The 281,789-nt window shown below is 39.8% G+C and overlaps 3 protein-coding genes across 17 annotated transcripts; 2 read left to right on the top strand and 1 right to left on the bottom strand.

Annotated features, from left to right (window-relative positions):
* The first annotated feature begins 9,200 nt into the window (after positions 1 to 9,200).
* ARPP19 (cAMP regulated phosphoprotein 19) lies at positions 9,201 to 31,739 on the top strand. Of its 12 annotated transcripts, none has more exons than XM_063716159.1 (6): positions 9,309 to 9,609; positions 9,710 to 9,819; positions 10,050 to 10,104; positions 14,719 to 14,775; positions 21,726 to 21,848; positions 26,866 to 31,739. In XM_063716159.1, the coding sequence occupies exons 3-6, from the start codon at positions 10,060 to 10,062 to the stop codon at positions 27,034 to 27,036; spliced, it is 396 nt and encodes a 131-aa protein (XP_063572229.1). In that variant the 5' UTR covers positions 9,309 to 9,609; positions 9,710 to 9,819; positions 10,050 to 10,059; the 3' UTR covers positions 27,037 to 31,739. The 12 variants fall into 12 exon arrangements, with proteins under 12 accessions (XP_063572231.1, XP_054387472.1, XP_063572229.1 ...); XM_063716158.1 differs by having other exon boundaries at positions 9,446 to 9,609; positions 9,710 to 9,815; XM_063716160.1 differs by having other exon boundaries at positions 9,500 to 9,609; positions 9,714 to 9,815.
* A 16,973-nt stretch (positions 31,740 to 48,712) lies between these two features.
* Positions 48,713 to 271,405, top strand: MYO5A (myosin VA). Of its 4 annotated transcripts, XM_024232518.3 has the most exons (41): positions 48,713 to 49,878; positions 141,850 to 141,960; positions 146,567 to 146,738; positions 148,949 to 149,093; positions 158,619 to 158,775; positions 164,459 to 164,602; positions 166,792 to 166,873; positions 167,532 to 167,639; positions 169,539 to 169,645; positions 177,428 to 177,693; positions 178,488 to 178,569; positions 182,832 to 182,972; positions 187,824 to 187,949; positions 189,280 to 189,363; positions 192,880 to 193,041; positions 194,016 to 194,113; positions 197,353 to 197,439; positions 197,528 to 197,636; positions 200,682 to 200,893; positions 201,777 to 201,933; positions 206,046 to 206,285; positions 207,958 to 208,206; positions 211,214 to 211,307; positions 213,633 to 213,781; positions 218,261 to 218,374; positions 224,660 to 224,803; positions 225,022 to 225,075; positions 227,202 to 227,429; positions 232,195 to 232,295; positions 235,462 to 235,542; positions 238,285 to 238,483; positions 240,809 to 240,883; positions 242,150 to 242,243; positions 248,177 to 248,323; positions 250,608 to 250,762; positions 255,163 to 255,252; positions 257,100 to 257,250; positions 259,336 to 259,618; positions 261,452 to 261,626; positions 264,483 to 264,563; positions 264,838 to 271,405. In XM_024232518.3, exons 1-41 carry the CDS (start codon positions 49,852 to 49,854, stop codon positions 264,988 to 264,990), a joined length of 5,634 nt encoding a protein of 1,877 aa, XP_024088286.2. In that variant the 5' UTR covers positions 48,713 to 49,851; the 3' UTR covers positions 264,991 to 271,405. The 4 variants fall into 4 exon arrangements, with proteins under 4 accessions (XP_024088286.2, XP_054387466.1, XP_024088289.2 ...); XM_054531491.2 differs by lacking the exon at positions 235,462 to 235,542; XM_024232521.3 differs by lacking the exon at positions 240,809 to 240,883.
* Positions 70,399 to 74,532, bottom strand: LOC100447868 (elongation factor 1-beta-like). The gene has a single exon (XM_063716157.1). It carries the CDS (start codon positions 73,522 to 73,524, stop codon positions 72,760 to 72,762), a length of 765 nt encoding a protein of 254 aa, XP_063572227.1. The 5' UTR covers positions 73,525 to 74,532; the 3' UTR covers positions 70,399 to 72,759.
* Positions 271,406 to 281,789: the final 10,384 nt, after the last annotated feature.

Here is a 281,789-nt window from a genome sequence, read left to right as displayed (position 1 = left end):
CTCCAGTTACAAGGGGGTTTGAAGCTTGCCCAAGGTCATGCTGGCAATAAGGAGAAGAACCAGAATTCCAATCTGGGTTAAAGATTGTCTTTTTCACTCTACTACAGTGATTTTTTGCCTTTTTTCCTCATTTCCATTATATTTTTCCACCAGAAATATACTTTCCACCAATATTCTTGGAAGTGAAGATAATAACTTTCCATGTGGTAAGAGATATAATAAGGAAATGCCTACCTCAAGTGTCCAATCTTTTTAAAACCTACAACTTTGGGAATAAATATCCTAATGCAACTCAGAAGCTATTCAACGTAATATACTGTCAGGAGGCATGAGGTAAAGATTCAGTTTTTCAAGTCTCTTTTAGATCCCCTTTCACCCTATTGTTCACTGGTTTTTTGTTTCGTTTTGTTTTTGCTTTTGTTTTTGTTTTTTGAGATGAGTCTTGCTCTGTCACCCAGGCTGGAGTACAGTGGCGTGATCTTGGCTCACTGCAACCTCCGCCTCGCAGGTTCAATTGATTCTCCTGCCTCAGCCTCTTGAGTAGCTGGGCGCCTGCCACCATGCCCAGCTAATTTTTGTATTTTTATTAGAGACAGGGTTTCACCATGTTGGCCAGGCTGGTCTCGAACTCCTGACCTCAGGTGATCCGCCTACCTCTGCCTCCCAAAATGCTGGGATTACAGGCATGAGCCACCGCACCCAGCCCTTTCTTTTTAATTTATTCAAAATTTTCCTGTTCCAACCACTAAGTCTCTAGAGAAGTGGGATCATCCACTTTCTAAATTCTGCTTTCAACACGCAAGTTGTTGAAACTGCTGTTTACAGTTATCTGACCTGTTTATTCAGTTAACAATCTCTGGGCTTTGCTCATAGAAATCACCATTCATCCCAGGATTTTTGGTGTTCAGTATCTCACTTGGTTTCCCTGAATTGATTTTCCAGTCTCTTCCTCTCATTCAAAATGTATTCTGTTCTTGGTGTTTGCTACACTCTGATGATGAAGGTGGATTTCCTATCTCAATTGTTTGAGGATTGAATGGAGGGAGACATTACTTCATCTCCTTATTCCTATAAACTCTTGAACTAGGCCAACTAAACCTCAAAAAGAACCCTGTTCTTTTTAAAGCTTTTATACACCTATCAAGTTCCAAATCAAAAAACTATTTTGTGCATGTATGCATCAGAATCACCAGGGGAACTTTGGTTAAACATCAATTCTTGGACCTTGCCCCAAACTTAATGAGAATCTCTGTCTAAAGGGTCATTCCATGATTCTATTCCCTATGGCTAATAGAATTAATTAAAAATTCAGTTCCTTGGTTGCCCTAGTTACATTTCAAATGCTCAATAGTCATATGTAGCTAGTAGCTACTGTATTAGAGAGCACATATATAGAATAGTTCCATCACACAAGTTGCTATAAGACAGCACTAATCGAGAATACACACATACCTTGGAGATGTTGCAGGTTTGATTCCAGACCACAACAATGAAGTAAGTCATACACATTTTTTTTTATTTCCAGTGCATATAAAAGTTACATTTGGCCGAGCACAGTGGCGCACCCTGTAATCCCAGCACTTTAGGAGGCTGAGGCAGGTGGATCACCTGAGGTTAGGGGTTCAAGACCAGCCTGACTAACTTGGTGAAACCCCGTCTCTACTAAATACAAAAAATTAGGCATGGTGGCACATACCTGTAATCCCAGGTACTTGGGAGGCTGAGGCAGGAGAATCAATTGAACCCAGCAGGCGGAGGTTGCAGTGAGCTGAGATCACGCCATTGCACTCCATCCTGGGCAACAAGAGTGAAACTCCCCTCAAAATAATAATAAAAAAAGTTATGTTTATACTATATTATAGCTTAGAAGTGTGCGATAGCATTATGTCTAAAAAGATGTAGATACCCTAAATAAAAAACAGATTATAGGGCTGGGCATGGTGATTCACACCTGTAATCCAAGCACTTTGGGAAGCTGAGACAGATAAATTACTTGAGGCCAGGATTTCAAGGTTAGTGAGCCAAGATCACTCCAGCCTCGGTAACAAGTGAGACCCTGTCTCTAAAATAAATAAAAATAAAAAATAGTTTATTGTCACTTGAGCCCGGGATTTCAAGGTTACGGTGGGCTATGATGGCACCTCTGAACTCCAGCCTGGGTGACAATGTGAGACGTTATCTCTAAAAAATAAAACTTAATAATCTATTGCTAAAAAATACAATCATCTGAACCCTCAAGGAGTCATAATCTTTTTGCTGGTGGAGGATCTTGCCTGGATGTTGATGGCTGCCGACTGGTCAGGATAGTGGTTGCTGAAGATTGGAGTGGCTGTGAGAATTTCTTCAAATAAGACATCAATGAAGTTTCTCATCAGTTGACTCTTCCTTTCACACAAGATTTCTCTGTAGCATGCAATGCTGTTTGATAGCATTTTACCTACCCACAATAGAACTTGTTTCAAAATTGGAGTCAGTCCTCTCAAATCTTGCCACTGCTTTATGAGCTAAGTTTATGTAATATTTTTAAATATTTTATTGTAGCAATCAGTCTGAAAATGAAAGCAATTACATTTACAATAGCTACAAAAAAAGTAAAATACCTAGGAATAAATTTAAGCGAAGAAGTGAAAGACCTCTATGAGCAAATTTATAAAACACTGATGAAAGAAATTAAAGAGAACACACACAAAAATGGAAAGCTATCCCTTGCTCATGAATTGGAACAGTTAATATTGTTAAAATGTCTATACTACACAAATTGTACTACAAAACTATAGTAACCAAAACAGAATAGTACTGGCATAAAAACAGACACATAGACCAAAGGAACAGAATAAAGAACCCAGAAACAAATACACAGCCAACCCATTTTTGACAAAGATGCCCAGAACATACACTGTGGAAAGGACAGTTTCTCTGGTAAATGGTGCTGGGAAAATGATATCCATATGCAGAAGAATGAAATTAGATCCTTATCTTTCACCATATACAAAAATCAAGTCAAAATGGATTAGAGATTTAAATGTAAGACCTGAAACTATTAAAAAAACACATTGGGTAAATGCTCCAGGACATTGGTTTGGGCAAAGACTTTTTAGGTAACACCTCAACAGGTGTTGCACAGGCAACAGGCTGGGCGCGGTGGTTCACGCCTGTGATCCCAGCATTTTGGGAGGCCGAGGTGGGTGGATTACCTGAGGTCAGGGGTTCAAGACCAGCCTGACCAACATGGTGAAACCCCATCTCTACTGAAAATACAAAAATTAGCCAGGCATTGTGGCGCCTGCCTGTAATCCCAGCTACCTGGGAGGCTGAGGCAGGAGAATCGCCTGAACTCGGGAGGCGGAGATTGCAGTGAGCCGAGATCGCGCCATTGCACTCCAGCCTGGGCGACAGAGCAAGGCTCCATCTCAAAAAGAAAAACAAAAAAAAGCACAGGTAACAAAAGCAAAAATAGACAAGTGGGATTACATCAAGCTAAAAATCTTCTGCATAGCAGAGTAAACAAGTGAAGAGAAGAGAAGCTACAAAGAACATTTGCAAACTTCCATCAAACAAGAGATTGAATATATAAGGAACTCAAACAACAGCAAAAAAAACCCCCAAATAATCCAATTTTAAAATGCACAAAAGACCTGACTAGACAGTTCTCAAAAGAAGACATATGGCTGTGTACAGTGGCTCACATCTGTAATCCCAGCACTTTGGGAGGCCGAGGTGGGCAGATCACTTGAGCTCAGAGTTCAAAACCAGCCTGGACACCATAGTGAGGCTCTCTCTACAAAAAACTACAAAAATTAGCTATGCGTGGTGGCACACACTTGTAATCCGAGCTACTTGGGAGGCTGAGGCGGGAGGATTGTTTGAACCTGGGAGGCAGAGGTTGTAGTGAGGCAAGATCACACCACTACACTCCAGCCTGGACAACCAAGTGAGACTCTGTCTCAAAAAAAAAAAAAAAAACGTTAATTAAAAAAAAGAAAAGAATTCAGATCCTTGGCCAAGTGCAGTGACTCATGCCTGTAATCTCAGCACTTTGGGAGGACAAGGTAGATGGATCACTTGAGGTCATCAGGAGTTCGAGACCAGCCTGGCCAACATGGTGAAACCCTGTCTAAAAATTAGCCAGGTGTGGTGGTACATCCTGTAATCCCAGCTACTCAGGAGGCTGAGGCACGAGAATTGCTTGAACCCAGGAGGCAGAGGTTGCAGTGAGCCACTGCATTCCAGCCTGGGTTGGCAGAGTGAGACTCTCTCTCCAAAAAAAAAAAAGGAAAGAAAGGAAATCAGTGTGTCAAAGAGATATCTGCATTCCCATGTTTACTGAAGCACTATTCACAATAGCCAAGATATGGAGTCAACCTAGGTGTCCATCAATGGATGAATAGGTATAGAAAATGTAGTATACATACATAATGGAATATTATTCAGCCATAAAAAAGAATGAAATTCTGTCATTTGCAGCAACTGGATGGAATTTGGGGTCATTATGTTCAGTGAAATAAAACAGACAGAGGAAGTCAAATGTAGCATGTTCTCACTCATATGGGAGCTAAAAAAAGTGGATCTCATGGAGATAGAGAGAGGAATGGTGATTACCAGAAGCTGCAAAGGAAGAGGGGAGAGGAGGATGAAGAGAGGTTGGTAATGAATACAAATGAAATTTTTGTTGTCATTTCAACAACATTCACAGCATCTTTATCAGGAGTAAATTCCATCTCAAGAAACCAGTTACTTTGCTCATCCATAAGAAGCAACTCTTCATCCATTCAAATTTTATCATGATATTGCAGTAATTCAGTCACATTGTCAGATTCCACTTGTAGTTCTCTTGCTCTTTTTGTCACATCCGCAGTTATTTCCTCCACTGAAGTCTTGAATCCCTCAAAGTCATCCATGAGGGTTGGAATTAACTTCTTCCAAACTTCTGTTAATGTTAATACAATGACCTTCTCCCTTGAATCACAAATGTTCTTAATAGCATCTAGAATGGTGAATCCTTTCCAGAAGGTTTTCAATTTAGTTTTCCCACATCTATAAGACAAATCACCGTATATGACAGCTATAGCTTTACAAAACGTATTTCCCATTAAGACTTGAAGCACTCTGGGAGGTCAAGATAGGCTGATCACCTGAGGTCAGGGGTTCGAAACCAGCCTGGCCAACATGGCAAAACCCCACCTCTACTAAAAATAAAAAAATTAGCCAGCCGTGGTGGTGTGTGCCTGTAAATCCCAGCTACCCAGCAGGCTGAGGCAGGAGAATCGCTGGAACCCGAGAGGCAGAGGCTGCAGTGAGCTGAGATTGCACCCACTGCACTCTAGCCTGGGCAACAGAGCAAGACTCCATCTCAAAAAAAAAAAAAGACTCGCAAGATGAAATTATTCCTTGATCTATGGACTACAAGATGGATGTTGTGTTAGAAAGCATGAAAACAACATTAATCTCCTTGCACACCTCCATCAGGGCTCTTAGGAGACCAAGTGCATTGTCAATGAGCTATAATATTTTGAAAGGATTTTTTTTTCTGAGCAGTAGGTCTCAATAGTGAGCTTAAAATATTAACTAAACCATGTTGTTAACAGATGTGCTGTCATCCATGCTTTGTGGTTCCATTTGCAGAATACAGGTAAAGCAGATTTAGAACCCTAGGATTTTCAGAATAGTAAATGAGCATTGGCTTCAGCTTAAAGACACCAGCCGCAATAGCCCCTAAGAAGAGAGTCAGCCTGTCTTTTGAAGCTTCGAAGCCAGGCATTGACTTCCTCTAGTATGAAAGTCCTGGATGACATTTTCCAACAGAAGGTCGTTTTGTCCACATTGAAAATCTGTTGCTCATTGTAGCCCCCTTCGTCAATTAGCTTAGCTAGATCTTCTGGATAACTTGCTGCAGCTTCTCCATCAGCACTTTCTACTTTACCTTATACTTTTATGTTATGAAGATGGCTTCTTTCTTTAAACTTCATGAACTCACCTCTGCTAGCTTCAAACTTTTCTTCTGCAGCTTCCTCACCTCTCTGAGACTTCACAGAATTGAAGGAAGCTAAGCCCTTGTTCTGGATTAGGCTTTGGCTTAAAGGAGTGTTGTGGCTGGTTTGCTCTCCTATACAGATCACTAAAACTTGGACCATATCAGCAATAAGGCTGTCTCGTTTTCATATCATTCATGTGTTCACATGAGTAGCACTTTTAATTTCCTTCAATAACTTTTCCTTTGCATTCATAACTTGGCTAACTGTTCGTCACAAAAGGCCTAGTTTTTGGCTGTCTCAGCTTTTGACATGCCTTCCTCATGAAGCTTAATCATTTCCAGCTTTTTAAAAATGTTTAATCTATTTATTTGTTAATTTAGAGACCGGGTTATGAGACTGGCTAATTTTTGTATTTTTGGTAGAGACGAAGTTTACCATATTGCCAAGGCTGGTTTCAAACTCCTGGGCTCAAGCAATCCACCAGCCCCAGCCTCTCAAAATGCTGGGATTACAGGCATGAGCCACCGCACCTGGCCATTTCTAGCTTTGGATTTAAAGGAAGAGATATGCAATTCTTCCTTTCACTTGAACACTTAGAGGCCATTGTAGGGTTATTATTTGGCCTAATTTCAATATCGTTGCGTCTCAGGGGATAGGGAGGCCCAAGGAGAGAGAGACAGGGGAATGCTGGTTGGTACAGCAGTCAGAGCATACACATTTATCAGTTAAGTTCACTGTCTTATGTGGGAGTGGTTAGTGGTACTCCCCCAAAATTACAATAGTAATATCAAAGATAACTGATTACAGATCACTATAATAGATATAATAATAATGAAAACATTTGAAATATGCAAGAATTACCCAAATGTTACACACAGACACAAAGTGAGCACATGGTGTTGGAGAAATGGCGCCTATAGAGGCTGGATGCAGAGTTGCCACAAACCTTCAATTTGTGAAAAACGCAGTATCTAGAAGTACAATAAAATGAAGCCCCAAAAAACAAGGTATCCCTAGATGGCAGTTTAAACTGTGAATGTCCACCGGGTGCAGTGGCTCAACTCTGTAATCCTAGCACTTTGGGAGGCCGAGGCAGGCGGAGCACTTGAGGCCAGGAGTTTGAGACCAGCCTGGCCAACATAGCAACACCCCATCTTTACAAATTATTATTATTTGAAAGAGTTTCGCTCTTGTCGCCCAGGCTGGAGTGCAGTGATATGATCTCAGCTCACTGCAACCTCCACCTCCTAGGTTTGAGCAATTCTCCTGCCTCAGCCTCCCAAGTAGCTGGGATTACAGGTGTCCGCCACCACGCCCAGCTGATTTTTGTATTTTTAGTAGAGACGGTTTTACCATGTTGGCCAGGCTGGTCTGAAACTCCTGACCTCAAGTGATCCACCTGCCTCGGCCTCCCAAAGTGCTGGGATTACAGGTGTGAGCCACCACGCCAGGCCTACAATTATTAAAAATACAAAAATTAGCCAGGCATGGTGGCATGTGCCTGTGGTCCCAGCTACTTGGGAAGCTGAGGCAGAAGAATCACTTGAACCTAGGAGGCAGATTGCAGTGAGCTGAGATGGTGCCACTGCACCCCAGCCTGGGTGGCAGAGTGACACTTTGTCTCAAAAAACAAAAAAAAAAACTATGAAGGTGGAAGTTATTTCCTGGAGGCTGTGTAAACATAGAAGAGAAGGGGATCCAAGGACAGAACTGTTAGAATCCTCCCATTAGGAGGCAGGTTAAGATTCAACAGGGAGGTTAAGTAGGAGGAAATCCATGAGACAATAGTATCCTGGAGATCAAGAGAAGGGAGTTTTGACAAACAGGGTGCTGGGGACCAGTGTGCAGTTTCACACATTAAGGTTCATAATGATGCAGAGTGGTGTTAGTTGGGAAAGAATGGCTTTCCAAACAGGTCCTCATAGTGCAGCGTTGCCCATGGTGAATTCTCCATTTGACCAAAGTCTGCCCCCCAGAAATTCAAACTTCCTCTCCTGCGAGTGTCACTATCAGAAACAGATTCTTTTTATCCAAGGTCACATAGCCAATTTTTTTTAAAAAAAGGCCAGGTGTGGTGGCTCACTCCTATAATCCCAGCACTTTGGGAGGCCGAGGTGGGTGGATCACTTGAGGCCGGGAGTTCGAGACCAGCCTGGACAACATGGCAAAAGCCTGCCTCTACTAAAAATACAAAAAATTATCAGGGTGTGGTGGCGGGAAACTGTAATCCCAGCTACTTGGGAGGCTGAGGCAGGAGAATTGCTTGAACCCAGGAAGCGGAGGTTGCAGTGAGCCGAGATTGCGCCATCGCACTCCAGCCTGGGTGACAGAGTTGAGACTCTGTCTCAAAAAGAAAAACAAAAAAAAATTTTTTTTTTCTTTTTGTAAAGACAGAGATTTGCCATGTTGGCCAGGCTGGTCTCGAACTCCTGAGTTCAAGCGATTTGCCTGCCTTGGCCTCCCAAAGTGCTGGGATTACGAGTGAACCACTGTGCCCAGCCACAGCCAATTTTCTTGAGGCTGAGTTTCATCATTAAGTGTACGTCTATCAGATTTTAACCCAAGTTCACAAATACATTGATATAGGACATATACTAGAATGTCAGTCAATTTATAAATAAAAATACAACTGTTAAATGCTCCAGTGGCCTAACTAGTGCACTCTTCTTCTTCTCTGCAGTTCTGCTTAAGGGAAAGGCAAATTTTCAGTATGTTACTTTGTGAGTATAGAAGGAGAACAAATATGTCGTGGATCTTACAGTTTCTCAGCTAGCCCAGCGTGAGACATTCTTAAGGGATATCTTTGTCAAACAGTTGGCCTGTTGAACCCTTTTATTTTCAATACTTCCTTGGCTGACAAACGCCTTCCTTCGTTTCTCCAAAAGGAGTGCAATACTAACTCTTTTTGTTTTTCTAGTTGCAATTCCAGTGCAATTCTTCATGTCTGAGATTCTACATCCTGGTTGAGTTTCGATGGTTTCCAAATTCCTTATCCAGGCATTTAGGGTTTTTCGATTGCTCCCCTGCCCCCAGAAATGCATTCATTTTCTGTGGCTTTTTACTAGTTTAACTCTTAGAGGGCAATCTTATTTCCAAGTTTCTGAAGGACACTTTGTTGGAAGCAACAAACATTGCCAGTAACTATTCAGATATCAAGTAGAATGAGGATTCAGTAAGAAGCCGCAGGACTTGGCAAATAAAAGGGTCATTGGGGGAGCTCAATGCTAGCAGTTTCGGTAAGCTTGTGGGAGTGGACCCCCTGGGAGTGGACAAATGAATCTGAATTCCTTCGTTAGATATCTAGGAAGTGCTGGACCCTCAGAGTAAAATATAAGTAATTACAGACGAGATCCCTGCCCTGGTGCGGCTTATCTGAGAAGGAAAGGTGACCTAAAGTCACGACAATTGTCTAATGATACAGTTCGTGTTGTTGAGGAACTGTACATGGCTGTGACAGCCTTTAAGAGGTGGCTCTGGCCTAGTGTAGAGGTTTAGGAAGGAAAGATTCTGAGGCAGAGACGTAGGACTGGAGATGTGAAGGCGTGGCAGAGTGGAGCAAGGAGCTTTGGCGTGCCCAAAAGACAGCCTGTGTGGCTACAGAGCGGAGAGCGAGGAGAACAGAACTAGGCGAGGCTGGGTAAGTGGAAAGAGTAAAATAAAGCTCCTAGAACGAGGGAGCCAGAGTGGACAGGAAAGGGCGGGGAGAGGCGGTTGCACTTAGAAACTACAATTCCCAGGAAGCATTCGGCAGCCACAAACGGATGTGAGGTGAGGCGGGAGCGGCGACCTTTGAAGGAAAAAAGGAAGTGTTTGGACGACAGCGAGCGGGAGAAGCGGGGTCAAGTAGGTAGGGGCGCGGTGCGGGAGAGGCAGGCGGGCTCCGGCGTGCGAGAGCCTTGGCCAGCGGAGCGTTTCGCGGCTCCGTGTCGTCATAAGGCGGCGGCCATTTTCGCGGGCGGAGGCGCCCCGGCGGGCCCTGGGAGAGCTGGGCCGGGCGGCGGGCGGGCCTAAGGCGGCGGCGGCCGGGTGGCCTCGGCCACCCGCTAATCGCATCTTTTCCCGGCGTCTCGTCTGCAGAGGGAGCACTATGTCTGCGGAAGTCCCCGAGGCAGCCTCCGCGGAGGAGCAGAAGGTGAGCGCGCCGGGCGTGAGCCCTGGGCCCTGCCCAAGGCCGGGTCTGGCGGGCGGCCTGCTCCCGCCAGGCGGAGGGGCGCGCCCGAGATGCGGGGCCGAGGCGCATGAGGCCGAGGCTCCTGCGCCCCACCTTTGGCTTCCCGCCGTCGCTGGCTGGTGCGCCGACGAATTGGGAGTTCCAACGTGCCCCGCGTTTACTCCGAATCGTGCCTTTTGTAACACCTCCGTGGGTCGCGGTGTTCCTCAGTCACTTACATTTCCGCAAGAGCCCAGGACGCAGTCTTTGGGCGTAGAGCCTAAGTTTTTCTGTGAGCCTCAATTTGGTTAGGAAGTTTTATTTTTCCTTTGAAGAACTCTCCAACTATACTTGTATTGTAAGCGTGCGGTTCACTCCAAAGGCAGTGCCTCGTGTGCGGGCCGCGATGTGGGCCAGGATTGGCATTTCAGGGCCAACCCTTGTAACCATGGTCAGTGAGTAAAGTCCGGCCTTCAGTGTCTTCACCTGTAAAGGCCGAATGCTGGTGCTTGCCTCCCACGGCGGGGTGAGGCCTAGAGGAGGTGAGTCAGGTGTAGTGTGCAGCGCAGTCTGTGCTCAAAAAGGTTTCAGTCAATGGAACTCACATATGGTACTCGACTAAAAATCGAAAGGGTGGAATTTTAAAATTTTACTCACGAAATTAATCAGGGTTTTATTGGAAACAGGAATATTTTGTAAACGTCCTTGTGTCTTCCTGATGTAGGGGAATAGGCCGGGAGTGTCATTGTGGTTCAAATTATGAATATCAAGGCTTTATATTTATCTAGGCTGGTGTTTGTCTCTCCCATTGTAATTATTTCCACCGCCCTGCCCTCCTAGGTAGGTGTGACTGGCCGAGAAGTGAGAAAGGGCCGAGGTGTCTTGTTTCCTAAATTGTTTATCAGCAATTTTTCTTACAAATCAGGTTCTGTCGCCGTTAAATACGATTTTGGTCTACTGCTTGACCTTCGTGCAGGTTTCTGCTTAATGTTGCACTTATGTCCTAATTAGGTTGGGAATTGAATTAGTGTTCCAAGCGTATTCCATATGTTCTTAAAACCGTGTTAACTTTTCTTGAGTTGGGTGCCTCTGTTAGGATGTTAAAGTAATTGAAAAACAAGAAAATAACATATAGATAAAAGTCCAAGTTACCACATTATTTGAGAATATCCAGTGAAAATAGATATATTTACACATTACCAAAAAAATGGATTTTGGGGGCAAAAATACAAATATTAAAGATTGCAATCTTAACAGTTTATTAAGTATCACCTGCTTATTGTAAAATGCTTATTGTGTTCATCATTGCTTGAAATTTAGGAACCCCAAAAAATAACAAGTCCCTATCTGTGGTGTTTTGCCTTAAACACTGACATCAAACAGCATTAACTTCTGGTGCACAGTAGTGTGCTATGTAATTTTCTTTGATAAGTTCTGTTAGTATGTTGCCAAAGTATGCAGTGTTGATTTCTAGAGTGTAAATACTTTTACTTTGAAAAGCCTAATGTATCTTTTAACAATATTAAGGGTAGCTTGAACGTTTTCTCTTATTGATTGTCGTCTACATTAAACATTTATTTAAGGTGCTTTGGTTTTAGCTGCTGTCATTAAAATCAACCAAAGTGTGTTAGGAATATAATGTTCCTTCTTAAATTGAGGATTGGCTGTAAATGCTAAGTGCCTGTGGCGTGGATAGTGTCCCTAACCATGAAGAAAATGTGCACAGTCACTTCTGTGTTCCTGTGGGCCAAATCACCTGTTTCTTCTATTTGGAAGATCAGTTCGATGACCTAAAAAATTAAGTTATTGTCTGTGTACCCAATTGACCTTCCACTTAAAGCCAAAGTATTCAGCTAAAAATACCTTTATAGGTTACTCGTAGGTTGCCTGTTGCCTCTAAAGAATTAAGGTAGATAGCTGGGCCTTGCGTGGAGTAAAAGCTAAGTCACTTTCTCTATCTTGAGTGGTGTGTGCACCCTTGGTAGGAGAAGAAATCCAGATAGATTCCTATCTTGTATTAGGATACAATTAAATTATGTACAAACATAAAAAATAAGTATAAACTCTTATCTCTTAACTTGTATACCACTCTAAGACTAAAACAGCCAGGCGTGGTGGCTCTTGCCTATGATTCTGGCACTTTGGGAGGCTGAGGCAGGAGGATTGCTTGAGGCCAGGAGTTTGAGACCAGCCTGGTCAACATGGTACGATTCTGTCTCTACAAAAAATAACAATAAAAATAAAAAATAGCCAGGTGTGGTGGCATGCCTGTAGGCCTGTAGTCCCAGCTACTCGGGAGGCTGAGGTGGAAGGATCACTTGAGACCAGGAGTTCGAGGCTACAGTGAGCTACTTTTAAAATATTTTTAAAAAATTTAAAAGGCCTGTGCTGTGGCTCACAGCTGTAATCCCAGCACTTTGGGAGGTCATGGCGAGTGGATCACTTGAGGCCAGGAGTTGAAGACCAGCCTGGCCAACACGGTGAAACCCTGTCTTTACTAAAAGTACAAAAACTAGCCAGGCATGGTGGCCCACACCTATAATCACAGCTACTCGGAAGACTGAGGAATAAGAATTGCTTGAACCCAGGAGGCAGAGGTTGCAGTGAGCTGAGATCATACCACTGTACTCCAGCCCGGGCAACAGAACAAGATTCTGTGTCAAAAAATAAATAAATAAAGTAAAATTTGGCCGGGCACGGTGGCTCACATCTGTAATCCCAGCACTTTGGGAGGCTGAGGCTGGCAGATCACGAGGTCAGGAGTTCAATACCAGCCTGGCCAATATGGGGAAACCCCGTCTCTACTAAAAAATACAAAAATTATCCGGGTGTGTTGGCACGCACCTGTAGTTCCAGCTACTCAGGAGGCTGAGGCAGGAGAATCTCTTGAACCTGGGAGGCGGAGGTTGCAGTTAGCCGAGATCGTGCCACTGCGCTCCAGCCTGGGCAACAGAGTGAGACTGCATCTCAAAAAATAAAATAAAATTTAAACTAAAACAGATTAAATACAACAAAGCCAGTCTAAATTTTTGATTGTGTGCTTGGTATTTTGCTGAAACTAAATTTCCAGTGTATTTGGAATATGGCAGCAATTGTTAAAAGTTGAGGGAGTTTTTGAGTTTGTCAAGTAAACACTCCCCCAGGCCATGTGGTGGCTCAGTTCCCCTTTTAAGAGTAAACTGTGAGGTCGCTAAGTTTCCAGAGTCATAGATACAATCACATTTTAAGTTCAGCTCCATTCTTTTCTCATTTTCTTGGACAGTTGGAGTAACCTGCTGAGTCTTTGTCAAAGCAAGCTCAGAGGCAGAACCCACATAGCACTACTTAGATGCAACGTGGTGATTCATATTCCCCAGAATGTGCTTATATTTGCCTTTGAGATAACCACTGAAGTGAAAACAAAACATTTAAGTTTTGAGCACAGATCTCATGAATCTATCAACAATAAGCTAAGGCATGTGTACTAGTCCTGGAGGGGAGAAGAGGCAAGTGGGAACTTAAAACATAATTCTGGCCCTGCAAGGTGGCTCTTGCCTGTAATCCCAGCACTTTGGGAGGCCAAAGTGGGAAGATGGCTTGAGGCCAGGAGTTTGAGACCAGCCTGGGCAACATAGCAAAACCCCATCTCTAAAATATAATAATAAATCTACACCTGTAGTCCCACCTACTCCAGAGGCTGAGGGGAGGATCACTTGACATCCAGGAGGTCAAAACCACAGTGAGCTTTGATGGCACCACAGTGAACTTTGATGGCGCCACTGGGTGACCGAGGGAGACCCTGTCTCAAAAAAAAAAAAAAAAGGTTGGTAATTTTAATTGCACTGTGAGCAGCTTGTGCTCAGGGACCCTGGTTTATACATCTGTTCTCTCACAGCACTCAACATTGTGCTTGACATTATTTACAAAATGGTTGAATGGATTTTCCTCAGAACTTTTCTATTAAAACCTTTGCCAAAGTACTATTTCAAAACAAATGACAATGCTGGTACCACAGAGAAGAATAGACCATGGTAAGATGAAAACCTCAGCTTAGAACCACTTAAGAACTCTTGAACGAAACTACAGTGATGTGTGTATATATTTTTTCGTTTGTGTTGTGGCCTTGATTTTTTTTTTTTTAAGATCTCAATAGCAAGTTTTCTAGAGGTTATAAGACTCACCAAACTAATATGTCTTGGAAAGGATACCTACAGGAAAGCTGTCAATGAAATTATTTGTCAGGTAAAAGATACAGGTTGGTGCCTTTATGAGTCGTAGAAGAGGAAAAGAACCTTTATCTAAATTATTTTAATATATCAACCATAAAGAGATATAAAATGTTTTCTCATGCTTCCAGTATTTTAAAAATAGGAGTTCATATTGGTATTTTCAGGGGCTCTTTTGACACAACTTTTGGTTACCTAAAGGCTCAAGAATGTTTTTGTTATGTTTGAGGCAGGGTCTTACTCTGTCACCCAGGCTGGGGTGCAATGGCACAATGATAGCATATTGCAGCCTTGAACTTCTGGGCTCACCTAGCCTCCCACCTCAGCCTCCGAGTAGCTGGGACTGCAGGTGTGAGCCACCACCTCATCCATGTTTTCTATTTCTATTCAGAGTGAACACAACATGCTCCCTTGGTCTCTGCAACCATCGATCCCTAACAGCCTAGAGGTAAACCTCAGAAAAGTTTTTCAATGTTTCTCTTAGCCGTCTTAGCAGTTTGCGATACAACAGTTTGTTAGGGTTGCTTCTTTTGTTTGTGCAAGACTTTAATACTTAACTTCTAATCCTGAAGCTGTGTTTACTATAACATAAAATATTAAAGATGAGCTGATGGTGAAACCCTCAAGTGTGGAGAAAGTTTCATAGCTTTATAGCTTTATGGAAACAAGTACATTGTATTTTTTCATTCAGATGAATGAACTTTTATTGAACATTCATTAAATGCTAGGCAGTAGGCAAACAAGGACTTAATAGAATGACAACGGTAATTTTCCATAGAGCTTGATACAGTATTGATACCTTCCTGGCAGTATCCCAAAGGATTTGTTGGCTTTCATTAATCCTTTCTAGTTATTCGTCAATCAGTGCATCAGTGAACATATTGCTGAGCAGATGGAGGAGAATTTGCTTAGAGTGGTCAGATTTTTATTGCTGATGTTGCTGTATAACTCTCTTCTGCGGAAGGCTGAAAAGTGGTATCAGTCATTGAGACATAATTGTGCTCAGTGTATAATAGACTACAAAATAATCCTTAGTTATTTGAGTGTCCTTTTTACGTGTATATATTTCTAACTTATACCCCACCTATTCACAGAAAGGATTTCTGATGTATTTCAGTTGTATAAGTCACAAAAATGCACATGCCAAGACAATAACTATTACTAAAAATACTGTTCTTAAGATTTTTGTTTTTGTTTTTTGGATACATCGTATACATGTATCTGTGTGTAAACATGTATCTGTGTTACCATATCCTGGGGTTCGTTTCCCAACTTGTAGCCAATAGCCAAAAGTTAAGAATTCTGCCTTCTCTGGACCCTATTATCAATTTAGAAGCTACTTACCTAAGTAAATCCATTTGCATTACAGCATCTATTTTTAAAATGTAGTAAAATTGCTGTGTAACACAAAGGCTTCTTGGAGAATGAAACTTCAAAACCAGATTTGAATCTTAAAAAATACTTCTTCACGGTGGCTCACACCTGTAATCCCAGCACTTTGGGAGGCAGAGGCAGATGGATCAGGAGGTCAGGAGTTCAAGACCAGCATGGGCAAGATGGTGAAACCCCGTCTGTACTAAAAATACAAAAATTAGCCAGGCGCGGTGATGGGCACCTGTAATCCCAGCTACTCGGGAGGCTGAGGCAGGAGAATCACTTGAACCCAGCGTGGGGAGGGGTGGAGGTTGCGGTGAGCCGAGATCGTGCCACCACACTCCAGCCTGGGCGACAGAGTGAGACTCTGTCTCAAAAAAAAAAAAAAACAAACAAACTTCTTAAGCTTGCCATCCCCACCCCCTTTGTTGGCCCTTTCTATTGTATCTTTTTCATTAATTTCTGCTTTTTATTTCTCTGTTTTCTTTGGGCTCCTTTCTTTGTCTAACTTCTTAAATTGGATGCATCGCTCATTGAGATTTAGCTTTCTTCTCTGATATAAGCCCTTGAGAGATACTTGCTATATCCGACAAGTTTTGGTATGTGTAGGGTTTTGTTTGTTTGTTTTTAAAGAAACAGGGTCTCACCCTGTCTCCCAGGGTAGGCTTAAGTGACCCTCCCACCTCAGCCTCCCAAGCAGCCAGGACTACAGGCATATAAGCATCTACCACGACACCTACCTAATTTTTAAATTTTTTTTGTAAAGGCCAGGGTCTTACTGTGTTGCCCAAGTAGGTCTAGAACTCCTATTTTTTTAAATACTCATGCTTTCTTTTTTAACCAGGAATTATTTAGAAGTATGTTTTTATTTTCTAAATATTAGAGATTTATAATTTTTTTGTTGTTACTTTAATGAATTGCAGTCATAGATGGTGGTCTGGAAGAAAATAGTTAAGATTTGCTTTATGGCCTAGTATTAGTCAATTTTTCCATTTGTGCTTGTGGAAGACTATGCATTCCCTAATTATTAGATGTAAAATGAAAATCAAGTATCTTAACTACTTTATCTTTTATAGCTATCAATAATTGAGGAAGGTGTGTTGAATTCCATAGTAGTGGACTTGCCAGTTGCTCCCTATAGTTCTGTCAATTTTTGCTTTATATATTTTCATGCCATTTTATTAGTGGCACAGTCCAGCACAGTGGCTCACGCCTGCAGTCCCAACACTTTGGGAGGCCAAGGCAGGAGGATTGCTTGAGGCCAGGAGTTCTAGACCAGCCTGGGCAACATAGGAAGACCATGTATCTTAATAAAAAAAAAAAAAAAAAGTAGGTGCACTGCACTAGCTGTTTTGGTAAGGATTTGCCTGGTATGTTACCACCACCATCCACCCTCAGTCTTTTTACTTTCAACCTATGTCCTTGTGTTTAGATTTTTTTAAATGTGTACTCCACAAGTGGCTAGGTTTTTTTTTTCCTTAATTCAGCTACTGGATTTAAATGGACAGTCTGTTGCTTCAGTATGGTTATTGTGGTTATTAACATATTGGGATTTGTTTCTCCTTACCTTTGGCTTCTTTTTGGTATTTAAAATTTTTTTTATTTTTCTTCCTTTCTTGCTCTCCCCAACACTCCTTTTTATTTCTGCTATTTAATTGGTTCCCTTTGAAATTTTTCATGCATTCTTAACTAAACAAGATGTAAAAATTAAGATTATAAACCTTTTCTAAATTATACAGGACTGTAGAACACTTAAACTAAAAATATGGTACTGTTATATAGTATTTTTTTCTTTTTTAACTCCACATGATAAAGATATTAAAATTACAATATTGACTTGTTATCAGTATATGTGTATGTGTATACCAATTTTCTTTGTTTAGTAATAGCCATTCCTGTCCTTTATCCCTTACATCCTAACCTATTTAACCCAAAGTTTGATTAGTTTATGATTTAATCTTTCTGTGATTCTTTTTGGAAAAAATAAACAAATAACTATTTGCTTATCTCCCCTTTGTTTTCATTCTAGCTTAAGTAAATGTTTAGGAATTCCCTTGAGGTCCAGAAACATGGAGTCACATCAAATTGTGTTCTGTTTTGCATTTTTGAACATGACTATGGAAAAATCGCTTATTTTACCTGCTTTTATCAGTGTCCTGTTGTGAGACAGGAGCAGAAACCACTTTGCATGTTTTAAAAAGGAAGGAATATGATTTTTAGGGAATAAGGTTACAAATTATTAGAAGGAATAGAGGAACAAAAGGGAGGAAGATGGTGTTTCCAGAGGTAAGGATTACAGAAAGGCTTTGACCCTGCAAGGATGAGTACTGTTCAGAGTCCACCATCGTCTGCCTCCCTTGTCGTGTAGCTGCTACTAGAGCCCCTGTTTATCTGCTATATGTCCCTCTGTAGGAGCTCACAGGGGCGACTGCTGTCTGCTGTTGGTGGTGGCATCACCAGGAGCAGAATGGATTTTGTCTCTCATGCCTTTTAATCTGGCATAGATGCCGTTGACAGAACCTAATAAGAACTCAGTAACTGTCAGAATATTAATGCATGTCCAAGCACTTGAACTAACTTATCATTAAGGTCCTAGAACTGCCTACCTCTGTAGAATGTTTATGTAGGATTCATGAAAAGTATTGTGGAAGTCTTAATGGTGTTTACCACATTTAAAAATCTAGATTAGGTCATCTTTTCCCCCTCTTTGTGTTAAATCCAACTGAAATTCTGAATCCAGTTAGGAAGTTGCAGCTAGCAGGGGCTTTCAATTGTGCTATGTATTTGGCAAGAAAGTTCAAGAATTGGCTTGTTTTTTTCTAAGACATGTTATAAATTCGTTCTAAATATAAATGACATTTGCAGCTCATAGATGCTGTTTTGCCCAAAACATTTTTTAATTTAATTAAACATGCTTAATATGATATGTCAATGTATTCCTTATTAAGAAAACAAGGGAATGCGGCTGGGCCCAGTGGCTCATGCCTGTGATCCAGCACTGGAAGGCTGAGGCAGGCAGATGACCTGGGGTCAGGAGTTCGAGACCAGCCTGGCCAACATGGCGGGAAAAAAAAAAAAAAAGAAAAAGAAAATAAGGGAATGCCAGGATTGTGTACAAGGTATTTTCCTTTATATATCAAATGGAGGAAACCTGCAGAAACACTGGAAACTAGAGTAAGTTGCTACCTACATACAATTTTCCTTTAAAAATTTTTAAGGAATTCAGGGAACTATTAGACTTGGAGAACTATTTCAAATCAAAGGAAGAAGTGGAGAGCTCTCACTTCCTAAGCTCAAGAAAGCTAAATTTTTATTGGAAATGTAGGACTCCAGTAACACCCTTAATTTGAAGGTGCAGGGACTAAAGGGTGACAGTTAGCTTGGGATCTTTTCAGCCAATATTATTTGAAGCCAGCTGTGCAGGGAAACCCAAGAGTAGGCCTCTCCTCCCACGTCCACTTCTAAACTGCAGCACTGAAAACACCCTTGGGCTGCAGTAGATATCTGCAATGAGGGCTGAGCCACAGCGAAGCTATGCAGTGACTCAGCCCGCCTTCCTACATTAAACTTGATAATCTTACATTTATGTTTATTTCTCTGGCTTTGGTGATGAATATGGTGTAGTCATATCTTACATGGGTTTAGGTTCTAATGTTAGTAAGGGGAAAAAATCACATATAGCTAAAATCACCCTTGACAAAATTCTAGAGAAGGCATAATCATATTGGAGACTGCCCTATCAATTCTGAGTAGAGCAGGTAGTCACTTTTTATGTCCAGCGTTTGAACAGATGGCTAGATGGCTAGGGTGATTCTTAAGTTGAGTGCTAGCTGAGGTAATAGGCTTGTGTTGTATGGGCTGAGATTTTAAATACTGCAATGATAAACAGCATGTTGATGTACTTATGCTCTGCAAGATACCCAACGAGAGACTAACGTGGGAATGGCAGGTTTGCATCACATACCTCACACTTTACCTCTCTGGAGCATACCCTTCTTGAATGGAATGACTGGTAGACTCACCACTACTATTTAAATTCTCTATTTCTGGCTAAGTGCACATAACTGAATGTCGTGCATGTCAAGTGAATGAATGATGTGGCCACTGTAAAGAGATAACATAAATGGATGAATCTGCAACATAAAAAGAGGCTCCACAGAAAACAGTATTTGACAGCAGCAGCTTTTTTCTCAAAATTCTCCAAGACTGAAAATGAGAAGATCTAACAACAAATGAAGAAGCAGTTCAGGATGAAATACTGATAATATATAAAGTGAATGAAGCTGATTATAAAACATGCATGAGAGCTGGACGTGGTGGTGCATGCCTATAATCCCAGCACATTGGGAGGCTGAGATGAGAGGATAGCTTTGAGGCCAGGAGTTCAAGACCAGCCTGGGCAATATAGCCTGACCTGTAATTTTTTTCCCCCCGTGGGTACAAAGGGAAGGGAAACAGGATTTTCATCTCTCTTTTTTTTTTAATGTATGAATATAATTTTGAGTGAAATATATGCCAAAATTTTATGAAGTTTTTTTTCTTTCAGTGCTTAGATAAATGGTTTGCTTGCTATATAAGAACATAGGTTTGACATTTATGGATTTAACATTCCTGCTTTGACTATTCCTAAGTAACCTGGAAGGCTCAAGATAGGCAGAGGTATGTGATTTTGCTGATTTAATGTGCAGAAATGAGTCCATTACTTAGAAAATGTGCCTTGCCAGCTGCCCGGTTTATCTATCTCAGGACAACTTTTTCTCTTTCTCTTTTTCTTTCCTTTTTTTTTTTTTTCTGTTTTGTTTTGAGACAAGGTCTCGCTGTCACCCAGGCTAGAGTGCAGTGGTGTGATCATGACTCACTGCAGCCTCAACCTCCCGGGCGTAAGCAGTCATTTTGCCTCAGCCTTTTGAGTAGCTGGAACCACAGACATGTACCATCATGCCCGGCTAATTTTTAAACTTTTTTACAAAGATTGGGTTTTGTCCATATTGCCCAGGCTGGTCTCAAACTACTGGCTTCAAGCGATCTGCCCACAGCTCCCAAAGTGTTGGGATTACAGGAGTGAGCCACCGTGCCCAGCCTGTTTTTCTTGATTCATTCTTCTGCAGTACTTGCCATGAAGTAATACACACTCCTTCCCTATTAAATATAGCGCTTTGAAAGAAAGCAGACTAAATCAAGACTGTTGTTCAAAGTGAATAGACAGAAGAATTGATAGTTCTGTCAGGAAACAGGTTTTTGATATATTAAAGAATAGGATGTTTGACATGAACTGAGTTTGTAATTTTAAACATGGGGGAGAGTTAGGCAATGATATACATAGATGTGACGATTGACAAAAATGATGTTTCTCTTCTTTAAAAATATCAGGATGGGCCAGGCATGGTGGGTCATGCCTGTAATCCTATGACTTTGGGAGGTCAAGGCAGGATTGTTTGAGCCCAGGAGTTCAAGAACAGCCTAGGCAATATAGCAAGACCCCATCTCTATTATTTAAAATAATAAAAATATTAAAAATTTATTATAAAAAAAATCAGGATCATCTGTATTCAAGAAAAATGTACTCATAAGTAGGCTACTGTTAATTTCTAGTAAAGAATCTAACTTCAAATCATACATAATTTTAGATAAATAGAAAAAAATCCTGTATATTTTAACAGTATTAGGATGATTCTCTAAATATAGGCAAAGAACTGAAGAGTTCCATAGAAGGTGACTAACTATAAATGTATTATACATGACTGGAAAAGTAATGGCAAGCAAGACTTCAGAGCTGAGCTATCTTGATATTTTTATCCAGTGTGTGGGGTGTTACACATGCATCACAGCTATAATAGAGCTATCACATGGATCTTTTGAAAAACAAGATAGAGATGTTTTAAAGGCTTCTGGGTTTGATTTCTTAGTCAGATGCTGTGGTACTTGGCATTTAACAACTAGAATTCAGAATCCAGATTTTTAAAGGTGAATTATTTCAAATAACTGAGTTGTAATAGAGAAGTAATTTATTTGAAATTATTTTAGGAAATGGAAGATAAAGTGACTAGTCCAGAGAAAGCAGAAGAAGCAAAATTAAAAGCAAGATATCCTCATCTGGGACAAAAGCCTGGAGGTTCAGATTTCTTAAGGAAACGGTTGCAGAAAGGGGTAAGTTCTCATGGGTAATTTCCAAATACTTAAGCCCTACAAACTCAGTATGCTGACAGATTGTGAAATGAATATCTGTGCGTATAGCGTTGTACTTTATCAGGTATGTACATATGTGTATATGTATCTGTAATGGGTTTTTCCAATATTTTGCAGTTTATAAATAAGCATTATGAGAATCTACAACTCTTCAGCATTTTTAATAATAAACTATTTAAAGCATGTAGAAATAGTGCAGATATAACAGAACCCATATACCCCTTCCCAGATTTAATGTTTATATTTTGCCATGTTGATTTCAGTTTTATCTTTCTTAAGAAAGAAAATGTTGTAGATACTGTTGAAACCCACCCTATATGTAAATATGAGCCCTTTCCCTTATCTCTCCAAAAGCAGCCACTATCCAGAAGCTGGTGTTTATCCTTCTGCCCATATTTTGAAACTTCCATATTTTTTGCAGGTGATTCCCACACAACATTCAAAAGCTTAAAATACTTACTTGGATGAAATGATCACTTAATAAAAGCACAGCTATCTTCTTTATGTAATATGTTTCACAGTCAGATTTACTCTTAATACAATTTAAACATTTTCATTTTCATAGTTCAAATTACCGAAGATATTATTTTCAAATTCTTGCCATGTTTTGTGAGGTAGATACCATTATTTCTCAATAATGAGATTGAGATAATGCTGGCCTGTTTGTTCCCTAAGTATTGTCCTGTGACCCCTTCCTTTGCCATAAAAAATTAGAGAGTTCCATCTTCAGCTTAAGCATATTCAAATTATTTACTCTACAGGGAAGGATGAAATATTACTTACGGAAGAGAATTGTTGAATGAGATGCTAAATCATGTTTCTCCTTAAATACATGCATATACTGATATCAGCTCCTTGCTTAAAACACATGTCTTTGTGTGTATTAGCTCTAGTTACATATGGATTGTTTTAAAGTGGCAAAAAATAGAATGGTATTTTTAATCTTACATGAAAGAATAATATTCACAGCTTTGAAATAGTAGGATGATGGAATAATTACACCAAATTTATGAAGATGTAAAACTCCTGTACCATGAAATAAATAATCAAGTAGGGAAGTTATTACAAAAATGATAGTTAATGTCTAAAATACATACAGAAACTTTTAAATATACGAAAGGGAACTTTTAAGTATACAAGAAAAACACTTAAGGTGCTCCTGGATAAAGGATTTTAACAGGAAATATAATAAACAAAAATGTTTAAATATTATAGACATCAATGAAATGCAAATTACATCATAGTATTTATATAACTAAATAGCAAAAATGTTTAAAATAATACCTATTGCTAAGGTTGAAGTTGAATGAAACTAATATGCTCTTTGTTGTGTTTAAACATTAAAAATTATTACTCATTTCGCAACAGGGTATGGATTAAGGTTTATAAAAATGTTCTTCAAATCAATAATCTCTTATTAATTAATCTAAGGGTACAATTCAGTACAAGGAAAAGGTCTTCCAAGTTGGAAGATCCTCCTTATAGCTTATAACTATAATTAGTAGCAGCACCACTATTCAACAGCAGAGAAATGATTAAATAAATTGAAGTAAGTCAATAAAATAGTATTATGTGGTTATTTTAGAACACAAAGATCATAATATAGGGGATAAATAGAAGAAGTAGAATGACAACTGTGTTTTTAGTTATGAGATAAATTATTTAATCTTTGGCTATTAAATTATTTTGATTTGATTATTGTTTAGGAAATGTTTTCTTTGCTAATCTCCAGCATAACCTTGGCTAATAGGCTTTCTTCTAATATTGGGGCAATTGTCATTGTAATTTTTCTCTAGCTTGAACTATTTATTTTTAAGTATCTTCAAGTCAGATTTCATATACATTGTATCTTGGAGTTGGTGTTGTAGATATATAGTTGAGAATGAAGAAAATGCCACTGAATCAAGGAATAAGTAGATAGAATTTGAGAAGTGAGCTCTTTAATGATTCTGTATTTTAACAGAATGTCAGTGAATACTTTATTTTATATGAAGTTTTGATTTTTTTAAAACTCTGGATCACAGGTTCTGAGTTTTAATTTTCCTCTATCACCAGTTAGCAAACTTGACAAGTTACCTTAGCATCTTTAAGTAGCTTCTTAATTTGAGAAGGTTTGATTAGATATTATGATTATTATAATAGGTCTCTTCCTGTGTTATACTCATTAATGTTATTATGAGGTTAATGTTATTATTAGGCTTTTAACAATATGACCATGTACACATGACTACATAGATTATCAGAGCTGGGAGGGATATCAAGAAGCTGTGTGGCCTGTTTTTACATTTTTTATTTCTTTTTGCTTTTTGTTTTGTTTTGTTTTTTCATATTTGTAGGGGTTGTGAAGTCCCAAGAAAACAGAGAATCCAGTTGTAAGAAACATGGCTTTAAAGTTGAACATTACCACTTTAGGTGATCACTTAGTGTCAGTGTAGTTGTAAATGCTGATGTAAGTATGGCCCATAAATTTGGGTGAGAGGAGGCTTTTATAAGATTGTCATCTAGATCATAATTAATTTTTAAATATTTTCATTATAGACTTAGGAAATTTAGAGATTGTTAAAGACATATCATCATCATTGTTATCTGTGGATCCCAATTTGATAAACATTAATTTAGTTCACTTCTCTATCTTAAAGCATTAGCTTCTTTCTCTGACATCTTTGTTGTATTATTGTCTTTGCTGAATCTCTGCCTTTTGCAGTAACCTTTTCCTTTTTAGGGCAATTCTAATTGTGAAGCATTGATTTTAGTTTTATCTCTAGCCACACTAAATTTAATTCCTTTTCCCCAAGCAGAGTAGCCTAATCTACAGTTAACTGAGACCCCCTTGTGATGAACTTTTGCTTACTATAAAATTACTTACATTAGAAACTGGGTTTATTACATTGGGGGAAAATCTGCCTAAAATTTACATGTGTGTTAAATTTCTCAGTATGTGCTTCTGATAAAATAAGAAATTTGGCAGGCTGCTTTGTTCTCCTCTAGAGGCTACAAAATTCAGAAATAGCTTTTTAATATAATACAGTGCATCACAATTCTGAGGTTTTTCTGTCTGCTCATTTTAAAACATACAGAAGTGAAGCTGCAGAAAGCTTTAGATGGGCCTGTTCCAGGGTTCCTTGTTACTGTTCTGTATGATACATATACAGTAATACATTAAAGCAGTTTCTATCTTTAGGCCTTCGGGCCATAGACCAGGTCTGGCTTATCAAAAAGTGGTGGAGGAAAGCAGCCAATGAGACTTTTTCCTCAGGCCACTCAATAGTGTTATACTAAGCTGTGAGTTCCTAACTATTTTGTTTTATCACATGAAGTATCCCTGAAGATATTAGCGTAAGATTCCATAAATATATGTTTTCTTCCCCTTCACCCTTTGTCCAAGCCCTTGTTTCATACCTGGATTATTTCCTTTGCCAACCCAAGACTGAGATTAGAGTCCCCTTCTTTGAGCACCGTATAGCACTGTGTGTACTTAAGGCAATATTGTAATTGTTGATTTACTTGACTATAGTCCCATCTTTGTATCTGACTCCAGCTCTCACACAGTGCCTCACATATAGCAGGCACTCAGTAAAGGTGGGTTCAGCATGATAGGTGTAAGTTAGAACCCAGGCAAATTTATGTTTTCACTCTGGAAGTCAAGTAGGTTAGTTGCATTAAGGTTGATGTTTAGCTCTCATCACAATTTGCATGTTAGTGGTAAAGGGCAGCCAAAAAAAGTAGTAGTCATACTTCATGTCTCTCTGTGAAAAATGGAGGAGGTGTGGCGTAGGGATATGCATTTTAAGTAATAATTTCTAGTGAGTTTATTTCTTTCATTACTCTAGTATTTGTATTTTTACCTTAATTTTTGGTAAACTGCCCTAGTGCAAATAAGTATGATTTAAATTCTTGCAGAAACACTTGTTCTAAATGACAGAATACCAGGAACTATAAATAATAGTTTAAATAACTATAATTATGGGTGGGTTTGGTTTTTTTGTTTCTGAGACAGAGTCTTGCTCTGTCGCCCAGGCTGGAGTGCAGTGGCACAATCTCAGCTCTCTGCAACCTCTTGAACCCCAGGTTCAAGCGATTCTCATGTCTCAGCCTCCAGGGTAGCTGGGATTATACAGGCACCTGCCACCACAACCGACTAATTTTTGTATTTTTAGTAGAGGCGGGGTTTCACAATATTGGCCATGTTGGTTTCAAACTCCTGATCTCTGACCTCAAGTGATCCACCCAACTCGGCCTCCCAAAGTGCTGGGATTACAGGCATGAGCCACCATGCCCAGCCAAATTATGTGTTTTATTTATAAAATAATTTAAGCAAGTGTTTCACCTGGTTGTTCCATTAGTAAATGAAAGGTTTTTATTTCACTGAGTCTGGGACTTCCCAAATAGCTTAATATTATATTAGTCTTGATGGTTCTTTATTATAGAACCAGAATGGTTCAAGAAAGCCTGAAGGCAGGTTCTTTTTTTTTTTTTTTTTTTTTGAGACAGTCTCACTCTGTTGCCCAGGCTGGAGTGCAGTGGGGCAGTCTTGGCTCACTGCAGCCTCCACCTCCCAGGTTCACATGACTCTTAAGCCTCAACCTCTGGAGTAGCTGGAGTTATAGGTGGAGTAGCTGGAGTTATAGGTGTACGCCACCACACCCAGCTAATTTTTGTTTTTGTTTTTGTTTTTAGTAGAGACAGGGTTTCGCCATATTGGCCAGGCTGGTCTGGAACTCGTGACCTTAAGTGGTTCGCCTGCCTTGGCCTCCCAAAGTGTTGGGATTTCAAGAATGAGCCACTGTGCCCAGTCTGAAGGGGGACTTGTCAGCTGTTGACTTATGCTGGAACTCAGTACAGAGACTATTTCATCTAATTAATATTCCTGTTTAAATTTTTTTAGACCAACCTTATACTGACAGTATGGGGTTGCATCGACATCTTAAATCAGTAATTGCTAAGCTCTAATCTGAATTTTTTTTGTTTTTACTTATAGCAAAAATATTTTGATTCTGGGGATTACAACATGGCTAAAGCAAAAATGAAGAACAAGCAACTTCCTACTGCAGCTCCAGATAAGACGGAGGTCACTGGTGACCACATTCCCACTCCGCAGGACCTTCCTCAACGGAAACCATCCCTTGTTGCTAGCAAGCTGGCTGGCTGATTAAAAGGCTGAACTGCATGAATCTGCTAAATCTCATTATTTCTCCTTAATATGTTACTTATCTACTTTTTATTTCCTTTCATTCACTAGTCATTTGAGACTGACAGCTTTGCAGGTAGCAGTAGTGTGTGCTGCTATTGTGGAATATACATGTATAGAGTTTTTGATTAGTTTAACAGTGCACTGGTGAAGAGGACATGTTAGCGCAACATAAGTAAACTACTTGAAAATAATTGTATATATTACCTAACTCCTAGTGTAGTACTGGTTCTAACAAGTAACAAGCAAGTTTTAAAATTTTAATGTTTTGGCTTTCATTACTTCATCTTAATTATAGCTTTGTATGTTACTCTTATTTAATATAATCTCTATTGTATTGATTTCTTCTGTACTTACCTTTTGGATTTTGTAAAACAGAAGTTTAAGACCACAAGTTAGAAGAAAGGTCACATATTTCAAACACAAGTAGATGGGGCTCTGAAAGATTTGTATCTCTGTGCTTGAACTTGAATGGCCTTAAACCTGTTTCAGCTTTAACAGTAGAATTTTACTTGGGCAATATTTGCCCATTCTGGTGTAACTTATGTGACTCTAGTGCTTAACAGCTGCCGTTGAAGCTAATATTCAGTTCTGTAGAGTTAGAATACCTTTTGTTGTTGAAGATGTGAATGAAGTATGCATGTGCATTGACTGTTGAATTCACTTTTGTGCCATTTTTGTAAATACAGTAGTTTTGCACAACCTCTCACAAATGTCTGTATTAATTTCACATACTTAAAAAGTAGATAATGTGCCAACCAGAAGCACAAGAGTTCCTACACAAAACTCTGTAAATCATTATAGCTTTTGTATAATAAGAGTAGTTTACAATCTCGGGCTTATAGAATACCAAACTGAAATCTTAGTTCAATCTGCCATAGACTTAAGCTTTTCATTTGTTACTAATATCCATGACATTCAGTGGCCTTGTGCAAATACGATATGTTGCTGAGGCATATCTTTTGTCCTATGCAGAACCTTTCATTTTGATTTTTATGAAAGTTGCAATTCATGTAATTTATATAAACTTTTTAAATGTAGAAACTTTTTACTTCCACACTCAATTTTGGAGACCCTAGAGTAAAAGGCTTCAATACTCTGCATTCTATGCCCCCTGCCACCTGCTTTTTTTCCCCTTTGTTCTTTGACTCAAATGGTATTGACCTGTTTGTTGTATATGGAAGCATAGGTGTCTATATCCTTAGTCTTTTATATAACACAATAATGGCGTTTTCCTTCTAATTTCTCAGTTGTTAACCTCTCTCTCTTTTTAGGATAGGGCCTTGCTCTGTCACCTGAGCTCTAGTGCAGTAGTGCAATCATAGCTCACTGCAACCTTACTCCTAGGCTCAAGTTAACTATTCTTGATCCTTTATTATTACTAATATTCTACAATTGTTTAAATAAAAGGAACTTTATAATGAAACGGTTTGGAATACTGGCTGAAGAACCTATGTCAAGATGAGCTGAATTTTGGTAAATTATTTTAGGAATTATGACAAGCTAATTGAATTAGACTTGTGACAATGAGAGTAATTTACATGACAGGTAAAACTCCTATTAAAAATGTTTAGATGTTTGCTTCTGTAGATGTCACTTTAGTAAAATACCAATTTAGTTTTACTTGTGGCTTATCTAGTTAGTAAGAACTTAACAGACTTTACTGGGACAAGTTTACTGCTCTTGTAGGAGCTCCTCTCACAAGTAGTTGTAATGCTGTAGCATGATACTCAGGATCAGTGGCTTGAGATGTTAGTATTTTTCTCTTCATCTTTGACTTGCAGAGAGCCTCCCCTTTTTGGATCCAGGCATCTTTTCTGAATCCTGGTTCCATCAGTATGCCTGCTCTCCTGTGACCCCAAATCATAGTCAATGGTGCCTCGAACATAGCACCTTAAGTTAAAGGCTGCCTAGTGCTCTGAGGAAAGCTTGCTGATTATCTTCCTGATCTACTCACCCCAAAAGGCAGAAAAGCAACAGTCACTCCTGTGGTCATTTGTAATGTAAAGATCAGTTACATATATATTTGTAATGAGAGCAAGTATATACTCATTATAGAATCAATTTAAGAAGTTTAAAATGCCCCAGAGTAGAATTCTGTATCTAGTCTTTTGGTTTTTTTCATGAATATTTGCAAGTAATTACCATTAAATTCACACATGAAAGATTAATCTGAAAGATCAGAGAGACCATGTTATTCCTGACCACGATAGAACTGCTCCTGTGGTTTGGGACAAGTAATAAAACAACTGCTTGAGTTTTTTGTAAAATACACAATTAATATTTGACCTACCTCAAAACGTATTGAGGATCTGTGAAATGCTAAGTGCCCAAAATAAAATATTGCTGATTGTCTTTTTATTAAAATTAAATTTCCTCATTAAGCCAGCCTGCCTTCTGTAAGTCACAGTGCTTAAATCTCAGGATTTTTCATTAGGAGAGACCTGTCGTTAAGGATTTGTAGGTATAATTGCTTAGCCTCCATTATTGGTGCTTGGGATAGAGAGGTTTTAGATTTTTCTGGTTTTTTTTTGTTGTTGTTCTGCCTCAAAGTTCAGTTTATTGAAGACATGTGTAAGCTATTGGATCATCACTTGAATCAAGATTTTGACTAGTGAGCTTAATTGTCCATTTCTTACAATTTCAAAGTTACAGTCTCAGAAATGGCTAATTTTAATAACTATCCTATCATAAATTAATGTTGGAATAAACTGAAGTTGTTGATAAATACTTCATGAAAACTAAAGTCTGAAATAAATTACTTGTTTTATGTCCAATAGCTACTACATTTGATAGAACAGTTTTCAGGAACATTTCATTCTTGAACGCAGCATCTGACATGGTTCTCAGCAAGTTGGAATAGTAAGGATTATTGGGTTGTTTTGATGAGTGGAAGCAGCATGTTTGTAGCATAGAAGTTATTCAATAATCTTGTGCTGATGACCTAAAAATGTGTCTTAACTGTTCATCAAGGAAAGCCCAGTGAAGCCTTTACTTGTTACTACTTCAACAGTTGGAATTAGTTGCTCTTTTTACTTGATGAAACAAGACTATACCTCTGAATATTTATGGATACTTTTTACTAAATCAGGCTTGTGTTCTTAATCCAAATTAGTAAAGTTTTATGGAAGCTGAAATGTAATACAGTAGTCTCCCCTTATCTGCAAGAGATACATTCCAAGACCCCTAGTGGATGTCTGAAACCTCAGATAAGTGCTGAACCCTTTATCGACTATGTTTTTTCAGTCTGACAACCAAGGCGGCTACTAAGCGACTAAGGGGCAGGTAGTATACAGTGTGGATAAGCAGGACAAAGGGGTGATTCACATCCCAGGCAGGACAGAGCAGGAGATCATGAGATTTCATCACTCAGGATGGCTTGTGATTTATTTTATTTTATTCTTTTTTTTTTTGAGATGGAGTCTCACTCTGTTGCCCAGGCTGGAGTGCAGTGGTGCGATCTTGGCTCACTGCAACCTCTGCCTCCTGGGTTCAAGCAGTTCTCCTGCCTCAGCCTCCCAAGTAGCTGGGATTACAGGCGCCCGCTACCATGCCCAGCCAATTTTTGTATTTTTAGTAGAGACAGGGTTTCACCATGTTGGCCAGGCTGATCTCAAACTCCTGACCTCAGGTGATCCACTCGTCTCGGCCTCCCAAAGTGCTAGGATTATAGGCATGTGCCACCATGCCCGGCCGGCTTATGATTTAAAACATGAATTGTTTATTTCTGGAATTTTCCACATAATATTTTTGGACCAAGGTTGCCTCGGGTAACAAACTACAGAAAGTGAAATTGCAGATAAAGGGGATTACTGCTCCTGTGCTCTAAAATAGGTGTTTGGGTGATCGGAAGCAGGTAGCCAACCAATGGGAAGAGCACTTCTGAGTGATAACTAAAGCAGTTTCTTTGGTGGCCTTTACACATTCTCCAATGTTCAAGCATATTTTCCACTTTCCATTTTCTCTTTCACCTCATTTTGCCTCTCCATCCCCCATCCCTGCTTATTTCTTAAGCCCATCGATGGCACTCATTAAATTGTGTTTAGGGCTAATGAATCATTGTTCCTTAGTATCGTTTTCAATATGCCACAATTTAGGACACATTTAAAATTTTCTAAAACAGTATCCTAATCAATATTGACTAATTTGAGCCACATTCTCAACTCTAACTCAGCACACACTGCCAGTCTTCCCCAATATCTGTCTCCTCTCAATTCACCACCACACCTTATAAAATTGGAATCAAAGATATCTCACTCTGTCATTGTTAATCTAAGAATAAAAACACTGACTTGAATACGGTTTTACTAAGTTTCAACTAGGTAGGCCTCTAGGTATTCTGTAGATCACTGGTGGTCTTGATAGCCATTAATATATGTTTGTATTATGTTATTTTTCAACTAAATCGCAGTTGGAAAAAAACATTTAATATTATGCCCTTGGATCTGTTACTGCATCACTAGCACTTGTGATGCAATAGAACACTTTGCCTGTACTGAAAGGGCCAAGAGTAAATGCCTTGTTTTGTTTTTTTGTTTTGTTTTGTTTTGCTTTTTGTTAAAACATGTCTATAGAGTTGGCAGTTAATGCTGAATTTGTCAAATACCCCTTCCAAAATTATACTTGTATTTAAAAAATAAATGGATCTACCTAATTTCTATTGATTTAATTTGCAGTTTTGTCTTATTAAAGTGGTATGTTTTTCAGTGTATTTTTTCTGAAGTTGATCTCTTTACATTTCAGCTATTACTGTATGCAGAAAGAAATTGACTTGTAATCTTCAATTTTTTTTTTTTTTTTTTTTGCATTTGTAAAGGCTTTGTACTTAAGGTAGGGTTAAATGTTTGCAGATTGTGAGTCTTTTTAATCTTATTTGTGAAACATTACAGAGGAGGGGCTTCAACATGGCTGACTAGAGACATCTGGTACTCAGCTTCTCTACAAAGAGCCGCAATAGTGAGGAGATAACACCTCAACTAGATCATTCAAGAGAGAACTCAGGAATTAAACAGAAAAAGGACAGGAAACACTTAAGGTAGGAGAGGGAAGCAAGGCAGCCTACTTGGCCAGGATCTTCTGGGGGCCTGGAAAGATTAAATGAGTGATTCCCAGAAGTCCACATTCTCACCACAGACTCCTGCATCCCAGCCACAGGACAGCCTCTAGACCCTCGCAGACCCCAAGACTAACATAGGGAGCTGCCTGGAGACCACAAAAGATACTGCTCCAGAGACAGAGCTTACACTATCCCCCCACCCAAAGCCCTAAGCAGCTACAGCAAGGCACCATAATGAGAGCTTAGCCCCGCAAACTGCATCCTGCCCAGAGGCCCTACAGCCCTTGCATCTCCACATCTCTAGAACCTCATTGATGTTCACCACCAATAGCCACCATCACAGCTGGCTGCCACCTACAGGGCTGAAGTGCCCAGCCATTGGCAAAGACCTTGCTGCCCCAGTAGTAGAGCTGCCATGCATTTTTGTGTGCCCCGAGGACAAACTCCCCTACCTGCGGTGGCCTGACTGCAGGCTGCTGTAACCAGGGCCAATGCACGAGTGAAGCACAGGCTCACAGCCTCCTGGGTGTGGCTGCTGCAACTGAAAACAACCTTGCCCTCCACAGTGTCAGAGCTGCAGCGTAGCCACTGCCCTGCCACTGCCGCCACAAGCATCCTGCTATAGGCCTGAGGATCACCCTTCCCCTGCCTGCCACAGTCAGCACCTGCACGCACCACTAGAAGGCTTGAGAACAGGTCCACTCAGTCTGGCTCCACATCCTGTGTCCAAGCATGCCATCCAGGGGCCTGGGGATTGCCCAGCTGAGTCCACCATTGTTGACTTCTGAGGACTCCTGGGGGCCTGATGTCAGTCCTGTTGAACCTGCTGCTACCACCACAGTGGGCACCCACCTAATATGCCACCACTAGGCCTGGGGACTGGCCCAACCCAGTCCATTGCAGCAACTGCTAACACCAGCTCATGATATACAAAACAACCAGAAATAATAAAATCACAGAAATAAGCCCTCACATATCAATAATAATCTTGTAAATGGATTACAAATTTGCAGTTAAAAGAGGTAAAGTGGCTGAATGGATTCAAAATCATGACCCAACTGTATGTTGCCTACAAGGAACTAATCTCACTTGTAACGACACATATAAGACTGAAAGTAAAGGGATGGGAAAAGATTTTTCCATGCAAATGGAGACCAAAAGCATGCAGGAATAGCTATACTTACATCAGATTAAACAGATTTTAAGTCAAAAACAGTAAGGAGAGAAGCACATTATATAATGATAAAAGGATCAATTTTATCAGGATATGACAATTCTAAACATACTCAACATTGGAGCACCAATTAATAAAGCAGGTATTATTAGATCTAAAGAGAGACACTAATGCAATCATAGTTGGAGACTGCAACATTGCATTTTCAGCATTAGACAGAAAATTTAAAAACTGCATTTAAATTACACATTAGGTTTGGTGTGTGGCTCACTCCTGTAATCCCAGCACTTCAGGAGGCCAAGGTGGGTGGATCACTTGAGGTCAGCAGTTTGAGACCAGCCTGGCCAACATGGTGAAACCGCATTTCTGCTAAGAATACAAAAATTAGCCAGACGTGGTGGCATGCACCTGTAATCCCACCTATTCAGGTGGCAGAGGCAGGGGAATCTTGAACCTGGGAGGCAGAGGTTGCCGTGAGCTGAGATCACACCAACGCACTCTAGCCTGGGTGACAGAGTGAGACTCCATCTCAAAAAAACAAAACAAAAACAAAAAAACTGCACATTAGACCAAATGGACCTAACAGACATTTACAGAACAGTTATCCAACAGTTACAAAATATACATTCTCATTAGCACATGGAACATTCTGCAGGATAGATCATATGTTTGTTATGACACAAAACAAGTCACAACAAGTTTTTAAAAATCAAGTATCTTTTCAGACCACAATGGAATAAAACTAGAAATCAGTAATAAGAGGAACCTGGGAAACTATAAAAATACAGTGGAAATTAAACAACATGCTTCTGAATGACCATTGAGTCAAGGAAGAAATTAAGGAGGAAATCAAAATCTTTCTTGAAACAAATGAAAATTGAAACACAACATATCAGCCAGGCAAGGTGGCTCATGCCTGTAATCCCAGCACTTTGGGAGGCCAAGGCAGGAGGATCACTTGAGCCCAGGATTTTGAGACCAGCCTGGGCAACATGGTGAAGACTCCATCTCTACAAAAAATTTTAAAAACTGTCCAGGTGTAGTGATGCACACCTGTAGTCTCAACTACTTGGGAGGCTAAGTTGGGAGGATGGCTTGAGTCCAGGAGGTTGAGGCTGGAGTGTTGCCATGATCAAGCCACTGTACCTCCAGCCTGGGTGACAAAGACAAACCCTGTCTCAAAAAAAAAAAAAAAAAAAAAAAAAATGTGGTTCACGCCTGTAATCCCAGCACTTTGGGAGGCTGAGACGGGTGGATCACCTGAGGTCAGGAGTTCGAGACCAGCCTGGCCAACATGGTGAAACTCTGTCTCTACTGAAAATACAAAAATTGGCTGGGCATGGTGGCAGGCGCCTGTAATCCCAGCAACTCAGGAGGCTGAGGCAGGAGAATCGCTTGAACCTGGGAGGCAGAGGTTGCAGTGAGCCGAGATCGTGCCATCGCACTCCAGCCTGGGGGGCAAGAGCGAGACTTTGTCTCAAAAAGAAAGAAAGAAAGAAACACACAACATAGCAAACCTATGGGATACAGCAAAAGCAGTGCTGAGAGAGAAGTTTATAGCAATAAACACCTACAACAAAAAAGTAGAAAGCTTCCAAATAAACAATCTAATAATACACCTCAAAGAACTAGAAAAGCATGAACAAACCAAGCTCAAAGTTAGTGAAAGGGGCTGGGTGATGTGGCTCGTATCTGTAATCTCAACACTTTGGGAGGCTGAGGTGGGAAGATCACTTGAGCCCGGAAGTTTGAGACCAGCCTGGGCAACACATTGAGACTCTGTCTCTACAAATCACTTTAAAAATTAGCCAAGGGCCAGACATCACCGCATCCCACCTCACGCCTGTAATCCCAGCACTTTGGGAGGCCATGGCAGGTGAATCACTTAAGGTCAGGAGTTCGAGAGCAGCCTGGCCAACATGGTGAAACCCCGTTTCTACTAAAAATACAAAAAAATAGCTGGGCATGGTGGTGTGCACCTGTAATCCCAGCTACTCGGGAGGCTGAGGCAGGAGAATTGCTTGAACCTGGGAGGTAGAGGTTGCAGTGAGCCGAGATTATGCCACTGCACTGCACCCTGGGCAACAAAGTGAGACTCTGTCTCAAAAAATAAAAATAAAAATAATAAAAATTAGCCAGGTGTGGTAGCATACCTCTGTGGTCCCAGCTACTCAGGAGGCTGAGGTGGGAGAATCCCTTGAGCCCAGGAGGTCAAGGATGCAGTGAGCTATGATCACACCACTGCACTCCAGCTTGGGTGACAGAGTGAGATGCTGTGTCAAGAAAAAAAAAAAAAACAGTTTTTGGTTTTGCTTTTAAATGTAGGAAAGATTTGATTATGGTTATAGGCAAAACAAAAAGTATGAAAGGCAAACCAAAGATAGAGACGAGGCAAGAGGGCAAGTGCTGGGATGATCAGCCTTAGCATGTCTTTCAGTCAGTGGTGAGTGACTAGAGGTCAGGTGGGGACAAAGGACAGTAGAGGACAGTGCCTGCTAAATGACCTGAGTCCTATCTGTAGGAGAAAGGTTGGTAAGGTCATTTTCCAGAGTGGGGTATGAAGGGAAGAGGGTAGAGGTTTGAGAAGTGTGCTGAGGGTTCAGAAGGGTCTTTACAACTCTGTAAAAGCAAGTAAGTACATTAACAGATCCAGAAAGGATCTCAAAATGTAAAAGTGGTTTCTTTAGGATCATTGCTTAAATTCATAACTACCATAACTATTTTTTTAAGAGAACCAAATGCAGCGAATGCCATCAAGCAGGGGCTCAACCATAGGGTAAAAAAATATGAAATAGAATGATAGAACTGAAACTTGGTTCTAAATTGAATTCCCATTAGACTTCATTTTCTGCTCCTCTCATCTTTTTTATCAAAAATTGTTCTTGCATGTGATTCTGAAGTGAATAGTATAGAAGGACACTGTGAAAACCCAAGAATTACAAAATATACCTCTCTGCCACCAAGTTTAGCTCTTTAGAGGGAGAACTACTTGGAACACTCAAATTATTTTGTGTTTTTGGGTTTTTTTCTGGCAGTTGCCTCCATATCTCTCAATAGTATTTTATATCACTGTTTCTTGTTTTCTTAATTTAACTTTAGACATAAATTAATGGGGGCCAGGTGCAGTGGCTCATGCCTGGAATCCGGGACTTTGGGAGGTTGAGGTAGGAGGATTGCTTGAGGCCAGGAGTTCAGACCAACCTGGGCAACATAGTGAGAATCCATCTCTAAAAAAAAAAAATATATATATATATATATATATATATATATATTTTTTTTTTTTTCCAATTAGCTGGGCATGGTGGTGTGGTGGTGTGTAGTCCTAGCTACTCAGAAGGCTGAGGCAGGAGAATTGTTTGAGCCTGGGAGTGTAGGCAGAAGTGAGGTATGATTATGCCAGTGCACTCCAACCTGGGTAACAGAGCAAGATCCTGTCTCTAAAAAATACATAATAATAATATTAATAATTAATTAATTAATGGCTTTCCAGACCGATAGATGATGATTTTGCTCACAACACTTCCCACCTCCTTTTTTCCCCATCCTTCTTTTAGTATCATAATATCACTCTTTTTGATTCCTTTATAGGCTTCCTTTATAATATTGAATGGTACAGTTTTCGCTGTCTTATTTCATTAGCTGTGGACGTATTTCTTGGCTCTCTATTGTATACGATGGCAATATTAAGGCCCTTATTATTTCCCTATGACTCTCAACCCTTGTCTTAAGTTTTGTCACGTGTGTTTTTACAACTTCACGATCAAGTTTGATAACATTTGCATTCTATCTTATAACCGTTATTAGTAGTTCCTCTATCTTTAGGCTGATATAAGTCACTGCAGATCAGTTTATACTGTCTGGCATTTCCCCTGCTTGCACTCATTCTCTCTCCTGCAGCCCTGTGAAGAGGTGCCTTCTGCCATGATTATAAGTTTCCTGAGGCCTCCCTAGCTACGCAAAACTGTAAGTCAATTAAACCTCTTTTCTTTATAAATGACCCCGCCTTAGGTATCTTTTCATAGCAGCACGAGAATGGACTAATACAGTAAATTGGTACTGAGGTAGTGTGGCACTGCTATAAGAATACCGAAAATGGCCGGGTGCGGTAGCTCACGCCTGTAATCCCAGCACTCTGGGAGGCTGAGGCAGGCGAATCATGAGGTCAGGAGATTGAGACCATCCTAGCTAACACGGTGAAACCCCGTCTCTACTAAAAAATCACAAACAATAATTAGCCAGGCGTGGGGGTGGGCACCTGTAGTCCCAGCTACTCAGGAGGCTGAGGCAGGAGAATGGTGTGAACCTGGGAGGCGGAGCTTGCAGTGAGCAGAGATCGCACCACTGCACTCCAGCCTGGGCGACAGAGCGAGACTCCTTCTCAAAAAAAAATAATAATAATACCGAAAATGTGGAAGTGACTTTGGAAGTGGTAACAGGCAGAGGTTGGAACAGTTTGGAGGGCTCAGAAGAAGACAGGAAAATGTGGGAAAGTTTGGAACTTCCTAGAGACTTGGAGGGCTCAGAAGACAGAAAGAATGTGGGAAAATTTGGAACTTCTTAGAGACTTGTTGAATGGCTGTGACCAAAATGCTGATAGTGATATAGACAATAAAGTCCAGGCTGAGGTGGTCTCAGATGGAGATAAGGAACTTGTTAGGAACTGGAGTAAAGGTCACTCTTGCCATGCAAAGAGACTGGTGGCATTCTGCCCCTGCCCAAGAGATCTGTGGAACTTTAAACTTGAGAGAGATGATTAAGGGTATCTGGTAGAAGAAATTTCTAAGTGGCAAAGCACTCAAGAGGAAGCAGAGCATAAAAGTTTGGAAAATTTGCTGCCTGATGATGCAATAGACAAGAAAAACCCATTTTCTGGGGAGAAACTCAAGCTGGCAGCATAAATTTGCGTAAGTAACAAGGAGCTGAATGTTAATTACCAAGACAATGGGGAAAATGTCTCCAGGTCATGTCAGAGACCTTCATGGCAGCCCCACCTATCACAGATCTGGAGGCCTAGGAGGAAAACGTGGTTTCTTGGGCCGGGTCCAGGGCCCCCCTGCTGTGTGCAGCCTCTGGACTGCATCCCAGCTGCTCCAGCCATGGCTAAAACAGGTCAAGGTACAGCTCAGGCTGTTGCTTTAGAGAGTGCAAGCCCCAAGCTTTGGCAATTTCCCGTGGGTGCACAAAAGTCAAGAATTGAGGTTTGGGAATCTCCATCTAGATTTCGGAGGATGTATGGAAATGCCTGGATGTCCAGGCAGAAGTCTGCTGCAGGAGCAGGGCCCTCATGGAGAACCTCTGCTAGGGCAGTGCAGAAGGGAGATGTGAGGTCAGAGCCCCCATTCTGAGTCCCCACTGGGGCTCTGCCTACTGTGGTTGTGAGAAGAGGGCCACTGTCCTCCAGATCCCAGCATGGTAGATCTACCAACAGCTTGTACCCTGTGCCTGGAAGAGCCACAGGCACTTAACACCAGCCTGTGAAAGCAGCTGAGAAAAGGGCCGCATCCTGCAAAACCACAGGGGTGGAGCTGCCCAAGGCCACGGGAACCCACCTCTTGCATCAGTGTGGCTTGGATATGAGACATGGAGCCAAAAGAGATCATTTTGGAACTTTAAGGTTTAATGACTGCCGTATTGGATTTCAGACTTGCATGGGGCCTGTAGCCCCTTTGTTTTGGCCAATTTCTCCCATTTGGAATGGGTGTATTTACCCATTGCAGGTATCCCCATTGTATCTAGGAACTAACTAACTTGCTTTTGATTTTGTAGATTCATAGGCAGAAGGGATTTGCCTTGTCTCAGATGAGACTTTGGACTTGGACTTTTGGGTTAAAGCTAGAATGAGTTAAGAATTTGTGGGACTGTTGGAAGGGCATGATTGTGTTTTGAAATGTGAGGACATGAGATTTGGGAGGGGCCAGGAGTGGAATGATATGGTTAGGCTTTGTGTCCCCACCCAAATCTCATCTTGAATTGTAGTCCTATAATCCTCACATCATGAGAGGGACCCCATGGGAGGTAATTGAATCATGGGGGTCATTTCCCCCATGCTGTTCTTGCAACAGTGAGTGAGTTCTCACAAGATCTGATGGTTTTATAAGCATCTGGCATTTCCCCTTCTTGCACTTATTCTCTCTCCTGCTGCCCTGTGAAGAGGTGCCTTCCACCATAATAGTAAGTTTCCGTAGGCCTCCCCAGCCATGTGAAACTGTGAGTCAATTAAATCTCTTTTCTTTATTAATTATCCAACCTTGGGTATTTCTTCATAGCACTATGAGAATGGAGTAACACATCTGGTGTTTCTAATTATTTTTTTCCCTTGTACTTTTGGCCTCCATCGTAGCCACAATGATTTTTTTTTTTTTTTTTTTTTGAGACAAAGTTTCGCTCTTGTTGCTCAGGCTGGAGTACAATGGTGCGATCTCGGCTCATCACAACCTCTACCTCCTGGGTTCAAGCAATTCTCTTGTCTCAGCCTCCCAAGTAGCTGGGATTACAGGCATGTGCCACCATGCCTGGCTAATTTTGTATTTTTAGTAAAGATGGGGTTTCTCTGTGTTGGTCAGGCTGGTCTTGAACTCCTGACCTCAGGTGATCCACCTGCCTTGGCCTCCCAAAGTGCTGGGATTACAGGTGTGAGCCACCATGCCCAGCCAGCCACAATATTTTAATACCTTCTATCATATCAAGTATCTTTAGAGTTTTTTTGTGGGGTTTGGTTTGTTTGTTTGTTTGTTTTTTGCTACAGAAAACTCTGAACTGAATTCATTATTTTCTGGATTACATGAATGGCAGCTATTGCTTTCTGTTCATGTCTTAGGTTAGTGTATCAGTCTGTTTTCACACTGCTATAGATACTACCTGAGACTGGGTAATTTATAAAGGAAAGAGGTTTAATTGACTCACAGTTCCACATGGCTGGGGACACCTCAGGAAACTTACAATCATGGCAGAAGGCAAAGGGGAGGCAAGTAACTTCTTCACAAGGAAGCAAGAGAGAGAGAGCAAGAAGGGAGAAGTGCCAGACACTTATCAAACAACCAGCTCTCATGAGAGCTCACTCACAATCACGAGAACAGCATGGGGGAAACTACCCCTGTGATTCAATCAGCTTCCACCAGGTCCCTCCCTCACATGTGGGGATTACAATTTGGATTACAATTTGAGATGAGATTTGGGTGGGGACACAGCCAAACCATATCAGTCAGGTTGCCTAGAAGTGGTGGAAGTTCTTTATTTAAAAAAATTATTTGATAGTTATATGCATCATAAATATCTTTCTCCAATCCATGGCTTGTCTTAGTTGGTGATATCTGTTTATACATTACTACTTACATTTTAGAACTTAAACATCACCTCCGTGAAAGCTGAATATTTGCTTTCCCCATAGCAAGTTAATTGTTCCATCCTCTGAAACAATAACTATTTCCATGAAATACTGCTTTAGCACTGAATTACAATGTATTTTAAGTACCTTCATTCCGTTACTATCCCTTATAGTGTCTTATTATTTTGCTGTAGCCCTCAGTCCAGTGCCCAGTCACAGTGAGTACCCAGAAAATACTTTCTGGAAAAAATTGTATTCTTGAGATTATAGTCATTTCCATTGACCCCTAGTATACCACTCTATAATGGTCAGGGTTATTAATCACAAATATGTAATTCTGGCTCATTTAATCAGATAAAGGATTTATCAAAAGTTACCAGATCATGACCAGAAATGGTGGCTTATGATGGTAATCCCAGCACTTTGGGAGGTTGAGGTGGGTGGACTGCCTGAGTCCAGGAGTTTGAGGCCAGCCTGATTAACATGATAAAACCTCCATCTCCACAAAAAATACAAAAATTAGCTGGCTGTGGTGGCGCATGCCTGTAGTCCCAGCTACTCGGGAGGCTGAGGCGGGAGAATTACCTGAGCCCAGCGAGGTCGAGGCTGCAGTGAGCCATGATCACACCACTGCACTCCAGCTGGGCGACAGAGTGAGACAGGGCCTTTTAAATAAATAAGAGCGAGACCTTGTCTCAATAAACAAACTAAGTAACTAAAAGTTACTGGATGACTTACAAAATTGTTGGAAAGGCTAGAGAAACAGCTTTATGTAAATCTTCCAGGAGCAACCCCAGAAACATGTTACAGCAATGGTCTGATCATGGAAACTGCTGCTGCTACTGCTTTTGCCACCACAAAACACTGAAAGCCAGGAGCCCAACCTTGCTGTAACCACTGTTATCCCCCACATTTGTTCATCTCTGCTGCTACGCTCATTGGAAGTTCTGCGAAGAGCCACTTTTCTTACATTTCTCACTTTTGAATCCTGTCTTGTACAGAGGAATCAAGGTTGTTAGAATCTAGGTTGTTAAAGCCTAGGTTATATGACTGCATCGAGCTACAAAAGAGATGAAAATTTGAGTCTGATATTTCTATCAGGAGGCAGGACTAATATAGAAATTTCCCCTAATTATAGAAAAGATGACAAACATAAATATGACAGCTGTCACACCTTCTGATATGCCTCTTCACTACAACACTGCAATGTTGTCAATCACCCACTTTAGTGTGTGAGAACTTCAGAGAGTTATAAGAATCCAATATCTCCTTATTCATTTGGATTTACTATGCCTTAAGTTATTAAAAGAGGCCCTTACAGCCAGGTAGTACTGTATACCCAAATATATCAATACATTCTTACGGTCCTAATCTTTGGTACTCATCCTTTCTGGCTGACCCTAACTTCATTTTGTTCCCTATCAAAAGTGCTCTTTCAGAAGCCACTCAGTTGTTGATTCAGCTTCCACTGGATCCTGCAGCATGACAGAACCGGGCAGTCCAGGGCGTGCAGAGAATATGCAGAAGGAGGTGGGATTAAAAACCTAATTAGTGGCTGGGCACGGTGGCTCACACCTGTAATCCCAGCACTTTGTGAGGCCGAGGCAGGCAGATCACAAGGTCAGGAGTTCGAGACCAGCCTGGTCAATATGGTGAAACACCATCTCTACTAAAAATAGAAAAAAAAAAAATTAGCTGGGTGTGATGGCTGGCGCGTGTAGTCCCAGGTACTCGGGAGGCTAAGGCAGGAGAATAATTTGAACCTGGGAGGTGGAGGTTGCAGTGAGCTGAGATTGGGACACTGCACTCCAGCCTGGGCGACAGAGTGAGACTCTGTCTCAAAAACAAACAAACAAACAAAACACCCAAAAGACCCATGATTAATAATATCTTAAAATTGTATAGCACAGTCTGGTTTCCAACATACTTTCTCATTATCTCATCTGAACTCCTTAATAATAATACACAAAAAAGTTATCCTGGTTTCTTTCTTTTCTTTTCTTTTTCTTTCTTTTTTTTTTTTTGAGACGGAGTCTTGTTCTGTAGTCCAGGCTGGAATGCAGTGGCGTGATCTCGGCTCACTGCAACCTCCGCCTCCTGGGTCCTGATTCAAGCCATTCTCCTGCCTCAGCCTCCCGAGTAGCTGGGATTACAGGCATGCGCCACCATGCCCAGCTAATTGTTTTGTATTTTTAGTAGAGATGGGGTTTCGCCATGTTGGCCAGGCTCGTCTTGAACTCCTGACCTCATGATCCACCCACCTCAGCCTCCCAAAGTGCTGGGATTACAGGCGTGAGCCACCATGCCTGGCCATGTTGGTTTCTCTGACTAAAAAAGATAGGCTCAGGTTTTTCACTGAGTGAGAGTTTATAGAAAGCAAAGGGAGAAGGCTAGAATGATTCATATGGTAATGAATTAAAGTTGGAAACATCAGTGTGAACTCACATTTACCTTAATATAGACACAGAGGGCCACATACAGAAATACTTATAGATATGTGTACATGCATGAGTTAGTAAACATATATACAGTATTTCCACACTCTGTAGCTGAGAGGGCCTAGAAACAACAATACCCCAGTAGGAACAAGACCCAAATCTTGGTTTCTAATACCATTCTCCAGTGAAAGGCTCCTTGGAGAAATGGTTGATTATAGGACTGGATGAGAAAATATATAGGATGAGCCTGGAGCATCTGATAGTTCTAGAAAGTAAGGAAGTACTCTGAGAAAAACAAACGAAACAAAAACCAAATAACGTACAATGATGAGGGTGTCAAAGGGACACAGGAGCCAACTGAAAGAGCTCCCCATGGCCATAGCATCAACAATCCAAGCAACAAGATAGAGTAGTACTGAATTGTAACCCAGAGTATAACATAAATGCCCATAAGTCTATACTGATATCAATAAATGATTGAATGAATGAATACAGGGGGGAGATGAGACAAATCTCCCATGCAGAAGAATTCTAAATAATTTAGGTACTCCATCCTCACAGAGGTGGAGCATAATGCCCCAATCTTTAGGTGGGGGCTGCATATAGTGACTTCTTTTGAGAGTACATATGAAAAAGAGGACTGTGGTACTAGTTTGCTAGAGCTGTGGCTTAAACAACAGGAATTTATTTTCTTACAATTCTGACTAGAAGTTCAAGATCAAGGGGTTGGCAGAGTTGGCTTCTTCCGGTTTCTTCTCTCCTTGGCTTATAGATGGTTGTGTTTTCTCTGTGTCTTTGCATGGTCTTCCCTCTGTACCTGTCTGTGTCTTAATCTTTTCTTCTTATAAGGACATCAGTCATATTGAATTAAATCCAGTTGACCTAATTGTAACTCAATTTCTTCTTTAAAGACACTGTCTCCAAATATAGTCACATTCTGAGATACTGGGAATTAAGACTTCAACATATGAATTTTGGATAGGGACACAATTCCGCCCATAACAGCGGGAGAAGGCACCTTCACAGTGAAGAAACCTGATAAACACAACCTAAGCCAGGCGATCAAGGTCAATATCAACAATGGAAAGTCAAGTTGGTAGTGTGACCCTGGTGATGTGATGAAAATGACATTTTACTCTGTGGTCTTAGTAGCTCAAACCTGTAATCCCGGCACTTGAGGAGGCCGAGGTGAGAGGATCGTTGAGCCCACAGATTCAAGATCAGCTTGTGCAACATAGTAGGACTTTGTCTTGATAAAATTTTTTTTAAATTAGCCAGGCATGGTGGCACATACCTGTGGTCCCAGCTACTTGGGAGGCTGAGGAAGGAGGATCACTTGAGCCTGGAAGGTTGAGGCTGTAGTGAGCTGGGATTGCTCACTGCACTGCAGCTTGGGTGACAGAGTGAGACCCTGTGTCAAAAAAAACAAAAAAAGGCAAAACAAATTTATAATCTCAGTCTAATCAAGACATAGCCCAATTGAGACACATTCTACAAAATACCTGACCTATACTCCTCAAAATTGTCATCAAAAACAAAGAAAGCCTGAGAAACTGTCAGCTAGGAAGATCTTTTGTTCTTTTTTAAATTTTTTTAAATTTAAATAAGGCTTCAGGTCATAAAGAAGATCCTAATGAGACATTATGACTAAATGTAATGTGGCATCCTGGATGGGAACCTGGAACAGAAAAAGGACATTAGGTAAAACTAAGGAAACCTGAGTCAAGTATGTATTTTAGTTAATGATAACAAGTCACTATTGGCTGATTAATTGTAACAAGTGTACCATAAAAATGTAAGACATTTATAATAGGGGAAACTGGTTGCAGGATATATGGGAATTCCACACTATCTTTGCAATTTTTCTGTAATCTAAAACTGTTCTAAAGTAAAAAGTTTATTATTATTATTATTTTTTAAAAAAGCTCACCTGACTTGCTCTAGGCTGGAACTGGGACTAGAATCTAGGTCATTTGGATCTAAGTCATTTTCACTATTCAAGAGCTTCCATCACCACGACATGTAAGGCAAGTGTGTGTCTGTGGGTGTTGGAGGTACAGGATGAGAGGAGTCCATAAGTACTATAACATGATGTAATTCAGGAAGATCAAGGCAATATGAAGTCTATGGAATTGGGCTGGAAGTATTTAAAGATCCCCCCAAAAAAATCAACTGTTTGAAGCAGTCAGGTGCCATGGAGCTAAGCATAGAGATACAGAAGCTGGTCAAATAGCAGGTGGTCAGGACACAGGCTGGAAGACTGGGGTACAAAAGACCAGAGATCAGACGGATATGTTAGGACACACAAGATTAGAATCCAGAATTATAGTAATAGGTATTGGGAATAAAAATAATAGTAATAGACCAGGTGTGGTGGCTCACACCTATAATTCCAGCAGTTTGGGAGGCCAAGGCAGGTGGATCACTTGAGTTCAGGAATTCAAGACCAGCCTAGCCAACATGGTGAAACCCTGCTTCTACTATAAAATACAAAAATTAGCTGGGTGTGGTGGCATGTGCCTGTAATCCCAGCTACTCACGAGGCTGAGGCAGGAGAATCACTTGAACCCGAGAGGGAGGTGGAGATTGTAGCGAGCTGAGATCATGCCACTGCACTCCCCCCTGGGCGACAGAGTGAGACTCTGTCTCAAAAAATAAAAAATAAAATAATTTACATTTACAATATACTTTGCACATAAAATTTTCCACATATATTATTTATTTGATATTGAATTAAGTATTGTACCTTTTAAGTACAGCACTTTTTTATCCTCCTTTCCTAGGGTTGCCTAAGCTCACAGGTGAGGGGCAGCTAGGATAACTAGCTGGAGTTGGGGAAGGGAAGAGGTGGGAAGCCAAGAAGTTCCGGATACTTGCCTCCCATCTTTCAAAAGTCTTTTTTCAGTTAGCCTTATTGTATTCTTGACTTTTTTCTGTTCCATAGTTTCGTTTCCTCATGCTGTTCCCCGACATGTCCTTCAACCACAAACGACTTCCCATCCATATCACCACTTGGATCTCTCAATGAACTATTTGGAGTTCTTTCTCCCTGACTTGTCACCTATGTCTTGCTGGCATGTCACCTATGCCCAGTACCTAGTCCTCTGAAGCATTAAATATTAGGATATGCCAATCTCAACTGATGTACTATATATAACCAGTAACACAGCATTGTGCTTCTACTTCTAGAACTGGGCTAATCTTACAGAATTAGTTACTATTTTGTATGACCGTGCAGCAAGGACTGCCTCTTCTGCTACCCCTCCAGCCACCCCTTGCAGTGAGCTCCTCCAGGCCAGTGATCATGTTTCACTCATCTCTATATCTTTATTATCTTAAGTGCTGACATATAATAAACCCTCAATTAAAAATAATTCAATTGGAATTTGATGACTACCCCAATTCAAATTGCTTCTTTCCCCAAATTCTTTCTTCTCTGTATGTTTTTTCTCATTGCATATTGTTCTGGTTTGAATTGTGTCCCTCAAAAAAATGTTGAAGTTCTGACCTCTCCCCACCCCACCATCCCTGTGAGTGTGACCTTATTTGGAAACACCATCTTTGCAGATGATCAACTTAGGATGAGGGCAGTGGGTTGGGCCCTAATTCAATTATGACTGTGTCCTTAAAAAAAGGGGCAATTTGGATATAGAGACATGCGCACACACAGGGAGCCTGCCACATGAAGATGAGGGCAGAGATTGGGGGATGTAGCAAAAGCTAAAAAATGTCAAATGCCAAAGATTATCCACAAACTATCAGAAGGCACGAGAGAGGCAAGGAACAGATTCTCCTTCACAGTCCTCAGGAGGAACCAACCTTCCCAACCCCTTGATCTCAGACTTCGAGACTCCAGAACTGTGAGATAATACCTCTCCGTTGGTTAAGCACAGTTTGTATTACTTTATCATGGCAGCCCTAGGAAACTAATACACCACTTACCACTTTTACCTTCTAACTCTATCATTGCCTTTCTCCCTGACTAGAATGGAAGCTCCATGGGGTCAGGGCTCTTCATCTGTTTTGCTCATGCATGAATTCTCAACATGTAGAACAATGTCTGGCATATGATAGCTCCCAATATTTGTTGAAAATAAGGAACGGAATTTTTCATATAAACCTAGACATTGTTTTCATTTGAAAACACCCTACTTAAAAATGCTCCCAATAATAAAGCAATAACGGAAAACTTTAACAACTTAAAATACACTACTCTCTGGCTACTCTTTGAGAGGGGGATCCTAAACCCTCAGAAGCTGTATCTATTGCTGATTTCTACACCTCACTAGTGACAGAGTGCTTGGGACTATGAACATATACATGGAAGTTAGCGGAGGCCACCCCTCGGGGCTTCCCTTTGCTGCTTCTGGCTTTTTACTCTGCTTTTTTTCTGAACAAAGTAAAGTAAGGTCAAGAATACAGAACCCGGCCAGGAGTGGTGGCTCATTCCGGTAATCTCAGAACTTTGGGAGGCTGAGGCGGGCAGATAGCCTGAGGTCAGGAGTTTGAGACAAGCCTGGACAACATGGTGAAACCCCATCTCTACTAAAAATAGAAAAATTAGCCAAGCGTGGTGGTGAGCACCTGTAATCCTAGCTACCCAGGAGGCTGAGGCACGAGAATTGCTTGAACCTGGGAGGCAGAGATTGCAATGAGCCGAGATTGTGCCACTGGACTCCAGCCTAGGCAAGAGAACAAGACTCAGTATCAATCAATCAATAAATAAAAATACAAAACTCTTCTCCTCCTCATCTCCATTACCTTCCTCTTAGTATGGCCGCAAATATTTGAGTGGTTGAATGCATGTGTTCTGGACTTATAAGAGGATAATTCCCGTTTCTTTTTTCTCCTTATCACTTGAAAAAAAAAAAAGAAAACAAAGAAAGCATTCACACCTACAAGAACTCTTCCAGTTTTTTAGTTTTTTTTTTTTTTTTTTTCTCAGTATACTCAGCATTTCTCGACAGTCCTGAGAGGTAGGTATTACTTGAAGGTGAGAAAACAGGCAGAGTGGTTACCACCTTGCACACGACATGAAGAAACTGCAAGGCGTAGGAGCCAGGCCTCCTAAATCTCAGTCCAGTGCTCCTTCCGTTCCGCTGGTCGTCACTGCACACGTTTTCTCTTTTTATGTCTGGGTGAAGAAAGGGTGGGTCCCAGAAACATGAAAGCGATTTGGTTTTACAATGGGAAGGAACAGAGACAAATCCGTAGGGCTTTCGACTCTGTAGACATTCCCTCTAGCATTTCTGAGGGGACTGTGGGCAAAGAGGAGAGGTCTGAGTTCCAGGGAGTAAGGACTGGCCCCCTGTTCTTTCAGTGAATGGTCTTTCTCCAAATACACACGCACACAACACACACAACCGGGGGCCTCAGCCATGAGAGTTGTTCGTGATAGAAATGGTCTACCAGATTACCATGACAGGCACTGGGAACCAGTTGCAGTTCAAAGAAACGAGAGATGAGGGCACTACAAAGAGGCAGGAATTAAACAAACAACAACAACAACAAAGAATGAAGATTATTCAACCAGAAACGAAAATGAGGGTGGGGAGAAGATAGAGGATGAAGACAGCGCAGGGTTGGGAGTAGAAAGACCACATTCTTGTGCTGGATGTGCAAGGATCACCGTGAGGAGAGTGAGGGCGGCCTTGCCCTTTTGATGCTGAGTTAAACTGTAATACAGATTTTCCATGTAAGTATTCCGTCATTTTCAGGTGGCAACCGGATAAACTTCAGGTGCCACCATGGAGCCGACAATCACCAGGAGAGAACAGGACGGGAAGAAGGCTGGGACAGAAGGGTAGTTGCATCTCCGCAAACGCACAGGTCTAGGAAAGAGGCACCTGGGCTGTCCCCTGGGCTATCTCGTTTCAAAGTCACTTAAGTTTCTGTAGCTTAGAAGCGGCCCCTGCCCTCTGGCATCAGGAGACGGCTTTGCTGCAGACATCGAGGTGCTCGGAATGACCTTGGTGATCATCCTTAACCTGAAATTCCCGGTCCTGCCTTGTCCATCTCCCGGGTCACAGCTGCTGACAAGGCTCTTCTGTAGTTCTGGGTTATTCTACAGTCTTTCAAGAGGGCTTCCCCTAAATCCTCTCCCTAGGAATGCTTGGAAGGACGGGAGGAGCAGCCTGGAGGCTCCCATCGTTTACTCGGACACAGTGACAGCCCCTGCCATGGCTGCCCTACCGCGGGGGCTAGGCTCCGCTGCAGAGTCCCGGGCTCGCTTCGGGGTGGGGGCGCCCGGGGTGGGCCGCGCCCTCTGGGCCAATGTCCCGGGCGGGTTTCCGGGCCTCGGCAGCGCGGGAGGCGGCGGCGGCGCCGGCTGGCAGGCTGATGATGATGATGCTCTGTGCTCGCAGCCGATGGGAGGCAGCGTGAGCCCGAGAGAGCCCAGAGCAGCCGCTGTGGCAGCGCTGGAGCGCAGCCTCTTCCCGCTCCCATAATGCACAGGGCGGCGGCGGTGGCGGCGGCAGCGGCGGAGGCAGCATCGCGGGCCGCCGAGGTGGCTGCGGCGGCGGCGACCCCTAGGACCCCGGGCAGGTGGAGCGCTCGCGGCTGCTCGCGGCGAGCCCGGGAGTGATGGCGAGGCCCCCGCGGGCCGCCAGCGCCTGAGGCGCCCCGCCCCGCCCCGCCCCGTGCGGCCCGCCCCGCACGGCCCGGCCCTACCCTGCCCTGCTCCCTGCCGGCTGCTGCGGGCGCTTCCTAGTCCGCTCGGGCGGCCGCCCAGGCGAGGTGCGGCCTCCGCACAGGCGGGGGGCGTAGGCGCGCGGGGCCCGCCATGGCTGCGTCGGAGCTCTACACAAAGGTAAGGCACCCCGCGGCCGGCGTCGAGGACTGGGGCTGCGCGGCCCTCGCCGCCAGCTGTCAGGCTGAGGAGGGGGCGGGAGCGCCGGGCCCAGGCGGGCCCCGACAGCGCCACCCCCTTCAGCGCCTCAGAACCCACGGCCCTACCCGCTGGTCGCCCGCTGCGGCACCTTCCTCTTTCGGGCGAGATGGTTAAGGCGGCGGAGGGAGGCCCGCCTCGGGGGTCTCCCAGGCCCCTGCCGCGCTGCTTGAGCTGGGGGCAGAGCGGGCTTCCGAGTGGAAAGGGGGCCCATGTGGATTTAGCAGGGCGGGCGTGCCTCCCCTCCTGCTTGGCTTTGGAAAATTCCCGGCGGGTGGGAGATGCTTGCTCCGGTAGATCGGATGGTTTCTCTCGTGGGGACACGCGCTTAAAATAACATCCTGTGTTGGTATGCAGTGCCGCTTCTACCGCCAGCTAGCCTTTCTGTGAGGTTATTTTGAATCCTGCAAACGGTGGCCGTATCACCTTTAGCTCCCCAGTTTAGCTGCGCTGGGGGTGGCGAGCCCTGGGGAAAGATGCTGCCGGATGAACGCGAGCTGATTCACCGGCTGGGAGGGTCGGTACTCATTTATCGCTGGGAGTTTGCAACCTGCGTGTAATCCCGCAGAGCCTTGTTAGGCTCCATGTCTTCACCATCCTCTGGGGCAAGCCTTTCCCTTCTGGGTTTGGTTCAAGGGAATTGGCAGTCTTTTCTTAGACTGACATCAATATTCTCAGGGTCTGGCGATCTCTGAATGGCATATTATGGAGAACTGTCACTTGAGTGCTGTGCAGAGTTGTGATGACCTTTGTGAATATATGTAGTCATGGCATTTTATACTGTACACTCATGTGTAGGTAGATATTTTGCCAGATATTGATTACTTCTACATGCAGTTAATACAGTTGCCCTTTCACATTAGCTTTTGCAATAGAACTTTCATTTAGGGTCCTGTAATCACTGGAATCATTGTTTCCAAATGTGACTCAAGTCCAGGGCCCAAGCTGCAGTGTGTTTTATAGAGGAAAGAAGACTGGACATCAAGAGACCTGGATTCAAGCCGGAACTTACTAACTGTGACCTTGGACAAGTCACTTAACATCTCTGGTTCGATTTCCTCATGAGTAAATGCAGTTAATTATACTTGCCTTGCATCCCTTACAAGCTGTTGTGAGAATCAAACTTAATAATAGTTGTGAAAGCTTTTTGTAACCTATGAATTTCTCTGCAAATATGAGATATATGATTAATTTCTTCAACCATGAAATGAGCTTGCATGAAACATTCTCTGAGACCTCTTTCTTAAAGATTTAAGGACTGTACAATTGAAACTTCTCTCTCAACCTGGTAATTTATTTAGGCATTGTAGATCTCTAACATATGAATGAATGCAATTGGAAACTGATTAAAAGTAACTTAAACACTTAATATGGTGCTTACTGTGTGCCAGGTACTGTTTTAAGCGTTTTAAAAATATGAACTCATAATCCTCATAAGGAACTTATGAGGTCGATATTAAGAAATATCAAAATCATTTTCACATGAAGAGATAATCAGTCTGTAAACATTCCTTGGTTACTTTGTGTAGCCCCTCCCCTCCACTTCTACATCAAGTTTGTCCAACCCGCAGCACATGGGCCGCATGCGGGCCCAGGACGGCTTTGAATGTGCCCCAACACAAATTCGTAAACTTTCTTGAAACATGAGTTGTTGTGTTTTTTTTGCAATTTTTTTTTTTAGCTCATCATTTATCATTAGTGTATTTTATGTGTGGCCAAAGACAATTCTTATTCCAATGTGGCCCAGGGAAGCCAAAAGATTGGACACCCTCCGTTGTATATGGTGAGCAGTCATCTTTGAGTCACCTAATAGTAGGCTGCTTAACTAGAGACTGAGTGGATAATCAATTGTTGTTGGATTTCGAATGCTTTTTTCCCCCAAGATAATTTGGGAGAAAAAATTGACAAGATGTTGTGATTTGTAAATGGTAAAGTTTTGGGCTTCTCTCACAGCTTTATCACAATCTATTTTAAAATGAGACCTGGTCTCTACAAAAAAATTAAAAAATTAGGCGGGGCACGGTAGCTCACGCCTGTAATCCCAAGACATTGCCGAGGTGGGTGGATCACCTGAGGTCAGGAGTTCGAGACCATCTTGACCAACGTGGCAAAACCCCATCTCTACTAAAAATAGACAATTAGCTGGGCGTGGTGGCGCATGCCTTTAATCCCAGCTACTCAGGAGGCTGAGGCAGGAGAATCGCTTGAACCTGGAAGGCGGAGATTGCAGTGAACCAAGATTGCGAGCCTGGGCAACAAGAGCAAAACTCTGTTTCAATAAATAAATAAATAAATAAATAAAAATTAGCTGGGCGTGGTAGTCACGCCTGCGGTCCCAGCTACTTGAGAGCTGAGGCAGGATGATCAGCTGAGGCAGGAAGATTGCTTGAGCCTGGGAGGTTGAGGCTGCAGTGAGCCATGACTGTGCCACTGCACTCCATCCTGGGCCAAAGAGCAAGACCGTGTCTCAAAAAAAAAATTTTTTTAACCTCTTTGTCATTATGAAGACAGACTGGCTTAGAGATCAAGACTGAAGTTGGGGCTTACACTGCCTTCTTCTAAATACACTTATGCCTAATTAATAGTCTGGTTACTTGGTTATTTGTTGGCTAATTCTTTTTGTGAATGGGCCTTAGCTTAATGGCAAGCAGAAATACTTATCAGGCATCCTGTGTGCCAGGTACTTTGCTTAATGTTTAGAGGATTTAACAATGAACAAGATACAGTCCTTTCCCTCAACACGCTCATAGTCTGCTTCTTACATTCTTGACCCACTTTGAATCTATAGGGGCATAAATAACCTGCTGTTACCTCAACAGCAGGCAGACAGCTGGTATGATATTTATTAGTAGAAGTTAGGGAATGGGTTGGGACATGGGGAAGGTTGGGCTGCTTCCAGAGATAAAAACTACTATTGTAATTACTAGAGGAATAGGAAAATCGTTAGAAGTATTATCAGTGGATAAGCACAAGGATCTTCCCCTTGCAGAGGATTATAGGAAGGAAGTTCTAGGATAGATTACAAGGAAAGATGTATTAGTGATATGCCATAATTATGGTATTTAACATTGTGGTTAAATCTGAAAAGTGCTCTTTAAAAAAATGTCATTCAGATCTTAAGGGCAGATTTTGATGTGTGATACAGATCAGTTCCATTACAGTGAAGGACAAGAGACTGTTCAATTTCTTCTTTTTAGCCAGAATGATAATGGTTTTGTCACAGCAATTTAACAAGGCTTCCATTTTGTAAGTTTTTCCAGCAGTATAAACATTTTAAGGGCAATAGCTAGGTTCTTGGGATACTTTTCTGGAAACTAATATTTTGGTTAAGACATGTTTTGTTGATTTTAAAAAATAACAGCTTTATTGAGATATGTGTCTTATACCATATAATTCACCATTTAAAGTGTACTATTCAATGGTTTTTGGTTTATTCACAGAGTAGTATGTTGATTTGTTTGTGGTCAACCTGCCTTGCTCCCAAAAGAATTGAAGGAACTCTGATTGCTTCTGATTTTGAAAATATTTGCTAGTCTTGACTTGCCAGTGGATATTTATATCATACATCACCCATAGGTGCTTTTGGTAACTAGAAGCAATTCTACATTTGTGGAGTAGGGTTTATCAGTTAGACCTAGAAGGATTATCGGGAGCATTATAATGAATGGCATGCTATTCCTCCTGTTATCATGTTCCCAGACACCATGGATAGCACCATGGTATCCATGCTATAGAATGGTCAAGATTACCTGAAGCTGTTTTTTTTTTTTTTAATTTTTTATTTTTTTTGAGACAGGGTCTCACCGTGTCCCAGGCTGGAGTGCAGTGAAATGAACATGGCTCACTGTAGCCTTTAACTCCTGGGCTCAAGCTGTCCTCCCACCTCAGCCTCGTGAGTAGCTGGGACCACAGCTATGTACCCAGCTAATTTTTAAATTTCTTCTAGAGATAGTCTCAGTATGTTGCCCAGGCTGGTCTTAAACTCCTGTACTCAAGTGATCCTCCTGCTTCCACCTCCCATAGTGTGGGATTACAGGCATGAGCCACCACACCCAGCCTATTTTATTTATTTATTTAGATTCAGGGTCTCACTCTGTTGTCCAGGCTGGAGTGCAGTGGTGTGAACATGGCTCATTGCAGTATCGACCTCCCAGGTGCAAGCCATCCTCCCACCTCACCTTCCTGGGTAGCTGAATCTACAGGCATGTGCTACCACACCCAGCTAATTTTTGTACTTTTTACAGAGACAGGGTCTTGCTATGTTGCCCAGGCTGATCTCTAACTCCTCAGCTCAAGTGATCCTCCTGCCTCGGCCACTCAAAGTGTTGAGATTACAGACATGAGCCACCATGCCTGGCTTATTTTTAATTTTAGAAAAGTTTTAATTTTTTTGTTTACTTTTGTGTTTTGTTTTGTTTTTACCTGAAGCTGTTTGATTAGGAGGTTCCCATGTGTGCTGAGATGCTGAGTATTGTAACAGTGCAAAGACAGTCTAAAATTCCACATTTGCAAAGCATGTTAACTTGCCTAGATGAAACAGCTCTTAAGGTCAGTAGATTGTATATGTGTAACTTTCCATTCCCAACATATCCTCTCATATGTACAGGAGCCACATGGCCTAGATTTTTTCTGGGATAGATCCACTTTTATATTCTATGGCACTGTCCCTTCAAACTATTGATCCTGGAAATTCTAATATTTTCATGTCGAGACTGTATTTCTCAGACTGCTTCCAACATCTTAAAGAGGAACAGAAATCTCATCTCTGATCATGTGCCCTGACTTGGAGTTTGGCAAGGACGTTAGCTGTCCTCAAGTCTCCTGTCATGCCGTTTCCATTTGAATTTCCTCCTGGTGTTCCTAGGCCTGTTAATGACGTTGCTGTTCTCCTAGTTCCTCAGCTTGGAAACCTCCGTATCTTTTTTCTTGTCTTTCACATTCGACTTCTTCTATATCAATTCTAATTTCAGTTGACATCCAGCTGATAGCTCAGATTTGGAACTCCCACTAGTACTCTTTTTCTCTGTCTTAATGTCCCAAACATGTTTCTGTCTTATTATGGTTACTGTATTTGTGTATATGTTTACCACTCCCACGATACTCTAAGCCCCCTGAGATGCTGTTTTGTTTACCTCCTGTAGAGCCTAGCACAGTGTCTTACACAGAATAGCTGCTCATTGAATCTTTGTTGAATGAATACTTAAGCAGGGGAGGGACGGAATGAAAATAATGGTTTGGCATGATCAGTCCACTTGTAGGGACGAAGCAGGGTATAAAGATGTGGTTAAACAAGTAAACACATTTTCAGGCATGTTGAACAGGATGAGTAATAGAACTGGGAACCAGGGAGACCAGGAAACTTTCAGGAAACAAAATGTGAAGTAGTGAAGGTCTGGTGGACTGAGGCAGGGGCAGAAGGTGTGGGAAAGAAGAGGACAAATCTGAGAGACAGGTCTCTCCGAGATGGATTACATATAGGATGGGAAGGAGCAGGAGTAGTATGAAATAATGCCAGTAGCTCCAGCCTTGGAAACTGAAAGTTAATTCCTATTTCATCACAAATTTTGACTGCCTCTGTGGAACTTGAATGCTACTAAGAAATACTTCTTTACACAGCTTGACAAAGCAAAATGCCCATTATTTCCTCTTGAAATTTGTTACTGTTTCTTGAAGTGTGAAAGTTTTGTGTATTGTCCAGAAAAGATTACAGAGATTCTGATTCTAATGAGAATTGCTGTTGCCACATATTTTAAATCTTCCTGGTACTTTTAGCTTTTTTTTTTTTTTTTTTTTTTAAATAATGAAAGAGAACTGGAGGAAGGTTTATGAATGGACTTCCAGGGATTTAACTATAACCTCAGGGGAGGGGTGACAGGGAATGCTAACTTGTGTATGGGAGAATGTGGGAGAGGAGAGATGATCCGCCTTACTTCTTACCTCAGAAGGTAATTTAGTTTCTCTGTTTTTCATTTTATGATGAATTTTGCCTCCATTGGGAGAATTCAGGAGTATGTGGTCCACTAGAGGATAGACTTGAATGTATTTGTCTCCACTTCAGGCAATTCCCAGTGAAGTATGAGGTACTGTTGGAAGTATAAACTTCTGATCTATGGAGTAAGGTCTGGCCGTAGGCAAAATATTATGTGAGCAATTCCACTTCTTCCACCTCACCTGAAGGCATGTCCTCCATCCTACAGTGGTCTTCCTAGACTTATTCTATTTGTCTTCCTAGGGAGTTTGTCCTTTTCTCCCCAGCACCACCCCACTCCCAGTCTTTCATCAACTTTATTGAGGTATAATATACTTGAAAAGTCCCTCATTTTAAGTGTACAGTTTGATGAGTTTTGACACATATATTCTGTCATGTAACCACCACCACAAACAAGATGCAGAACATTTCCATCACCCCAAAAGTTCCCTTGTGCTTTGTCTCTTATCTTCCCCAACATCTTCAAGGAGTTTATTGGAGTTATGCTTGCTCATTAGGGCAGAAGGAAGTTTTTTCTTTTTGGTTTTTCCGAAATGAGTGCTATGGTTCCACCTTAGCCCAACCAATAGAGATACTTATTACAAAGGCCTGGCATTGGAGATCGTGGCTGTGGAGTTTCATTTTCAGTGGGAGGCGGAAGTGGATGTAAAAGGAGTTTAGATGATTTTTGTTTAATCTTTCCTTCACACACTGACCACTTTGCCTTTATTAATGATGTCTGCCTTTGATGCCTTCTGAAATGCCCTTTGGTTAATTTTGCCCTTTAACAGTTCCTCTTCCCCATCTGTCTTGGTTGTAACATCAGTCTGAGTTTGTGCTGATACAACCTAAACTTCGCAGAAACTTATCCCTGGCTCTTCATGCCTCAGGCATTCTCCATTTCTCTTCTAAGCCCTCCTCACATGGAATTCTTTTTAACTAGCAAGCATTAGCATTAAATATCTCCTTGTACAGCAAAGGCTTTTTGCCAATTGTAGAACTTAGGGATGATGTAATTATTTTTTGATTTCAAAATAATGGTTCTAAACTTGATTGAAATCAAGGGAGAAGTGCATTGTATATAATGCTAAGTGTTCATGAGGACCATGTATCTACCTCCTGTGGCCTAATGTACTCCTGTGGCCAAAAATGTGGGCAAGATGCTGGACTAGAGGGAGACTGGACGCACAAAAAAGATAGGTTTTGTCCATCTTTTGTCACATATACAAAAACATATAGTCCTGGCCAGGAATCCTGCATGTGTGGTTGGGGTTTCTACTTCTTGACAAATGTACGTGAAACTAGAGACATTTCAGAATAGGAGAAGTAAAATGATCAGGGCAGTGAAGAGGCTAGACAGATTAAAAGTGTAGAACTCTCTAGTTTAGAAAGGTGAAGGTGAGCTGGGAATACAGTAGAGTTTGGTTTTTTTTTTTTGAGACAGAGTCTCGCTCTGTCACCCAGGCTGGAGTGCAGTGGTGTGATCTCAGCTCACTGCAACCTCCGCCTCCTGTGTTCAATCAATTCTTCTGCCTCAGCCTCCCGAGTAGCTGGGACTACAGGCATGTGCCACCACCCCTGGCTAATTTTTGTATTTTTAGTAGCGATAGGGTTTCACAATACTGGCCAGGCTGGTCTCGAACTCCTGACCATGTGATCCGCCTGCCTTGGCCTCCCAAAGTGCTGAGATTACTGGTGTGAGCCACTGTGCCCACCCCTACAGTAGACTATTTGACATCCAGAATAGTGGAAGTTTGTAACATCAAATCTCAGTTTAGTAGGGATATGTTTTAGATCTTGAAACAAATCAATATATGCCATTTTAAATGAATTTCTACTTTAAACATTTACATTTTACATTTCTGAAAGTCATTACTTCAAGTCGTGGTATTAGCTGAGATACAGGATGTAAATAGAGAGGGCCTGGGTAATTTATGGATTAGAGGTTTGGCACATTGACTTACCAAACCTCTCTTTAACAGTGTTAGTCAGTTTACCAGCCACAGCTGTTTTAGTTGGAAGAAACAGAAACCCAAACTCAAAGCCAAAGAGGAGTTTATTTGCTCATGTGACTTAAAAATCTAGGCATGGCTGGAATCAAGGCTCAGACATGGTCATTGGGGCTCTCTTCACTGACTCTCACATGCTGTCTGACATTGGTTTCATCCTCAGGACAGCTTTTTTTAGGGGTGAAAAGATGTTCAGTGGCACCTGCAGATCACATGATCTTACAGCACTGGGCCTGGTGGAAGAGAGCCTGATAGAGGAATTCTGGTCATGTGCCTTCTCCTTTCATTGGGCCTCTAGGCAGTAGGTGAGGAGCACCATGAGTGGTCAAGTCTGTGCTCACCTTAGAGACCAGGGGGAGGACAGGGCACTGTGATTGATAGTCCCACTCCAACCTCATGGGATGGCTGTGAGCTGTTCGCCATTGGAAGGAAAAGTGCTAGGTAGTCAAAATAAACAACTACCCTCAGTCCATGTATGCTATGAATAGGTCACTGAAAATGATAGTCATTGAATTCTACCCCTCCTTTTCTGATCTTTGAGCAGAAGAATGGGAAATTTTGCTTGACCGGGGACATTAGGTACCTTTCCCCTAGAGAATCATTTTGGATTGAAAAATAGAAGCCAGGCCAGGTGCGGTGGCTCATGCCTGTAATCCTCAGCACTTTGGGAGGCCAAGGCGGGCGGATCATGAGGTCAGGAGCTTGAGACCAGCCTGGCCAACATGGTGAAACCCTGTCTCTACTAAAAATACAAAAATTAGCTGGGCATGGTGGCGTGTGCCTGTAATCCCAGCTACTCAGGAGGCTGAGGCAGGAGAATTGCTTGAACCCGGGAAGCAGAGGTTGCAGTGAGTTGAGATTGTGCCAGTGCACTCCAGCCTGGGCGACAAAGCAAGACTCTGTCTCAAAAAAAAAAAACAGCCATGGAGCGTCTGTACAAGCAAAATGTTACTAATAGCATGTTAGAAATTGAAATTTTGAAAATTTATTCAGTCTTCTATTTTGATTTTTCATGTATTATTATGATTATTAATTTTTTTTTTTTTTTAGACAAAGTCTTGTTCTGTTGCCCACACTAGAGTGCAGTAGTGCAAGCATAGCTCACTGCAGCCTCGAACTCCTGGGCTCAAGCAGCCCTCCCAGCTCAGCCTCCTGAGTAACCGGGACTGTAGGCGCATGCCACCATGCCTGGCTAATTTTTTAATTTTTGTAGAGACAGAGTCTCACTTTGTTTCTCAGACTAGTCTCAAACTCTTGGCTTCAAGCAATTTCCCACTTAATTATCCCAAAAGTGCTGAGATTATAGGCGGGAGCTACCATGCCTGGCCATTATTCAGTCTTAATTTGGGGGCTATGAACCCTATGTCACCTTTCTTACTGATTTCTTTCTACCGTATTTCCTCAGCATTTTATTTCCCCTTATTTTCTTCACATCCTTGCTTGCATACATTATTCTCTTCCCCCATTTTCATCCAGAGATAAGTCGCACAATTTCTTATTGTGCAACAGTAAGAATTGTGCACAATTTCTTTTTGTCTGTCCGTCATCCCTTGTGCATGTCTAGTGGTAGTCTGTCTTCTGTTCTCCTCCTTCCACCTGTTCATCTTCTTTATCCCCCTACTATTTAATTTTATCTACCCACCCCTTATGCCCTGTTATGATTTGTTATAACGAAGTATATATACATCCCACACCTATAATGGAATAAAATAAGTTACTAAAGAGTGAATCTTTTTTTCATAACTTAGATTGAGGAGGGAACTTCATTTTCGCTTTTGCTTTATTACCACTCCCTGATCTGACATCACAAAGGAAGTCATTTTTTATGAGTTTGCATAAATCATTTTCTGTGTATGTGAGCGTGTGTGTTTCAAACAAACACTTTTGTGTTAGACTAGTTTTAGACTAGTTAGACTAGACTAGTTCAACCTTATTTTTTTAGCTTACCATGCTGGTCTACATTACAGTAAGATGACTAGATATTCCTTTAAAGATATGATCTCACCTTAAAACATTTTTCTGCCAGTACTTAAACAACTTTTACACAGGGTTGGTCTCTCTATGCTTAAGCTTAGAAAAAAATCTTCTAGTTTGATAAGCAGCATGGTCGGGTTGGGAGCAGAATTTTTCTGGAGACGCTGTCTGTAAAATTGGGAAATGTATATCTTAATAATAAGGAATTTTGGTCCACAACCTAGATTACATTTTCATAAAGTCAGAATGTGTATTTCTTATTTTAGAAATGAAAAAGTTAAGCCCCTTAGAGTTACTATTGCATTTTAACCCACTCTTACTGTTTATACTAATTTTTTTCATCCTTGACCAAAATTTCTCAGCCTCTGCACCACTAATAGTAGGCTAGATAATTCTTTTTTTTTTTTTTTTTTTTTTTTTGTGGGAGGGGTGGCTCTCATGTGTATTGTAGTATGTTTAGCCAAATCTCTGACCTTTATCTACAAGATCCAGTAGCACCCTCCATCCCTAGTTGTGACAACCAATATTGCCTACAGACATTGCTAGATATCTCTTGGGATGGTGGGGATGGGGGAGTATCACACACACCCTTGAAACTGCTAAACTAGATGGTAAGCCTTCAACTTATGGTAAGAACAAGTCGGAAGAAGTTAATTGGGAAATTAGGATTAATTGGGAAAACTTTTTTAAAAAGCTGATTTATAAGCATTTTTTTTCTGCTTATAGAAGTGATGCCTTGTAGCTAATCTGGATTATTTGAATAATACAGAACATATAAAGGAAGAAAGTTAAACTAATTATACCACCTAGAAATGATCATTGTCAACTATTGATTTACTTCGTTAAGTCTTTTGTCTATATTCACAAATGGTAATGATTTTTAAAATGATTTTTAAACTTAATATGTATTGTGAGAATTTATATCAATAAATATTCGTTGAAAAAATATATCTGTATATATATTTTTTGAGACGGAGTTTCACTCTTGTTGCCCAGGCTGGAGCACATTGGCGTGATCTTGGCTCATTGCAACCTCTGCCTCCCGGGTTCAAGTAATACCTCTGCTTCAGCCTCTGGGGTAGCTAGGATTACAGGTGCCCGGAGTAGCTGGGATTACAAGTGCCTGCCACCACGCCTGGCTAATTTTTTGTATTTTTAGTAGAGACGGGATTTCACCATGTTGGCTAGGCTGGTCTTGAACTCCTGACCTCAGGTGATCTGCCCACCTCAGATTCCCAAAGTGCTGGGATTATGGGTGTGAGCCACCGCCCCCAGCCCATTGAAAATATTTTTAATGGCAGCATAATATTCAGTCATCTGGGTATACCAAAATGTATTTACTGCTGGGTATTTTTCGCTAATGGAAGTGATATGCTATGGTGAGCATCTTTGTTCATAAGTCTGCTTAGTCAGTTTTAGTTAATTTTAGAATTCAAGTCTCCCTAGCAAGAATTAGCATTTGTATTTATGCAGGATAGGGCATTCACATTCACTTCATTTTAAAAATAGCACTCTTTATGTGCATTGCCTGAGGGATAGGGTGACCAGATGTCTCACTTCTAGAAGATGCTTTCTGCTTTTTAATACCTTTATTCTGTTTTGAGAAATTTTCTTAGACTAGAAACATATAAGTTCATTTCAAAAATTTAACCTTTTAAAAATTGAAACTGCTTCTTTTTCTGACCATTGTCATTATTGTTGCTTTTATTCACTCTGTTTCTTGATCTTGGATGAATCTGTGCCAGAGAGAATAATTGAACTAGAAAGAATTTTAAAAAGAGAAAAAACATGAAGCTTCTAAATTACTATACGTGATATAATTTTAGTTTGAAAATTATCTGATAATATGTTATCAGGACATTGTAGACATGTCCTCCTAATTAGAACAAATTAACAGTGTCTGGAGGAGGCCATGCATTTGCTTTCGGGGACAGTTGAGAACCCGGGAGTCCTTCAGCATCAACTACCTGCTTTGTAAAACAATTAGAATGGAGCAAAATATGCCCAATGCTAAAGGAGTGCTATAGAATGGAATCTTTATAACAGTCAGAAGGTGTTTTGGGATTAGTGAGGCCTTCAGGTCATTGCTGTGTGTAGCAGCCCTTCCGAAGGACTAGGATCACAGCAGTAGCCACAGACCCGGGCAAGGGTTGATTATGTGGAGCCTTAGACATTAAAGGCATAGGAAACTGAGTTGAAGCCTTAGCAGCCTTGGAAGTTTCTTTGCTTTTCTTCCTCCACTAAAACCTTGATTTTTGTTAACCTTATATAGTTGTTACTTGTTTTCTTCTAAAGACTGTGGCGCAGTCAAATGTGTGGTTCCATGGCAGTAAATTATCAAATAATAGTGATTAATATTTACTGAGGCTTTACTGTAGGCCAGTTAGTATTCTGAGGGCTTTGTTGCAACTGTTTCCTTCCTTGCCTTCCACCCCTCCGAGGGTTCCTGAAAGCGAGGCAGTACATCACAGAAGTCAAGGGCATGGAATCCACACCTAGATACTGGATCTTGGTTTGAATCCTGGTTTTGCTATTCTACTTTCTCTGTGTCCTTAAGCAAGCCACTTAACCTCCTTATGCTTCAATTTCCTTATCTTTATAATGGTGATAATAAAACCTACCTTACATGGTTTTAATGATGACTGACTTATAATATATTAAGAAATGCTTAGAATAGTGACCGGTATTTAGTAAATTCTTACAAGTATTAGTTATTACTGTTGTTGCTGTTATAGCTGTCATTCTCCTTTCTCTCTGTCTGCTTTCTCGTCTTCATAAGCTCACTTACCTCCTATTGCACCTTAGATATTGACGTTCCTGGGCTCTGTCCTTGACCTACACTCCCTCCCACTGTGGCCTGATCCATTCCTGAAGAGTCAGGTGCCAGCCCTGTGCTGATGACTTCCAAACCTGTTTCCAGTCTACTTGCTCTCCCTACAAACCTAGATCCCTACAGACAACTGCCTTATGGACATCTTCACAAGCCCCCCAAACCCAGCATATTCAAAATCGATTGTCATCTCCTCCCTCCTTCTTCATACTACTCTACCTGATTTAATTTCTCTGTGTCTTAGTTTCTACATCTGTATGATGGGATAATACTTACTTCATAGGGTTGTTATGAAGATTAAATGAGATAGTACATGTGAAGCACTTAGAATAATGCCTGGCACATATTTAAGAAATGTTAGCTACTGTGATTGTTGTTGTTATTTCTTTTTCCTGTCTGGTGAATGACATCAATATCCCTCCAGTAACCCAAACACAAAACTTAGAAATCATCTTGATTTACTTTCCCCCGCACCCCTGCACCCCACCTAATCAGTTATCATTTCCTAGTACTGTTACTGCTCTATTGGGGGCCCTTATCTTTTTTTTTCTTTCTTTCTTTCTTTTTTTTTTTTTTTTTTCTTGAGACAGGTTCTTGCTCTGTTGCTCAGGCTGGAGTGCAGCGACGTGATCATAGCTCACTGCAGTCTCGACCTTGTGAGCTAAGTAATCCTTCTGCCTCAGCCCCCCAAGTAGCTGGCACTGTAGTAGCTGCATGCCACCACACCCAGCTAATTTTTTGTTTTTTGGAAACAGGGTCTCACTGTGTTGCCCAGGCTGGTCTTGAACTCCTGGGCTCAAGTGATCCTCCCACCCTGGCCTCCCAAAGTGCTGAGATTAGAGGCGTGAGCCACCGTACTCAGCTTGGTCCCTTATTCTTTCCTGGTTCCTGAAACAGCTTCCTAAGCAATCTTTGGTCTTATTTTCTATAATCTGTTTTTTCATTCTGTTACTAGTGAGATCTTTGTAATGCACATATCTGATCGTGCCACTGCCTGGCTTGAAATTCCTTGATGATTCCCCATAGGATTTTGTCCTGAGAATAAATTTGTTAGGGTAATGCTTCCTGAACTTTGGTGTCCATCTGAATTACTAGGAATCTTGTCAAAGGGAAGATTCTGACTCAGTAGGTCTGTGATGGGGCATGAGACTGCATTTTTAACAACTCCCAGGTGATGCCTGTGTTGCTGAATTGAGAACCACACCTTGAGCAGTGAGGCTGTAGTACACAGGCTCTTCATGACCTGCCTTCGCCCTGGGCCTGCCTCATCTCTCATGTTTCCCTCCTGGCATTCAGTCTTCACTTTAAGTGAGGAGCTTGCCAACTTTGCCTTCTTCTGATTCCAGCATTCCCCTTCCTGGCTTACTTTTCATTCATGAATTAGTTCTTCCAGACCCCAGTGTGAGTAAGACGTTCCTTCTGTGTGTTCATATTGCCCATTCAGTTTACTTCTGTCCTAACCCTTTACTTGCACTGCATTGCAGTTGTCTATCTCCCCTTTGCTTCTCTGAACCCCTTAAAGACAGGGAAAATATCTCATTTGTTTCATTTTATTGACAACTTTTTGAGCTGTAATTCATATACCATACAATTCATTGTATAAAGTGTATAATTCGTGGTTCACATTTATTTTTTGACTCAGTATCTAGACCAGTGTTTGGTATGTAGTAGGTACCAAGTTAGTGATTGAACATATGAATGAGTGAAATTACAATAAATTATCATTGGAAAGTTTTTTCCAAATCTTCTTTGTATTTTTTGGATTTAACGAATCAAATCATTCAAATCATCTTATTTATCAGTAACTCTTCATGTGCTTCCTCTCTTCTACTGCTCCCTATTTTTGGCACCTGGGAAGGCAACCACTTTATTCTTCTCTTGGCCAGTTTTAACATGTCATTATAGATGACTTTCCTTAGTTTCTTGGCCAGTTTTAACATGTCATTATAGATGACTTTCCTTAGTCTTCAGTGCTTCCAGTTCTCTTTTTCAACCCATGCTATGAGGAGCAGTACTGACCCATATCAGAGATCTCAACATGCTACTCTCTAGCTCACCCCTGAGTGGTACCCAATCACTCACTTCCCCAGCCTAGTTATTGGCTATAGAATTAACTTATTCTTGGCCGGGCGCGGTGGCTCACGCCTGTAATCCCTGCACTTTGGGAGGCCGAGGCAGGTGGATCACCTGGGGTCAGGAGTTCGAGACCAGCCTGGCCAGCATGTTGAAACCCTGTCTCTACTAAAAAAGAAAAAAAAAAAAATTAGCTGGATGTGGTGGCACATGCCTATAATCCCAGCTACTCAGGATGCTGAGTCAGGAGAATCGCTTGAACCCAGGAGGTAGAGGTTGCAGTGAGCCGAGATTGTGCCACTGCACTCCAGCCTGGGCAACAAGAGAAAAACTCAGCCTTTTTTTTTTTTTTTTTTGAGACGGAGTTTTGCTCTTGTTGCCCAGGCTGGAGTGCAATGGCACCATCTCGGCTCACTGCAACCTCTGCCTCCCAGGTTCAGGCTATTCTCCTGCCTCAGCCTCCTGAGTAGCTGGGATTATAGGCACATGGCACCATGCCTTGCTAATTTTTGTATTTTTAGTAGAGATGGGGTTTTGCCATGTTGGCCAGGCTGGTGTTGAACCCCTGACCTCAGGTGATCGGCCCATCTTGGCCTCCCAAAGTGCTGGGATTACAGGTGTGAGCCACCGCACCCGGCCAGCTTATTCTGTAGCCTGGTGACTAAGACTTAACAATCTTTTTCTAAACTTACTGTCTTGGCTTGATCTTTCACAACACTGGAGTTTCTCAGACTTTACTATGTGTAGCAATCATCTGGAATACTTTTTTTTTTTCCTGTGGAGACAGTCTGGCTCTGTCACCCAGGCTGGAGTGCACTGATGCGATCTCAGCTCACTGCAACCTATTTACCAGGATGGTCTCCGTCTCCTGACCTCATGATCCACCCACCTCGGCCTCCCAAAGTGCTGGGATTACAGGTGTGAGCCACTGCGCCTGGCCTTTTTGCTATTTTAAAAGGCAACTGGAAAAACTGCCTCACTTATATTAAAACAATTGAGAGTCTTCTATGGCAAAAGATGTTCCATTACCTTTGCTAATAATAGGTGTGAAATAGTATAAGAAATCACTTGCAAAATTACTTGGGAACTCTTTTCCTTTAAAATAAACTATTTAAAAAGGTATAAAAATAATAAATGCCCAGGGTGGAATTTTGGAACATTTTGAAATGCAAAAGAAAAATTGTATGTAATCTCACTGTCCTCAGATACTCTTAATGTTTTGATGTATGTCCTTCTTGTCTTTTTCCCTATATATATATTTTTTTTAGCAAAATGATTTACTTTATGAATACTATTTTGTAGCAAGATTGTTTTCTCTGAGGAGTATATTGTGAAGGCTTTCCCATGCCAATACGTGTTATTGTACAGTGTGTTTTTTTCATGACCTCAGAGTATTATATTGCATTAATTAGTCATATGTTACTCAGCCAGACCGCTGTGATAAGGATTTCTAATTTTTTGACAGTTTACATTTAAACTGAAGATAACCAAAGCCTTTGTGTGTTTGTTTACAAATAAATAAATTGTAGACGTTAATTAATTTGACTGTAATTGCAAAATATTCCATTTTTCTACTATAACAATATTGGAACACAAACTTGGTGAATTATGATATCAATGTGTTTTTTTTTTTTTTTTTTTTTTTGAGATGGAGTCTCGCTCTGTCGCCCAGGCTGGAGTGCAGTGGCGCAATCTTGGCTCACTGCAAGCTCCGCCTCCTGGGTTCACGCCATTCTCCTGCCTCAGCCTCCCCAGTAGCTGGGACTACAGGCACCCGCCACTACACCCGGCTAATTTTTTGTGTTTTTAGTAGAGGCGGGGTTTCACTGTGTTAGCCAGGATGGTCTCGATCTCCTGACCTCATGATCCGCCCGCCTCTGTCTCCCAAAGTGCTGAGATTACAAGCGTGAGCCACCGTGCCTGGCCGATATCAATGTTAAGATTAATCTAGTTAGATCTTAGAAGACCAAAAAACAAAAAGAAATATCAAAGAACTCAGGAATAAATCCTTAAAAATAATTATATATTTGGGATCTCAGAGTATGCCAGGCACAACAGCTTACTAGAAGGCAATTCTCCAAACTACAGAGGTAGATAGGTTAAGATTATTAATCAGCGGGCCCGTTAGTTCCAACCTGAGAGGGTAAAAGATCCCTTCCCATTCCAGTATTTTGGAAGCCATATGAGGATGAGTTGTATTATAACCTACACATTCTCATGTTAGCTGAGGAGACTATCCCTGAGTAATTAAAGGCACTCAAGATTTGTCAAGCTCTTGCATGCATATTTAATGGGAGGATAGCCTGGTTGCTCAGAAGGTGTTGGCTTTAGAAATAGAAAGGTTGACTTAGGCTAAAGGAAGGAGAAATATAGCAGAGGCAGTTATTCAAGAAAAAAACACATGTACTGAATCAGGAGAAGTAATGTGGGAAATAATCTCTGAGACAGACTGCGATCTTGAAAGATCTGAAAAGGAGTTATTTAGTTAATGTATTTCAAATAAGCTCCCCTGGTTTGCAAATTCCATAATTAAATGTTTCTCATAATGAGTTTACAACTGAAATGTGTCTGGGAAACTGGCCAGGGGTTTTAAGGAGCCTGGTTCTTCAGAAGGCATTCACTTCCCTTGGGTCAGAGGTGGCATCTCCTAGGGTTGAAGAGTTTTCTGAGTCTGTGTAAGGAGCAGTGCCTCTGTCTCAGGAAAATGAGAATAGTCTGTGGACCATGCAGAAGTTGCCTCCTCAGTCACTGCCTGTGGGAGTCATTGAGGTCCAATTTGTCTTTTGGAGCTGGGGCCTCCACTAGGGTGTGTTTAAGGAGAATCTAGACAAAACCTGTATAGTACAGCTTAGCTGGTTAGATTGAGGATTAGGATGTCTCATTTGAGTTCATGAAAAATCAAAGTGATGGGTACAATTAAATGAAAGTCAGTGACTGTCTCACAAATCTGTAAGACTCATTTGTAATCTGTGCCGTTCTATACATTAGACTTAGGTCAACGGTCCCCAACCTTTTTGGCCCCAGGGACCGGTTTCATAGAAGACAGTTTTTCCACAGACCTGGGGAGCAGGTGTGGTGATGGTGATGGTTGGTTTTGGGGTGAAACTGTTTCACCTTAGATTATCAGGCATTAATTAGATTCTCATAAGAAGCATGCAACCTAGATCCTTCACCTGTGCAGTTCATAATAGGGTTCATGCTCCTATGAGAATCTAATGCCACTGCTGATCTGACAGGAGATGGAGCTGAGGCGGTATTGCTCGCTAGCTCACCACTCACCTCCTGCTGTCACTCACCTCCTGCTGTGAGGCCCGGTTCCTAACAGGCCAGGGACTGGTACTGGTCCACAGCCCGGGGATAGGGGACCCTTGACCTAGATTCTTAATATTGTCCTTAAGGTTAAACGTTTCCAAAAATTCTTATTTGATTTATCTGTTGGCTATGTTTAAGAGGATTTTCTAAGGTAACTGTCATAGTGGTGAAATTTAATAGATCTGAATGAGTAGAGGCTAAATTAATTATTTTAAAATGTATATATTGGTGAAATAGATGGAGTAGTTTATTATACATGATTCCAGCTTGAAAATGGCTTCAGTGGGGCAGCAGTTAAAGTTTTTAAGTTTAAAATTGCGTAGATTTGAGTATATTCAGAATGTGTGGGCTATATGTAGAAAAACAGAGTCTCAGCCAGAGTACTGGAACTGCTTCTGTGAATGGTTTTCATTTTAGTCAGCTTAATTCCTTAAGTAGCCAGTTGTCCTTTGGTTTTCATTCTTCACCGCCATAGCAGTGACATCAGATGCAGCTGGAGCTGAAAGTAGAAGGGTTATGTTAATTAATTCTAGTGAAACAAAAACTGCCTCAAATAATTAATGGAATAATAGTCTCATTAAAAGACCTTAGAGCTTTTTTGTGCTCTTTTTTCTTTCTCCAAGAGATTAGAGAAGGAGAATGGCACAGATTGTTCACTTGAGACCTTTTTAAGCTATTGATCCATCTTAAGTCCTCATCTGATGCCTCTGATTTCAACATGAATCATTCAGGCCATGTAGTGATTTTCTCTTATTTCCTCTTGAGGCTGCTCTCTCTTTGCCTTTGGTGACAGTTTTCAAGAGAGCAGTGCCTGAACTTTGGCTTGTCAGAATCTAAAAATGGCCCCTATTTTATTGTCTTATTTACAGCTGTCATATTTTAGTTTAAATACAGTTGACCTAGCAAGCAAACATTTGTGAGTTACAAGTATGGGGCAAATCCCAGGTGGGGTTGTCTGCCAGGTTATTGGAGGGAGGGAAGAGGCTTGTATGTTCCCATCACTGTTTTCTTCGTTAATCATGCTGTCTGTCAGCTGATCATGCTGTCATGGAGTTTTTTTGTTTTTGTTTTTCTTCCAAATAGTTAAAGAAATATGCATTATTAAACAGAGATTAGCCAGAGTTGGGAAAAACAGGTGGAGAGACAAGTAGGAAGATCCTTTCTTGTATGTGATCATCTTGGTTTTCCAACCCAATATGAGGATGCTGCCTTTGAGTAAACTAAAAAAGAGTTTAATCTGGCCAGGTGCTAGGTCTCATGCCTGTAATCCCAACACTTTGGGAGGCTGAAGCAGGTGGATTGCTTGAGCCCAGGAGTTCAATTCAAGCCAGGGCAACATGGTGAGACTACCTCTCTACAAAAAATTAAAATATTAGCTCGGTGTGGTGGCACATGCCCATAGTCCCAGCTACTCAGGAGGCTGAGGTAGGAGGATCACTTGAGCCCGAGAGGTTAAGGCTGCAGTGAGCCATGATCAAAACACTGCACCCCAGCCTGGGTGATAGAGCAAGACTCTGTCTCAAAAAAAAAAAAAAATTACAAAAAAAGTTGAATCCACTTCCAATTTTAATAATACATGAGAAGAGAATAGGAGAAAATAACGTATAACATATGGCTTATGGTTTTTTTGGTAGATAAGAAGGTACGGATTTCATTGTATTGTTGAAAATATGCAAGGATCTTATGTATGTTCAGGAGCTAAATTTCTGGGAACATAATAATAAAGATGTAAAGAAAAAGACAGTAAAAGACAAAGGGAAGCATAAAAACCTAAAATAAAAAGCTAAGTACAGTAGTTTGAGACAGAGATTTGGGTATAATTAACCACATGTGTGTTACCAGCTATGTGTGGAGCAAACAGGGTTAATGTTTTGGCTGGGGGTGGGGGCGAGATGGGGAATAATAGCCCAATAATTCAGGGAACCAATGGTATGCCTGCAAGTAATCTTGGCCAGTGTGCTATGGAGGTAGCAAACTCACAGTAGATGAAACAGAGGAGGGATTTAGAACACATAGGACTAATATAGATGTATATTTATGTTTCTACTTTTGTTGTTTGTACATTGTGTGTTGTGATGCCTTTTTTGGTGGTTTGTTTTGTCAGGTTAGTTCTACTTTTTTTTTTTTTCCTTATAAAACCCTAACAAGGTTTGTTGTAATTTTATCAAAGCTTTCATAAAACTAGCTACAAAATCCACTTGGATTATCTGATTCTAAGTTTTCGAAAGATATGATTGAAACAGCTTTGCCGTTTTAGGACTTGTGTGAACCAGAAATACTATGAAAAGAAAGTAGAGAAAGACAATTTACAATTTATAAACAAGAGTTAAACTTTACAAATTTGAATGATTAAATAACAAATACATAAAATGAATAAGAAACACCAAGGAGAACAAATAAAATAACAAACAGTAATGTAATATGGTTAAAGGCATCATCTCTAGAGTTAGGTTGAGCTTCTCCTTGTGTGACCATAAGCAAGTTAGTGAATGTACTTACCTGATAGGGCAGTTGAGAGATTAGATACATACATATATATGTAAAGCCCAGTACTTGGCATATCATAATAGAGTCCCTTAATGTTAACTCTTAGGTAGCATTATTGGCTTGTCTATTTTAAATAATTTGTAAAAATCTATTTTCTTATTTAAAAAAAATGGTAGCCCTAGATAGATCTCTAGTTATTACACTTTTTTTTTTTGAGACAGAGTCTCATTCTGTTGCTCAGGCTAGAGTGTAGTGGTGGGATCATGGCTCACTGCAGCCTCGACCTCTCAGGCTCAAGTGATCCTCCCACTTCGGCTGGGACTACAGGTGCATGCCACTATGCCCTGCTGATTTTTGTCATGTTGCTCAGGCTGGTCTGCTCCTAGGCTGAAGTGATCCTCCTGCCTTGGCCTCCCAAAGTGCTGGGATTACAGATATGAGTCCCTGTACCAGGCCCTTATCACACTCTTAAAGCTTCTGGAACATTTTAGGACATCAGCTATGTACACTATTACAATTTTCCCTTCATTCTAGTTAGGATTTGCCTATGGATACTCTTTCAGTTGTAATCTGTCTACAACTCAGCACTGTCAGCACCATCTGACAAAGCTGTAACTTTCATTCCACTCCCTTTTTAATGTTTCCTTCATCAACATTCTTAACCAGTTTTCTGCTGGAAAGGAGAACTGTATTCTAAACGAGGGCTTTTAAACGTCCTGCACCCAGTTGTAATTAACTAGCATAATTAGCATTTTATGTGTAATATAGACATGTGTCATAAACTGTTGCTTGAATCCTAAAGTCAGTTCCAAACCCATTTCTCCTTCTGTTATAGAGGTTCGAAGACAAATATGCCTTTTTCTAACTTCCCTTGCAATTAGGGCCAGCTGTGTGATTTAGTTCTGGCTAATGTGATATAACCAGAAATCTTCTGGAAGACCTCTACAGGGGGAAAAAAAAAGTAGCTTCTCTCATAAAAGGAATAGAAACATTTGTTTGTATGTATACTCTCTTTCTTCCATCCTTAAGTATGTAATGTGATATATGGAGTCTTTGGCAGCCAAATTGTAATCATAAGGCAACAAGCCTCAGAATGAAAAGTTAACAAGCTAAGAAGGTAGAGCAGAAAGACAGAATCTTGAGTTCTTTTTTTTTTTTTTTTTTTTTTTTTGAGACAGCGTTTCATTTTATAGCCCAGGCTGGAGTGCAGTGGCACAATCTCTGCTCACTGCCACCTCCCCCTCTCGGGTTCAAGTGATTCTCATGCCTCAGCCACCTGTGTATCTGGGATTACAGGTGCAGGCAACCATGCCGGCTAATTTTGTATTTTTAGTAGAGTCAGGGTTTCACCATGTTGGCCAGGCTGGTGTTGAACTCCTGACCTCAAGAGATCCACACTCCTTGGCCTCCCAAATTGCTGGAATTACAAGCATGAGCCACTGCATCTGGCCAAGGGACTGAATTTTTTTTTTTTTTTTTTTTTTTGTGAGAAAGGGTCTCACTCTGTTGCCCAGGCTGGAGTACAATGGCACGATCTCAGCTAACTGCAACCTCCACTTCCCAGGTTCAAGTGATTCCCATGCCTCAGCCACCTGAGTAGCTGGGATTACAGGTGTGTGCCACCACGCCCAGCTAATTTTCATTTTATTATTATTATTATTTTTTTGAGACAGAGTCTCGCTCTGTCGCCCAGGCTGGAGTGCAGCGGCGCAATCTTGGCTCACTGCAAGCTCAGCCTCCCAGGTTCACGTCATTCTCCTGCCTCAGCCTCCCGAGTAGCTGGGACTACGGGCGCCTGCCACCATGCCCAGCTAATTTTTTGTATTTTTAGTAGAGACAGGATTTCACTGCGTTAGCCAAGATGGTCTCCATCTCCTGACCTCGTGATCTGCCTGCCTCGGCCTCCCAAAGTGCTGGGATTACAGGCGTGAGCCACAGTGCCCGGCCTAATTTTCATATTTTTTAGTAGAGAGAGGCTTTTGCCGTGTTGGCCAGGCTGGTCTCGAACTCCTGACCTCAAGATATCTGCCCACCTCAGCCTCCCAAAGTGATGGATTACAGGTGTGAGCCACTGCGCCCAGCCAAGAGTCTGAGTTTTTTTTTTTTAATCTTTCAAGCTTTTATTTAAATGCCATGATTCAGGATGGATTTTAGGTCTTGTTGAAAGCAGCCACATCCATGGACTGCACATAGTCCTCAAACACAGTGATCTGCTCCTCCAGCATATCTGTTCCAACTTTATCATCCTCAACTACACACTGTATTTGAAGTTTCTTAATTCTGTATCCCACTGGAACTAGTTTAGATGAGTCCCAGACTAAGCCGTCTGCTTGAATGCTTCTGACGCCCTCTAATTTCGCCATATCTGTCTCATCATCCCAAGGTTTCACATCTGGTAAGATGGAAGACTTGGAAACAAGTGCAGGGTTTTTGGCTTTCTTTGATTCATATTGTGCAAGACGTTCTTCCCTTAGCCTCTTTGCTTCTTCACTTTCCTCCTCCTCATCAGATCCAGAGAGATCAATGTCATCATCATCTTTACTGTCTGTAGCTCCACTTCCTGTAGTGTCTTCCACATCTGCAGGACCATACTTGCCCAAAGCTTTCTTCACTCCTGGCAGGCTGGCCTTTTCCTTTTCGTAAGACTTGATGTGATTATACCAACATAGGACATGACACAAGTCGGCAGGCAGTGGGCTGGGCACTGCTTCAAATACTGCCACATCTGCTTGTGATGGCACATACCCCTTGATGTAGCTCTTGTCTGCCAGGTAATCATTGAGCACCTGGAGGCCGGCGGGGCTTTTCAGGTCTCCAAAACCCATGGCATTGGCTGTATCTGAGAGTTCTCCTTGTACAAATTGAGGGCCCTGAATTAAGTGGCCCACAGATTGTCCTTGGACCTTTTGTTGCATTTGGAAATAAATTAATAAAATGGGCCTGTCTTAAATTCGTACCTCCACAGCTCCCGAAGATGACGGAACCGCCGAGTCTGAGTTCTTAACGACATTATTGAGCTGCCAGAATATCCCTGAGATAACCTTCTCTGGACTTCTTGTTAAGGATACAAACTCCTAAGAGTTTAAGCTACCTGTCAGACTTTTCTTTTTTCTTTTTTTTTTTTGAGATGGAGTCTTGCTGTGTCGCCCAGGCTGGAGTGCAGTGGTGCGATCTCAGCTCCCTGTAACCTCTGCCTCCTGGGTCCAAGCAATTCTCTGCCTCAGCCTCCTGAGTAGCTGGGATTACAGGTGCCCGCCACCATGCCCGGCTAATTTTTGTATTTTTAGTAGAGACAGGGTTTCACCATCTGGTTTTGAACTCCTGACCTCGTGATCCACCAGCCTCGGTCTCCCAAAGTGCTGGGATTACCGGTGTGAGCCACCTCGCCCAGCATTCTGTCAGACTTTTCTGTTCCTTGTAGCTGAAAGCATTCCTAATTTAAGATGTGGCAGCTTCAGTGTGAATAAAGTTAATATAAAATTGGAGAATTTGTCTATATGGTGTTATTTAGGCACAGAAATACACGTAATATGGGAATATGACAGCATTCAGGGGGTGAAAGATCAATTCTAGTCATGCTTTGGACATTGCAAAACATGGGTATTAATGCCAAAGAATCCAGTCCTAGTCATAATTTCTAGGTTTTCTGGCTACCTCCTCAGTCCTTTCCTACTGTACTTACGGCATTTTAAAGTGTTATCTTTCCCAGGCTTAGAAACCTGAACATGACAGAGGCAAAGATTGAAGTTTCAATAATATGGGAGAAGCTGGGTATGAGTAAGAGTGAGGGGGTGGAAGACATCAATTAAAGGATGAGTGTGTAGAAACCATACCAGTTTTCTAACCATGGTTGTTTCTAGGATATCCCAAGTTTATGGTAGCTGCATATTCTTAAATTTCAGTAGGGGAAAGAAGAGAACAAGATATTTAAAAAGACAAAAAAAAAAAAAAAAAGGAGAAGGAGAAACAGCAGCAACAGCCTTTGAAGGTCTAGAAAATTTTCATGCAAGCATTAAAAGCTCCTTCAACTTAGGGGTTCACTTCCACCTGGTTTCTGAACACTTATGTGAAGTTGATGGTAAAGCAATGCCGATCATATGCTAACCCATTCCTGTTAAGTTTTAGATTAATGATAAAATGTTTGGTAAATTTGTTCATTTGGTACGGAAAGTTAAAGTAGAGGTAGATAATACCTCTTAGAAGTGAGAAAATACATAGGACCCTTGTGGAAAAAAAGTAGTTAGGAAATTAAGAAAATTTGACCGTATCAGGAGACGAACATAATAAGTTTCCACTTACTTAATTTTTTTGATTCAGTTTTTATTTCATTCAGTTTTGCTGTTTCTAAAATTTATTTTTGTAAATTTATTATTATTTTTTCTAGACATGATCTCGCTCTGTCACCCAGGCTGGTGTGCAATGGCACAATCTTAGCTCACTGCATCATCCTCCCAGGTTCAAGTGATCCTCCCACTTCAGCCTCCTGAGTAGCTGGAACTACAGATGTGCGCCATCTTGCCTGGCAAATTTCTTTATTTTTTTATAGAGACAGGATCTCACTGCATTGCCCAGGCTGAACTCCTTGTCCTGAACTCATTGACTCAAGAGATCCTCCCACCTTGGCCTCCCAAAGTGCTGGCATTTACAGGTGTGAGCCACCATGCCCAGCCTAAATTTATTTTTTATTGATACATAATAGATGTACATATTTTGAGGGCAATGTTATAATTTAATACATTGATATAATTTGTAAAGATCTAATCAGTGTAATTGGGATAGTCATCACCTTCCCTATTTGTTTTTTCTTTATGCTAGAAACATTCAAATTAGTCTGTTAGCTATTTTGAAGTATACAATAGATTATTGTAACCTGTAGTTATCCCACTGATCTGTTGAACACTAGATCTTATTTCTTCTATCAAACTGTATATTAATATTTGTACCCATTAATCAACCTCTCTTTATCTCCGCCTCCCTGCTACCTTGCCTGGCCTCTGGTATCCACCAGTCTACTCTCTTGTCTTCATAAGACCTACTTTTTTAGCTCTCACATATGAATAAGAACATGTGATATTTGTCTTTCTGTGCCTGGCTTATTTCACTTAACATAATGACCTCTGGTTCTATCCATGTTGCTCCAAATGACAGGATTTCAACTTGTACTTAAATTTGTGTCGTTTGCTGAGACTTACAAGGCAATCTCTGTTTCCTTAATCATAAAGGAAGACACTAATTCTTTGTGTAACTGAAGAAATCAACCAAAATGTTATTTGCTAATGGCACAATGAGAGAATTGATTACTTTAAATGGAGGCTGACACTTGCCAACCCCTGTATATGTTCATCTGCCTTTTACATTTGTCAACTAGGTTGGTATCCTCTCTGTTCTCTTACTAAAAGTTTTGGAAATGGCTGGCCTTACTGATCAGACACTTCTATAGATGTGGCATGGTCAGAGGTTATATTATTTCTGGTTTGGAGTGAGAGAGTTTGTAAATGCACTATAGGTAAATATGGCAAGTCTGCAATTACAGCACTATTAAATATTTAGATCTTATGTACAAATGATACAGAATAATTACGAGCTTTATTTTATATTTTATCTCTACTCTCTATTGTTCAGTGTTAGACCCTGAAGTGCTTCTGATCTAATTAGAATCCATTTTGTCTTAGGTTTTGTGAATTTCAAAAATGTATGTGTGTATGTATGTATGTATGTATATATGTATTGGGATGGAGTCTCACTCTGTTGCACAGGCTGGAGTGCAGTGGTGTGATCTTGGCTCACTGCAACCTCTGACTCCCAGGTTCAAGCAATTCTCCTGCTTCAGCCTCCTGAGTAGTTGGAATTACAGGTGTGCGCCGCCATGCCTGGATAATTTTTATATTTTTAGTAGAGATGAGGTTTCACTGGCCTGGCTGGTCTGGAACTCCTGACCTCAGGTGATCTGCCAACTTTGGCCTCCCAAACAAAAATTTAATATTAGTTTATATATGTAAATACTATCTTGACCACTATTTAAAAAAGATAATAGCATCTCATATTAATATGGATAAATGTCCAGAATATATTGTTAAATAGAGAAAAGTAAAATACAGTGTGTGTGTGTGTGTGTGTGTGTGTGTGTGTGTGTGTGTATGTGTAGTATATGTATGTGTGTGTGTGTCTGTGTGTATGCCTATGTTATGGAAGTTTATACTAGACTGTTTAGACTGCTTAAAATATTTTTTTCTGTGGGCAAGAGGGTTTTGGGAGATTTTCATTTTCTATTAATACTTTATTCAATTATGTAATATCTGAATTGTTATAATCAACATACATTCTTTTATAATCAGAAAAAAACAAATATTTTCTTTTTTCAAGTAGTATAAACAAATATATTTCTTTTTCAATTTTATCTTATTTTTATTTTTATTATTTGGAGCCAGGGATTCGTTCTGTCATCCAGGCTGAAGTACAGTGGCACAATCATACCTCACTGCAGGCTTGAACTCCTGGGCTAAAGCAATTCTCCCACCTCAGTCTCCCAAGCAGCTGGAACTACCGACACACTACCACGCCTAGCTAATTTTTGTATTTTTTTGTAGAAATGGAGCCTCACTATGTTGCCTAGGCTGGTCTTGAGCCCTGGGACTCAAGCAATCCTCCCTCCTTGGCCTCCCAAAATGCTGGGATAACAGGCATGAGCCACCACACCTGGCCGAAGGTATTTCAAAGAGACATTTTTGAGTTAAATAAAACATTTTCTGGCTGGGCGCGGTGGCTCATGCCTGTAATCCCAGCGCTTTGGGAGGCCGAGGCGGGTGGATCATGAGGTCAGGAGATGGAGACCATCCTGGCTAACAAGGTAAAACCCCATCTCTACTAAAAATACAAAAAAAATTAGCTGGGCATGGTGGGGGGCGCCTGTAGTCCCAGCTACTCGGGAGGCTGAGGCAGGAGAATGGCATGAACCTGGGAGGCGGAGCTTGCAGCGAGCCAAGATCTTGCCACTGCACTCCACCCTGGGCGACAGAGCAAGACTCCATCTCAAAAAAAAAAAAGTTTTCTGATTTTGTGTATACACACAATACAAACTATTTAAATGTATTTTATAGTATATTTAAAGCATTGTTTGATGCTTTTAGAATTGAAATGCCTCACTCCTGATCCATTTTTTGGTGTTGGGATTAGCCTCTTGGATTAGGCATGAACTAAGAAGAATGTTTTTTGAGAGAAGGGAGAGAAAAGGAGAAAGCTACCTGAATGAACTGATTTGGAGGGTACTAAGAAAGGCTACAAATAAAAGAAAATCCATAAAGAATTTCTACAACTCAACGACAAACAACCAAACAACCCTATTAAACTCCCTGTTGAAAAATGGGCAAAGGGGCCAGGCATGGTGGCTCACACCTGTAATCCCAGCACTTTGGGAGGCTGAGGCGGGCGGATCACCTGAGGTCAGGAGTTTGAGACCGGCCTAGCTAACATGGTGAAACCCCGTTTCTACTAAAAATACAAAAAATTAGCTGGGCATGGTGGCGCACGCCTGTAATCCCAGCTACTCAGGAGGCTGAGGCAGGAGAATCACTTGAACCCGAGGGGCAGAGGTTGCAGTGAGCTGAGATCGTGCTATTGCACTCCAGCTTGGGTAAAAAGAGCAAAACTCCATCTCAAAAAAAAAAAAATGGGCAAAGGATTTGAATAGACATTTCTCCAAGAATATATACAAATGGCTAATAAGCACATGAAAAGATGCTGAACATCATTAATCATTAGGGAAATGCAAATCTAGCCTACAATCATTTGTAGCAATGAAATATCATTTCATGCCTATTATCACACAAAACAAAACAAAAAACAAGTATTGAAGAGGATGTGGAGAAATTGGAACTCTTGTGCACGGGTGGTGGTAATGTAAAATGCAGCCACTATGGAAAACAGTATGTCAGTTCCTCAAATTTTTATTAATTTTATTTTTTATTTTTAAGAGACAGAGTATCCCTCTGTCACCTACGCTGAGGTGCAGAGGGGTGATTGTAGCTCACTGTAACCCTCAAAATCCTCTGATCACCCAAGCGATCCCCCTGCCTTGTTCTCCCAAAGCACTGGGGTTACAGATGTGACCTACTGTGCCTGGCCCCCTAAAAAAATTAAACTTATAATTACCATAATATCCAGCAATCTCACTTCTGGGTATATACCCAAAAGAATTCAAAGCAAGGTCTCAAAGAGGTACTTGTACATCTGTGTTCACAGTAGCATTATTCACAATGGCCAAAGGATGGAAGCAACCCAGTGTCCACTGGTGGATGAATGGATAAACAAAATGTGGTATGTTTATACAATGGAACATTATTCAGCCTCAAAAAGGAAGGAAATTCTGAGAGATGCCTCAACATGAATAACCTTGAGGACATTATGCCATGTGAAATAAGCCAGTCACAAAAGACACATACTGTGTGATTCTACTTACATGAAGTACCTAAAGTAGTACAATCTGTAGAGACAGAAAGTAGCATAGTTGCTCCTAGTGGCTGAGTGAAGGGGAAAATGGGCGTTCATTTAATGGATATGGAGTTTCGCTTTTGGAAGGTGAAAAAGTTCTGTGGACAGACGGTGGTGATGGTTACACAACAAAGCAAATGTATTTAATACCACCACTGAAGTGTATACTTAAAAATGATTAAGATTGTAAATATGTGTATTTTACCACAATTAAAAATAATAATAAAAAAAATCCATTAATGCTTCAGAATCTTCTAAACTTTTCTTGGCCATCCTCTTTGCAAGTTGTTATTTTAAAAGCTTAAATATCTTTAATGTCTTATGGTAAACAAGTATCAGTCCTTCCTTCACTGAGAATGAAATAGGTAGCTAGAACTGGGGATGGAGGAAAAGCTGCTTCAGGAGTAAAAGGGCAAAGAAAAAAGGAGATACTTTGGGCCACTAAAAGCAATTTCAGTCACATCACAATTTTGCCTTGCCTTGGCTCTGCCCCACAAAGCCTAGAATCTAGTAGTAGCTCTAGTTTTTAAAAATCTTAAATGATATCTTACATTTGATATGCTTTATGGAATTCCTGACTACATTCCTGAGCCAGCAAGACATTTGTAGAAATTCATCAAGTCTTTACCACTGCTATTCCATTAGGGGTTAATATGGGTGAGTATTCACATAATAATCTTGGTATGGGGTTGGTACTTCTAAACATCAAATGAAGGCAAACCATAAAGGAAAAAATTGACAAGAATATACAGTTGCAAGCTCTCTACAACAACAACATGTTCGAAAGGACATTAATAGGCAATCTGACAGAACAGGAAAATATTTTTAATTCTTTGGTTCAGGACTCAATATCAATATATAAAAAGTAATAAAATCTGTGAGAAAGACTAACACCTTAATAGAAGAATAGAAAACACTAAGGCAATTCACAAAAGAAACTTAGCCTGTAAACGTTGAGAAAGTGTTCAACTCATTAGTAATGTAAGAAATGCAAATTAAAATGAAGAGGTATTTTTTTAACCAAACGAATTAATAAATATTTTTTAAAATCACACTTATTTCTTAGGGAAATGAACACTATCATAAACTGCTAGTGGGAGTAAAATTGGTTCAATCTTTCTATAGGGCAGTTTAGCACAATATATGTATCAGAAGCCTTAGAATTTTTCACACCCTTTGAGGTAACAGTCATAATTTTAAGATTTATTTTCAGGAAATCAGCATGAATGAATATTGGAAGGATGATTTTGTCAGTGCTGTGGAATAGTGTATCCAAGTGGAGATAACGTAGATGTCCAGCAATAGGGAATTGTTTACATAGATTATATCTGTACAAACTAGTGTTTATAATTTTATTAGTCTTCTTAAATAATTAATTTTTGGTTTTGTTGATTTTTCTTTATTGTACAATTATTTTCTAGTTTGCTGATTATGTGTTTTTGTTGTTTTCTTATTTCTACTTTCTTTGAGTTTAATTTGCTATTCTTTTTCTAGCTTCTTGGGATGAATGCTCAGACATTGCTTTTCAGCCTTTCTTTGCTTCTAATATATGATTTAAGGATGTAAATTTCCCTGGAAGCAACACTTTGGCTATATTCCTCAGGTTTTGATATGTTGAATTTTTATTATTTTTCATTTATTAATTTCCCTTGATAGTTTTTCTGTGAATCATTTCATGAAGAAATTGCTTTATTTCCAAAAATTTGGCAGTTTTTAAGTTATCCTTCCACCCTCAATTTCTTCTTCTGCTTCTTTTTTTTTTTTTTTTTTTTTTGAGACAGAGTTTCACTCTGTTGCCCAGGCTGGAGTGCAGTGACATGATCTTGGCTCACTGCAACCTCCACCTCCTGGGTTCAAGCGATTCTCCTGCGTCAGCCTCCCGAGTAGCTGGGACTACAGGTGCACGCTGCCACGCCTGGCTAATTTTTTGTATTTCAGTATGTGTTTCACCATGTTGCCCAGGCTGGTCACGAACTCCTGAGCTCAGGCAATCTGCCCGCCTCAGCCTTCCAAAGCACTAGGATTACAGGTGTGAGCCACTGCACCCGGCCAATTTCTTCTTTTAAATATTTAAATTTTATTTATTTAAGCTATTTCAGGACATCTGCTCTCAACTTCTAGCATAATTTCACTGTGAACAATGAACATACTCTATTATCTGCGTATATTTTTTGAAATTTGTTGAGACTTGCCATCCTGACTCCTCATTCCATCTGCTGCCAGCTGCTTTTAACATTTTTTTCTCGGGCTGGGTGCAGTGGCCCACACCTGTAATCCCAACACTTTGGGAGGCTGAGGTGGGTGGATCCCTTGATCTCGGGAGTTTGAGACCAGCCTAGGCCACATGGCAAAACCTCATCTCTACTAAAAATACAAAAATTAGCCGGGCGTGGTGGTACATGCCTGTAGTCCCAGCTACTCAGAAGGCTGAGGTGGGAGAATCGCTTGAGCCTGAGAGGTGGAAGTTGCAGTGAGTCGTGATTGTGTCACTGCAGTGCAGCCTGGGTGACAGAGCAAGATGGCTCTGTCTGAAAAAGAAAAGCTGTTTCACCTAAGATCACACCCTCTTGCAGGGCAGCCTATATCCAGTGACTGACTGGTTGTTGCACAGGTTTAGTAAAGGCCCATCCCCATTGTGCCAACTCAGGACTACCCTGAAGGAAGGGCATTCCAGTTTCACAGCACCTCGTGGGGTTGACTGAGGGAGGCATTGCATTCTTCTCAAATTGTATATTGAATAGAACTTAAACTTTTCTGAGTGATGAGTCATCAACAGTCCAATAGTACAATGAAGCCCTCATAGTCTACTAAGGTGTTATGGGATATTTGCCCATATACCTCAAGTCAAAATATTTGGAGGGCCTGCGTCCTTCATGATAAGGTCGTAAACCCTTGCTTTTTGTTATATTTTCAAAGCTCCTCTAGATCCCTGTATTTTCACAGCTTTTCTTCCATAGTGAATACTCTTTGGAGGGTCTTCCTAGATTGTAAGAACCTTCTTTAATCCCCAGCCATTTTATAACTCAACTTCCTCTCTCACCTCAGCCACAAGAGACTGGACCAGGAGTGGCAACCTAGTCATTCCGTGTCCATTTCCTGGGACGTTTCCAGGGGAGGAAGCTTACTTTCTGTAGTTACACCTGTAAACTTGAAGCTCAGGAGCTATGCAGTGGGCATCTTTTACCAGCCTTGTGGTCTAGAAAGCACAGGGGGCAGATATACACAAATGAGCAGAGATGAGAAACCGAGAGGGATGATGAGCCATCTAAGCCCTGCTTCCAGTCCTGTCTGAAGCACTGTTCCTGTTCTTGGGCTTCATGAAGGGACCTATATCCTTATAATCCTCTTTGCCTGCCTTAACTTAGCTCAGGCCAGTTTATGCTACTTAGGACAATATTAATTTTCTTTTTTTTTTAATTTCTCTTTTTTTAAAAAAATTATACTTTAAGTTCTAGGGTACATGTGCACAATGTGCAGGTTTGTTACACATGTGCCATGTTGGTTTGCTGCACCCATTAACTCATCATTTACATTAGGTTTTTCTCCTAATGCTATCCCTCCCCCTGCCTCCCACCCCACGCCAGGCCCTGGGATGTGATGTTCCCCACCCTGAGGAAAACATGAATTTTCTAACTTAAACTCAGATGAACTTGGAAACTGTATAACAGATAAAATTATAAAATAAGACTAGAGGTAGAGTTTTTGAATGAAAACAAGGGATTCTCTCCCAAGAAAAGCTTTAATGCATGCAAAGACTTTATGCCTTCTCTTTTGACCACTCAGAGTCCATTTTTGCTTCTTAAACTTCTATTTATCTATTTACTTATTTTAATTGACAAGTAAATACTGTATATATTTGTGGCTTACAATATGATGTTTTGATATATGTATACACTATGGAATAGCTAAATCAAGCTGTTTAACATATGCATTACCTCACTTTCTTTTGTGATGAGAACACAAAATCTACCGTCAACAATATTCAGATATACAATATATTGTTATTAACCATGATTATCATGAAGTACAATAGATCTCTGAAACTTATTCTTCCTGTATAACCGAAATTTTGTGTTTTTTGGCCAGTAGTTCCTCAATGTTCCTGACCCTCAGCCTCTGGTAATCTCCATTTCGCTCTCTGCTTCTATGACTTTGACTTTTTTTACAATCCACATATAAGAGTTATCATGCAGTATTTATCTTTCTGTGACTAGCTTATTTCACTTAACATAATGTCCTCCGGGTTCATTCATTGTCCCAAATGACAAGACTTCCTTCTAAGGCTGATTTGTAGTATTCTATTGTGTATATGTATAGTACATTTTCATTATCCATTCGTTACTGGACACTTAGGTTTGCTTTGGATAGTTGAATTTTGGCCATTTAAAGTCAATTTAATTTTTTTAGTATTTTAGGCTTAAATATATTTTGATGTATGTCAAAAAATATGGATATATATATCATATATCTCAAGAATGAATGCTAGCTACCACTGAAACTTGTAGATAGTAGAAGGAAAATTAATTTGCAAATAGGACATTGTTGAGAATTATGTTATTGTCAACCTTTAACATTTATTGTAAAGTTTATGCAATAGTTGTTCTTGCTTATGTATTGAAGTGCTCAGGTAGATAAATTCAGCGGAATCCTTAACACTTGCCCATAGCTTGGCACCTAGGATAATAGATAACAAGAAAGGCCAGGCACAGTGGCTCATGCCTGTATTCCCAGCACTTTGGGAGGCTGAAGTGGGTGGATCACCTGGGGTCAGGAGTTTGAGATTAGGCTGGCCATCTTGGCAAAAACCTATGTCTACTAAAAATACAAAAATTAGCCAGACGTGGTGGTGTGTGCCTGAAGTCCCAGCTACTCGGGAGGCTGAGTCAGGAGAATCTCTTGAAGCTGGGAGCGGGAGGATGCAGTGAGCTGAAATGGTGCCACTGCACTCCTGACTGGGCGATAGAGCAAAACTCCATTAAAAACAAAAAACAAAAAACAAAACAAAACAAAAAACAAGAAATAACATTAGATCTTTTATTTAATCATAATGTTATTTCGAAGGACCTCTGTGCCTAAATACTATGGTATATTTGTAACCCAATACTAAATGATTTCCATTGGCAAGAAAGATCTGTGGGTGTTAGCACAGAACCAAGAAGACCCTTGGTCCCTTGTACATCTGTGGGCTTTGTTCTGGTCCCCAGCCAGAGATTTCATCTTATATTTTTGTTCATATTGGATAACAGATTATGGGTGGATTAGTGAAAAGCCATCCTTAGTAATAGGGAATGTTTTGATGATGAGTCATTAATGCTTTTTGTTTGGAGATCAAAGATGACACCATTCAGTGATAAACATGTATTTCCTTCATATGATATAGGGAAGATGTTTGACTCTGTATTGCTGATTTGCTCTGGTCCTCCCTGCCTCATTCTTTTTTGTCTATTACAGGTCAACACCTCAGATTGTGGGGTGTTGGAGCAAGGGGCTAGGCAGTGAAGCTTGCTATGCTGGTAGTTTGCTCTTGGGCTTTTAGTTGTTTTTTTCTACTCTTATATGATACAAGATAAAATATGGTTTCATAATATTTGTGTTTCAGATAATTTATTATTGAATACAGATTATACTTTCAGATAAAGAATATACTTTTCCTATATTTCCCTCACTTCCTTCAATTCTTGTCTATGGAGGCTGTGTAACAGTAACTCAGAATGCACAGTATTTCTAGTGTGTGGACCTTGTTGTCAAGGTTTTAGACACACTGAGCCTAATGTCTTCTGGAGTATAATATTATTGTATAAGCAAGTATCAGTGCTAAAGAACACATTTTTTTTCTTTTTTTTTGAGACTGAGTCTCGCTCTGTCACCCAGACTGGAGTGCAGTGGCACGATCTTGGCTCACTGCAGCCTCTGCCTCCCAGCCTTAAGGGATTGATTCTCTTGCCTCAGCCTCCCGAGTAGCTGGGATTAGAGGGGCCCGCCACCATGCCCAGCTGATTTTTGTATTTTTAGTAGAACGGGGTTTCACCGTGTTGGCCAGGCTAGTCTCAAACTCCTGACCTCAAGTGATCTGCCTGCCTCGACCTCTCAAAGTGCTGAGATTACAGGTGTGAGCCACCACGCCCAGCTTCAGTAATAAATTTTTGAAATGGAAGAAACATTCTCCATTCTTTGTTAATGTGCTATGGGAAAGAGTGGCTACATATTTATTTTATAGCTCTGGAATTAATGATTCAAAGTATAATACATCTCATTTGCAATGCTCCATAGATTGTTTAAGATCATTTGCTAGCCACTTAATCTGTGGCTATAATTAAATTACTCTCAAACTTCCGGCTCTGAGATTTAGTTTTTCTTGGACAAAAGGCTACCTTTTCTATCTCTATCTTCCAAAACATGTTAACTAACTCTTGAGAGTCCCGATCGAAAGCCTTTTTCACATATGGCCTGCACCAACCTTTCTTCCCTCAGGCCTTGGTGATAGACTAAGGGTTCTATAAACTCTGTTTCTCATCCCTACCAGCCTATAGGCTCTGTTGACTCATAGCCTAAGCACTATCGCTGAGTTTTCTCCTATGTTTAAAAACTACCAAAACTTTTTATTATGGGAAACTCTAACATATATACTAAAGTAGAAAGAACAGTACAATAAATTCCCATGTACCCGGGCCCCAACTTCAACAGTATCAACTCCTGGCCAATCTTATGTCAGCTATATCCTCACCCACTTATGCCTTTCCATGTTATTTTGAAGCAAGTCCCAGACATACTGTTAATTCATCCCAGATATTCCACTGTGTATCTGTGCAGAAAAGAGCATAGCAGGCCTGACTGCTATCCTTTGGAAGGCCTGTTTACAAGGTTGGCCCTTGGCGAGCATCTGGGAACTTGGATTTTGGGAGGGTTCTCAACCACCCTAACTAGTAGTAGTGTACTGTGTAGTACTGTGTAGTAGTACTGTGTAGTACTGTGTAGTAGTAGTGTAGTGTGCAAACTACATGGTTTATGGTGAATACTTGCTTTCCTTCTGGGAGTCTGGAATCTTAGTAAGTGCTATACAGAGTGTGCCTATGTAACCTCTCCTCAGTAAAAACTGAGCAATGTGTCCTTAATGAGCCTCTCTGGTAGACAGCATTATTGTAACTAGCCGCTGGGGGAATTAAGCCCATCCTGTGTGACTCCACTGGGAGAGGGCTCTTTGAAACCTGTATTTGTTTCCTCTAAACATTATCTCATGCACCTTTTACTTTTGCTGAGTTTGCTCTGTGTCTTTTTGCTGTAATAAATCTTGGCCACGAGTACAGTTATATGCTGAGTCCTGTGAACCCTCCTACCAAATCACCAAACCTGGGTGTGGTCTGGGGATCCCTGACAGATTATCTCTAACATAAGCACTTAAAAAAATCTATATATCTATGTATGACCACAAAACCATTGTGACACCTAAAAATGTTTATAATTCCTTAATATTATCAAATATCAAGCCAGTGTTTGCATTTCCTATTGTCTCATAGATGTCATATTCTTTTTTCTACTTTGTTCTAATCAAGGTTCAGATATTGCAACTGGTTGACACTTATTGTAAGTCTCAAGCTATAGGTTCCTACTCTATCTCTTTTTCTTTTCTTTTTTCATTGAAATTTATTTTGTTGAAAAAACTGGATCATTTTTCCTGCATAGTTTCCTGCAGTCTAGTTTTTGCTAATTATGTTGCCATGGTGTAGTTCAATGTGTTGCTTTGTAAATTAGTAGTTGGATCTAGATGCTTCTTGTGTGAGTTTTTGAAAGCCCAATGCCTTCATATATCCTGAGGATATGCCTTAATTTCCATTTGATTAATGTTTGCCAAGAACATTGATGTATTTGGATAAAAGGGGATTAAACAGTAAATATCTTTGTTTTTGTTAGCATGAGACAGATCTTCTGACACTTGGAGCCTGACTCATGTTACTTTAGAGAATCCAATAAAAAATACATGGCTTAGTGTTCATTACTTGCTTTTCAGGAGGTAACCCTGGCAGTGATCTCTGAGCAAAAGCTGGCTTTAATTATCTAGAGTTGGTACAGTGTCATTGTGACCAGATACTATGATATAGGTGGAAATGTGGGGTTTTCTTATTTTTTAAAGACTCTATAAAAACAAAATATTAATAGAAAACATCAGAGCCCTACTAAAAATTATAGACCCCACATGCATTAATTTTCTATGCGATGAAATCCTTCAGTACCTTAGTAATGAAGTTCTAATTAATGAGTTACTTAAGTCCCTCTTAATTCAACTTGGTAGGAATAATCCAACAGCCAAGGCCCAATGTAGTTATCATAGGTCATCTTTGGAGATGTGCCTTTTTTGAAACAGCTGGATGGTTGGGCATTTAATAAACATTTAGAAGGTAAATGTATACTTAAATTTAAAAAAATTAAATTGTAAAATACACATAACGTAAGTTAACCATCTTAACCATGTGTAAGTGTACAGGTCAGTAGTGTTAAGTACATTCATATTGTTGTACAGCCAGGCCAGGCATGGTGCTCACACCTATAATCCCAGCACTTTGAGAGTCTGGGGCAGGAGGATCCCTTCAGCGCAGGAGTTCAAGACCAGCTTAGGTAACATAGTGAGACCCCGTCTATACAAAAAATAAACAAATTAGCTGGATGTGGTGGCTGCACCTATAGTTATAGCTACTTGGGAGGCTGAGGTGGGAGGATTGCTTGAGCCCAGGAGTTTGAGGCTGTAGTGAGCTGTGATCATCATACCACTGCACTCCAGCCTTGGCGACAGAATGAGACCCTGTCTCAAACAACAACAATAACAACAACAACAACAATAACATTGTTGTACAACCAATCTCCAAAACTCTTCATCTTGCAAAACTATATCTCTGTACCCATTAAATAATAACTACCTATTCCCCACTCTCTCTAGTCCCTGGCAACCATTATTCTACTTTCTCTCCCTATGAATTTGACTACTTTAGGTACGCTATATAAGTGGAATCATATAGTATTTGTCTTTTCGTGACTGGCTTATTTCATATGGCGTAATGTCCTCAAGGTTCATCCATGTTGTGACATCTTTCAGAATTTCCTTCCCTTTTGAGGCCAAATAATATTCCTTTGCATAAATATACCACATTTTTATCTATTCATCCGTTGATGGACATGGGTTGCTTCCATCCTTTGGCTATTGTGAAGAATGCTGCTGTGAACATGGGTGTACAAGCATCTCTTTGAGACCTTGCTTTCAAATCTTTTGGAGATATAACCAGAAGTGGGATTCCTGGATTATATAGGAATTATATATTTAATTTTTTGAGGAACCACCATACTGTTTTCCGTACTGGCTGCAGCATTTTACATTACCAGGGCGCAGAGGTTCTAATTTCTCCAGGGCACAAACGTTCTAATTTCTCCACATCCTGTCCAACTCTTGTTATTTTCTAGTTTTTTGATAGTAGGCATTCTAATAGGAGTGAAATGGTATCTCATTGTAGGCTTGATTTGCATTTCCCTAATGATTAATGATGTTCAGCATCTTTTCATGTGCCTATTGGCCATTTGTGTATCTTGTTTGGAGAAATGTCTATTCAAAGTCTTTGCTCATTTTAAAATCAGGTTGTTCATTGTTGTTGCTGTTCAGCTGTAGAATTCTTTTATTTTTGTTTTAAATTTACTTAGAGACAGGTCTCACTATGTTGCCTAGGCTAGTCTTGAACTCCTGGGCTCAAGCAGTCCTCCTGCGTCGGCCTCCCAAAGTGCTGAGGTTACAGGTGTGAGCCACCATGCACAGCTGAGTTGTAGAATTCTTTATATATTCTGGGTATGAATCTTTTATCAGATATATGATTTGCAAATATTTTCTTTCATTATGTGGGTTTCCTTTTCACTCTGTTGATTGTGCCCTTTGATGCACAGAGGTTTTTTTTTTTTTTTTTTTTCTGACAGAGTCTCGCTCTGTCACCAGGCTGGAGTGCCCTGGCGCGATCTCGGCTCACTGCAACCTCTGCCTCCCGGGTTCAAGCAGTTCTCCTGCCTCCGCCTCCCGAGTAGCTGGGACTACAGGTGCATGCCACCATGCCCGGCTAATTTTTTGTATTTTTAGTAGAGACGGGGTTTCACTGTGTTAATCAGGATGGTCTTGATCTCCTGACCTCGTGATCCGCCCGCCCCGGCCTCCCAAAGTGCCGGGATTACAGGTGTGAGCCACCGCGCCCAGCTGATACAGAGAGGTTTTAAATTTATTTACTTTTTTCTTTTATTGCTTGTGCTCCTGGTGTCAGCTCCAAGAAATCAATGCCAAATTCAATATCATGAAGTTTTCCTCCTGTGTTTTCTTCTCAGAGTCTTACAGTTTTAGCTCTTAACATTTAGGTCTTTGGTCCATTTTGAGTTAATTTTTCTATGTGATATAACGAAGGTTTATCTTCATTCTCTGCAGTTTCACTTTTACACTTTGGTCTAATGATGCATGTACACGCCACGTAGAAGACAAGTTAAGATTCTAAATTTAGTTATGCTATTGACAACTGCTTGCTGTGGAAATCTTGCTATAATGCCTCCTCCCATGGGCAGTTGTTACTGATTTATCTCATCTTTCCCCAGAGAGTTTTAAGTTTTAAGAAAGAGAAATTGTTAAATATTATTTGTTATTACGTGTTGTTTATACTTTTTAGTTTAGCTTTTTAAACTTTTTATTTTGAAAAGTTTTCAAAACATTCACAAAGGAGAAGAGTAAAACAAATCCCCCCAAGCATGCAGCTTCAACAAATAACAGCCTTCTGCACATTTGCTTCATTTCTTCTTTTTCCCAACATTTTCTTCTTCTGAAAGATTTTAAGGCAAATCACAACCATTTTATTATTTCACTCATATTTGTATGTTTAAGGTAAACATAGACATTTCTGATCAAATGTGTGTTATATCAGAGTATGCCTTTCTATGTACTTTATGGTAGAGTTCTTGTATAATTAATTTTGTTGTTTTAAAACCTAGGTCTAGGGACTAGCACCAGCGGCAGAATTTTGTTATTTGAAATTGCTTTAGAGTTCACATATTTGCTTTATAGAATGTATTTGATCATGTGTACAACTAATATGCTGCATATGCTTCAGAAATGCAGACCCCAATTATAACATAGCTCTTTTGGGGAAATATGAACTGCTTTACAGCCCTCCACATTAAAATGTGGTTTCCAAGAATTCATTATTTACAGACATCAGCTACATGTGTTTACAAATGGCTTAGAATGAAAACTCACAGGAAAGATTACAAAAATAAGCTTCTCTTTTTTTTTTTTTACTCCTTTTTTTTTCTATAAGTACATAGTACTTATAGAAGTACTATGTAGAAGTTAAGAATTCACAAATACATGGCCATTGAAATGAGAGATAATCAGAGGCCTCACCCAGAATTAGAAAGCTTTCATCTTAGTGTTTATGTTGCTATTGTCAGGTACTGCTGGAGCCCAAAGAATGGGCTCTTGGTGGATAGGTCATCTCAGCAGACTGAAATAAAGCTGTCTGGGAATGTGGGATAGGGATTGAGGGTAGTGAGTGAGGGGCATCAGGAACGCCGGCCGTACAAGTATGCTGGTTTCCTCAGTCAGCCAAGGATAATGCAAAATTGAAACCAGGAAATGTCATAGTGTAAAACGTTTTTTTTGAGACAGAGTCTCGTTCTGTCATCCAGGCTGGAGTGCAGTGGTATGATCTTGGCTCACTGCAACCTCTGCCTCCTGGGTTCCAGCGATTCTCCTGCCTCAGCCTCCTGAGTAGCTGGGATTATAGGCACCTGTCACCATGCTCGGCTAATTTTTATATTTTTAGCAGAGACGGGGTTTCACCATGTGGGCCAAGCTGGTCTCAAACTCCTGACCTCAAGTGATCTACTTGCGTCGGCCTCCCAAAGTGTTGGGATTACAGTTGTGAGCCACCATGCCCAGCCCTTATTTTTAATTTTTTTTTTTATTTTTGGGACAGGGTCTGCTCTGTTGCCCAGGCTGGAATTCAGTGGTGTGATCACGGCTCACTGCAGTCTCGACCTCCTGTCCTCAAGCAATCCTCCTACCTCAGCCCCCTGAGTAGCTGGAACTATGGGTGTGTGTCATCATGTGCAGCTAACTTTTTTATTTTTTGTAGAAACAAGGTTTTGCTGTGTTGTCCAGGCTGGTCTCGAACTCCTGGACTCATGAGATCCTCCCACCCTGGCCTCCCAGAGTGCTGGCATTACAAGAGTGAGCTGCTGCTTTGGCCCTAGTACCCATTTTAGCACAGTGTTCCATACATCCCCCAGGAAATAATTTTATGTCATATGACCTATTTCTCCTCTTTGAAAGCTTCCAAATTTTTAGTATCAACGTAAAACTTGTATCACAGAGTCTTCTAAAAAGATATTTAAGAAGCATTTGTACATAACACAAATACTAACTCATTCTTTTCTTAAGAAAGCCCATATCCCTTATGTTGACATTTCTAGCTCTGAGTGTTTCCTTCACCCGTGTGCCTATGACATGGGTGTGTCCTTGTGGGAATCTTCTATAGAGCCTCAGTTGTAAGCCTTTGATGACTCCAGTGGGCATGATGTGGTCAGGTGTACACCCTTGGCCTTTAGAATTGGCCACACTCCTCTTTGCCTTTAGTGAAGCAACAAAGGAGAAAGTGTAATACTGCTCTTCTTTGTAACATAGTCTTTATTTTTCTCTGTCTGTGTGTTATTTCCTTTCCTTTAGTTCTCCTCTTTTTAAAGACTTTTACCTTAGTGACAACAATATTAAAACAAAAAATCCCCAAGAGTCTCTTGTTTGTTTTCAACTGGAAAAGTCTGATTTCTAGAATTTATTAATGGGTCTAATCTCTTTTAAAATGGGAAGAAAATAAAACTACTCATTTAAAAACACAGCCTCTCTGAGAAGGTAACATTTGAGCTGAGGTTTGAATAAGGAAGATACAGTATAGTGGAGAGAGAATGAAAGTCGGGGCCAGACATTCTTTGGTCAAATCCTGGCTCCACCACTTAACTAGTCATGTCATCTTGACCAAGCTACTTTGACTCACTCAACCTGAGTTTTTTCCTCTATAAAACTGAGGTAATAATGCTCAGCGATAGGGCTATTAGGATTAAAATGGACGTGGCTCTTTGACCTCCTTTTGACATGGATCAGGAGGAGACGCCTGGACATGGCAAGCAGAGAACAGGCTCTGTTCTCATCCTCCTTGTTTCACCATCCGCCACCCCCAGCTTAACGCAGAACCTCGCTCGTAAGAGGGACTTGGTAAGTAGGTGTTGAATTGGAATTTGATTTGAAAATGAATAGGAAAAGTATAGAAGAGGAATGTGATTTAAACAGTTCATAAAAATGAAACGTTTGCTATGGAAATGTGGGTTTCAGAACTGTGCCCTCATGACTGCTTGTTTACGGTGATAATTAGCAACTTAAAATAATTTTGTGTTGATGCTTAATGCCAGGCTCTTGAAATCCTAAGATTCAGCCTAAAGGATTTACTGTAGTGTTTTCAAAGAAGCAACATTTTGAACTGACAAATAGGTTTGCGTGTTGTTAGAAGAAAAATTTAAGAAATTTAATTATTTAGCATATTACTATCATGCTAAAAAATCTTTATTCTTGTCGTTTCTGTTCAAGTTATTGTGGCTTTTTCTACCAAAAGTTTATGTTTATGTTATTATCTTTTTTAACAGTCTATGTAAAACCCACTCCTTTCTGGCTATGATGTGAAAAATTACATTAGCATAGTAGAAACTATATTATCCATACAAGAGGTTACTTAATCTTTTTTTAAAAGGGTAAATATTATGCTGATTCATGTTTTTATTTCATTTTAATAACATTCGTCTAGTACTACCTAGAGTAAGGATTTCTAAAAAGAGACCTTGTTATTCTAGAATTCAGTATCTCATGATCTAATCAGAGGTCTCGTGCAGAGATCAACTGACTTAGGCTACTTAACTCATGTGACGGAAAACTTGAACTCTCTAGGATTCTAATTGTCCCCTTAATTCCAATAGTATTTGAGAATATATACTACTTTGTTCAAATTCAATACCCTAAAACATTTTTTGTCATTAGAAGTGATTAATCACCGGACAGTCCTGTTTTTTTTTGTTTTTTTTTTTCACGTAGTGAATTCTTTATTCTCTTTTAAAGATTTGTGTTCTGTCATTTACAGATCTGTGGTAGAGAAGGGTAATTTAAGGGATTAAGAAGTTAGTTGAAAATTGTTTAGAAATGAAAATCATTTGTAGTGGCTTACATACTTCCTAGCTATTAAAAGTTCTGTAATTATTAACTCTGCCTTTCTGTTTTTCATAATTATTCAAAAGAACAGTTTACTTAAAAAGACAACATTGAGTCTGGGTGCGGTGGCTTACACCTGTAATCCCAGCACTTTGGGAGGCCAGGGCGGGCGGATCACCTGTGGTCAGGAGTTCAAGACCAGCCTGGCCAACATGGTGAAACCCCATCTCTACTAAAAATACAAAAAAATTCATCCAGGAGCAGTGAAAAATTGTATTTCTTTGTATTTTTAGTAGAGACGGGGTTTCACCATGTTGGCCAGGCTGGTGGCAAGCGTGGTGGTGGGTGCCTGTAATCACAGCTACTCGGAGACTAAGGCAGGAGAATCGCTTGAACCTGGGAGGCAGAGGTTGCAGTAAGCCGAGATCATGCCACTGCACTCCAGCCTGGGGGACAGAGCGAGACTCTGTCTCAAAAACAAACAAACAAACAAACATGGAAATCAGAAAACATTTGGGGGAATAAGGAAATACCTGCAATTTTTGATTCTTTCTACCAAGTTGTTTTGTTAATTCAGGAACATATATGACATTTCATATAATGATCACTTTGAAATACTTAGATCTGCAAAATTCTGTGAAGAGTGAAACAGAAGTCAGGATTAAAGTTAGTGTTGATTTCATCTTCTGTCCTTTTTCTGGTAATAAAAAGGATTAGGAGGGCAAAATACTTTCGTCTTAAATATCCACTCTATCCTCCCTGGCTACTGGAACAGATCCACATTCTTATTTTCTAAAAACAAAAAGGAAGGGTGTGTGTATGTGTATTTTCTACCATAGCTACCTAACTAGCCAGGGCTTCTTGTGTTCTAGTTCCTTGCATTCTAATTCAAATATATTTTCAGGAAAATGTAATGCATACCTGTAATACGTTCAACTTGCTACAATTATCATAGAATACTTTTGGTTCTGCTTTTATAGTCATTTAGTGATTGATCTAATCACTTTAATTTTTCTTAACATGAGGCTCCTAAGATTAGTTACTTTTCCTGGCCTACTTGTTCATGTGTCAGAGCTCAACAATTCCAGTGTCCCCTAACAAATGTTAGTGGTCTCTCTAGTTCTGACTGACTTCCCAGGGATGCTTCTAGAGCCCCAGCTACCAGATGCTTCCTGATTGGGAGGTAGGCTGCTTGCAGTTGCTTTAGGAAGGGATTGGCACTGCCAGAAGCAAGGCTTTTGGTCAGAATGATTCATTTCCATAGTGTGACATTAGCTGTATAGAGCAGACTTTTTCTAGATCGTTGTGTTATAATAATAGAAGTTCAGGAACCACAATTAGGGCTGTCATAAGGGTGTGGACATAGCCATAAGCTAAGGAAAAAGTTCATCTAGTCTGGGGATGGACCTTCACATTCTTGCCAGGATGTCTTTTAACATAACATTGCTCAATTAAAATACCTTAATCCCTAGAATGTTGGGGAGTGGGACATGTTTTTCCAAATTATGGATGGGAATGGATGGGGAAGGAAAACAGTGCTGAGAATGGGTTTTTTAGAAATTTCTAGGCGTGTCCTTGCACCCATAGTTTTTTTTTTGTTTTTTTTTTTTTAATATATTGTTGAGTTTCTACTGCCTCCCAGATGTCACTTTTTCTCTTCCCTACTCCTGAAATTTCTAACGCATTGCTACCATCAGTGTATCATAAATGAATTCACAGTGCTTGCCATACTCACGGTCCCTTCAAAGGGTAACTGTACCCCTCACTCTCCCTGTTGACCCGGGGCCCCTGCTAAGAAACCAAATGATCCAGCCAAGCTGATTGGACAAGGGGAGGCCCTGACCTGAGAATGGGTCACTTGTAAGGGCCTTTTGATGTGGCCTGGTCTCAAAAGGGCAGTCTAAACAGAAGTAGCAATGTTTAGCTGAGCTATTTAGGTGTCCTGTTTTGGGAATTTCTATAACAAGTATGGAAAAGATAAACCAGAGGAGTGGTGTAGACACATTGACAGTTCTGACCCCATTAGCAGTGGTGTACCAGAAAAGCCACCAATTCCTACTCATGGGCTTCCAGGGCCTGCCTTGGAACCAACACTTTGCTTCGGTTTTTTCCTCTATGTGACTTAGCCCTTCTCTGGTTCCTTATCCTGTTGTTTCCTCTGTATTCATATGTGTGCCCTGCTCATCCTTCACCTGAGTGAGCTTGAGTATCAGTCCATTGCAATGACAGAAGCCCAATCACAGGAGACCTTAGAAACCTGGAGGAGCCAGGGGCAGGTTGGTAGTCCAGGGGCATCAGGGGATAGAGTCACTATTTAGGGCCAAGAAATTAGGAATCTGGGCCTCAGGCTCCTTGCCTTGAGCTGCCGCAACTCCTCTACTAATGGACCGGGTTCACTTTAAAAAAATTTTTAAAAGCCATTTTAGGTTCACAGCAAAATTAAGCAGATTGCCCTCCTCCACAGTCTTACCTTTTATTTAAAAAAAATTATGAACAGGAAATTAATGTTAGGGATATCAAAAGAAATAAATTTCACCTTGTTGAGTTGTTTTTGATGTGTGATGAAAGTTTTTAGAATTTACAGCCAGTACTTATGGTGTCTGTATTGCTTCTGTTTTTGTAAAATTATTGGAAATCTACTCTGGCCCAGGATTCCTGTGTGTTTCAGTATGTTCAACATGGAGTTGTTAGAGTATGGATCGTGTTGACTCCTCTTTTTCCCAGCTCTAGCTATCCTCTTCCCTCTTCAGCAGCAGCAAAGGGCCCAAGCCCACTCACAAAAAACAACTACCAGGAATATGAGTTCTATTCCCTTCTGGATCAGGGTTTCTTCCACATGATGCCATGAGGAAGGTCAGGTAGAGTCACAGATACTTGGTTTATTTATGTTAAACGAAAAAAAGAGATGGCCCATAGGAGAAAAGAGATGGTTGCTATATCCAGAAAGTTCTGAAGCTCACAGACCCCGTGCATGCCCCTTTCATCTTTCTCCGTATGATCTTAGCCTGTGTCTGTGCAGATACCACTCTAGCTCTTCTTTCTCTTGTGGTCACAAGAATATAAAAACTGTCTAGCCACTTCCTCTTTATTATGCCTGAGTCTCCAGTTATCATGCTGAGTGAGCCAAGTTCTTGCTGACTGAATCATGTTCTTATAATTCTACTGATGTAGAATAATACTGATTATATCCTGTTTCTACAAACAAAATGGACATACAAAATTTGTCCAACATGCATAACCACATACTTATACCTTTTCCTTCATGAAAGCTGTAGCCAATTCTTTCATCAAGTATTTATTGAGTACCTACTATGTTCCAGTCCTTTTATGATCTGAGTCCTGGGAATCTCTCTGGCCTCTCATTTCTTGCTACAGTGATTCTAAACTCCTTGTTATTCCTCATGTATATTTTATCCTGTTCCACATCTTTATGTCTTCACTCATGTCTGGAACATGAATTTGTTCATTTGCTTGGTTATCTCCTATTTGTCCTTCTAGCCCAAATCCATGTCCCCCTCCTTTAAGAAGCTACCATGTACTCTATTTTTCTTTGCACAAGTCAGGTGAGGTTTGCAAACTCCACTGGGCTCCCATGGCACCTTGTACATTCCTCCATCACAGAACTTTGTGTGTCGTATTGACAGTGTCTGTGTGTGTCCATCTCATCAGCAGAACTTTGAGGGAAGGGAAAACATCTTACCCATTTTTGTTTCTGCAATTCTTAGAACAGTGTATGAAATAGAATATACACATACTAAATACTTGTGGAACCAAACAGAATTAGTTAGGGTATAAAGTAAAATAGAAAATCTTATAGAATCTCTAGGCAATCTTTGTTTGCATTAAAATCTGTTTTTCATTCCTAGAGACCATTTGCTTAGATCTTCAGCAAAGACATACCTAGCATATGTTGCAGCAATGTGTCAATCATGAGTTACAGGCACACCATCTGTTTTTTACTGCACCGGGGCTGACTGGGATTTTGGCAATGCAGATAAATGTGCCTGCACCTAATAATGCTAGTTCTAACCTCCAAAGTCAGGCAGTAGACATGATTATGAAGACTCTTAATACCTACATATAGTGTGGTCCAGTGCACTACCAAATGCCATGGCTCTAGCAGAGAATCTGGTATCTTAGATGGGTAGGCATAAGGGAACCCATAAATCCAGCTGCAAGTGCAATGCTGTATCCCAGGACTAGACCTGTGCCTGTTGGTACTCAGTAAGTACTTGTTGAATGAATGACTGCATTTGGGTAAATGGATTTAGCTATATGTAAGGAAGCTATGGTTTGGCACTTTGTAGCACTGTAGATTTTGATTGTGCTGGAGGCATGGCTAAGGACTGAAGCTAGGGGAGATAATGCTAAGGAAGAATTTTCTCATGGGACTCCTCCTTATACCACACTCTCCAATGATAACTAACACTGCCAAGGAAAAGAGAATGTGGGAAACCAAGTTGTGTTACAATGAAATGGAATTTTAGTTGAGTCCTGATTTTGCTTTCCTCTTGCCATTTGTGCAGCTGTGCAGCTTTTTTCAGAACCATTATGTTTGCTTCTGAAGGGAGAGGGGAGCCAGAGAGGGCCTCAGGGATCGGGGATCAGGACATCCTTGGTCTGGTGTGGGCTGTGGTCTGAGCCAGCTTTGTTCTTGGAGCTCTAGTTTTCTTGGAAATAGGGTGTTTGGACCAGATCATCTTTAAGCCCTCTTCTGATTCTGAGATTTTACATTCACTAAACAATTGTAAGATTTGAAATAGTTACGGGTTTTCCTAAATTCTGCAGGTGTTTCCTGGATGAGTTAAAAGCTGACTGTAAATAGATCAAATTGTAGATGGTGTAGTTAAGTTTCTTTGCGTTTTAGCTAAAGACTTTGTAGATGTTTGCCAGTGAAGTTTCTATCGCAATTAGTATTTAGTTCTTATTTCTTCCTTCACATGTGAAAAATCAAATAGACATGTTGTAGAAAATTAAGGGAACTAATTTCTTTTTAGTTTTATTGAGGTATAATTGACAAAAATTATATATATTCAAGGTATACGATGTGATGCTAGGTGGGGACGTAGGGTTTGGGAGAGAGGAGACAGCATTGCTTAGATCAGTCATGTTCAGAGACCTCTTTACATAATCTTTACTTCCATCACAGGTGCAGATAGGTGGCTTCAGTTCATATCTCTTCAGGAATACACACACAAACTGGTGGAGAAGACCAAAGGCATGCTGAGATGGAGCCCAGAGCAAGGCCAGACTCACTGTCCAGCTCGTTTCTCCTTTACTCAGAGAGGTCTAAGAGTGGTGTGGCTCTTTCATGATTGGGCAGAATGATAAATGTTCAGATGCCATGGACTTTCAGTATGGTTCACAAAGAGTGGAAACCATAAATGATAATCTGTGAATTCCAAGCCACTGTATTATATGGATATATGAATATAGTTTATGAATATATATTAAACAAAAATAGGATCATACAATGATGATGTTTTACAGCTTGCTCTTTCTCAATTAACAATATCTTTCCATGTCAGTACATATAGACCTAACTTTTTTTTAAGTATTCCATTGTATAGATATACCACAACCTCTAAACTATGCAGTTGACTTGTGAACAACCTGGATTTGAACTGCATGGGTCCACTTACACATGGATTTTTAAAAATAAATATATTGGAAAATTTTTTGAGATTTGCAACAATTTGAAAAAATTCTCAGATGAACTACATAGCCTAGAAATATTGAAAAAAATAAGAAAAAGTTATGTCATGAATGCATAAGGTATATGTAAATACTAGTCTGTTTTATCATTTACTACCATAAAATACACATAAATCTATTATAAAAAGTTAAAAATGGCCGGGCGCAGTGGCTCACTCCTGTAATACCAGCACTTTGGGAGGCTGAGGAGGGCAGATTACTGGAGGTCAGGCATTCGAGACCAGCCTGGCTAACATGGTGAAACTCTGTCTCTACTAAAAGTACAAAAATTCGCCAGGTAATTCCAGCTACTTGGGAGGCTGAGGCAGGAGAATTGCTTCAACCCAGGGGGCAGAGGTTACAGTGAGCTGAGATCACGCCACTGCACTCCAGCCCGGGTGACAGAGCGAGACTCCATCTCAAAAAAAAAAAAAAGTTAAAATTTATAAAAACTTACACAGACATAGACTGCACATGGCACTGTTCACAGTTGAGAGAAATGTAAACAAATATAAAGATATAACCACACAAAATTCACTGCAGTACACATGGTACTACAGTTTTACTGTAGTAATCCTGTAGCCATGTCGTGTTGCTATTGCTTGAGTGAGCTAAAAAAGTTGTGAGTATTCCCTTAAAATGTGTGACACTAACCATCCCTGTGTGAACAGTTTGTCTCTCCAGTACATTGCATATCATAGCAAAAAGTGATCTCATGCTTCTCACATATTTTTCATTGTGTTTAGTGCAATACAGTAAACCTGACAACTTAAGGCAAAAGGCAGATGAAGGATCTTAAGCTGAAGAACTTAATGCCAGCAAAGGATAGTTTGATAATTTTAGAAAGAGGTTCACTCTTTTAAAAATGTCTGGAGAGGGGAAGGTTCCAAAATGGCCGAATAGGAACAGCTCCAGTCTACAGCTCCCAGCATGAGCGACGCAGAAGACAGGTGATTTCTGCATTTCCAACTGAGGTACCAGGTTCATCTCACTGGGGCTTGTCGGACAGTGGGTGCAGGACAGTGGGTGCAGCCCACGGAGCGTGAGCTGAAGCAGGGCGAGGCATTGCCTCACCCAGGAAGCACAAGGGGTTGGGGAATTCCCTTTCCTAGCCAAGGGAAGCCGTGAGAGATGGCACCTGGAAAATCGGGTCACTCCCACCCTAATACTGCACTTCCCAACGGTCTTAGCAAACTGAACACCAGGAGATTATATCCCGCGCCTGGCTCAGAGGGTCCCACACCCATGGAGCCTTGCTCACTGCTAGCACAACAGTCTGAAATTGAACTGCAAGGTGGCAGCAAGGCTGGGGAAGGGGCGCCCGCTGTTGCGGAGGCTTGAGTAGGTAAACAAAGCAGCTGGGAAGCTCAAACTGGGTGGAGCCCACCGCAGCTCAAGGAGGCCTGCCTGCCACTGTAGACTTCACCTCTGGGGGCAGGGCATAGCTGAACAAAAGGCAGCAGAAACTTCTGCAGACTTATACGTCCCTGTCTGACAGCTTTGAAGAGAGTAGTGGTTCTTCCAGCATGGAGTTTGAGATCTGAGAACAGACAGACTGCCTTCTCAAGTGGGTCCCTGACCCCCGAGTAGCCTAACTGGGAGGCATCTCCCAGTTGGGGCTGACTCACATCTCATACGGCCAGGTGCACCTCCGAGACGAAGCTTCCAGAGGAATGATCAGGCAGCAACATTAGCCGTTCTGGAATATTTGCGGTTCTGCAGCCTCCACTGGTGATACCCAGGCAAACAGGGTCTGGAGGGGACCTCCAGCAAACTTCCAACAGACCTGCAGCTGAGGGTCCTGACTGTTAGAAGGAAAACTAACAAACAGAAAGGACATCCACACCAAAATCCCATCTGTATGTCACCATCACTAAAGACCAAAGGTAGATAAAACCACAAAGACGGGGAGAAATCAGAGCAGGAAAGCTGAAAATTCTAAAAATCAGAGCGCCTCTTCTCCTCCAAAGGAACACAGCTCCTCGCCAGCAATGGAACAAAGCTGGATGGAGAATGACTTTGATGAGCTGAGAGAAGAAGGCTTCAGAAGATCAGTAATAACAAACTTCTCTGAGCTAAAGGAGGATGTTCAGGCCCATCGCAAAGAAGCCAAAAACCTTGAAAAAAGATTGGACGAATGGCTAACTAGAGTAAACAGCGTAGAGAAGACCTTAAATTACCTGATGGAGCTGAAAACCATGGCACAAGAACTACGTGACACATGCACAAGCTTCAGTAGCCGATTTGATCAACTGGAAGAAAGGATATCAGTGACTGAAGATCAAATGAATGAAATGAAGGAAGAAGAGAAGTTTAGAGAAAAAAAGAGTAAAAAGAAATGACAAAGCCTCCAAGAAATATGGGACTATGTGAAAAGACCAAATCTACGTCTGATTGGTGTACCTGAAAGTGACGGGGAAAATGGAACCAAGTTGGAAAACACTCTTCAGGATATTATCCAGGAGGACTTCCCCAACCTAGCAAGGCAGGCCAACATTCAAATTCAGGAAATACAGAGAATGCCACAAAGATACTCCTTGAGAAGAGCAACCCCAAGACACATAATTGTCAGATTCACCAAAGTTGAAATGAAGGAAAAAATGTTAAGGGCAGCCAGAGAGAAAGGTTGGGTTACCCACAAAGGGAAGCCCATCAGACTAACAGCGGATCTCTCGGCAGAAACTCTACAAGCCAGAAGAGAGTGGGGGCCAATATTCAACAATCTTAAAGAAAAGAATTTTCAACCCAGAATTTCATATCCAGCCAAACTAAGCTTCATAAGTGAAGGAGAAATAAAATCCTTTACAGACAAGCAAATGCTGAGAGATTTTGTCACCACCAGGCCTGCCTTACAAGAGCTCCTGAAGGAAGCATTAAACATGGAAAGGAACAACCGGTACCAGCCACTGCAAAAATATGCCAAATTGTAAAGACCATCGATGCTAGGAAGAAACTGCATCAACTAACGAGCAAAATAATGAGCTAACATCATAATGACAGGATCAAATTCACACATAAGAATATTAACCTTAAATGTAAATGGGCTAAATGCTCCAATTAAAAGACACAGACTGGCAAATTGGATAAAGAGTCAAGACCCATCAGTGTGCTGTATTCAGGAGACCCATGTCACGTGCAGAGACACACATAGGCTCAAAATAAAGGGATGGAGGAAGATCTACCAAGCAAATAGAAAACAAAAAAAAAAAGGCAGGGGTTGCAATCCTAGTCTCTGATAAAACAGACTTTAAACCAACAAAAATCAGAAGAGACAAAGAAGGCCATTACATAATGATAAAGGGATCAATTCAACAAGAAGAGCTAACTATCCTAAATATATATGCACCCAGTACAGGAGCACCCAGATTCAAAAAGCAAGTCCTTAGAGACCTACAAAGAGACTTAGACTCCCACACAATAATAATGAGAGACTTTAACACCCCACTGTTAATATTAGACAGATCCACGAGATAGAAAGTTAACAAGGATATCCAGGACTTGAACTCAGCTCTGCACCAAGTGGACCTAATAGACATCTACAGAACTCTCCACCCCAAATCAACAGAATATACATTCTTCTCAGCACCACATTGCACTTATTGCAAAATCGACCACATAGTTGGAAGTAAAGCACTCCTCAGCAAATGTAAAAGAAGAGAAATTATAACAAACTGTCTCTCAGACCACAGTGCAATCAAACTAGAGCTCAGGATTAAGAAACTCACTCAAAACCGCTCAATTACATGGAAACTGAACAATCTGCTCCTGAATGACTACTGAGTACATAACAAAATGAAGGCAGAAATAAAGATGTTCTTTGAAACCAACGAGAACAAAGACACAACATACCAGAATCTCTGGGACACATTCAAAGCAGTGTGTAGAGGGAAATTTATAGCACTAAATGCCCACAAGAGAAAGCAGGAAAGATCTAAAATTGACACCCTAACATCACAATTAAAAGAACTAGAGAAACAAGAGCAAACACATTCAAAAGCTAGCAGAAGGCAAGAAATAACTAAGATCAGAGCAGAACTGAAGGAGATAGAGACACAAAAAACCCTTCAAAAAATCAGTGAATCCAGGATCTGGTTTTTTGAAAAGATCAGCAAAATTGATAGACCTCTAGCAAGACTAATAAAGAAGAAAAGAGAGAAGAATCAAATAGACGCAATAAAAAATGATAAAGGGGATATCACCACTGATCCCACAGAGATACAAACTACCATCAGAGAATACTGTAAACACCTCTACGCAAGTAAACTAGAAAATCTAGAAGAAATGGATATAAATTCCTGGACACATACACCCTCCCAAGACTAAACCAGGAAGAAGTTGAATCCCTGAATAGACCAATAACAGGCTCTGAAATTAAGGCAATAATTAATAGCCTACCAACCAAAAAAAGTCTAGGACCAGACGGATTCACAGCCGAGTTCTACCAGAGGTACAAAGAGGAGCTGGTACCATTCCTTCTGAAACTATTCCAATCAATAGAAAAAGAGGGAATCCTCCCTAACTTATTTTATGAGGCCAGCATCATCCTGATACCAAAGCCTGGCAGAGACACAACAAAAAAAGAGAATTTTAGACCAATATCCCTGATGAACATCGATGCAAAAATCCTCAATAAAATACTGGCAAACTGAATCCAGCAGCACATCAAAAAGCTTATCCACCACGATCAAGTTGGCTTCGTCCCTGGGATGCAAGGCTGGTTCGACATACTCAAATCAATAAACGTAATCCATCATAAAAACAGAACCAAAGACAAAAACCACATGATTATCTCAATAGATGCAGAAAAAAGGCCTTTGACAAAATTCAACAGCCCTTCATGTTAAAAACTCTCAATAAATTAGGTATTGATGGGATATATCTCAAAATAATAAGAGATATTTATGACAGTCCCACAGCCAATATCATACTGAATGGGCAAAAATTGGAAGCATTCCCTTTGAAAACTGGCACAAGACAGGGATGCCCTCTCTCACCACTCCTATTCAACATAGTGTTGGAAGTTCTGGCCAGGGCAATCAGGCAGGAGAAAGAAAGAAAGGGTATTCAATTAGGAAAAGAGGAAGTCAAATTGTCCCTGTTTGCAGATGACATGATTGTATATCTAGAAAACCCCACTGTCTCAGCCCAAAATCTCCTTAAGCTGATAAGCAACTTCAGCAAAGTCTCAGGATACAAAATCAATGTACAAAAATCACAAGCATTCTTATACACCAATAACAGACAAACAGAGAGCCAAATCATGAGTGAACTCCCATTCACAATTGCTTCAAAGAGAATAAAATACCTAGGAATCCAACTTACAAGGGACGTGAAGGACCTCTTCAAGGAGAACTACAAAGCACTGCTCAAGGAAATAAAAGAGGATGCAAACAAATGGAAGAACATTCCATGCTCATGGATAGGAAGAATCAATGTCGTGAAAATGGCCATACTGCCCAAGGTAATTTATAGATTCAATGCCATCCCCATCAAGTTACCAGTGCCTTTCTTCACAGAATTGGAAAAAACTACTTTAAAGTTCATATGGAACCAAAAAAGAGCCCGCATTGCCAAGTCAATCCTAAGCCAAAAGAACAAAGCTGGAGGCATCACACTACCTGACTTCAAACTATACTACAAGGCTACATTAACCAAAGCAGCATGGTACTGGTACCAAAACAGAGATATAGATCAATGGAACGGAACAGAGCCCTCAGAAATAATGCCGCATATCTACAACTATCTGATCTTTGACAAACCTGAGAAAACAAGCAACAGGGAAAGGATTCCCTATTTAATAAATGGTGCTGGGAAAACTGGCTAGCCATATGTAGAAAGCTGAAACTGGATCCCTTCCTTACACCTTACACGAAAATTAATTCAAGATGGATTAAAGACTTAAATGTAAGACCTAAAACCATAAAAACCCTAGAAGAAAACCTAGGCAATACCATTCAGGACACAGGCATGGGCAAGGACTTCACGTCTAAAACACCAAAAGCAATGGCAACAAAAGCCAAAATTGACAAATGGGATCTAGTTAAACTGAAGAGCTTCTGCACAGCAAAAGAAACTACCATCAGAGTGAGCAGGCAACCTACAGAATGGGAGAAAATTTTTGCAATCTATCCATCTGACAAAGGGCTAATATCCAGAATCTACAAAGAACTTGAACAAACTTACAAGAAAAAACCAAACAACACCATCAAAAACTGGGTGAAGGATATGAACAGACACTTCTCAAAAAGAAGACATTTATGCAGCCAACAGACACATGGAAAAATGCTCATCATCACTGACCATCAGAGAAATGCAAATCAAAACCACAATGAGATACTATCTCACACCAGTTAGAATGGTGATCATTAAAAAGCCAGGAAACAACAGGTGCTGGAGAGGATGTGGAGAAATAGGAACACTTTTACACTGTTGGTGGGACTGTAAACTAGTTCAACCATTGTGGAAGACAGTGTGGCGATTCCTCAGGGATCTAGAACTAGAAATACCATTTGACCCGGCCATCCCATTACTGGGTATATACCCAAAGGATTATAAATCATGCTACTATAAAGACACATGCACACGTATGTTTACTGAGGTACTATTCACAATAGCAAAGACTTGGAACCAACCCAAATGTCCAACAATGATAGACTGGATTGAGAAAATGTGGCACATATACACCATGGAATACTATGTAGCCATAAAAAAGGATGAGTTCATGTCCTTCGTATGGACATCACTGAAGCTGGAAACCATCATTCTGAGCAAACTATCGCAAGGACAGAAAACCAAACACTGCATGTTCTCACTCATAGGTGGGAACTGAACAATGAGAACACATGGACACAGGGTGGGGAACAGCACACACTGGGGCCTGTCGTGGGGTTAGGAGAGGGGGGAAGGATAGCATTAGGAGATATACCTAATGTAAATGATGAGTTAATGGGTGCAGCACATCAACATGGCACATGTATACATATGTAACAAACCTGCACGTTGTGCACATGTACCCTAGAACTTAAAGTATAATAAAAAAAAAGAAAAAAGAATGTCTGGATAGGGCCAGGCGCGGTGGCTGAAGCCTGTAATCCCAGCACTTTGGGAGACCGAGGCGGGCCGATCACGAGGTCAGGTGATCGAGACCATCCTGGCTAACATGGTGAAACCCTGTCTCTACTAAAAGTACAAAAAAATTTGCCGGCATGGTGGCTGGTGCCTGTAGTTCCAGCTACTTGGGAGGCTGAGGCAGAAGAATGGAGTGAACCTGGGAGGCGGAGCTTGCAGTGAGCCGAGATCATGCCACTGCACTCCAGCCTGGGCAACAAGCGCGAGACTCCATCTCAAAAAAAAAAAAAATGTCAGGATAACAGGAGAAGACGCTTCTGCCGACCAAGAGGCAGCAGAGGAGTTGACAGATACCATTAAGAAAATCACTGAGGATCAGACACAGTGGCTCATGCCTGTAATCCTAGCACTTTAAGAGGCCGAGGCAGGAGGATTCCTTGAGCCTGGGAGTTTGAGACCGGCCTGGGCAACATAGGGAGACACTGACTCTACAAAAAATTAAAAAATTCGCCATGCATGGTGGTGTGTACTTGTAGTTCCATCTACTCAGGAGGCTGAGAAGGGATGATCACTTGAGTCTAGGAGGTTGAGGCTGCAGTGAGCCATGAATGCACCACTGCATGCCAGCCTGGGGCAACAGAATGAGACCCTGTCCGCCCCACCCCAGCTCTCCTCAAAAATACAATAATTGAGGAGAAAGGATATCTGCCTGAAAGAAGTTGCTTTTTTTGTTTTTGTTTTTTTGTTTGTTTTGTGTGTATGTGTGTGTGTGTGTGTGTGTGTGTGTATGTTTTAGAGGCAGAATCTGGCTGTGTTGCCCAGGCTGGCCTCAACTTCCTGGGCTCAAACGATCCTTCTACCTCAGTGTCCCAAGTAGCTGGGACTACAGGTGCACACTACCATGCCTGGCTAAACAGATTTCCTTTTTCTTTTTCTTTTTTCAAATGAGACAGAGTTTCACTATGTTGCCCAGGCTGGTCTCAAACTCCTGAGCTCAAGCGATCCTCCCACCTTGGTCTCTCAGAGTGCTGGGATTACAGGCGTGAGCCACTGCACCTGGCCCTGAACTGATTTTTAATGCAGACAAAAGTGCCCTATTCTGGAAAATAATGCCACAAAAGACATTTACTAGTAAGGAAGAGAATTGAGCACCAGGATTTAAGGCAGGAAGGGACAAGATAACTGTACTGTTTTGTGCAAATGCAGTCAAGTTTATAATCAGGACTATCTTTATCTATAAAGCTGCTAATCCATGAGGCTTGAAGGGAAAAGATAAATACTAGCTGCCAGTCTTTTAAGTGGACCACAAGAAGGTCTGGACAACAAGAACTCTTTTTCCTTTCTGTTTTTTTTTGAAATGGAGTCTCGCTCTGTCGCCCAGGCTGGAATGCAGTGGTGTGATCTCGGCTCACTGCAACCTCCGCCTCCCGGGTTCAAGCAATTCTCCTGCCTTAGCCTCCTGAGTAGCTGGGACTACAGGCGCCTGTCACCATGCCCGGCTAATTTTTGTATTCTTAGTAGAGATGGGGTTTCACCATGTTGGCCAGGCTGGTCTCGAATGCCTGACGTCGAGTGATCCACCCTCCTTGGCCTCCCAAAGTGCTGGGATTACAGATGTGAGCCACTGTGTCCGGCCAAGAACCTTTTTCTGAATTGGTTCCATTGATGCCTTGTCCCTGATGTGAGGGAATACCTTGTCAGTAAGGAATGGCCTTTTTTTTGTGGGGGGATGGAGTTTCGCTCTCATTGCCCAGGCTGGAGTGCAATGGTGCGATCTTGGCTCACCGCAACCTCCACCTCCCAGGTTCAAGCAATTCTCCTGCCTCAGCCTCCTGAGTAGCTGGGATTACAGAGATGTGCCACCACGCCAGCTAATTTTATGTTTTTAGTAGAGACGGAGTTTCTCCGTGTTGGTCAGGGTGTTCTCGAACTCCCCACCTCAGGTGATCCGCCTGCCTCGGCCTCCCAGCGTGCTGGTTTTACAGGCATGAGCCACTGCGCCTGGCCCAAGGATGGCCTTTTAAAGTTCTTTTGATATTGGACAATGTCCCTGGCCACGTAGAACCCCATGAATTCAACACCAAAGGTGTCAAAGTGGTCTACTTGCCCCCAAACACATCTCTAATTCAGCCTCTAGATCAAGGGGTCATAAGAACCTTTAAGCTTCATTACACATGGTACTGTATGGAAAGAATTGTCAATGCTATGGAAGAAGACCCCCAACAGAGAGAACGTCATCAGTGTCTGGAAGGATTAAACCATTGAAGGTGCCATTATTGTTATAGAAAAAGCTGTGAAAGCCATGCAGCCCAAAACAATAAATTGGTGCTGTAGAAAATTGTCCAGATGTTGTGAATGCCTTCGTAGGATTTACAACAGTGCCAATCAAGGAAATCATGAAAGAGATTATGGATGTGGCAAAAAGGGTGGGGAGTGAAGAGTTTTGGGCTATGAATCTTGGAGAAATTCAAGAGCAAATAGACACTACACCAAAGGAATTAACGGAAGCCGACTTGATGGAGATGAATATGTCTGAACCAGTGCCAGACTGTGAGAAAAAAGATACAGAAGCAGCAGTGTCAGGAAGCAAATTGACATTTGACAATCTAGCAGAAGAGTTCTGATTTTTCAAGACTGCTTTTGACTTCTTTTACAACATGGACCCTTCTATGATATGGGCACTGAAACGAAATCAAACAGTTGCAGAAGGATTGGTACCCTTATAGAAACATTCTTAGAGAATGGAAAAGCAAAAAAGACAGAAATTATGACATATTTCTGTAAAGTTACACTAAGTGTGCCTGCTTCTTCTGCCTCCCCTTCTATCTCCTCTATCTCTGCTGCCTCTGTCATCCCTGAGGCAGCAAGACCAACCGCTCCTCTTCCTCCTCCTCCTCAGGCTACTCAGTATGAAGATGACAAGGTGAACACCTTTATGATGCTCCACTTCCACTTACTAAATAGTAAATATATTCTTTTCCTTTTGGTTTTCTTAGTAAGTTTCTTTTCTCTAGCTTACTTTATTGTAAAAATATGGTATTTTAATACAGGTAACATACAGAATATGTATTAATCAACTGTTTATGTTATCAGTAAAGCTTCTGGTCAGTAGGAGGCTATTAGTAGTAGTACCGTTTTTGGGGAGTCAAAAGTTATACACAAATTTCCAACTGTGCAGGGGATTGGCACTGCTTACCCACATGTTGTTCAAGGGTCAACTGTATATTATTATAGTTATGTTAACCTTTACACTAATATACATATATGAATTAGCCTTTGTGTAATTTCCAATTTTTCACTTTTACAAACAATGCTGCAGAACATTTTTAGAAATAATTATTTGTATTTTTTAGTATCTCCATGGGAAAATTTTATATATGAACTTTCTGATTCAAGGATATGTATATTTTAAAAACTTTTGGTTTTATTGTAAAAATAGTACTCATGAAAAAATGAGAAATATGGAAGTATGTAAAATAAAGTACAAAATTAAAGGTTCCCTCACCACCTATTTCAGTATGCATCCCTGAAATATGTATTTCACATTGTTAAAGAAATTACCAAATTGCTCTCTGAAAGGTTGTACCTGTTTATTCCATCACCAATATATGAAAATACCTGTTTGTCTACTTTCTTCCTAACACAGGTTATTATCAATCCTTTAAATATTTTCAAATTTAATTTGCAACTTTTAAATATTTTATTATTATGTTTTATAGAGACAGGGTCTGTCTCTGTCACCAAGGCTGGAGTGCACTGGCATGATCTTAAATCACTACAGCCTTGAACTCCTGGGCTCAAGTGGTTCTCCCACCCCAGCCTCCCAAGTAACTGGAACTACAAGTGCGCATCACCACACCCAGCTAATTAAAAAAATTTTTTTTTTACATTTTTGTAGAGACGGGGTCTCACCGTCTTGCCCAAGCTGGGCTTGAACTCCTGGGCTCAAGCAGTACTCCCACCTCAGCCTCTCAAAATGCTGGGATTATAGATATTAGCCATTGTACCTGGCCTAATACTGTATTTTAAATTTGCATTTGCTTAATTATTAGTGAGACTGCACATCTTTTTAATTTTTTATTTTTCTGAGACATGATCTCATTCTGTCACCCAGGCTGGTGTACAGTGGTGTGACCTCGGCTCACTGCAGCCTCTGCCTTCCCAGCTCAAGTGATCCTCCCGAATAGTTGGGACAATTTTGTATAGAGATGAGGTCTTACTATATTGCCCAGGCTGGTCTCCAACTCCTAGGCTCAAGCAATCCTCATTCCTCAGCTTCTCAAAGTGCTGGGATTACAGACATGAGCCACTGCACTTGGTCCATCTTTTCTTAGTTTAACTTTTTAAATGGTACTGTGTTCACTACCTGTTTTTTTCTTTTGCCTATTTGCTACTAGGTTGTTTATCTTTTTCTTATTAATTCGCTGATATGTGAGGTTTTGTTTTATGAAGCTTAATCTTGCTGGACATAAAATTATTGGCTGCTAAGTTTTTCTTTTTTCTTTCATCACTTTGAAAATGCCATCCCATTCTCTTCTGGCCTGTGAGAGTTCTGCTGAGAAGTGTGCCATTAGTCTGATGGGGTTTCCTTTATAGGCAACTAAGTGTGCTTTTCTCTTGACGATTTAAAATTTTTTTCCTTCACTTTGACTTTAGACAGTCTGACAATAATATGCTGTGGTGAAGTTTTTTTTGCAGTTTATTTTCCTGGGGATTGCTGGGCCTCCTGTAGCTGGATGTCTAAATTTCTTTCTTGACTTGGGAAATTTTCATCAATTATTTCCTTAAATAGGTTTTCAGAACTTTTTGCATTTTCTTCCTCCTTGAGAGTACCAATGATTTGTAAGCTTGGTTGCTTTATGTAGACCCTAATATCTTGATGTCTTTATTCATTCTTTTTTCCTCACTTTTGTCTGATTATGTTATTTCAAAAGACCTGTCTTCAAGTTTTGAGATTCTTTTTTTCTGCTTAGTCTATTTTTGAAGCATTTCAAATGTATTTTGTAATTCCTTCAATAATTTTTCAGACCCAGAATTTCTGTTTGTTTTTGAAATCTATCTCCTGTAAATTCCTCATGTGCATCCTAAATTGATTTTCTGATTTTCTTTATATTAGTTTTCAGATTTCTCTTGCATCTCAGTGAGCTTCTTTAAAATCAGTATTTTGAATTATTTATCGACATTTCAAGGATTTTTGTTCTGCTTAGGATCTATTGCCAAATAATTATTATGTTCCTTTGAGGGTGCCATAATACCTTGCTTTTTAATACTTCCTATATGTTGATTTCTGTGTATCTGAAGATGTGACTATGATGCTGATTGGGTAGGGCCATTTGTCTGCATGCAGTGACAAAGACTTTGTATGATTTCCTTGGATATACATAGCCTTAATGCGGTAGCTTTCTTGAATGCTGGTTGTAGTGGCATACCAGGCAGGTGAGCAGACACACAACCTCCTGTGCAGCTGTGATGGCATGGGTGATGGGGGCAGTAGTTGTGAGAAGCTCTTCTCTTTCTCAAGTGCTGTGCTCTTGTGTTAATTGTTGCAGTGGGCTGTTCAGGCTGTCCCAGATGGTGGATTGGGCCATGGAACCCCCAGGGGCCTGGATCCTGCACCCTATCTTGGAGTGGGGGGCAAAGCTGGAATGGAGCTAAGTTAGCTAGGCCTGCACTCAGACCACCTACCCTGATGGGGGTGGCCACCTACCCTGATTTAGGCCTCTGGTAAAATACCTGGGTTAGGGCCGACCACTGTTATGCTGATGTCTCAGCATGGGAAGGGAGGGTGGTTCTAGCTTCACAGCCTTGGCTGGCAGACATGGGACCTGCTTCCCTCTTACACCTCAGTCTTGGCAAGGTTCATGCCCCCATCTCAACTATGTTAGCCAGTCTGGCTGTTCACTTAGTCAATACGGTTTGCTTCTCATCTGCAGTGCAGTCTTGGGCTATAGGAGTCACTGTGCAGCTCAATACTACACCTCCCTGGCTCTTTTCCTCCTCTGGTCCATGGGTGGGGTTGGGGGGAGCCCAGTTTCAGCACCAGCAGCTGGAGCCCATACCACACTCATTTCTCAGTTCTGGCTGTGGGAGCCCCTCCCACAGGTTTCAGTTCCCCAAGCCCCAGCCTGAGTCTCTCTACTGCCAAAGACTGCTGCTGTGGCTAGCTCCCAGGCGTGTGAGGTGCAGCTTGCTAAGAGCTAGGAAAGAGAATAGTGTCCTGCTGTAGTTGTCCAGGTCTGAAGGAATGCCTGGGATACTTCCTCAAGCAGTTCCTTCTCACAGTCTCCTGGCTGCTCCCCATGTTAGATCTAGGGCTTAGAAGGGGCAAGGTACTTTCCCGTGGTCCGGATTGCTCAATTCCCTAGTGGGAAAGTGGACCACAGAGAGATACCCACCCTTTTCCATATTGGGGATTCACTCCTGGTTTTTGGCTGGTCCTGGCCATACAGGCTACCTACCTTCCTTCTTCTCAGATTTTGGAGTTTCTTTTTGCTTTTCTGTTGGACTCATTGCTTTTCATGTCAAACATATTTTCATGGATAATATGTTCAAAGTATGATTGTCTACACACTATTTTGGTTCTTCTAAGTTTATGAAGTGTGCTAGAAAAGCCTCTAGTCAGCCATCTTGGGTGAAAAAAATCTCAAGATATATCTTTTTCTTAATGATTTGTAAGAGTTCTTTTTAAAAGTCTTTTTAAATTTATTCTATTTATTTTCTAGAGACAGGGTATTGCTCTGTTGCTCAGGCTGGAGTGCAGTGGCATGATCATAGCACACTATGCTTTTGAATTCCTGAACTCAAGCAATCCTCCTGCCTTAGCCTCCCAAGTAGCTGGGACTACAGGCAAAAGTTCTTTATACATTAAGGGAATTTGCTTTTTTACAAATCTATTTTTGGTCACCCTTTATTTTGGGTTTGTTTATGATGTATTTTGGCACCCAGAAGTTTTTTATTTTTCTGAAAAATATTTTGTACCAACCATTCTTTCAAAATTATAAAACCTAGATCAACTTTCATAGCTGCTTTTCTCAGCTAAAATTAAGCTAAAAGGACACTTAATAAAAGGGGCAAGGATAGGGGATCATGGGAGGAGTTAAAAAGAAAGCATCATGCAGCCCAAAGTTTAACACTTCCACTTAAAGATGCAGGCCAACAGGGCTTTTTTGCTTAAGGTGTCTCAGCCAGCAGCAAGATGGCCTACTCATTTGCCCTCTCAAAGCCAGCTCATTATAGAATTCCGTAATAATCTTGCCCTGACCTTACTACCAAAGCTGCTGTTTCCAGGTCAAGAATCTCCCTTCTAGTGCTCATCATTAATGAGGTAATACCAGTGAAATGTCCCTCCTTGCCCCTGCCCTTAGGTAAAGCTGACTCCCAGTGTGGCCAATACAGTCTCTATTTGCCTAATATGGATGACATTTTGGAAGCAATTATGTGTATATTAGATAAATCCTGTCTACAGGCAAAATATGAGTGACAGTCATATATACATAACTAGGAAAACGACTAATCATAAGCAGGAGTTGTACAAGATGTGCTTTTGTTTATGATTAAAAGACTGCTGATTAGAACTAGGGTGTTGGAAATGTCTGGTCATTCATTACTCTGCTTAAAAGCCTGTGATGAATCCCTGTCTCATGCAGTGTAAAGGCCAAACTGCCTACCATGGCACATGAGGTCTTTCACATCCTGCTCCTAACCTATTTTTTCAGTCAGCTAAACACTATGCTAAGCACTTTCATTTCACACATATTTATTGAGTACCTGCTAGCTACCAAACATTGTTCTAGGTTTCGGTGTTGGTTGTCCCTGCCCTCACAGGCTTTCTGGCTAGTTAGAGACACAGAGAATCCCACGTAAGCAAAACAATCTATAGAGTAGTCAGGGTGGACTTTTTCTGAGAAAAACGCTTATATAAACTGAGACCAGAAGAGTGAGAAGGAACTAGTCCTAAGAAAAGATGGGAAATGAGGAGAGGGTGTTCTAGGCAGTGGGCAGAGCAATGGCATTGAACTTGTAGAGTTTGGGTGTTCTAGGAACAACAGAAGGCTGGCATAGCCAGAGCTCAGGGGAAGGGAGAAGACCCAAGTGAGTTGCTGTTAAACCTGTGGGTAGGGGCCAGATCACATAGTACCTTGTAGAGTATAGTAAAGGAATTCAGGTGCAGCACAATGAGGTATCTGAATCAGGGTTTGGCCTGAGGTCGGGCTGGTGACAAGACTGTGTAGTGGTTTTAAGCCTTATCTAATTTATCTGCATCACAACTCTCTGAGGCAGGTATTACTAATAACCAGTTTTATGGATGAGAATCCTGAGGAAGAAAGTTGGGTATTTGTTCAAGGTCACACAGTTGGAAAGTATTGGAGCTACTGGATCTGTCTGACTCCAGAGCCCGTGTTCTCAAATTTAATTGTATATACAGTCTAATTGGTTATTTTGTAAGTAAGGGAATTGAGATTCAGAAAAATTAAAAATAAGCTAGAATGATTAAGAGGATGTGAGGCATTGTTCAAAAAATTTATGCTCTTCTTCCATCTGGAAAGATCAAGAATGGACTTTCGATCTGGTGGAAGCTTCTAACACTATGAGGCACCTGAAGAGGGCAATGCTGACTTATTCACTACAAAAATAGCTTGGGCATCTTTTGAAGCTTCAGAGAAGTAATTCACAGGTCAAATAAAAGGAAGTGCTTTTGATACAGTTGGTAGCTGATTATTTCAGATACAGATTAACAATGTTTCCAGTAGCTTTTAGGAAATCTGTAGAACAAGTTAGCAAAACAGAAAACCTCTTCTGTATAAAGCATACTAAAATACTGATGAAAATGTCTGTAAGAGAAGTTTAAATAACTAAGAAAATGAGGAAAAAATGAGTACAGGGAAAATGAAATTTTATAATAATAAAAAATAAAGCAATTTTAGTTGTAAGTTTTATAATATTTAAACATTTTAGTTGTATATGTCTTAAGAAAAGAAATACTTAACTCATGGATGATTTTTTTTAATATAACTGAAAAGCCACTATAGAGGGGTAAAGGAAATAATATCCTTTCTTAGTTTTTACAGACAGAATGAAATTCTTATTCCTAGAGAAGTCCATCTTGATTAGGAAAGTGTGGTCAAGTCACTGCCAGGATGCCCGCTTGACATCTGGGGAAAAGGCTGAGGCACAAGTTCTTTTAGAATCTTTGTTTGCTTACGCTGCATTTTTCTCTCAAAATACCCTCTCAGCGTATACAGTTGGAGTACCTCTCACTCAAGAAAAAATGTCCTTTAGTTCATGAGATTTTTACAACCTAAAATAGACTGACAATCAATTTTGATCTTTCTGTTATGATTCCCATTGTCCTGTCAGTTTCTGTCAGTCATACTGAACCCGACCACCAAATTTGGATGATTTTCTCTATCAATTCAATCATACCACTTAACATCTTAGGGCTGTCCGAGTTAAGGGAAGCAAAGTGTACTCTTGATCTCTCTAGATGTTTGGAAATTACTGAATGAGAATTTCATAACCTTTTTTTTTTTTTTTTTGTGAGACGGATTCTCGCTGTCGCCCAGGATGGAGTGCAGTGGCACAATCTTGGCTCACAGCAACCTCCACCTCCAGGGTTCAAGAGATTATCCTGCCTCAGCCTCCAGAGTAGCTGGGACTACAGGTGTGTGCCACCGTGCCCGGCCTATTTTTGTATTTTTAGTAGAGATGGGGTTTCACCATGTTGGCCAGGCTGGTCTGGAACTCTTTACCTCAGGCAATCTGCCCACCTTGGCTTCCGAAAGTGCTGGGATCATAGGCGTGAGCCAGTGCGCCTGGCCAATAACCTTAATATCTAGTTATTTCTGCTGCTTCGTTCTCTAGTAATTGTCTTGTCATGATCAAGGTGCAAGGATGGCCAGCAGCTGGCTTGGGTCTAATGCCACTTCTGTGTTCTCTTCTTCCTTCAGGATTTCTCTCAGTGATCTTTTTGGTACTTAGTATGCATACAGTTGTGCTTTCAAGATATCAGATGAACACTGCAGCCTTGTATTATTCGCCTAACCTGTAGTATATATTTAAAAATATTAATGCCACAAAGTAGAAATTGTGGGTTTTGATCAAACTTTTTTTTTTTTTTTTTTTTTTTTTGACACAGAGTCTCGCTCTGTCGCCCAGGCTGGAGTGCAGTGGCACAATCTCGGCTCACTGCAAGCTCTGCCTCCCGGGTTCATGCCATTCTCCTGCCTCAGCCTCCTGAGTAGCTGGGACTACAGGCGCCTGCCACCACGCCTGGCTAATTTTTTTGTATTTTTTTAGTAGAGACGGGGTTTCACTGTGTTAGTTGGGATGGTCTCCATCTCCTGACCTCGTGATCCGCCCACCTCGGCCTCCCAAAGTGCTGGGATTACAGGCATGAGCCACTGCGCCTGGCTCAAACTTTTTTTTTTTTGAGATGGAGTCTCACTCTGTTGCCCAGGCTGGATAGAGTACAGTGGCGCGATCTCAGCTCACCACAACCTCTGCCTTCCAGGTTCAAGCAATTCTCTTGCCTCAGCCTCCTGAGTAGCTGGGACTACAGGCGCGTGCCACCATGTCTGGTTAATTTTTGTATTTGTAGTAGAGACAGGATTTCACTGTGTTGGCCAGGCTGGTCTCAAACTCCTGACCTCGTGATCTGCCCACCTCAGCCTCCCCAAGTGCTGGGATTACAGGCGTGAACGACCACACCTGGCCGATCACACAGTTTTTATGGGGTTTCTGCTGAACAAGTCTACCTAAGCTATGAGGAGAGGAACAGGTAGCATATAAGATTTAAATATGAATAAGTTTTACTAACCTAGAGGCCCTTCATGCTTACTTATGTTCTGTTCATCACCTTCAAAATAACTTCCTATTGTGAAATGCTGTTTTGTTTGGGCGAGCTAGCCTGTTTTTAAGTTTGGGTGACAAGGTTTCTGTTTTTCACTCATGCTTATGGTTGATAGCAAATTACAGTTTTTTTTGTTTTTAATGTTAAGATGATTTATTGTTTATTAATAATTGCAAAAACATCAGGCAATATTTGCTGTAAAAAATTGCAAAAACAAAAATTAACCACTGCTAAGATTTTAAGTATGCCCTTTAAATGTCATATCATTTTCCTTTTTACAAAACATACGTATTGGCCCGACACAGTGGCTCGTACCTATAATCCCAGCACTTTGGGAGGCTGAGGTAGGAGGATCGCTTGAGCCCAAGAGTTAGAGATCATCCTGGGCAACATGTTGACACCTAGTCTCTGCAAAAAATACAAAAATTAAATAGGCATGGTGGCACGTGCCTGTAGTCACAATTACTCAGGAGGCTGAGGTGGGAGGATCGTCTGAGCCTGGGAAGGTTGAGGCTGCAGTGAGCCATGATTGTGCCCCTGCACTCCAGCCTGGGCAACAGCAAGACTCTGTCTCAAAAAACAAACAAAAATACATATTGTTTTCACTTAAAAATATATTGTGAACACTTTCCTTTGACCACATGTATTCTACTCACATATGTTTTATGATCATATATATTTTATGATATTATTTTATTTAAAATTGCGCTGAATTTCCTTAGTCGATTTTTTTTATTGTTAGTCCTTTCAGTTGTTTTCTTTTTGTCTTCTTTTTTTTTGGGGGGTGGGGGGAGAAATTATGTCATTAAAGTCTTTATATAGCTTAGATAACTTCTTTAAGCTATAACCCTACAAAAAATTTCTGGAAAATCCCAGCTACTCAGGAGGCTGAGGCCGGAGAATTGCTTGATCCTGGGAGGCGGAGGTTGCAGTGAGCCAAGATTGCACCAATACACTCCAGCCTGGGCAACAGAGCGAGACACCTTCTCCCCCTGCCCCCAAAAAAAGGATTTTTACATTTTTAAGATATTTGAAAAAAAAATTGTCAAGCTTCCTTCCCAGAAATGCTATGAAGATTTATATGCTGAAAACCAGTGCCTGAGATTCCTAATTCCCATGCCCTTGCCAATATTTTCAAATTTCTAATATTTTAAAATTTGACAGTTGAAAATGGTACCTTTTGAAAAATTAATTTATGAAAGAATGTTATAAAATGAAGTTAGTCTTTTTGTTTTTTGTTTTTATATTTATTTATATTTTATATGTATTTGTGAGGTACCTGTGATATTTTGATACATGCATAGAATGTGTAATGATCAAATATGGTATTTAGAATATCCATCCCCTTGAACATTTATTATTTCTTTTTTATTATTTTTCTTTTTCTTTTTTTTTTTTTTTGAGACAGAATCTTGCTTTGTGCAAGGCTGGAGTGCAGTGGTGCAAACATGGCTCACTGCAGCCTTGACTTCCTGGGCTCAAGTGATCCTCTCACCTCAGCCTCTCTAGTGGCAGGGACTACAGGTGCATGCCACCACACCCAGCTAATTTTTGTATTTTTTGTAAAGATGCCACCATGCCAGGCTAATTTTTGTATTTTTTATAGAGACAGGGTTTCACCATGTCACCAGCCCAGGCTGGTCTTGAACTCCTGACCTCAAGTGATCTACTTGCCTTGGCCTTTCAAAGTGCTGGGATTACAGGCATGAGCCACTGTGCCTGGCCACATTTATCATTTCTTTGCATTAGGAACATTTGGAATCTTCTTCTTCTAGCTGTTTTGAAATACATAATACATTGTCGTTAGCTATAGTCACCCTATTATTGTGCTATTGAACACTAGCAGTTATTTCTTCTAACAGTATGTTTGTACCCATTAACTAACCTCTCTTTATCCCCCTACTGCCACACACACCCTTCTAGCCTCTAGTAATTATAATTTTACTCTTTACCTCCATGAGATCTACTTTTTTGTAGCTTACATATGAATGAGAATGTGTGATATTTGTTTTTCTGTGCTTGGTTTATTTCACTTAACTTAATGACCTCCAGTTTCATCCATGCTGCTGCAATGACAAGATTTTATTCTTTTTTATGGCCGAATAGTATTCTATTCTGTATATATAACACTTTATCAGTTGATCTGTCGGTAGACACTTAGGTTGATTCTATATCGTAGCTATTGTTAATAGTACTGCAATAAACATGAGGGTGCAGATATGCTTTTGACATACTGATTTCCTTTTCTTTGAATAAATACCCAGAAGTGGGATTACTGGATTGTATGGTAGTTCTATTTTTAGTCTTTTGAAAAATCTCCATGCTCTTTTCCATAATGACTATACTAATTTACATTTCCACCAACAATGTAGAAGAATTTCCTTTTCTCCACATCCTCAACAGCCTCTGTTATTTTTTGCCTTTTGATAAAAGTCATTCTAACGGGAGTGAGATTATACCTCATTGTAGTTTTGATTTGCATTTTCTGATGATTAGTGGTGTTGAGCATTTTGTCATATATCTGTTAGCCATTTATGTGCCTTCTTGTGAGAAATATGTGTTCAGATCCTTTGTCTACTTTTGTTTTTTTTTTTTGAGACAGGGTCTCACTCACTCTGTCACTTAGGCTGGTGCGATCACTGTGCACTGCAGCCTTAACCTCCCTGGGCTCAAGCGCTTCTCCCACCTCAGCCCCCAAGTAGCTGGGACTACACCACACCTGGCTAATTTTTGTATTTTTTGTAGAGATAGGGTTTTGCCATGTTGCCCAGGCAGGTCTTGAACTCCTGAGCTCAAGCAGTCTACCTGTCTCAGCCTCCCAAAGAGTTGGGATTACAGACGTGAGACACCACACCAAACCCCTTTGCCTACTTTTTAATGAGATTATTTGTTTTTTGTTTTGTTTTGTTTTGCTGTTGAATTGAGTTCCTTGTATATTCTGGATATTAGTCTCTTGTTGAATGAAAAGTTGGCAAATATTTTCTCCAGTTCTGTGGGTTATCTCTTTACTCTGTTAATCGTTTTCTTTGCTGTGTAGAAGCCTTTTAGTTTAACATAGTCTTGTTTGTCTATTTTTGTTTTTCCTGTAATTTTGAGGTCTTAGCTATAAAATCTTTATCTAGACTGATGTCCTGGAATGTTTGCCCAATGTTTACTTCTACAAGTTTCAGATCTTACATTTAAGCCTTTAATCCATTTTGATGTGATATTTTGTGTATGTTGAGAGACTGGGGTCTAGTTTCATTCTTCTGCATATGGTTATCCAGTTTTCCCAGCACCATCTATTGAGGTGACTGTCCTTCCCAATTGTACGTACTTGGTGCTTTTTTCAAAAATGAGTTGGCTGTAAATGTACACATTTATATCTGTGTTCTCTATTCTTTTCCCTTGGTCTATGTGTCTGTTTTTATACCAGTACCATGCATGCTTATTTGGTTACTACAACTTTATAGTATATTTTGGAGTCAGGTAGTGTCATGCCTCCAGCTTTGTTTTTTTTGCTCAGGATTGCTATGTCTATGTGAGGTCTTTTCTGGTTCCATATAAATTTTAGGATTGTTTTTCTGTTTCTGTGAAGAATATCATTAGTATTTTTGAAATGGATTGCATTGAATCTGTAAATTGCTTTGGGTAGTACTGGCATTTTAACAAAATTAAGTCTTTTCATCCACAAGCATGGAATATCTTTCCATTTTTTTGTGTGTCCTCTTTAATTTCTTTCTTCAGTGTTTTTATAGTTTTGCTTGTATAGATGTTTTACTTCTTTGGTTAAGTTAATTTCTAGGTATTTTATATTATTTGTAGCCATTGTGAATGGGGTTAATTTCTTGATTTCTTTTTCAGATTGTTTGCTGTTGGCATAAATAAATGCTACTGGTTTTGTATGTTGATTTTGTATCCTGCAACTTTACTAGATTCGTTTATCAGTTCTAACAGTTTTTTTTGGTGGAGTTTTTAGGGTTTTCTAAATAATAAGATCATGTCATCTGCGAGCAAGGGTAATTTGACTTCTTCCTTTCCAATTTGGATGTCTTTTCTTTCTCTTATCTGATTGCTCTGGTGAGGACTTCCAATATTATGTTGAATAAAAGTAAAAGTAGACATCCTTTTGTTGTTCCATATGTTAGATGAAAGGCTTTCAACTGGTCCCCATTCAGTGATGTTAGCTGTGGGTTTGTCATATGTGGCCTTTATTATTTTGAAGTATAGTCCTTCTGTAACCACTTTGTTGAGGTCTTTTTTTTTTTTATCGTGAAGGGATGTTGAATTTTATTGAATGCTTTTTTAACATATATCAAAATGATCATATGGCTTTTGTTCTTCCTTCTGTTAATGTGATGTATTACATTTATTGCTTTGTGTATGTTGAACTATCCTTGCATGTCTGGGATGAATCCCACTTGATTATGGTGAATGATCTTTTTAATGTGTTGTTGAATTCAGTTGGGCTAGTATTTTTTTTTGAGAATTTTTGCATCTGTATTCATCAGTGATATTAGCCTGTAGTTTTCTTATTTTGTTGTCTCCTTTTCTGATTTTGGTATCAGGTAAAGCTGGGCTTGTAGAATGAGTTTGGAACTATTCCCCACTTTTCAATTTTTTTGAAGAGTTTGAGCAGAATTGGTATTATTTCTTCCTTAAGTGTTTGGTAGAATTCAGCAATTAAGCCATCAGATCCAGGGCTTCTTTTTTGTTGTTGTTGTTATGACTCTGATCTTATTACTTATTACTCATTATTAGTTCAGGTTTTCTATTTTTTCATGATTCAATTATGGTAGGTTGTATGTGTCCAGGAATTATCAGTTTATTCTAGGATTTCCAATTTGTTGGCATATAGTACTTTATAATGTCTCTAATGACTCTTTGTATTTCTGTAGTCTCAGTTGTTATGTCTCCTTTCTAATCTCTGATTTTATTTATTTGGGTCTTCTCTCTTTTTATCTTAGCCTTGGTCAAGGTTTCTCAATATTTTCAAACAGTAAACTTTTTGTTTCATTGACCTTCTGTATTTTTTTTTAGTTTCAATTTTATTTATTTCTGCTCTGGTCTTTAGTATTTCTTTTCCTCTACCAATTTTGGATTTGATTTGTTCTTGCTCTTCTAGTTCCTTAACATGCACCATTATTAGATTGTTCATTTGAAGTCTTTTTACTTCTTTGATGTAGGCAGTTATTGCTATAAACATCTGTCTTAGTACTGCTTTTGCTGTATCCCATAGATTTTGGTATGTTGTATTACCATTTTTGTATTTTCAAGGAAATTTTAAATTTCCATCTTAATTTTTTAAATTGACCCTTTGGTCATTCAGGAGCATGTTGTTTAATTTCCATGTATTTGTGAATTTTCCAGGGTTCCATTGTGGTCAGAAAGGATACTTGGTTTCTCCTTTTTTGAATGTGTTGAGACTTGTTTTGTGGCCCAAGTTATGTTCTATTCTGGAGAATATTTCATGTGGTGATGAAAAGAATGTGTACTCTTCTGCAAATGGGTGAAATGTTCTGTAAATGTTAGTTAGGTCTGTTTGCCTGTAGTTTAACTCTGATGTTTCCTTGTTGATTTTCTGTCTGGGTGATCTGTCCATTACTGACAGTGAGGTGTTGAAGTCTCTGACTTTTATTTTATTACAGTGTATCCCTCTCTTGGACCTATTAATGTTTGCTATATATACGTGGGTACTCTGGTGTTGGGTGCATAGATATTAATAATTGTTGTATCTTCTTTCTTAATTGATCCCTTTATCATTATATAGTGACCTTCTTTGTTACTTTTTACAGTCTTTGACTTGTAGCCTATTTTATCTGATATAAGTGTAGCTACTGCTACTCTTTTTTGGTTTCCACATGCATGCAATATCTCTTTCCATCCCTTCACTTTCAGTCTACGTTATGTCTTTATAGGTAAAACGGGTTTCCTAGGGACAACAGATAGTTGACTCTTGTTTCTTTTTTGATTTAGCTACTCTATATCTTTTTTGATTGGAGAATTTTATCCATTTGCATTCAGTGTTATTGATAAGTAAGTACTTTCTACTGTCATTTTGTTGCTTGTTTTCTAGTTATTTTCTTATTCTGTCTTCTCCCTCTCGTACTGTCCTCCTTTGTGGTTAAGTAGTTTTCTCTAGTAGTATGTTTTAATTTGTTGCATTTTATTTTTACTGTATCTTTTATAAGTTTTTACTTTGTAGTTACCATGAGACTTATAGAAAACATCTTATACATATAATAAGTTATCTCAAAGAGATGACTGTTTATCTTAGATCACAAAGACAAGACAGAAATGCAGAAATAATTTTTTTAAAAAAAAACCTCTATAATTTAATTTCACTCCCCCTACCTTTTCACTTTTTATTGTCTCAATTTACATATTTAATATTGCTTATCTCTTAACAGGTTCCTGCTGCTATTTCTTTTTGATAGATTTATCTTCCAGACGTTATACTAGTTATGAGTTGAAAGCACATCACCATTGCAGTTTCAATTATTGTGAGGTTTTTTTGTGTACCTATTTTTACCTGTGAGTTTTATACCTTCACATGTTTTGTTTTTTCACATTAATGTTTTGCTTTTTTTTTCTTCTTCCAGATTGAAGAACTCCCTTTTTAGTGTTTCTTATAAGACAGGTCTGGTGGTGGAGAATTCTCTCAACTTTTGTTTTGTGGGAAGGACTTTATCTCTCCTTTATGTTTGAAGGATAGCTTTGTTGGATATGGTATTCTAAGATGGCAGGTTTTTTTGTCTTTCAGCACATTGAAAATGTCCTTTCACTCCCTTCTGGCCCATATACTTTTGCTTGAGAAGTCTGTTGCAAAATGCATTGGAACTCCTTTATATGTTATTTGCTTCTTTTCCCTTGCTACTTTTAGGACCCTCTGTTTGTCCTTCACCTTTGAGAATTTGATTATTATATGTCTTGGGGTAGCCTCATTTGGGTCAAATGTATGTGGTATTCTATGACCTTCCTATACCTGGATATTTATATGTTTCTCAAGTTTTGGAAAGTTTTCTCTTACTATTAATATTTCTTTGAATAAGCTTTCTTTCCCTCATTCTTAATCAACCCCTCTTGAACACCAATAATTCTTAGGTTTAGTCTTTTAGGGTAGTTTTCAATATCTCCTTGGCAGAGCTTCATTCCTTTTTATTCTTTTTTGTTTCTCCTATGGCTATTTTTTTTTTTTTTACATGGAGTCTCACTTTGTTGCTCAGGCTGGAGTACAGTGGCGCAATCTTGGCTCACTGCAACCTCCGCCTCCTGGGTACAAGTGATTCTTCTGCCTCAGCCTCCTGAGTAGCTGGGATTACAGGAGTGCACCACCATGCCTGGCTCTAGTAAATGATCTGAGTGCTGCCCATCCTGAATGAGGATGGTCCCAAAGGGAATAACCCGTCAGTGTGGAAAGCCTGGCTAGGGATTTGGGCACAGGGGAATTATGGAATATACCTCCTACAGTATGATACTGCTGAACTCTGATTTGGAGTCTCCTCTGAGTTTCAGAGCAGAGTTTCCAGAGCCCAGGATGATGGTCCTGTATCCTCTCTTTGTTTCTGGCTGTCCTCAGGGGTATTTCACCCTTCAGGCACTCGTGATGCTTCCTGTGGGTTGAGGCAAAGATAGGTCTTCTGTCAGGTAACCCAAGATGGCAGGGAAGTTGCACCTTGATCTCACTTTTTCCAGTGTAGAAACTCAGTCAGGGGGAAATTTTCCTTGCACTTGGTGCCAGACAGATTTGGTGGAGCTGCATCATTATTATAGGAGTCTGATTATCTTGCCATCTGCTCAGAGTTTTTTTTTATACTTCTCTGTGGCCCTGGGAACTGTCTCATTCTCATTTTAATTCTGGGATATTGCTGGTGATAATCTTGGCATTATATTTTTGTTTTTGGTTTTCAATGGGGCGGGGGGGGGGTGAAACCAGCTTGCTTCTGTACCATTTTGGAGAAGAATCTGCCTATATTTACTCAATTCTGACATACACGTTATTTTTTATAGTAGGAATGCATCTTATTGATAGTGTCTTAGATTTAATGAAATATGACATACATTTATTCAGTAAGTAATTACTGGGCATCTGTTATAGATCAGACACTATGTTGGGCTGTGGGCATCAGTTTGAGTAAAACAGATATCTTCCTATCTTCATGGTTTTCATAGTGAAGAAAAAGTACAGGGTTATCTGAGAAAATGTAACAGTGGAGCTTAATTTAGATAGACACGTCAGGGAAGGTCTTTCCAAGTAACAGATATTAAAGCTTAAGATGTGAAGTATAAGGAGGAGTCAGTCAGAAAACAAGTGAACTAGGGATTCCAGGCCAAGAAAAAGCAAGAGAGAAAATCTTGAGGCTTGATCTAGCATGGATTGTTTAAGCAGTTAAAGGACAGGTAGTGCAGATGGCCCTTGGTGGGGTGAAGAGAGGGGCTAAGCAGTGAGGTAGTAGGGAATGTCATGAGATGGGGTTGGTTCTTCGAACCTTCTGAGGGCAAGTGCCAAACAATGCAGGGCTCAAAGGGGTTATGTGAATGTTTTAGCCAAAGTTATTAAAGGGTTTTAAGCAAGGATGAGACATCATTTTTCCATTTTTCATCCTGTTTTTCCATTTCAAAAACATCACTCTGGATGCTGAATAGAGAGTTGGGGGAGGAAAGCTTGATAGAGAACTATTTCTAGCATTAGAGTGAATATTGGCTAGGATTTGGTGGTGGCTGTAGAGATGGAGAGAAGGGGACAAAATTTAGTTATAATATTGCAGATAAGACTTAGTGATGGATTTGTTATAGGAGTGAAGGAGAGGGCAGTCCTCAGTATCAGTTTTTTTCCCAAGAGCAACTAACTATCTGGGTAGAGGTGCCTGTCTGAGATGGGGATGCTGCAGGAAGGACATATTTAAAAAGAGGTAGGAGAAGAGTTCTGTTTTGGACTTGTTGAATTTAAGATGTCTACGAGACATCTAAACAGAGATTTTAGGAAGTAATGTGGATCTAGGGGTCTGGAGTTCAGTAGAAAAGTCTAGGTAGAGATAGAAATTTGGGAAAAATTGGCATTTAAATTCCTGAGAATGGGTGGGATACAATGTAAATGTAAAAATAATAAGACCCAGGAGGTGAAGGTTGCAGTGAGCCATGATCACACCACTGCAATCCAGCCTGGGCGACAGAGTGAGACCATGTCTCAAAAAAAAAAAAAAAAAAACAAAAAAAAAACAACAACACAGTAGTGCAAGCTAATCATAAGAATAATATTAACATGGGCTAGGTGTGGTGACTTATGTCTATAATCCCAGCACTCTGGGAGGCCGAGATGGGAGGATCACTTGAGCCAAGGAGTTCACGACCAGCCTGGGTGACAGTGAGACCTTGTCTCTACATTTTTTTATTTTTATTTTTTGAGACAAGTTCTCACTCTGTCATCCAGGCTGGAGTACAGTGGCACAATCTTGGCTCTTGCAGCCTCCACCTCTTGAGTTCAAGTGATTCTCCCACCTCAGCCTACCAAGTAGCTGGGACTATAGGCGTGCACCACCATGCCCAACTAATTTTTGTATTTTTTTGGTAGAGATGGGGTTTCACTGTGTTGGCCAGGCTGGTCTCGAACTCCTGACCTCAAGGGATCTGCCCACCTCAGCCTCCTAAAGTGCTGGGGTTATAGGCGTGATCCACTGCTCCCAGCCCCATCTCTAATTTTTTTTTTTTTAAAGAATATTATTAATGAGAATAGCTCACACATCAACTGCCTTCTACGTACTAAGCGCTGTTCTGAGTACTTCACATATATAACTGATTTAATCTTCATGATACCCCTATGTGGTAGGTATTATTACCCTCATTGTAGACAATACATAGGAAAGCCACAGGGCTAGTAAACCCAGAAAGTCTTATACTGAACTATTATTATTATTATTTTTGAGATGGGTCTTGTTATGTTGCCAAGGCTGGTCTCAAACTCCTGAGCTCAAGTGATCCTCCCACCTACGCCTCTCAAGTACCAGAGTTTACAGGTGTGCGCATCACCGTGCCCTGCTCTAAAGCATAAAAGTTGGCTCTGCCCCCCACGGCTACTCTCAGGGGCTGGGATTGAGTGCCTTTGGCTTTTCCAGGCACATGGTGTAAGCTGTCACTGTCTTTACCATTCTGTGGTCTGGAGGACAGTAGCCGTCTTCTCACAGCTCAACTAGGCAGTGCCCCAACCCCACATTTCCCTCCCACATTGCCCTACTAGAGGTTCTCCATGAGGGCTCTGCCTCTGCAGCAGGCTTCTGTGTGGACTTCCAGGCTTTTCCATACATCTTCTTAAATCTAGCCAGATTGATTCTCTTGAACACTTTGCTGCTTAGAAATTTCTTCCACCAGATACTTTAAATCATCTCTCTCAAGTTCAAAGTTCCACAGATCCCTAGAGCAAGGGCAGAATGCCATCAGTCTCTTTCCTAAAGCATAGCATGAGTGACCTTTACCCCAGTTCCCAATAAGTTCCTCATTTCCATCTGAGACCCTCTCAGCCTCGCCTTCACTGTCCATATTCCTATCAGCATTTTGGTCATAACCATTCAATAGGTCTCTAGGAAGTTCCAAACTTTCCCTCATCTTCCTGTCTTCTGAGCCCTCCAAACTGTTTCAACCTCTGCCCATTACCCAGGTCCAAAGCCACTTCCACATTTTCAGGTATCTTTATAGCAATGCCCCACACCTCATTACCAGTTTTCTATATTAGTTCGTTCTTGCATTGCTATAAAGAAATACCTGGGACTGGGAATTTATAAAGAAAAGAGGCTTAATTGCCTCATGGTTCTGCAGGATGTACAGAAACCATGGCTGGGGAGGCCTCAGGAAGCTTCCACTCATGGTGGAAGGCAAAAGGGGAGTGGACATATCACATGGCAAGGATTGGGGAGAGAGAAAGCAAGAGAGAGAGCGAGAGTGTGAGTGAGTGATAACGATCTTGTGAGAACTCACTATCATGAAGACAGCACCAAGCCATGAGGGAGCCACCCCCATGATCCAAACGCCTTCCACCAGGCCCTACCTCCAGCATTAGGGATTATAATTTAACATAAGATTGGGTGAGGACCAGTACCCAAACCATATCATTCCTCCCCTGACTCCTTCCAAATCTCATATCCTTCTCACATTGCAAAATACAATCACACCTTCCTGACAGTCCCCCAAAGCCTTGACTCATTCTACTATTAACTCAGAAATCCAAATCCAAAGTTCTTATCTGAGACTTTTCTCCTTCCACCTCTGAGCCCATAAAATCAAAACAAGTTGACTACTGCCAAGATACCATGGGGTATGGACATTTCTCCCATTCCAAAAGGGAGAAATTGGCCAAAAGAAAGGGGCTACAGGCAAGTTTGAAACCTAGCAGGGCAGTCATTAAATCTTAAAGATCCAAAATAATCCTGTTTGACTACACGTCCCATCCAGGGCACACTGACGGGAAGAGTGGGTTCCCAAGGCCTTGGGCAGCTCTTTGTCTGTGGCTTTGTAGGGTTCGGCCCCTAGGGCTGTTCTTATGGGTTGGAGTTGAATGCCTGTGGCTTTTCTAGGCTGAAGGTGCAAGGTGCCAGTGGATTTACAATTCTGGGATCGGGAGGATGGTGGCCCCCTTCTCACAGCTCCACTAGGCAATGCCCCCTTGCAACTCTGTGTAGGGCCTCCAACCCCACATTTCCCCTTGGCACTGCCCTAGTAGAGGTTCTCTATGAGGGCTTTGCCTCTGCAGGAGGCTTTTGCCTCGGCACCCAGGCTTTCTCATACATCCTCTGAAATCTAAGAGGAAGCTGCCAAACATTCTTCACTTTTTATTCTGTACACCTACAGGCTTAACACCACATGGAATCTGCTAAGCCTTATGGCTTGCATTCTTCAAAGTGGCAGCTCGAGCTGTACCCCGGCTTTTTTGACCCTTGGCTGGAGCTGAAGCTGAAGTGGCTACGATGCAGGAAGCAGAGCTCTGAGGCTGTGCAGGGTAGTGGGGCCCTAGGCCTGGCCCTCTACATTATAATGTCCTCCTAGGCCTCTGGGCCTGTGATGGGAGGGGCTGCTGGGAAGGTCTCCGAAATGCCTTCAAGGACTTTTCCCCATTGACTTGGCTATTAGCACTTATCTCTCTTTTAGTTATGCAAATTTCTCTAGCAAATGGTTGCTGCTCCAAGGCCTGCTTGAATTTCTCTCTTGAAAAAGCTATCTCTGCCACATGGCCAGCCTGCAAATTTTCCAAATTTTTATGCTCTGCTTCCTGCTTAAATATATATTCCAACTTTAAGTTGCTTCTTTGCTCCTGTACCTGAGTGTAGGCTGTTCGAAGCAGTCGGGCCACATCTTGAATGCTTTTCTGCCTTGAAATTTCTTCTGCCAGATACCTTAAATCACCACTCTGAAGTTCAGTTCCACAGATCCCCTAGGGCAGGGGCCACAGTGCAATCAAGTTCTTTGCTAAGGCATAACACACGTGACCTTTGCTCCAGTTCCAATAAGTTCCACATTTCCATCTGAGACCTTCTCAGCCTGGCCTTCACTGTCTGGATCACTATCAGCATTTTGGTCACAACCACTTAACCAGTCTCTAAGAATTCCAAACTTTCTTTCTTCTTCCTGTCTTCTTCTGAGCCTTCCATATGCTTCCAACCTCTGCTGTTACCTAGTTCCAAAGTTGCTTCTACATTTTCAGTTATCTGTATGTGAGGCAATCCCTCACTCCCAGTACCAATTTTTTGTGTTAGTTCATTCTTGCATTGCTATAAAGAAAGACCTGAGACTGGGTAAGTTATAAGAAAAGGGGTTTAATTGGCTTACGGTTCTGCAGGCTGTACATGAAGCATGGCGGCATCTGCTTCTAGGGAGGCCTCAGGGAGCTTTCACAGTGGAAAGCAAGACAGGAGCAGACACATCACATAGCAAAAAGCAGGAGCAAGAGACAGAGAAGGTGGGCGGAGGTTGCAACACATTTTAAAATGCCCAGATCTCAGGAGAACTCACTATCACAAAGACAGTACCAAGCCATGAGGGATCTGCCCACATGATTCAAATACCTCCCACCAGGCCTCACCTCCAGCATTGGGGATTACATTTCAACATGAGATTTGGGCAGGGACAAATATCCAAACTGTGTCATTTCCCAAGTTAGCAAAAGACCTAGAAGTGTTGATTCTCAAAGCTGGGGAGCAACACAAAGGGAGCTGCCTGTTATAAGCGGGAGGGAAATACATACCGGCACCTGCCTATTATTTCCCAGGTACTGTTTTGGCACCTTATCCATATTGTCTCATATAATGTATGTGTTGTTTGATGTTTAATTCCATGATTCCTTAAATCTTACCATGTTAAGACATTTTAGTTAAAATTTAAAAAATTACCCATGACTTCTTTCATCACTACATCATTTATCAGGGTGATAGATAGTCTATGTGGGAGGAAGACCCCTATATTAAAGAGGCCTGTACGTATTTAACATGACTTCCATGTAATACTTTTTTCTACATTGAGAACAAGTGTTGAAAATGATAGGAAAGTGTGAGTTGTTTTGCTTAGTTGAGCAACTTTGGTCCCAATCAGGAGAAAGTGATTCAATGAGATTGTGTTTTTCTTATTCTTCCTTATACAACCTAATCATTTTGAAATCAGAGATCTTTCTAGGTTTGAATTCTGCTTCTGCCATTTATTAGCTGAGTGACTTTGTGGCAAGTTATCTAACTTCTCTCAAGTGTTTTGTTGAATAAGGAACTTCTTTAATAATAATTATAAAGCATATTATGAGATTAAGTAAAGTTACGACTTTTCTTTATCCTAATCAAAGCCTTGTGATGAATACAACCTATATGGTTCCTTTCCTTGTTGGTGATTCTGTTTTACCTTTGATTATTTTAATTATTTAGAATTTTGTGGTTTAAAATACCACCAGCTAATTATAGATGGAAATACTAATTTTTCTTGATATGCATATTAACACTGTTCTTAAGAAGTGAGATCTAGTTCTGAAAATAATCTTTACACGAATGTTAAATAACTACAGTGTCTAAAAATACTCATTCCAAAGCTCTGTCATCTCACATAAAATTTTAGAAAAATAAGAATATTTAATTTTTGCTACTTAATGGTGACAAAGCATATCCATCAATTTGCAAGTTCTTGTTTTCTTCCTAAATTTAAAATGATAATTTCAACCTCTGGTGGGAGCTGACTTGAACTTGATTTTCCTTTTTTTTTTGGAGACAGAGTCTTGCTCTGTTGCCCAGGCTGGAGTGTAGTGGCACAATCTCGGCTCACTGCAACCTCCGCCTCTCAGGTTCAAGCAATTCTTGTGCCTCAGCCCCCCGAGTAGCTGGGACTGTGCAGGTGCGTGTCACCACTCCCAGTTAATTTTTTGTATTTTAGTAGAGACAGGGTTTCACCATGTTGCCCAGGCTGGTCTCGAACTCCTGAGCTCAGGCAATCCACCTGTCTCGGCCTCCCAAAGTGTGATTTACTTTTTTTTTTTTTTTGAGATGGAGTCTTGCCCTGTTGCCCAGGCTAAAGTGCAGTGGCGCAATCTCAGCTCACTGCAACCTCTGCTTCCCTGGTTCAAACAGTTCTGCCTCAGCCTCCTGAATAGCTAGGATTACAGGCGCCCACCACCACGCCCATCTAATTTTTGTTTTTTTATTAGAGACAGGGTTTCTCCATGTTGGCCAGACTGGTCTCGAACTCCTAACCTCGTGATCTACCCGCCTCAGCCTCCCAAAGTGAAGCGTGATTTACTTTTAAACCAGGTACATTTCATAGTATATGCAAGGTAACTTGCAGAGTCAGCAAAAAATAAAACTTTTAAGTCAACCCTATGATTTTGTTCATTTATAGAAGTTCATGAACCTGAGCTCATTCATTAAAATTTTAGTCTTCAGCATCCTCAGATTGTTTTTTTGCTGTTATTGACTAACCTCATTTTTGGTAGAGCCTTCATTCTTTTGTCAGAGCTCATTGGAACACTGCAGGATGGATGGCAAGCTGATTGGCATGGCTTTGACATGTTGTCTTAGATGAGACATTCTTAAGTTTCACCAGATGACATGGGCCAGTTTAATAGCTATTTTCATTATGATACCAAGAGCAATTTGGGGGTGGAGGAGGGGAATTCCTTCATAATAAAATCTACTGTTTTGGCCAGGCATGGTGGCTCACGCCTGTAATCCCAGCACTTTGGGAGGCCAAGGCAGGCGGATCACAAGGTCAGGAGATCAAGACCGTCCTGGCTAACACGGTGAAACCCTTTCTTTACTAAAAATACAAAAAATTAGCCAGGCTTGGTGGCATGCACTTGTATTGTAGTCCCAGCTACTTGGGAGGCTGAGGGAAGAGAATCGCTTGAACCCGGGAGGTGGAGGTTGCAGTGAGCTGAGATCGTGCCACTGCACTCCAGCCTGGGCAACAGAGCAAGACCCTATCTCAAAACAACAACAACAACAAAAAAAACCTGTTTTAACAATGGGTGGGCATAGTGGAGTAAAAAGAATGTATGGCTCCTAGAGTAGACTTGGAACTTCATCTCTATCATGTTTAAGGTTTAAGCCTCAATAGCTGTTAAAATGGGTTAGTACTGGGGTTAGTTATTGTGATTATTTGAATGAAATTATACATGTAAAATACCTGGGCCTCTACTGGCACACAAAATGTGCTCAATAAATGTTAGCTCTGGTTCCTTATAAGCCTTTGCTGAGTCCTGTCAAGCAGAGTTGGTTGTCATTCAGCTCCTCGGCAGCATTTCTGTGACCTGCGGTGAGGTACAGGACACTTCTGCTCTCACTTCTCGACTCTACCCAGAATGCACCATGTGTTCAGCACTCCACACCCCTTTTTTCTCTTACCCCCATTTTACTGTGACCCCTTGCCCTGATCTAGACCCTTTGGCTTTCCTTTCTTCCCATCTGTCCCCCTCCTTGCTGCTCCAGGAGATGGCTGGTGGAGGTGGTGGCGCCAGCATTTCTTTTCCTTCTGAGGAAGGAATTTGTGGTAGGGTTTGGGTGGGTACTGAATCTCTGTTTTGGAGGTTTGGGGTAGCTTCCACTCTAAACACATGAACATGAAGGGAAGAGTTGTGGGTTTGTCGGGGGTGGGAGGAGAGAAAAGGATTTCTCATTACTTCTCTGCTCCCCACATGCCTAGCTCTTTTTCCTTCTGTCACACAAATATTTCTTACATAACTGTCTAATGCATCATGCATCTTTCTCTGTTTCTGGAAATTACAGAGCCTTTCAGAAGATTTTGGGAGTGTTTGGTAAGACTGATAATTCTTTTTGTCCACCCTCTTGGAAGCTAAGAACACTCATATAACAAAAGTTTTTTGAAAAATTATTACGGGCAGTCCCTGCTGAATAGACAAAGTTGAAAAAGATACAGCTCTCCTTGCAAGGAGCTCACAGTCTTTAGAGATAGGCACCCAAAGTCATCATTTAGTGGGATAAGGATTCTAGCAGAAGATTGTATAAGGTAATAGAGATGTTGAGAATGGAGGGCCAAATGAGGAGAAGTCAGGAAAAGCCTCTTAGAGGAGGTGGCACTTGAACACAGAATTGAGGAATAAATAGGAGCTTGCTGCTGAAGAGGGAAGAGATTGTGTTTCAGATGGAGGAAACAGCTACAGCCAAAGGCTTACAAGTGTGAAACAGCATGGCTTGTTCAGGGTATAGCAAACCCATAGTTTTCTGTGACTGGAGAATAGAAGTGGCAAGTGAAAATTGGTGGGGAGGGGGATGAAATGTTTAAGAATATATTCCATCAAGGGGCTTCAATAGCGTAAGTAATGTTCTACTTATGAACCTAAGTGGTGGGCATATGGAAGTTCATTACATCATTCTTTTCATTCAACAAATTATTTACGTATACACACACACACCCAGACACACACATCCTCTTGTATGACATATTTCATAACAAATTTAAAAAATACAAAATATACCATTACTAAGGGGGGCAATTTTCTAGATTTCCTAGTTTCTTTAATAATTTTTGTTTCCTTTTTTCTGGGGAGCTCATCATGTGCTTTTAGAATAGTAGTTCCTGAATTTTTTATACCAAAAACATGCTCTAAGGGCTATATGAATTACTTAGTAATCATATGGAACATCCACATTAATGTCAGATTTCAGAGGAGGGGGTATTGGTGACGTTTCAGGATTTCTTTCCTGCTTTAGTTCAAAGCCCAGAGGAGCACTTAGTTTTTATAATATGCTTGTTTGAATTGTGACATAAAGCACTCATTTTTGCAAACATTCACAATAGGCTATCGAAAGTGAGCCATGGCCGATTCTGAATTGCCAAGCTGCTCATGATTTAATACAGAAGCTAATAAAGATGTGCACATGTGCTATAAAGCAAATAATGTATATGGGAGTTGGGGGAGAAGAGAGAAGATCATATGGGTCAAATTCTTTGGGTTTTGAGGGCTGGTCAGTTTACTCTGTTAGTGCTGTTAGTCTTGTTCCCAAAGTGTCTGGGGCATCAGAAGCAACTGCTTTTGGTGCCCACACCCTCAGTGTTCCTTGACAGACAAAACGCAAGTTAGTAAAACTTCCAGTGAGTCATCTGCATCAATCAAGGGCCTCTTCGGTGTTGTCATCGTGGTAAGATACCAAAAGAAAGATGACTGGTGGGCCAGGTGCGGTGACTCATGCCTTTAATCCTAGCACTTTGGGAGGCCGAGGTGGGCAGATCACCTGAGGTCAGGGGTTCAAGACCAGCCTGGCCAACATGGCGAAGCCCCATCTCTACTAATAATATAAAAATTAGCCAGGTGTTGTGTTGCATGCCTGTAATCCCGGCTACTCGGGAGGCTGAGGCAGGAGAATCGCTTGAACCTGGGAGGCAGAGGCAGCAGTGAGCAGAGACTGCGCCACTGCACTCCAGCCTGGGCAACAGAGCGAGACTCCATCTCAAAAAAAAAAAAAAAGAAAAAGAAAAAAGATGACTGGTGCCTCTTTAAACATGCAAGGCTGGGTGTAACCCCCAAGAAGGTGCAAGGGCAGTGCTGGGTGAGCCAACACTGTTTGGTGCCCCTCTCTGGCATGTTCCAGTGCCAGCATGTCCCTTGAACCTGCCTTTCTAGTGCTCTTCTTTTAGACTCTGTCAAAATTACCTCATTGCTGCCAGGCAGGCCTCATTAAATTGTATTGTGGAAGGACAGATGTCTTTTATTTTCCTTGCAAGCTATTATGCAGGTTAAATCTGTGCTAGCATTATTTTCTCAGATTTTAGCTATTATAAAATTTAGTCCATCTTCATTTTATTCTCATTCTGATTTTTTATCAAGTGGTTCATTTGAATTGTCACAAATCTTTGATGTGTGTTTACATTTTATGTAGTTTAGGTTTATTTTCTCATTTCTCCCTCCCTAGGTTTTTTCTTTAATCACAATACCTCAAATCTCAGGCTCTTCTTTTTCCTTCTCCTACCAGTTTCTACATCATTATTTACTTTTTCTTTACCTACTACTTCATGAATCTCTCTTCTTTAAGCCTCTGATTCATGCCCCATCTCAACCCTGCTTGGTGGCCTCAAACTCTGGTATGGCTTCATGGAAAATTCTGAGCTAAGCCTGTGGAATGTTGCCAATTTTTCTCATCTCTTTTCCTTGCCTTGCCTTATCTCAGTCTTAAATAAAATCAACATATATGTGCTGCCCACAAACTATGGGCCAGGAACTTGGCTGACCTCAAAGGGGATTCAAAGATGGCTTTGAAAGAGTATATAGTCTGGTATGGAAGGTAGGTAGATTCATAAATAACTAAAATAAGGTTTCAGGTAGCATAAGTGAGATGTTTGAGAGACTCTCACAAGATAATGAGGGACTAGATCTAGATGAGTGTGAGTGGAGAAGAGGAAATGGGGATCACTGAAAGAGAGCCTAACCCTTTGTTAGCTAATCATGACAGAATCCAGCTACATGACAGTGTTACCAGGTTGTCCTTGCTCCCAGAGCTCCCAAGATGGTGGCGGGCCGCTTCCAAAATGGCGGCGGGCCACTTCCAAGATGGTAGCAAGCCTCATGTTCTCTGACCTGGGGTTCTTGGCCTCACAGATTCCAAGGAATGGAATCTTGGGCCATGCAATGAGTGTTATAGCTCTATTAGAAGCCGTGGGTCACGGAAGAGAACCGTGGAACCCAGTGACTGACTAGTGTTCAGCTCGATTAGGACGAACCCGGGCACTTAGCCATGCAGGAACAATGGCAAGCCTTTAGCCCTATTGGGAGCAACAGTGGGCGCCTAGCTGGATCAGGAGTATAGCAGACACCCTGCTGGATCCGGAGGGGTGGAAGTCAGCCACAGGTCTGCGACGGTGGCAAACAGCAGTGGTGGACGGCGAGCGAAAGCTCAACTCAAGCCGTAACAAACACAGACCAAAAGAAAGTGCAGTTGCAAGATTTAATAGAGTGAAGACAGAGCTCCCATACAAAGGGAGGGGACCTAAAGAGGGTAGCTGTTGCCAGCTGGAATGCCTGGATTTGTATCCCAATCATTGTCCCTCCCGCTGTGCTCTTAGGCAATAGATGATTAGCTATTTCTTTACCTCCTGTTTTTGCCTAATTAGCATTTTAGTGAGCTCTCTGATGGCTCGGGTGTGAGCTACGTTGCAAGCCCCATGTTTAAAGGTGGATGCGGTCACCTTCCCAGCTAGGCTTAGGGATTCTTAGTCGGCCTAGGAAATCCAGCTAGTCCTGTCTCTCAACAGGGGCCTTCCCTTGCCTTGCTAGGGCTGTGTCCAGTTTGATTCACTTTGGCCAGGGTTATCGTTTTCTAACTGCTTCTTTTTCACCAGGAGGGCCTTCTGCACACTAAGTGGGCAGTGTCTATCCTTGTTTCTGATTCCTGCCTGACTCACACTGTGTCCCATTTCTGGGTTTCTCATGCATTCCAGTGGCCTTGTCTTCTTGCCTGCCTTCCCCCAGTCTTCTCACCGGATGTGACTGGACAAGTTTAGTTCTATTCCTGCCATGTGTATTTGCGTGGCGGCCTAGGGGAAGAGTGGGAGGCAGGGTTGGAAGTGATGAAAGCAGTAGTAAGTGGCATGACAGGTTGAGATTTCCCTGTTTCAGCATCTAAGGTATATATCCTCAAACTGACCCCCTTCTGGCGTAGTTGTTTCTGCAGAGTCACTGATCTCATTGGTTAAGATGGAAAAGAACCACAGAAAGGCAATGGTAATAATAGAATGGTTTCTGACCTATTTCTCCTTGGATGCTTTCCCCAGAGGTAAAGCTAAGATAAAGAGGAAATTGGTTATCAGGGTGGTGTTCAGTGTTTAAATATCTTGCTTTTGGTGAATGTGAGGGCCTTATCCTCCCACTGCTTATCTGTAAGTGTTGTTAACATCTAGCCCTTGGAAATCTAGTCTTTGGCAAAGTATCTACTTTTTGCAAAATACTTGTGGAAATCTGAGCTGGAGCTCCCTACTAACACAGAGAATGAAGGCACTTTCTAGATTTAAAGTCTCCTCATGTTTAGGCACTGGTCAGTTATGCTTTTACAAACTCACTTGGACACATTTTCCTTTTTTGTGTTTTCATCAGTCAAGGTAATAGGTCATTTCATGATTCTGAATATCTCTCTCTCTCTTTTTTTTTTTTTTTTTTTTTTGAGATGGAGTCTTGCTCTGTTGCCCAGGCTGGAGTGCAGTGACGTGATCTTAGCTCACTGCAACCTCCACCTCCTGGGCTCAAGTAATCCTCCCACCTCAGCCTCCTGAGTAGCTGCGATTACAGGCACGAACCACCATACCTGGCTAATTTTTGTATTTTTAGTAGAGGCGGGGTTTCACCATGTTGGTCAGGCTGGTCTCCAACTCCTGAGCTCAAGTGATCCACCTGCCTCAGCCTCCCAAAGAGCTGGGATTACAGGCATGAGCCACCGTGCCCAGCCTGACTCTTAATCTCTTTATATATCTTTTCTGGAACCAGTAATGCCTTCCAGAGAAAACTACAAAAATGCTGTCTTTGTAAAGTAAGCTTCAGAGTGGGAGCAGTCAGTACATAGAAATATTTATTGCATGAGTAAGGCTTTAGTGATATGTACAGATATTACTCAGTTTATGGACTGTGTCCCTGGGAAAAAAGTTGTAAAACAAATTTCAGTAACATGTTTGATATATGACATTAGAAATCACTTCCTATGGGAAAAACAGTAACAACCCCACCCTGTACTTATATATTGGTTTATACTTTTCATGAAGTTTCTATGTGTGTAAGCCTTTGCAATAAACTAGAAGACTGTTGTTGTCATCCTCATTTTATTGTTGTCTGAAATAAAGGCCAAGGCCCATCTGGTAGCTCTGGGACTAGAACCCATAGTCTAGTTCCATACTCTTTCCTCTGCAAACTGTTTAGATTAAAAGTTTGTATGTGTTGGTAATAATAAGAGAAAATTAAAGCAATTGAGCGAGCTTTTAATCATGCTACTTATATTCAATTTAAAGAGATGCCTTTTATTCTGATCTTCTTTCCATAAGTTCTTGCTAAGCACCAGCTCAGTGTCAGGTACTGTTCTAAGTACTGCCTGCAGTGTTGAACAACACAGACACAGAACTTATGTTCTAATGAAGGAAGAGAGACAGTAAATAAGTAAACAAACAAGAACATAACAGCAAGTGATTTCAGATAGTGAATAAGAGTGCTGAAGAATATAAAATAGAGAATGGTAATAGTAGTTTGGGTTGATTTCCGCTAGAAAGATCTGGGAAGGCCTCTCCGAAGAGGTTTACATTTGAGCTATCATGTAAGTGAGAAGGACATAAGCAGATCTGGGAGAAGTACGTTATAGAGGGCTTAACAAGAGCCAGGGTCTAGAGACAGGAGCAAACAAAACTGTGTTCCTGAAGAACTAAAATAAGATCTGCATGGCTCCGGCTTAGAGGTTGGCAGGGGAAGGAAAGGACAGGTCATGAAGGCCCTTGTAGACCACGGTAAGGGATTTGTATGTTAACTATGATGGCCAGGCCAGGTGTGGTGGCTCACGCCGTAATCCCAGCACTTTGGGAGGCCAAAGTGGGAGGATCACTCTCTCAGGCTAGGAGTTTGAGACCAGCCTGGCCAACATGGCAAAACCCCGTCTCTACTAAAAATACAACAACAACAAAAAAGTAGCCGGGTGTGGTGGCGGGCACCTGTAATCCCAGCTACTTGGGAGGCTGAGGCAGGAGAATCGCTTGAACCCCGGAAGCGGAGGCTGCAGTGAGCCGAGATCATGCCATTGCACTCCAGCCTGGGCAACAAGAGCAAAACTCTGTGTCAGAAAAACAGAAAACAAAAAAACTGTGATGGCTATTTGTCCTACTGTTTTCTTGTTAAAATGTCCTTTATTTTATAAAACGATGGTGATATTAGATAGTAAATTGGTATTTATGTTGCCTCTGCTGAGTGTGAGGGCCTTAGTCTCTACTTGTCTGTAAGTGCTGCCAATAATTAATGGTTTTATAATCTTACTTGTCAAGACTAAAAGTTAGTTAATAACCTTATATCAGTCCCCAAACTTTAAAAAAAAAAAATTTACCAGCCATGAAATCTGGTAGTTTGGAAACTATGGCAATATACCACAGCAGCTTCCCAATAGGAAGGCTTGAAAATATTTGTCAGTAAAGAGGTTAACACAGGCTGGGCACGGTGGCTCATGCCTGTAATCCCAGCACCTTGAGAGGCCAAGGCGGGTGGATCATGAGGTCAGGAGATCGAGACCATCCTGGCTAACATGGTGAAACCCTGTCTCTACTAAAAATATAAAAAAATTAGCCGGGTGTGGTGGCACGTGCCTATAGTCCCAGCTACTTGGGAGGCTGAGGCAGGAGAATCGCTTGAACCCAGGAGGCGGAGGTTGCAGTGAGCCGAGATCACGCCACTGCACTCCAGCCTGGGTGACAGAGTGACAGAGTGAGACTCCGTCTCAAAAAAAAAAAAAAAAAAAAAAAAAAAAAGAGGTTAACATAATATCCAGGACAGTGGCATGGCATGCTGAAATGTTTTTCTTAATTTAAATTATCTTGAATCTCAGATCTACCTGTACTTTCATTCACCCACTTTCTTTTCGCTTTCTCCTATCTGTAAGTTCATCACTGGGTCATATAAATTTCTCTTGTACTTGGGAATGACCTTGTTACAAGCTTCCAGAACTTTGTGCCCAGTACTTAGAATAGTCATTACATTATCACAGTTCCTTGGGAAGTTGCCCCATATTTAACATACTCAAATCCAAATGCTCCTTCTCAAAGCTCCAAGTAAATTAGTACCCTGATCATTGTTAAAAATGAAATCTAGAGGTGAATTTACATGAAATGAGGATACAGATACAGGCCAGAGACCGGGTTCAGTCTGGCCCACGCCAGCCATGATTGGTTGTGTCATGTCTTTCCCCTGCTGGCTGAATCTAGGATTCCTGTTTTCATATGTGATTTGTTCATGAAAATGGGCATTTAGGTTTAGTGTATGCATGTTTTAAAGGGAAATTTCTTCCCAGAGAGTCCAAGCACATAAAACACTTCAATGTGGTATTTGAAAGATTTATGCATGTTAGTATATTTTGTTCTTTTTCTTCAAAATTGACCACATAATCTTCTGGCTTATGTCCAGGGAGTGTCTAGTTGAGGCAAAATATTTGCTGCTTTAGGAATCCCTGATGATTACCATGCCTTTTTCATGATGTTGAGGCTACAGGAGCTAAGCTTATTAGTGACTGGCTGTGCCATTTTTACCATTTCCCACTCATCTTTATAAAATAATGAAGGCAAAATGCTGAACAAAAGTGTTTCTTCAATTTTTAAAAATTTGTTATTTTTATTCTCGTCTTCTCCCTACTGTGATGGCTCCTGAAGGATGTCCGAGAAATCACTAAGGCTTTGCGGAGCACAGGATGCAAACCACAATAAAAAGATCCAGATTGTGGGCCAGGCACGGTGGCTCATGCCTGTAATCCCAGCACTTTGGGAGGCTGAGGTGGGTGGGTCACGAGGTCAGGAGTTCGAGACCAGCCTGGCCAACATGGTGAAACTCCGTCTCTACTAAAAATACAAAAATTAGCTGGGCACAGTGGCGCATGCCTGTAGTCCCAGCTACTCGTAAGGCTGAGGCAGGAGAATCACTTGAACCCGGGAGGCAGAGGTAGCAGTGAGCCGAGATCATGCCGCTGCACTCCATCCAGCCTGGGCAACAGAGCGAGACTGTATCTCAAAAAAAAAAAAAAAAAAAAAAAAAAAAAAAGAAATCCAAATTGTAAACCCAGCCATAAAAAGATGGCTGTGCTGTTGAAACTGGCACAACACCATAGCTTCAAAAATAGATCTTATGTGTACATTTTAATCTAAAATTATACTTTCAGGTGGCATTTACTGTGTAAAGCAAAGTCAAACTTTGATCATAACTGTTTTTTCAGAACACACTTTTTATATAATTTGGGAGTGGTGGTGCTATGAGGGCTAAAATATTTTTTGTTTACTAATTTAACAAGTAAATTTCAGCTGGACGTGGTGGCTCACACCTGTAATCCCAGCACTTTGGGAGGCTGAGGTGGGTGGATTACCTGAGGTCAGGAGTTTGGAGACCAGCTTGGCCAATATGGCGAAACTCCGTCTTTATTAAAAATAAAAAAATTAGCTGAGTGTGGTGACAGGCGCCTGTAATTCCAGCTACTCAGGAGGCTGAGGCAGGAGAATTGCTTGAACCCAGGAGGCGGAGGTTGCTGTGAGCTGAGATCGGGCCACTGCACTCTAGCCTGGACAACAAGAGCTTAACTCTGTCTCAAAAAAAAAAAAAGTGAATTTCATGTTGGCCAAGATTTCTTTTTTCATAAATTGTTTAATTATAAATAGTTATCATATGTTTATATATTATTGTAAAATAATTGATTTGCCAGTTTAAATTTTTTTCTTTTTGTCTTCTAGTTTGCCAGGGTTTGGATACCTGATCCAGAGGAAGTCTGGAAGTCAGCAGAGCTGCTCAAAGATTATAAGCCAGGAGATAAAGTCCTCCTGCTTCACCTCGAGGAAGGAAAGGTGAGATCTCACTTTCATTTTTGTCATTGGCATAAAGTGAAGGTAGTTCAAAAGTGTAAATTTACTGTGAAGTAAACTCCCAATGGAAGTTAAATTTTGAACTTACCTAGAATTTTTACTTACTAAATTGGTAAAAATGGCAAACTCAGTTTTCTATCCTGATAGCGTTTTTAATGGCATAGATTAGTGAAAATAGCAGATACTTTAAAAAGCTTCTATTTTGGCCTGTGAATTTATTATGATTATCAGGTTTAGATTCACATCTAATCCTAAAACTCTTGCATTTAACTGGTGTGCTATGGGGAGTGCTTGTAATGCTTTTAAAAAGAGGCATGGTGCCAGGTCTTAGAGGAGACTCATTGGTGGCAGCATGGAGAGCAAAAATGAGGGGAAGATACTAGTTGGGACGAAGGCGGGGAAGAATTAGGCCAATTAGGAGGGCTTTTAATACCGAACTAGGGAATTAACTTATTTAACATTTATTGGTCATCTGCTTTGTTAGGCAAAATGGTCGGCACTTTGGAGTGGATTTTCTCATGTTAAATTTCACACCAACCCTATGGGTTGGCAGGTGATATAATCACTATTTTCCAAATAAGAAAGCCAAACTTCAGAGTCATTAAGTAGTTTTGCTCAGGGTCACACAGCCAGGAAGTGGCTTTTGGAATTTGAAGTGAGATTTGAACACAGATGGCTCTAAGATGAGTGCTTATACTATGTGATTATATTGGATTTTTGCAGATTGCTGGCCATGACCAGTTGCTGAAGGTGATGTCTGCCATGTTATCCACTGTAAAGTTACTGTTTTCCCTTTGTAATTAATGAATGTCATTGTGTTGGGGCAGATGCTTTGAGGCCACTCATATATCCTGCTTCTCCTTGAACTTTGTCTGCTAGTGTTTGCCCAGTGTTCATTACTGTGTCTTGCCTGCAGCAAGTATTCTTGTGTTCTAGTGGTGATTCTCCATTTCTTTCCTTCCTTCTATACTTATTAACTAGAATTCTTCTATAGGGAAGGAAGTATTGTTTCTCCTCTCCCATTTATTTATTACTTTAATCATTTATTTATTATGGGCTCATGGGTATTTCTTTTATTCTTCATTACTATCATTATTTATTTTATCAATTAAATTGTTCCAGCTTTGGTCATTGAGATCTCTCTTAGATTGGGTCCTTTGACTTTTTTGACAGGTCCCTATCCTTTTTTACTTTTTTTGAGGCAGGGTCTCACTCTGTCACCCAGGCTAGCGTGCAGTGGCTTGATCATGCCTCCCAGGCTCAGCCTCCCTAGTGGCTGGAACCACAGGCATGAGCCACCATGTCTGGCTAATTTTTAAAATTTTTTAGTAGAGGTGGAGTCTCAATATGTTTCCCAGGCTAGTCTCGAACTCCTGGGCTCAAGCAGTCTTCCCACCTCGGCCTCCTAAAGTGCTGGGATTATAGGCATGAGCCACTGTGCCTGGCTTTTTTTTTTTTTTTTTTTTTTTTTTTTTAAGATATAGCACTTCTCCTGGTATCCCAAGATACTTACCCTGTATTTCCCCTTTCCCAGCCCTGTTACCTTATATTGGAGGATAGTATTTGACAACCAAGATCTGAGCACTAGGTGTGCTCATTGCTATTGAGATGACACCGCTTCTCAGCCCTCTTAGCATAGAGAGCTAGAAAAATATATACATGGATGGATAGATAGATACTAATATGTATGCATACTATACTAATGTATACTCAACCATCTATACTTACTGTATATCTATGTTGACATATGTATGTATGTGTTTGTGTATATGTATTATATATATAATGTGTTTTTAGAGATGGTTGTCTTGCTATGTTGCCCAGGCTAGTCTTGAACTGCTGGGCTCAAGAAGTCCTTCTACCTCATTCTCCCAAAGTGCTGGGATTAAAGGCATCAGCTACTGCACTAGACTTTTTTTTTTTTTTTTTGAGACGGAATTTTGCTCTGTCACCCTGTCATCCAGGCTGGGGTGTGGTGGTGCAATCTCGGCTCACTGCAACCTCCACCTCCCGGGTTCAAACGATTCTTGTGCCTCAGCTTCCTGAGTAGCTGGGATTACAGGCGCATGCCACCATGCCTGGCTAATTTTTGTGTTTTTAGTAGAGACAGGGTTTTACCATGTTGGCCAGGCGGGTCTCGAACTCCCGACCTCAAGTGATCCACCCACCTCGGCCTCCCAAAGTGCTGGGATTACAGGCATGAGCCACCGCACCCAGCCTTGACCTTTTTTTAAAAAAATAAAACCCGTGAGTTAATAGGGATCCTTTTTTCTCCAGTCCAATGCCACCAGGTTCGTTCTATTATTCTTCCTTTGATTATGTGTACTATAACTTCTCTTTTTGGTTTTCATTATCTATAATATATTACTTATTCATTATAGACACAAAGTTATTTCAGAATTGCTAATCCATACCCCTATGAGAAGCAGATTTGCCAACCAGAGTACAGTGTCTGTGTTTAATTTTATTAATCCTTAGTATTTTTTAAAAATCTGGAAATAGAATGATACGTACCTTTAATAAAAGCAAGACTAGGGACGGGGTCAAACAAGAATAATAGACATTATAAAATTCATGAACTATTCAAGAATCATTCTCTTTTTAGAAACTATAGTCACTTAGGATCCTAGAATAAAATAGAGAAAGCATGGCTTTTGTAATAGTAGAAGAATATATTTATTTAATGATGTCCAGTGATTCCAGAGGATCAGGTTATGTCTGTTTAAAGCCTAACTCCAAGAAAGAAATTTCTGTGAAGATGTTACAGATCTTCTCTATCTTTCAAATTAGTGTCTTCTCTAATATTTCAATTTCAGCTTCTCCCCACATTCGCCACAAACAACCCCACCCTGTAATGAAGACTGAGGAAAGAGCTCTGGGTTGCCCTTCTGCCATTCTGGAGTCTTCTGGCTAACACCAGAACAGACAATTGTGTATTTGCAGGGCCAGTGCAAGGACCAGTCAGCAAGGGTGATATTCTCTGATAAGCAGGCAGCAAGAAATGCTGAGTGGTAAATTGTTAATTTTTCTCTCATTTAGCATAATTCATTCAAATATGATTTGAATATTTGACCTCTGTCTATATTTTCAGTATTACCAAAACTGGCTTTTTACAAAACCTTGTCCCTCCCTACAACTAAATTGAATTTTTATTCCTATTCACTTGTCCTATGTTATTTGCCCTTTTATATAGTTAAGTGACAATATTCATGGTTGGCTGTGCCATAAAGCCATATTCCCGTGACTTTAAAGTGAATAGTGGCTAGTAATGGTCACTCACACCTGTAATCGCAGCATTTAGGAGGCCGACACAGGAGGATCCCTTGAGCCCAGGAGTTCGAGATCAGCCTGGGCAACATAGTGAGACCCCATCTCTATTAAAAATTAACTGAATAGTACTTGTTAACTTTTGGGACCAGGAACCCCATTAAAATGTCGTTTGTTTTGTTTTGTTTATGTTTTTGTTTTTTTTGAGATGGAGTCTCGCTCTGTAGCCCAGGCTGGAGTTCAGTAGCATGATCTTGGCTCACTGCAACCTCTGCCTCCAGGGTTCAAGTGATTCTCCTGCGTCAGCCTCCCGAGTATTTGGAATTACAGGTGCCCGCCACCACGCCTGGATAATTTTTGAGTTTTTAGTAGAGATGGGGTTTTACCATGTTGGCCAGGCTGGTCTCGAACTCCTGACCTCAGGTGATCCACCCACCTCGGCCTCCCAAAGTGTTGGGATTACAGGCATGAGCCACCATGCCTGGCCAATTTTTGTATTTTTAATAAAGACGGAGTCTTGCCATGTTGGCCAGGCTGGTCTCGAACTCCTGACCTCAGGTAATCCACCCGCCTTGGCTTCCCAAAGTACTGGGATTACAGGTGTGAGCCACTGCGTCTGGCCTAAATCTGATGAATGAATAAGCATATGCACAGAAAAAACAAAAAGCAAAACGAAACAAAAATCTCATGAAAACTATGAATTGTCTTGCCTCAAAAAAAGTACACATGTGCACATACACACAGAGTGTTGCACATAATTTCAGGGGATTTTTGGGTATCTCGTGGTTTAAGGATTCCTAAGTACTAACCACATGGCAGACTTGCCTCATTTACTTTTTTACCACAACCCTGTTAGCCCATTTTACAAATGAGGGAGTTGGGTGAAATACTGTAACTCAAGACCACATAAAAAGTAAATATTAATATCAGGATTTGAATCCTGGTCAATCTGATCCTAGAGCCAAGCTCTCGACCACTCTTTTATATTGTCCACCACTTTTTTATAGGTAAAAGGGGTTGGAGGAGAGAAACATATTTAAAAGTTTAAAACTTCTGATTCAGTACGTGGGTGAAAAAGGTCTAGGCTATGGCTTTCAAAGTATATTAGCAAAAATTGTTAATACAAGTTGGTATGTCTAATGAAAACGCACTTCATATTGTTTCCATCTCCACCAGTTTCTGTGATATTGGAAGGTCCTAGGAAAATAATGCATTTAATAGCTGAGAAGCAAATCAGGAATAGGAAGTGAGCAAAATGCATGGGCCTGTTTCACAGTCCTTGCCATAATTCATCCAGACGCTGTGCCTTGTGCATTTTCAGGATTTGGAATACCATCTAGATCCAAACACCAAGGAGCTGCCTCACTTACGAAATCCTGACATACTTGTTGGTGAAAATGACCTCACAGCCCTCAGCTATCTTCATGAGCCTGCTGTGCTCCATAATCTCAGAGTCCGCTTTATTGATTCCAAACTTATTTATACATATTGTGGTAAGTATGCTTTGCTTTCCGAGTAGACTGTGGACTCTTTCCTCTAATGGACATAGCCATGGAAATATTGTACATGGGGAAAGCAGGCTGTGGTTGGATTTTCTCTAAGAGACAAAATCACTTGAGCATTATCAGAAAGATTTACCAAGTTGCATTTATACTGAATAAACTCATTTGTGAGCTTACATAATTTTGCTAAAAATAAGAAGACTGGACCCATCTTTTGGAATTTTTTTCCCCTTACAGAAGTCATATGTCAGATTTAGTGCCAAATTCACCAGTTATTTTCTTCTCTTCCAAAAACTACTACACGAAGAGTAGATGTCCAAGGACTTATCTTTGGAGCAGGTTCAAGAGATTTATTGTTATCTTGTGATCAATTATTCAGCCTTGCAAAACTAACTTGACTCGTGATGATTCGTCTTGCTCACTCCTGCTTGCCTGGGCTCCTGCTCATTGCAGTGTTAGCTGCCAGCCACCCAGCTCACGGTGCTTTTTATCTCTCCAAGAAATAAAGCCTCTGCATGTGTGTGTGTTTGTGTTCCTTTCCCCCTTCTCCAGCTTTCCTTCTTTTTTCTCTCTTTCCCAGTTTGTTCTTATCTTTTATTTTCTCCCTTTCCTCTGGCTATTTTTTCTCCACTGACGTCTTACCATTCTTTCACTAATCACTCTGTCGTCTGAAGCTCAAATCTGGATTTCCATTCGTTCGTGTGGTATACCCAACTCAATGCTCATGATTTCTTCATTACTCTCCTGTTTTAGACAGGAACAGCCACCTTTTCTTCTTAAAATAATTGACATCCTTTATATCATTGATACTAACTTTTCCTTTCTGGTAACAATTTCTTTTTCTCAATTGTTATTTTTCTTCCGTTTTTTTTTCCTTGCACATGTGTTACCTTCTCATTGAAGTCTTGTCTGGCCACCCTATCAAGTCAGAAACCCCTCCTTACTGTCTTTCTTCCCTGCATTATTTTTTGCCTTCTTTTCCTTACTACAATTTAATCTGTGATTATGTATATATATATTTTTTTTTTCTTACTTATCTTGTTAATTGTCTGAATTTCCCACTAGAGTTTAAGTTCCATGAGGGTAAATATTAGTCTTTTTTGTTTGTTTGTTTACTGTTATAAATTCAGCATTTAGAAAAGACTTTACACATAGTTGGAGCTGAATAAACATTTATTGAATGGACGACTTCGTTAAGTTAATATACACCTACTGAAAAATTCTTAGGAAATACAGAAAAGTATAAAAAAGGAAAAACAATTATATGTAACTCACCACTGAAAAATAGCCAGTATTAATATTGATTTACATCCTTTCTCTTTATATGCATAAGTTGATATAAAATTGGAATCAGTCTATATATAGTTTTGTATTATGTTTTCCTATGACATTTAATATCCTTCAAAAACATGATTTGGACCAGGTGCTGTGGCTTACCCTGTAATCCCAGCACCTTGGGAGGCTGAGGCGGGCAGATCACTTGAGCCCAGGAGTTCAAGCCTGGGCAACATGGCAAAATCCTGTCTCTACAAAAAAAATACAAAAATTAGCCAGGCATGGTGTTGCGTGTCCATAGTCCCAGCTACCTGGGAAGCTGAAGTGGGAGGATTTCGTAAGCCTGGAAGGTCTAGGCTGTAGTGAGCCAAGATAGTAACACTGCACTCCAGCTTGGGTGACAGGGTGAGACCCTGTCTCAAATTAAACAAACAAACATAATTTGTGGTAGTGGCTTAGTAGTCTATCATATGGATGTAACAGAATGCATTCAACTAGTCTCCTTGCCCTATATATTTTGTTTCCATTTTCACTGTTACAGATAACATTATGATAAACATCTTTGTGGGAAAAAAAAACAAAACTCTTTGCATGAATTTCTGATTATTTCATTTGGATAAATTGTAGAAGTAAAGTGGAATTTTTGGATTAAATATGTGAAGATATTTAAAGTTCTTATAACATTGCCACATTATTTTAAGCCACCTATTCCAGTTTTTAAATGGTGTTTTGGGCAGAACTATGTATAATGGGTTCAGAGGCAAAGGCTATGATACATTTTGATCCTTGAACAATTTATTGGTTTAATATTAACTAAATTGAAATGAAGGATTGTGTTAACTGTGAGTCTCACTTTACTAAGTTTGATATGCCCATTAGGGTATCATTGACTTCTTTTTCTTTCTTGTCCCCCACCCTATTCTCAGGTATAGTCCTAGTAGCTATAAATCCCTATGAACAGCTGCCTATTTATGGAGAAGATATTATTAATGCATACAGTGGTCAGAACATGGGTGATATGGATCCACATATCTTTGCAGTAGCTGAAGAAGCTTACAAGCAAATGGCCAGGTTGGTAGAATCTTTCATTGTTATTTTATGGCAGTTATTAGATATGATAATTTCTTCTTGCTAAGTCACATATATTTTAAAGTGAATGGCAACCTTGTAAATAATTACTAAATAAGCAGCCTTGACAAGTTTGTCTCAGGTGACTTGGATTATTATTAAATAATAAAGTGGGCTGGGCGCAGTGGCTAATGTCTGTATTCCCAGCACTTTGGGAGGCCAAGGTGGGTGGATTACTTGAGGTCAGGAGTTCGAGACTAGCCTGGCCAACGTGGCGAAACCCTGCCTCTACTAAAAATGCAAAAATTAGCCGGGTGTGGAGGCACACACCTGTAATCCCAGCTACTTGGGAGGTTGAGGCAGGAGAATTGCTTGAACCTGGGAGGCAGAGGTTACAGTGAGCCGAGATTGTGCCACTGCACTCCAGCTTGGGCCACAGAGCAGGACTCTGTCTCAAAAACAAATAAACAAACAAACAAAAAAAACCCTCACATTTATAAAGGGACATAGAATTTTTAAAAACTGGCTTTGAAATTTCATCATGATCCTGTGACTAGGAAAAGACAGATGCAGATGTTATGTTTTACAGACGAAAGGATTAGTGTAGTGGTATTAAATGACCTACCCAATGTCAGTCAGCTAATGAGTAATAGACCAGAACTAAAAGGCCTAGGAGCTGTAAAAAAAATCTTTCTGAATCCTAGGGAATTAAATCTAAAGGAAAGTGTGAAATTTTTTTCTTTCAAGATGGGATCTTGCTATGTTGCCCAGGCTGGGCTTGAACTCCTGGGCTCAAGTGATCCTTCTTCTTCAGCCTCCTGAGTAGTTGGTACTACAGGCATGCACTACCATGCCCAACTGAAAGTGTGAATTTTAATGTTAGTATTATATGATAGGGCATCAGTTATCCTGAACAGCATCTGCAAAATGTCTCTTATATTAACCATGGAACCCTAACATTTTGAGGGTGGAAAATGGGAGAAAAATGTTACTTTCAAGACTAGATTATGCTCTTAATAATATAATAAAATATAAAACTGTGAATGTGTAGAAGAATAGTTTAATTCATTTCTCCAGCCTACAAAGCAGAACACATTATAAATATAATATGGGAAACCCACGAGTAATTTATAAGGTGGAAAGAAAACTAATACTGCAGAGGTTTTTATTTTCTCCTCTTCAGCCAGGGAGAGTATACATGATTGGTCCAGCATGTGACAGAATTTTAGAATTATTTCAGGGACAAAACCCTAGAAATCATTATGCCCTTTTAATAATAAAATAATATTAATATGGATACTTCTAATAGCAGCTAACATTATGTGCTCTGTGAAGGGCATTATTTAATTGCTTTCCATTTATTAACTAATTTTATTCTCATAGCAACTTTCTGAGTTTGGTATTATTAATTTTCGTTTTACAAATGAGAAAAATGAAGCACAGAGAAGTTGTGTAACTTTTCTAAGGTCACATAACTAGGAAGACCAGTTTTCAAATTCAATTAGTCTGACATGAAATATTAATGTATTAAATATAAAATGACTAAACATAGGTTAGCACTACAAAACATGTCATATTATGCCAGCTTCTGCTATAAAATAGTAATTAGTGTTCAAAGCTTAAGAAAAGTTATTTTTTAAGCTTAAAATTGAGAAAATTCCATCTATTGGTGTGATATTTTCCCTTAAGTTGGAAAAATCTACCAGTAGTTGATTTGTATAGTATCAGAGCATTGCAGTACAATTTTGACACCACTTAGTACAACCTGAGAACTACTGGGCAGAGAAAAAATCACATGGATGGCTAGACTCTAAAAATAATCTCTGAAAATTGTATAGTGCTCAGGGAATTATATGACTCTTTGGAAAATAGTATTCTTAAATACAAAAGCATAGCTCTTACCATCTTTGTTACTGGTCATTCACAGATAGTATTAGGTTTATATGAATATGGCTTTTTACCTTTAGATTTACCCTGGTTTCCTGTAATTTTCTCTTCTTATTATTATCTGTTGTGACTCAGTCACTCAAGGTAATTTCTTAACTGAAGGGTTGTTTTGTCTTTTTTCCTTTGGCTTGGTTTTCTTTTTCATACAGTTTTAAAATATGCCTCAATCAGTTATGGTGTTATATTTGCCATTTATATAAATAAATCTATACCCATAACATCTGCCACAGCAGTTAAATAGAGTATATCTATTTAGGCTTACAGTCGGGAATAACTGCTGCAGGATCATTTCTTGCCATTGTTTTCTTTTCTTTTTTTTTTTTAAGACGGAGTCTCGCCCTGTCACCCAAGCTGGAGTGCAGTGGCGCAATCTCAGCTCACTGCAACCTCCGCCTCCTGAGTTCACACCATTCTCCTGCCTCAGCCTCCCGAGTAGCTGGGACTACAGGCGCCCGCCACCACGCCCAGCTAATTTTTTGTATTGTTAGTGGAGATGGGGTTTCACTGTGTTAGCCAGGTTGGTCTCTATCTCCTGACCTTGTGATCCACCCACCTCGGCCTCCCAAAGTGCTGGGATTACAGGCATAAGCCACCACCCCCAGCCAGCCTTACCATTGTTTTCTTGTCAAACAAAGATGTCATCTTTCCAGATGCAAATCCTGGTGTTTCACATTATCACCATTTCTAGGGATCCCTCATGTCTTCAGGGAAGGTACAATTCATCATTCATGTAATAGAGATTTATTGAACACCGTCCAAACACCAGGCACTGTTCTGGGCATGGGGGATACAAATTAAATAGACAGGAATTCCTACCCTACAAAGTCAGGCATGATTAACAATAAAACTATTAGCTGGTCATGGTGGCGCACGTCTGTAGGCCGATCACTTAAGCCTCAGAGTTCAAGGTTACAGTGATCTACGATTGTGCTACTACACTCCAGCCTGGACAACATAGTGAGACCCTGCCTTTACAAACAAAATACAAAAACTAGCCAGGCATGGTGGCCTGTGCCTTTAGTCCCAGCTACTCAGGAGTCAGAGGTGGGAGGATTGCTTGAGCCCAGGAGTTGAAGGCTGCAGTGAGCCAAGATGGTACCACTGCATTCCTGCCTGGGTGACAAAGCAAGACCCTATCTACAAAAACAACAAAAATGTAAAGTTACAAAAAAATTAAAAGAACATACTGTGTTGGAGCAAGGGTAGAAGCCAGGAGACTAGTTGGGAGGTTATTGCCTCGATCCATGCAAAAGATGATCATTTAATTAGTGGAGGTGGTAAAAAGTAGATGGATTCTGGGTATATTTTTAAGACAGAACCGGCAAAGGCTTGCTTATATGGGGTATTTGAGAAAAAGAGGAGTTAAGGATGGCGGTAAGGATTTGGACTGAGCACCTAGAAGGCTGGAGTTGCTGTTTACTGAGATGTAGAAGATGGCAGGAAGAGCAGGTTGTGTGTGTTGTGGGGTGGTGAGTAGGGGGAAAGGAGCAGAGTTCTAATTTAGATCTTTAAGGTTGAAAAGATGTTTTTGACATTTATCCTAAAAGCAAAACTCATACTAGGAATTCTTTCCAAGCAGATCTATGTCCGGTGACATCAGCAATAACCAGGATCCTTGAGCAGGATCCTTGACTCATGGCTTCTTTTTAAACATGCTCCTTAGAGAGTACAATGCCCTCATAAAATACCTTCCTAGAATAGCCTTTTAATTTTAATTGTCCTTGTTGACTTACCATGGAGAAACACTCAGTGAGCTGCCATGCCTATTTTTTTCTTTTATTCTTGTTTGACATTCTTGCCAGTCTTTTCTCATGCTGTAACTAGGGTTTTTGTTTTGTTTTGTGTTGTTTTCTTAAAACCAGGTAGTGTTGATGGCTTTAATTTGCTATATTTTCTCTCCACTGTGAGTGATAGAGTAAATCAGTTTTATTGACTAAGTTTCATTTATTTAAATTGGCTTGAAATAAGTTAGTTATATGCAATTAACTTTGGTCTAGTGAAAAAGACATCTGTACTAGTCACATATCTACCAATAACTAACCATATAAGCTCAAATCTCCTGGTCTCCCTGAGTCTCCGTTTTATCATCTATAAAATGCAACAGTGTCACTGATGATCTCGCTTTACATTTACAGGTTTCTGTGGTATGCATTTGTTGTCTTTATGTTTGATGGGAACTAATGCACAAACATTTTAATTGAGGGGAGACCATGGTAGGGAGCTGCGTAACAAAGTGGAAGAAGCATTGTGTAGACTCTCCCCTGGAAATCAAGAGATGTGGGGTGTAACAACCCAGCTCTACTCTATGCCAGTCATCAGGCTTGGACAAGCCATTTAACCTCTTGATGTTACTATTTCCTCCAAAGAGTAAAATATCATGTCTCTCCTGCTTACTTAGGAGGTGAAAATTGTATTAGGTGATACACACAAAAACACTTCAAAAAATACTAAGTTCTATTCAAATATAAGCTGTTTTTATCATCATAGTTGTCATCATTATGGGGCCTTATGTCTACATTTCTCTTTTCATTGACTTGAGCCTCTCATCTGGTTTTATTATTTCTGAATTAATTTATTACCAGGCCCTTCCTTAGGGTGGCCCCTTCCGTCATTTGGTTATGTGGTCTCAGGATGCGCCACTGTCCAGAGGTTCACTGGCTAAGTGCAAACTATTACAGATGAGAAAATCTCTTCTGTTTCAGCTGAAACTCAGCTGCCCTGTGATGCTAAGTATCCTATTTATGCAAATAGGCTTTAAGTAATACATGGTCCCTCATAAGGATAATTTTATATATGTTATATAAAGGTGGGTTAACTTAAATTAATAAATATCTGCCATATTTTGAGGTCTACTATGTACGAAACATGGTGCCAGGCATGTAATCCTCATTATATCTCTGGAGGAGATCACCACTGCTTTACAGGTGAGGAAAGTAGCTTGTCTAGGCCATATGCTAATAAATGGTATCTAAGAGCTGAGATTTGAATCCAGCTTTGAGACTCTGAAGCCTTTCTTCTTTGTCGTTTAGTTTTCTTACTTTCAACTACCTGGCCCTATTCTAACAGATCTGTTCCCTCACATTAAGATGGCATAGTTCTATTTCTACATCTTTTATTTAGCCTGGAATATCTTGCTCCATGCTTTTTTATCTGTCTGATTTATACTTATACTTCATTATCCCACTCAGATTTTACTTTCAGATGACCCCAGCTCACAGTAAATGATTTCTCTTTAGAATTCTCCATTATATGAGTATCTTAGTCTGTTTTATACTGGTATATCAGAATACCAGACTGGGTAATTTATAATGAACAGAAATTTATTTGGCTTATTGTTCTGGATGCAAGAAAGAGCAAGGTTGATAGGCTACATCTAGTTGAGGGCCTTCTTGCTACGTCATCTTATGGTGGAAGATGGAAGGGTAAGAGAGCATGTAAGGCAGAGACAGGAAGGGGGCCAAGCTCATTCTTTCATCAGGATGCCATTACTGCAGTAACTAACCCACTTCCATTATGACTGCATAAATCCATCCATGAGGGCAGAGCCCTCACGACCTAGTCACTTTTTTTTTTTTTTTTTAAATACAGGGTCTCACTATGTCACCCAGGCAAGGGTGTAGTGGCACAGTCATGGTTCACTGCAGCCTCAACCTCCCAGGCTCAGGTGATCCTCCCACCTCAGCCTCCCAAGTCGTTAGGACTACGGGCATATGCAGTGATGCCCAGCTAATTTTTTCTTTTTTGTAGAGATGGAATCTCACTATGTTGCCCAGGCTGGTCTCAAATTCCTAGGCTCAAGTGATCCTCCTGCCTCACCTTCCCAAAGTGCTGGGATTACAGGCGTGAGCCACCATGCCTGGCCTAGTCACATTTTAAAGTTTCACCTCTCAACGCTGCTGCACTGAGGATTCAGTTTGCAACATATGAACTTTGAGGAACACATTCAAACCATAACATTAAACTACTAGTTTGGGACTTACTGAATATTATCTATCCCAGAAGGTTGCAGCAGGAATAAAATACAGTACATATTAGAGAACTAGAGTATGTAAAAGTTATAAACAAATATAATTGACTATTTCTGTTCTAGCATCTTTATATAATGTATAGGCTCTGTACTGATGGAACAGAAAACTCAGGTTGATTTGAGAGGATCTGATAGCCATGTGACAGGCTTCTCACCAGGAACTGAGTGACCTCAGCAAGTATCTCTAGGGAACACTTGTTTTCATTTCCTGAGGAGTCTGTCTGCCTCTCTAAAGCACAGCATTCAACAGTGCCAGCAACCATTTTTATAGTAAATATTTATGCCTCAAAAATAAAATTAATATTATAATTGTAAACTAATTGTCTAGTGTTAACTTTAGGGTTTAAGCATTTTCTTCTTGAGACTAATTAAAAGTAGAAATCAGAGAGACACAGAGAGCAGAGCAGCTTGATTTTGATGAGTGATGATGTAGAAAAACTTAGCATCTCTCTAACAAGAGAGAGATTAAAGTCTCAATGAAGCCACATCTTTAAGACACCACGGTAAAAACACAGTTTTGAAAGAAAGCATTTTATTACACTAACTTAATATTTTCTCTTTTTAACAAGGGATTGGATAAAGGGAGAAACAATTAGATTGGTTGCCTGCAAAAAAGTGAAGCTCTAGATTTTGTTTCACATGGCCATGTTTGTTTATAAGCTAAAAATTTAGACCTAGGTGCAGGTGCGTGTACACTTCATCAAGGTACACGACAACACTCAATGGGTGGTTATCAGAGAGTTAACATCAACATAGATGGAGATATTAAATCGTGTTATACATTACTGAGGTCTGAGGCAAGCATTACTTAATTTCCTTGTTGATGACGTAGATGTAATTGAAAGTATGTTTATTAAGTTTACAGAGGACAAGTTGATGATCTTGGAAGATATGAATAGTGTTTGGTATGACCATGATAAACTAGAGAGATCACATATTTTAAAGGGTAAAATTCAAAAGGAAATCTATAAAATAATACATTTCATACAAAATGAAAACTATAAGGAAAGACCCGACAGACCAAATAGATATAAGGTCACTGATGACCATAAGAGGAAAATAAAGGCTAACAGACACCCTCCCCCACCCCACCTCTCTCTCTTTCTCTCTCTCTCTCTTTCTTTCTCTCTTTCTCTATCTCTCTCTTGCTCATCCTTGAATAATTGTTTCCTGGGGTTTCAAGTGCTTTTACATAACTTAACTCCATTTGCTTATTCTCACAGAACCTAGTTTTCTCCTAATGATCATATATATGGATCAATTCTGGTATTACCCTCTCAATTCTGGTATTACCTTCTCTGGAAAGGCTTTCCTGACATCTCCTCCTCACATCTTCTGCTGGTTCCATACCCTTCTTTTCTTTCATAGTATCTTAGATAGACCTTTTTTATAGCAGTTACTTCCAACTGCATTTTAACTGTGTCCTTTGTAGTCTCTCTCAATTGACTATGACCCTAGAGTCTTTTATTTCCATAAAGTGATTAGCACATTGTGGCTGCTTATTATGTGTTTGTTAAATGAACGAATGAAGCAGTATTTTTAAGAGGGCTTTTAGTTCACATTAGACCTTCTGGAAACAGGTCAGAAGAGCTCACCTCCACTCCAAAGCACCCAGTACCCAGCCTATTTAGGATTATTGTGGAGGCCCTTGAAAGGACTGGCCAAACCAGAAATCATAAATCTGTCATTACTCCATTTTCCAGCTAAACTGAGTTATCTGCTCCTTCCAAACTTCTGATTCTGAGCCTTCATTTATGCTATCCTCTTTGCCTGGAATGTACCCTTCCCGACTTCTGTAGTCCTTGCTTGCTTTCTCTTACTCGTTTTTGTAGACCTTGTTCAGCTGTCATCTCTAGGGAACCTTCCCTGATAACGTCTTCTTCCTCTTACTGCCCCATCACATGTATTACAGTCTTGAATTATTGGCCTGTCTTTCCTATTAGATGACTGTCTTAGTCCAGTTTCTGCTGCTATAACAGAATATTACAGACTGGGTGATTTATAAAGAGCAGAAGTTTATTTGACTCACTGTTCTGGAGGCTGAAAAGTCCAAGAGCACAGCGCTGGCATCTGGCAAAGGTCGTTCAGTAGTAGGAGGGCACATGAGCCTGTGAGGCAGAGAGGAAATCAGCTTAAACTCATCCTTTTATCAGGAGCCCACTCCCGTGATAACTAGCTCACTCCTACATTCATGCCATTAATCCATTCCTGAGGGCAGGGGCCTCATGACCTAATCAGCTCTTAAAGACCCCACCTCCCAATATCATCATGTTAGCAATTAAATTTCAACATGAATTTTGGAGAGAACATTCAAACCACAACATCCGTCAACCACATGAGGATACAGATCATGACTTATTTAACTTTTAGTTGAATGAAGCCAAGCCAGCAAATGGACTATTTCTTCTCTAGTGTTGAGGATACTTTAGTAGGAGCTAGAGTTTGTAGGAGACGCCATTTTGAGGATTGTTAGCTGGTAATTTAAAATATTTTAAATGGTTTTCTAACTTTAATTAAATAGTATAAATTTAAATTTCTTTGCTATGGCTTCAAAGAGTATCTCCTGAAGTGGTTGACAATAGTAGTGTAAGATATTGAAGTAATTCTTTAGGAATAAAATACTACGTTTGAGATTTGTACACATAAGAATTCAGAGGCCCTGTTGCAGATTCATCCTTAGTTGTGATGCTCTCTAATTTAATGCTTGATATCTTCTTCCTCTGTGTTATTTTCTAATTTATAAGTAGATATTATTTTTAGGAAATATCATTCTTATGTTCCTTTCCACATTGTTGCATGTATGAACCAGCAAAAACTCACTGTGCCTTATCACAAAGAACACAGAAGAAATAATGTTAATCACATTCCCAAGTGGGCAGTGGAACAGGAATTAAAAGAAATTAAAGAATGTGTAAGCAGAAACTCAGTTGTATGTAAGAAAACCCAATTCCCCCTGAGAAAGAGAAAGAGCTGGAGTCCTTTAAAAATTAACTGCCTGTTTTTCTTTGGCTAGTGAGCCTTACCTCTCTTCCTTTCCCAGGCGTTGTGAAGACCCTGTTTCTCTAGCTGTGCAGCTGCAAAGTCACTAGACAGATAAACCCAAGTCATAAAACATGTTTTTTCTTGAAAATAAATGATGTAATGCATGTCTCAATTAATTGAATAACTGTCTTTGTTTCTCACTTCTGTAATATGCTTCCCCCTGCACAGATCTCCCCCACACCCCATGAAATGTTTAAAAGGTAACTTAACACTTTGTTCAGGGCTCAGTACTTTGGATGTTAATCTGACTGGGCTGGTGCACCTAAATAATAAATATCCTCCTCAACCCCATCGGTCTCTCTGATTCCTTAAAAAAAAAAAAAAAAAAAATCCTGCAACATTTCTGGTGGCCAGTATAGGGATTGAACCTGAGACCTTGGTGTTATCAGCACCAGTATCGACCAAAAAATCCATTAATTGGCCCCCTACTTCCATAGAGACCATAGGTTCCCTTATCAATCCTGCTACAGGCAGCACTGGCAGTTACTTTTTAAAAAATTTTTATTTTACAGAGATGAACGAAATCAGTCCATCATCGTAAGTGGAGAGTCTGGGGCAGGAAAAACAGTCTCAGCTAAGTATGCCATGCGATACTTTGCAACTGTGAGTGGTTCTGCCAGTGAGGCCAATGTGGAGGAAAAGGTCTTGGCCTCCAACCCCATCATGGAGGTAAGACAGCAGAGTCTTCGGCTTTCTTCCTATATTCTCTTGATAAGAAACATGCTCAAAAAATTGATTGATACAGCATGTCTCAGAAAGCCCAGGGTCTCCCAGCCACTAAAATTAAGAAAATACTTTTCGACATGTTTATAAAAAATCTAGGAAAAGTAAAAATTTGATAAGGTAGACATTTTTAGTAAAGCCCAGCTATAGCAGAATCTGTTTTAGTCTATAATCCTGAATTTTTGACCTACCAGCGAAATTGTTGCCCCTAAATACCAGGCAGCAATTAAATTTCCTTCTCCTCATTAACTGACTCATGTCTATTGTTCCTTTCCTTGTACCAGAAGTACAAGTTACTCATTTCCCCCAAGTCCTGAGTTCTTATTTATGCTCCTTCTAAAACATAAGATTTGTTATGCTCAAGTATGAATGCGTTTCATTATTCCTTTGCCCATATTTCATTTTCTGTACTTAGTCTAACCTAAGTTGGCTTAAATTTTAATATAGCTAAAGTTTTAATTTTTTTTCCAGATTTGAACTATAAACTTAAACTATGATCTTTTTAAGCTTTTTGTTGTTGTTGTTGTTGTTCTGTCAGGCACATAACACAGCTATAGGTTCGTAAAAGACATTCAGTAACTGTAAGGTTTTGACGGGGGAAGAACTATGAAAGAATGTGCTTTCAAAACTTGAATACACCATATGCAAAGTAGAAATGCCTATGCCAATGAAAATGGAACTAATTATGTGAGAATCTGAGTATTTTAGGATTTGTAGATAATTATTTGTCTGTTAATATGATTTTTGGAAAGTTATAGTTTTATATGAAGACTTATTAAATGGAGAAAAATTATTTTGTTAAATGGAGAGAAATTAATTTGGACATGCAGAAGCAAACCTTCCTTGTTAAAAATTCAAATCGGCATTTTTTTATTCCTGTCTTTTTCCTTTGTCAAGCCTTATTTGTCACCCAAACACAGATGGAGTTAAAATCGGCCTGGTGCACCTGTGGTACAAGTGGTTTTTGCGATAATCTATCTAGAGGTAATTGTGCTTGGTTTGCGGTGCTGCGTGTGACACTTCAGAACAGAATGCCGTGACCTCTTATCTGTAGGGCTGCTCTCTAGAGCAGCAGGACTTCTACTTTTTGGGATCGAAAAACAAGATATGATGGGGAAGTTCACAGGCTTCATGGGCTGGATGTGCTATGGAAGAAAATACTGGGAATACTTTCTGAAATAGGATGAACAGGAAGAAACAGATGTTTGCACCGAAAGAGAGTAGTGAAAATTTTAAGCAAATGTTAAGATTTTGAAAGAATGTAAGCTACAGATACACTGCTGGCTGTCACTAGTGTTAATATTGGGGAAATAGAATCTGTGGAGCCAGTTTTTGGTTTGGGGTCAGAAAACAACAGGGCTTCTTTTCTTGCTGTTGTTGTTTTGACTGGTTTTGGTCATGACAGATTCTTGGTATTTGACAACAGTTCCAGCCATTTTAGTCCCTAGCATTAGAATATCCCAAAGTCTTGAATGTGATGGCATTAGGTAATCCCATTTCTTCCGGGCCTGGACCATATAATACTAGGATTTGAAGTTGTCTTTGAGGATAACTTAAGTCTAGAATGAACCTTCTAGAATTTTTCATGAGTTGAGTGAACTATTTTATGACCTCTTTAAAAAAAAACCAGCTTTATTGGTTTTTCTGCAACACAGATTTGAATTGTATTAGTAGGAATATATTAAAAATTTGGAATAGCCACTGTCTTAGTCCATTTAGTGTTGCTATAACTATAGCCTCAGAATACCTGAGGCTGGGTAATTTATAAAGAAAGAGATTTATTTAGCTCATAGTTCTGTGGGCTGTACAGTAAGCATAGCTCTGGCATCTGCTAGGCTTCTGGTGAGGGCCGGTGTGCTGCATAACATGGCAGAGAATGTCACAGGGCAAGTGGACACACACAAACAGGGGAAACCTGAGGGCCTCCCGACTTCATAACAACCCACTTCAGTGGAAATGAATCCGGTCCCGAGAGAACTAATCCAGTCTCACAGAGGGAGAACTCACCACAGGAGAACTTTACCAAGGCTTTCACTATAGATTTGTCCCCATGACCAAAACACCTCCCACTAGACCCCACCTCCTAGCACCTTCACATTGGGGATCAAATTTCAATATGAATTTTGGTGGGGACACGTTATATCCAAACCATAGCAGTCAAAGATAATACTTACAATATGCAATTATAAAGAATATGCCCTGTTTGCTGGGATGAACATAAAAGATAAAGGGATCAGCTATGCTCACCTGCTTCCTTCTCTATTATTTGGTCTGTCTAAATAATTTGAAATTGTTCATCTATAAGAATTTGGATTAAGAAAAATTTGGTAAAGAGTTGAACTAATTTTCAATAACTACAAAAAAGGGCATCTCAATTCGAAAGATGGAAGTGTGATATGGAGCTGAAGATCAGTTCTGGAAGAAAACATAGGTGAAATATTGAGTATGTAGTCTGAAAAATTTGTAGCTTTAAATCGCTTCAATACTATGTCCGTATATCAGAGCCCTTTGCTGAGATGTCAGGAAAGGCATATCTGCGTCTCCAGTGATCTGCTGAAACTCCTCATAGGATAATGAGCATCCTACATGGTTAACATTGCAATCCAGGGTCTAAGAGATATGCACATTATTCTTTAAAAAGGAAGCTCCTCATTCTCAACATAGGCTTCTTTTGCAAAATGTGAACGATGTACAGATAATTATTCTATTTGCTCCATTTCATGATGTTTTCATTTTTTCCTGGAAATTTTCTTCATAAGATGAGAATAGCACACTGAAACTTTTTTTTTTTTTTTTTTTTTAAAGAGACGGGGTCTTGCTCTGTCTCACCCTGTCCCAGGCTGATCTCAAATGAACTCCTGGGCTCAAGCAATCCTCCTGCCTCAGCTTCCCAAAGTGCTGGGATTATGGGTGTGAGCCACTGTACCAGGCCTGGATCTTAATTTTTTTTTTTTTTTTTTGAGACAGAGTTTCGCTCTTGTTGTCCAGGCTGCAGTGCAATGGCATGATCTCAGCTCACTGCAGCCTCCACCTCCTGGATTCAAGCGATTCTCCTGCCTCAGCCTCCTGAGTAGCTGGGATTACAGGCATATGCCACCACGCTCAGCTACTGTCGTATTTTAAATAGAGATGGGGTTTCACCATGTTGGTCAGGCTGGTCTCGAACTCTTGACCTCAGGTGATCCACCCGCCTTGGCCTTCCAAAGTGCTGGAATTACAGGCATGAGCCACCACACCCAGCCAATTGTTCTTTTTTAATTTCAATAACCATAATTGAAGATTTTCATCTCCATTTAGTAAAGAAGAGTGACTCATGCATCATTACGTTAAAATAGTAAAACCAAGATTACCAAGATCACAAAATTTATTTTTTCCTTTAGTGGCTTCTTGCTGATTAAAGTGAATATAGTATTAGGGAGTCTCTTGTGAATACAGTGCTTATATGGCAGAGGCAACAACTGAGGGAGTGGACAAAAGATACTGTTTATGTATAGAAATTTCTCTCCCTATCAGGTTCAGGACTTAGAATCAAACAATTTTATTTTTTAAAAAGAACCCTAGAGCTCCACTATCCTAGTCAATTTACATTTGAGGATACTAATGCTCCTCAAAGAGATTAAATAATGACAAGTTGATAATAGGGCCTGGTCTGATAGGTCTTCAGGCTTCTAATTCATTTGTTCTTTCTACCATTGTTTGTCTATGTTTAAATACATTTTACTTGAAAACAAAAGGATCTGCTTCAACTCTATCCAATCCCTGCCTCTTCTCACAGTGTGGTGGTGTTTCGGCAGGTGGACCACTCTGACGCCCAGTCTGAGTAGAGGGGGAGAGATGATATGTGGAAGATGGGGTAAGAGTTGAGGAAGGAGGAGAAGCTGTGGCCCACCCTTCCTCCACTTGCTTAGTTACTGGCAGGAAAGTGCTTAGGACAGTTACTAATATTTATTGAGTGTTTATTGAGTAGCTGCTGCTACTTCTACTACATGTAACTTTTCATTTGCTCTTTGGAAGAATATATTGTGTTGAGAGAAAAGTCTGCACTTATAATTAATCTCCTTTTCTAAATAAAACAGTGAGACCATATACAGACTTTTTGCTGTGGTGTTTTGTAATATCAAGAGGGGTAACATCTGAGTAAATGAATAGATAAATTATCTGAGGCTACATTAGATCCTTCTGTAATTTTGCCAGGAAGATATTCTTATTCTTATTTTTCTAGAAAAGCATTTAAAATGTTATTCTAAAATATAGAGTGTCCTCACTGCCAAAACAAAATAGGATATCTACACTCTATTTCAGAAAGTGAAAATATATTTTCTTTGATTGATCAAAGAATCTAATGTGTTGACTTGTTTGGCTATGTTACTACTGTTTTCGTTACTTACATTTGTATCACTCTTAAAACTACATTGTATTTTCACATCTTTCTGTCTGCTGTGGTTTCAATTTACTAATCCTGACATAGGCTTTACACAAGTGAAAGATATTAATCTTTCATGAAATTTGTTTATTAAACATTTAATATATGCATTATGTAAACACTTGGTTTTCTAACTACATCTTTTTTTTTTTGCTTTGCCTTAAAAAAAATTTATAGAAGTGAGTTACCTAAATCAGAAAGACATATGTCATTAAAATTTTTAAGGTTATATAAAACATTTAGCAGCAAGTTATATTCTCTGCATTCTGTAGCAGATATTTTGTAAGCTAGATTTAACTGTCAAAATCCAAAGCCAAATTTTACTTTTTCTGGTTCTGAAAATGTCCTTTAAATTGAGTGGGTGATACTAATACTCTACTAATAAATGGTCTAACTGGACCTTTGTTGCCACAGGATAAGGTGATAGAAACATCAGGCTAAAGAGACCCTGAACACCAGAGCAGCATTTCCAGGAAATATTCATTGGTCTTAACCATCTTATTTATGTAAAGCAGGTGAAGTTTTTTGGAAAAAAATAAAAACCTGAAGCTTACCTAACAAAGCCTATGCCTTGGCAGCTCCCATCCTCGTTTGTTCTCTTTCTTTGATGGCATGAATGTTCAGGTAACCCAAAAGGTGTTATGAAAATGTTCTAACCTCTGAGTTCAGGTCTGCTGTTTCATTTTTGTGAGAATAACAAGACAAATAAGAACTATCAGTATATATCTGTGTGATTGTGCAGTGAGCAAAGCATACACCTGTGCCTGCAGTGGCAAAAGTGGTTCTGTTCTTAAAAGAATCAGTTTTGGCCAGGTGTGGTGACTCACGCCTGTAATCCCAGCACTTTGGGAGGCCGAGGTGGGTGGATCACAAGGTGAGGAGCTCGAGACTAGCCTGGCCAACATGGTGAAACCCCGTCTCTGCTAAAAATACAAAAATTAGCTGGGCGTGGTGGCATGTGCCTGTAATCCCAGAGGCTGAGGTAGGAGAATCACTCGAACCTGGGAGGCAGAGGTTGCAGTGAGCCGAGATGGTGCCACTGCACTCCAGCCTGGTGACAGAGCAAGACTTTGTCTCAAAAAAAAAAAAAAAAATCAATTTTAAGGACCTGTGTTCTACTCCATCTTTTCTCTTTCTGAGCAGATTCTGTAAATGTCATGTTATGAATTACACTTCTAAAATCTTATTTTCTCCCTTGCTTTTTAGTCCATTGGAAATGCTAAGACAACCAGGAATGATAATAGCAGCCGTTTTGGAAAGTATATTGAGATTGGTTTTGATAAGAGATATCGAATCATTGGTGCCAATATGAGAACTTATCTTTTAGAGAAATCCAGAGTGGTATTCCAGGTAAGCCGGCCATATACACATATGTACTTGTGTTAGATTGCTGTATAATTGTTGAGTCCATGCTTGCTGGTGTGCATTTTATTTCAAGATACTCTTGAGCGTATTATGACAATATTACCTCCAACCACACTTGGACTGAAGCCTGTAAAATGGTGCCTGTTAGAGGCAAGGGAGTACCACTTAAATGCTAATAGTCTTTGGGACTGGTCACTTTTAGGTTTGACTTTTTCCTACAGGTGCTTGCGGGAAAGCATAGTTGAGAACAGGTGCTATTAGTTTAGTCTTGTCTCTCATATTTCCAAATGATAGGGAAGGCATTGTTCCATGCTCTCAATATGTTACAGTTTGAACTCGGTTCAAGAAAAAAAATTATCTTGTCCTCTTTCCTTGCTTCTTCTCCTCTTTTAAAATATATTATTGTTTAGCTAGAATAGTGAGGGTTAAAAAAAAATCTTCACAACCCAATTGTGAACTACTATCAAAAAAACAGTTGATGCATCTGTGTAGGGTTTACATCGACATGTATGCTCTTGGTCCCTTTTGATTGGAAAGTGGGAGATATGGGAGATACTATATATTTACATCACTAGCAGGCATACATTTATATATTTATAGGTATGGATTTATCACTCTCAGTATAGGGCTTCTGTAGACCTACTGCTTGCCACATGCTGTGAGATTTGGGTTTCATTAGCCTCAACTGCATGTCCACTGCACTGAGATTCAAATACCCTTGACACTGCCATGTAACAGCGTCCACAATTTCCATAGCGCAGGTCTGTCATAGGTTTGAAAGTATCTGAGAATTTGAGCAGTCTGAAGTTGCTCTGGCTTTGACTTTGGGGCTGTGCCTGATTTGTGGCCACCTAAAATATAATACTTGATTTGCATAGTAAGGCAATACAAATGAAGTATTATATTTAATATCTAGGTACATACAGAACAGTGTTACTATGCTGATGGCTATTTCCATAGGTTTTTTTGAAAAGTGTCTACTTTGATAACCAGAAGAAAGAATGGGTGAAACAGAGGTAGATCTAAGGGAAGATTCAAATATTAGAGTTCAAATAGTAGAAGTTTGATTGATAGGTAAGTGAGTAAGCAGGGAGGAAAGATGGTCCTTGGTCAGTATGTGACCAAAGGCTAGTAGTGCTTAATACAAAATGGTAAGACCCAATCCTTATTGTCTTGTTTAGAGACACTGAACCATTTCTAGCAGTTTCCCAGTCTCCAGTGATATAGAATGTCAAGGATGTTTGGCTTGTCAAAATGAGTCATACAATCAGAAAAGGCATACTTATATTGTCCTTTATGTACAAAGAGGACCTAAGCATTTCTGCAGACTCACAGGCTTTTCTAGTTTCTGTGTGCTGAACCACCTGGTCTCTTGTTTAATCATGCTTGTGGTCATTGGTATATTGGTAATTTGTTCAGTGGCTTCTGTCCCTATAATAGGCTTTCTTTTCCAGACATCAGCGCCCTGTGGGCATCAAACCTGACCTTGGCCTTATTAATACGATTCATTAGCCAACTGAGTATGCTGTAAAAATCAAGGATATAGTGATAAACTATTAGGTGTATGAACAATATTATTGCAACTGTATTTTTTAGATATATATGTGGAAAAGACTCTCAGGAAATACTGAAAATTTATCTTAGAATTTATCTATGATTTATTTTCTATTTTATAAAGCAGTTATTGATTTAAAATGTATAAACTAAAATGCTATAGAAGATGTATGTTTGTGACTTTCTTACAAATAACCACAGTAGATGGTCCAGTCTACAATATGGCAAGAATGGGATTATTCATTTTTCAAAGCATTTGGAAGACTGTGAATCTAAGAGGTACCATTAGAAAATAGTATTGAGTATTGCAAAAAAAATAGTTTTAGTTTCCCCCAAAAGCACTGACTATCTTATGATTGTGGACATATATCAAGCTGTTCACTAGTTCAGAAAGCATTACTATCCGATATTTTATGTTGAATTTGAGCAACACACACATATATATGTGTATAGACTATAAATCATAAGATTTAATAATCAGAAATAAGTATTAGGAAATATTGGAAAGTATAATTTATTTAACCAACTGAGATAATTAAATATCAAAATCTTATTTTATGATAGAATTTCCTGAATTTTAGATTAAAATGCTGTAATTGAAAACTCTTCTTATTTCAAAGGCAGAAGAGGAGAGAAACTATCATATCTTCTATCAGCTTTGTGCCTCAGCAAAGTTACCTGAATTTAAAATGCTACGATTAGGTATGAATATGGCATTAAATTTATTGTTCTGGTATTGTTTTCTGTTAATTTCCAAGTTCCTAAATTTACTTGTTAAAAAGGAGCTTATCTCATGCTGGAATACTTATGGATAATATGATAAAAAGTCAGCAGTTGGCTTCAAAATAACCCACGGGAGTAGAGGAGGAGTAAGTGGCTGTATAAATGGAACAGGATTGGCCTGGAGGTGATTTTAGATGGCTGTTTAAGATGAGTAATGAGTACCTAGGGGCTCATTCTATTAGTCTCTCTACTTTTGTGTATGTTTGATATTTGCTTTGATTAAAAGAAAAAAAAATTAAAGGAGTTGATTTGTTAGAGGCCAGTAGGGTTTCTTATGAGGGGAGTAAAGGATTTGAGGAAATTATTCTAGTGTGTAGATTGGAATAAAACCTTTAGGAAAGGACTATTTATTTTACCAATTAACATAAATAAACTATAAATATTTTACCCCATTTATTTAATTAAATTTTATTTAATTTTTAATTTTTCATTAAAATACAATTGAAAACACAGGCAGTCAAACTCTAGACACTGTACACTCAACTGTGCTATCACCACCTCTGATTCAGAGTGGACATAAGGGTAGAAGGCAAGGCTTTTTCATAAACCAGAAAACTTTTATTTTTCTTCATTACAGGAAATGCAGATAATTTTAATTACACAAAACAAGGAGGCAGTCCTGTGATTGAAGGAGTGGATGATGCAAAGGAGATGGCACACACCAGGCAGGCCTGCACTTTGCTAGGTAATGTCACTTTATTCTTGAGCTCTTATGAGGAATAGCTTTTTTACTCAAGCAACCTTTGTTTAGAATATTGGCTTGACTTTTTATTAAGTGGCGAGTATTGCTAGAAGATTTAATATTCCACATAGAACACATTTAGACAGCAAATGGGCAGGAGGTTTCTTTTTGGGATGATGGAACTGTTCTAGAATTAGATTGCGGTAATGGTTGTGCAACTTTGTAAATTTACTAAAAATCATTGAATGGGTGAATTTTATGGTATGCAAATTAGCCTTCAATAAAACTGTTCAAAATATATATTTGGGGCATCAGGGGAGGGCTACTTGTAATTCTTTGCTTAAATTTTTACAAAATCTGAAACCTGAAGCTGAGTGAAATGGGCTCCTCTACAAGCTCGCATTTTGTAGGAGCTTTTGGTTTATTTGTTTGGTTTTGGGGATCTTTCTGTGGCTGGGAAATGTGGCTTGAGTTGGTATCATGACAGAATATTCCATTACATGTAGTTTATTCCAGCATTTTTTTTTCTGTTCTAACATTGCTGAAGCAGCTCAGATGTCACTATCTTGTTTCTGGGATTTAAAAAATGTTGGGCCTACATGTGAATAAATTAATCTTTAGAACTTGTCATCTACAACTTAAAGAAAAAAAAACCTCAGAATATAGATAACTCTAAAATCATATGATGGCATTTTGAGTAGTACCCTCAGGTGAGTTAACTTAATTTAAAAGCACTGCTAATTATAGTGTGGACCAGGACCACTGTGGGCCTTGCTAGAAATGCAGAATCCCGAATCCCTTCTCAGACCTACTGAAACATAATCTGCATTTTATCAAAATCTATTGGCGATTCATATGCATATTAAAAGTTTGAAAATCACTGCATTTCTTCTCGTGCTAAATCTGTTTGTAAATAGTAAATTTGTGAATTTGAAAAAGCCATACAGAGGTTGCAGTGAGCTGAGATCACACCACTGCACTCCAACCTGGGTGACAGAGTGAGACTGTGTGTCAAAAAAGCAAAAAAGAAAAAGCCATAATGCAGGAGATGGTAAAAAACATTAATTATAGGGTCATTACTGAATTATCCTTTCTAAGATTACATATTTGGAAATAATTTCACTGCTTCTATTTGCATGTAATTATAGCTAATTTTCTGGAGATTCTTATGTTATTTAAAAATGAAGCCAGATCTGATAAAAGCTGAAAGCTGTCCAGCTTTCTCATCCTGCCTTATCCTTCAAGTTCTGTTCTGATGCTGTATTTGGACGCATACTCATCAGGCTGGGATATAGCACCAGCTCAAACACTTCTAATCTTGGTGTCTCTTTGACTTATACTTGGTCTGTAGTTTAAAGAAGTAATTAAATAATTACTTTTTAAACAGCCTTAAGAAGTAACAGCTTTATTGGGCTGTATCTGGAGCAGAGATAAATAGAAATGGTAATACTATTAATTTTAAACCCAGTGTGTGACAATGATGACAATAATTTGTTTAGCACTTACTGTGTGTCATGTCGTGTATTAAGTATGCTATGTGCATTTAATCTCATTTAATCTTCACATACTTTGAAGTAGTCACTATTATTTTCATATCTCAAATGAGAAAATGGAAGCATAGAATACTGAAGCTACCTGTCCATTTGAGATGATAGGTCCGTAGCAGAGCCAGGTCTCAAGCCAGATCAGCCACAGTCAGCAGCCATGTTATCCATCCATGATGCTAAACTGCATAATGTGTTAATGTCAACAAAGATGAAAGTGTTGTTAGCTATGACACATTATAATATGCACAACATCTGGCAATATTCAGGAATTAACAATAGGCTTAAAATTGTTTGCTGTAATTGTTTAGTTTCTATTCTGAAATTAATCACTTGTTCATTCACTCTCTTGTTTCAGGAATTAGTGAATCTCATCAAATGGGAATTTTCCGAATACTTGCTGGCATCCTTCACTTAGGCAATGTTGGATTTACATCCCGAGATGCAGACAGCTGCACAATACCTGTAAGTTCAGAGTAAGCTTTAGTGGGATGACAGTTGAATTGTGTTTTAGATGTGTAGATTGTTTAAAGAAGTAATATAGTTTAAGTCTCTCTATCAATATTATCAGAAATATAATTATCAAAGACATATATTATCCAAAGGAGAATCTCAAACTGAGAATAAAGAAATATGGATTCTAATCTCTGGTCCATAGTGATTTTGTGTGTGTGTGTGTGTGTGTGTGACAGAGAGAGAGAGAGAGAAAGAGAGAGGGTTGGATAGATGAGATTAGTGACTATGATGCAGATGTGGCCCCACAAGATCAGAAACTCATGGAAGTTAAAGGTATTAGGGATCATATCATGCCCTTACTGAAATGTTTCAGGACTCCCCACTGCCTTCAGAAGTAGACCCAACACCTTACTTGGCATGACATGACATGAAAGGACCTTCATGACTGACCCCTGACTTCCTATTGAGCTTCTTTCTCATTGCTTCTCACACTCTACATCCAGCCATTTCCATGCCAGGCTGTTTCTCTCTCCTGGCTTTGCTCAGATTCTCCCTGCTGGGGTACGTACATTGCTCTTCTTCCCTAGCCAGCTCTTACTCACTTCTCACAGCCAGATCTCTAGCATCTCTTCTTAGATACACACTCACCCTTCTGCTTTCGTTTATTGTAGCTCAAATCACATTGTTCTATAAAGGTCTCTCTTGCTTGCCTTTACCCACTAGGATTTGAAGTCCTTGTGGATAGAGCCATGCTATTCATTGTGGTATTCTTAATTAAGGCCTTAATTTAAATGTTTATTCAACTCACTTAGTTGCCTTTTTTCTCTGAATCTATAGCCTCTTGTGTAAAAACAGATTCTCTACTCCTGTAAGAAAAGAATCTATTTCTTGTCTTTTCTGGATATAGTACTTTGATACTATATTAGATGTGTGAGACATGATATAATATAAAATAAATGACTTTATGATTTAAAGAGAAAACTTGTTCCATAACTTTTTTTTTTTTTTTTTTTTTTTTTTTGAGACGGAGTTTCGCTCTTGTCACCCAGGCTGGAGTGCAAAGGCATGCAATCTTGGCTCACTGCAACCTCCGCCTCCTGGGTTCAGGCGATTCTTCTGCCTCAGCCTCCTAAGTAGCTGGGACTACAAGTGTACACCACCATGCCCAGATAATTTTGTATTTTTAGTAGAGACGGGGTTTTGCCATGTTGGCCAGGCTGGTCTTGAACTCATGACCTCAGATGATCCGCCCACCTTGGCCTCGCAAAGTGCTGGGATTATAGGTGTGAGGTGTGAGCCACCACATCCAGCCTTGTAACTTATTTATTAGTCCAAGGGCCAAGAGCTAGATGGGCAGACAGTTTGGTTTACAGAAAGCTTGATCCTCATGATTTTCTTTATGAATATTTGAGGTGTAATTTTCCTAAGCCATGGGTCCTAATTTTAGATGCATGATTCCTCCTCCCCTCCCCCAACCTCTTTTCCTAATGGTGGTTTTGTAAAAGGCAAAATGATGATTCTAATTTAAACCCTGATTTCTTCTAATGAAACATTGCTAGTCTTTTAAAAAAGAGCTTTGTTGAGATATAATTCATATATCATACTCATTTAAAGTGTACCATTAAGTGGCTTTTAGTATATTCACAGATATGTGCAACCATCACCACAGTCAGTTTAAAATATTTCCATGACCTCAAAAAGAAACCCAGTACCCTTTACTTATTGTTACCTATGTGTCTATTTCCCTACCCCTAAGCAACGATAAATCTGTTTTCTGCCTCTATAGATTTGCGTGTTCTGGACATTTCATATAGATGGAATCATATAATATATGGTTTTTCGTGACTGGCTTCTTTCAAAATCCATCCGTGTTGTAGCACATGTCAATACTTTATTCTTTTTTATGGCTGAATAATAGTCCATTATATGGAGATACCATATTTTGTTAATCCACTGGTTGATTGATGGATATTTGAGTTGTTTCACCTTTTGGCTGTTATGAATAACACTACTCTGAATGTTGGTATACAAACTGGATTTTTTAAAAAGAACTCTGATTTCTGCATCACCGTCTTTCATCTTTGCCCTTGTGACCTTTCCCCAAATGTCAAGCTTCTCCTAATCAAGAAAGTCATGACTAATGTTATGTCATGTATATCACTTCACTATGAGTCTTACCTAAAATTTGAGTGTACTGTTTTCCTATTTGAGATGTCTGGAAGTTATTAATATCATCTTGGAAGAATAGTACTTATAATGTCCAGAAGTTCCTTCCATCCAGTTCTTGTAATTCTGTGATTTTTATTTTCTAACCAGTGCTTGTCAACTTTGTTGATTTGATGATAGCTATAAGTACTACAATTTCACTATTTGGGGTAGGTGGAGATTAAGTTAGTTTTTGTTTTGTTTTGTTTTTTGTTTTTTTGTTTTTTTCTTTTTGAGACGGAGTCTCTCTCTGTCGACTGGTCTGGAGCGCAGTGATGCGATCGTGGCTCACTGCAACCTCCACCTCCCAGGTTCAAGCTATTCTCCAGCCTCAGCCTCCCGAGTAGCTGGGATTACAGGTGTGTGCCACCATGTCTGGCTAATTTTTGTATTTTTAGTAGAGACAGGGTTTCACCATGTTGGCCAGGCTGATCTCGAACTCCTGACCTCAGGTGATCTGCCTGCCTTGGCCTCCTAAAGTGCTGGGATTACAGGTGTGAGCCACTGCGCCTGGCCTTAAATGAGCTTTAAAAGTTACTGGTAAGATATCTCTGTTTGATAGTTCTGCCCCACCTTGAAGGCATTTGCTGAACCCAGTGACCTTGAGCTTTGGGTTTCATAGCCAAGTGAGCTACAGAAGACAGGACCCATATAAACAGGGGAACACAAAGACTCCTGCCTAAAGCTGAGACCCTAAGTGGGGAGCTAGTAATCAATTTGCCCACCACCCACTCCAAGAGTATAAAGAAAACTTAACCTGACCCACACTTTGGTGCCAAGTAGAGCAGAAAACTAGCTCCCTAAAAATTTATAACAACAAACTGACTCTCACACATATTCATTCCCAGACTGATTTCATAGTTCCTGGAAGGTCTCAAAAAACTACATACAGAAAATATAGCTTAAATTGATCCTGGGCTGGTAGTGGCCTAGGCGCCTGACAGAAGCAACTGCAAATCTACTTTGGAGGACCCACCTTCAGTCTAGGCCTCAGTGGAGTCCCATCACAAAAGTTACAAGAAATATTGACTCACAGTCAAAAATCACAAGTCCCCCAATGAAACAAAATAGAAGGAGCTAGGAGAAATGACAGATAGCAAAGTCATACCTGCTAAGAATGCCAAAATAAATTAACAGCAGATTTGGCACAACTGAAGAGAAAACTGATAAGCTAGAAGATAGATGTGAAGAAATTGTCCAAAATGCAAGATAGGACCCAAAGACAGAGCACTTGAAACAGTAGTTAAGAGAGAAGAAGGACAGAGTAATAATGTCTATTTTAATCTAATGAAAATTCATAAAGGAGAGAAGAGAGAGAATGAAGCAGACATAATATTCCAAGAGATCATTACTAAAAAATTTTAGAACTTGTGAAAATGACTAACCCACATATTCAGAAAGTCCAGAAAATCCCAGTTAGGATAAATAAAAAGAAATCTACTCCTAAGCACATCATAATGATATCAAAGACAGAGGAAACTTAAAACAGAGAGATTAAGAGACTGCCCTTGAAGAAATAGCAATTAATCTGATAGCTCACTTCCCAGCTGCAGCTATAAAAGCCAGAACACAGTGGAATAATATCTTCAGTGTGCTTAGAGTGGAAACTATTAAGTTAGAATTATATATCCAGTTAAAATATCTTTCTAGAATGAATTAAAATTGGAAGCATTTTCAGACAATTAAGAACTTATGAGCGGCCAGGTGTGGTAGCTCACACCTGTAGTCCCAGCGCTTTGGGAGGCTGAGGCGGGTGGATCACCTGAGGCTAAGAGTTTGAGACTAGCCTGGCCAACATGGCAAAACCCTCTCTCTACTAAAGATACAAAAATTAGCTGGACATCATGTGAACGCCTATAATCCCAGCTACATGGGAGGCTGAGGCATGAGAATTGCTTGAACCTGGGTGGCGGAGGTTACAGTGAGCCAAGATTGCGCCACTGCACTCCAGCCTGGAGGATAGAGCAAGACTGTCTCAAAAAAAAAAAAAAAAAAAGCTTATGAGAATCTGCTGTCGCCAGTGAGCCCTCACTAAAGGAAATATTAAATATTAAAGGATATAGTTTAGGCAGAAGGAAAGTGATCCCAGTTAGAAGATCTAAGATGCAAGAAGAAATGAACTAAGAAGTTAGCAAAATGTGGGCAAATGTAGATAAAATTTGATTAATTAAAATAATAATAGTATATTGATCTGGTAAAAGATAGAATTCCCACAAGACATGTATTAATTACAAAGGGAAAGATAGTTATCATTACAGTCAAGAAACCTGGCAGACATTCCCTTAACCAAGTGATCACAATTGATAGTACCAATATTTGGACCAATCAATATCACATAGCTTTGGATATGACACACTGAGCAGAGTGCAACACCACTTCTCTGGTATTTCTGCCCAAATCTAATCATGAGGTAACATCATAGAGACCCAAACTGAAGGAGTCTTCAAAAAGTCAAGGTCACAAAAGACAAAGAAGAATGAAGAACTGTTCATGTTAAAGGAGACTAATGAAACATGATAACTAAATTCAGTGCATGATCCTGGATTGAATCCTGGGCCATAAAAATTAATTATTTTTTGTAGAGAGCACTGTTAGGCCAACAAAGGGAATGTGGTAAAATGTTAATATTTAGGTAATCTGAGTGAAGGGAATTTTTTGTACTATTCTTGCAACTTTTCTGTTAGTCTAAAATTAGATAAAAAGTTTAAAATATAAAATGAATCTCCAGCCCCCTACCCTGCCACCCCACACAAAAGGTAGAACTAAAGTATTGGATAACAGAGGATAAATTGGAATGGATGTTTGGAGTTAGTGTTACTTAATTACATTATGTTAATTATAAAACAAAATAGTAACAAACCTTTCAAACTAGTAGAGAGGAAAATGGATTCAAAAAAATCAAAATATAGCAAGAAAGAGGGAGAAAAACAAATGTTGAAAAGCAGGACAACCAAAAGAACAAAATAAGATAGAAATAATTAAAAATGGACTAAATGCTCCAGCTGAAAGATTTAGATTGTTAGACTGGTTAAAAAAATTCAGATATAACCATGGAATACTACCCAGTCATAAAAAAGAATGAAATCATGCCCTTTGCAGCAACATGGATGCAGCTGGAAAAGATTATCCTAAGTTATGCAAAAACAGAAAACCAAATACAACATGTTCTCACTTATAAGTGGGAGCTAAACACTGGGTGCACATGGTCATAAATGGGAACGATAGACACGGGGGAATACAAGAGAGGGTTATGGTTGAAAAAAACTACTGATTGGTGGCTATGCACATTACCTAGGTGATGGATTCATTCATACTCCAAATCTCAGCATCACACAATATTCCTTTATTGTGTACATGTGCACAAAGCTGCACATGTACCCCCTGAGTCTAAAATACAAGTCGAAAAAAGAAAAAAAAAGTTTCAGGTATATACTTTTAAAAGAAGCATTCCTAAGATATAGAGATACAGAAAGGTTGAAAAAAAAAAGTTTAGAAAAGACGTGCTAGCTAGGACAAAACTGGCAGCACTGTGCGGGTATTGAACAAAATAGACTTTGAGGCCAAAAGCAGTGCTAGAGGGAAATAAAATGACTTTGCAATGATAAAGATTTTATTCACTGTGCGTGGTGTGTGCCTGTAATCCTAGGAGACTGAGGCAGGAGGATCTCTTGAGCCCAGGAGTTTGAGGCTACAGTGAGATACAATTGTACCACCACACTCTAGCTTGGGCAGCAGAATGAAATCCCATCTCTGAAGAGAACAGATTTTATTCACCAGGAATATGAAATAGTGCTAAACTTCTATATACTTAATGACATAGCCTCAAAAGATATATAGCAAAAATCAACAGAAACCACAGGAAGAGACAAATTTGCTGTCAGAGTGGGAGATTATTGACTTCTCTTAATTATTGATAGGTGAAGTCCAAAAATGAGTAAAGCTGTGGAGAATTTAAACCAAACAGTTGACAATCTTGATGTAATAGGACAATAAGGTAACAACATTCAAGTAGAATATTTACAGAGTGCTGACCCACTTTTTTTTTTTTTAATTTTAAGAAAATTGAGATGGAGTATCGCTCTGTTGTCCAGGCTGGAGTGCAGTGGCACTATCTCAGCTCACTGCAACCTCCACCTCCCAGGTTCAAGCAATTCTCTTGCCTCAGCCTCCCTAGTAGCTGGGATTACAGGTTTCTGCCACTACAAGCAGCTAATTTTTGTATTTTTAGTAGAGACAGGGTTTCACCATGTTGGCCAGGTCTGGTCTCAAACTCCTGACCTCAGGTGATCCTCCTTCCTTAGCCTCCCAAAGTGCTGGGATTACAGGCGTGAGCCACCACACCCAGCCTGACCCACTTTTAAATGATGCCGAATTCTAAATACATACATATATATGGCTGCTTATTTAAGGGAGTTGATCAGGCAGTGGTGCTGATTTGTATCTAAAGTGATTACTTGGGAGAAAGGGGGATGAAAGAAGGAAGGGGTGCTTGAGTGTGAAGAGTCTAGAGATGAAGGTGTCAGGAGACCCAGGTTCTAATGCCAACTCTGACATCAATTGCCGGCTGATTTTTGACAAGCTATTTGTTCTCTTGGATCCTATTTCCTCAGTTATCCACCAGAGACAATGTTCACCCTCCCTATGCCCCAGGAATGTTGTCAGATTCGGGGGATACATGTGATTGAAGATGTTGAAAAATATAATGTACTAACTGGATTAAATTAGACGTATTTATCAAACATCTACTCATGCAAGGCTCATGGAAGATATTCTAGGGGGTACAGGGATATGTAAGTCATGGAAGTCATTCTAATCTAAAAAGTCACACAAATAACTATCAAGTTACCTGCTTACAATCCTTCAGTGGCCTCCCATTGCTTCAAGGATAAAGACCAGCTAGGGTATAGCCTCTGTCTGTTTCTGTGATTTCAACTCACGTTTTCTCCCTCATTCAGCTTCGATCCTTCCTATTGATGATTTCCTTCCCACCACAGAATGTTTTTGCCAGCTGTTTCCTTGGCTTGGAAAATCCTTTTCTCCTCCTTTCACCCAGTTAGCACCTTCCTTTTCTCAAGGCAACTGTTTCCTGCTTCCAAAATAGAGCATATTCCTCTCACATGGACTCAGCATAGTGTCCTTGGTCTTTGTGGTATTTTTCATTTTAGGGAGCAATCATTAGATTAATATCCATTTCCCCGAGTGTCTATAAGTTCTAGGAGGGCAGGGACCGTGTTTGTTTTTGTTTTCTGGCGCATAGTAGCACTCAGTAAATAATTGTTGACTAGCTGACTGATTTTTTGATTGAATGAATGAAGATGCTTTAAGAGAGATACAAACAAATACTATGAAGAGTCAAAGGAAGAGGGAATTTTTGAAGTGAGCCCCAGAAGAGAATGCAAAATGCTGCCTAGATGCCAGTTTAATGGATGAATGTGATTATTATCACTAATCAACTTTGAGTGATCTTGGTGTTTGTTATAACAAAGAAATTGCTGAATTTTATTTGTTAACTCTTTGTTAACATTTTCCGGGAGATTCTTATTTGATTTATCTGGTCATAGGAAATAACTCATTATCTTTTGGCAGCCCAAGCATGAACCTCTCTGCATCTTCTGTGACCTCATGGGTGTGGACTATGAGGAGATGTGTCACTGGCTCTGCCATCGGAAGCTGGCTACTGCCACAGAGACATACATCAAGCCCATCTCCAAGCTGCAGGCCACAAATGCCCGCGATGCTTTGGCCAAGCACATCTATGCCAAGCTCTTTAACTGGATTGTAGATAATGTCAATCAGGCTCTCCATTCTGCTGTCAAACAGCACTCTTTTATTGGTGTGCTAGACATTTATGGGTGAGTATGTTTGGCTAATTGGTCTGCCAGAGAACATTTCTTTCTAGAACTTATCTAGTAACTCTGAGTGGGCATTTGATTCTGTTTCCTACTGGTAAAGAGAAGGGAAACTTTGCCTATGACAATTCAAGAATACCTTGATGATGGTGATGCAATTGCATGTTGCTTAAAATTTAACTAAAACAAAAAAAAATAGTTCAAATCTGGAGCGAATTTACTTAGCTAGTGCATAGACTTAATTGGTTTTCAGATGCTCATGTAGTAAATTATCACTGAAATTCTAAAAATCTGATTTTATTTGCTAGTTTGCCTTATTTGGGTACCTGTCTTTAGCTGTTAAAATCCTTCCTTCATATTTGTGCCTGTTTCATACTTAATTTTTCATTCTCTGGTTCTCTTTTTCGAAAGAACCTGTAGGATCTCTGTTTCTATTTCCCTCCTGTATGTGTGTAACACCGTGAGTCAGTATATTGACAAGAGCAATGGCTTTATCATAATTCTCATGTTCCCCACTTGGGGGTGAATGAGCCATCAAAAACTCATAGTGTTGAACACCTCTGCATGCTGGGGCCTTTGAAAAAAAAAAACCTCTCTGCTGCATGGCTGATACTCATCTGCTGGGTACATATTCCTTGTTACTGACTTAGAAATCTTTATCTTCACTGATATGGAAAGAAAGTTTTACAATGTTGGGGAATGTCCCATTTCTTTCTTCCTAATGTGTATATTTTGAATATTTTTAAAAAGCTTTTTGTTCCTTTTCTCCCCTTTTCATATTATTTTTGTGGTTACAGATTTGAAACATTTGAGATAAATAGTTTTGAACAGTTTTGCATAAATTATGCAAATGAAAAACTACAGCAACAATTCAATATGGTAAGAATGTTCTTCCTTGAATAATATTCTGCTATAAATTATTCTCTTGAATTCCTAGTCTTTGTTTAAAAGCTTATCCCTGGAATGAAGTTGTGAATTAAAAGTATTATATGGAACTTAGAACTGACGATTAATGAATGGTACGACATTAGAAAAATGTTTTATGGGCCAGGTGGGATTCAAGGTTATCCTTGGATTGCAGTCTGATAATAATGAAAATTTGGGACAAATAGATTGAGAGAAGCAGGCAGTGTATTAGGTAATTGCTTGGGAGTATGAAGCTTTAAGCCCAAGGATATCTTTCAGTTTGTTATTTTGAAGTTTATTGTATGTGGAATTATGACCATCTTAATGCTTACTTGCTATATTAGCAAGATGTCAGAACTAAAAAGCAGAATTTCACATATTCTCTTTTCAACAGTCTGGGACATTCACTGAGACAATGGCAATGGGAATATTTTGAGTGGCTCTTTTGAAGTAGTAATATTAAATATCTTAGAGGAGTATTTTGGTGTTGGGAGATTCAGAGATGCTTAAAAATCAGGGGCAGCAGATTGTAATAGTGAAGGACACAGAGCCCAGAGGTGAACTGTGTGAGTTGGAATCCTACCCCGTGTCAGTTATCTAGGAGACCTTGGGCAAGTTGACCTCTCTGGGCCTCAGCTTCCTCATCTGTAAAATAGAGATAATAATAGTACCTGCTGTGTGTGGTTTTATGGATTAAATGAGTTGGAATATATAAAGTGTCCGTAATTTGCCAGGCACAGTTCTAAGTGCAAGAGTGGGAGTGATTCTTAGTGTTGATGAAAGAGGATATTAAAATGAGACACCCATAGGAATTAGAAGATAGAGCTGAAGGGCAGGAAAGACACCCTTAATAAATCCTCATCTTGTAAAGAGAGAGGTCTGGTGGTATGGTTTGTAGTTGATGCACAAAAACCAGATGTTTAAAGACACTGCAAGTTACAAATTTGGTAAAAAAACAAAAGAGGATCTAAAAATAGTAATATAGGGAGAATAGTGGAAGAGCAGGAAGGAGGTGGTGTATGTGAATTTAGCCTTGTTTGTGTCATAACGAAATCAGTAGATGTTTCATAGTGATAAATCAGAAGGTAGCTGATAAGCATATTCTTTAGAAATATGTAGGTAAATATCAGAAGAAATACCTAAGGGAATTAAAAATGGTTGCCTCTAGGGAGTGAGACTGGGGTTGGGGAGAGATGGGACAAGGAATTGCTACTTGTCATTATAAAACCTTTTAGACTGTTTGTTTAAATATTCCGTATACTTTGAAAAAACTTGAACCATCTTTGTTTAGCAAATTAAGCTTCTTACCACAGTGAAATAATGTAGAAGTGATCTTAAAACTTTAGGCTTATGACTATTTCCATAATAAGATGACTACTAATATGATTTGCATCTCTGCTTAAAGAACATTAATAAAAACTTATCAGAAACTAAACTGAGCATTATCGTTTCTCAAGGTGTTCCTGAGTTTCTTAATACTTTAGTTAATGCCACAGCCTTCCACTCTTTCCCGTTGTGTTTCTGCACAGAGTGACTGGAATGTAAGGAAGCAATGCCAGCCTCTTCAGGAACTGGCTAGTTTGTCTGTTTTTCAGAGGCCTCCTGTCTGCATGTGTGTTTTGGTCTCTTGCGTCTCCTCCTCTTTCCTGCTGTCTGTCTCTATCCACCTGTTTCGCCTTCTCTCTTCACATACCCCCTTACATTCTGCATCTTCGATTCTGCCCAACTGCTCTGCCCCCTCTTCCTATCCGATGTCAGGTTCTTTTCTTCTAGTCTGTATACATCTTCTCCACTTCAAGCTTTCTCCTTTCTCACTCACTTTAAACTTCCTGTGAACCCAGCAGTGGTTGGAATGCTCTTCTCGTCCTCTTAATTTGCTTATCTCCCATTCATTTTGGCTTCTTTCAGTTTCAACTCCCACTACTAATTGCCTCATTATTTTCTTGTTTCCCAGTTCAAATACCTGAGAGAGAGAATCTGATTAACACTGTTCATTTTTTCATCAGAGGTCTCTAGCAGGAGACTGCCCTCACGTACCCACACTGGTTTAGTCAGCTGTGACTAGGAACGTGGGGTCTCACAGTATAAATAACTTGACTGCATAGGGCTGTTACCTGATCTGGGGATGTAGGTGGGGGCAGTCAGCATGAGAAACCCCTTGGTTGGCATGCTTAGTGTTTGAAGGCATTACTATGTTGACCAAGAATCTCTTGCCATATTGAACTTCATGCCCATATTCTTTGACAGTTGAGCATCCAAAATTTTAAAGACCCCAGGAGCTTTTCCAAACTAGACATGGAGATGTGTGTGAGAAATATGCTCTATTTAGTGTCTAGAGCAGTGTTTCTATTGTCAATATTGAGACTACATATAAATTAATGAAATTTTTAAAAACAGAGCACATTGTTTTGGAAGATACTCGTACCATCAGTCAGGGTGTCCTGCTGACATATGGTGCCCTATTTGCCTTCTCATTAATCAAAAGAACAGAAGAAATTTGCTTTCTTATTAGCATGACATAAATATTCATATGGATGATTGTTTTTTGTTAAAGCTTATAATAGCTCGTTAGACTGTAAACACTGCAAATGAGGCCAGGCACGGTGGCTCACGCCTGTAATTCCAGCACTTTGGGAGGCCGAGGCAGGCAGATCATGAGGTCAGGAGATCGAGACCATCCTGGCTAACATGGTGAAACCCCGTCTCTACTAAAAATACAAAAATTTAGCCGGGCGTGGTGGCACACGCCTGTAGTCCCAGCTACTCAGGAGGCTGAATCAGGAGAATCGCTTGAACCCGGGAGGTGGAGGTTGCAGTGAGCCAAGATTGTGCCACTGCACTCCAGCCTGGGTGACAGAGCAAGACTCTGTCTCAAAAAAAAAAACCACAAAAAAAAAAAACAAAAAAAAAACCAAACACTGCAAATGAGCCAAGAGTGGCATTACAATAAGTACAGAATACAGTGGGAAAGTTCCAGACACATGAGGAGAGTATGCATTGGAAATCTTGTGGCACATAAGTTTCACAGGGCATGGGGTCCTAGAAAATATGGGTTGTTTGATCGTCATCACAAAAGTCTTTTCTTCCCACAAAAATAGCAAGATTTGTGAAAGAACCAAAGGAGACAAAAGAGATAAGTAAAGGAAGGCAGAAACTCCCTAAGAATGAGTAGCAGTCATTAGTACAGCATCTGTAGACACTAGAAGTGGTGGTGTCAGCTGCATTGGCTGGGCAGTGGCTGGGCAGCAGCCTGAAACAGGAGCTGTGGCAGTGATTGGATTTCCCTTCCCACCTGGACTAGCTTGGCTGCCATTCATCTTTAGAGACTCGATCACACAGCCCTCCTCAGGGAAGCCTACCCTGACCAGCCTGTGTCCAAACTAGATGAGGACTCTTGCTCTTATAGTTCACATTATTTTCCTTTGTAATATTACTACAGCTTGTGATTATATTCCTTATGTTTATTTGGTTTCTGTCCGCTTCTCCTACTTGTCTCCAAGCTCCATGAGGGCAGCATCCACATCTGTGTTGTTGCCCATGTGCAGTGACTGGCACATAGTAGACAGTTAATACATATTTTTGTGTGAATGGAGATAAGAAGCAATGGTGAGGACAGTGGCTGAAGCCTTCATCAGAAATAGCAATGGACTAGTAGTTGCAGTTGCTAACAGAATTTAATGTGGAAGCCAGAAAAGTGAGTCATAGACTCCATGACTATCACAGATAATCAGGGCAGTCACAAGAAAGACCAGTCATTAACTAATTCTGAGCCACGTGAACTTCAGCACCACAGTCCCTTAGGAGAAGTACTTTGTTATGCTGAAAGCATTGCCCAGCATGGTTCAGTAGCCTGGAGGGCGTCAACATAGTTGTTAAATGCCAGCTAAGGCATTCCTGTGTCCCATGTTGTTAGCAGCACTGTACGATAACTTAAGAAGCCAAAAGTACATAGTGCAGTTTTGAAAATATACATAATCAAAAGATCACAAAGATTGCTACATTGATCAGCTATTTAAAATATTTATATACCTAGATTTACTTGTTTACCAAGAATCCTACGTAGCTGAGGTTTTCCTGTTGTTTTATTTGCTTTCTCTGTGTGTAAATCATGCTTCTCCCATGAGGTTGTTGTTGTTGAAAGCCACAGATTATCTCAAATTATGTTGGTATCATCTTGACTACATTCTTTGTTACAATGATCCAGTAATGACTGCTTTTTTTCTTTTTCATTTCAGCATGTCTTCAAATTGGAGCAAGAAGAATATATGAAGGAACAAATTCCATGGACACTCATAGATTTTTATGATAATCAGCCTTGTATTAATCTTATAGAATCGAAACTAGGCATTCTAGATTTACTGGATGAGGAATGCAAGGTAAGTATGATTTCCTGGGGTACTTGGTTTATCAAAATAGATGTATCAAGGTCAGAAGATAAGTGGGTTCAAGGAGAGATTCATTAGTATATCATGGAATGCCGTCGTGGTGACAAGTAGGGGGTTATGCTTTCATTCCAAAGGGACACTAGACCCCAAGGGTTCTAATTGCAAGTAAAACTAGGAGAATTTCCCTCCTCTTTTCAGCTGATTCTAAATTACATGAAAAATTGACGTTAGATACTAACAATTTTAGCCACTTTTGTTATTAATTTGTTTGTATTTAGTACTTTTTGTTCAGTGATAGAATTTAAGGAAATGCAAGAAACTGTGCAGAAGATATTTTGCATGACAGTTCTAAATAGTTATAATTGTAAAACTAACTAGTTGTTCCTTATTACTGACATATTTGAGAGGGATGGAATTGTATCTTTAATATTTAAAGATGCAGCATGTTGGAAAAAAGCATTAGATCCCCAGCTTTACCACTGAGTGATCGTAGGCAAACCTATTCTTTCGCTTTATTTCTCTTTAGTTTATATGCAGTAAGTTACAGTTTAGCACAGGTGTACCCTCCTAAGCATCCAGACTTCCTACAATATTAAGGATGCATGTGATAAAAAGGTTCTCAGCCTCACTTGAGATTTTAAAAAATGCAAACCAAAGCAAAAATGGTACATCGCTCTTTACCCATCCAGTAGGCAAATTTAAACTTGATAACTTTCATTTGATAATACTAAATGAATATTGCATATATACTCATGATGAAAAGCATGAATTCATTCAACATACTTTATAGGATATTTGACAACATTTATCATAATTTTAACTACATACCCTTGACCCAGGAATGGAACTGCTGGGAATTCCACCTTTGATTATACTTGCAAAAGTATCCAAGGTATATACATATAAGAAGAAAACTGTGGCAGTTGTCATAGTAATAACAAAAAAATCAGTAACAACCTAGTAGCCATAAATAATGCAGAGAATACTATTGTTGCAAAGTTGAAAAAAATACAAGGAGTGTGTAGAATTATCCTATTCACGTACATGCCTTCAAAGAGAGTTAAGAAGGCCGGGCATTGTGGGCTCACATCTGTAATCCCAGCACTTTGAGAGGCTGAGGTGGGTGGATATTTGAGTTCAGGAGTTTGAGACCAGCCTGGGCAATATGGTGAAACCCCGTCTACAAAAAAATACAAAAAATTAGCTGGGCATGGTTGTGCACCTGTAGTCCCAGCTACTTGGGAGGCTGAGGCAGGATAATCACTTGAGCCTGGGAGGCAGAGTTTGCAGTGAGCCGAGACTGTGCCATTGCACTCCAGCCTGGGTGAAAAGAGTGAAACCCTGTCTCAAAAAAAAAAAAAAAAAAGGAGAGGAAGAAATAATTAAGTTGGAGGAAATGGCAAGAGGAGACTACTCTCCATTTTATATCTTTCTGAATTATAAAAATGTTTCACTATGTACAGATGTTACCTTTATTTGACAGAATTTTTTTAATTTAATTTTTAATTTTTGTGGGTACCTAGTTGGTGTATATATTTATGGGGGTACATAAGATTTTGGTATAGGCATGCAATGTATAATAATCACATCATGGAAAATTGGGTATCCATCCCCTCAAGCATTTATCTTTTGTGTTACAAACAATCCAATTATACTCTTATTCTTAAATGCATAATTAAATTATTATCAAATACTAGGGCTTATTCATTCTAATTTTTTGGTACCTATTAACCATCCCCCATTTTCACTCCTCACAACCTACTGCTACCCTTCCCAGCCTCTGGTGACCATCTTTCTATTCTTTGTCTTCATAGGCTCAATTGCTTTAATTTTTAGATCCCACAAATAAATGAGAACATGTGATGTTTGTCTTTCTGTTTAACAGAATTTTAAAAACATACATAATAGCCCTGATATTTCAACTTTAACTTGGGAGGCTTTTTTTTTTTTTTTTTTTTTCTGAGACGGAATTTCGCTTTTGTCGCCCAGGCTGGAGTGTAATGGTGTGACCTCTGCTCACTGCAACATCCGCCTCCCAGGTTCAAGGGATTCTCCTGCCTCAGTCTCCTGAGTAGCTGGGATTACAGGTGCCCGCCACCTCACCTGGCTAATTTTTTAAATTTTTTTATTATTATTTATTTTATTTTATTATTATTATACTTTTAGGGTACATGTGCACAATGTGCAGGTTAGTTACATATGTATACATGTGCCATGCTGGTGTGCTGCACCCATTAACTCGTCATTTAGCGTTAGGTATATCTCCTAATGCTATCCCTCCCGCCTCCCCAAACTCCACAACAGTCCCCAGAGTGTGATGTTCCCCTTCCTGTGTCCATATGTTCTCATTGTTCAATTCCTACCTATGAGTGAGAATATGCGGTGTTTGGTTTTTTGTTCTTGTGATGGTTTACTGAGAACGATGATTTCCAGTTTCATCCATGTCCCTACAAAGGACATGAACTCATCATTTTTTATGGCTGCATAGTATTCCATGGTATATATGTGCCACATCTTCTTAATCCAGTCTATCATTGTTGGACATTTGGGTTGGTTCCAAGTCTTTGCTATTGTGAATAGAGCCGCAATAAACATACGTGTGCATGGGTCTTTATAGCAGCATGATTTATAGTCCTTTGGGTATATACCCAGTAATGGGATGGCTGGGTCAAATGGTATTTCTAGTTCTAGATCCCTGAGGAATTGCTGCACTGACTTCCACAAGGGTTGAACTAGTTTACAGTCCCACCAACAGTGTAAAAGTGTTCCTATTTCTCCACATCCTCTCCAGCACCTGTTGTTTCCTGACTTTTTTTAATGATTGCCATTCTAACTGGTGTGAGATGGTATCTCATTGTGGTTTTGATTTGCATTTCTCTGATGACCAGTGATGATGAGCATTTTTTCATGTGTCTTTTGGCTGCATAAATGTCTTCTTTTGAGAAGTGTCTGTTCATGTCCTTTGCCCACTCTTTGATGGGGTTGTTTGTTTTTTTCTTGTAAATTTGTTTGAGTTCATTGTAGATTCTGGATATTAGCCCTTTGTCAGATGAGTAGGTTGCAAAAATTTTCTCCCATTTTGTAGGTTGCCTGTTCACTCTGATGGTAGTTTCTTTTGCTGTGCAGAAGCTCTTTAGTTTAATTAGATCCCATTTGTCAATTTTGGCTTTTGTTGCCATTGGTTTTGGTGTTTTAGACATGAAGTCCTTGCCCATGCCTGTGTCCTGAATGGTAATGCCTAGGTTTTCTTCTAGGGTTTTTATGGTTTTATGTCTTACATTTAAGTCTTTAATCCATCTTGAATTAATTTTTGTATAAGGTGTAAGGAAGGGATCCAGTTTCAGCTTTCTACATATGGCTAGCCAGTTTTCCCAGCACCATTTATTAAATAGGGAATCCTTTCCCCGTTGCTTGTTTTCTCAGGTTTGTCAAAGATCAGATAGTTGTAGATATGCGGCATTATTTCTGAGGGCTCTGTTCTGTTCCATTGATCTATATCTCTGTTTTGGTACCAGTACCATGCTGTTTTGGTTACTGTAGCCTTGTAGTATAGTTTGAAGTCAGGTAGCATGATGCCTCCAGCTTTGTTCTTTTGGCTTAGGATTGACTTGGCGATGCGGGCTCTTTTTGGTTCCATATGAACTTTAAAGTAGTTTTTTCCAATTCTGTGAAGAAAGTCATTGGTAGCTTGATGGGGATGGCATTGAATCTATAAATTACCTTGGGCAGTATAGCCATTTTCACGATATTGATTCTTCCTACCCATGACCATGGAATGTTCTTCCATTTGTTTGTATCCTCTTTTATTTCATTGAGCAGTGGTTTGTAGTTCTCCTTGAAGAGGTCCTTCACGTCCCTTGTAAGTTGGATTCCTAGGTATTTTATTCTCTTTGAAGCAATTGTGAATGGGAGTTCACTCATGATTTGGCTCTCTGTTTGTCTGTTATGGGTGTATAAGAATGCTTGTGGTTTTTGTGCATTGATTTTGTATCCTGAGACTTTGCTGAAGTTACATATCAGCTTAAGGAGATTTTGGGCTGAGATAATGGGGTTTTCTAGCTATACAATCATGTCATCTGCAAACAGGGTCAATTTGACTTCCTCTTTTCCTAATTGAATACCCTTTATTTCCTTCTCCTGCCTAATTGCCCTGGCCAGAACTTCTAACACTATGTTGAATAGGAGTGGTGAGAGAGGGCATCCCTGTCTTGTGCCAGTTTTCAAAGGGAATGCTTCCAGTTTTTGCCCATTCAGTATGATATTGGCTGTGGGTTTGTCATAGATAGCTCTTATTATTTTGAGATACGTCCTATCAATACCTAATTTATTGAGAATTTTTAGCATGAAGGGCTGTTGAATTTTGTCAAAGGCCTTTTCTGCATCTATTGAGATAATCATGTGGTTTTTTTATTTTTAGTAGAGACGAGGTTTCTCCATTCTGGTCAGGCTGGTCTCGAACTCCTGACCTCAGGTGATCCACCTGCCTTGGCTTCCCAAAGTGCTGAGATTACAGGCGTGAGCCACCACACCTGGCCAGCTTTTGTTGTTTAAAAAACAACAACAACAACAACAGCAAATTTATTTGATGATTTTTCATATAGGCAGATTGAACTGCCCAAAGATTGGGCTGAGTTGCCCATGAGAAGGTCTCAGTCATACTATTCATTAGTAATTGGTTATTGGCCTCTAACAATGAAATGTGGAAGGAATGAACTCCTAAATTGAATTGTAAAAGTTCTTAGGTAAAGCCAAAAAAAAAAAAAAGATCTTTTGACAGCTGATGCATTAGAGGAATCACAGTATTTACCTTGTTTTCTTTCTTCCTTTTTCCCGTGAATATAGATGCCTAAAGGCACAGATGACACCTGGGCCCAAAAATTGTACAACACACATTTGAACAAATGTGCACTCTTTGAAAAGCCTCGTCTATCAAACAAAGCTTTCATCATCCAACATTTTGCTGACAAAGTAAGGAAGCTTTATGTCAGTTTTCCTTTTTGAATACTTAAATGTGGAAAAAAATCAATAGTCAGGAGGTATCTTTTTTTTTCTTTTGCTGATGTTTGCATTCTTTAGGGCTCAAGGGACAGTAATCTTTAGTGTTGACCTGTTGGTTTTCTCTTCCATTAACCTAAATTGAGTTATTTGTGAAATAAGTATGGGTCTATAATTCTGAAATCCAGGAATTTCTGTAAACTGTTTTTTTTAATAACTCATTTAGCTAAACCTGATCTCTGATCTGAGTTAACATGAGATTATTTATAGTCTGTCTTTATTTCCAGTTAGGCTGGAAATATTCATATTTCACTATAGAAATATGAATATGTTTTGTTGTAGATCATTGCCTTCCATTCTGCTGGAAATATGAAAAAATGGTGTATGTACCTACTACATCTCTAAATGCCTGAAAAATTCTGAGTCCTAAAGCATAGCTGATCTCAAGGGTTTCAGAATAGCAATTATGGACTTGTGTCACCCTCTGCAATTGATTCACTGGGTCCCTTCTAATAAGGCATACTGTCTTACTGCTTCACAAGTTCTATAGTGTACTTAGCAAATCACAAGCAATGAAAGTAATTTATATTTCAAGGAGATTGTGATATAGGCTTTGGGGTAAGTTTCACAAGGTCTTCTTTAGGGATTGAGGACTTTCTAAGTCTGCCCTAATTCCATCTAGAAGCCTTGAGATGACCCTAGGGCCACCTAAAGGTTTGTCATGCAAGCTTTGACCCCCTTGAGTGGCAGACAACTGAAGTTGCTGGAGTTTTGGAAAAGAAATAGTCCATTCTCAAGTAGTCCTGCTTTACCAAATCATACAGTATTTCCCCAGCCTTCACCTTCATCCATCAGCAGCTTTTCACCTCTGTCCCCATCAGACACTCATTTGTTCCTTCTGATTCTCACTGCTGCTGTAATCTCTTCTAAGAGGAAACACACCTGCTTGATGGTAACCTAGGTTGGAAGGAGATACAAGGAGTCAGCCTTGGAAGAGCTCTCTGGCCAGCATGGGAGAAGAGGATCTACTTATGAATCTGCTCACCCACTAACTGAGAGGATCTTTTAGATCACAATCAGCACTACCACTGTTTCCTAGGAAAAACAGTATTTGAGGAGTTTTACTCTAGAGTTAACATACTTCTTACCAGGAATGGCCTTGGTTTCTTAGAAAAGACTGATAATACCAGTTTGCTGAGAGTTGATCATGTAGCCTGAGACTAATAAAGATTCTTATTATTGATGATTATAATATCTATTCAAAAGTTTTATCAGTTAAGGAGATTTTTCCATGTGTTTTCAGGTGGAATACCAGTGTGAAGGATTTCTCGAAAAGAATAAAGACACCGTTTTTGAAGAACAAATTAAAGTTCTTAAATCAAGCAAGGTAACTATGGATAGGCTTACTCTAATCCAGGATGTATTCAAAGCATTAGCTTTTTAACAATAAAAATGATTTTTTTTTTAACAAAAATCAGTTTCAGTTTTTAATTTATCAAATATGTAACACTTAGTGTGTTAGTCAAAGTAATTTAGCTGCATGTCAGGTCCTGTTCTAAATGTATTAAAAATGCTAACTCATCTAATGACTCTTATTTTATGGATGAGGCACCTGAGACACAGAGACTTCATGGCTAGTGAGTTTTCAAGCCAAATTAAAATCCAGGCTGTCTTGCTGTGTCTGTGCTTTTAACTCCTGTGCAATGTTTCTTTCAGTTTTGTGTGAAATTATTGCCTCCACAGTGGTTCTAGACTCTGTTGTGCCCTGGTGAGAGGCCATGAGAGAAAACAGTCTTTCTGCCCTGTCAGTTTGAAGGGAGGTACTAGAAACATGGCCTTACGCACTCCATCCAGATGGAGAATGATCTCTGGATCATCACTGAGTGCAGTTCCAGGTGTGGCCCAAAGCACTTTGAAATTATTTTTCTTAGGCATAGGTACTAGAGACACTGCTTTTTAGAGGGAAAAGAATATTCCAGATGGTAAGAGCTATGATGGCTACATTGTATTGATGATTGGGTTGATCCATCCGTTGACCTTCCATCTGGAAAGAATGGGGAGGGGAACATGGCTCATGTTCATCCCACAGAGAGCAGAGCAGGAAGCCAGTTACTTAGGTCAGCAAAATGAATATTCAGGTATTCAGCTAAAAATTAAAAATTTTCATGTGAATTCTTCTAGATTACTGACTGGCAGTCTTTGTTTTTCTATTTTATTCTAAGAGAATCTTTTTAACTTCAGTGGAATAGTATATGAATATTTTGACTGTTGTTTTTAGAATAAAAACCTTTACTATCAATTATTTTGATAATATAAAGATTACATAAAGACCAAATCCCAGTTTTAACCTTCAGAAAATAAGTTGAGACCAGGTGTGGTAGCTCATGCCTGTAATCCCAGCACTTTGGGAGGCTGAGGCAGGCAGACTGCTTGAGCCCAGGAGTTTAAGATCAGCTTGAGCAACATGGCAAAACCCCATCTCTACAAAAAAATACAGAAATTTGCTGGGCATGGTGGTACATGGCTGTAGTTTCAGCTACTTGGGAAGCTGAGTGGGAGGATCACTTGAGCCTGGGAGGTTGAGGCTGCAGTGAGCCGTAATTGTGCCACTGTACTCCAGCCTGGGAGACAGCGAGACTCTGTCTCCAAAAAAAAAAAAAGAGTTAAAGTGTCTAACAGGCACTGGGCATTAATTGTTTATAGTTTACAGGATTGATATGTAAGAGAAAATTCCCACAATGCCAATCTCTAAGTATTATTCAGTTAAAGATCTTTATTGGTTTGATTTATAAATAATGATAAAATTCTAGTTTTATTACTTTGTCAAAGTAATTTAGCTGAAACAGAACATTCACAGGTTTTCATCTGATTCTTGTTGTTGTTGTTGTTGTTGTTGTTGTTTTGAGACAGTGTCTCACTGTCACCCAGGCTAGAGTGCAGTGATGTGATGATCATAGGGCTCACTGCAGCCTCGACCTCCCTGGCTCAGGTGATCCTTCCACATCAGCCTCCCAAGTAGCTGGGATTACAGGTGCATGCCACCACGCCTGGCTAATTTTTTTGTTGAGATGGGGTTTCACCATGTTGTCCAGGCTGGTCTTGAACTCCTGGTCTCAAGGGATCCACCCACCTCGGCCTCCCAAAGTGCTGGGATTACAGGTGTGAGCCACCGCACCTGGCCAGGTTCTCATTCTTGAGGCATCCTTGATCAGTTATCTTTATTCTAATTTAGTTTTCTAATTGGCTTTTGAGTCCTTAGGCACCATAAGGTGGGTATGCATTCTGACAAATCATTTGTAGTGACTGCCAGTCTGTGTAACATTTTTTCCATTGAAGTGGGGGCAGTGTGTGATTTACCTAACATAGCTTGGAGCCTTCCTCTGCTCCTGGTCTTTGCTGAAACCCAATCTAGGAGTATGAACTTCATAATTTCACTGCATCTGATAGAAGCCAGTATCACATAGTGTAAATGTGTTCTCTTGGAAGTACTAATTTTAGAAGATTAACATCTGTGTTATGTGTTTTGAGTAGAATTATTTTTGTGGTAATACAGTGTGGAGTATGTTTTGTATTTATGTGTTTTGGCTTTTTTTTCCTGCAGCCTCTAGCTTACAACTTGAAAAGGAATTAAAAAAAAAAAAAATATATATATATATATATATATATGGAATTATAAACTTATCAGAAGGTGCCTTATTTGATATTTTTCCACCATAAAGAAATCTTCTGTGGCCACATCTAATATCAGGAAGCATATAAATAAATTGCAACTTGACTAAATACCACTAAATTTCAGTTCTACCAAATACCATTAAAATGAGTTTTAACCCTCTACTTTCTGTATAGCTGATTAATAAGGGGAAGCACAGTTCATCTACTGAGTTTATGCCTCAGATCTCTCATCTATAAAATAGAATCATGATAGCATCTAATTTATGGAATTGTTATGAAGATTAAATAGGTTGTATTAAGGTTAATAAATAATTATAGTTGCAAATATAGCTTGACTAATTAGAAGAACTGGTTTTATTTATATGGGATGTGGCACTGTTGTAAAGATATGTACATACATCAAGATGTTCCTTTGGATTCGTTTGAAGTCTCTTTTTTTCCATAAAATTTCTCCCAACCATAGTGACTAATATCATCTACCTACTTACTGAGTACCAGATCTTTTAATAGTCTTTCACACTGCTAACCTGATAGAACACAAAATTGATTACAGGAATTATTTGTTGAAGTTATAAATCCCTTGAAAACAAATATCAAATATACAGGATATGGGTAGGGTTTTAAACTTTTTTTTCTGTAACCCAAATTATCTTCCAAAAATTATTATTCATAACTTTTAAAACCTTCTAATATTGTAGAATTTGTTTATGACCCTTTCCTGCTGAGATTTTTGGTGATGTTTTTGGGTTAGTGCTCAGTACTTAAGTTAGTAGGTAGACAAATAAAGCAGGTGAGTAAACACTTGATAAATAACTTGCAAACTTGGACTAGTGTTTTTCTCCACATGATGCTAAAACAGTTTGTGGAACTGAGGTAATAAGACTTTCAATTACTGTTTTTCTCATAAAATAATTATAGTTCAAGCCCATTAATATGTTTAGATTTGTCATTTCCTGTGGATTAGGTTTTCAAGTCCGGGTGCAGTAGTTTTGACTTTGCTTTCCCCTAGACGTGGTTGTAGAATTATTGCATTTTTCCATATTATTTTTTTATAGCACTTACCTCACCTTCCTCTCATATTCTTGGCTCTTAGCACAGATACTGACTCTTTCTGGAGTGTCACTCTGACAGTGATTACTTAAGGAAGGGAATCTCTGTAATATTTCTTTTGTGAAGGTTTGTGTTCAAGTTTGGTTTAGAATGTAATTTCCTTTTACTGTTTCTGACTTAGTTTAAGATGCTACCAGAACTATTTCAAGATGATGAGAAGGCCATCAGTCCAACCTCAGCCACCTCCTCAGGGCGCACACCCCTCACACGCACTCCTGCAAAGCCCACCAAAGGCAGACCAGGCCAAATGGCCAAAGAACACAAGAAAACAGTGGGGCATCAGGTGAGTTCAGGGAGCTGCTGCTGCCATGCTCCTTCCTTTCTGGCTCATCTGAAACCTCAGATCTTCCCTCTTCAGCCTCTCAGGTGGGATCCTCAGGTGAGGAGAGCCTAGAGCTTTCACTGTGAGATCATACGACACCATCCACTAAAACTCTTCTCCACCCAGTTTTAGACCTGTGACTCTATGTAAGCCTTTCCCGAAATAATTTTCTCTACAGCTTAATTCTCTAGTGCATATCATCTCTCTCAGACCACCCCATCTTTGCTTAGTTTTCTGTTTGTTTTGTCTCTGTATTTGTATGGTGCCTCGGTCAGCTCCTTCAGAACAGGGCCCTCACCTTTCTTTGATGTCTTATGTTCTCTGAGAGTGGGAAATGTTACATACATGCTTAGTGCCTGAACAGGGAGTAGGGCTTTTAATGGAGGCTGAGCAGTCCTCAGCTTGCTCTCCTGTGCATGGGACCCTGTGCCTGGTATAGACAGAAACAGGGCCTGACCCAGGTCCATAGCCTCCAGTCCTGATCCTAGGTCCCTAATTTTAACTCCTCTCTGCCTATCCTTTGTCATTCTCTCACTCATTACCTATACTCTTTTAAGTCATCTGCTATGTTTTCCAGTATCTTCCATCAAAATTCCCACTTTATGTGATTAAATAGCCTTAAAGCAAGGTTATATTATTAGTTACATATGACTAAGCTCATAACAGGTTTCTGTAGCTTCCTGTGGGGAAAAGGAGTGGGAGTATAGGAATCTATATTTAGCAGAGTAAGCATGAAAATGGTAGAATTTAGGCAAATTTTAACCAAAAGCCCTAGCATTCTTGTTTTGTGGCAGCTCCTCTTCTGAAGATGGGTCAAGTTTATAAGTGGCAAAGTTTTCTCCATTAGTGTCATAGGAAGGGAATTTCCCATTGTTTTACCTCATCTTCGACTTTGGACAAGGCCTTGATACCCCCTTCTGCCCTTTTTCATGCAGTTCAGAAACTCCCTGCACCTGCTTATGGAGACACTCAATGCCACTACCCCTCACTATGTGCGCTGTATCAAGCCTAATGACTTCAAGTTCCCATTCACGTAAGTATTTCTGAACCACCCAATGAAAAAGTACGTGTCTTATAAGAAGTGCCAAACCAACCAAGCAAACCAATATTTTCCTTACATTTTTACAAGGAAAAAATATTTGGGTAAGTCTTCATGCCTTGTAGAGGGAAACCAGTAGTCAGTAGATTATATTTTCAGTTTTTGTCCCTTTTGAGAATGTGAGAATAAATTAGCAGCCATCTGAAGATTTGAAAAGTTGAGGTCAACCAAGCATTCTGGTTCTGTTTTCTGTTTTGAATTTGCTTCAATTGATCTCTCTGGAATTTTCGTTGATTTGGGCATTAGGTGGAACCAGCACTGGCTGGGATAAGACTGTTTTGCAAATGCTAACCTGCTGCTTCTCCACTGTTGAAATCATCAGAGGGTGTCTGTTTTCACCAGCACCTCCTCCTGCTTCAGATACCATGCATGAAGGGAGAATCAATCTTTCTGGAGATTTTTTTTTTACAAAATCTCCAGATTTTTATTTTTTACAAAATTTTTCACAAAAATAGAAATATTTTTCTAATTTTATATATTTATTTATTTATTTTGAGATAGAGTTTCGCTCTTCTTGCCCTGGCTGGAGTGCAATAGCGCGAACTCGGCTTACCACAACCTCTGCCTCCCAGGTTCAAGCAATTCTCTTGCCTCAGCCTCCCGAGTAGCTGGGATTACAGGCATGCACCATCATGCCCAACTAATTCTGTATTTTTAGTAGAGACAGGGTTTCATCATCTTGGCCAGGCTGGTCTTGAACTCTTGACTTTGTGATCTGTCCCCCCTTGGCCTCCCAATGGGATTACAGGCGTGAGCCACCATGCCCAGCCTATTTTTCTAATTTTAAAAGTAATACATGTACATTGTAAAGACAGTTTTCAGGAAATACAGAATAGTAATAGTATAAAAATAAATGAAAAAGCATCCATCAGCCGGGTGCAATGGCTTACACCTGTAATCCCAGCACTTGGGGAGGCCAAGGTGGGTGGATCACCTGAGCTCAGGAGTTTGAGACCAGCCTGGCCAACATGGTGAAACCCTGTCTCTACTAAAAGTACAAAAATTAGCTGGGCGTAGTGGCGGGTGCCTGTAATCCCAGCTACTCGGGAGGCTGAGGCAGGAGAATCGCTTGAACCTGGGAGGCTGCAGTTGCAGTGAGCCGAGATCGCGTCACTGCACTCTAGCCTGGGGGACAAGAGCGAGACTTCATCTCAAAAAAAGAAAAAGAAAAAGAAAAAGCATCCATCATACCCAGAGAGATAACTGGTATTAACTGTCATACATCGTTCTTGATTAACCACCTTCCCTTCCCTCCATGTTCCGTGTGTGTGTGTGTGTGTGTGTGTGTGTGTGAGAGAGAGAGAGACACACACACACAAAAGGAGGGGCCTTGTGCTATGATTGCTGTTTAGTCTTTACTTTTAACTTGACAGATTGTGAACACTTTCTCTTTTGGTAAATAAAAAGTCACATAATCATATAATGGCTACAGAGTATCCCATTGTATAGACATAGTATCATTTATTTAAATTAGTTCCTACTGATGGCCACTTAAGTTGTTCCAACAATGCTATAATAAACATCCTGTGCCAAACATTTTTGTATATTTGTCTGATTATCTCATTGGGATAATGTGACTCTAGAGGTGGAATTTATAGGTCAAAGACCAGGCACACTTAACAAAGGTTGTAATAGCTCCCACCCCTCACCCCCTCCACAGTGTATGAGTGCCCTTTTCCCTACCCCCGTGCCAGTCCTGCTGTCTGGAGATTCTGCCTTAGACTGGAGCGCAGTTCTGAAGGACTGCTGTCTTTCTCTCTGCTTCATTACCAAGAAGTCCTTCCTGGAAGAAGTGGGAAGCGGGAAGAAGCTGCTACACTTGGGCCTCTGTCCTGGACAGCCCTCAGGACCATGACCTTTTATCAACCAACCCCCTCTTCCACCACCAACAGAACACCTGAGAAGATAGCACAGGGGAGGCCCAGATGAATCACTCAGAACTTAACTATGGGAGTCACAGGAGCAATCATTTGGCCGAAGGGAAACCTTTCTACTTCCTCTTCAGTGCCAGTTTAACTTGAAGATGCCATTTGCCTAGAGTGAAATAAATACAAAATGTAATACAAAACAAAAATCTTGTTCATTGATGTAGACACTATGTTTAGAACAGTAGTAATTTTTAAAAAAATATAACTGTATGGGGCATATTTAATTTGTGCTTCCTGTTAGAGAAATCTCCAGGGTTGACCAGTCTTTATTCCAGGGGAGCTCTGTATACTGAGCTAATGACTTCTGAGAGCTTCTTGTCAGGCCATGCCATGAAATAAGTATGGGCAAAGTGCAAAGGAGTGTTGTGTTGTTGCTATTGCTGTTTTTTAGACGGAGTCTCGCCCTGTCACCCAGGCTGGAATGCAATGGCGCGGTCTCGGCTCACTGCAACCTCCGCCTCCCGGGTTCAAGCGATTCTCCTGCCTCAGCCTCTGGAGTAGCTGGGATTACAGGCGCCTGCCACCATGCCTGGCTAATTTTTGTATTTTTCGTAGAGACAGGGTTTCACCATGTTGGCCAGGCTGGTCTCAAACTGCTGACCTCGTGATCCGCCTGCCTTGGCCTCCTAAAGTGCTGGGATTACAGGCGTGAGCCACTGCGCCCAGCCATGTTGTGTTGTTTTAAATGTGCTCAGTGGACTTTCTTTTTGTTGTTGTTGAGACAAAATCTCACTCTGTCGCCCAGGCTGGAGTGCAGTGGCACGATCTTGGCTCACTGCAACCTCCACCTCCCGGGTTCAAGTGATTCTCCTGCCTCAGTCTCCCGAGTAGCTGGGATTACAGGTGTATGCCACCATGCTCGGCTAATTTTTCTGTTTTTAGTAGAGATGGGGTTTCACCATGTTGGCCAGGCTGGTCTTGAACTCCTGCCCTCAGATGATCCACCCTCCTGGGCCTCCCAAAATTCTGGGATTATACGTGTGAGCTCCGGCGCCCAGCAAACTCTTATGAGTTTGTGGTTTGAGTTGCAGGTAATGTTTACAGCTCTTTATTTTTACTGCTTATCGTCTCCTCCCCATTCTCTCATAGTTTTCCATTTTGATCACTGCTCCCACTTCTGAAAGCTTTCTTTTCTGATTTATCCATTTTGCTCTTACAAAAGAATTTACACCCTGACTGAAGAGAGTAATTTGTGGCCACTAGCCAGGTTCTTTGTGGACTAACAGCTTTGATTTTTATGTGTAGGTTTGATGAGAAGAGGGCAGTGCAGCAGCTGAGAGCGTGTGGTGTCCTGGAAACCATCCGAATCAGTGCGGCCGGTTTCCCCTCACGGTGAGCCTGGCATTTTTCAGATGTAAGGGATCCTAATGGGAGAAGATCCTAGTTCTTTAAGTAAACTCAGATGGTTTTCTTTTAATAGGTGGACTTACCAAGAATTTTTCAGCCGCTACCGTGTCCTAATGAAGCAGAAAGATGTGCTGAGTGACAGAAAGCAAACATGCAAGAATGTGTTAGAGAAACTGATACTGGTGAGAAAGATTTCGCTTACCGTCATCTGAGCAGAAGGCCTTGTGGTTCTGACCTTGGAAAGCCCCAGGAACTTTTGTATAACATTTTACTAATCCAGATCATTTCGGGGTGGGATCAGAGAGGGGCACGCTACTGTGTTTAGGATGCTGGAACTAGTGAGGATGATGGTCCACCATCAGGAGGCAGAGCTGTGAGGCCTGGACCCACACTTGAGACACATTCTTTTTAGACAGCTTGATTATTATTGATAAAAATGTACCTAGTACTTACTTCTAGAAGACACCAGGCCAAATGCTGTGTGATTAAGAAAAAATAAGTCTTGTTCTTGGGTAATATAGCCTTACTTGGAAAGTAATACTTTTTAAAGACGAGTATAATATTTAACCGTAGTGTCTATATCAAATGCTGAATGAGTGGAACAAGAAATCGGGATGACAAAGTGACGTCCAGCTATGGGAAGGAGAGGTTTCATGAAAGAGGTGTGTTTTGAGTCAGGCCCTGAGAATGGGTAAGGTTATGCAAAAATGGAAAGAGAATATTATAAGGGGGTAAGCATAGGGTTTGCTCTGAAAACAGTTTTTTGCAGTGTGAGATTTGTGTATGGGACAGTAGAGAAATGGTTAGGAAATGTAGGTTGGTGTTACAGAGAGTCTTGCAGTCCAGGCTAAAGAGTTCTCCAACTTTACTGTGACCTGGAATGCTTGTTAAAATACAGATTGCTGGGCCCCGCCATCAGAATTTCTGATTCAGTAGGTCTGAGGTTGGGCCCAAGAATTTGTATTTCCCGGGTGATGCCGATGCTATCTGAGGACTACATTTTGAGAACTACTGATCTTGGTCTTAGAGAATTAAAGATTCATGAAAGGTTTTTAAAATAATATTTTCACTTGGTTAACACTATCCTAGATGGAGTACCTCACTTCGAGCTAATTGATCATAATTACTAGCTGTGAACTAAATATGATGCCCTTTTTTTGTTAATAATATTTTTTCCTTGAAAGAGCTAAGGCCACTTCCTCAGTAATGCTTTTTTTTTTTTTTTTTTTTTAACTGGGGCTTTTTGAGTTTGCCCCAATTCCCTTCTTTTTTTTTTTTTGAGACAGAGTCTTGCTCTTTCACCCAGGCTGGAGTACAGTGGCACGATCTCGGCTCACTGCAACCTCCGCCTTGTGGGTTCAAGCCATTCTCCTACCTCAGCCTCCCCAGTAGCTGGGATTATAGGTGCGCACCACCACACCCAGCTAATTTTTGTATTTTTAGTAGAAACGGTTTTACCATGTTGGCCAGGCTGGTCTTGAACTCCTGACCTCATGATCCACCCGCCTCGGCCTCCCAAAGTGCTGGGATTACAGGTGTGAGCCACTGCGCCCAGCCTGCCCAATCCCCTTCTAACCTGTGTTCAGGTGGGAATGTAGAGCAGAAAGTAGGAACAGGCCTATTCCTGGTCCTCTCACCCAGGCCATTTCAGGCCTGGATCAGGGTTTTGTGGGAATTTAGGCAGAGGAGGCTGAAAGATGGAGGCAGGGTTGGTGTGAGGTGTGAAGCGGGATGGGGGTAAGGACCACTTTTCTAGCTAGGGTTCCTATGTAAACTTTATTGATTTAAATTGAAATAATTGTAGATTATTTAGATATATGTGGATGTTTCTGATTTTTTGGTTTCACGTATGAGATAATACGAGATATCTACTCATAGGGAAAAATGATTTTCTCTGTTTTCCCTTAGACTTTCAGATCACATGGCCAAGCATGATGGCTCACGCCCTTAATCCCAGCACTTTGGGAGGCCGAGGTGGGCAGACTGCTTGAGGCCCAGCGTTTGAGGCCACCCTGGCCAATGTGGTGAAACCTTGTCTCCACTAAAAATACAAAAATTAGCTGGACGTGGTGATGCTTACCTGTAATCCCAGCTACTCAGGAGGCTGAGGCAGAAGTGTCACTTGAACCCAGAAGGTGGAGGCTGCAGTGAGCCAAGATCACAGCACTGTACTCCAGCTTGGGAGACAGAGCGAGACTCGTCTCAAAAAAAAAAAGAATTTCTGATCACAGTAATGATTCTCATATATAAATTCCATTCTTTGATGCAAGAACGGTTAATGATTTGCATACTTCTATATAAGGTGAATCACAATGTAATATAAATGATTATATTTTTGTAAAAGGAGTTTGAAAGGATTTTTTTTTTTTGAGACAGATTCTTGCTCTGTTGCTAGGCTGGAGTGCAGTGGCACGATCTTGGCTCACTGCAACCTCCACCTCCTGGGTTCAAGCGATTCCCCTGCCTCAGCCTCCCAAGTAGTTGGGAATACAGGTGCATGCCACCATGCCCGGCTAATTTTTTGTATTTTAATAGAGACAGGGTTTCACCATGTTGGCCAGGATGTTCTCGATCTCCTGACCTCATGATCTGCCCGCCTTGACCTCCCAAAGTGCTAGGATTACACGTGTGAGCCACTACACCCAGCCAATTTGTAGGATTTTAAACATATTTATGGAGTTTTGTTAGTTTTCAGATATTATTGATAAAGCCAAGAGCTAACTGTTTAGAAACGTAATTCAATGTGAATACCCAAGGATTTTGGTTTTTGGTTTTTGAATTTTATTTCATATACATTTCTTCCTGCCTTATTCTTCACACTGGTGTTTTTGTCCCTTCAGCTTCTCATGGAATATACAGCCCGATGTAATCCTTACAACCTGGGTCAGTCAGAGAGAGTCAGCATCTCCATTTCCTTGAGATGTTTAAAACACAAACAAGCAAATAATAACTGCCTATAACCCACAACCAAGTTTTGGGCCTGAGATAATAATTCCAGGTAGAATAATTCTGGAAAATAACTCTTAAACTGCAGTTTTTCTTAAAATCCCTTCTATTTGCTCAACTTGCATAGGATTAAAAATCTGGCTCCATTAGTTAATTGTGATGTAGCCTAAGTTTTAGCTAATAGATTCATTCCTTTACTGATTCTGCTTTTAGACATTTTTTCTTTTAAATTTCATTTATATGATTATTATTTCTGAATATACAATTTCTTCCAAAAATAGGACAAGGACAAATACCAGTTTGGTAAGACAAAGATCTTTTTCCGTGCCGGTCAAGTGGCCTATCTAGAAAAATTGAGAGCCGACAAACTGAGGGCTGCCTGCATCCGGATCCAGAAGACCATCCGAGGGTGGCTGCTGAGAAAGAAGTACCTACGCATGCGGAAGGCAGCCATCACCGTGCAGAGATACGTGCGGGGCTACCAGGCCCGATGGTAGGTCTCCTGGGGACAGATTAGAGTGCCCATCTAATTCATTGTCCAACCAAGGACAGTTTTGAGTGGTCACCATACCTGAAAAGATAACACCTCACCTTTTCTTAGTTCCAAGGGACAACAAATTAACTCATAGGACAGCTAAATAGAATAAAATTTCACTCAGCCTTATGAATGATTCAGATTTATCTTCAAAACATTTACAAACTGCTGCTTACTTATGTCCTCAAAATTTTTATTTTTGATACTTTTATATTGGGCTTGAGGAAATCATGTATCAATTAAAACAGTCATGAATATGAGCTAGTTAATAATGACTTCATTGAATAATTTTTGGGAGCAATTAACTGAGAGGGTCTGGAAGAGAATTACACTTTAGTGTGATTACTTATTAGGTTAATTTTAATTGAGAAGTATAAGTAGAAATGAATTAATCATGAGCTTATAGCCTAACAAATTCAGGAAAAATATGGTAGATGAATAATGGCTAGATCCAAGAAAGCTGGTGATAAGTATGAGATTACTGTGTATGTCTGTCTGTTCTATAAAGAGGCATGGCCTGGGGTAAATGGATCCTGTTGTAGAAAGAATGAACTTTTGTGAATTTTGCTTTCTTGTAAAATCTGGCAATGTGGGCCGTCCTACTTTTCAGAGTTAGGGAGGGCTGAAATGAGATAATAAATGCAAAAATACTTTGAGAAACTATAAATTGCTATACAAATGTAAGTAAATATAAATATTGTCTTAGCATGCACATTGTTAGAATAATACAATGGAGGTACTATTTATGCCTAAAACAGTGACACTCTTTTAAGTTTCTCTAACATGTATTCCTGCATTTTTTTCTGATTACTGACAACATAATGTTATTTTCTTTGGCCAGCTATGCTAAGTTTCTGCGCAGAACCAAGGCAGCAACCATCATTCAAAAGTACTGGCGCATGTATGTGGTCCGCAGGAGGTACAAGATTAGACGAGCTGCCACTATCGTTCTTCAGTCTTACTTGCGAGGCTTCTTGGCCAGAAATAGGTATCGCAAGGTGAGACATTATTTTCAACTTTGTTTATTCATTCTATTAGCATTAATCAAATTCCACATCTGTACAGAGGCTACAATGAAGGTAGGAACTGTATGGGGACAACCAGCTATTGAAATGCATATTTATTTATTTTAAAAAATTCTTTTTTAGAAATAGGATCTCGTTCTGTCGCCCTGGGTGGGGTGCAGTGGTGCAGTCATAGTACACTGCAGCCTCAAACTCCCGGCCTCAAGCAGTCCTCCCACCGTGGCCTCCCAAAGTGCTGAGATTACAGGTGTGAGCCACTGTGCACATGCCCAGCCTGAAGTGCATTTTAAAATACTAAATAATCACATATAGTTATTAACAAAACAATGGGAAAAAAACTTTTACCTCCTTCTTTCTCTTTGTTTATATAATTTGAAAAAAAAAGTATGTTAGTTTACTGTGGCTGCTATAATAAATTATCACAAACTTGTTACCTTAAAACAACAGAAATTAATTCTCTCAGAGTTCTGGAGACCAGAAGTCCAAAATCATTATCACTGGGACAAAATCAAGTTGTCAGCAGGCTGCTCTCCTTCCAGAAGCTCCAGGGGAGAATCCATTCCTTGCCTTTTGCAGCTTCTGGTGGCTGCCAGCATTCCTGTGCTTGTAGCCACATCAGTCCAGTCTCAGCCTCTGTTTTCACAGCATTTTCTCTTCTGTGTATCTGACTTGACTTTTCCTATCTGCCTCTTATAAGAATAATTATGATAGCATTTAGGTTCCACCCATGTGATCCAGGATAATCCTCCCATCTGAAGACCCTTAACCTAATCACATCTGCAAAGGCCCTTTTTCTGAATAAGTTAACATTTGCAGGTTCCAGGGATTAGCACCTAATTTCCTTGGGGCCCACTATTCAGATGACTACAGAGAACTTTGAATAGATAGAATATATGACGAACAGGTTAAAGGTTATTCCAAGAATGAGACAACCTTGGAAGAATTTACCATGGTGAAGAGGAGGCAAATTATAACATTAATGTGGTTAAAATTGTATCGACAGATACAATGCTCCAAAAGTTTTTGACAAATAATCTTACATCTAGCAATAATTAATGGGGTCACCAGAGTAGTCTTAATTATCACCTGTGACCATTGATCAACGATTTTTATCTCTTTCATTTTGGCAAGGTTTGGAGTCTATCCTATAGGGTATATTTCAAGTAAGTGAGAAATACAAGCCTGGATATTAGAGCTCTATGGACATCACCATTAGAAGGAGCATTAATGGGGTGATTTGGGTCTCTAAGCACAGGCAGTATATGGGTGTGACCTAGGTCCTATTTATTTATTTATTTATTTTACTTTTTTTATTTGAAGTGATTTTAGACAACAAAAAATTCGAAACTGGTGAGGCTTGAATGAGTGTATTTAATAGCTGTGTTTTGAAGATAGCTACTCCAGATCTTTCTGCTCACTCCTCCTTTATGTAGTCTCATGCTCTTTCTATATAAGCATGAGATTTTAGGGAGGAAAGACGTTTGAAGTTGCTTTTCAGATACACCAAACTAGTTACTTTCCTGTGTTCCTCACTGCTCTCCTTGGAAACATCTGAGCTGGGTTTTGAGGCCACTGGTTTAGTAGTGGCAGCCTCCGGCCAGCTCAGGCTCCCACTGTGACTGGACAGGGTGGAAGGTGGCAGTGTAGAGGCTTGCTCACATGTAAGCCAACAGCCATCACATTAGTGCTCCTTCTAGCTGTATTTCAGGTCCAAGGTTCCCCTTCATGAGATTTGGGGGGGGTCTTAAAGAGAGTACAGGTGTTGATTAATTTCTCTCACTCATGATGAAAGTGAGATTGAAAATGGAAGCTCTGATTAAATGCTGTTTCCATTTGACTAAAATTACAAAAATGGACCAATGTCCAAAGTTACACGGGAGAAGCAAATGGAACAGGAAAAATGGAATTAATAGTTTTGCCACTGTGTGCTGCTTGAGTTTGAAAGTCTTTAATTTGCTATCACTGAGACTCATCCAGTTGCTCCTTACTCATCCGGATAAGACAAAGGCCTCCCTCCAGACTGTGATGTTCAGTGAACGTTCAGAACTCCCAACCTCAGTGCAGCGTGATGCGGTGGCTACACTGAAGGAAAACTGAAGGCTACCTTAGCATTAGGAAAACAGCCACAGAAGGCAGGCTTGAGGGGGCTGAAGATACTACTCAGATCTCCTGAACAACTGTGTTCATTTTGTATTTGATCGTTTAAAGTTAACCGCTTATTTCTTAAATGTATCTTCTAGGATGACACATTTTAGTCATTGTTTTTTTCAAGTACAGTAACCTAAAAATAGCAACTATTCTTTTAATGATCTTATTAAACTGCTATATATGTGGATAGATGCCTTCAGAGGTTTTTGCATTTTAAGAGTTTGATAGGGCCAGGCATGGTGGCTCACGCCTATAATCCCAGCACTTTGGGAGGCCGAGGCAGGTGGATCATCTGAGGTCAGGAGTTTGAGACCAGCCTGACCAACATGATGAAACCCTGTCTCTACTAACAATACAAAATTAGCAGGCCGTGGTGGCACACGCCTATAATCCCAGTTACCCGGGAGGCTGAGGCAGGAGAATCGCTTGAACCTGGGAGGTGGAGGTTGCAGTGAGCCGAGATTGTGCCATTGCATTCCAGCCTGGGCAACAAGAATGAAACTCCGTCTCAAAAAAAAAAAAAAAAAAAAGAGTTTGATAGGAGGTACATTGTGTCCATTTGTAATAATCACGAACAAGTATTTAAGTATATAATATTTAAGTATCATTTATATCATACATGAGTTACTTCATAAAATTATAAACATAAAAATCTGCAGATGCCAGATTTTTCTAGTTTTTCTTTTATTTTCTCTTTCTTTTTTTTTTTCTGAGACGGAGTTTTTCACTCTTGTTGCCCAGGCTGAAGTACAATGGCACGATCTCGGCTCACTGCAATCTCCGCCTCCTGGGTTGAAGCTATTCTCCTGCCTCAGCCTCCTGAGTAGCTGGGATTACAGGTGCCCGCCACTACGCCCAGCTAATTTTTGTATTTTTAGTAGAGACGGGGTTTCACCATGTTGGCCAGGCTGGTCTCAAACTTCTGACCTCATGTGAACCACCTGCCTTGGCCTCCTCAAGTGCTGGGATTACAGGCCTGAGTCACTGCACCTGGCTACCTCTTCTTAAAATTCAAGAATTTCTTCTCTATCTTTCCTAGAAAATGTTTATACGGTGTCCGTTTGGTGCTCTTTAGCGACAACAAATTCATCTAATAAGGCAAACTTTTGTTTGTTTATAAGTTTAGGGAAATATCATGTTTTTTTTAGGAAATGTAACATAAAATCAAAAGTAAGATTAGTTTGTTTCACATCTTGTTACTTTTACCTTTCATTTTAAAGCCCCATCCCTCCTACCTTTGAATCCCAAAAGTGGATCCTTGCTACATTTGAAATAGCAATGGAAAATCCTCACTAGAATGGTATTCCTCAAATGTAGTAAACAAGAGTGTCATCTTTTAGTTTCTAAAAAAAAAAAAATCAATAAATCAGTACAAACTTTTTAGTACCCCAAATGTTGGCCTCTACAGACAGTTTGCTGCCCATACCCTATGTCCTCATGCACGGGCCTAATAATGCATAGTGAGGTGGTATCAGCAGTCAGGGTGGTAGGGATATCTCTTATTTTAGTAGCACATAGTTTACAGGATGCCTGGTTCTGTTAATTTTATAGAGGATCATCTGTTGCCAACAGAAATCATATACTAATAAGAAACCTAATGTATTTTTTCTTTCTTTTTATAGTTGTTTTTCTTTTGGTAATCTGGTGCTTTTTATTTAGACAGCTTCCAAGTCTATATTCTGCTTAGAATTATACACATAATATGTGCATATGACACATTTTTATGTATGTTTCTGAAATCACCTTCTAAAGTCTACTTTTCAAATCACTTTTAAAAATAATTTTGTAGCCTCAATATATCTGTGATATGTATATTGTCAATTCAACTTTTGTGTCTTTTCCTCTAGGCAATGTATGGATTTTCAGCCCGATATAGATTGATAATCATGAGTGTAGTCCAGGGTCTTGACATTGCTTGCCCTTATCCTTTTCTGCAGATACTCCGTGAGCACAAAGCAGTCATCATTCAGAAGCGAGTCCGGGGCTGGCTGGCCCGCACACACTACAAGAGGAGCATGCATGCCATCATCTACCTTCAGTGCTGCTTACGGCGGATGATGGCCAAGCGTGAGCTAAAGAAGCTCAAAATCGAGGCTCGCTCAGTGGAGCGCTATAAGAAGCTGCACATTGGCATGGAGAACAAGATCATGCAGCTGCAGCGCAAAGTTGATGAGCAGGTGTGTTTCACAAAGGGCCCTGAGAGTGGAGTATGCCTGAAGAAATCCACCAGGATTATTTTCAATATTGTTTTTCTTTGACTTTACCCTTTGGTCTTAGTAAAAAGTAAAATTATGACTGTATTTATTTCCATAATGAGCATGAAAGTACTTACGAACTCATAAGGTGGATCACAATTGCAAAAACTAAGGCAGGAAGTTATTATTATTATTACTATTATTTGAGACAGGGTCTCACTCTGTCGCCCAGGCTAGAGTTCAGTGGCATGGTCGCAGCTCACTACAGCCTCAACCTGCTGGGCTCAAGTGATCCTTCCACCACAGCCTTCTGAGTATCTGGGACTACAGGCACGTACTACCACACCCAGCTAATTTTTTTATTTTGTAGAAACAGGGTCACATGTTGCCAGGCTGTTGCCTCAAGCAGTCCTCCTGCCTCAGCCTCCCAAAGTACTGGGATTACAGGCATGAGCTACCATGCCTGGCAGGAAATTATTTTTGAGAAGAGAGATCTACTAATGCTTCAAACCTTTATGACCAAGAGTCATATTGCATGTTATTTATTTTTCAAACACCAGCTTGAACCAGGCATACTGTATTTTATACTTTGCAATGCGCTATCACAATTATCATTTATTTTCATGTGGTATCATGTTCATTTTACAGATGAGTTGGTTTAGCATTGAAATAGCAAAAGCATCAGGAAAATGTTGATGCTTCTGATGAACTTGCAATCTGTTGCAGAGATAAAAGTTTGATTGATTAAAGATAGTTACTAATATTTTAGCACATGTAAATGATATAAAGGTAATTAAGAATATAAAAATACTAAGGAGAGCAAAGCAAAACAGGGATCAGAATGAAATGGGGTGAAAGATTTTCTGAGTGGGAGGGAGAAATTTTGAGGTAGTAAACATAAAGATTTGTGAGAAACTTGTGTGTGTGTGGGGAGAGGGTTTTTTTTTTTTCTTTTTTTTTTAAGACAGATTCTCACCCTGTCACCCAGGCTAAAGTACAGCAGTACAATCACGGCTCACTACAGCCTCAAACTCCTGGGCTCAAGTGATCCTCCTGCCTCAGCCTCCCAAGTAGCTAGGACTACAGGTACACACCACCATGTCTAGCTAATTTTTAAATTTTTTGTAAAGACAGGGTCTCATTATTTGCCCAGGCTAGTCTTGAACTCCTGGCCTCTTGTGATCCTCCTGCCTTGGCCTCCCAAAGTGTTGACACTATAGGTGTGAGCCACTACACCTGGCCAACTTGTGATTTTGAGGCTGTTTTAATCATCTTATGCATCACTAAGCTAGTAAATGGTTTTTAGCGACATTTTGATCTGTTTTCAAAAACAAGTATAGATCCTCCTATTTCTGAATTAAGAATCAGGAAATTAAGAATTTACTATGTAACTCACCCTGTGACTATGAGAAAATCACATCCGTCTTGCTTACCACATCAAACAGAATTGAATTAATTGTGCCTGTTTTCTTCTCTCTTTGTGTCACCTAGAAGGTAATGGTTGTGCTACTGCAAGTATTGTAGTATTTTGGTTGGATACTATATCAATGTTATGATGATATAGCATGAATATGATGAATAAGCATGGTTTTCTCACTAAATACATTTGATGATATGTGTATTTACTTATTGTTACTTATGTGTATGTTTAAAGAACAAAGACTACAAATGCCTTGTGGAGAAACTAACCAATCTGGAAGGAATATACAACTCTGAGACTGAGAAACTACGAAGTGACTTAGAACGTCTTCAACTAAGTGAAGAGGAAGCGAAAGTTGCCACTGGGCGGGTCCTTAGTCTGCAGGAAGAAATTGCCAAGCTCCGGAAAGACCTGGAGCAAACTCGTTCAGAGAAAAAATGCATTGAGGAACATGCAGATCGATACAAACAAGAAACAGAGCAGGTAGGAATAATGTCCATATCCCCATCTGCTCTGTGCACAAAGGAGATGTGCTGTCATCATGACTTGGTCCATGTGACTCAATATTAGTTTTATTAGAAATGCAGTACAAATTTTAGTTGAATTACTGTTCATTATTACTGTTTCCCAAGCTTTTATTTCGCATTATCAATGAGTAGGCTGTAGGTCTTTTAGTAGAACTTTCTACTCTAATAAGAACAGAGGCAAAGCCGTATTTTTAGGAGAGAATGGCCAAGTACCTACTAACACTTGTATATTTAAAAAAAAAAAAAAAAGTCAGTCTGGGACATAGAGTCCTTTTAAAAGAAAAAGTCAGTCTGGGGCATAGACTCCTTTTTCTTCAGTAGGGTTAATGTGATTAACCCATTTATGCCTAAGGTTGCAATTTTTTGAATTGCAAAATCAGTCTTTGGCAATGATTTTGAGCAGTAGAATATAAATAACTCCCACATGCTTAGTGTTCCAGTAATGGAACATTAGACATAATATTTAGTACCTGATGGTAGGGATCCTTGTTGAAGCCTGCATTAAGGCTGTATTAAGAAGTCCAAGCAGGAGAAGTCTAAATGTCTGCACAGTGATTGCAACCAACAGCTTTACGCAAATGGAACCCTCCCCACAAAATGCTTTCAGATTGACCAGTACTTGCATGCTACAAATTTGTATGAACATATCAAAACTTTATTAAGTATAGAAGACATTAAGATTGTCAAGTAGTAATGAGATGTACTGCTGAAACATTTGTAAAAGTACCTCAACATTAGGCTTCCTGGAAAAAAGTAATCAATTTTCAGAGATTCCACTGGTATTACCATCTTTAAATGAAAACAGAGTTGCCTGTGTCAGCTGTAACTGCTGGCAAGAATCCTGATATGGTTTGTCTGTACTGACTTCTAAATATTAATATCAGCATATGCAGTGAGAACTACAGCAGGAACTTAGATGCAGGTCGGTTAGGGTAGGGTGGCTGGTAAAATTGCAGTCCTTCCATGGCATTACAGGTTCCAGTAAAGTAATTCCTCCTATATCTCTAGATCTGTATTCTATATATAGAAACAGCAGTGCCAAAAGGTGAGATTCTTTTCTGTTTTATATAATGTTGTTTTGATACGGCAAGCTTGTTCTCTCAGAATTAAGGCATGCACTCAAAAAGATACTCTTGAATGTTTAAGATCTCTTTTCTTCCCTTTAAGTCTCCCAAAACCACGGAAGCTTTCCAGCTTCGGATTCCTCAGAATCTGTACAGTAGTTAAGTGTGGTGGGAAGATTCTCCTTTCCTTTTCAAAGCCAAGTTCTTGCCTTTCTAGTCTGATAGAATAAACACACAAGCAGATTCAGATTTTTTCTTTCATTTCATTTCATTTCATTTCATTTTCTCCCACTTCTCACAGAGATAACTATAGGCACTACCTTTAGTTCAGACGGTGTTTCCTATGTTGTCTAGGCTGGTCTTGAGCTCCTAGCCTCAAGCTGTTTTCCCACATTGGTCTCACAAAGTGCTGGGATTACAGGTGTGAGCCACTGCACCCGGCCCCATTAGTTCTTTTGATGGAATGTAGTGATAGGGGAAGAATGAAAACATTTCACTGTGACAGTCAGCTTCATGGTCAGGAAAATGATATTCTCAGTCTGATCAAGGAGCCCAGAAGTTACAGTAGAGTTATGTATGGTTCCTAACCAAGAGCATTTATCAAAACTGCTGGGGAGTTTTTATATAAAAATGGAGCTATCCAGACTCTGGGAGTGTGGGCTAGGCACATTATTTTGAAAAAGCACCATAGGTGATTGGTTGTGTACCCCTACCAAACAAGAGCCTCTCCTGAAAGCCCACAGAGAGCTGGGTTTTTTTTTACTGAAAGTGGATGTTAAGGCAAGGTCAGTGCAGAGGGAAAAGACTGAGCCCTCGGAAGAGATACCTTCTGGACTGATGTCTGCTGTGTGTGGCACAGTGTTTATCCAACTTTCCTGCTCCCCGGAGCCCTCTTTTCCTGTCCTAAACCCCCTGACATGATGAGAGATTTGCCTGCCAGTTCTCTCCCTATTATTAAAGCTCTTGTTTTCAGAGTTCCTTAAACTTTAGCTTAGAAAAAGGAATTCAGATTTTACTCATCATAAGCACACACTTTATTCCAAAGATGAACTGAGTAAATTATGTACTTTGCAAAATTACCTTTGGTTTTAATTTTTCCTTCCTGGGAATCCTTGTCCAGCAAAGAACTAGAAAGTTAAGAGTCAGCTTTTGTGTGTGTGTGTGTGTGTGTGTGTGTGTGTGTGTTAAAATATACATGACATAAAATTTACCATTTTCACCATTTTTAAGTGGACAGTTCTGTGGCATTAAGTACATTGACATTGTTGTAATGTCAATGCTTATTTAAACATGGAATAAAAGGACTAGTTCTCAGCCTTGTAAAACTCTTAAAGCGAGATGAAAGAGAAATTCTCTTTCTTGACATAGATATCAGGGAAAATCAAAAGGTCTTCAGTGAATTTCCCAAACTAAAACATCCTGATATCCTTCTTAACCTCCTTAATCTCCCCACTTGAATCATGGGTACACATAAGCTTTGTGTGAAAGCATGGAGATGAGAAGGTAATATCAATTACCTTTGAGAGCAAATGCTGACTTAGTGCCAGGCAATTTTTTAATGTTTAATGTAAAGTAAAAAACCATCACCATCCTTATCCTTCAAGAAATTCTAGTCTATTCTGGAAAAGAGGAAAGTAAATCATTTATAATGGATATAAAGAGCATATACAGGGTCTTGTAGTAGCACAGGGAAAAGACAGCTAATTGAAGGGTTTTCAGGAAGGCTCTTAGGAGGGAGTAATGCTTGAGCAAGTTTGTAAGGTGACTAGACATAACCAGGCAAAGACAGGGAGCACAGAGGTGGTGGAAGTAAGGAATGACTGCTTATGGTCCTTATCCTTAGTCATCAGGCTTCCTCTGTCCATTGCAACCATCTCAGTTTATGGTTTCATTTTGTAGCTGGTATCAAATCTGAAGGAAGAAAATACTTTGCTGAAGCAAGAAAAAGAAGCCCTCAATCACCGCATCGTGCAGCAGGCTAAGGAGATGACAGGTAAAGCTTATATGTGTACTACACGCCAACCAACCTCACACCAAAGTTATGTAAGTTACAATGTCATTTGATGAGTTACACAACATTATTTAGAATTTAAATATTTTTAAAAGTTGAGGCTGTCATCAGCAAATTTACAAAGTTCCAAGAGGCAAGAGATCAAATATTTTGGTTGAATTCGTTGGTTGATAAACTTGTAAATCTGGTATCTCTAGGTACAAATGTGAACTCCGGTTCAGTCAGTGTCATATATAATTAAAAAAAAAAAATTTAATTTGTTCTGCATGTGTGATTTATTAGTTAAGGCTTATAGAATTCCTAATGATTTAGTAAGAATTTTTGAGCCAATATGTGTATATTTATGTGTGTGTGTGTATTGTCTTTTTTTTTTTTTTTTTTGCTAAATCAATGGATGTTATTCTAAGATTCACCACTCTTTGCTATTAAACTAAAAAAACACTAATTTTTAAAATAGAGAACTAACTAGATATGGACATTTATTCTGTTTTCTGTTTGTGAGGTAGGTTAGAATGGTGATAAATTTATAAGGAATCCACATATATATAAATATGGGGTAAGAAGATACAGATCTATACAGTAATTAGTGGTGGAAATGGAAGAGAAAAGATGGTTTGGAATGGGGATATATTATATGAAAATAATACATTTTCATATACATTCTGTTGATTACACCTCTATTCAAAAAAGGCAAAAATGTTCTAAGATTTTACAATGAGATAACAAAACAATAATGGTATGTTATTAGTAATAGGGATACTGAGAAAAAAGTACACATTTATGAGGCAAATTAATGAGGCCAGTTGTTAGAGTGTTAAGTTTGATATGTCAGCTAGGACCTCAACATGGAGGTGTTCAGAAAGCAAATCCAGATTAAAGATTAGAGAAAAAATAAGAAGGGAGTCTAAAGATACCCATTAAAACTGTGGTGGTAAGAGAGACTGCCTCACCTCTCCTAGTTGAAGGGGATAATACTGAGGAAAGAGAAGAAAACCTGGAATTAATGACCATACTAAGGGATGAGGTAAAGAAAAGGAGCCAGAAAATAAAATTAAGAGGTGAAGGAGAAAACAGAGCCCTGGAAAGAAGGCTGCTGGGAGGCAGCATGTAACAGAAGGATCCAGAATGATGAGAATCTTCTAGGAAAATATAAAATGTTATTTGAAAGTGAACTGTAAGAACAAAGAAATGACAGTGAGTTTGCCAAGGGAAAATTTTTTGGTAGCCTCAGAGCAGCTTCTGCAAACTGGTGAGAATAAAAGGCAACTTGCAGAATGTTTTAGAGAGAAGAAATTCTTTCATTCATTCATTTACAAATTATTAAAGCCCTACTCTAGGGAAGCACTGTGGTGGGCACCAGGAAAGCAGCTGTGACAAGACACTTGTAGCCCTTGCCTCATGGTACTCACAGAGAAAGCAGTGGTGAAGCAATAGAAGCAGGCAGGGCAGATTAAGATTTAGCCTCAAAATATATGGGTAAAATGGAGCAAAGTGGTAGAAGCTTAATATTATAAATGTGAGTGGTTGGCTGACTGAGTTAAGACATATAGCTGAGATTTCAGGTTTTGTTACTTTACTTCATCTGCAGTCAAGGGCTAATCTCCAATCTCCAGATCATGTCCTAGCCAAAAGCGAACCACAGCCACAGAGAGGGCTGAGGGGTAGGTAAATGGAGAAGACAAGGTTTCCTCAGCAGCGCGTGGGGTATGACCAACAAGCACACAACACAGCTGGCCAGGCCTGAGCATTTTATCTGGTTAGAAGCTGGGGAGTAATAGGATAGCAGGGGAGGTTAAAGTCGTAGAAAATGTAAGATAGAACTGTGAGATGGTAAATGAAGAGAGACTCTGTAGAGTAGGACAACCGGGTCCACTGAAAAGTTGCCATTCTCCTGAGAAATATCTCTCTTGAGAAATATCTGTGAGGAGGTCATTTTGAGAGAGTACACTACTTTGGGCAAAATAATTTTATGAATAGAATACAATTGGAATAAAAATACGTACACTTTAGTTACTAGACAATGACTAGTGGAAGTTTTTCAAGGATGTACTGTAACCAGTGTATCAATTAGTGGTACTAAGGCCAGAGTACATGGAATAACTCAGTAGATGATTGTTATTATTAGTAAATTATTTCATTTTTTGGTCATTTTTTCTTTTCCTAAATTTTACTAAGACACTCTTCATGGATCACAGTGATACTAAAAGTGAAATTCCCTGCAGAGAAACTGGAAATCAGTATACATGTTTACACAATTGCATTCTCAAGGGGCCATCTTTAGTATGCATATCCTTTTTTTAATTTCAGAAACTATGGAGAAGAAGTTAGTAGAAGAAACAAAACAACTGGAACTCGACCTTAATGATGAAAGGCTGAGATATCAGAACCTTCTGAATGAGTTCAGTCGCCTGGAAGAAAGATATGATGACCTCAAGGAAGAGATGACCCTTATGGTGGTGAGTCAAATGCTTTTGCTTTTTTTTAATGAAAAATTTTAAACATATACAAAAGTAAATAGAATAGTAGAATGAACCTCCTTATCTTCTGTGTATCTACCACCCAGTTCCAGAATGTTCAACACATATTCACCTCCCATTCCATCTCTCCAACCCACTCCATCCAATGGATTGGATTATTTTAAAGCAAATCTTAGAAATCATATAATTTTATTCAAAAGTACTTCAGTAAAGTCAAACACTTTAAAGACTGGGCTATGTGATAGTATAAAGTCAGTAAAGTTGGATTTTTGTTTTTGGTTTTGTTTTTTTTTTGAGATGGAGTCTGCCTCTGTCACCAGGCTGGAGTGCAGTGGCACAATCTCGGCTCACTGCAACCTCCGCCTCCCAGGTTCAAGTGATTCTCCTGCCTCAGCCTCCTGAGTAGCTGGGACTACAGGTGCCCACCACCATGCCCGGCTAATTTGTATTTTTTGTAGAGACGGGGTTTCACCATGTTGGCCAGGATGGTCTCGATCTCTTGACCTCATGTTCCACCCGCCTTGGCCTCGCAAAGTGCTGGGATTACAGGCATGAGCCATTGCGCCCAGCCAGTTGGACTTTGTTTTATATATCGAATGGCCTAATGTAAAATTTACATGTAGACTGGTTTTGATTACAATTTTGAAGATATATTCCTATGAAAAGAAAATTCAGACTTCATTTGTAATGAATTATCTATTTCAAGGACTCTTCTGCATTTGCCAATGTACCTTTCGTACTTGTAATAATTCTGCACATCCTCCCCATTCCATGTATCCTGCTATCAGGAAACAAAGAGTTCCCAAGCATCCCTACAAGTACCAGTCTTAAAGGTAACCTAATTATACAAATGACCAGAAATGCTCTGAAATATCTCATAAAAAGCCAGATAATTCAGTATCGGTGGAGCAGAGTATTTGCTTCAAATTTTGCTTCTATCTGGACCTACTGACAAAGTTCATTACAATATGATACTTAAAAGTCAAAATAAAAGAGATTGTGTAATACAAAAGATAGGCTGTCATCACCTTGCAGATGAGAAAATCCTGTCTAAAAGAGACTAAAAAGCTAATATAAATCCCACATTGGACCATTATTTCAACCCTCACTACTCTGATTTATGTGTGACAAAGAGAAATTAGAAGTAGATGCAAGTCACCATTATAACTGTTCTTATAATTGACAAATCTAAAGACCCTTGTTAAGCTTCATCTTCCTAGATCACCATGCTACCCTTGGTCCCATTGAAACCTTTCTTCCTTCACATTCTGTAATTCTTAGCTTTCTCTAGAATCTGTTTCTTCTTTTTCAGTGTTCATGTTCCCCAGTTCCATTCTTTGGTGTATTTTTGTTCTATTTATTAGATGACAATGCCAACATTTATTGTTAATCTCTGTTTCAGTTATGGTTAGAGCTAAGCTTTTTAACCCAGTAGGTGTTTCTGAGACCCCCTAGTTATTTGGGATGTTAATAAGTGGGATTGGAAAAGAAATTCTTAGGTAAAATAAATGTGGTAATCTACTAGGTTAAACAGAGATAAACAGATGTCTTTTCTGCAGAATTTCTTGGATTCTTTAATAGTGCATGCAATATGAATTTCAGAAAATAAAATGAGAGAAGCAGGTGCCATACATATGTATCCCTCTCTGAGCATATTCCAGAGATATCCATCTGTGAGGAGGTCATGGGTCTCTTTAGTCGAGGAGGTAGCCATTTCTAGAGAGGCCCTCTAGTGACGCCTCTTCCAGCAGCTTGACACGGCTCCTCCTTCCTGCTAAGCAAGTCTACCTGCTCTCCATCTGTTCCCAGCAGTGCTCTAGAGGTAGTTTTATTTGCTCAATTTCTTATTTCTCAGTCATGTGTCCTCTCCATTGTATGCTTGTGACTCAGTCATTCCTCTTGGGAGACAAAATGGTCAGAGGAAGGGAAAAGGAGAATGCAGAGGAAGGGAGATCAGAGCTCACTTGCTTCCCACTCATTTCTTCACTAGATCTCCTTTCCTAGCTCCAGATATAGTCAAGATCACAGTTTTTGCAGAAAATATTTGCCCAGAATTGCAGAGAATAAAAAAGTTGATCTTATAACCCATAACAATTAAAATATTAGTGACAATATCTTATTTTAATGTTTAGGTACAACTAAACAGCTAACAGATGAGTACTTGACTAATATTAGACTGACACTATTCTGCAAATGACACTCTCACTGCTTCAGTCCAGAGCTAATGAAGCATTTGGTTGTAAACAGAGTCGTCATATGAATGGAGGAAACTTGAGGGAGGGGACTTGATACACTGCCTCCAGCGCTTCCCATAACCTATGTGATACATGGGCCAAAGAACACTAATAGTGTCACTCATTACCAGCCTCTAGAGTTGGTGGCCCTAGTGCAAGAAGTGTTGTAGCATTTTTCTCCAAGAACATTCGGTTGTCCAGGGAATATAGGGGCAGAGGCAAAGAGGAAGGACCAATCCAGGGCTAAGGAGTTTCAAGCCACTGATGAAAAGATGATGAGGCATGGGAATCCAGGCTTATGAAGTGTTTAAAGATAAATTAATTCCAGAGAGGGGAGGGAAACCAGCATGTCAATCGTGGGGTCATTAGTCTTGACAAAGGGATAAAACAGGTTCTGGAAAAGAAGGAATCATGGGAGAAATCAGGAGCAGAAGAGGAGGGAGGTGCAGACCTTGAAGGAGAACATGATGATCCAGTCAAATATATATCCTTGTAATTGAAAAACATATAAACGGGGGAACAAAATCCTAAAAACAGAGAACTGAAAAGTTATCAACAAGGAAGTTGTTGAATCACTGCAGTCTCCTAACAGCAGCAGAAGTTAACATTCATTGAATGCTTGTTATGCCAAGCCAAACTCTTTACTTGCACACTCTTATTTAATCCTCACACAGACCCTATGAGATAGAAATTAGTACCCTTTTTTTTTTTCCTGATGATGAAACTGAGGCGTAGAAAAGTTGGGTAAGGGACAAATAAGTCGAAGAGCTGATATTCCTGCCTAGCTCTCTCTCGTTTCAGATCCAGAGCACTTAACCACTGCCCTGTATCCAAAAGTTACATTAAATAGCAAAAAGCAATGTTGCTTCTATTAATGCCTTAAGGTATTCCTTGTATAATGATAGATATATGTGGGAAGACAGGGATCTCTCTCATTTTTAATATAAGCTTATTAAAAATCTTTGTCCTGGTGTTTATCTGGACTACCTATTTTTCTTAGTGATACAACCATTTTATTAAATAAATGCCTTTCCTACAACTGTGGGCTTGGGCTGGAAACTTTAAGTAAGAGTGCCTGTGTCTGTAAACAGACAGTGAATTTGAGTACCTTTGACTTCATCGTCCCCTTTAGTGTGTACCCCAGCTTCTGGATCGTTTCACAGGTGCTAGTGTTGTTGGATCTTCCCTTCACATTGCAGTACAGGTTGGGTTGGCCTGGGAGACTTTTAAGTGCCTCTGGGTGAGTCTGCTCTCCATAAGCCTGGGTGTTGGAAGGGAAGAGACAAAGAAGCTCTTTGTGGCTTCCAGCTCTTTTCCAGTAGCTGGGGAAAGGTACAAAGAAAACTGGACAGATGAGAAAGCTCTCGGAGGCCTTTCTGAAGCCCTGAGGACTGTAACGCTGCAAGATTAAGCCACTGGATCTTTCCACCTCTCCTGCTGGGGACATGCTAAGAGCTCAGCCTTCTAATTCCTTCTTCCCTCAAGTTATTCTCTAACCCCTTCTCCTACAGGAGGAAAGGGTGTGTCGTTGCTAAACTTTTCTATTCCTCTTGAGGTTTCTGAACACTAATTTCCTAGGTATTACATGTCATAAAAATGCCACCTGGATGCCCGGAGGTAATAACCGAGGGCTCTTCAGAGGATTACTAGAGCAGCTTTCTTACCTCCCGTGTACTGTCCATCCTGCCCACTGCTCACTCCAAAGATTTAACTTCACGTATTAAAGTGACAGAAGTTAGAGCTGCCTGTGTGAACTCCTTCATCTTTGTTTTAAACCATTTATGCCTAGTTACCATGCAGTAAAATGATTGTGCATGCCATTTCAATATATTTTATGAGGTTTTTGGTAAGTTCTATTTGATTACGGCACTAAAAGTCAGTGCTTGGAAGCTTCACCCAGTGCTTCACTGAGCACTGCTTCACCCAGTGTGACTGACCGCTCAAAGCTTTCAACACCCAAAGGGGACTCGACTAATAATCAGAAGTGATTTTCATTTGGGCATTTGGTTTTGCAGCTGTTCTTGTCCTGTCATGCCAGTGTACCTTTTTCTTTGAAGCAGTGACCTTTTTGTAATTATTTGGTCAAAACAATATGGAACAAATCACTTGGGCACCAATACAAGTCAGGAAGTAGGGATAAGAACCAAGTCAAGGTGGATGCTGTCTTAACTATGCCTAGACTAATTATGTTGCATTAATTATACCTGGGTTATTTGCCTTGCAGCATGTGCCTAAGCCTGGACACAAGAGAACAGACTCCACCCACAGCAGCAACGAGTCTGAATATACCTTTAGCTCTGAAATTGCAGAAATGGAAGACATTCCATCGAGGACAGAGGTACAGTTTAGACATCTATCACTGAAAGTAGGATGTGAGCATGCTGTTGTTAACAAGGAACATTTCCATTGCAAAGCAGACTCCAATTGGCCATAAATGTAGTATTTGTTTGAATCATTTATTCTTTATAAGTGACTTGTAGATACCAACTTATTTACATTTTTGTACACTTAAATGCTGTGTACATACATACCTATTGCATATTTTTTTGTCCATACAAATTTTAATTTTAATTTTTAATGAAATTTTGATGGTGAGATTTTATTTTTATAATTCTCTTTTACCCCAACATGATATGTTTACAGGAATTTATTTCAGACTGAGGTAAATTATTTTATTTTTATTTATTTATTATTTATTTACTTTATATCTATGGACCACCACTGTAGACAGAGGTAAATTATTTTTAAAGTAAGCCCTTTGTCCTTGAATATTATAAACACCAGTGCCCCAGAGTTTAACAAAACTGCTGCCTCTGTTTTATGCCAGTTTTTACCAATGTAACTTTCTTCTACAAAATGCATGGAAAATAGTTTAGAAATCTGCTTTAATGTTTTGTGTTATGTGGTATGAAACCAAAATGATGTATTACTTAACTCCAAGAGTATAGTGACTTTTAGTTAGATTATTCCCAACCAATTCTAAGATCTTTTTAAATATGATATAGTTTCAATAATGGGTAATTCAGGCACAACTGTCCTATTTTTATATTATATTTTTTGAAAATGGCCAAATCAGAAATAGACTGCTTCTGGTAGAATAGCTGGAGAAATAGAGTGATTCTTTCCTTTCTTGTCTTAGTTCTACTTAAGAATGAAGTTTCTGCCATCTCATTCTGTTAATTTTGAAGAAAAATGTTATATAGTTGGAATGTCATATCATTGGAATCATACATACAAGAAGGCTAAGTAATTTGTCCAAGTTCACAGCTTATAAATGGTAGATCCAGCATACTAACTGAGGCTTGTCTCTTTAGAATTCGTGTTCTTAAGCCATTATATTCTACTGACTTCCATCCAGGGATTCTATACTGCAACTCTCCAATCCCTTTTCTATATATAGCTAACATTGGCTGGGGCCCATGGATATAACAGTATGGCCAGTATATAGCAGGACAGAGGTTTTTCCAGTTATCTATTGCTATGTAATAAATGATCTCAAATTTTAGTGGTTTTTTTAAAAACAGTAATTTATTATTACTCATAATTCTGTGGGATTTGACTGGGGAGTTCTTCTGTTCCATGTGGTAGTGGTCGGAGTGCCTCATGTAGCTGCATTCTTTAGAGTGCTTGCTTCTCTTCCCTGGGCCTCTCCATGTAGCCTCTCTTCAGCAGCAGGTAGGTGGGTTCTAAGAGTGAGAGACTAAAAGATGCCAGGCCTCTTAGAGCTAGGCCCAGAACCAGCCCAGTGTTAGTTCTGCCGCATTCTGGTCAAAGAAAATCACAAGGTCAGCCCAGATTCAAGGCAAAGGGGATAGATTCCATCTCTTGTTGGGAGGAAATACTTGTATGTTGAGAAGAATCATTGGTGCCATCTTTGGAGACTACCACAAAGTTAGACTTTGAAGATTTAAAAATTAGGACTTCTGAGCCTTCAGTAGATAGGAAGGTTTTAGGATTACATCCTGTTGATCTCAGTGGGAGTACTCACTTGCAATAGTCGGAGGGAAGTACATTTACAAACTGCCCATTCCAGTGTAGTACCACTTTAGCAGCTCTGCTGGTAGGGGGAAGCCATGATAAAAAGGGTGTGCTTGCCGGAAACCAGTCTGTAGCTCTCTGGAGAATTCGCCTGCCAGTCCCACTTGTTTTGCAGCCCTCCCATGCTTGCCGATCTTCATGGGCTGGATTGACATTGCTTTGGAACCAGTGCTCCTCCTGCTTGGTGTGCACCTCTTCTAGGAGCCCTTGACTGATGATCCCTGTTCTGCTTCTGCTCTCAAGCTTTCTCACACCTTTCACCTCTGGGGAAGGGTCACCAGAACTTTCTCAGCTGTCATTAGGAGTTATTTCAGAATGACTGCCAGGCCTGTAGTGGTGGTAATTTTGTGAATAAATTCAGTTATTTTGATTTTCCTCAGATGAGAGACTAGTGTTATTTTTTAGGTCAGTTAAAAAGCTTCGCTGTCTTAGAAAAGCCCTGGGTGACAAAGTCCTTACTAAGGCAAGAAAGCGAAACAAAACCTCAGAAACTTCTCTGTGACAGATGGCCCAATCTTCCTTCTTGCTCATGGGGTATAGTGAGGACATCTCTTTAATTTGATAGCATCTCTTTAATTAGATGTGTCATTAGGGCTCAGAATGGGTACCATCGGGAGCACTCTTAAATAATTACCAATCTTTATGCCTCAAGTCATTTTGCATTTTTCAAATGTAATCTTTTGTGATCTTCCATTTTCTATTGTAACATTCTTATCCACAGAATTTTGCTCTTGTCCAGCAATCAACTATTTGTTTATATAGTATTAGCCAATGTCTAAAGAGTTATTACCCCATCACATTTTTTCTTTTCTTTTTTTTTTTTGCTAGTTCTAGTTATCAAAACACCATCCCATTTTAATAAGAGGATTCCTTTTAAACAAAAAGTGCCCATTCAAGGCTCAAAGGAATGATTTCCAAGTGATATTTTAGGTATAATGAATGAAGTATTATATTCATTTCTAGAATGAAAGGCTCTATGACAGTGTAGGAAAAGATTAAATAATTTAAAATTTCAGGGACATGTACATCATTCATAAATGAACAAACATTAAAATATATAATATGGAATGTTTAAATTGTAAATAAGCATCAATATAAGTATTTTACACTTAATTTTTATGAGGGACGTATAGAGAAGAATTTTTATATGAATGAAATTCTGTAGTGATTTCATGTTGAGGCAAGATGTTATATCTGTTCGGCTAAGTCAGGACAGACTTTATTATAAAGATTATATACCTAAAACTTTTTCTAATTGTTAAGTATTACAAAGTAGGCAGAAAGAAAAAGTTCAGGTGTAATTAATTTGTGGACAAATGACTTTGACAGCCTATAAATGCCTACTTTTTTGTTCAATTGATTCTTCTTAGGTTGTTTTTGAATTGGAATAACACTTAACACTACTCTGAATTCACGAAAGACCAAAGGTAGCTAATTAATATACAATTCCTGAAAATAAAAATTATTCAATCTCATCAAAAGTCAAAGAAGGCCAGGCGCAGTGGCTCATGCCTGTAATCCCAGCACTTTGGGAGGCCAAGGCGAGTGGGTCACCTGAGGTCAGGAGTTTGAGACCAGCCTAGCCAACATGGTGGAACCCCGTCTCTACTAAAAATACAAAAAATTAGCCAAGCGTGGTGGCAGGCGCCTGTAATCCCAGCTACTCAGGAGGCTGAGGCAGGAGAATTGCTTGAACCCAGGAGGCAGAGGTTGCAGTGAGCTGAGATTGTGCCATTGCACTCCAGCCTGAGCAACAAGAGCAAAACTCCGTCCAAAAAAAAAAAAAGTCAAAGAAATGCAAATTAAATCAACAACGAAGTGCCACTTTTGGTCTATTAACTGAGCTAATTTTTTTTTTTTTAATTATAACAGTCACTACTGTTCAAGGCAAGGTGATGGTTGCTGATAGAAGTGTAAATTGGCCCAATTTAATGGACTTTTAAGAAATTAATGTTTAGATATTTATATACTGGGGTGTTTATTTTAGTAATATTCCAATAGCAAAAAATTAGAAACAACTTCAACACCCATGAGTAAAATAATAGCTAAGCAAATGGTGACACACCTGTCTATATATTGAAATATCATATTATAAATTTGGGAAACAATGCAATGCCAAGTTTAAAAGATCATATAAAATTATAGTGACAATATTATTGTAATTCTTTAAATCTATAGATGCATAGAGAAAAAGACTAAGAAAAAATTGTAGTTTTTCTGTGGAGATAGGATTATGGCTGTGTTTTTCTTTTTTGAACTTTTCTTATTTCCTAAATTTTCTGTAAAAGCTTATTCTGTTCTCATATCAGAAAAGCAAAAGTAAACATTCTCTTTTTAAACAATTGGGTAGATTTACCAATCATTTAAGAATTATATTTTGACCATTTAGTTAAATAAATGATTGTTGCCATTCTCTCGCTCCTCCAGCCCAACTTGTCTCTCTCTAACAAAGGGACTCTTTATCTTCCACATTAATTCTAATAGTACAATTATTTCTCTTCTTACCTCATTAAAAATTAAAACCTTAGGTAAACGTGTCAAAACAATTATGGCATCCACAACTTCCATGATGATGGTTAGTTGTTTCCATTTTTTTTTAGCTTTAATTAGTGTACCTTTATTTATCCTAGTAGGTCTCATTGTGATTCTGTTTTGGAACCATTTGACACATTTTTAAAATGTTATTAGGTTATCTTTCAGTTTATTAAGAACTATACAGTCGTCCCTCGGTTTCCACAGGGGATTGGTTCCAGGACTTTCATGAATACCAAAATCTAAGGATGCTCAAGTCTCTTATATAAAATGCAGTAGTATTTACATATAACCTATGCACATCCTTCCATATTCTTTAAATCATCTCTACGTTACTTATAATACCTAAGACAAGCTATGTAAATATAGCATTATTTAATACCTAAGACAATATATAATTAAGTAAAACATTATTTAATACCTAAGACAAATATAGTGTATTGTAATACCCAAGACAATATAAATGCTTTGTAAACAGTACAGTATAATAACTATTTATTTGTAATAAAAAGCCAAGTTGTGCAGCACAGACCTATCCGCAGAGCCAAGGCTGGGTTTTATGTCTATTTCAGCAGTCTCTTCTTAGTGGGGACACAGCCCAGCCTAACCAAGCAGCGTTTTGTTAAAGTAGTGAGGGCTAAACTCTCTTCACTGTTTTCTGAAGAGGCAGTAAATATTCTAACAGTAAAAATGTGATAATCATTTTCATTTTATTGCTTGGGAGTTTTTTTGGGGGGGAATATTTTTGATGCACAGTTGGTTGAATCGAGAGGATGTGGAACCCACAGATACAGAACCCAAGGATGTGGAGGGCTGACTGTATATGTTTTGGTTTATCAGATTTCAGTTTTCTCTGTGTGATCTCAATATATTTATGCTGGCATTTCATATTTTCAAAAATCATTCTTCCTGATTGTAAATGTAGAATCTGCCCATTGTAAACAATTTAAATATGGGAATGTGCAATGTAAAAAATGAAACTTTCCCATAGTACATTCCATCCTCTGAGATAACCATTGATGGCCTTCCAAATTTTTATATGCATGTGCTAGGTATACACTTAAAAGTACATACGTTTGTGTTTTATTAACAAAAACAAGATATATTTTCTGTCCTACAGTTTGTGTGATCATGTAATACTTTAAGATGCATTTATCTGCTCATGTTGATATACTTCATTCTTTTTTTTTTTTTTTTTTTTTTTTTTTTTTTTGTGAGACGGAGTCTCACTCTGCTGCCCTAGCTGGAGTGCAGTGGCGCAATCTTGGCTCACTGCAACCTCCACTTCCCGGGTTCAAGCAATTCTCCTCCCTCTGCCTCCTGAGTAGATGGGATTACTGATGTGTGCCACCACGCCCGGCTAATTTTTTGTATTTTTAGCAGAGATGGGGTTTCACCATGTTGGTCAGGTTGTTCTTGAACTCCTGACCTTGTGATCCACCCGCCTTGGCCTCCCAAAGTGCTGGGATTACAGGCATGAGCCACCGTGCCTGGCCTACTTCATTCTTTTTAACAGCTAAAAACTATTTCACAGTTTGGCTATACCATAATTTATTTAAACAACTGTCCTATTGACTGACAGATTACTGTCAGTTTTTCACAATTACAAAAAAAAAAATGCTTCAATGAACATCTTTTTCCATATATTTTTATATACTTGTGTAAGTATTTCTGTAGGATTAATTCCTAAATGTAGATTTGCTAGGTTAAAGGTATGCACATTTAAATTTTAGTAAGTTCGGCAAAATTGCCCGTTTCAAAGGCCTACTTTTACTTCCACCAATATCATATGAGACACTGTGGCTAACGCAGAGCATTATGAATCTTTTTAGTCTTTGCCAGTCTGATAGGGGAGAAGTAGCAGCTCATTGTTGTTTAATTTGCATTTCTCTCATTGTTAGCTAGGTTGAGCATTTTTAAAATATATTCTCTAGATGTTCGTATTTCTTATTCTGTAAGTTTGCCTATTTTTCCATTGAGCTGTTTGTCATTTTCTCATTGGCTTGTATGTCTTCTGGCTTGTCTTGACCATCTTGTGATTCCTGGGGTTTAGGAACCAAGTGAGAAGAAGGTACCTCTGGACATGTCATTGTTCCTTAAGCTCCAGAAGCGGGTCACAGAGCTGGAGCAGGAGAAGCAGGTGATGCAGGATGAGCTGGACCGCAAGGAGGAGCAGGTGCTCCGCAGCAAGGCCAAGGTGCGCAGCACAGCCCATCCGCAGAGCTGAGGCTGGGCTTTATGTCCATTTCAGCAGTCTCTTCCTTAGTGGGGGCTCAGCCCAGCCTATCCAAGCAGCACTTGGTTAAAGTAGTGAGGTCTAAACTCTGTTCACTGTTTTTGGTAGAGCAAGTAAATATTTTAAGAGTAAAAATGTGACAATTAAAATATAAAACTTTTACTTTAACTTTTCCCTAGGAAGAAGAAAGACCACAAATTAGAGGTGCAGAACTGGAATATGAGTCACTCAAGGTAATGGGGAGTTTCTGCTCAAGACTTTGAATATTTTGTTTTGGCAAGAGGCCCACTCAGAGCCTCTCTTTTTCTCAGAGAACATCCTTAAGGGCTGGAGATTGCACCAGAGGTCCTAGCTTCAGCCTTATTCAGCATTACTTCTTGTGTTGTTTCTTTTCATAAATTCCATTTCATATAAGCTAGACTTTAGTCTTAACAGGAACAGGAGAAGTAGCTGCTGTTCGAGGCTGTGGTAGTAAAGGACGTGGACTCTAGCATCTGCCACTATAAAAATCCGATTGGGTATGATGGGGCAGACCAGACATAGGAGTAGGAATCTGCTCTCCAGACTTCTCCTGCTTCACACAATAATGAATGAATAAAAACATTCTCTGTAGTATGAATGAAGCCTGGATTCACAAAGTATTAGATTAGTGGCTCTCAAAATATGGTCCCTGGACCAGCAGGATCAATGTCACCTGGTAGCTTGTTGGAAATGCAAATTTTCAGGCCTCACACTACTAGACTTATTGAATCAGAATCTCTGAGGGTGCGCCCCAGCAATCTGTGTTTGAACAAGACCTCTGGGTGATTCTGATACACAGTAAATTTGGGAAACATTTGTAGTTTACACATCAAAGTAATGACATTTATGTGTCTTCTGTTACAGAAATGAGTGATAAGAATCTGATTACCAGTTGGTGGGAGAACGGGGAAGGGAGAGAGCATTCATTTTTACAAAAGAATAGATTAATTCATGAAAGAAAGGGTTATATATTCTTAAACTAGAAAAAAGAAGGACTTTAAATAGTTTTTTTTTTCTTTTTTCTTTTTTTTTTTTTTGAAATGGAGTCTCGCTCTGTTGCCCAGATTTGAGTGCAGTGGTGTGATCTTGGCGCACTGCAAGCGCGGCCTCCCAGGTTCATGCCATTCTCCTGCCTCAGCCTCCCGAGTAGCTGGGACTACAGGTGCCCGCGACCGCGCCCGGCTGATTTTTTGTATTTTTTTAGTAGAGACGGGGTTTCACCGTGTTAGCCAGGATGGTCTCGATCTCCTGACCTCATGATCCACCTGCCTCGGCCTCCCAAAGTGCTGGGATTACAGGCGTGACCCACCGTGCCCAGCCTAAATAGTTTTAATATAACACATTGAAAGGACTGATATGGTGCTACAAACCTAAGATTTTGTCTCTGCGAAGAAACAATAAAATATTCAGTGTTTATACACAAGTGTTTCAGTATCATCAGGCCTTGTGTCCTGTGCTAAATGAGGCGCCATGGTGCTTTTAAGTGCCTGTCTGTATCTGTGTTTCCCAACCAGTATCTTGTGACACTTGTGTTCTAGTGTCAGTGGCACTCTATTCCGGGTTCCTATTGCCATTGTTTGAACAGAGCATGGAGTGGGCAGCACTAACTGGTGGCAGGGGCTGGCTGGTAGGACATGAACTATTGGAAGGATGAGGATGTGCATATCCTTCTGGATGGTTGAAGGAAGGCCTTCAGCCTTGCCTCCTGCCTCCCAAGGCTCCGCCCACAATGTCACAAGTGTGTCACACAGAAAAGAAGTTTGAAAAATGCACTATTTGTTGTCATTTAGACACAAAAGGGAGTTTTACTGGTTTGAATGATATGGTAAATTTTTTTAATCAGAAGTTAAAAGCCTAACATTTCAATAGTCTTTCCATTCTGCTTTATAAAGGAAGTAAGAGGAGACTACTAAAGATTTCAGGGATCCACCCATCTGAATCATTCATTGGAAATATCCTGGCCAGCTGGACCCTCAAATTTCATGTATATTTATCTGCAAACAAAAGCTAGGCTCCATAGCACTGGCTAAACTCACCCCCTGGGACTCAGCAATCTCTCCATGCCAGTGAACACACCCTGGGCAGGCCAGAATACTACATTTGACTCTGGAATTTGGGCTGATGAAGCAAACTTCCATTGACCTTGCTCAATTCTACTTGATGTCAGACTTCCTTAATTTGCAAAGCAGGGCTCCTGGCAGAACCTAGGAAGCCATTCACTAGGGTAACTCTGATGAACTTTTTCAGCAGAATTCTTCTACCAGCTTGGGAGAAGTTTGAGCATCCAACGTAAAGTTGAGGATGACAGCAATGAACTTTTCTTTGTCTTTTCATACAGCGTCAAGAACTAGAATCAGAAAACAAAAAACTGAAGAATGAGCTAAATGAGTTGCGCAAGGCCCTCAGTGAGAAAAGTGCCCCAGAGGTGACCGCCCCAGGTGCACCTGCCTACCGTGTCCTCATGGAGCAGCTGACCTCTGTGAGCGAAGAGCTTGATGTCCGCAAGGAGGAAGTCCTCATCTTAAGGTCTCAACTGGTGAGCCAGAAAGAGGCCATCCAACCCAAGGTAAGCTCAAGCACACAATTAAACTGGGTGTTCGGGGACTGGCCTCAATATCTTCTTATCCATTCCCTCCAGTTTATAATGCAGCGAACACTTAACAGCATTTTTAATCTAACTGAGGATTCATCATTTTTTAAAAAAAAGTCCCAGTGTTGTTTAAAACTATTGTAAGTATAAATTGGAATGAGCAAAAAGCCAGGGGAATCCCAAATGATCACAAAGTTTCCTCTCTCATGAGTTTCAAAGTTAATCTTTTTGTAGTAATCTGGCCACAATAAATTTTGATCTAAAATAAAATTTTATTAAATACAAAAATCTCTAAATTTTCTTACTGCGGGAAGGCATTAAATACAACTTTAAAATCATTTGTCGAAAATAGCTGGTTTAATTGGAGAAGTAACAGATGAACCAGTTAGAAGTGACATCAGTGAGAGGAAGTTACATGGAGATGATTTCTGCTCACTTCAGGCAGTTCTGTTTAGTAGGGGGGTGCTGTCCCAGTGGGAGGGGCTGTTTAAGGATTCAACAGAAAGGACTCTTGCACTGAGGATATAGATGGCCCTTTGAAGTCCTTCCCTGCCTTCATTTGAGACCCAGTGCTGCCATATGCTGAGGACAGATGGGCCTCTCTGTCATTTGCCATCAGAGGGAATCTGAGTGATCACCTTGAAAACCTGGACTGCCTCCCTGCCCTTGTGCACACAGCAGAGCATGACAGGACTCAAGGCAATCAAGCATCCCAACTGTGCACTGTGTCATATAAAAAAATCCATGATATATAATGAGCTGGATGCCTGAAAATCTGAGAGTACTCCTCTTAGAAATGGTATTTCTGAATGCAGTTTAGATACTGTGCCTGGCACGTATAATCGGACTTGATGAAGGCAACTCACACCTGAGATCAACACTGGTCCAAAAAATATCAAATTCTAAAAACAAGATGTTTGACTAATTTGGGGGAATAAAATTCCAGTAATAGTGGAGTTACATAGAGAAATGGGCTTTCTTACTTTAAAATAAATCACAAGCCAGGCATGGTGGCTCACGCCTGTAATCCCAACACTTTGGGAGGCTGAGGCGGGCAGATCACGAGGTCAGGAGATCGAGACCATCCTGCTTAACACGGTGAAACCCCGTCTCTACTAAAAATACAAAAAATCAGCTGGGTGTGGTGGCAGGTGCCTGTAGTCCCAGCTACTTGGGAGGCTGAGGCAGGAGAATGGTGTGAACCTGGGAGGTGGAGCTTGCAGTGAGCCGAGATCGTGCCACTGCACTCCAGCCTGGGCGATAGAGCGAGACTCCGTCTCAAAATAATCATAATCATAATCATAATCATAAACCCCTTAAGCCAGAAATGAGAAGAGCCCCCATTTTGGCTTGGCCATGTAGGTTGCACCTTACCCCAGGGCTGTCTCAGTTGGTTCCCTTGGCTACCACTGTGGCTGGGCCTCAAGAAACAAGGCTTGCAATCTAGCTTGAGGAGAGTCCAAAATCAAGATTCCTTTCTCTAGTTCTCTTGAGACAAATTAGTATTCTTTCTTAAAAACATTTTAATTGACAAATAATAATTGTATATATTTATGGGGTTGCAATGTGGTAATCTCACAAGAAATCTTAGTAAAAATCAAGAGAAAGGAAAAGAAAAATGAAGCAAAGGACATAAAAACAGTCCGGCTAACAGAGCACATAGTTCTGCTATCACACATTCTCCCTTGCCCAGCTCATGTACCCCATGTGACAGCTGCTCTCCTGACCCTAATGGGCTGACCCTGTCCAACTGAGGTACCTAAGTTCCTCAGCTCCCAGCTTAAACATGGTAGCACTCGTGTCCCCTCCTAGGAGAAATGCCCTTGACACTAATTAAGATCTTCCAGACTCCCCAGGGCTGTTTGTCCCTCTCAGTTTCTAGACATGAGAGACACATCATGTCACCACTCCATTGCAGGGCAGTGGTGAGCAACACCCTGTGAGCTAGGGGTGATCCAGCCCAGGCAGGTCTTGTGTATTGGCTCCACCTCTAGAGTATTCTGGGAATCTTCCCTTGGACAAATGACTTCTGTGAGGGACATAACTTTAACTCCACAGACCTACGATAAGAATTTCACCCACATAAATAACAGGAGGGTCATTCTCTCACATACTCAAAGATATTTTATAACCAGAAAAATCAAAACAATTTTAAAAGAATTTCAAGCACTTGTTCCTGGAAATAGAAGTTGTCAACACATAAATATATATTAGTATCTGTTTTATGACAGTTCCAGGAATGTTAATGTATATATAATTTTAGAGAAACAGCTCATGGCTGTTTTTAAATTAGCTTTTATCTGTTATGATAGGGACTCACTGATGAAATTTATTTATGGAACTAAGGGTTTATTGTTTTCTCTGTTTTTTGTGCTTGCTGACTTGTGATTCTCAGGATGACAAGGTAATTATACTTTTTTTTTTTTTTTTAGTAAATACTTCTATTTAATCCTAACTTCAGTTTACAAGTATCCCCCAATAAAGGCAATTGATACTTTCTGACCAAGTCTATTTTGATATTTGTAAGTGAATTTCCGATTTGACTCCTTCTGATTTGGGAAGTCAGTAGGGAAACAGTGGTTGTAGTAGGCTCCAGTCTAGATTATAGAGGAGACTCCATGACTTCTAATTCATAGGCAGCTCTATGACTCACTGCCGTAGTTCTGGTAGGCTGTCCACAGGCTGGGGAGGGAATCCCTTAACTTGGAGTACACTCAAAAGCACAGGCTCTCCTGAGCTCTCATATCTACCAGTGGCGGGCTTGTTGGTTAAGGATGAAGAGGAGCCTGAGGAGCTGAGCACACTGTTCTTTGCTGCCATTTTCATCTCCCTGAGTAGAGTCCACAGCTAGAATGAAAAGTGGCTCGCGACGAGGTTGCAAAGTCAAATTTCTCTACCATATCTTGTTTCTCTATGTACTGAGTGACAGATATTGCTGGAATTTTCCTATATAGCACAACCCTTTTAGAACTTCTGGTCACAGGCTTAAGAGAGACAAAGTTTGAGCAGTGAGTCAGGAACTTCCTAAACGCTGGTGGCCCAAATCTGATCCCATTCCCCAAGTGCCACTTTTTAGCTAAGGCAGTCAGAATGAGGGAAGAACTGGTGACTTACTGCCCAGGAGAGAAGCATACTAAGAAGCCTTTCTTCTCTTGGATTAGGTAATTTGATCAAGTTACCTCATTTGCTAAAAGTTCAAAACCATACCACATAAGTCTTGAGATATCAGAGCACACAGATAGCATTATTTGATGTAAACACTTGGGTCTTTGAAAGTTATTACTTATGGGTCTTAAAAATCTGAGTATGGCCCTTTATAAAACAGAAAGATTTTATTCCTTTCAGAGAAAGAGAAAAAAGAAGCTCTTTGTAAAACAGTTACTAAAATATTTACAAAACATAGCTAAAAAAAATACTCTGTGGTTTTAATGGGAAAGATTTTTAAAATTCAGTAAAATGTAAACTATTTATTAGTATGTTTCATGAGATTATAGTTGGTCTTCTCAGAGGAAGCATTTATAAACTTACAAAAGGATAGCATTAAGAGAAAAGTGGTTTTTTTTTTAAGAATTTTTAAAATACACATTGAAATTCAGAAACAAGCATTTGTAAGTCTCTAATTGGCATTAAAGTTATCTTGGAACTTGTCTTTAAGATCATGGTATTTGAAGTGTATTTTATTAAGTCTGTTTCATTGCAAGGCCTGAGCTTAGATCATGTTTACTAAAGAATCAGACATACACTATTTAGACAAATATGTGGTCCAAAAACTTTTGAGTTGAATTTTATGTGGAAATGTTTCCATTTAGACAAAGCCATTGGGTTCTGAAGTATATTATTTTTTAGAAGCTACACAGCAGGGGTTCTTTTTTTGCTTTAAGTTCTGGGATACATGTACTGAATATGCAGGTTTGTTACATAGGTATACATGTTCCATGGTGGTTTGCCAGCAGTGATTCTTATCTCTTACTCTTGTCTAGAAAGACAGAGTAGCTGAATAGAAGAAGATTTTGAAATTACATTGGTTGTCAGACAGATTTGACTAAATGGAGAAAATTAAAAAGAAAATTAAAATGTTGGCAAAAAAGTTATTTTTATATAAAATAATTAATAATTCTGACCTGCCAGATGTTTATTTCAAAAGCTTAAGTACTATGTTATATTATACTAGAGGAAAAAAGAACTGAATGTGAGAAAAAAACTTAATTTTGCTGAAGCATGTAATCTGAATACTACCTTCTTTTTCTGAGTTTTTAATGAAAAAGTGAACTTTATGTCAGACTTTCAGTGTTTTATTGGGGCATCTGCTCATTGTAACTAGTCAAGAAGTAGTAGAAAGAATGGCTTTGTACATTCCATTAAATAGGTGCCTGGTTATTTTTCTAATGCTGTATATACTATATTATATACTTTATTAAAAAAAGTATATTTTTTCACATAATGTAAAACACATATATGGCCCATCAGTGATTTCATTTACAGGGCCGTGACATTGTAGAATCTTCCCACCTTTGTAGTAGAGTGCTAGTGTTTCTCAGGAGAAAAACTGAAGGTACCTCTTCTTAACTACCTGGGCCAAACTCCCCTCTGCAGTTACATGAGTTTGGGGCTGATGCTTTGGTGGGTCACAGGTGTGGTGGAGCACATAACCACTGCCCCCCAATTATACCAAATAAATGTGTTATATGTCCAAAGCTTTTAAGTTGAATCTTAATGCGTAAATGTGTTATTTCCCTCTCAGAATACAATGACAGATTCCACAATACTTTTGGAAGATGTACAAAAAATGAAAGATAAAGGTGAAATAGCACAAGCATACATTGGTTTGAAAGAAACAAACAGGTAAGTTGATCCTTCTTTTATTTATTTTGGTTTAATTGTATTGATCTTTAGCCTTCAAGCCAGCCTCTTGTACAGTAAAAGTGTTCGTACATTCATTTATATTAGACATTAACTGGCCTTCAAAGGGAATCCAAGGTTTCCAATGTATTTCGAGTTAAGATCTTCATTATAATATAAGGTAATAGTATTGACAAAAGGTGTCAGGGAAAATGTGCTTTAAATAAAGCAAGATTTTAAAAATATTTAATGTCTTAGCTTTAAGGGGCTGCCTTGAGAAGGAAACCACCTGCTCAGGTCGTACAATCTTAGGTAGTCACTTTCATTTGTTATTCAGGATGGTTATTTGTGAAGGTTTGTAGGGGCAACTGCAGTTTTCAGTAGTTGAAACTTAAGAGTGAAAAGAAGTGATGAGGTATCTGGAATCACTCAGTGTTGGCCATGTAACTCTAAAAGGGCACCATGACTTCTAGGATAGGAGAATGAAGGCTCATATCTGGAATTCCCCTTGGCCTTACTACCACCCTCCTTCCCAGCAAAGCCGTAGTCTATTGTTCTGGGTCTCTTGATGGATAGTTTCAGGATTGGTAAACATACATACTTTATAAACTGAAGAATATTGCCATACAAAAAGTAAGGTGCAGTCAGCCCTCAATATCCACTGGATCCGTATCTGTGGAATCAACCAATGGAGGATGGAAAATATTTTTTAAATTACATTTGTACTGAACATGTACAGACTTTTTTCTTATTTCTTTTCTTTTTCTTTCTTTTTTTTTTTTTGAAATGGAGTTTCCCTCTTTCGCCTAGGCTGGAGTGAAGTGGAGCAATCTCAGCTCACTGCAACCTCTGCCCCCCAGGTTCAAGCAATTCTCCTGCCTCAGCCTCCTGAGTAGCTGGGATTATAGGTGCCCACCACCACACCTGACTAATTTTTGTATTTTTTTTTAGTAGAGATGCGGTTTCACCACGTTGGCCAGGGTGGTCCCGAGCTCCAGGCCTCAGGTGATCCACCCGCTTTGGCCTCCCAAAGTGCTAGGATTACAAGCGTGAGCCACTGCACCCGGCCCTATCATTATTTCTTAAACAATACAGTAAAACAACTATTTACAGAGTATTGTAAGTAATCTAGAGATTACATATTACAAGTTTTTAGGTATTATAAGTAATCTAGAGATGATGTAAAGTGTACAGAGGATGTACATGGTTATATGCAAATAGTATGCAAATTTTATATAAGGGATTTGAACATCTGTGGATCTTGCTATCCAAGGGAGGACCTGGAACCCAATGGATATTGAAAGATGACTGTACTTCTTATCTTCTTTTATGGACAAGGGTGGAGAATGCTTATGAAAGTATTTGGTTATACTTAAATTTTAATTTATCAGTTTAAATTATAAACATATGTTATATCTAAGAATGTGTTAATATAGAAAGAACTGTATTGTATCACAATGTTCTTCCATCTACTTAGCTATTCAATCACCAGTGCGCCTACTTCATGCCAGGCCTTGTGCCACATACTGGGAATACAGTAATAAGCAAGATAAACGTGGTTCCTACTCTCACTGAGATTATAGGCTGCTGGGGAGACAGCTGAGAGGGTTTGGACTTTATTCCAAAGATAATGGAATCCTCTGAAAGGTGTTAAGTAGGAGAATGGTGTGATGAGATTTGATTTTTGGAAAGCTAGCCCTGGCTGTTATGTTAGAGAATAGACTGCAGTAGAACAAAATTGAAAGCATAAAGACCAGAGAGTGTTCCTGTAACCCAGTGATTATGGTGGCTTGGGCTTGGCTGGTGGCAGTTAGGATTGACAGAAATGGGACGTTTTGAAAGATACATAAGAAGACGAAGTCAGAAAGCTGTTTGGTTTATTGAATGTGTGGTTGAGGGATGGAGAAGCCTGAAGGCGTCTCCGTGGTTTCTCGTATCTTGGTTAGGTGTGGTGATACCATTTTGTGATCGTGGGACCGGAGTGTGGGGAAATGCACAGTGAAGATGATCAGTAGATTTATACATATTGGATTTAAGGAGCTGGGAAAACATCCAGAGAAAGAAATCTATTAGGCAGTTGAGTATATAAATCTGTAGCCAGGAGAGATGTGTGTACTGAGATATAAATTTTGAAGTCATCAGAGTATAATAATACAATGGAAACCATGTAAATAGGTGAATTCTCTAGAGAGATATGAACTCTCTAGATGTAAAGTAGAAGACAATGCCTGGAATTTGGGTTATGTAAACATAACAACAATATAGCAGGAGTAAGAACCTGGACTCCAGAGTCAGTGCTGGGATCCACTACTTACCAGCTGTGTAACCTCCATGGGTATCTTACTTCTAAGCCTCTGCGTCTTCCTCTGCAATGTGGCAAATGACTTATGTTGGGTTACTGGGGAAACTGAATTAGTACATGTGAAAGAATGTAGAACAGCATCTGACACTGAGCAAACACTCAATATTATTTTTATATTCTAAGTGGAAAATAAATGATTACTAACATTATCATTACTAATTACACGTTTTTAGTAAGATGTGATACATCTCTAATACAGCAGTTTTTCCAGGTATACAATTAATTTTTGATGCAAAAAAGCTTTTAAAAATAATGTCATAAAAGCTGAGAACCTCGGACATGTTCTGATTTATGTTACTGCTATAAGAATTTTTAAAACTGGTTTTTTAATGTGGGAAATTATGTTTTATTAAGCTAAAAACGTTCCTACCTAGAAGACTTAAAAATTCATTTTGAAAAATATTATGAAGTTTGCCACACAAAGACAGTAGCTGAAGTTTTCGTTCTATATGTGTCATAACCTCTAATATAATATGTGATGTATTAGATCACTTTGCTAGCTGAATAAAACATCAAAAACAGAACCTCTTTCTCACCTTCCAGTCATTTCTTATTTTGCAGGAAAAGTAGCTCTACATCCTTGATTATTTTGCTCTAATTTCTATCCATTTACATGTGATGCTACATGTTACTCATTTTTAGAAATTAACCAAAAATAATTTTTGTGGTAATGTCTTAAAGTTGTCATAATGAATAAAAACAAACTTATAAAATGTTGAAATACTGCGTGCTGCTGTTGACCATCGTCACCTCATCACCATCCTGTATCCTTTTGTGTTTTGCATTGTTGTTCCTTTTGCATGGAAGATCATCTGCTCTGGATTACCATGAGTTGAATGAGGATGGAGAGCTGTGGCTGGTTTATGAAGGGTTAAAACAAGCCAACAGGTTATATTTGTCTCCTCAAAATGGAATGTTATTAATTTGTTGTTTTTCTTACTAACAGTGACCTCCTGACTTTCACCCCTGTATTTCTTGTGCATTGATTGTCTTCTTGGGTAAATTAGTGTTAGTAATTGTGTTATTTGTCCAAAGCTTTTCAGTAAAACTGAGAACATTCAACCAAACACCTTTTTTTTTTCTTTTTTAGACGGAGTCTCACTCTGTTGCCTAGGCTGGAGTGCAGTGGTGCGATCTCAGCTCACTGCAACCTCTGCCTCCTGGATTCAACCAATTCTCCTGCCTCAGCCTCCTGAGTAGCTGGGATTACAGGCGTGCACCAATACGCCTGACTAATTTTTTGTATTTTTAGTAGAGACGGGGTTTCACCATGTTGGCCAGGCTGGTCTCGAACTCCTGACCTCAGGTGATCCACCCACCTCAGCCTCTCAAAGTATTGGGATTATAGGCGTCAGCCACCACACCCGGTCCAAACACCTTCTTTAAAAACCTTCACTACAAGATAACTATTAAAGCTAAAATTGAATGATGGTGAATATAAGACACTTCCCTTCAGACACTAAAATTTGTGAATCTCTCTCTTCCAGGAGTTAAAAGAAAAACATAATCTTTCAATTAGGGCACAAACTATTGGGGGAGAGATTAAGATTTATTACTGAGACAGTGGCTTCTCACATCCTATAGATAGATCTACAGGATATATGTGTCTATGGCAATGTGGCTACATTTTTCTTTTCTTTTTTTTGACACAGGGTCTTGCTCTGTCACCCAGGCTTGAGTGCAGTAGCATGATCACAGCTTAATTCAGCCTTGACCTCCTGGGCTCAAACAATCCTCCTGCCTCAGCCTCCTGAGCAACTGAGACCACAAGCATGTGCCACCACACTCAGCTAATTTTTTTATTTTTTGTAGAGACAGGGTTTCACTTCGTTGCCCAGGCTGGTATCAAACTCCTGGGCTCAAACAATCCTGCCTTGGCCTCCCAAAGTGTTGGGATTACAGATTTGAGGTACTGTGCCCAGCCTACCTTCTTATATATTATTACCATGCTGTCTAAAAGCAAGATGAAATGCATGATTTGGCGCTCTGTGTGGTTATTATGAAATTCACATTTGTGAAACAGCAAATCAGGAGAGTTTTCTGCATTGCTATAGCTCAGAATAATTACCCAAATTCAACACGTTAAATATGTTCAGAGGAGAGAAAATAAAACTGAAACAGCAGCACCTTTCTAACACAGACATTCATCTGCTCTAGTGATATTTGTCTTTAAAATCTCATTAAAATTCCATTTTAGTAATTAAATTTTTAAAATACTCAAATGTTTGTTCAAGGGGCTTCTGCTTGCTTATTCTGCTTTGTTTGTTCTCATCATTAACCCTTGTCATTAACTTTGGGGTGTTATTGCTGCAGATCTTTTTGAAATGTTTTAATCACTAAAATATTTTTAGTCCACTGTTAACAGTTTGCTTGCAATGGCATCATTAAGCTTTATCCAGCAATTGGCAACCAAGGGACTGGAATAAAAGAATGTCTTTTTTTTCTTCACATTAGTTAGTTCTTAACCATAACTTTGCATTTGGAAAAGAGTGACTGTAGAAGGAGGGGTGCGTGGCAAAGGGAGGATGCTCTGACTCTGGTGTTCTCACTGCCAATGCCTGGTCTGCCCTGTGGGCACAGCTGGTTGTATGTTTGCTTGGAGAAGCAATAACCACTTTTTTGGTCCTATTAATATTTGTGTTCTAAAACCACATCTTGTTAGGATTCTGTTTCTGATATGTAATTTTTTGGGGAGAGAGAAGATGACAGATCTAAAATATATATAGGAAATTTCAGAACTATTTGTGTGGATTCGGGTAAATCTGTATATATAAGGCTGGAGTGGTGTTCCAGCCTCTCTGTCTTTCAGAATAGGAGTAGAATATAATTCCCTCTGCCTGGAATTAGTAACTGTAGTTCTGAAGGCACATTTAGTTAATTTGGAAGTTTGTAATGTTGGCCTTTATAGTGCAGAGTTGTTTTGTGGCAAAGTTGTACTGTCTTTGCCAACTTAAATGCTAATTTATAAATGCAAATGCAAGGCAAATTAAAGCTGTTTTTTTCAATTGATTTTTTTTTTTTACATCCTCATTTCCTATGACCCTCTTTTTTTTTTTTTTTTTTTTTTTTTTTTGAGATGAAGTTTTGCTCTTGTTTGTTGCCCAGGCTGGAGTGCAATGGTGCAATCTCAGCTCACTGCAACCTCTGCCTCCTGGGTTCAACCAGTTCTCCTGCCTCAGCCTCCTGAGTAGTTGGGACTACAGGCATGCCCCAACATGCCTGACTAATTTTTTGTATTTTTAGTAGAGACGGGGTTTCACTATGTTGGCCAGGCTGGTCTTGAACTCCTCATCTTAGGTGATCCGCCTGCCTCAGCCTCCCAAAGTGCTGGGATTACAGGCGTGAGCCACCACACCTGGCCTCCTATGAACCTTTCAAGAGAACTAAAACTCTCCTGTTTCTTAGGGCCTCTGAGAACTTTATATAATGCAGAAAGACACAAATGTGAGAGCATTCGTTTCTATTTCTGCTTCTTGTTTTAGTTTCTTGACTTTAATCAAGTCAGAAGATACACAGATACTAAAGAATATCTGCTTTTCCTACTCTTGCAAGTGAACACGATGCCTTACACCCGTTAGGCAGCGACTCGGGGTGTCATCTCCCCTTCCGACCCATGTGTCCTCTCCACAGGCTCCTGGAATCCCAGCTCCAGTCACAGAAGAGGAGCCATGAGAATGAGGCCGAGGCCCTCCGTGGGGAGATCCAGAGCCTGAAGGAGGAGAATAACCGACAGCAGCAGCTGCTGGCCCAGAACCTGCAGCTGCCCCCAGAGGCCCGCATTGAGGCCAGCCTGCAGCACGAGATCACCCGGCTGACCAACGAAAACTTGGTAAGGAGAGCTGCCGGGTCCACATGCTTCTTAACCTAGCCTGCCCGACAGTCTAGTTTCTTTTTGATCAAACACGGGTTTTTCTTGCTGGGAGAAACTCACCCCTCTGTACTTGTTACCCCTCTTACTCCAGCAGAGACAGAGTAAAGAAAATACAAATATTTTGGTAGGAAGGAAAAAGGCACAGGTTCTATTTATCACGGAGGGCTGAGTGCTCTTAGACCTGCCCTGGAGGAGACAACCACCTGGGTGCAGGCTGGGCTTTTGATGGCCTTGAAGCTCAGGTGATCTGCTTCCTCCATTTCAGCTGCAGATCCTCTGCCATCCTAGGTTTATTATGTGATTGTCACAACTGAGAATGGGGACAGGCTTCCTTTACCTTTGGTCCCCAAGCAGCCACTGAGGCCATCCCAGGCTCCATCTCTAGCAGACAAGTAGGGTTAGAATTGAGGTTGAGAAAGGCGGTTGGTAAAACCAAGCAGGGGTTTTTGGTTGATGTTGGATGGAGCTCCCAGGTCAGGGAGGTGTGTGTGTTAGGATTCAGGTTTACATATTTTCTGTTCTTTTAAACAGAACTTGTATAACAAATGAGGAAATTGTTTTTTTCCTTGTCAGATTCTAAACCCTGGCATGGAGTCTGACTGTTTTCTTTTTTTTCCCTTGTTCCTTTTTTTTTTTTTTGCCAAAAATATTTTCTAAAATATTTCTTTCTCAGTCACATAATCTTTTATTACAGATTTACAGTTTTTTGACAAATATATTTACTATATTAAAAATCCTTAAAAAGTGATAATTTCACATTTCTATATAAAGTCTATATTGTAGTGCTAGCCCGATTTTGAGAAAAGTTGTTTAGGATTGGTGGTGATTTGTGTCTTTTTTAAATTAACATTTTTAATGACCTATAATAAAATAGTATGAATTTTCTCTGAAGATTTAACAGTCTGAATTATCCTTCCATTACTCCATTAGTGATAATTTACATTACAAACAGTTTTCTAGTGTCATTTATTCAACTATCTTTTATATGAATTAGAAGCAAAACGCAAAAGTATTCTTTTCACAGTCTGTCTGTATGAGGCTCCACCATGGGAATGAGGGAGGAGGGTGGGGGCAGTATGTGGGCTCTTTCCAAAGTGATTGAAATCTCACTAATTTGTGGGGAAAATTTTCTGAATCATAAAATATTTTTGAAGTGTTATTTTACAACGCTCAAGTATATTGTTGCTTAAATTAAACTAACAATGCTTTGATGACTAAGTATTGCTGAATATACTGAATAATATAATGAGTTGATTGATTGGCATACAAATTCTGTGCTTTAAATTATTGTTTTAAAATACAAGGTGAAATCGTGAAATAAAGATGCTTCTGGGTGGCAGATTTCCAGGGTTTTTTCACTAAGTTGGTCAGACATTTCTCTTGCAACCTTGTTTGCAATATTAATTTTCTTGGCAATTTTTCATAGCTAATACAAAAAATAGACTAAGCCCCTATATTCTAAGCTAATAGAGCCCAGTTAATGAATTTGAGTTTGGGGAAAACCCTTTGTAGGTCAGCTGCTTCTCCTGCCATCACACTGACTACTAATTCAGGAGGATGGATTCAAACATAAGTACAGGAAATGATAGACTTTTTCAAAATCATTGTTTTCTCAATCTAAATTGTGCATTTCTATAAGAAACACTTGAGTAGGATATTAAAGCCCAGCAGGAGACCTGGGCTTAGTACTCTTGAAACTCTACCTTGCCCACCTACCTACCACCAACACAAAACACAAAAATGATTTTTCTGCCTCATCTAGTGAAGAGGCTTCACAGGCCTCCCCCATGCTGTCTTTCAGCGAAGGAAGATGCACAGCTTCCCACCAGCCTCTCCAGCTTCACAAGCGAACATTGCTATTATTCTCACTTTTATTATATTTGCCTCCCCTATTCTTGCCACTGCTGCTGGCAGCAAAAAAAAAAAAAAAAAAAAAAAAAAAGGTGCAGCAAGTTGTGAGCATCATGTGTTGCGGAGGCTGGGAGTAAAAAGGCAGGAGGTTGGAGGAGGGAAATGACAGCCTTATCTGGGCCTGCTAAGTGATGGCATCCTGGCCACAGCCTGTTTCCTTTGATCACACAAGAAACATCTGTACATATATAATTAGAATAATCTATACTAGAAAGATAAAAGGGTAATGGAAGGTGACAAATCAGGGCCTTTCGAGTATACATAGTTTCACTATTTGTATTTTAAAATATTTTAAAATTGATTTTGCTGAAAGATAGCATTTCCCTCAAAGACACAGACAAAAACAAATATCCACTGTGCCTGTTTTTTCAGTATTTTGAGGAATTATATGCAGATGACCCTAAGAAGTATCAGTCATATCGGATTTCCCTTTACAAACGGATGATTGTATGTAAAACCATAGTGCTTTTCTGCTGTCTTCCTTGCTACTTATAGCCCTCTGTAACTGAAGAGCACACTGCTGCCTGCCCCCTCCCAGGAAGTCTCTTCAAAATTTTCACAAAACCTGTTTCTCCCCACAGCTGTCTTTTAGCCAGTGGTGTCACCTCTATCAGTGTCCTGAGTCCATTGTCACGTTTGGTTTGTTATTAACACTAGGCTTACAGTGTGATGGAAGCAAAATGTGATTTGAAAGATCACGTAAAATCCAAGAAGCACAACATAACACTTTGAAGAGATAGCAGCTATTCCCTTGAATGGTTGGCCTAGTAGCTAAATCTACTCCTGTCTAAACTGGAAAATGAATATTTGTATTTGGAATGCCTTTCTTCTCCATAACCTGAATAACAGACCACACACATTGCTGACTCATAGCCCTTCTAAGCTCTTTCTGAGCCTACTGTTGTCCACTTTCTTTTTGATTGAGTTTTTAACCATGCCTGTCATTTGAGCAAATTCTTTATTAAATAGCCGATAATCATGGACTTTTTTTTTTACCTTCCTCCTTAAGTGTACTGCTTTTGTTTCTGTTTTTGCATAAGGCATTCATAAATACCCCTTTCTTCTGTATAAGCAAAATTATATCACCTGCAAGATTTTATAGATGCCTTATGCCACTTGCCACTTTGGTCCTAGGTAAGCAGACCACTCTTTATCCTGTTCTTTGTGATTATTTTTTTCAACTTATCTTTTAATTCCCAGAACTTCTGAACTATTCTTAAGTTTCAGGGCTAATTTTAGAATCTCATAGGGTGGCTCTCATAGAGACAGTGCTTCAAACATGGGGAGTGTCAGTTCCTACCTAAGTTCAACCATGCTTTCCACAAACCTTTTTGTGCATTCATCAAAATTTATTTTTGCCTAGTCAGTCCTCCTTTAAAAGAAAGCATTCTACTGGAATACCAATACATTCTACAAAGCATTCAGTTGATTTTCCTGCATGGAGTCTACTGGAAACACTCTGCAGTGAGCCTGCTGTCCATCACGCTGTAAAGGATTTTACTGCGTTGTATATTTTAACATACGGCTTTTATTGTAGCTGCATTTCCCATGCCTGCCAATTTTAGCCAGGTGGTGGCTCCACCAGTGAGCTCTTCTGGAGCTTTTATGTAAAACTAACAGTGTTGTTTCTGTGATATTGTGTCTGTTTTCCCTTGATGCATTTTAGAAGGCCTGTTTCGATCTTTCTGATATATTTCTCTTTTTTATCTTTAGGATTTGATGGAACAACTTGAAAAACAGGATAAGACGGTCCGTAAACTGAAAAAACAACTGAAAGTATTTGCGAAAAAAATTGGTGAACTAGAAGGTATTTAATGGTCGCTGAGTCTTGGTTTGAGTCTTGGCCTAAAGACTAGGCTATATAAGTGGCCTAATAGAGGTTTGCATGCAAATATTAGGGATAATAACAAAATATGACTTTTGGCAAACCTAACCTCTGTTGAGTAGAAATTTACATTTTTAGATGAGGAAAAATGTTCTTTTCATGGTAGTAATAATTTACAGATTTTACTCTGTAAGCATCTAATGAATATCTTCTATATGCCAGACAATGTGCTAGGCAGTATAGCATAGGGGTTAAGAATGTGGATTCTGGAGTCAAGCCTCTTGGGTTCAAATCTTAGCTCTTCTACTTATTAATCATATGATATTGGGCAAGTTTCTGAACCTCTGTATGCCTCTGCTTTCCCATCTGTTAAATTAGAAAGATAATAGCATCTATCTGACATGGTTTATAAGGATTGAATGAGCTATTAGGTTGGTCCAAAGGCAATTACTTTTAATGGCAGGAAGTGCAAATGCCTTTGCATCAACCTAATAAGTATATTACACTTAGAAAAGTTACCGACGCATAGTAAAAATGCTTCATGCGACTTAGTTATTAGTTACTACCATTATTCTTAGTATTAGGGATACTAAGATGAGTATGACAGAGTCTGTCCTCAAAGAACTTACAGTCTAATGGAGGAAAAATAGAGAAGTAAAAAAGAAAAATATGAATTATGATGATAAAGAAATAAGATTTTTAAAAACATCTCATGATTTCTATATGATGATGATGAAAAAATTCCTTGAGAAATAACCAAGTATCAGTTGTTGTTATTATTTATATACAAATGGATCTCATCTTTTCTATTTGTGTGTTTATGTGTTTATTTGTTAAGAATTATAGGTACAGGGATCTAGCAGTGAACAAGACTAAAGCCAAACTCTTTTTTTTTGAGACAGAGTCTTGCTCTGTCGCTGAGGCTGGAGTGCAGTGGTGCAATCTCGGCTCACTGCAATCTCTGCTTCCCGGATTCAAGCAATTCTCCTGCCTCAGCCTCCTGAGTAGCTGGGATTACAGGTGCATGCCACCGTGCCCAGCTAATTTTTGTATTTTTAGTAGAGACGGGGTTTCACCATGTTGGCCAGGCTGATCTCGAACTCCTGACCTCGTGATCCACCTGCCTCAGCCTCCCAAAGTGCTGGGTATAGGCTGAGCCACCGCTCCCAGCCAAAAGCCAAATTTTAAGCTTATTTCAGTGTTCTCACTGCTTAAGGGATTTTGAGACACTCTTTGGAATAGCCTTCAAACCTGTGTGAATGGTTAATCATTTTCTCTCATTGTCATTCTGCATCTAATTCTTACTTGGTTCAAACAGTGAAGATTCCCCATCACTGAGGATGTTCTAAAGAATCTATCATGATTAACTCCAAGTGTGGTTTTCATTCCTCCAACATGCCAGGACTAGTCATAACTGCTCCTTCTGTTTGGTCGTCCTGCTTCTCCTGGTTAAGTCCTGCTCAGCCTTTGAGACCAGAGTCTTACGTCACATCCTCAAGAGCAGCCTTTCCTGATTACCCAGACAGACGTTATAGTTCTGCTCTCTGTGTACCACAATTTGGCTGACATCTTTTACGGTCTTCACTATGTCATATTTTTAGCAATTTTTCTGTTTGAATTACTGGCTTCCATAATAGACTCTGAGCTTCCTGAGCATAGGAAACATCTCTGTTTCCCTTTGCTTTCACAGCACCTAGCATAGTGTCTGACCTATCTCGTAATCATTCGATAAATGTTTGTTGAGTGAATGAGTAAGTTTCAGAAATATTTATAACATGGCAACATGGACGTTTATTTTGTAAAGGATATTACTGCATTGGATGTACAAATACTGAAATATTTGTTTAGAAATCAGAAAGATTATTTTATAGTCATACTTTATATATAATCCTTTAGCATTACATGAGTCATATATTACATTAAAATTTGAGCCTCCACATCACACACTCACACACACATGAGCTATAATGTCTATTAGCAGAACTTAAGAGTCTTTATTCAGAGAACTTTTTGCACTTTGCGCTAATTATATCATGAGATGATAATCAGACAGCAGAGTATTTGTTTGAAAAAAACAGATTTTAAGTGTATTAACATGTGAGATTCTTTTTTTGTTCCACTCCTAATGATTCCTTTGCCATACTTTAGTAAATTTTGATAAACAGAAAAGCCATTCATTATTTTACATAATTTTTTATTAGTTTTCTTTGATATGTATATTTTTGAATTGAAGAGATGGGTTAGACTATTTTAAGATATTACTAATCTTAAGCCATTGTCAATCAGAAATCAACCTCATCATTTAAACTATCCAGACAGCTATAAAGCTATAAGTAGCATTTGAGAATAGCAATTCATAGATCAAACAAAAAAGACATTATAATAGTTCTTAAGAAGAGTTACATTTTGAGTTAAGTGATACATATCTAGAGGATGAAATGAAATAGGTTTATGTGACTTGGGTACTTGCTGAGTGCAGTGTCCCTGCTTCTACCCCAAATAAAGAGAATCAAGGTGACACTTTTCATCCTCGTATCTTCCTGTTACACAGAAAATATAGGCACCTTCTAATCACTAAACGTTGTCTTATACTTTAAATGTATTGCAACACACTTAAATCCTTTTGGTTTAAAATAGCACAACTCTTGCCTCCTCCTACAAGCTACATTTAATTAAGGAGGCTTTTTAAAAAGCCAACAGAGACTTTAAAAAAAAAATGCTAGCATATATAATTTTTGGCAGAAACTATATAGCTAAATGGAGAGTGTTTCAAAATTTGATCTGCTTTGTGCTGTATTTTCACCCATCTTATTTTTCATGGAATCAAGAAATTAAGACCTGAAAGGATTCTAGAAATCAATTAGTTATTTCATAAGAGGAAAAAACTAAGGCCTGTAAGTGACCCATGGTTGCAGCAGGTGAGATGGCAGGACTAGAACACATACCTTCTAAGGGCCACTGATTTCTCTCCTTTGTGTCAAATTTTCCCACAGAAATCTTCTACTTATTAGGAATTTATCTGATTGTCTCAAACTTGAGATCAAGATCTTCCTGGTGCCAAAAGTAAATTTTTTTAAAACTTTCCAATTTTCTTTCGTTTTTGAAGACAAAAAGGTTCCCTCAAGTTTATAAAGAATCTAGAAAATGAAACTAGAGTCTTTGTTCAGGGCTTCCTAGAAGAATGGATCATTGGGGTCCTCAGTCCCTTTGTGCTGCTATAACAAGGTACTTGAGACTGGGTGATTTATAAAGAACAGAAATTTATTTCTCACAGTTCTGAAGGATCAAGCCATTGGCAAGTTCAGAGGGTCTGGTTTCTGCTTCCAAGATGGCAGGTGCCTTGTTGCTGGATCCTCTGAAGGGGACGAACGCTGTGTTCTTACATGGCAGAAGGCGGAAGGGCAAAAGGCTTAGCTAGTTGCCTCTTTATTTATTTATTGAGATGGAGTTTTGCTTTCATCACTCAGGCTGGAGTGCAGTGGCGTAATCTTGGCTCACTGCAACCTCTGCCTCCCAGGTTCAAGCGATTCTCCTGCCTCAGCCTCCTAAGTAGCTGGGATTACAGGCATGTACCACCATGCCCGGCTAATTTTTTGTATTTTTAGTAGAGATGGGGTTTCTCCATGTTGGTCAGGGTGGTCTCGAACTCCTGAACTCAGGTGATCCGCCCGCCTTGGCCTCCCAAAGTGCTCCGATTACAGGTGTGAGTCGCTGTGCCCGGCCAACATTTTATTTTAATTAGTAGATAATATTGCTAAATCAATCAAGGTTATGTTGAACTGACATCTATATTTCATTTGTGAGCTTTGCAAAGACTTAAGTCCCTAGGGAGAATTCAGAGGCAGAGAGAAAGTTTTTAGTGAGAGTACGGCAAATTCTACCTGACATTTTTGTACAGCACCAAAAATATCCTGGTTAGAGATTTTGCAAAAGGAAGGTGAAGCTTCCTTTTAAAACATAAACTTTCTTGTAAAAACATCCATCGTATTTCACAAATTCTGAGATGCACAGTGTTTCCCATTTCAACATCCCTGAAGTTGGGGTGTATCTTACAATTGTTGATGGGTTATAGTTTAGTTGGCAATTTTTTTTAGTGTTACATAAAATACTGTATTTCATAACTGATAGCATCATAGATTTGATAAATCAGTAGGTTTAAAATATGCTCTTTGGGTTACATGGAGTCCAAATATGTGCATTTATTGATAAACCTAGTATGTTGAACTTGTTTTCTCCCAATTTCCCCTTTTGGAATTGTACATGTGGCTTAAAAGTTACTAGTGGCATAGATGGCAGGGGTTTTATTATTTTGTTTTTTACACGCAGCTGCAGGTTTATGATCTGTAGAGGCCACTGTGTGCTGCTTCAGAGCTCCTTGTGGTGTTGTGTTTAAACTGACACCAGAATTATGTAAAACCAAACAGTGTGAGTCTCCTTTTCTCTTGCATGGAAGAATATACTTTAGAGTTAGTCCCGTGGCTTTCATACTGGATCATGCATATGAAAAACTAGATTATGGGAGATGGCCATAGACCTGATCTGTCCAATCACAATCTGACCACTCTTTAGATATCATAGTGTTGCTGGATGGTGGTGACTTCACCTAAACCAGATTTTCAGCGCTGATAGTCCCAGTGTGTGCTGCTGCAGCATGAGGTGGACGATGTGTCACCAGGCTCCATGCCACATAAGCAAGAGCACTGGCAGGTACTGATGTTCTCTGTGATAACCTCTTCCTGCGGGACTGGCTTCTCAGAACTAACCCAGGAAATTACCCAGAGTGACACAAGAAGCACTACTGACACCTCGTGGAGTCAGCAATATTAAGCTTTCTAATGTTTTTGCATCTGATCTGCATTTTGTTTGACAGCAATCTCAGAACTCAAACTTAATCTGCCCTTAAACAAATCTCTTAACCACTCTCCCTCCCTGTAGATAAAAGGATAAAAAACCTGGTTACTAGCGTGTATCTCCACAGTGGCTGTGGTAACTCATATGTACCTTTACTTTTTGTTGGATTTCCCACTCAAGTCTCAATTTTGAGATGAAATTGGAGACTTTTTTTTTTTTTAACCTTTAGCATAATTCTCTAGCTGCTGCCCTTGACAATAGTGACTATTTTTAACATCTGAAAGCATTGTAAACCAGTGGTTGTACTTCATTGATTGCAACTTTATAAGTAGAATTTTAAACATTCTCTTAAAAAGAAATAAACAAAAAATAATAACATTTAGGAAATCATACTACATAGAGATAGTTTCTCTGTTCATGATTTCTCTGGGAATGAGGATGGCAGGAGGAAATTAGATCTTTGCCATATGGGGCCTTTGTGAAAAATAATACATTTTGGACCAAGTGGTATGAAGAAACACTCTTCTACCAGCTATCTGTATGTGTTTTGAACTGATTGTAATGATACATTTAAAGTAAATGTTCTTTTGCTTTTAATGGCTAAAGTCATTGAGCCAAGAGCAAGGGGGAATTGTTTCTGCTCCTTCTGCCCCTTTGTAGGATATTGATTGTTCCTCCTGTGAATTAAAGTCAAAATATGTTTAACCATTTCTGATTAGTATCAATTAATTAACAAACCTGTTAAACCACTTACTTTTTGGACATTTAATCTTATTAAAAAGTAAGCCTTATTACATTAAAAAAAAAGTTTTGAATCATGTAAGGTTATTTGATGTTAATTTACAGTTAGGCAGGAGTGGCTTTCAGAGTAAGATTACCATATAATTTTGCCATCTGTTCACCCAATTTTAACAGAAAAAAATAATTTTAAGAGGAGGCAATTAAGTCTCAAATATGGCAAGTTTCGGTTGTTGTAGAATGCATTCAAAATTATAGGAACTTGGAGACCTCTCATGTTTTTTATATGGAAAACATTTTCTCCTCCTTTCTTACTTCTCGTAAAGTGGGCCAGATGGAGAACATATCCCCAGGACAGATCATTGATGAACCCATCCGACCAGTCAACATTCCCAGGAAAGAAAAGGATTTCCAAGGGATGCTGGAATACAAGAAGGAGGATGAGCAAAAACTTGTTAAGAACCTGATTCTGGGCAAGTATTTTCTGCATTGGATAAAAGTTCCTTCTGGCACATGGGTTAATGGTGGGAAAAACTAGTCACTAATTTGTGAGATATTCAGCATAGGTTTCATTAGTCATCATCACATACCATGTATTCTAGTGCTGCAGTAGTGTTCTGACCACACCAAGCACTTTCAGTCCAACTGCAGGGACACATGTCTCAGACCCACCCACAAGGATTACTCAAGATCAGGTCTTCTCAGCCCTGGCTGCACATTAGAATCACCTGGAAACTTTGAACCATACTGATGTATCTCCCTCTTGCCCAGTTAAATCAAAATCTCTAGAGAGAAGGGCCTGGCAATGCCTAGTACTTTAAAAAAAAAAAAAGCTCTCAAGGCCAGCCTCGGGAAAATAGCAAGACCACATCTCTAAAAAAAAAAAAAAAAAAAAAAAATTATCCAGGTGTGGTGGTACATGCCTGTAGTCCTAGCTCAAAAGGCTGAGGTGGGAGGATCATGTAAGCCCAGGAGTTCAAGACTACAGTGAGCTGTGATTATACCACTGCACTCCACCCTGGGCTACACAGCAAGAGTCTTTCTCAAAAATAATAAAAAGCTTCTTAAGGGATTCTCAAGTGTAACCACAGTTGAGCACAACTGCTCCAGGCCATTTAGGTTCCTGAATTTCAATTTTTCCTTACTCCCGTAGAAAGGTTTGCAACTAAATAGGTCAAGGACGGCAGTGTAATAATAGGGAAGAAACAAAAAAAGGAAAAGATTCTAACAAAGGAAGGAATGGACAGAATAATGAGAGTGGAAGAAGCATTTCAGAGCAGCACAATGCTTTAAGATTGGGTCTGAGCCTGCTGGCTTTGCAAGAAGACTTTTTAGAGGGTGGTGGTAAATGATTAGAGTGTACACACCGTAAGTTGTGAAGTGAAAATCCTAAAAACCTCTCCTTTCAGCCTTTGCACAGCATTCCTCCCGCCAGGTGCCAGGGTGACAGCAATGTGATTGGCACTTATACCTGATGGAATGTTCCTGGCATTAAACTTAGTACTATATATAGTTGCACAGGTGCTTAAGTTTCAACATGAATTTCATTTAGCAAAAATGTTAAGGAGCCACTGGTTTTTAAGCATAAAATTAACAGATTTATCAATTCAGCAAATGTTTAATGAACTCTTATCATGTGCTAGGCATTTTCTAGGTAATGAGCAAAGTGAAGTACCCAGTCTCACAGAGTTTACATTCCAGGGGAGAAATAAAGAAAATAAAATAAACAAATATATGATGGAGTAAAAAGAATAAAGAGTGAAGGCAGGTGTACTGGTTTGTGTAAAATTGTCAGGAAACACTCTTTGGTAAGGTGATCTTTGGACAGACACCAAAGGAAGTAAGCGAACTAGTCATGCTAATATCTGAGGAAAGAACATTCAAGGCAGAAAAACAGTAAGCACGTAGGCCCAGGGCAGGGAGCATACCTGGCATGTTTAACCAACAGTAAGGAGACCCATCTGGAGCAGAGTGAGCTGGAGTGGGGAAGGGGAATAGGGCCAGATCCTATGCTATGGTGAGGATTTTGGCTTTTATAAATGCATGACATGAGAAGCTGCTTGGAGGATTCTCAGAACAAGAGTGACATGATCTGACCAACATTTTCCGAAAGAATGGCCCTGATTGTTGTATGGAAAATGCACTACTGGGGAGTGAGAGATGAATTAGGGAGGCCAGTTAGGGAGCTATTGCAGCAGCCCAGCGGGAGATGATGGTGACCTCCATGGGACATCTGTAGCTGGTAGAAGCAGTGAGAAGTAGCTGGATTTTGGATGTATTTTGTAGATAGAGCCAACAGGGTTTGTTAATGGATTGGATATGTGGTATGAGAAAAGAAAGGAGTCAAAAATGAGGATTAGGTTTGTAATCTAGGATACTGAAAGACTGGAGCTGCTATTTATTTACTAAGATGGGGACAACTTCCAAAAAAGTAGGTTCCTTAGAGAAGCAAGAATTTGGTTTGGGAGAGGCTTAGTTTCATGTGCCTGAGCAGAGTTGTCAAGAAGGTAGTTGATAGACTGGAATTCAAGGGAAAAGTCAGTGCAGGAGATATCAGTTTGGGAGTTGTCATTATATGGACATGCCCCACACTCCAGAATTTTTCTACTTAAAGAGCTATTAAAATACACTTTTTATATTACCTACTTACCTTGAATGATTGAACTCTTACATGACAACTGTGCTTTTATATCTCACAATGCATGCCTCACGAAAATTTTCCATGTTATATAAAATTATTATTTTTTCTTTTTTTAGAACTGAAGCCACGTGGTGTAGCAGTCAATTTGATTCCAGGATTACCGGCATATATCCTGTTTATGTGTGTTCGACATGCTGACTACCTGAATGATGATCAGAAAGTAAGGTCGTTGCTAACATCAACAATTAACAGCATCAAAAAAGTATTGAAGGTCAGTTCCTGTTCAACAAAATTCTCATCATGAATTGTTAATGATGACAGAATCTGCACTGATTGATTTTCCTTCCTTAGAGTTTAGCTAAGTTGCTTGTTATTAACACTTTCCAATTTTTATTTACTTACTTATCTATTTTGAGACAGGGTTTTGCTGTGTCACCTAGGCTGAAGTACAGTAGTGCAATCTCAGCTGACTGCAGCCCCAGTGCAATCCCAGGCTCAAGCAATCCTCTCAGCTCAGCCTCCCAAGTATCTGAGCCCACAGTTGTACACCACCATGCCCAGCTAATTTTTTATGTTTTATAGAGACAGGGTCTCACTATGTTGCCCAGGCTGGTCTCTAGTTCCTAGGCTCAAGTGATCCTCTCACTTCAGCTTTCCAAAATACTGAGATTACAGGTGTGAGCCACTGCACCCAGCCACTTTTCAGTCTTGAGTGAAAACTTCCACTGGAAGAAACATTTTTCCTTGAACATGTCTATCTGCCTTCTTTCAAAACAGGGCTCAAGTTGAACAGTAATCAAAATTAACTTGACATAACTGCATTTTAATTGTGCAGTAAACTAAGTTTATTCATGGACAGATATAGTTTGAGGTTTTACTTAGAACTAAACAATATTTAGTAGAGTTCATATATACAGGGAACGTGATGCAGAAATTAAAATAGATGTTAAATAAGTTTAAGATATGGCTCATTCATATAAAAAGATGTCTGATAAAACATTACAGTTTTTCTTCCAACTTTTTCTCTACTTCACCCCATAATTTTCTCTGTTACCTAAAATGCCTGGTTCCATGTGGGAAGCAACACACAGATGCTAATCAGAGAGGAAAGACTTGGAAAAGACAGCAAAGTTATATAACTGAGCAGAAAGCCTACACAACTCAGTAGTCACTGAGTCACCTTGCATAATCCCCCTCTTGACTCCAGAGAAACAGTGAGCACAGGCTTGGTTTTAACTCACTGTTGCTGTGAGGAGCTAAGATCGTATGTTCCAGGTACTTTGCTTTCGGATTATCAAACTTAACGAGAGCTTTTAGGGTAAAGATAAGTGGATAGTCAACATGCCAGTGGACTCTTTCAAATCTAAGACTTCTTTTATGAACTTAAAAAAAATTAGGTAAAACATATGTAACATAAAATTTGCCATATTCACCATTTTTAAGTGTACAGTTATGTGGCATTAAGTGTGTTCACATTGTTGTACACCCATCACCATCATCCATCTCCAGAGCTTTTTCATTCTCCCCAACTGAAACACAGTACCCATTAAACACTAACTCCCCATTCCTCCCTCCCTTAGCCCTGGGGAGCGAACTTTTGATAAATGCTGGTTCTCTGTTGGTCCCTATTGTGCAGATACTTTCTGTAGTTAACATTCTACAGTGGTTACTAAAGCATGGAGTTTCTAAAGATTTAACATTTAAAAATTGATGAATGTCTTCCCAACATAACTCATTTTATTTTTAGTGTGTTGATGCAATATTGTACTTAGATAAACTACAAGTTTTGCTACTTCTTAGGCCAACTCCTAGAGAGAGAGAAAACTAAATCATAAAGTTTTCTTTCTCTCATCATAATTGCAAGAAGATGCTTATCTGGTTTGACTATTGTACCAAATTCTGTAAAGATTAAAAATGAGTGGGCACTAGAACATAACACTCTTTAATACCATTTAAAATTAATGTGCATTTGTCTCACATCCCAGTTTTGAATTGTATGTTTGTGTTGCATACCTGTTTCAACTTTGGCAACTGGTTTTTTGCCATCGGCCCTAAGCAGCATAACTAGCCAAAGATATGCAGAGAATCCATACAGTTTTTAACTTATGATCATTTCTAATAAATCAAAAACTGCAAATAGCTTTGAGTTCATCTTGTTTTCTCTATGGGATAGAGTAGGAACTAACATGGATTTATTAATTTTGATCAAATACAGCTTGTTTATTGCAAAAAATACTACTTCGGCAAACTCAATCTAGTAACCTCTTAGGTAAAGACTTGGCATTCTATTTTAATATTTTTTTTAATTTCCAAAGAAGCAAATGTTCTTTTATTTTGAAGTAATATAGAGTATCTCATTTTCATGTGGACAGAGGATACCCTTAGTGTTCAAATTGTATTTGTTGAGTTATTTTGTTTAAAAGTGGGCTGGGTGCCGTGGCTCATGCCTGTAATCCCAGCACTTTGGGAGGCAGAAGTGGGAGGATTGCTTGAGCCCAGGAGTTTGAGACCAACCCTGACAACATTGTGAGACCCCATCTCTATAAAACATTAAAAAATTAGCCAAGCATGGTGGCATGTTCCTTTAGTCCCAGCTACTTGGGAAGCTGAGGTAGGAGGATCGCTCGAGCCTGTGAGGTGAAAGCTGCAGTGAGCCATGATCACGCCACTGCACTCCAGCCTGGGTGACAGACTGAGTCTCTGTCTCAAAAAAAAAAAAAAAAAAAAAAGTGGCTTAGCAAAGGCTAGAGCCCACTAATGAAAACAGATGCTGGATTATTTCTAGAATGAAGTCTTCTCCTTAGGTTTTAATCACCTTTATCTGGTAACTCTTTAGTATAGGTGCCATTACATCCAGCTGGGACTGTTCTGAGGATCTCTGCAATTTGACTTGTGTAGACATCAGTGAAGACAGTCTAGATTGGTGCTTTAGTGACACTCTCCCATAGCCTGACAGTGACCAGCACAGTTTCCCAATCTGCATTCATTGTCTTTGTCAGCTTACCCCAGAGCCTCCACTAGGAACAGCTGTAATCCAGATTTTTGGAAGAGGCAGAGTTATTTTTAGTCAAATCTACACTTAAGCTATAGGATGATTTTCTGTGTTTGGGAATGTAATAAAATTGTATTTACTGGCAGTAAATAATTTATTATTTAATTTATTTTATTCACAGTCCTCCTACACTGGAAGACTACATACCTAGGTCTTTCAGATATTTACTTAGTGGTAAAGTCAGGACCTGAACTCAGTAATTCTGTCTCAGCTGAAAAGACTTAGGTTTGATATCCTCTAGGATTTTTTTTCTTAAAGTCTTTTTAGGGGAATATTCTACAAAATTTAAGGGCGTTTTGTACTTTCTTAAAAAGGTGATTTTATTTACGTAAAAAAAATGATATAATGAGAAACCCATCTTTCCCCATGATATATCCTGTGCACTTTTACTGCATAAAGCCGCTACTAAGAAACCAAAGGCAGATATTCTCATACAGCTTCTAAGAACCTGGGTTTTGTTGTGATATAGTAGTAGAGTTATTGGAATATATGATTTCATGCAAAAAAAAAGTGAGCTTCTAAGACCATTTAATGCTAGGCACCTGTCCTAGGTAAACTATTCTGGTTTTTCTTTGCAAGGTTTTCTGAGAAAAAGTGCAGGCAAACATTAATATTTCTGTGACTTCCCATATACAAACTGGGATTAGTTCATCCAAATGGTTTAGTTTACAAATGCATAGTCCTTCCAAGTATGTCTGCCATGAAGCCCCTGGGAAGTATTCCCAGCCCTCACATCTTTTTCAGGCACAATGAGTCTCTCTTCTTTCTGCCACGGTGGCCCAGTCCTGGTGAAGAGCCAACCAGCTTTCCCCTGGCTGTACTGCCCAGCTCAGGACTTCCTCCTTCTCATTTCTGGATTCACAGCTCAGAAATTTTATCTTACCCTTGACAAGATTTTTAATCTAGTCTGGGTTTAAGTGCTTCAAATTCTTTTTCATATTCTTTATCACAATATTTGTTATTCCTCTTTCTGCTTTTAGTTCTGATTCCCATCATTAACCCCAAGGGGGACATGACTTTGGGCTAACTGTGGCTGGGTGAATTTTTTTTTTTTTTTTTTTTGAGACAGAGTCTCGTTCTGTCTCTAGGCTGGAGTGCAGTGGTGCAGTCCTGGCTCACTGCAATCTCCACCTCCCGGATTTAAGTGATTCTCCTACCTCAGCATCCCAAGTAGCTGGGATTACAGGCATATGCCACCACACCCAGCTAATTTTTGTATTTTTGGTAGAGACGGGGTTTCGCCATGTTGGCCAGGCTGGTCTCGACCTCCTGACCTCAGGTGATCCATCTGCCTCGGCCTCCCAAAATGCTGGGATTACAGGTGTGAGCCACCACGCCCAGCCGGGTGAATTTTTTTCTGCTTAAAGGAACAGCTAAATTCACATCAGTTTAATTTTCTATGCCAAAAAAGTGAATGGCAAGCAAAGCAACAACTAATGAACCTGGTCGCTGACATTCTGCTAGCAATGACATAAGACTTTACAACTGTAATGTGATTTATTTTTATAATTGTTTATAATGGTAACTGAAAGAAATGGGTCTTTTGGTATCTGTTCAATTTTTTTTAGGTTGTTATTTCCCTAAGGAAAAGGCAAGTTTAGACTTATTCTCTCTTTCAGAAAAGGGGTGATGATTTTGAAACCGTCTCCTTCTGGCTCTCTAACACATGCCGATTTTTGCACTGCTTGAAACAGTACAGTGGAGAAGAGGTGAGAAAACCTTGATTACAAAACCAGCATGCTATACTTTCTCTGACCTTTTTAAGGAAAAAATGTAAAAGCACAAAATGTTTAACCATTTCTTTATTTAGAAACCCAAATTCAGAGGTGGCTTGGAAGTTCATTGCTTTGTTTGATGTTCACTATCTATGAAGCAGTGATTTGGAGAATGACAGTTTCTTCTTTACATTGTGAGAAAGCATAGAGAAAAATAAAATAAGCATTGGTCAGTGAATAGTTACCAGAAGTAAAACTTTTTGTCAGTATGTTTTAGTGGGCATTTCAAGAGCTAATATCAGAATAGTGAACTATTTAAAGAAATTAATCAATTTTGGCTTGCCACAATACATTAAAAGGTGATCAAAAATTGGAGGGAGGGATAGCATTGGGAGATATACCTAATGTTAAATGATGAGTTAATGGATGCAGCACACCAACATGGCACATGTATGCATATGTAACTAACGTGCATGTTGTGCACACGTACCCTAAAACTTAAAGTATAAAAAAAAAAGAAAAATTTAATATTAATACTCTTGGACAATAAGAGGACCTTAAAATCCTTTAACTCTAAAAAAAAAAAGGTGATCAAAAATCATGTCTTTCAATTTGTCCAAAAAAATCTCTATTGTTTTTGTTTGTGGGGATATGTTCATTAGTTGTTTGATAGACTTCAAATATTTCAAAACTATGTAGAATATTAATAATGACTATTAAGGGCTGCTTTAGTATGTGTTAGACAGCACTTACTGTATATGGTGTTATTTATGATCATTAATTCTTACAGCCTCTCTGTGAGGTAGGAATTATAGCCCAGTTTTACAGATGAGGAAGCCAAGGCTCACTGGGGCTCATTGATGTGCCCAAGTTCTCTTGGCCACAAGGAGCAGAGCTGGGATGCTGGGTCTGGCACCGCTGAGGGCCCATGACCCTAGCCAACTGCCCTCCGTGCCTCCCATCCCTTTGCCAGGAGGGCAGCAGAGAAGGTGCCCAGCGGCACTTCCCGAGCACTGACAGGCAGATGATGGGAAACACAGAGATGAGCAAGGCCTAGTCCCTGAGAAGATGGGGCCAACAGACCAGAATACCTCAGAGGGGTCGTTGACTGCATCCTGTCAGTCCCCACTTTCGGACCAGTCATTAAGTAGGTGGTAAGGAGGCAGATGCTTCGCTGTGGGGAGAATCCTCAGAGTAAGCACTTGCCTTTATCACGTAGCATCAGGCAAGCAATGTGTTAAGCTGCAAAGTGACTGGAAAAAGCACCGCCCATTCAGTTCCATTTTAACAGATACCACCAAAGATTCCCTTCTAACCTCTGACTGAAAACCATGGTGTGGGTACCATGAAATAGAGTAAAGGGAACTTTTTGTATGTATTCACCAGTCTCTGTAGAAATTGGTCTATTTCAAGATTATATATGTCCTTTGGGTGTAGTTTTTAAGAATAGGACTATAATGAACTGAAGTTAAGAGATAATTTAGATAATTTAGTGTTTGTTTCAGAAGTGAAACACTCTTTTTTTTTTTTTTTTTTTTTTTTTTTTTTTTTTTTTTTTAGTTAAGTTCCTCCAATTTGCTTCATTGACATTGCTGTTGGGAAGACTTAAATGCTAGATTGCCAAGTTAAGGTATTGTTCAAAAGCTAGTAAGAAGTGGAGGGGGTTATGATGGAAGCAAACAAACACACATCAGCATTTGAGAATGTCAGTCCTGGCATTAGTGGGGAAGCTCCTTGGACAGAGCAGAAAAGAGCATGAAGATGCTGATCAAATTGGAGATAGTTAAACTGAAGAGACAGGTTACTTCATGTGTGTCATTAACTTTGCATTATGACTCTAGGGCTTTATGAAGCACAACACATCTCGCCAGAATGAACACTGTCTCACCAATTTTGACCTGGCTGAGTATCGGCAGGTGCTGAGTGACTTGGCCATTCAGATCTACCAGCAGCTCGTGCGGGTGTTAGAGAACATCCTTCAGCCAATGATTGGTAAGGCCAGGGCCCCACTGGGCATTGCAGCCTGCCTATCATTCATGCCCATCAATAAGTAGCCACCAGAGGCACATGTTTCAGGGCAGGTATTCATTTGGGGAGCATAAAGTAGTAAGATATAGGGCTAAAATTAGCCAAGGAATCCCAGAAACCCAGCCATAGTTAACTGGGATACATCGAAAACACTGTTTCCACAAGACTGAAACAGTAGTATATGGTTTCCTTCCCTAATGTTTAATGTTTAAATTCAGTTTAATGCATTGAATTTTAAAAAATTGTTTTAAGTTACCAAACTTTTTTTTTTTTTTTAAACTTGGGTTTTAATTAGGTACATAAATAGCAACATGAGGTCCAAACATTGTTGTCTTCTGGCAAATTATGAGCAGGCTCCCTTTTTTTTTTTTTTTTTTGAGACGGAGTCTCGCTCTGTCGCCCAGGCTGGAGTGCAGTGGCGCGATCTCAGCTCACTGCAAGCTCTGCCTCCTGGGTTCACGCCATTCTCCTGCCTCAGCCTCCCATGTAGCTGGGACTACAGTGCCTGCCACCACACCCAGTTAATTTTTTGTATTTTTAGTAGAGACAGGGTTTTACCGTGTTAGCCGGGATGGTCTCGATCTCCTGACCTTGTGAGCCACTCACCTCGGCCTCCCAAAGTGCTGGGATTACAGGTGTGAGCCCCCGCACCCAGCCTATCAGCAGGCTCTTAAGGCTACTTCCAGCTACACTTTCTTTCCCCATCCATGCATTTTCCATGTTTCCACAACCTCTTCATTTCCCTTCTGTGGGCTCATAGTGTTTCCTTTGCTTTCATAGGCCACAGTTAACTAGCTATTTGAGACATCAAAAGCTGAGGAAGCCATGGGAGATGGCAATGTTTTCTTCAGATGTCCCTTAAAAGGTCATTAAAGCACCCTAGGTCGGCGAAAATTTAGGAGGTAACACAGATACCAAGAAGGTCAGCTTCAGCCAGTTTTTCTAATGCTTTGCCTGTTTCTATTGGCTGAATAAGAAGTTCGCCTCAAAGAAGCCCCAATCTAAATCTTTACCCCCATCTCCCAGTCATTTAACAGCAGCAACAAACATGCCGGTTCTAGGGAATCTGTGTTTAGCACAATTAAATAGCAAGGTGAACCAGACATGGCCTTTGCTCTCAAGGGGCTTGCTGTCAGGGAGTGGATATCTCAGAAACATTCTAAGGGAGGCATAAGCCAAATGCTAAGAGAGCACAACAGGGAAGCAGCCGGGCCACAGGTGAGAAGACGAATTCTGGGAGACGGAGGGCAGCCTAAGGGCCCACTGCTACTGTGGAAAACCCAGAATAAGGAAGGGCCCAGCTCTCCAGACCCATACCACTCCCCTCTCCCACGTCTTCTCCAAGATGGTTGTCAGTGCCCTGCCTTTCTTCCTGTTTTTGCGTCTGGGGCTGAGATAACATGGAGAATGCTTATCTTAACCCAAACTGCTACCTACCACTCTCAAAAGCCCACCCAAGACACACACACTTGTTCTATCACAAGGCTACTGCTTCTTACGCTTCTTATTTTAGAAAAGACACCATTAAGTTTACTTAGATTCATAGTAAATTTTTGCAATTAAGAATCATTCCTTCAGTAAAGTTTAAAATCCGGAAGCCCTTTTGTAGTGAAGTTCTTTTTCCCTCTATTTTGGCACCCAGATCATTTTTTTCTTTTTTTGAGATGGAGTCTCTCTCTGTCACCCAGCCTGGAGCCCAGATGTGTGGTCTCAGCTCACTGCAGCCTTTGTCTCCCAAGTTCAAGTGATTGTCCTGCCTCAGCCTTCTGAGTAGCTGGGATTACAGGCACACGCTACCGCACCTGGCTAATTTTTGTATTTTCAATAGAGACGGGGTTTCCTTATGTTGGCCAGGCTGGTCTTGAACTCCTGGCCTCCAGTGATCCACCCACCTCGGCGGCCTCCCAAAGTGCTGGGATTACAGGCATGAGCCACCGTGCCCAGCTAATTTTCCTAAGTTGAATGTGCGTGTGTTTGTGCACATGGATGTGTGCACATGAAAGGTTTCCTTCCACATCATCTCCTCTAACAATTGAAATACTCCTGCAGTTTCAGGCATGCTGGAACATGAAACGATTCAGGGCGTGTCTGGGGTGAAGCCCACAGGGTTGAGAAAGCGAACCTCCAGTATTGCCGATGAGGGCACCTACACACTGGACTCCATCCTCCGGCAGCTCAACTCCTTCCACTCGGTCATGTGTCAGCATGGCATGGACCCTGAACTGATCAAGCAGGTGGTCAAGCAGATGTTCTATATCATAGGGGCCATCACCCTCAACAACCTCCTCCTGCGGAAGGACATGTGCTCCTGGAGTAAAGGCATGCAGATCAGGTGAGCAAATGCCAACACCTGCGACAGCCTCTTTTTGCTGCCCAGCTGGCCTGCCAGGGTTGTGGAGAGCTGATGACTTGTTTTGAGTCCTTGCATCTCATGTCTGGTGCCATGCGGCCAAGTGGCAAGGGAGAAACTGGCATGGAGCCACTTTCCCTTGCCTGGCTGGAATTCACCACATCTCATTATTGCTCCCTATCTGCACCCTGCCAACAGGTTCTTCACATTCTTGATAGGAAACCCTTTTCCACGGTGAAGCTTGCTTATTTGGGGGAGTGAAGAGATGATGCAAAAATACACAAAGATGAGATAGCTGCTTCCTCTCCTTATGTGTGTGTTTTAATTATACAATAAGAAATTATTAAATTATAATAATGAAAATTTCTAATGTTTGCTTGCTCTTAGAAATATATTTTTGGAAAAATACCTTTTTGTACCTGTGGCAACAAGAACAGGTCTAATAGATCTTTTACTAATTCTTAAAATATCCCCCCTCTATATTTTAAGAAAAGCTACACTTAATTTTATGCCCAATACTCCTCAGCATAACCTCATTATTGTAACATAATTTTTTTGCAAATTTTTTTTTTTTTTTTTTGAGGTGGAGTTTCGCTCTTGTTGCCCAGGCTGGAGTGCAATGGCGCCATCTCGGCTCACTGCAACCTCTGCCTCCCGGGTTCAAGCAGTTCTCCTGCCTCAGCCTCCCAAGGAGCTGGGATTACAGGCATGCACCACCACACCCAGCTAATTTTTGTATTTTTAGTAGAAACAGGGTTTCACCATGTTGGCCAGGATGGTCTCAAACTCCTGACCTCAGGTGATCCACCTGCCTCGGCCTCCCAAAATGCTGGGATTACAGGTGTGAGCCACCGTGCCAGGCCACAAATTTTTTATTTTAAAACAGCTAGAATATTCACCAATAGGAGGGAAAAATGATTTCTCCTATGAAAGTCTTAGTAGTTACTCAATCTCAGGAACTATTAGTGTTCTTTTCAAATTTTCCATCCTGACTTACATTGAAGTGTAGTGAATTTTAAGACAATAATGCCTTCCTCTCAGATAGTAGAGCATATTTCTCTATAAGCTCTGCATGGAAATGTGGAGCCACCTGTCGTAATATTATGCTGGCCCCTATTTGCCTGGTTGCTACGTGCTGATTGTGTGTCCATTGACTTCAGTCTTAGGACTGCTGCCACTTGGTTGGCTACTTCGTGAAACCTCAATGTCTTTGTAGTTTGTCTCTGTCACCATTTGGAGTCTTTGTCTCTTCCAGTGGCCCTCCCTTGCCTCTCTCTCCCTTCATCCCGGAGCTTTCTCAGGCCACCATCTTCATCTCCTAGGCTTTTCCCTTAAGGCTTGAGCACAGGTATATGTGGGGCTTTTGGTTATTCAGTTACCTGATTTGGAGTTTGCCTTAAGAGAGAGTGCTTCAAGGATTATCAAGTCTCACCCTGCAACAGCAACCCAGCTCTGAAATTGTAAGAGAAGCTACGAAGTGTTTTCTGGCCAGCTCCCCAATAAAGACAGAGCTACATTGTGTTATTCTATTTTGTTTATTAGCAAGTCTAATAACTTTTGCCGTAATGACTTCATTTCCATCTTCCATTAAAGAGAATTACATTATCTTGTCATTTAATCTTACATAATGATGATTATAATCCTCATGACTATAATAAATTTTTAAGCACAGCTGATGAGATTTAAGAAAATTGAACAAAAATACTGCCTGTCATTTTAACATAAATCCTGACAAGGCCGCACACAAAAAAATTAAGACATTTTTGACAAAATTCAGCAAATTTGCATCCTCTGTATCTCTTTTTTTTTTCATAGGTACAATGTCAGTCAACTGGAAGAATGGCTGCGTGACAAGAATCTGATGAATAGCGGGGCTAAAGAAACCCTGGAACCTCTCATTCAGGCTGCTCAACTTTTGCAAGTGAAAAAGAAAACAGATGATGATGCAGAAGCCATTTGTTCTATGTGCAATGCTTTAACTACTGCCCAGGTAGAGCAACTTTCCCTGTTATGAAATAATTTAACATTCATCAAAGATGATCTTTAGGGAAGTAAAGAAGTCCTCTACTTATTGCTTGTATCTCTGAGCTGACTTCATCTGTGTTCAAGAAGATATATGCCTCTACCAATCTTAAAACAAGGAGATTTTGCCAGAAATTAATACATTTCAGTGCTAATTACAGTATAAATATATTTAATATTCAGCAAATATTTATTGAGTACTTACAGTGTTCTATATAACATTGAAGGCACTGGGATACACCCATAGGCAAAACAAAGTCTCTGCTCTCATGGAGTATACAGTCTATGCAGCTTATATTCCATAAAATAGCTTTCTATATTATTTGATAATTGAGTGGATTATCAAATAATGACTTTGTTTTTAGAGACAGATAATTCTTGTTACTTCAACAGATGATTAATTGAGCCTCCATCTTAAGGCACCATATTTATTGCTGGGGAAGATGCTTCAATAAATAAGGAAAAATTCCTGCCTTCAAGGAGCTTACAGTTTAGTAGGGAAGACAGAGTCGTAGCCAACTGACTCTACCGTAGAGGTTCTAGCAAATTCTATAGTAAGATGCCTAAAGGAAGTACTGAGGGAAGATAGCAGTATTCAGGGAAGGTCCCATTAATCTGGGCATTGAATTTAAGGAAGTGGAAGAATGAGAAGGGCATTTGAGGATTATAGTGACAGCATGAAGCAAGGCACAGGCATGAACATGCCCAATTTTCTTTTGCCCAGTTATTTTCTGTGCTGACTCTTAGACTTTCTTTCTTTTTTTTTTTTTTTTTTTTTGAGATGGAGTCTTGCTCTGTCGCCCAGGTTGGAGTGCAGTGGTATGATCTCCACTCACTGCAAGCTCCGCCTCCCAGGTTCACGCCATTCTCCTGCCTCAGCCTCCGGAGTAGCTGGGACTACAGGTGCCCGCCACCACACCCAGCTAATTTTTTGTATTTTTAGTAGAGATGGGGTTTCACCGTGTTAGCCAGGATGGTCTCGATCTCCTGACCTCGTGGTCCACCCGCCTCGGCCTCCCAAAGTGTTGGGATTACAGGCGTGAGCCACAGTGCCCGGCCAACTTTCTTAATGTTCATCATATATCCTACAACATATGAAATTTTCAGTTTTGCCCAATACAATTAAAACTCAATCAGTTTGAGACCAGCCTGACCAACATGGTGAAACCCCGTCTCTACTAAAAATACAAAAATTAGCCAGGCGTGGTGGCAGGCACCTGTAATCCCAGCTACTTAGGAGGCTGAGGCAGGAGAATTGCTGGAACCTGGGAGACGGAGGTTGCAGTGAGCCGAGATTGCACCACTGCACTCCACCCTGGGCGACAGAAAAAATCAGTAGGCCAGGCATGCTGGTTCACACCTGTAATCCCAGCACTTTGGGAGGCCGAGGCGGGCAGATCACCTGAGGTCAGGAGTTCAAGACCAGCCAGGCCAACATGGTGAAACCCCGTCTCTACAAAAATACAAAAATTAGCCAGGCATGGTGGCGGGTGCCTGTAATCCCAGCTACTTGGGAGGCTGAGGCAGGAGGATGCCTTGAACCTGGGAGGCAGAAGTGGCAGTGAGCCAAGATTGTGCCACTGCACAGAGTGAGACTTCGTCTCAAAAAAAAAAAAAGTCAATCAGTAGACAATCAGAATCAAGACTTGCAGCTTCTTAATGTTGAATTCATGTTTGTGTAACTTCTTACTAAGAATAAAGCAGAACTATCTGACTGAACAATGGTCTTGAGATTTCCTCCCAGTTTCTGCAAGTGTGGAAAGTAAGAATACACTGGAGGAAGCCCAACTTTATAGAAGTTGGCTGCCATTCAACTTCTAAAGAATATACTTTAATACTTAAATATACTTTAAGCATATTTCACAGAGTGAGGCAGACCTGCAGTTTATTTATTTAGCAAATATTAGTTAACAAAGTGGTCCTACTTTTTAAAATTCAAATACTTGCCTCTGAGAGACTGATCCCTAATTCAGTTTGTCACCCACAGACCTGATAACAACATGCCCACTTTCTAGTTCTCTGGTGCTTCATTTATTTTCCTATAGATCAGCACTGTCCTGCATTCGACTTTTATTTTCATTTTGTGTTAATAGCCACATGTGGCTAGTGACTACTACTATTGTATTGGACAGCACAGGTTTAGATAATACCTTGAAAATGGAAATATCTACCTTATATAGACAATGATTTATTTTCATTAGAAAAGAGACATGACCATTTTACAAAAAAAAAAAAAATTATTGAACTTTTTAAAAAAGAACTTCATACTCTCTAATTGATTAATTTCTTTAGGGGCTTTTGTTATTCATGTTATTTATGATCTTTTCTAAAAATATGATTAAAAAACATTCAAAAGATAATTTTTTGTATTAATATGGCTAATATATTTTTATATGGAGAAAACAAGTTGCAGAATAGTATTAATAGAATGAATCCCATTTGTATAAAAATAACATGAACTAGAATATGTATAGCAGCTAGAGGGGGTGTTCAGGACATGGTTAACAATTGCCACTTTGGGAGACTGGAAGGATGAGAGTGTGGACATTTATTTTTCATGTTTTATTCTCTTGTGCTGTTTGAATATTCTTCTAAATTTACACGGCTTCTTACAATATTACACAAACATTACATTGATACATTCTCTTGTAAAAATTCAGATAAAGGTAAATGTGCAGACCAGCTCCTCCTTCCTTCTGGTCCCAGCCCACCCCTGAGTAGAACTGAAATCTGTATGCACAGATCCTTTTAATTTTCCAGATTATAGGTACCCAGTGTGTATTTGATAATATGCCAAAAACTTTGATCATTTCATTTCTCACAGATTGTGAAAGTGTTGAATTTGTATACTCCAGTTAATGAGTTTGAAGAAAGAGTCTCTGTGTCGTTCATTCGTACTATACAGGTAAGAGCTCCCATCTTCTTCTTTGATTCACCAACACAGTCTTTTGAATGGACATTTTGTAATTTATTGAAGGATAATGTGTTATCTTTTATTATCTCATTTTACAATGCACTAACTTTTTTGATACTAGTTAATTGGGAAAATGAAGTGAGTTTAAAACAAAGGTAAACATTCTTCATTAGTTGAGAATTTGAGGGTAGAAATTTTAGTAGAAAAAAGTATTTTAGATTCAAAGAACTGATGCTCTGTTTATTTTTTTTCTTAATCTTCTCAGATGCGTTTACGAGACAGGAAAGACTCTCCCCAGCTGCTCATGGATGCTAAACACATCTTTCCTGTCACCTTTCCTTTCAACCCATCTTCCCTCGCGCTAGAAACCATCCAGATTCCAGCCAGCCTCGGCCTGGGCTTCATTTCACGGGTCTGAAAGTGATGTCCAGGCAAACATTGACAATACATTTCTTGCCCGAATAAGAACCCATTATTTCCAGTGAGCTACTGAAAATACATTTTTAAAGAGAAAGTACTGATTATCTCCCAAATGAGAAGTCATTAACTGGAAATCTCCCTAGAATACTTTAATCGCTTTGGAAACAAAGATAGGCTCTTTCGTGCTGTGTTATCTTTATAGCAACACTCATCCTTAACCAACTAGGTACCATGAGTTTACATACAGGAGAATGATGGAAGGAAGGGAGGAAGGAAACGAGGAGAAAAATGTGTCTTCAGCTGGCAGCATTTATTTTAAATCCTTAGCACTGCGTTTGAATGGTATAAAAAGTATAACTTCCATAGATGAGCTGTTGTTAGGAAGGTCCCAAAGAACCTCCTCTGCACTAAACAGGAGAATGGAAAGAAAAGTCTCCATTGAGTACATATCATGTCAGTTTAGGAATCAATTATGTCGATATTGTTAAACTGGTTCAAAGAAATAAACTGGCAATATGTAAAGTAATTCCTCATTTGTGTCACTATTATATAGAGATATTAAAGGAATGTTGGTTTGCTAAATAGTATAGATGTCCATTTGTACTATAGTTTACTGAGCATTTTAAATTGCTGCTACATACTGTCTTCTTAAAATGTAAGTGATATTCTTATTAGGCACTACAACAATAAGTTTCTCTTATCAACTCTGTTTACAATTCAATCAGATCACAGTTTTAACTGGATTATATGCAAATACCTATAGATTCACCTGCACAAGTAGCAGACATTGGAAAGTCATGTAGTAATATGACAAAATGCTTGACATTTAGGGGTAGGATTAGACAAAGTGGCTATTGTTGATGTCATTATTTATTCAGGATGTATTACATTGATGTGCTCATTAATTTTCCCTGGGTGGATATTGCATCAGGGTACAGTGTTCTGTGAAGTGACTTATTTTTAACTACCAGATCTGATTCCTTCAGTGCATATTTTCAACCTCGACAGGTTTTCTCTCTTCTTAATTTATTAAGAATTAATCTCGGCTGGGCGCGGTGGCTCACGCCTGTAATCCCAGCACTTTGGGAAGCCAAGGTAGGCGGATCACTTGAGGTCAGGAGTTGAAGACCAGCCTGGCCAACAGGGCGAAACCCTGTCTCTACTAAAAATACAAAAATTAGCTGGGCGTGGTGGCACGTGCCTGTAATCCCAGCTACTTGGGAGGCTGAGGCACGAGAATCGATTGAACCTGGGAGACGGAGATTGCAATGAGATTGAACCACTGCACTCCAGCCTGGGTGACAGAGAGAGACACTGCCTTGGAAAAAAAAAGAATCTCACTCACTGTCTAGAAAGGATTGTCAGAATATTCATGATTCAGGTCTTGAAACTTCAATTATGCAAAAGAAGGTATATAACAAATATTTCATTATGATTCAGTTTTTAAGGCTTTGCAACTTCTATAAGTGTTCTCAGATGCCACTAGATAATTTTAAAAGCATCATATTAGAAATACTTTAAGAAGACTTATATAAGAAATAGAAGATTGTTGAATTTTAGAGGATTTGGTTCATTAAGACCCAGATTCTGTAAGTTTTCATTCTGAAATTCTAGTTAAACATATTCACCATTTTTCTTAGGAATCTTATACAATAAATCCTTCAGGTTGCACAAAAGTAAATTATTAGTTTTCATTAGAAACTCTGGTTCTGAATTACAATCATAGATTATATAATTTAACTGTTAGATGGTCTATAAAAATGACAAATCTTATTAAAATATGTGCAATATTTATAGAAGTCAAACAGCTTCATATCAGTGACAAAGATTGTTATTAAAAGATAAATACTGTCTGTTAATTTACATGGGCCTCAAGTTCCTTGTTTATAAAATAAGAGAGTTGGACACTGATTCTTAACGTCTCCTCCACATTTAAAATTCTCTCTTCTCAGCCTTAGATTCTAGAGAAAAAAAGCTGCAGTTACTCAGTAAGTCCATTCTCTGATGGAAAAACCAGTGTGTAGTGCCTGTCAATTCCTTAGGATTAATCAAATGTAAAATCACAAGTTTGTGTAGCTGTAACCTTTCTTAAATGTATATGATTTATGTACATGCTTTTAGAAGGTCCTACTATATTTGTGTTATAATTAGTTTAAGTAATTTTTATTACATCATGTATTGCTTTATTCAGTTTGAATACATTTATTTATTTATTTGCAATATCAACCAGAAACACTACCAATTGCATCAAATTCTCCCAGTTTTTCCTGGTTGTCAATGCGGTTTTCAATGCACAATTAAGTCGTAGCCATTTGGTTCGTGCCAAATGTGTCAGAATCTAACAGCATCCGATAGGCTGTAAGTTGGGGAGTTGCTAAGAAAATGCAACGTGGTACAGGCTGTCCACCTCAGCCCTGGAAATCTCCCAGACCTCCCCCAGCTTCATCCTGTGTAGCACGACTCACGTGCACTCTGAATCTTCTCAGGTCTTCCAGGTCATGCTGTAGCTGTCACTGCCATGCAGCTCTTTTTTTTACTCCAGACAGCTCATGTACTGAAGCGTCATGAAAGAAAGGCTGTGGTCTGAGCCTTTCTCTCCCATCTCCTGTCTTTCTCCTGTCAAGTGCTGGAGCCAGAGCTCCTACAGCCGTCCTTGGTGGTTTCTCCTGTTCAGGGATGGTGGCACAAAGGTTCTGCTATTCCAGGGCTCCAGCTTCCTCCCAGGTCTACCCAGAGCCCCAGATGGGGGTCTGAATTAACCTTTCTTGGTGGCCTGGAGATTTTTAGTCATTCACAAGAATACCTTGTAACCAGGGAACCCCAAGGCCCAGTAAATGATTCTGTATACCATTTTCTTGAAGGTACAAGAAGATTCTGCCGACTATGGGGATCTTTGGGCCAGTTTGAGGATTGCTTTCCCTCTGAGGTTCTTTCTCTCTGTCAGCCACACTTTCTCACCCAACTTCAGACACACCCTGCCAGCCTTTTCCCTACTCATTCACTCTTCCCCTTCCCTGAACTTAATCGTCTATCCCGTTGCCTGCTCTTTGACTGTGCACTGAAGGCAGGTGGATGGAGTCAGTCCTCAGTTGCCCCTGCTGGCCTTCCTGGTGCTTACCATCAGCCCAATCTTTGCACAGTCCTTGTTGTTCTTACTTCTCTGCAATACATTCCTTCAGAAGATCAGTCATTGACTTTTTCTTAATTCCTCTGTGACACACAATGGGAATTCAAAGGAAGAGATCTTAAAAGTCACAACAGTTCTTTATCTCAATAATCCCCTCCCCATTCACCTTACTACATGCAGACTCACCTCACACCCTTACAACTTGAAGCTGAAAATTTAAAAGTAATTTCCCTTTTTGCAGCTTTTCCTCAGGTTAAGGCTTTGATCTGCCTGAGAGTAACTCTAAAAGGAGGGAAGATAAATATGGGATAAAATCCACAAAGTGTAGCTTCTAATTCATTTGGAAGTTTAAAAAATTTCCACGTATCTGATGCTTCTTTTGTCAGGTGCAGAAGCACAAAAACATATTCCAAAGCCAACTGATAGGAAATTTGGGGATTATTGTCAGTTTGGAGGATTTGCTGTGTTATTTCTTCATTTCCATGGATAGCTTATAGTTGGCTCTTTCTGGGTGAGTAATTATGTGTAATATAGATCAAATCTTTTAGTAAGGTTACAGCTACATGTTAGGGGAGGCTATGAAAATACTATATTATTATAATTTCAGTGCAGTGATTGTTGTGAGAAATTACTTTCATGGTAACCCTAGGAAAATAGGCACCTGCCACCATCCTGAGAAGTCCTCACACAATGCTCTTTCTCTCTTACACACACACACACACACACACACACACCCGTCACTAATTCATAGAGTTCCTTAGCAGGCATAGTCAAGGATCCTCTGGGTAATGTCAGCTGCTTATGATAAAACAGAGCCAAAACTAGTGCATCCTGTTGAAAGTAATGCAGAAACAGTACCTGGGTCCAGATATGCTTTCCTGCGGCGCTTTCCTCTGTTACCTCATTTCATCCTCACAGCAGCATGGACGGTGGGTGGGGTCGCTTCTACAATCATTTCTGATGATAGCTTGGGAATAAAGATGGGGCAGTGACTTGCCTGATGTCACACAGCCCTCCAGCTGTCCCGCTTTCCCATATGGAGCAGTGGTGGTGTGGGCACCTGTGAGGCAGGAGACTTTAAAAACGTCGTGAGGTCACATGCTGCCCCTCCTGGTACATGTGGAATGCCCCTGGCCAGCAAGGGGTGCTTTTTTATCAGAGTTGGCAGCTGACATGTGGGAACCAAGCAAGTGCTGAGTACCAAGTTACTTGTTTTAAGGAGACCAAGTGCTCAGCGCCAGGTGGTTTTCTTTTTTGTCATAGTTACTTGCTATAACTACGCCTGACTTCTGTCATGAATCAGTGCTCTCTGGGAGGGTGCAATACTCTGTTTGGGCATTAATTGGTAGCAGGTTGTCTCAACCAAAAAGACAGGAAACAGCAAAAGCATCTCTGAAATTAAGAGGAAAGTTACTCTCCACACACCCATCAGAGTCTCTATTGGAGCCACCAGGTGAGCTGTGCAGCCTGAACAGGCCTGCAGCTATAGGCCACCTTCCCAGTTTAGGTCCTCAGCACAGGGGAGCCCAAGCCACTGGGTACCTTCTGAGGGCTGTCACTGGGCAGGCCATATACAAGTCAGTGTGTGCGTGGGCACTGCAGTGTGTGCATGTCATAGGTGTTGACGGGTGCTAGGAGGGGTGTCGTGTGCATGCGCGTTGAAGAGGATCTGTATTACCGTGACCTCTGTTCATGGATGAGTGCATTGTAATTTGTTCTCAGGCTGTGCTGTGAGGGCCGCCTTAACCCTTGCTCCCTTCCCTTCTAGAGCTGCCTTAAGTTCTCCAGAACTTTTCTTCTGTAAAGGATATCTTCTTGCCTGGAAGGGATATCTTGCCCTGTTTCTCAAGGTTTTGTGAGAGTTTTGATTGGGTGTGGCCCTGCATGACCCTCCTTCTCCTGTACTTCCTCTTTCCTTTCCAAATGGGAATTAGAACTGTGGGGCAGCAACAGTCTCAGAGCCAGTGAGAGGCCAGCTTAGAGAACGCTTCTGAGTTAGTGGGACTCTGTGTCACAAGTAAGCAAATGAATATATGAAAGAAATTATAGAGATAAGTTAGATTCTTGGTAATACTTAAATGTCTTTCTACTAACCTTTTGTTACTAAAGGTAAAGGGTATGACTCAAACATTTTGTGGACATTCTTTTCAAAATTTTTTAAGAACCCTGTACTATAAAAGGTGGAGTAAAAACAGGAAAGCGTGCTATAAGTTCAAATCTGTTGTATTACCCTAAATTAGATAAACCAACCTGAATTATAGTAGATTTCTCAATAGATGAGGAACTGAAAAATACTATGTAAAATATCTTCCAAAATGCTTTTTATACTTTTTTTATTTGTAATTTGGTCTATCTAAAATGTTCATTAGCTTAACTTAATGGGTGTTGTTGGATTCATATGACTAACATTTCCTCAGTATTGTAATGCTTGAAATATTTGAAAGAAAAAATGTTGTTTTTTAGTTGAAACTGGTATATATAATTCAGTGCTTGGCAGGTCAGTATATTTTTATGCATCTTTCAGAGTCAGCAGTTTCAAATCTTACTGTTATCATGTTATAAAATTTTAGCCCACATTTCAGGCTCCGTAAATCATTTGAGCCATTATTTTTTCCCAACAAATGGTGAATTTTTTCTTTAAATGTGGATATATATGTTGTAATTTATTATTCCTGGTTATGTATTTTTGTGGGATCCTGCAGTAAAATTGAGTTTTTTGTGTCTTTGGGAGATTTAAATTGCTTTAACAGTGTTGCGCAAAAATGAGTTCATGCCATTTAACATATTGTATTTTAATTATTAACTTTATTAATTTACTATGAAATGGACATGCCTTATAACTAAAATGGAATTGAACATTGCAGTTTTCAAATATTTTTCCTTGTTGGGTCTGGAAAAGGAATTCTACTTTGATCTGCATAGAAAATTTTGATACAATTTTTTGAAAGTTCTTAGGTGAAACATTTACCCATTAAAAAGGAAGCAGAAATACTGAGACATGAAAGGCATTATCAACTAACTCTAGACTCTAGAACCCATTCTAGATATCTCACGTGCAATTTTAAAAAATAAGTTAATAATTCATCTCATATCAACAAAAGCCTTTGAAACATGGGTTTTCACTAGATATCACCTAGTGCTAAGATAAAAACCAAAACAATATCAGAATTACATTTATGCTCTAAATTTGTAGTTGTCCAATGTTGTGCTTAGTAAATGTGTGTCATTAATGCTGTATTCTCCTAGCTATTATGGAAACTTGTTTAAATAAAGATATGGATATAAAGAGTTTTTGTCAGTGTCTTATAAGTAAATCCACTGTACATTTTAAAACAACAAAACAAGTTGTTTTCCTGAAGACTAGTGAATGTAAATATAATCCCTCCCCAGGAGAATATTCTAAGAAGTCTTGGAAATTTAAAAGTTGACAAGTTCCCCTCCTAGTAATATATATGATATTATATTAATATATATAATATAATATAAATGATATATGTCCATATATCATAATATATATAATATATATGATATATGGACAACCTAGTAATATATATGATAAAGAAGAGAACTGCCAAACACTCAAACAAACAGAAACAGCTGAGGAAAAGGTAGTGTCTTTTCTTCAAGGGAAAGTCATGCCTAAATATATTGGAATTCTCTGACAGAGAAATAGACATAACCAAGGGGAATTTGATATGCATAATCTACTTAGACTTTCAAAAGATTGAGGGTGTCATTTGTGTCAAAAGTTCTACTTTTAATATACTGGGAGAGTAGACATTTTTTGGCATAGGACATAGATCAAAGAAGTATGCAGATGTGCTTTTTTGGGTAAGGAAACAGAGCAGTTATTCAGATCTGTGGTGGAATTAGTCTCATCTTTATTTATGATAAGGAGAAATTAATATCGTCATGTACCACATAACATTTTGGGTCAACGATGCACCGCATCTATGACAGTGGTCCCATAAGTTTATAATACTATATTTTTACTGTTACCTTTTCTATGTTTAGAGAAACAGGTACTTACCATTGCCTGCAATTTGCAGTACAGTAGTGTGCTATACAGGTTTATAGCCTGGGAGCAATAGGCTATTCCATATAGCCAGGGTGTATAGTAGGCTATACCATCTAGGTTTGTGTAAGATCACTCTGATATTTGCACAATGATGAAATTGCCCGATGATGCATTTCTCAGGGCATATCCCCTTTGTTAGTAATGCATGACTGTACATGGTTTTCATGTAGATTATACACTTCCTACTTCCACGACACATTCATTCCACTCATTTATGAAGTACTTTTCTGGCACCGCAACAGGCCCTTGAAATATAGCATCTTCCAAGTTAAATTCAATCACTGGCCCCATGAACTACAGCAGAACACCAGTATGTTACAAGTAATAAAATGTCAAAATTTGCAAACAGTTTCGTTTCTTTTTTTTTTTTTTTTTTTGAGACAAAGTCTCGCTCTGTCGCCAGGCTGGAGTGGAGTGGTGTGATCTCAGCTCACTGCAACCTCCGCCTCCTGGGTTCAAGTGATTCTGCCGCAGCCTCCCGAGTAGCTGCTACAGGCGCCCGCCACCACGCCCAGCTAATTTTTGTGTTTTTAATAGGTACGAGGTTTAGTAGGCCAATATTGAGACCATATTGGCCAGGATGGTCTCAATCTCTTGACCTCGTGATCCGCCTGCCTCGGCCCCGCCGAAGTGCTGGGATTACAGGTGTGAGCCACCGTGCTCAGTGAACAGTTTCTTTTTCTAAATTAATTGGAACCAATTCAAGATTATTTCCCCATAATAAAATTACTCTCATCCAGTTGCATTTTGGTATGATCATTAGGATTCTTTCTGGGGCATATGACAAAAATCAAACTCAAACTGACCCAACCAAGCAGGAAATGTATTACCTAACATAACTAAAGTTCAGAGATATATCCAGGTGCCCAAACATTGACATCAGGGATCTCCTTTTCTTTCCTTACTTTTGGCTTCATTCTTAGTCATGTTCTCCCTCAAGTGACAAAGATGGCCCTCAGTAGTGTTTGGCTTCATTCTATGGCTCTGCCTTCAGTAATTCTCAGTAAGACATTTCAGGATGGAGTCTCACTGGCTTGAGTTCTACTTCCACCCTCAGAATAATCACTGTGTCCAGAGGAGTGGAGTGCTCTGACTATCCTAGCCTGACATACCCCCCACTAAAACTAGAAATTGGGTCATTCACAGAAAACATAGGATTGACTAGGTGGTAGTGGGAGTTCACCAGAGGAAAGACAGGGTATAGTTAGCAGAGGAAATGAAAGCAATGCATGTCTACAGTAATGCATTCTCCTGAATGGGAAAGAAAGGGACGCGAATTGTGTGCAGCACTGGGAGTGTGCCGTGCATGTGAAAGTGTGGAGCTGCTGGGTGGGTTTCCTGGGTCTTAGCCGTCAGCATAAGTGCACAAAGAAGTAAGCAAAGTGTTACAGAACTGAAGAATTTTGAAATCGCATTTACCACCCCGGAAAGGGACCTGGGAAGATGTGATTTGTTCACAATTGATCACCTTGCTACTGAAACCAAAATATGATGGACATTATTCAAAAGGAGAGAAATAGAACCTGCCATACAGACCTTGTTAGCACCATGTTGGCCAGCTATGGGCAGTTCTGGTCATTGGGTTTCAAACAAAACACAAGGGAATATAAGAGGTTCAGAAGAGAATAAGAGAGAATTGAAGGAAAAGGATACTACCCATAAGAATGGTTTGAAAATCCTGAGACAATTGGGCCTAGACAAATGAATGCCAAGAAGGTAAGAATGTGGGCAAGTGCTAAAAAATTTTGCTTGGTTGGGCCGGGTGCGGTGGCTCACACCTGTAATCCCAGCACTTTGGGAGGCCGAGGCGGGCGGATCATGAGGTCAGGAGATCGAGACCATCCTGGCTAACACGGTGAAATCCCGTCTCTACTAAATAATACAAAAAATTAGCCGGGCATGGTGGCGGGCGCCTGTAGTCCCAGCTACTCAGGAGGCTGAGGCAGGAGAATGGCATGAACCTGGGAGGCAGAGCTTGCAGTGAGCCGAGATTGTGCCACTGCACTCCAGCCTGGGCAACAGAGTGAGACTCCATCTCAAAAAAAAAAGAAAAAAAAAAATGCTTGGCACAGATAAGGAAAACATGAACTATTTTCCAAAACTTAAATATGGTAAACAGACATATTTTGAAACTTCAGCAGTTACTAGAAAAGAAATAAAATACTAGTTTATGTTGTCAACCATATATATCTGAAGCTCATTTCCTGAGTCTGCATTATCGAAAAAGCTAAATGAATTTGAAGAGAGTTTGGTCAATGCTACTTGTGACCAAAAAAAATTTCTACTGAGAAGATCTGGGTTGTATCATATCTTCAGGTTATAATCTAGGAAGACAAATGGTTTCTTTTCACAGCACACCCATGGTCTGCTAAAAATAGGTCTCTGGGCTGAATGGCCTGTGTCTAGGATAACCCTAGCTAGGATGGTGATTACTGTGCAAAAGAATGGAGCTCCTTTTAGAGGGAAGTAAGAAGCTGTTAAAAACAACCTCATGAAAATAGAAGGGAGGGAGGAAAATACAGGTAGGAATGGGGTTGGTCAACAGAAGTGAGATGGGCAAAGAAAGACAGACCCAAAGCCCATGGAAAACCATTCTTGAGTTGACGTTAAATACAACAGGAGAAATATTTCTCACATTTCAAAAGTAGCTTTTAGGAATTCCACTTCTGACATGATAGCATGAGGAGCTTTGCAGACAACTCCCAAGGGAAACCAGTGAAACCAGTGAGAATTATTTTAAAAACAAACCAAACCCCCAATTCTTTAAAGTCTCTAGAAATGGTCCTAAAGGCGTACACCAAATGAAGAAACGCTTATTCAAGAAAACATACTAAAGCTTGATAAAGAGAATGAGCTTGTTGTATCTGAACCAAGATTCCTCCCTCCTTCCATCTTCCAGGTCAATGAGACAAAAACTCCACTCTAGACTGGTATAGCCAAGAACTCAGGGCTTCCTCTCTGCCAGCTCACAGTTGGAGGGCTGTCTTCCTGAGAGGGGCAGGATGTCAGCACTTCTCATCCTGCTCCCAGCCACCTCTTGCTTAAGCTAAGTTTCAAATAAATGCAGTCAACAGGTGGGGGGTCCCTTCTACCCAGCCCCTACTCACGGCTCACAAGCTCTACCTTGGGGACATCACTGCTGAAAATACTGGGACCCCAGTGCATGTTGTTCAGGCTTGTAAGGTGGTGCTCTCATCCTGGGAAAGGCCAACCAAAAAGACCTAAGACCACTATCCCCCATCCACCGAGCATTTGGCTCCCATCACTCAAAGAGATACAAGCCATTGTCCCCACCCCCAGCTCCAGAACAATGGCTCAGAGATTTTCACCAGGAGCAGAAGCAGGCCTTAAAACAGAAAGCTCCAAATTACTTCCTAAAGGAACTGACTTCATTTGCAAAAGAATGTGGAGAAGTTCAAGCCTAAGGGCGTTTCAAAAACAGTGAAGGTTGCAATGACTGGGATTGGGAGGGGATTGGTAGATTCATTAGAGTTATCGGCTGAACTTTAGGCTATAACTTTCCTGGAGAGAACTGGGAGAAGAGACAGCCAGGAGGAGTCCTTGCAGGATCAGAACAAGTCTCAAACATTGACCTCAAGAACTATCCTTTCAAAGGAGCCCAAAATTGATCGGATACTGTCTGTGAAACAATATGTTCCTTATAGCATTGTTGAGAATCGTAATTGGTGGAGTTTAACAGCTGAATGTTAACCAGTCAAAGTGAAGCTAGCCAAAACCACTGTCATCCCAGGTTTGGCAGGCTACACTGCCTGAGAAGCAGCATCAGAGGTTTCCCACTATGGGGTGGTGGGGGACGGCCAAATAGATCTTATTGAAATAAGCCAGCTGGTCACTAAAACATAAACAAGCCCAGTTTATTTACAAAAACAAGGACCAGTATGCAGAGCTACTACAATATATTATCAGAAATGTCTGGATTATAACCAAAAAATTACAAGACATGCAAAGAAACAGGAAAGTATGACTTATAAGCAGAAAAAAAAATCAGGTAACAGAAACTGCTTATAAGAATAACAAGGTGTTAGATTAACAAAGATTTCAGATCAGCCATTATAAATATATTCAAAGAACTGAAGGAAACTATGATAAAAGAATACATCTGATGAATGACAACAACGATACAAAGAACAGGAGGGAGGAATAGGATCCTTTTGATATTATAAGGTACTTGTACTGTACCTTACACACTGTGAAGTGATATCATGTTCTGTGAAGATGGGCATGGATTCGTTATAAATGTGTATTGCAAACTCCAGGGCAACCACTATAAAAAGTAAAAATAGAAGTATAATTAATATGCTAAGAAAAGAGAAAAAAATTGAATCACATTAAATGCTCAATTAAAACCACAAATGGCAGAAAAAAGAGTGGAAGACAAAAAATAGAAACAAGACCAAGGGCAACAAATAGAACAGTAACAAATATGGTAGATATTAATCCAAATCTATCAGTAGTCTGTGTAAATGTCCATGGTCTAAGTACACAAAAGACAGAGATTGTCAGAGTGGATCAAAAAACAAGACCCAACTATATGTTGTCTACAAGGTGATTCTAAAATTCAGGTGGAATTGCAAGGGATACCAAATAGCCAGAACACTCTTGAAAAACAATAGCAAAGTTGGATGACTCTAATTTCAAGGCTTACTACAAAGCAACAGCAAACTAGACCATCTGGCACTGAAAGTAAATATAGACATAGACATCAGTGGAATATAATTTAGAGTAGGGAAATAAACCTATGTGTTTATGATCAATTGATTTCAACAAGGGTGCCATGACCATTCGATGGGGAAAGAATAGTCTTTTCAACAAATAATGTTGACACAACTGAATAGCTAATGCAAAATAATAAAGTTAGGCCTTTATCTCATACCATATACAAAAAACAAACAAAACTCTGCTGGATGCAGTGGCTCGCATCTATAATCCTAGTGTTCTGGGAGGCCAAGGTAGGAGGATCACTTGAGGCCAGGAGTTTAAAACTAGCCTTAGCAACGTAGTGACCCCATTTCTACAAAAAAAATTTATCTAGGCATGGTGGCATGCACCTGAAGTTCTAGATACTACAGAGGCCAAAGAGGAGAATCACTTGAGCCCAGGAATTTGAGGCTGCAGTGAGCTATGATCATACTACTGTGCTCCAGCCTGGGTAACGGAGAGAGACCTTGTCTCAAACAAACAAAACAAACAAAAACTCAAAATGGATCACAGGCCTAAATGTAAGAGCTAAAACTATAAAACTTGGAAGAAAACAAAAGGATAAATCTTCTTGACTTTCGATTGACAAGGGGTTCTTAGATATGACACCAAAAGCACAAATAACAAAAGAAAAAATAAACCGAACTTCATCACAATTGAAAACTTTTGTGCTTCAGTGAACGCTGTTGAGAAAATGAAAAGGCAACCTGTATAATAGGTAGAAATATTTGCAAATCATATATCTGATAATGGAGTCGTATCCAGAATATATAAAGAACTCTTATTACTTAATAATAAAAAGACAACTTAATTTTAAAATGAACAAAGGATCTAAATAGACATTTCCCCAAAGAAGATATACAAAAGCACATAAAAAGATGCAGATGCCTGACATGAGGGAATTGCATATGAAAGCCACAATGAGATACTACTTCACATCCACCAAAATGCCTAGAACCAAAAAGTCAGGTAATAACATGAATTGGCAAGGACGTGGAGAAATCAGAACTCTCAGGCACTGCTGGTAGGAATGTAAAATGGTGCAGCCACTTTGGAAAACAGTCTAGTAGTTCCCCCAACAGTTAAAGAACAGAGTTACCCTATGACCCAGCAATTCCACTCCTGGAAATACTCAAGAGAAATGAAGACATATATGTCCATACAAAAACTTGTACATAAATGTTTATAGCAACATTACTCATAATAGCCAAAAGGTGGGAACAACCCAAATATCCATTAACTGATTAATATAATGGAATGTTACTTAATCCCTAAAGAATCACTGAAAAATTAACTCAAGAAATAGAGTTATTTTTAGGGGGGGAATTTAAATTATGCACTTAATAAAAACTATCACCAAAAAATTCAAGAAACAGAGGGAGAAAAATACATGTGCCATAAAGAAAACAACAAATGGCAGACATAAATCCAACCATATCAAAGACTACATTAAATGTGAATGGATTACACACCCCAATAAAAAGGCAGAGATTATCAGACTGGATTTAAGAAAAACAAAAACAAACAACAACAACAACAACAAAAAACAAGCACAGTGGTGCATGCCTATAATCCCAGCTACTTGAGAAGCTGAGGAAGGAAGATCACTTGAGTCCAGGGTTCAAGACCAACCTGGGCAACTGTTCTGTGTGGGAGACCTGTGAGGGGAGAAGGCACACACAATACTTTTAAGGGTAAACAACTTTATCCCATGTAAATGGCAATGCAGATAATAATAAGCAAATGATATAATAAGCAAATTGATATAATAAGCAAATTGCAATGGGAAGGGGAGAAGGGATAAGATATATATATATATATATATATATTTACACTCACCAGACTAGGAGAATTCACCACCAGACCGGTAAGCAACAGCCTGGGCTCCAGAGTCGGTCACTCACTGGTGTAGATGAGGAGAGGTCTCATGAAGCTTCAGTGTAGTCTGGGACCCAAGCTCTTTTTGTAACAAGTTGTTTGGCATGAGGCCCAATCAGGAGGCCCTTTGCGACTGGGCTCAAGGAACACAAAAAGGTCAACTTTTTTTTGCAATTGTTGTTTTTCAATAACTAACGTATAGGAATAGATTGAAATAGGGATTTCTCCAAAAAAGTGCTGGATGAATGCCTTAAGGGGCTCACACAACCTATTCTGGGACTTGGTGACCATTGTTTGTGTCCATGTTCAATTTGATATTTAACTTTTCCTCCACAGCAATATAGCAAGACTCCATCTCTTAAAAAATAAATAAATAAATAAAATGGCCAGGTGTGGTGGCTCATGCCTGTAATCCCAACACCTTGGGAGGCCGAGGCGAGATCATGCCATTGCACTCCAGCCTGGGCAACAGGAGCGAAACTCTGTCTCAAAAAAAAAAAAAAAAAAAAAAAAAAATTCCATATCCTAAATGTCAGAGTTCTAACCATAACACTTCTAGAAGAGAATCTTTATGAGCTTAAGCTAGGAAAAAATTTATTAGATAACACCACCAAAAGCATGATCCACAAAATTAAAAAATGATAAATTAGACTTCACCAGCATTTAAAGTTTTTGTGCTGCCTAAGACACCATGAAGAAAATGAAAAGACAATCCACACTCTGGGAGAAAATATTTGCAAGCCATATATCGGTAAAGGGTTTGTGATCAAAATGTTTAAAGATGGTAGATTCAATACCTGTATTTACTCAACCTTCCTCCTGAAACTCCGGTAACAATAAACTCACAAAGGAAAAGAGAATGAATGAGGAATGACAGCAACAGCTTGGAAGATGAAAAACAGATGGATAAATGTCTTTTATTTTCACTAGCAAAGAAAACTGAAACCTAACCTGGGATAGGCAGAAGCCCAGAAGCAATCCGGTTCACACTACATAATTCCGAAAAGCTCAGGAATTAGGTTCAGAGGCAGCAGGTAACACTGAAAGTGGCATGCGGCTGAAAACACAGGAATTGGTTGAAAATCTGTTTAAATAGCAGTTCAAGTGGACTTGAACAGACATTTCACAAAAGAGGATACCAAAGTGGTCAATAGTCATCATAGAAATAAATGTAACTTGGACCCACAGTGAGACATCATAACACACTCATCAGAAAGGCTATTTTTTAAACTGACCACATCAAGTGGTGAGAATATTAAGCAACTAAAAGTCTCACACACTGTTGGTAGAAGTATACATTGATATAACAATTCTTTACAAATCTCTTTAGCATTATCTGTTAAAGTTGAGCATTACATACCTGCAATCCAGCAGTTCTGCTCTGTTTATGTGCCCAACAAAAATACATATATTTGTGCATCAAAAGACACATATAAAATGTTCATAAAAGCATTATTCATAGTGGGTGTAAACTGAAGCAACCCAAATATTTATCAATAGGAGAATGAATAAATTGTAGAATATTTATACAAAGGAATACTACTAGACAGGAATGAAAGACCTCAAACCACAGCTACATGCAACAAGATGAATAAATACCATGTAAAAAGCCAAATGCAAGAGTTACACATGTGATTCCATTTATTAAAAACATCCAAAACAGGTAAAAAGCATCTACGGTGATACAAATCGGAACAGTGGTTATCTTTGAGAGAAAATGATTTGAAGAAACAGAGAAAGTTTTGGGATATCGGTAATGTTCTACATCTGGATCTGGGTGGTGGTTACTCTGGTGTGTTGATGTGTTCCATGAATAAGAGTATATTGAGCTGTACACTTATTTGTACACTTTTCTGTATATAATTTTATTCTTCAATAAAAATTTTCTTTAAATAAAAAAGGCAGCTAGATTCTCTTTTTAACTCTGAGCAATCAGGCAGCTGTCACTACTCACCTTATAGCTTTTCTTTTTCTTTATATGAAATAGAATTATTTGGGCAATAATATAAATAATTTTGTATATAAATAAATACAAAATTAAATTTACCATGATCCTCTCTTTGTGGCATTTATCATCATTGATCCATGCCAGGCCCCTCTTTATATTTTTTGATCCCCTTTTTGAAATCTCTGATTCCATTTCTCTCCCTCATAGGTATCCACTCTTGCATATTTAATGAATGACTTTATAATTTATCCTCCATACCTCTATTCACACATACTTGTACCCGTGAACAATATTCAGTATTGCAGTTTTTGTGAGTTTTTAAATATTAAAGACTTGGGCTAGACATCTATTCAACATTGTTTTTTATTTCTGAGTCAAGTAGATCGTGTCTATTCCTACTAACACCTGTAGAGTTTTACATGTATATACTATTTCTTTTTTTATTTTTCTCTGCTGTCTGCCATGTATATACTATTTTATTTATTCCCCTATTGATATTTAGATGCTTCCAACTCTTTGATATATAACTATGTTGTGATGAACATCTACGTAACTGTCTCTTTGGGTGACTATGTGAGAATTTTTCTGCCTACATTTATTTTCATAACGATTCTCAAATTGCTCTCTAGGATGGCAGTATAATTCCCACCAGTCATGTAAGCAAAAAAAGTTTTTATTTTCTCACATCCTAGGCAGTATCTGATATTGTCTAACCTAAATGTTTTTGCCAATATGATGGGTATAAAGCAATATCTCATTGTTGTTTTCATTTGTATTTATCTGATTACTGCCAAAGTTGACATCTCCTTATATGCTAACAAGCCATTTAAGTGTCCCCATCTGTGAATTGCCTACTAATTTTTGTCAATTTTAAAAATTGGATTTCTTTTCTTTAACCGATTAACAATTCTTCTATATGGAAACTACTATAACCCAACATTTTAAAGATATTATCCCTCTTTTATTCCTAATAATTTCCTGGTTTTAAGTTTTAATCGTGAATCCATCTGGAGCTTATTTTTGGATGCAGTGTTTGCTATGGATCTG

This window comes from Pongo abelii, chromosome 16 (assembly GCF_028885655.2).
Source record: "Pongo abelii isolate AG06213 chromosome 16, NHGRI_mPonAbe1-v2.0_pri, whole genome shotgun sequence".
NCBI classification, from domain to species: domain Eukaryota; kingdom Metazoa; phylum Chordata; class Mammalia; order Primates; family Hominidae; genus Pongo; species Pongo abelii.
Note: the sequence above shows the minus strand (reverse complement) of the source record. Positions and strands in the feature narration are given on the sequence as shown.

Excerpts from the sequence above, each read along its gene's own strand:
- MYO5A (XM_024232518.3), top strand. The coding sequence starts at position 49,852 with ATGGCTGCGTCGGAGCTCTACACAAAG. Across the intron at positions 194,114-197,352 it reads GACTTCAAGTTCCCATTCAC|GTTTGATGAGAAGAGGGCAG; the intron begins GTAAGTATTTCT and ends TTTTATGTGTAG. Across the intron at positions 206,286-207,957 it reads AGCGCAAAGTTGATGAGCAG|AACAAAGACTACAAATGCCT; the intron begins GTGTGTTTCACA and ends GTATGTTTAAAG.
- ARPP19 (XM_063716159.1), top strand. The coding sequence starts at position 10,060 with ATGTCTGCGGAAGTCCCCGAGGCAGCCTCCGCGGAGGAGCAGAAG. Across the intron at positions 14,776-21,725 it reads CGATCCCTAACAGCCTAGAG|GAAATGGAAGATAAAGTGAC; the intron begins GTAAACCTCAGA and ends AAATTATTTTAG. Across the intron at positions 21,849-26,865 it reads GGAAACGGTTGCAGAAAGGG|CAAAAATATTTTGATTCTGG; the intron begins GTAAGTTCTCAT and ends TTTTACTTATAG.
- LOC100447868 (XM_063716157.1), bottom strand. The coding sequence starts at position 73,524 with ATGCAACAAAAGGTCCAAGGACAATCTGTGGGCCACTTAATTCAGGGC.